Below are 288,358 nucleotides of genomic sequence, written 5' to 3' on the forward strand. Positions count from 1 at the left end.
CATTCCTTGTGGGCATATAATGGCTTTTCCTCTCTCAGTCGTGGTCAACCTTGCCTGCGCTTAGAATTGCTGAGGGAACCCTGGAAACTGCTGATGGCTGGCTCCTGCCCCCGGTGATTCCAAGTTAATTGGTCTGGGATGCCGCTCCTGGACATCAGGGTTTATAAAATTCCCCAGATGATTCTTATGTGCAGCCAAGGTTGGGAGCTTTGGAGCGAGTGTTTAGAACAAGATTGAAAATCCTCATCAATTGCCCACTCAACCTCTTCCACCTGGCCTCCAGTCACTTGCTAGCACGGTGCTGCTACTAATCATCAGCTCATGAATATAGGCTAATTATTAATGTAAACAGATTTTAAAGGGGGAAAGCACACAACATGATGGAAAGCAAGAACAGAGCCTTGTTTCATTCTTTCAGAGAGAAGAGCCACTTTCATTTAGATGAACCTCTGAACCATATGTTTTATCAATGGGAATAACAATAATGATGCTAATAATTTGCTGTGTTGGGCCTCAGATACTTGGTTTTCTTTGTTTTGGCTGCCTTTCCCACTCCTCATCCCCAACACATACACACCTGCAAGTCCTCCCTTCCCCATGTTCTTTCTCACCCTCAAGCTTTGTCTTAGGCTGGAATTCTTTTTCAAAAGGTTCCTCCTCCCTGTTGATCTATGGAAAAGTCCATCTGGGTCCAGGTGGACCCCATGCGGCCTCTGATACACACTGTGGGAAGACTGCCCTCTCCCATGTCTTCTCCTTCTGCATTCATTTGGGAGCTACATATGTTGATGTTAACAAGTCACTTCCAATGGCCCAAGAGTCTCTGCTTTTTCATGTATATGGTTGGCCCTGTTTCTGAGGCTTCATAACTATGAATTTTACCAACTTTGAAGAGAAGGCCAGGTTATAAGCCCGAGATGTTTAGTTAGTTTTATGTCACCTTGACACATTTTGGAAAAGGGAACTTCAATTGAGAAAATGCCTCCACCAAGCTGGCCTTGCAAGCGAAGTCTGTAGTGGATTTTTAAAATTAGTGATTGATGTGGGAAGGCCCAGTTCACTGCAGGTGGTGGTGTAAGAAAGCAGGCTGAGCAAGCCATGAGGAGGATGTCGGTAAGCAGCACGCCTCCATGGCCTCTGCTTCAGACTTCCTGCCCTAACTTACTATGAGTGGGACATGTAAGCTGAAATAATCCTTTCCTCCCAAGTTGCTATTGCTCACAGCAATAGAAACCCTAAGGCATTGCCAATAAAGCTGGACAAGTACAGGGTTTAGAGTGCATGGGAACACTGGGCTGGCTGGTGGGATTGGCTCTTTTCAGAAAGGGCAGGGACTGGGTGTTGATCTTCGTGCAGCACTGGGAAGCTGACCAGTGCAGGCTTCACCTTTGAACTGGTCTGTTCATGTGTCCCAGCGGCTGTTAACTGACTAGGCCCCTGTGATCTGTGACACACAGCCTTGGCATCTGAAGTGACTGTGCTGAATGAAACCAGCCCAGTTACTGCCTTCAAATATGATTGCTTCCTGGGAGAAGACAAATTAGAGGGTCATGCAAGATATGCTGGGGTCCAAATGTTGGGGTATTTCTAAATTCATACATGCAAATCCTCTACCTGGTGTGGCAGGAGGAGGCTGGCCTTTGAGAGGTGACTAAGTCCTGAATACAGAGTTCTCATGGGTAGGACTAGTGTTCTTATTAGGGAGGTCTCAGAGACTCCCCATTCCTCCACCATGAAAGAACACAACAAATGGACATATATAAAGTGGACACAGCCTTCTGAGACCCTAGACCTGCTGGAACCCTGATCTTGCAGTTTTTGCCCACAGAATTGTGAGGAATAATTTCTGATATGTCTAAGCCACAGCTGGTTTATTGTTAAGCACCTGAACTTAGTAAGATAGAAAGTGGTTCTGAGAAATGCAGGGTAAGAGCAGGGAGGCAGCTTAGGAACCAGGTAATTGGTAGAGGCTAAGAATCATGAGGTTCATACTAGAAAACAATCCATGAGTATATGAAGAGAATGGTCTTTGTTGGTTTGCAGTCACTTGGAGCAGCAATCAGTTCTACCCAGTAGGTAGGCCAGTTAGCAGCATCCACAGACTTCCCAGCCTGTATCCAAAGGTACTCAGCAGGTCTGGGTCTGTACGCTTTTCCCTGGGCATGGGGCACCTCCATTCTGGGGTTCAGGGTTGTTGCACTGTCTTCTCCTTTCCCTGATACCCGCTCTGCACTCTGACCAGGAGCTCCAGCAGCTCCAGCGACCATCTGCTTTGGCTCCTGCAAGAAAATGTTCCAGAGAAGGAGGAGGTTAGCGGAGGAGGAGCAGCTGGCTGGGGATGGAGGGCAGAAGGCCACCTTATTGCTCCAGAGTGCTCTGTAGTCCCTCCTTGGGGAAATGCCCTGGGTAGCCAACCAAGACCTCTGTGCTTGCTGCCTCACAGTTAATTTGAAACTCCGGACAGAGTGAGAAGAAGCCACTTGGGAGCCCATCTCATGAAATTGGAATCCATGGTTGCATGGAAGATAGATAGCAGGGCAAGGCAGGAAGGACAGTCCTCTGGGAGGAGTCCAAGTCACTGGAGGGTGTAAGGAACTAGAACTATGGCCACCCTGCAGATCCAAGGCAGAGAGATAACTAGAGATCTCTGGAGCAGATTGTTGAGGTGCTATATGTGAGTTTTGAAGCCAAACCCTTCAGAATCTGGCAATGGGTCCTGCGGTATGACAGATTGTCTGTATAAAACTTCCAAATGCTTACACTAAGTGTGGAGTCCAGGAACCCAGCACACAGAGCCCCACCCAGGGCAGCTGGCCCCACTGGCTATCACTCTACAAGTCCCTCTCCCCCGGGAAGGCTTAGGTTTTGATTATGTAAGAAGTATGGACTAATCTAATGGGAATTGTTAATCATTTTCTATCACTATCTCTTTTTCCTAAATTAAATCTTCCATGAACCCCACATCTAACTCAGATGAAAGCAGGCAATTCTACTGAAGCTAGGGTGACTACTGGGCTCACCCTCCTCCCCTGGGGCAAGGCCTAGCAACCCAGGGCTCCTCAGATCTCACTGTGAACAGCATTGGATGAGATTATCTCCAAGTCCCTTGCAGCACTGTAATTATACTTGCTGATGGAACAGCAACAGCAACATTCTCAGTCTCTGTTTCTCCCACCTCTGTGACTCTGTCCCTACCGGCAAAGGTCTGCTGGGGAAACTCCCAGGGACTCTAGTGGGTTTCTGTGGAAGCTGACAGATTCCTCTGCCTTAGTTTTCCCTGCCAGCTTAAGTGAGGTGGCCATGAGGCCACCAGATATCCATATCCTGCTTGGGGGGTTACTGGAGCCCCTCCCAATGCTGGCAGGTAGCTGAATGTAAGAGGAATGAATGCAGAAGGGTTGAGACCTAGGGTACAGCTCCTTGTCCTCTACAGTTACCCAGAGCACTGGCATCTTGCCTCTCCTCCACAGCCCATAATATATGGCTCAGCATGACTGTCTGGCCTTCATCTTACAAGAAGTGTATCGTCTAAGTGATCCCTCTTCTCTTTATCTCTTTGCTGTGTGGACTAGGACCTAGAAAGGGAATAATTAGAATGGCCAAGCCAAGGATCACATGTGTGTCTTGAAGTCAGGCCTGACTGAAATCCACGAACTGGTTAGCCCTGCCCACTAGCTTGAGTGATTGTTACTGAGATTGCCTCAGTCTCTGCTCTCATTCAAAATTTTGGGAACAGTATAACATGAAACAGACCCAGTAGTGAACATTAGGTCAAGACCTTGGGTGCTGGCATCAGACTCCTGGGGTCCAGTTCCCTGCATCTCCCTTCTCCAGCCACATGACCTTCAGCAAATTATCCAATGTTCCTCCTGCTCTAGGCTCCTCATCAGTAAATGATGTTAACAAAAGCATTTATCTCATAAGGCTCTTGTGGGAATAATTAGGCTCTCCCACAAGGATGTGCTGCTATGACGCTGACTTGGAATGAAGAACCATTGTTTCCATCAAGTAGCCTTTGGTCCCTTTGGGAAAGTTGCCTGGCTGAAGGGGCTGCAACCTAGTGCATATCCTGCTGGTGAAATCAGGAGGGTCCCTGAACTCTGGAGCTGGGCTATCTAAGGCTAGAGTATCTTTCTCTCTCCCACCCCACCCCCCAATTTACCAGTTCCCAAATAGGCAATGGCTTTCTCCAACTCCCAGGAGGAGACAGTGCAACAGCCTTGGAGCTGGCAGTTGGTGGTAGCAGTTTTTATTCTCTGTACCCACATTTCTCAACTTTGGGCTTTCCCTCACTCTCCTGGGTCTCTCCTCTCAGAATTCCTCCTCTGGAGAGGAAAAAGCGGTTTGAGACCTAAACTGTTCTTAAGCAGGGGAAGAATGTGGAGAAGAGGCCACCCCAGGTATGCTCTGTCCATAGAGCATCTGACATGCAACAGCTTCTTTCTTCTGCTTGCTAGCATGGAATCAACCATGTGTTTTAGCTGGTCTAATCTTCAACATAGCATGTGTGCTTCCGTGAGAATCAGTGGCGCTTGATTCAAAGACATGTTTGACCTGAGCTGCACTCCCATCTGGAGGTTCTCTCTCGATGAGGAGATGATGACCCACTATTATCTCACCTTAAAACCAGATCAGCTAGGGGGGAACCTCTGACTATTAAGGAAATTGTTGTCTGGGGTTGTTATGGACACACTATCCTTTGATTTATCCATCCAGACTTCCTCTGTTCTGTGTATGTGTTCTTCCGTACAATAGCCAAATGAAACTGATGTATATATTGATTTTGCATCCCATATACTCTGACTCTGCCTTCATTCTGTGTGTCATATGAAAGGAACTTTGTATTCTGGTAAGCTCAAAACTTAGGTATTGGGATATGCATTGATACTATTAGAGCTTGCCAGGCCTGGCAGCATAGGCCTATAATCCTATCTTTTTGAGAAGTTGACCTGGGAGATGACAGGTTCAAGACCAGCCTGGGCAACTTAGTGAGTTCCTGTCCCAAGATAAAAATTGAAAAGAAAGCTGGAGTATAAATCTGCCATAGAGCACTTCCCAGTATGCATAAAGCCCTGGATTCCTCTCCCCAGTCAGAGAGAGACAGAGACAGAGACAGAGACAGAGACAGAGAGAGAGAGAGAGAGAGAGAGAGAGAGAGAGAGAGAGAGATTGGAATTCAAATTCAAAAGAAATTTAGATGGAATCAGTTGAGCCCCCAGAAAGAGGTGTTTAACCAGTGTCCCAGGGTTAGTTTATGAACTATCTGGGATTCATGTTCAGGGTGCCCCCAACTTCATCCTTAAGGGAGAGAGTGTTTACTCTTATTGATAAATTTCTTCCATAGTGCTGGTTAATGAGTTGGTTTATGCCAAAGCTACATATCCTTGGACCTTATTTGCTCCAACTTTGTATCTAGCAGTAACTCCTTATATAATGACACCCATTGCATCTCTCCAAAAGACACATTCAACTCCCAGCTTCCATTACCAATGAACAGAACCACATTTGAAAATTTGGTCTTTGATGTGCAAACACATTAAGATAAAGCCACCTTGATGAGGCTGGGGCCTGTTCCAATGGCCTGTATTCTTACAGCGAGAAAAGCCAAAAGAAAGCGGGGAAGAAAGTCAAATTACTATGGAGGCAGAGATTGGAGGGATGTGTCTACAAAGTAAGCAACTCCAAGATTTGCTGACAACCACTAGAAGCCAAGAGAAGCATGGGGCACATCCTGCCTAGAGGCTCCAGATACAATCTTTCTGGTGCCCCCACTAGCAAACCTGGACAAAAAAGAAGTCTTGTTAGCAGGGAGAGAAAGGAAAAATGATTAAACATGGGACATGAACTATAAAACTCTAGCCTGTGGATTCTTAGGGTAATCAATGAGAGGACCCAGAAAAATAGGCTAATATCCAAAAGGTTCCTTCTGCACATGCCCCTCAGACCCAGGCCAGGCTGGGGCAGAGTGGGAGGCATGGTTCTTACCCTCCGTCGCCATCTGCTCACAGGCAAGGCCTTGCCGACCCGCGCTGCACTGGCACTTGCAGCTGGTACCCTGGAGTATGGGCTCCCCATTGTTGAAGCAGGGCCCACAGCGGCAGGCATTGAATTCCATCAGGTACTGGTCCAAGGCACGGCGCAGGTTCTGCCGTTTGGTCTCCAGAGGCCCCAGGTTTGTATGCCGCAGCAGCTGGTGGATGGGCTGCATCTGCAGGTACAAGAGGAACTCGGGCTTTCTCTTTGGCTCACCTTCTGAGAGCTCATGGGCTGGCTGTGAGGCTTCTGGAAGTCCTGCTGCAGAGGCCAGTCCTCACAGCCATTCCGTGAATTGCACTAAGCACACCATGCCCTTGATCAGGAACTGGGGGCTCAAAGTGTGTGTGTAACTAGCTCAGAATCACACGAGCATTTAAGTGAAAGAACCATTCTGAACATGGATACGAATGTCTCTGAAACCAATGCTCTCCATACTCCAGAGGAAGAAGAGCACCTAGAAGCCACCCTGGCCAACTCACTTGTTGCCTCAGGAACTTTGGGAAGCCAGAACCATGTAATGGGTTGAATTCTATGTATTCAGGGTTTTTTTTTCCCCTGGTTCTGTCTGTCACTCTTTAACATAGACGTTGGTAAAGGGAGTTTTGTTGCCTTTGGAAGCAGATCCCTTAATGGTGCAAGGGCAGTGGTATGTGGGTCGATGTGAGGTAGGCAGGCTTTCCCGGCCTCCATAGTGTTGACCCAAGTGAAGAATGTGCTGGCAGAAGCATGTGGTACTGTGTGTGCCGGGCTGTTTAGCAGAATCACTGGACTCTGCACACTAGATGCCAGCAACACCCTTATCCTGAAAACCAAACCATGCCATTACTAAATGCCCTGCACACAGAACTGCCTCAGGCTGAGAAGTGATAAGAGCCCACCATTCTCCTGCTTCCAGCTGTGGGATCTTTGTCAAGTGACCCACCCTACCTCCCTTCTTCATCTGAAAACGAGAGTCATCATATCACCTCCTGGCTTCACTGTGAAGATCCAGGGAAATGTGTGGGAGTCCCAATCCCACTTTTCCCCAGGGTACTCTTGAGTAGGGAGAAGTGAGAAATAAAATATTTAGACAGAAATATAGAGGGAGAGAGAGAGAAACACAGGACAGCCTCGGGAGGGCTTGGGTCAAAACCCACCAGCCCCTTCTGTCTCTTCTAAAGGGCTATTTATAGGAATGCCAAGGAGTGGAACAAAAGACCTCCCCCCAGCACAGCCAAGTGCAGACCCTTCCAAATACTTGGTAACCTCTCACTTGGTCAGTCCATCCCCTTATGCAGCCCTGCTGTATAAAGCAAGATCAGATCTCACTAGGAAACCTCTGTGGGCTCACACAGAGATGATATGTGGCAAGGCCTTGTCACCTAGAAAAGTGAAGTGAATGCTGCTTGCTGCCTAGCTGTGTGGCTGAGAGGTTCCATTTTCCCTCTAAGCCTGGGAATGGTGCCTGTTTTTCTCATAACACAAAGAAGGCATGAGTGTAAGGTAACAGTGTAAGAGAATAATACATAACAACATGCCATTCTGATTAGAAGCAGTGTTAGCACAAAAAGGGACAACACTGGGGAGAAGTGGCGAAACTGCTGTGTGGACTTGAAAAGCTGAATTAGAACCCCTAGCACCCATGTACAAAGCTAGACACAGCAGCCAGCTGCTGTATGTAACCTCCACACTGGGAGGCAGACACAAGATTATCCTGAGGACTTGCTGGCCAGTCATCACCAAGATCCAAGTCTTGTAAACAACAGAGGAAGACATTTGGCATTGACTGTTGACCTCCAAATTCATTTTCAGGGATGAGTGCAACACACCCACCCACACACACCCACCAGAAAGGCGGGGGGGGGGGGGGAGACTATGCTCTTCTAGTTGCATATCTCTGGTTAAATCTTTAGCACCCTTGCAATGCTATGTATTAGAGGAAACCTACAATGGAAGTTTTCTGTAGGGCTCTAATTTCACAAGGGAGGAGCCTGAGGCCCCAACAGGAGAAGCAATTTGCCCAGGTCAGATAGAGCCACCCTGGGTCAGACAGCAGTCAAGGGCAGGCACTTCACAGAACTTTGATGGGTTCCTGGAAATGTGGACAGAAAGACTCATGGTAAACAGACCTTGGTGAGTGGTCAGAGGCCATTGCAGAGGCCTTCAGACAGGGGAAGCAAGGATTGGCTGGAGCCCAGCCAAGAGATAACCACTTACTGGAATATCAGGGAATTGGGTCCGCTGTTAGGACACAAGTACAGAACGGGCTGCCCAGGGTCTTGATTAAAGACCACTTTTGGTTCCAGGTAAGTCCAGAAGGACAGCTTGTTTCCCCTTAACCTTGAAGCAGACTAAAGTCAAGTCCCTCCCCGCCTCACAACTCTCAGGAAATGCTCCTGGTGGATTTTAGGAAGACAAAAGGATAAACAGAAAGGATAGTAGAATTTTAGAGCTTCAAATTTACTGGCAATGATCTTATCTCATTTTATAGATAAGTGAACAGATCAGAGAGGCAAGTGATGAGGCAACATAACATAAATTAATACACGCTTAACACAATGTATACAATACAGAAGAAAACAACATGACCCATGGATTCACTCCATCTAAGTACCTGCTATGAATAAATAGCTACTGCTGGTATCATTGCTCTACTATGGGTCTCAAATCATTCCTAATTGATATGTTTAATCTGTGTTCTTGCTGTCTGTCTGTCTATCTCCTCTTTCTCTTTCCACTCTCCCTTTCAAACATAAAACTAGCTGTATTTCACTACAATAAAACCTGCCCATGATTTAGTGTACTGATATACATGTCTCAGGGGGTAGTGAAAGTTGTGAAGACATGGATATTAAAGAGTTAATGGGACATGGCTGTCATTTGCTTACTACAGGCTTCTATGCTAGTCCATTAGTTCTATGGATCTGTTTCCTCATCTAAGATTTCCTGAGTATCCCCCCTCTGTAACTTTATAATCTATCATTCATTGTGATACTGTGCATGGGGGGCTGAAAGTGAAAGAATAGACCAAGGTTACAGCTGGAAAGGGTGGATGATCCATGATCCAAACTATTCCTCTTCTCTCCTTCCTAAACCCTGGTTTCTTTTCTCCAAAGAGAGTTTCCATCTTCAAATTGTGAACCTGCCTTCCCCTCAGAACCTTTACTGAAAGCAAAAACAAAGTTCACATCTTGATTGTGAAAGATATATATATTCTCCTGATATCAATTTTACAGTTTTTGCCCAAATCACTAATAGCTTGATGATAGCAATTTTCAGACCCTATGTGAATTACAGGTGCGTGAAAGTGGTCCCTTACTTATTGGAGAAAAAATGAAATCAAGGTTAATCCATCTGACCTTTTATCTTTGTAGAAAGTGAAGTGTTAAAATAGAGGTTTAGGTTTAACTGTTGTGATGTCTTAGAAGTATCTGTTGGTTTACAGACGTAATATCTATAAGCTTAAACCCATGTAGAAAAATGGACATAAACAGGGAGATAATAGTTGGAACAACAATAATACTTTTCTTAAAAGTTTGAAATAACAACTGTTTTTAAAGGGCTGTCTTGATAACTAGTGTAATCCAGTTTGTAAGGTCAGGAACAAAGCCAGATTTTTTTTTTTAAACTTTGTTGACCTGTCAGGCCAGAAGACCTTTAGGGGTGGGGGCTGGTGTGTGCCCTGTAGGTTGTTCAGCAGGATTCCTGGTTTCCTCCTCTAAGTCCTCAGAGCACTGACCTTATCGCATTGCCTGGTTCTGATCTGGCACATGGCTGTATTTCCCCTGGGCAGCAATATCCCCTCTCCCATGGCTAGGAATCAATGTTTTGCAATCTTTTTTTTTTTCCCTTCCAGACAGGGTTTCTTTGTCTAGCCCTGGCTGTCCTGGAACTTGCTCTGTAGACCAGGCTGGTCTCAAACTCAGAGATCCGCCTGCCTCTGCCTCCTGAGCACTAGGATTAAAGGCGTGCGCCCCACCATTTGACTAAGAATCAGTGGTTTAGGGAAGGTGCTAGGGCAGAGGTAAATGAGAACTGAACACAGTCCATGAGCCTGAGATCTTGACACTGTCACACAGACGCTATCCAGCACCTCATTTAGCAATTTAAGCAATTCCTTTAGTCTTTTCTGGGCCTGATTTCTAATCTGTCAATATTTATTGACTGCCCCTTTAATGAAAGCATGGTACTCTGAACAATAGAATATTATTCGGCTGTTAAAAAGATTAAATTTCCAGGGAGATGTATGTATGTAGAAATCATAACATTAAGAGAGGTGGCCCCTCCAAAAAAGCATGTTCTCCCTCATCTGCAGACCCTAGCCATTAATGTAGTTACATGTATATGTAAATAGCTATGAGGGTGGGTCAGTACAAATACCTAGAAAGGAAATTAAGAGAAGATGGCACTAGGTGATGAGAAAGGACACATGGGTATTGAAAAGGGACATAAAGCTAAGTTTTATCTAGTTTGCATGGTGGATGTATGAATTCAACTCTCCATGTATTGAAGCAACAAGAACCATTCTTGTATGGCGGCAGGACCCACCATCCGTTCTTCCTTTCAGGGAGCAATTGTGAGAGTCAATTGTTTGTTTGCATTCCATTGACCATGAGCAAAACAGGAACTAAACTTGTCACATTGACACACTTATAAAAAGTGATTTATTTTCAGATTTGTTCTGGTGCAGGAATGCTACAACTTGAAGTTTTCTCTTTTTGGCTGTTTAAAACTACATCCAATTATTCTGTTGTAGTGTTGTTTAACATATAAGTTCTATTGTTATTCATAAAGTACAGTTTTTTAATAAAGTTTATAACCTCCTAATGTATCAGATATGATTTCTAAATTAGTTTGCACAAAAATGTGAATTAGTATTTCATGTCTAACCCCACAGAGCTTCTGGCCTAGCAGTGGTCACCTGAACCCTGAACAGACAGTAAGTTTCTGACCCCAGCTGTCCTGTGGGTCTGGTCTAACATCACATCTTCCCTCCAGGCAGATTTGGGAACGGGCACCAGTTCAGTGTGCCGTTACATTTAATCTTGTTCTTTGATGGGCTCATAATAAGAAATATGAAATGATCTGGTCGGCTTCACTTTCATTCCTTATAGACGTAGGGTTTCTTCAACTGCGAAAAGACTTACCTCAAAATCGATAACAACAGGGTTATACTTTAATGATCTCCCCCAGGACCGGTATGTAATGGTACTTCTATTTTGTGTCAAGCCACTGCCCCAGTCAGAACTGCCACCTCGCACCCTAGAAATGATGTTCTCCACTGCCAAGCTCTCCTTCTGTATTTCTATCAAGAGAAAGGCAGTGTTAGCTTCCCTCTCCCCAAACCAAAGGACTGGGTGGTAAGTTCTACTGATAAGATTTTTAGTAGTGTTCATCTGCTGTCCTTAGAGCTAGGCCCATCCTTCTACTGTACTTGATAAACTGCAGGATGGGACAGATAGTAACTGCACATCCTCTGAGTAGAGCAGACACAGAGAGGCCAACCCAACTCAACATGGATGATAAATTGCTGGGAAGGCCCATGGTTCTTCATCCACTCATTCATAGGTCAGAGGTTTACCCAGTGCCTGCTTGTTCTTGAAATCTCTCCCCCACCATCTCTCCATCTCTCTCTCCCCCACCTCTTCTCTCCTTTGCTCTTGCTCTCTCTCCCTATCAAATATTACATTCTATGACAGATGTCACTGTAGTACTCAGTGCAGACCCTGAGAAGGAAATAGGCAGATAGGCTAGTCAGGGAAAAAACGAGTTGGTTACAAAGTGTTTGCTAGGTCAAGTACATCATTAGAAATGGGGTAATTTGACTTAAGACCCATGGCATAAATAACCTAAGCAATGGTTATAACTTAAGCCTATTTAGTATGCACTTTGCCTACTACTTTATAAGCTGATTTCATACTCCTTTAGTTCTCTGTCCCTTACCTGAAAAGAATTTGATTTGTATTTGACAGGTGAGTGAATGAATAAATGTATAAACACCCACACTGATGTGCTCAAGAAATGCTGACTATCCATGCACGTTCTTTCACTGGTAGTCATTCCTTGAGCTTGGACTTTAGGAGTCAAAATTCCTTCTCATGAGAGACTTGCCTACTCCCTCTGCCCATTACCTATGAGATGATAACAGATCCTATCTACACATCCCTTTTCACCCCATTCCTTGCTGGGGTCTTTGTCTAACCCTTGAAATCTAGTGAGGACCCTTAGACTACTGAGTATTTTTGAGATGGCTTTACTGCAAGAAGGTGGTCCCAAACAGACATATCATACACTAATCATGCCTTGGGGTTACTTAGTACTTGTAGTAAGACTGCTGAGAGAAAGGGCATCGGGGGGAAGAGAATCATTTTCAGGGATTGAGTGTCCCAAAGAAAGGCTGGCTTCTCTTTGGGAGAGACCCACTGATAAGCACTTGCCCCTGTTAGCATCTCCAGACTTCTTGCAAGACTTAAGTCCTGATAAACTTCCTTCAACGATTAAAGTATCCCCAAACTCCAGGCCCAGGGCACCTCCGATGCAATTTTGGACATCTTCCGCAGTAATACCTGCAGTGAGAAGACAGAAAAGCACTCAGAATTGAAATGACAGCTGCATGGTGCAACCAGCTCAGGCTAGGAAAAGCTTACTCCTACTTTAGAGGCAGAGAGGGCTGGCTTGAAATCTTCACTTTTCTCTCCTGTGGGACAGCCATCAAAGCACCTGTAGAATGAGAGTCAGACGCGGCTTGGTGCATACAAGTTGCTCTAGACTCTCATCCTTCTTCCTTTGAGATTCTCCTCTGAGTCCCCATGAAGTAGTGGTTCCAGTGCATGCATCTCCCTTCAGCCCTGGTCTTTACCCCATTTTGCACAAGATAGCCCTCCATAAAAGTGCCTTCTTCCCTTCCACCACACCGTTTCTGAAGTCTACCCAAGCTCCTGTTCAAACAGCATTTACTTCAGGGGGTGTTTTAGGAACAGAAAACTCCTCAGTCTCTTCATTTGTTCTTTCTTTGTTCACTGTTCTTTCTATGCAAGAATCCAGTCATTTTTCTTTTTTTTCAGAAGCGATGGCTGATAGATGAAAGAAATAAGTGAATAAGTGAATGTCCCAATCCTGGGGGAAGGGAACAGAAGAAAGCTTCCAACTTCAAATCCCGGTCATTGCCACACTCTGTGAACTCTGCAAAGGGCTATGATCTCACTGGCCTCGGTTTCTCATTTATGGAAAGAAGGGGTTGTTGTCCCCTAAGTATGCATCAGCTGAAGCACTCTGTGACACGATAAATATCAATTCCTGCACACCTCTTGAGCTGGAAGTGAGTGCCTGGAGGAAGAGATGCTCTGAGCAACCCACTTAGCACCAAGTAAAGGGCTTCTTCTGCTATTTCCATTGAAGCACTTTTAATTTTTAATGCATAACTAATTGGGGAAGATTTAGCATATTTAATTGTTTTGATTAAAAAATGCTTCAACAGTGATAAACAAAAGTGGATGAAAAGAATTCACAGCCAGAAGCTAGAGTGATTACTTCAGTGAATGGCAGAGTGCTGCCGAATTAATGATGGCATTGCCTGATGAGTTGGGCCGCAAAGTGCTGTGGAGTGATTGTGCTCCTGAAGGATCTGCAGACACAGTGCCATGAAGTGTGGGGAGGAGAGAATTCTAGCTGGTTCTGAGCTGTGACACTTGACTACAGTGGCTTTGCCCTCTGAGGACCTCCAAGTAGGGTACCAGACAGTAAGGGACTGTGACTCCGAGAGTCACAGAGTTGCGAGCTAACGAGCCTTCAGACACCCAGTCTGAAGCATTTTCATTATCACCAGTCACTGAGTCAGACTTAGGCATCCTGTTCTCTGAGAGAAACATTTAGTAGGCACCTGCTGTGTACCATCCGGGCACATCATATGCTGGTAATGTAGCCATCTTGAGTTAAAACTCCTGTGGGTTGGATGTGAATCTGATTAACTAAAGCCTTGTCCTTATAGGGCTAGCAGGGTTCATGAAGCAAGGACCAGCTGAAGACAAATCCGTATCAGTTGCTGGTTGGAAGGCAGTAGAGCTGATGAGTAGGGCCTTAGCAAAAGATCTGAGAGATGCCACAAACAGGTAGCCACACAGAGCCTGCTGAGACACCAAGAACAAGGAGCTGGGTCAGGTAGAGAAGCTCAAACCTGCCTCCAAATGCAGGAGCTGAAACTAATGTCAGAGACCAGGACACAGATCCAGAGGGATGGATGTAAACAGACCAAGAGGCATAGTGGCAAGAAAAGAGTAGGGGCTGGAGCTGCTGTGGAGAAATGTGGCCGAGTCAGGTGGCCTGATCTATAGAACACCCTGCCTGTGTTCTAGACCTATCCCAACCACCCATGTTACACAGTACACCTTTGACTTTGCTCAGATTAGACTAAACTTTCTGGAAGCTTTTGAATTCTGAACTCTGGAGTTCATGTCACCATGCCCGACTCTGGATTAAACGTAAACTCCTAGGCCCCATTTCCTTTCATTCTGAGTCTGTATTTCTGAGAAATCAGAAACCTGTATTTTAAGCAAGGGTCTCGGGTGGTGAATCTGGGACAAGTGAAACACTATGTTCCACAGAAGATGTCTGGTAGCTTACTCCAGTGAGCTGTGGTACATACGGATTTAGTCAGAGCCTTTACCAATGCCTTGGATATGGGCACAACCGTCAACCTCAACACATCTACTCAGAGTAAGAACTGGGAGAGGCAAGGGGTAATTCTGGTTGCTAATCAGGATTCAGAAATTCCTCGGGAGACTGGATTCACAGTCAGAAAAAAATGAGACTCTGTAGTGAGTAGCCATCCCAGCCTTGACCTGGAAGTTCCACCCCCCATTGAGGCTTCGGTAATGGTCATGCCCACAAGGCAGGGCTGAGGGAGGACGCTGAAGACCCAGGATTGAGAAGAGAGGCTTCTCTTGGTTCCGGGACCCTGGACGCTGGTGGTAGACCGAGCAGAGTTCTCCAGAGAACACCGCTGGACTGCGCCATACCTTTTCCAGACCCCACAACCTATCCCTTCATTTGTAAGTTACCCCACAAAATAAACCTCCCTTTTAACTATGTGGAGTGGCCTTAATAATTTCACCATAAGACTCATTTGGGAAAGTTGTAACATTCTACCCCAGGGACAAAATACCAACCATACAGGTACCTAGAGGAATGTGGGAAGCTGAGCAGACAAGGCCTAAAGTTCTGGACTACTCCCAGTTTATCAGGGTGATGAAGCCAGATGAAAGTGAAAACCAGAAAAATAAAGATGGAATAATCTCAAGCTCCCCTCCCAGGCTAGAGAAAAATCAGAACCTGATAAAACACACTCTCCTTCTGTAAACACTCCCTAGCCATTAAAATTCCTTAAAGAGGACAGAAATCCTATAACTTATGACAACAGATGGCCCTCAAGGACATTATGCCACATGAAGGAAGCCAGGCTCAGAAGGACAGAGACTACATGCTTCCCCTTACATGAGGTATCTAAAATAGTGCAACCCTTTGAAGTAAAGTGGATCCTAACGGTTGCCAGGTCTGGGAGGATGAGGAAAGGGAGAGAGAGTTGCTAACCAATAGACATGAATTCTCAGTTATGAACTCTCTGTACAACACTGCTCCTCTAGTTAATTAATAACACTGTGATATATGCTTACAGTGCTAAGGGGGTGGGTATCCTCAGGGTTCTTAAAATGATAAGGGTTTTTGTCATGTGTGTGTGTGTGTGTGTGTGTGTGTGTGTGTGTGTGTGTAGTTGTGTAAGTGTGTGTGTTCATATGTATAGAGACCAAAAGTGGATGCCAAGAAATTCAGAAGTCTTCTTGGGTCTATTTTTGAGGGTGGGTCTCTCAATCAAACCCAGAGCTCACTGATTTGGCCTGCTAATTAGTTTTAGTTTTGTTTTGTTGTCAATTTGATACAAGCTAGGATCATCTATGAAGAGGGGACCTCTTTTTTATTTTTACAATTAAATGAGTAACTAAGTAAGTAATTTTTGAGACAGGGTCTCACTGTGTAGTCTTGACTGTCCTGAAAGTCTCTGTGTAGACCAGGGTGTCCTCAGACATACAGAGACCCACCAGACTCTGCCTATGTTTGGCCCAGGAAGAGGGACCTCAATTGAGAAGATGCCTCCATCTGATTGGCTTGTAGGCAAGTCTGTAGGGTGTTTTCTTGATGAATGGTTGATGGGGAGGGACCAGCTACTCTGGGTGTGCCACCCCAGGGAAGGTGTTCCTGGGTTGTTTAAGCAATCTGAGTAAGCAATGGTGAACAAGCCAATAAGTAGTATCCCTCCAAATGTTCTGCTTCAGTTCCTGCCAGGTTCCTGCCCTGACTTCCTTTCCTATGAACTGATGTAGAAGTGTAAGCCAGGTTGATTTTGATCATGGTCTTTATCATGGATGCAATCATTTCATGCAACAGGAAGGAGACACACACACACACACACACACACATATGAGACAAGGCCTTCATCCTATCTTCTGAAGCTGGAATTACAGGCAGGCTATCATGCTCACTGGCATTTACTTGGGTTCTGGGGATCTGCCCTCTGGTTCCCTTGCTTCTACAGCAAACATTTTAGCCACTGAGCCCACATTCAAAGCTATAACCTTTGGAACAGGAATATTTATCTGAGCGAGTGAAGATCTGTCTTTGTGTGAGTAATAGCACTATCAGACAACTCTCTCTGGGGCACATACTGAGTGAGAGAGTGGATTTGAAAGGACTTGTGTGTGTAGATACTGGGATAAGAACTTGTATCAGATGAACTGAGACTTCAGAAAGGTGGTGTTAGGCTCCACAAGAGAGATTCATCATGATGATCAGAAGCCAAACAGAGATGCACTATCTCAAATGACAGATCCCATCATGGAAAGGACCAATCAGGGGCTAGCTGCCTGCCTACTAGGGGGATCAGTAGGTAGGAGAGAAGAGTAGAAGACCTGAGGTCTTTTCGCACTGGAATTCTGAAATGTTAAGATCACCCCATAATGCTTCAAAAAGGCACATGAGGCAACTTTGGTAAGCTCATGACACTGTTTCACTGCACACAAGGCATGTTCAGAATAAAGGGGACCAAGGACAGTATGGGGAGACAGGTAAACGGACATAGAAGAGGCCTCTTATACAGTGCAGGAGACCTGAACAGGCTTCCTCCGGTCAAAAGGAGGATGCTGGATGTAAGTGGAACAAGCGGTGCTCAGTGAAAAGGCAGGCTGCAGAGAACATGAGAGGTGCATGTTCCCCCAAAAGACAGTACTCAGAAAGGCTGACCTAAACTCTAGAGTAAAAAAGACAGAAGGAAACTACCTGCCCCCAGGGTTTCATCTCTCTCTAGTGTGGTGCCAAGAAGGGTAGCTTTGATGTCTGCTTGGCAGCCCAGGGCCTCAAACAATATGGCTCTGCCACCATGCCCACTGTCTGCTTGCCTGTTGGGCATGGCTGTGGTACAGGAGAGAGGGCAGTCCTTATTCCTCACTGTGAGTACTGCAGGATCAGCAGGGCTCCGAGGGAGAAGCAGGCAGCTTGACTTCTGAGGTACCTGAACACAGTCTCTATCGTTTCTCAGATTAAAGGCATCAAGTGGAAAACAGAGAGGTGTAATGTATTATTTATCTCTTCGCAGCAAACAAATACCGCTCAGGAGACTGTGATCTCGCTGCTGTGTTGCTTTGCTGCACTGGTTGCCTGCAAAAACAGTCTCTCCCAAGGGAAAAGGGAATCTTAGTGACTGTTTCAGCCATTGCAGTGGGAAAGATCATTGGTTAGTTTGTGGCTGGACTGGCTGAGACTTGTTGGCTAACTTACCTGCTCTCTCTCTCCATACTTCCACTAGTCTGTTTAAACTCATGATGTTTTTGCCAACCAACTGGCAGGTGTGAGTGCCATGTGCCATTGCATGTGTTAGTTCTTGTGGCCAGAAAGCTCTTTGTCCCTTTCATTGAGACTTTGAGCCTTCCTCCATTCCCTAGGGATCTCTACAGTACCTCTGTGTTTCCTTCCAGGACTGTATTTAGCATGCCCTCAGAATTTTTTTCTTCCTTGGCCTGTTTTCTTTTCTATTAGACTGAAAATCACCATTTGGTTAAACAAGGTCCAGCACAGAGCATGGCATGTTGCAAGCCCCCAGAAGTGCTCAGGTACCAGCTGGTCCTACCATTCCTAGATGATACCACTAAAACATTTGGAGAGTCGTGTGTATTTGGGGGGAGTCATTTGTATTCTTTTAAAGGAAGATATGAATCAGAGCTTTCTAATAATCATGGTTACTTCTTGGTGTTTTATGAAGTGTTTTAACTCGTCATCTCTTTTCAACCATCTTCTGAACATGGAGGATTTGACCATATTATGAGCTTACTGAAAGAGTGAGTCTGCTGGCTGAGAGTGTAAAGTCTGGAGCCATTAGCTGGTAGTGTGACTCTAATTTTTTAACCTCTTTGTGCCTCAGTTCCCCCATCTTTAAAATGGCAATAGTAGTTTCTATTAGTCAGTGCTAGAAAACAGGGTCCAGCCCAATTAAGTACTCAATATGCCTTGGCTATTATTGTTGGCTTACTTGCCCCAGAGTCCATGACTAACGAACTCAAGAATCAGGTCTTTGAAAGCTAGAAATGTTGAGCCAAGTCCACAAGTGCCTATGTCATTATTGCCAGTGGTGCTGTGCAGAGAAACACTCATCACATATCACTGGGATCAATGGTGCCCCCCCCCCCGCCCGAGAGCTTTGCAAATGCTGCCTTCCAGTTATGTCCTCATCACACAAGGAAACTCAGAGAATGATGGTCATATCTCATGTACTCACAATGGCAATATTAAGGCTGCAGCCCAGCCTTCTGCCTGCCTGGTGAGAACTGCCTCAGGTTCTCTGATTTTGCATGGTGATATTGACCATGACAAGGAGCAGCATACAGGAGGCCAGGCTCTGAAGTGGAGACTGCAAGAGCTGGAATCCATCTGTGACCAGGATCTGTCTGGACAATTGTTTGACCTCACTGTGCTTCAGTTTGTCTACCTAGAAGGTGACTTTGGTACAGTCTCTTCATGGGGTTTTGATGAGGGTTCAATGTGTTAACCCTTGCTGTGTTAGCTGCTCACAGAGATATCAGTAAAGGCCGAATACTGCCACTTATGCTGTTTGTGGGGAAAGCTGCAAGCTACACAGAGCCTCTGGGTTCCTGATTCTCAATGTGGAAGATGTGAAATTGGAGGAGGCAGTGAATTCGTGATAACAACAGGTTCTCTTCATCAACACTTAAGTGTAATCTGCTAGGACATGTGTGAGGGCAGGCAGTACAAGCAAACCCAGATTACAGGTAAGTAAATATCCAAGGAGAATAGACCAGGGTACCCAAAGCCTATGCTCTCCGTGCCATGCTATACTGCCTGCAAAGCTAAGGGTGGGAAGAATTATGATACATCTCAGATTTTCTCCTTTAAGTATGAATCTATTTTCAATGATATTCGAAGTGGAAATTCAAAATCAGGACAAAGTCAGAAGGATGGTACTGAGTGTCTCTCAGTTCCATGTGTATGCAAATGATTTAAGGGGAATGGGGACAGAGCCAAGACACCAGGAGTCTGTCAGTCAATCAATACCATCCATCACCGTGAAGTCTGGTTGTCATGGTAACTGGGGATAAAGCCTGGAGCTTGTTAGAATCCAGTGACTGTCTGTTCAGGGTGACTGGTTAGTTAGCGGGCACAGCAAAAGACCTGCTGAGCCATCCAGACTGCTTAGCCATGAATATAGAACTCTTCACAATCAAGTTTCTGTCTATCTCACCCTCCTCACTAAACATTGGACCTGAGACCCTTTAGTAAAACACCTGCCTCTGCAGAATATAAGGAAAGCTACAGAGAATGTATGTCAAGTGTAGGATTCTGACCCTCTGCTGGGGTTCAGCCTCCATCCTCAGGCAGGACTCTGTAAATGTACCAATAACAGGATGCATATGGAAAGAGGTGCCTACAATAGAGTGGCGCATATCTCTAAGTCCAAAGGCCACTGAAGCTTTTACAGACAGGCATGCAGCCCAGAAAAGGAGACAGAATGATTACTTAGAAAATCCTCTAGAAGCTAGACAGAGACCTAAAGATAAGTGAATATCAGACAGGTGAGGAAGGGATGAGAGGGGGCACAGAATCCCAAAGAGAATGTAAGATTCCTTAGCACAGCACAGCAACCTGGACAGAGGTTAAATGAACTATGGGCAAGACCAAACACACATATACTAGCCATCACTGCCAGCATCAGGGACCCTCCAGGTCAGTGTTCATCTTTTCCTGACTCTTGCGGCTAGCTTTTAAGTCCAACACTGACTTCATTTCCTAGCTACTGTCATCATAACTCTACCTGACACAACACAGATGCAGCGACAAGGCCTCTTCAACAGAATCTAGGGATGGAGTGAGCCTGGACACTGGACTTCTAACATCCACCCTACTGGTCCCCACTTACTGCTCCAGCTACTCCCATGCAACTCCCTGGAGGTGTGAATGTCTTCAGAGGCTGAAAACTGGGAAGGGTGGAAGGAAAGGGCTTGCTCTCCCCTTTGTGCTTTGCCTGTGTCTGTTTCTATTCATGAATGATGCTATTAGGTACCTCCAGCTAACAGCACATTTCTCTAGGGCAGGGATCTGCATGCCGCACCTCTATGTACCAGAAATTGTGGGCACTCAGGGCAAATTTACAATGTATGTGGCTGTCCTGGGCCTCCAGATTGCTAAAAAAAAAATTGAGGATTGCTCATATTCCATAATTGTGAGATTATTTCTTATAGTAAATCTCATTAATTATATATATTTTTGTGCAAACATCTAGGTAAATATATATTATTGATTCTGTTTCTTTGGAGAACAGGAACTAATATACTTTCTGGTGCCTTTCTTGTACCTGTTGGTGATTTTCCCCCATTATTTAGAGTGGTTTGTTACATGTTCATAATCAACAGAGAGTACCACATTAATACACAATTTTTAATACTCCTTTGACTCTCCCTAAAAGTAACAAATATATTTTACATTATGATCTCACAAGTAAAAAATACATTTTACATTGTGGTCCCACTTCCACACATTCAGCTAAATGAAGTTTCAGTACTTAATTATATTTTGAGTGATGCACTCATATTCTGCATCCTGCCATATTTTAGTGGGTTTATTGCTGGTCATGATCTACTGAATTTCTTTGACAATCTACTAATGGACTATATTCTATGGTTTGAAAAACCTGAGGTTACAACATTCTGAGACATTATAGTATTGTTAGTTGGGAGTGATGATGTCTCTGGTTCTTTTGCCTGCTTGTGGGATCTCTTTCCTGCTACTGAGTTGCCTTGTCCAGCACTGATATGAGGGTTTATGCCTTGTCTCATCATATCTTGTTATATCATGTTTCAGTTGCTATCCCTGGGAGGCTTGCTCTTTTCTGAAAGGAAAGAGAGGAGCAGTGGATCTGGGGGAGAGGGGACAAGGGGAGGGAGGGAAAGCTGTGGTTGGGATGTATTGTATCAGAGAAGAATAAATTTTTTAAAAAGTACAGTTTCCAAGATTGACATCTGATTCCAGTGACACATAGATATTTATCTTTGAGATAGATGCTTGACACTGGGAAACATTTGACATTGCTAGACCTTAGTCCTTTGTAAATTATATATTTTATTATCCTTTTCACAATTGTCTGCTCATTAAATGGAATAGTGATTTTTTTTTAAGACAGGGTTTCTCTGTAGGCCTGGCTATCCTGTAACTCATTCTGTTGACCAGACTTGTCTCGAACTCAGAGATTCACCTGCCTCTGCCTCCTGAGTGCTGGGATTAAAGGTGTGAGCCACCACTGACCGACCAAAGTAGTGAATTTTAAGTTATTAGCTCCATGTCGAGCTCCCAGCAAATGCCAGTAGGTGTTGGTTGGTCTTACTGTTATGTCTGTGGTAGTGTATAACATCAGAATGAATGGCAGAATGTACTAACATATGGGAAAGGGATACGTATTGGAAGATACACAAACTCTAACTCAGAAGAGCTCAGCTCAGCACTGAGTCACGTTATAGTGTTTACTTAAGCTGTTTGGGCCTTGGCATTCTCTCTAAAAAATTAGAGAAAATAATAACACAATTCCTCATGAAACTATTACAAAGATTAATTTGAATACCAGATGTAATTATATATTTGCTTTACAAATATTGGGTGTTACTATGTGTAAATATATTTTATTAAAATCAAATACTTTGGTTGATTCTAAGTACCATGAGTGAGAATCTAAATCATTAGTCACTTTGGGTAGCAACTCATTTGGCTACCCACAAAGTAAATCATCCATGACTATAATCAGGAGATTATAACAACAACAAAAAAAACCCACTACCTTCTATGAGCCCCCTGATGAGTGAGAACACTTATTAATCATGTTGGTATCTGGACAGTGCCTCCCGTGTTAAGTGTGTTTAACAAATGTTTATTTAATGGAGAGCTAAAGAAATGAATGAATAAAGCAGGCAGGGAGGCGGAAGGAAGAGCAAGTAAAGCTATAATGAATTCTGTCCTTGTGGCTTGTTCTATGTTGTCTGTTAGAGGTGGTCAGCTGGCCCAAGGACCATGATGGAAGAGGCTGATCAATGAAGGGCTAGATGAACTGTTCTGTTGCTGGAAGGGCCTTTCCAGGGCCACTGTGTTCTGGCATCCATCAGGGGCAGGGATGATGGAAAACACACACTGATTTAGGCAGAGTTGTTAGCACTTTGAAAGATAGTGATGAGCATCCAAAGTGACCTTGACAAATGGGAAGAGCAGACCCTCCAAAACTGGATGAAGCTCTGGAGACAGAAATGAATGACCTTGATCAAAAAAATGGGCAGGTGGGGGAGGAGGCATGATGGCTGGGGCTCCAGGTCTAAGCAGCAACATCAGCCACTGCAGGCAGGTCACAATGGTAATGATTTCCCTTCTGTCTGAACAATGTTTCAGTACTGGCCAGCTGCAGATATCGGTCTTCTTATTATCCCCACTTTACAGATGAGAGAACAGTTAAGATTGCACTGAGAAATTGCAAGTCTGGGGATAATAGCACATTGTAATAATAGCACTTCCATGCTCTGAAAATAGTTCCTCCCCTGAAAATTCTCATGTTGAAATTCTCTCCGCAGAGTCACAGTGTTGAGAGAGGGGAGGGGCTTTCATAAGTGACTGTGTCATCAGCAGGAATTAGTGCCTTTGTTCTGTGGATGGGTTCACTCTTCCTAACATTGGACTGTCTCTTCCTCATGGCCACTTGCCTTTTTGTTATTCTGCAAAGTGGTGGTGCAATGTGAGGTCTAACCTATGCCAGCTGTTTAGACTATCTGACCTTCAGAACCATGAGTCCTAAATCGGTCTCCTATATAAGTTAACCTTATCAAGTGTTTTGTTATAGAACCAGAAAAGAGACCAAGACAAGCAGAAATTTCATAACACAAAAATAGGTAACACTTCTGAATTTCCATGTCAGGATCTGGGCCAGGCACTCACATAGATTGTTTTGTTTCATATTTAAAATGATCTATGAAGTGTTTGCTGTTACTGTCTCATTTGGAAGAAGAGGAAACAAGGGTACAAAGACATTAACTGATTTGTCTGTGGAGCACAGGGCTGATCAGTAGTGGGGACACACATGACCCCCACAGTCTGATGCAGAACTGACTTCAGTTGGGGAGCTGGTGGTCTGCCTTCTGGAACTGACTTCAACAATTAAAGTTTCCTAAGCACTTCCTAGCAATCTGGCCACTACATTAAATGCTTTCTACAAATAAGTTCACTTACTCCTCTCTTAACCATGAGGGAAAGGATTATATATCCAGCTTTCAGGTGAAATTGGATTTCAAATCATTAAGTAATCTACCCAGAATTGTGCAATTAATAAGTAACTAGTCCCATGATTTTAACTGCTTATTTAGATAATTGTATTAATATAGTGCAGTAAAAGGGGGGAAATATCTGTTGAATATTTACTGTGTTACCATGGACATGAAATCATTCTTGAATAAACTTTTACTATTATCTTCCTTTAGGTTTGAATCTGAGGTGCAAAGAAATTCAGTACTTTGGTCAAAGAAATTCAGTACTTTGGTCAGAGTCATCTAGAAGCAAGACCCCACCTGGGTGTTTGACTTCAGTGTTTGGACTCTGCACCACAACAGGCCTGTTTTAATTCAGACGCCTTTAGGACTTGACTGAGCCCCCTTGAAATCACAGCTCACAACAGTAACTACTGTTTGGATAACCCTTTATTCCTCATAGTGTTTTTGTAACCATTACATTGGTTAATTCTCACACTGGCCACCTGCTCTCCCTTATTCCTGGGATAGAATCTCTCCATGTAGTCCAAACTCAGCAAATCTCTTGTCTCAAGTATCCCGAGTGCCTGCACCACCACACTCAACTACACAATAGCCTCTTACAATTATGATAACATTAATATAATATTTTGGCAAACTGAGGTTCAGAGATGTGACATTGCTGCTTCTAAGCAGCAGACTGTGGATGAGAATCAATGGTCCTCTGAGGATAAGAATTCCATGTTGCCATGCAACATTCTGGCTTTGATGGGACCACAGGAGGCTTCTGCCCCTGCCTTCATTCTCAGCAAAGCATTAACAGCAATCATTTTTTTTTTTTGAAGATCCTGGCAAACCATTTTATTGATTGGTTGATTGATTGATTTGTTTTTTTGAGACAGGGTTTCTCTGTGTAGCTTTGGAACCTTTCCTGGAACTCACTCTGTAGCCCAGGCAGGCTTCGAACTCACAGAGATCCACCTGCCTCTGCCTCCCAAGTGCTGTGATTAAAGTTATTTATATTTTTAAGATTTATTTATTATGTATATGCCTGCATGCCAGAAGAGGACATCAGGTTGCTCAGTTGGTGGAGCATGGGACTCCTAATCCCATGGTTGTGGGTTTGTGCTACACATTGGACACCATATGTAGGCATTTCCTGTGCCAGCAGCTGCTTCCCAAATAATCACTCAGAAACTTAATATTAATTATAAATGCTCAGGCTTGTTTCTAGTCAACTCATACATTTAAATTAACCCATAGTTCTTGTCTATGCTTTGCCACATGGCTTGGTACCTTTTCTCAGTACAGCATGTCCATCTTGCTTCTCCCTGCTTCTGCTCATGACTCTTCTGACTCCACCCTTCTTCTTTCCAGTCCTTAGTTTGGTTGCCCTGCCTATACTTCCTGCCTGGCTAGTGGCCAATCAGCTTTTTATTAACAATGAAAGCAATGCATTTACACAGAGTACAAAGGCTGTTCTTCAGCACCAGATCTTATTATAGATGGGTTGTGAGCCACCATGTGCTTGCTGGGAATTGAACTCAGGACCTCTGGAAGAGCAATAAGTGCTCTTAACCTCTAAATTATTCCTCCAGCCCCTTGCAAAGCATTCCTAATATACCCCAAACCCACAGAACTGTCAATTTGGGAGGCCTTTGGTATATTAGTTTAACTTCCTACTACATATAGAGTTTCCCTTACAAAGCTTAAACTCTTTAATTGATGAGAAACACTACTTCAAGCTGTATTTTAGGGACCAAGGTCACCAAAGCTGAAACAGATGTCACAAATCCTATCTACATTGGCTAAAAAGAAGGATCTAAAGCAGACCACTGCCACCTCATTCCCAAAGTCATTTTTGGGATATCAATCCACCCTTGATCCTTTCCTCATTTAAGTGTCTGCTTCACTGGAGAGGTTGACAGAAAGAACAGAAAGAGATCTAATCAATGGAAAAAGTGACCAGCCAGGAGAGGTGAAGATTGATTGTGAATACAGGACAGGGAACCAGTGATGTATGGGGAGACAGAGAAAGGAGGCCAAAGCTATTCCCAAGCTGGGAGTCCTAATAAAGGTAACTGGCATGAAAGGGTAAATGTGGATTTTTAACTCAGAATACCTTGAGTCTTCTTCACAAACTAGAACTAAGGAAACACCTCTGCTTTCCCAGGACTGTTGATGAATGAGAAAACTCATACAAAGTTGCCTGAGATGGTGGCATATAGATGTCAGTCACTTCCTATCTGTCTGTTCCAGGAAGTTGGGGAGTTGATGGCATCTCTGAATTCAGAAGAGGATCATACAAAGTGAGAGGAGAAGCTGTGGTTGCTTCTGGCAGCACCATCGAAGACAAACGCCCTAAGCATGTCTTAATGCAATCAAGATTTACCATCACATGCCCCAAATCTGTCATGTTCTTCTACCTCAGTTCTTTATCTCTTACCTGGACATCAGCAAGAGCCTCTGTGTGTCCTCCCTGAGTCGACCCTCACTCCTCTTTATCTGTGATTACATAGCACCCAAATAATCTACAGCCACATGTGCTAGACCACATTGCACCCAGTTGGCCACCCATGTCACTGCAGATATGTTCTGTCCAAGTTGGGTCTTTGGGGGCCTTTCTATACTTCTTTTTAAGGTTCATTTATTGGTTTTTAATAATGCATATGTGTGTCTGTCTGTGTAGGAGTATGAATGCACAAGCACAGGTACCCACAGTAGCCATGGGTGTCAGATCCCCTTTGGGAGGAAGTTTTGAGCTGCCCAGCATGGATGCTGGGGAATGAATGCAGGTCTTCTGCAAGAGCAATATACACTCTGCACCTTAGCTATTTTTCCAGCCCTCACCTCTTAAAACCTTAGTCCTTTCTTGTTATTCTTCCCTTTGCCCAAAGGCTTCAAGCACACATGCCTCCTTTCCTTCTCAAGCCTTTGATGCTTCTTCTATTTGTAGAATCTTTCTCAAAGCTGCCCATTCTGCCAAGAATATCCAGATGTCTCCATTAGCCTTTACTTCTTAATATGACTTGAATTTTCCCTCCTCAGAGAGACCATCTCAGGACACTAAAGCTAAGTGAGTGTCCTCCAATGTGTGCCATTGTTCTATATCTCTACAACCTGTTAATGTTATTATACACATTGCCCTTAGCATAATTTGAAATTTTGTCAGTATCTTGTCTTTAAGATCTATAAACTGAACATATATTCTGGTTAGTGCAGTTTCTGTTAGCCATGCTGGGTAGGGCACATTCATGTCTCACATGGATAACCTTGATATGGGAAGATTTCAACAAGCATACCAATCTGTGCTGGGGAAGATTAGATAGGTAGGTAGGTAGATAGGTAGAATAGATAGATGATTGAGAGATGACAGACAGACAGACATAGATGGATGGATGGATGGATGGATGGATGGATGGATGGATAGATTCAGTGCCACTTATTTAATCCCTGCTATGGTCCAGGCACTGTTGTGGGAAAGATATCTGCAGAAAAGAACAAAACAGAAGTACCTACCTAGACTCACATTTCAGAAAGAAGGCGAGTGAGCATAAACAAACGTGTGCATCCATATGGTAGTGTATAGGACTTGCCTACATAAAATAAGTATGTCTGTGGGACATTTTCTTAATTGCTAATTATGATGGACAGTCCAGCTCACTGTGGGTGGTGCCATCCTGAGCAGATGGGCCTGGCCTACATAAGAAGGATGGCTGAGAAAGCGGTAAGCAGTGGTCCTCATGGTCTCTGCCTCAGCTCCTTCCTTGGCTTCCCTCAGTGATGGGTTGTGATGTGTAAGTCAAGTGAGTTCTTTCTTCTCAAGTTACTATTGGTCATGGTGTTTGTCACAGCAACAGAGAAGCTGATTAGGACAAGCCAACTAGGGAGTGAACAATGATTTCCTAAATTTAAGATAGGGTCATATAAAAAGAGGGACATGCCTCCCTGGTCAAGAGAGGCCTCTCAGAAATGTTGGCTTTGAAATTGAGGTCTAAATGATTGGAACACTGATAGGAAAAACCTCAGAGGGAGGAACAGTTGAGACAGAGGAGAGAGCCTATAAGAAGACCCTGGGTTAAAGTTAGCCTGCTACAGAGAATCCCATAGAGCAGTGATGATGACCAGAGATGAAGAGAATAAATGAGAGAAACATGAAACATGAACTCCTGCAGGAGGCGGCTGAGGGACATCAGTGGTTTGCACAAGATGAGTAGCAACAGAGTCGGGAGGTGAGATGGCCACATGGACTTTGGAAGGAAGCCAAAAGGAAGGAAGAATGAGGGTTTGGGATTTACACAAATGAGGATCATATTGGTCTCTTTCAACTGCTACACAACACAAACACAGCAAATGTGGCTATATGAGTGAATACAGGAACACACAAACACTGAAGAAATTGTAGAGGCAGGCCAGAGTAGGAGGGAGCCTACAAAGGTGAGCTGATGTTTGTCAGGAAGTGTTGGAGGGATTAGCCTTACAGAAAAAGAGAGAACTAATGCGGAGGAGAGAGAAAGCATACAGAAACCATCAGAACAGGATCACTGAAGAATGTCATTTACCCTAGGAAAACTGCAACTTGATGACATTCCAGACAGGCCAGAATGGAGAACATGCTCCTCACTCCCTGTTAAAGCCCAGCCCAGGGACAAATGGTGAGTGCCAAAGAAGGAATGGCAGGGGGGAAAAAAAAAACCATGTCCAGATACCTAAATTCTAGGCCACAGCCATAATGATTCTTGTAGAGGGGAGAGGGCTGTCAGGAGCAGTGCTTGAGGAAGGTTTAGGATCACACTTACATTGCCTCCCCCAAGTACAGTCTCCTTTTGATTTTTTTTTAGTGCATGGTGCCATGCTGTCTTGCGGGGGGAGACTAACATTTGATCTAAAGGACATATTAGAAGAAAAACAGCCTGTGCATCCTCTGAAGCAAACCCAAGGACAAAGGAGTTCCCAGTGCAAACCAGTGTGTTTACTGAACTCTTTCCATACTAAGGTCAGCCATGTGAAACATGAGAGTGGACCACCTAGGATGTCTAATAGAAAGTGCACTTAATAGACTATAAATTAAAGTCATAGAGATCAAGAAGGTGGAAAGGGCAGGGACAAAGAAGAGTAGAGATAGAAAAAAAGACATATACCTCAGAAGAAAGGGAATGGGGAGGGACGACAGAGCACACCAGCCAGACATCAGATAAAGGGTGTGAGCGCTGCTGTTTGTCAAAGGAAAGAGGTAGAGATGTTTTTGTTCTTTGTAGGTTAATATGTAAATGACATTCTGATTTATTAGCGATCTCCAGCAGATGAGGTGATGATTAGCACATTTCCATATTTATAGAAAAGCAACACTAACTTTTTGGATTTACAGAAAATCAGCCCTTCACAAATAGCAAATTGTGCTATTATCGACATATGGTTTTCTATAAACAGAGCTGAGGTAATTATCCTGGGACAATTTGTTGGTGGGCTCCTTTTGAATATTAACCACTTTGGAAGCCCATTTCTTCCCTACATTATTTTAAAGAGGAGGGGGCACCAGATACCACAGGCAATTCATTAGTAATCCAACACTAAAGATAGGGGCCCAAACCACAAGAGAAGCACCACAGGTCCAAGGCTCTGAGGTCAGATTCTCTGCAGCGTTGGGCAAAGTAATTCACCTCCCAGATGAGTCTCAGTGTTCTTGTGTCTAACATTTGTCCAACACCTTTCCTCTAAGTGTTGTCACAAAATTAAATGAAAATATAAGCAGGTATGCTAGCAATTGATTAAGTGCCCAATGATGTTGATTCTTTCCTCCCTCCCTCCCTTTCCTTGAATGACTTGAAAAAGGACTCACTTGAGTAGATTTTGAAGCTCTTTTTATAATGACCTTATGTTGCTTATTTTGTATTTTAATATGACAGTACACATATATACATTCTTTATCTAACTGGAGAAGGTTTCCCAAAGCAATGACCTACCTTTGGTACTTAAAATCTACTGTGCTGTTTTGTGGTTATTGATGTTTCTAAAAAATGTTGTAATCCATGCTTTGATTTTTGAGACCTGTTACTGCATTACAACCCACATCTTGCAAAATGGGTAAGGGCACCATTATATCCCATGCACAAGCACAGTAAATGTTCAGAAGCATAACTTGCATTATTACAAAAAAGAAAAGAGTACATGCACAGATGAACAAATTTCAAAATGAGCTAGCCGAGAGTCTGAGTTAATACTTCCTGTCTTGCTTTGCACATTCACTTTGTCTTGGGCCTGTGCAGAGGCAGAAAAGAGACAGAAAAGCATACAGTATGGTACTTGCTTTCAACAATGTTGCTATCTAATGGGGATGAAATACTAGTAATAACTGAAAGTTATTTCAACACTACAGTGTGCATCATTTCTCTGATTTGGTTGAGGAAGAAGAGTAGACAGCCTGACATCTTAAAACTGAGCATTTGAACTTGGTTCTACAATAGGGATGAATTTTTCAATTTGTGATCATTCATGGATTAGGTTCTCTCTAGAAAGTACCAGAATCATGCAGGGAGCATGTGAAAACAGCCATCTGAGTGTACATTCCAGTAGAATTTCCACCAGTTAGGTTTGGGGTAAGGGCTTGAGAATCCACCTTTCTGATGCGTTATTGGATGGTGTGATGTAGCTGGTTTTGAGCTCACATTGAAAACCACTGTTGTATGGCTTAAATGAGATCATGAAGACTATTGGTGTCATACAAAGGGATTTAAATACCATTCTTCATCTTTTACAGTATTATAGAAGAAACTAAAGTCATCGGATCTGTGAAGTACTAATCTGTTGGGTGGCAACTGCTGAGAAGTGTTTAGATGGGTCCCCAAGCCTGACTCTAGAGACCATCTAGAAACTGGTGTCATAAGTGAAGGATGAAAGTCCAGCCTACCACAGAAGGGTAGGAGTGGAAGAGAGAGGATGAGAGGGAGAAATTGAGATGAATTTATGTTTTCACTGACTAATTGCAAAAAGGTTCCTTTCCCAAAAACTCTATAGTCAAAACAAGTTTTTATATTTTAAAGAAGGAAAGCTCTCAAAATTCTTTATTTATGAAAAGGTGATGTGAGGTTATAGGAAGAGTGTAGTTTAAGAGATAAAGCCAGTCTTGAGTTGAAATCCTCCCTATAATGCTTATTCTAAGGAATCTCACCTCCCTGGAAATGAGAACATGCTACTTTAGAGTTAGAATCAGTAGAGACACCATAAACCATGCTCTGATGGTTAGTTTTAACTGCTAACTTGACACAGTCAAGTCTCAGACTCCTAGCAATGGTGGAGAAGGCACCTGAACTGGCCTTCTCCTGTAATCAGATTGGTGACTACCCTAATTGTCATCATAGAACCTACATCCAGTAACTGATGGCAGCAGATGCAGTGATTCACAGTCAAGCACTGGGCTGAGCTCCTAGAGTTCAGTCGAAAAGAGAGAGGAGGGATCATATGAGCAAGAGGGGGTCAAGATCATAATTGGAAAACTATAGAGATTCACAGACTCTGGGACTGACATCTAGGACAGCTAGGGAGCCTACGTGGGACAGAATTAGGTAGGCCCTCTGAATGTGGGTGACAGTTGTGTGGCTTGATCTGTTTGTGGAGCCCCTGTCAGTAGAACAAGGACTTAATCCTGGGTGCATGAACTGACTTTTTGGAGCCCATTCCTTATGGTAGGCTACCTTGCTCAGCCTTGATGCAGTGGGGAGGGGCTTGGTCCTGCCTCATCTTGGTGTACTTTGTTGACTCCTCAAGGGAGGCCTTACCCCCTCTGAGGAGTAGATAGAGGGTAGGATGGGGGAGAGAGGGCAGGAGAAGGGGAGGGAGGGGCACTGGACTTGTTATGAAAAATAAAAAAATAATAATAAAAAAGTTTGTCTAAACTAAGCATGATGATGTACACCTTTGATCCCAGCACTTGAAAGACAGAGGCAGATGAATCTCTGTGAGTTCAAGGCTAGCCTGGTCTATAAAAGCTGTTACACAAAGAAACCTGGTCTAGAAAAACCAAAAGTTTTTTTTTTTTTTTTTAAAGAGTTTGTCTATATGAAGTTAGCCTGTGGTTGTATCTGCAAAGAATTATCTTGATTCTATTAACTGAGGAGGGAAGGCCCTGCCCACTGTGGGTGGACGATTCTGGGCAGGATCCGGAGTGTATCTGAGTTCTATATAAGCACAAGCACGCATGTGTGCATTTTTCTCCACTTCTTGACTATAGATGGCATTTGACCCGTTGTCTCAAGTCCCATCCACCATCATTCTCTACACCTGGAACTGTGAGGTAAACCCTTTCTCCCTCAGTAGCTTTGGGTGGGGTATTGCATCTCAGCAACAACAATTGAAACTAAAGACACATGTCCCAGGGTGTGTGACGCCCACTGTGCTCTGAATCTACTTACGGCCATCTTCCATTTTCTGTTTGTCAAGCACCACAATGTATTCATAAATGCCACCCATGGTTCCAGAGGTGATGTAGTGGGTGCCATAGTCATTGATGAACTTGGCATACATGCCATAGTTGAACTGCTCTGGGAGCTCCATCAGTGACTGCAGCATTCCTTCATCCAGCACAATATTGTGCCTTCTCATCTTAAAATGTGCGGTCTGTACCTTTGTAGACACTCTCATGAAGCTGAATCTCTTCCAACAGCATCCAAATGAGGCAAAAGAACAACAAAAGCATGTGAGGTGAACACAAAGGTCAGCCTTTAGTAGCTAAGGAAAACACAGTCATCAACACATGGAAGAAAATATTCTCAGATTTACAAGCACATATTCGATACCAAGGTACAAAAGACCTCTCAGGTATTCCCCTCTGTTCTTTGCCCCACCCAGGTCATGTTCACAGTAACTCCCACATGGGTTAGGTACTGAGGGGCAAATGTCTGCTAGATGGATGAGCATACAAAGCTTCTTATCTATTTGAAAACATAAGTCTTTTAGAAACCGTGTCTGTCAAATTTAGAGGGCCAGGCTGGTTTTCTTTAATCCAGCCATTCTATGTGTTTTCCTGTATGTTTTTGGTAAACATGCAAAGATTGGGTGCGGGGTACAGAATGATAGGCATTCTAGTCTTAGAGTGTAGCTCTATTCCATTTGTGATGATGAGTCTGTGTGCAAAGGCATAATAAAAAACAAACATGATCACCACTGATCAGACACTTCCAATTACACAAGCAAATTAAGGTTCAATTACTACTGTACTTTTTAATGCAATTAACATACTACGTGTTCAGTGTAGATTATAGAATACTGCAAGATGCAGACTTTATGTTCCAATACCTTCTCATTATACTTGCTTAACTCCTTCATGAATGAAGATTTGTCGGACCAGGATACACTCGCTGTCAGTGTTATAGGAATTTTTGCTGGGCCTATGCCAAAGGTTATGCCATTTGACTGTGACTTGTCCTTTTTTATTTTAGAAAAGAGCTCATTTGCATCATCATAGAGCTCTGAGGAGACTAAAGTATCTGCCAGGGCCTGAAAAGAGGAAACGATGTTAGCAAACTTTGTGCATGCTTCTCAGCTGATATGTGCCCTCAGAATCTTTGCTTTGTATGCTATCTGAAACCCCAGATTGGTGTGACTCCTGTCAGAAGCTAATCCATGCATCAGATTGACACTTGCTAAAATAGAGAAAATACAGCAATGTTCTTGGTGTCGAGTGGAATTTCTAAGATATTTATTTACAAACTGCATACACACTTGCTTGTTCCTGCATGCAGATAATATGTTAAAATGTTAATTATATTCAAAACATAGCTTTTCTTGAGGGTGAGGGGTTGCTCATCTTTTATGAAGGACAGCTGCTTGCTTGTACTGTGGAGGGTCGCTGAAAGCCATGTCTGGGCGTTGACCTGGGTGGAAAGGGGTCAAAAAGGCCAGGAGGATAATAATAATCCCAGCAAGTGGATTTAGTACAACCCACGAATGTTCAGTGATTTCTTTCCCTGCACTCAACAAGGTTGCATTTACTAGTTGACTTAAGCACAGCCAGCGTCTTATCTTATATTTAAGCAATAGAAGTACACCTTTCAGAGCTTGTGACCCTGAAGGCACATGCTAGGATGGTGCCTTCATCAGTGAGTCACTGAGAGTCTGTGATGTTCAGAAGGATACATTAGCCTTAAAGACTTCAGAACTCTGTGACTATATCTAGACTATCCATTTTGCCTGGCATACAGACCCTAGATATATATTTCCACTCTCCTAAGTGATGCATGATCTGGTCTTAGTTTGGACAGATCTGGTGAGAATCTTGTCTCTGCCAACTATTGTAGTACAGCTTTGGGACTGACGCTGTATTCCTTTGTGTTTTCCTTTTAGTATCTGAAAGGGACATTGACCTGTGTATCTCATGTTACTGCTATGAAGATTAAGTGGCAGAACTTACATGGAAGATCTGGCCACACACAGCAAGCTTTCAGTGAGGTGGGCAGAATGAACACCACCCAGGTTGAAAGTAAGGAAATGAGTGGCCTTGAGCTGGCTCTGAATCTTACTATGAGCCTTGTGATGCTCTGAGTGACCAGGAAAGCACAGGGGCTTGAAAATGGAGAGTCACACAGACCACTAGCAGGCTGTAAACCCTTTTGAAAAGAACATTTTTTTAAAAAGCAAAATCATATTAAGAAGAAAAGCATGAAAACAACAGCTCTAAGTCACTCTTGGGGAAGCGTGGGGAGTAGGGGTCAGTCCTAATCCCACCTTTCAGATTGGGAGAGTGTCCCAGGGAGACATGGCATATGAGTTGCTCACTGTCTTTTGTAGTTAGAGTTTAACAGAGCCATGTCATGGAATAGGGATGGAGAAGGCGGCCCGGATGCGTTTCACTGCTTTGGGAACGGAGCCAAGATGGAGCAGGTTGGTGGCTATGTTCAAGCCACAGCTCTCCTACACTGGCCTCTCATCAGCCTTGACACTGAGCATGTATGTGCAGCAGACAGGAAGGAGCCTTCAGTCAATGGAAAGCCCTATGGAAAATAAAAGCCTCCACAGCAAGCAGTCTCCCTCCATCTCCATCAGACTTACATCAAAGTGGTACTTAAGGAAGTTGTAGGGTTTCCGAAAATATTTCTCATCATCCCCGTAATAGAGGCGTTCACAGGTGGGGTCATACTGGAGCTTCCTCCAGTCGCCATTATACACAGTCTCGCACTGGCCACCATAATACTTGGCATCATACACACTCTGAGCTTCCTCTTGAGTGAGGACATTGTACCTAAGTTGAAAAAACAGCATCTTGGAAAAGTCTTTGCAAAGGTAAAGAAAATGTAACACGTCATCCTCTAGAACATGTTGTAGCTGGTAGGTTAAGAGCTGGTTTCATTGAGTGTGTTTGATGTTGCCCTGGGGTTCCTTCAAGTACCTTGGGGGCACAGAGAGGGAAAAGGCAACACTGAAAGACTGGGTGGACTAGGCCTGGGTCCCCAGGGAGCCTTTACCCAGAGCATCTTGGCCAGTGTCCTAAGGAGGCTGTTCTGATTAGCTGCTAGGGAACAACCTGAACAGTTATTAAGAATTCAAGCACAGAAGGCAGTTCAGTTGGTGCCACAGATAGCTGTGTGAGCTCAGGCCAATCATCTCATCTCTCTGCCTCACTGTAGTCATTTGTTCAAAGCGGTTAGTAATAGTACCACCCTCCTAGAGTTAGATATACATTAGTACATGTAAAGGCATCATAGACAGGGGGGACATATATTATACTGAATAGATATTGTCATGATTTGAAGAAGAATGGCCCCATAGGCTCCTGTATTTGAATGCTTAGTCCCCAGTTTGCTAAAATGTTTTGGGAAATATTAAGAGATGTGACTCTATTAGAGGAAGTGTGTCACTGGGGATGGGATTTGAGGTTTCAGAAGCCCATGCCTGTCATCCCCAGCTAGCTCTCTCTTCCTCCTGCTTGTAAGATGTAAGCTCTCAGCTACCACTCCAGAACCTGCCTGCTGCCATGATCCCTGCCATGAGTGATAGTGACTCTCACCCTCTGGAACCATGAGCCCCAAATTAAACACTTTGTGTTATAAGTTGCCTTGGTCATGGTGTTTTAATCCCTACAATAGAAAAGTAACTTTGATAGACACCTCTACTGCTATTGTTAGTATTAGTTCAGGAAAAGGCTGTGATACTAGAAAGCAAATTTGAATAATCATATGTGTAAGGCTGTAATCCTCAGAAAAATCCATTGTCTTTGAGGCAGACTGGGATGAAAAATGTGCACAGTGTGAATATCAGGAAGACTCCTGGGTAATTTCCAGCTCTGCCACTTCCTGTAACTGTGACTTTGTCACCATACTGTAGACATTAGAGATGATTAAAAGTTCTAAGACTGGACATAAAAGTCTCTTATGCAACAAATAATAAAAGTATTGCTTCTTTCTGCCTCTCAAACTCTTATGTAGCCTTTGAGACTCAACTCAAAGTTTCCTCCTCCATATGGCCTTCTTTGAATGTTCTAGTCATGTTCTCCTGGCTTCCTGGTAGTCAGTACTTACCTTTGGCATGGCACTCCCATGCACTCTGTGATAGGCACAATGGCCAAAATGGAACAAAAGATAAACAGTGACTCTAACCTACCTCAGAGAATAAATGGAACAAAAGATAAACAGTGACTCTAACCTACCTCAGAGAATAAATGTGTAGTTACAGAGCACCTGATATAGCTTAGAAGTTCAATGTGTGCACATGTCCATCTCCACTTCCTTTCTCCTCCTCCTCCTTACTAGTAGATGAGATGTAATAATAGCTATGATGAACTGAATATATACTGAACTAGACATTTAACACACATTAACCTTAGACCTCATGACAATTTTGCCAATGCAGAAACTGAAGCTCAAAAAGATGAAATAATTTGCCTACAGTCACAATGGATTTTTTTTCCCTCCAGTTGTTTTTGACCCCAAAGTCAAGGTTCTGTGCCCTAATCTCAACCATCCAACTTCTATCTGCCTACCCACTGAGCATGTTTCTGTCTGAAGTTTAAAAGCACAGCCTCTGAAACATACCAAACAAAAACTCAGAGCAACAGAGGGCCTCAAAAATAGCCATGAGGCCTACTATATTTGAGAAAGCCCCAGTGGAAGTGGAAAGGCATAGTTAGAACTCTATTAGAAATCTATGCAAGTGTACAAAGAACACACAGACAATAATATTCATTGTAGCACTGTTTGTAAGAGGGAGGATGGGAGTTATGATTTGGATAGGAACTGATCTCCATGGACTCTTGTTTGAATATTTAGTCCCCAGATGAATGTGCTGTTTCGAGAGGTGAAACATTCAATGTGCGGGTCTCCCTAGGGGAAATGTGTCTTGTGGCTTAGGCTTTGAGGTATGTAGCCCCATCTTCTTGTTTCTGAATCCATCAAGAGGTGAGCAAGCAGCCTCACTGCAATGCCATCACATCTGCAGGACACTCCCGTTGCCATGCCTCCCCCAATGAAGGGCTGCACCCTCAAGCCACAAGCCAAAATTAATGGTTCCTCCCCCTAAGTTGCTTCTTGAAGATAATTTGGTTGCAGATATTATGAGAAAAGTAGCTACCACAATGAGAAGGGATCTAGTTGTCTTTCAGTAAGAGGTAGTCAAATAAAATCTTCTGTAATTACAAAAGAATCAGCAAACATATTTTATAAAGGTTCAGATAGTAAATATATTGGACTTTGCAGGATATAAGCTTTAATTGCTACTCCTTAACTGCCATTTTTAAGGTGAAAGCTGTGTTCTAATAAAACTTTATTTATAAAGACAACAGGATTTTGCCTTCAGACTATTGTTAATCCTTGTTACACAGTACCGTGTTTCTTTTTTAAAATGAGATAGAGAATATGTGTTTGAAGAGGAAATCATGAAATGGTATTCAGTTTTAAAAGTGTGTGACAACAACAAAGAAAGATCAAAATTTGTTTCTTGTTTTTGGAAGAAAGAACAAAGTTGGATGGGTACAAAGTTAGGCATCTTGGATGATCTGGGGGAGGGAGTAGAAACATGATCAAAATACGTTGTATGGAAAACATTTTTTAACTAAAAAACAAAAGCGGGTAACAGATGTATGTCATGATCATATTTATATAAGTACTACCTGCATTTTAAAGACAATCATAGAGGTTTGTTTCCCAGATAGTATATGGTGCTAATCTATTTTTAAACCTAATCTGGAAGTGCCTGAACCATATTTTACAAGGTCAGCTCTAGGGAGGGAACGGACAGAGGAGCATTGGGTGAGGTGCCAGCATATAAGTAGAGCACATGAAGACCCAGGTTTGCCTCAAGTACATATTCTACATTTAACAATAAATAAAAAAATTGAAGCTGGGAAATGCTTAAATTAAGATTAAAATATCAAGAAAAGTTTCCAAGACCTTGAAAAGTACAGAGTTGTGTCAAAATATCAACTGCTTGGAGACAATAGCACTGTTTCACTGGTTTCTATGTTCAGTGAGAGAATCGCTAGTCAGAAAGTGTTTCAGAACTGCTCCTGATCCAATCACGGGAGAGCAGGGTGGTTGTCTGCAATGTTTTTGTCAGGTGGAGAGGATTATTTTTTAGCACTTCAGCATTCCATACTTCTACTCCGTTCACCACAGCCACTTTCTAAGTCAACCAGAATCCCCTTTGATTGTGTTGTGACCTAATTTTGTCTCCAGTGCTCACAGGTTGGCGTTCTAAGTACCAGAATCTCAAAATGTGACGTCAGTTGGAGACAGACCCCTTAAAGAAGTAATTAAGTGAGGTTGGAGAGCTGACTCAGTGGTTACGAGCACTGGCTTTTCTTCCAGAGGACCCAGGTTCAGTTCCCAGCACCCACCTGGCACCTCACAACAGTCTCTAACTTCAGTTCTAGGGGATCTGAACCCTCATACAGACATACATGCAGGCAAAACACCAATGCACATGAAGTAAAAATAAAGTTTAAAAAACAACTTTAAAAGTGAAGTAAATGAGTTAAAATAAAGGCACTATAGTTAAGCCTTATCCCAGAGAATAAAGTTGAAGTTAGGACAGAGATATGTATGAGACTCTGTGAAAACCCAGGAAGATGACAACCACCTGTGAGCCCAGGAAAAAGCCCTCAGAAGAAACTAGCCCTGCTGACATCTTATTCTCAGTGTCTAGTTTCCAGAGCCATGACAAAATACATTTGTCATTTCCACTACCCAGTTTAGGGTATTTTGTCATGGCCATCCTAGTGAAAAGGCACAACTGGTTTGAAGAGCAGCACATTGCTTGATGCTGCATGTCTGAGTCTTCATGCATGTACAGGATCCAGTCTAGTGAGGGGGCTGTGGTCTCAGGACATCTAAACGTTATGAATTAGAGCTGCCTGACAATTCACAGTGTCCTTGGGTGGGCTGTGACCTGACTGGGTCACTTGTGACAATTACTACCTCACACATTTCCTTTTCTGTAAAGTGGCAGCTGCTCACATTGACATGCTTCAATGGAACCTAGAGTCACCAAGAAGAGAGTACAGAACATACTCTGACAGCAGAGCAAAGGATGTGGAGAGTGTGAGTCATAAGCAACTTCTGCCCTCAGGGAGCTGATATTCCAGGTAGAGGACAAGGCCAAAGGCAAAGACATAATAGCAGGAAACTGGCCACACCAGACGATTGCCATGAGCTAATCCTTGTGCTGGGACCTGGGGAGGCTGAGATGACAAGGAGTTCTGTGCCTCAACAGGTAGACACCATAAGAGTTGTCTTCATCCCTGGTGACTGCATATTGGGATAGCCAGATAGATGTTCTATGAACTGTGGGAGCGGCTAAGGCAATCCAGGCATAGCCAAGAGCTGGTGAGGGACACGTTCTAGATTTCCTAGAAGTCATGCTGAGCAATCCTATTAATAGTATACTTGGGTGCCTTAAAAATATCAGATTGGTATCTTAAGCATCAGAACTCAATTTTTCTCTAGTTCTATATGCAAAACCAAAGTTTTCCTTGAGGTTGGTTTCCAGTGAGAGCTTTTTTGTGGGGCATACAGACAGCTACCCTTTTTATGACCTCATGTAAATTTTTGTCTGTACAATTGTGGAAATAGATTGTAGTATCTCTCCATCTGTTTCTATGGATTCCAGTCCTTTTGGATTAGGGCTCCACCTTTCTGATCTCATTCAACCTTAATTACTCCCGCAAATCCCTGTCTACAAATGCAATCGCTTTAGGTGCTTAGGGTTCTGACATAACTGGAGAGGTCACTGTTTGGTCTATAACACTAGACAAGAAGTCAACCAGGTCAGGATATAGACAAAGATACTGCAGAAAGAAGAAATAAAATTGATGAATGCTCAGAAGGACTGAGTATGAGGCATTCGGGGAATTGAGCCTGGACATAAGGTGTACAGTGAAAAGAGATGAGATTGAAGCTGACTTCAGCTAACAGAGAAGCTCTAGTCTGAGAGGTAAATCAAACAATGACAAGGTGGAGGCTCAAGTTTCTGTATCACCATGAAGCCCATTTTCTTTGCACTGTATCACACTGCTAGCTTGTCCAGAGTGCAGTGAGCAAGGCTGCTGGAGATGTCAGGACTGTCTGGGGAAAGCTGCCTTTGGGGACATCTAGGAAAGTTTCATGGAAAATAATAGCCTTGGAAATGAGGAGAGGAACAGAAGAGAGAGGAGAAGGTCCCTCAGGCAGAAAAAGAGGGACAGTGTGGGTGATGTCACATTACCAGGACCGGGCTGGAGAGATGGCTCAGCTGTTAAAGGCTAGGCTCACAACCAAAACATTACCAGGACCATGCAAGCTACCCTAGGAAACAAGAGCTACTTGTAGCTACAGGTACCCTGCTGTGGAATAATCCTTCTGTACACTGTGAAGATGTGTTGCTTTCATTGTTAATAAAAAGCTGATTGGCCAATAGCTAGGCATGATTTGGGGGTCATAGAGAATGCTGGGAAGAAAAAAGGGGGAGTCTGAGGAGTCTCAAGCCAGACATGGGAGAAGCAACATGGGAAGTTCATAGATGAGGTAAACGAGCCTCGGGGCAGCACATAGATGAAAATAAATGGGTTAATTTAAGTTGTAAGAGCTGGCTGGAGACAAGCCTAAGCTATCAGCTGAGCATTTAAAATTAATATTAAGTTTTGTGTGGGTTTGGGGGCAGCAGCTGGAGGGACAGAGAAATTCCAATTACAGGACCCTTGAGAGGAACCTTCAAAAACAGATTTATTCTGCCTCAAAACTGCTGTCCATAATGAGAGAGGAGCCATTTGGCACTCTTGAACAGCCACAGGTGGCCACTTACCCCAAAGCTGCCCTTTCTGATCCTGGGATTGGTTCATATTGATGGCAGTCATCCTCAGTGACCATGGTGTCCTCACAGTTTTCCTCATCAGAGCCATCGAGGCAGTCATTGTCTCCATTACATACCAGATGGCGTTTCAAGCAGCGACCTAAGGGAGACAAGGCTGAGGGTGCTTCCTAAACCGTATTCCCCAACATCTATTGTCACAGGCTTCCCTACTTTTGCCCTCCGATCTTTCCTATTCTTTCTGTTTGCACCACCTCTTCCATCCTTGCTAGCTCTCTCGCTCTGTGCTGTGTCCCTTAGCTCAGGCTTGCCCATATCTCCCTTTCAAATCCAATCTCCCACTCAAACCCACCAATCACCCTCTAAAACACCAGCCTGCCCATGCCACTTTCTTGCTCTGTATCTGCCAAGGGTTCCTGTGTGGTTTGAAAGAAAATGGCCCCCTTAGGCTCACAGGGAGTGGCACTATTAAGTGGTGTGACTTAATTGGAGGAAACATGTCACTGGAGTGGGCTTTGAAGTCTCAGAAGCTCAAGCCAGACCTAGTGTGGCTCACTGTCTCTTCCTGTGGATCCAGATGTAGAACACTAAGCTTCTTCTCCAGCACCATGTCTGCCTGTGTGCCACCATGCTTCCTGCCATGATGATAATGGACCTCTGAACTATAAGCCAGCCCGCAATTAAACGTTTTCCTTTGTAAGAGTTGCTGTGGTCATGGTGTCTCTTCACAGTGATAAAAACCCTAACTAAGACAGTCCCCATCCTTCTAAATATCAAATTCTGAACCCTCGTTGCCCACCTTGTTCCTGGTTACCTTAGGGGTCCATCACCCAACCTGTCTCTTTCTAAAGACCTCATGCTACAAAAATTCTGGGAAGAGTTGTAAGTCCTTAAATTTTCACGTTTTTTCACATGTCTTCTTCTGGAAGCTTCAAGTGTATTTTCCAAACCTCAACTTCAAGGACTGTCCTGAGTCCCCAAAACTTATTTGGGTATCCCCTGCTAGAGAATTGCAAACAACCCAAGGCTATCCCATGAAACTATAATTGACCTTTTATAGGTTTCTCTTCCAAATATATTAGGACAATTTTAATTTGTTTTTAATTTGCATATTAACAGCAGGTGGTATACTGCCTGGAACTTAATATGTACCTAGTGTTTGTTTAATAAATGTTATCTATTAACTATGTGTTGCACTTTCTCAAAATTAATAAAAAATATATGTACAGATGAATCAAAATTATATGGGCTGGCTCAGCAGTCAAGAATGTGTGCTGCTCTTGCATAGGACCTGCATTCAGTTCTGAGCACCCATACCAGGTGGGGGCTCATATCAAATAGGCTAGAACTCCACCTCCAGAGGATCCAATGCCCTCTTCTGGCCTATATGGGCACCTGCACTCATGCATGCACATACCACTCTTCTACACATGAATATACACATAATTAAAAAAATAAGTATTTTTTAAAAAATTACATGGGTTACTGGCTTGACTTGAAATGCAGATTTCTGGACCCTTTCTCAAACCTCCAATAGTTAGGAGTCTCCACTTTAACCAACTTCCAAGTACTTACTTTGCACACTGTGTTTGACAAGCACAGCTGTTGTTGTAGTGGGATGCTACTCACCTGTCTCTCCACACTGGAAATCCTGTCCACACTGTGCTTGCCTCAGACAAGGTGTGGGGCTGTTACAGCTGGCCTCATCCCAAATATCACCACTGCAGATGGTTCCCCCAAACTTGCTTGGCTGCAAGAGGCTCCGGTGTCGGTACTAAATCAGATTGTGAACCAGACATAGTCTTGTCAATCAATCATCCAAGAGCTATGTAGGCAGGTCTCAGCTCAACATAAGGAATAACTGTTTCATGATTGAAAGCTGCCTTCAGGGCTGTCTTATAAGGGGACAAATGAGCATGCACCGTCGTGTTCAGACAGGTGGCACAGTCATCAGCTGGAATTCTGAAGACAGATGTGAAGGATGACATGAAAGGCTGGGATGGATGTGTTCTGAAGGTCTTCTTACTTCTTAGAGAAGACCTCTGTTCCCATAGTCAACCAGCTACAAGTGTTTATCTTTCAAAGTCCATGGCTTCTGTCCCCTGGAAAGCCTTCCCTGACTCAATTGTGTACTCCGCAAACCTTCCTTTTTTCTTAGCACTTGTCAAATGAGGCAGTGACAAAGCATCTGCCTACTTGTCTATCCTGTCCACCATCTTCGTGGGGAAATCACAGGTGGAGATGTGAAGGGAAGTGAAGGAAGGACTGCCATAGGTGGCTTCATGTATTCAGATGATCTGTGGTCAGGTACACTTTTAGAGGCCTTTGCCACTTTGCCTGTGCAGTTGGGGGGGGGGGCGGTGTTGTTTGCTTGGTTTTTTGTTTGTTTGTTTGTTTGTTTGTTTGTTTGTTTCTGGTCTTGCCATCTCCTTTTTATTTGGCATATATCTCATATGTTCCTGATAGGGATGGCCTGCCTCCCTCTTTCCCTAGTCACAAAGGAAGGTAAACACAAGCCAGGCCCTGATGGCCAGAGCATCGTATCTGTCTGTTTACAATAACTGCTTCAGGGGTTGGTCTCTACTCAACCTGAGCCAATAATAGTTGTCTCTCATGATTCTGTTTTTGGGGAAAGTGACATTTCTGGAAATTATGGGCATTGTGTAGCTACATACCTACTATGTAAAAAGAAAGAGATTTAAAAGGAGATATCATCTCAACCCCGAAGTCCAGCCTTGACTACAGATGAGTAAATACTTGATAAAAGGACAGGAAGAATTAAAATGCACACCAATCTTGGGGGCTCTAGAGTTCCATGATAAAGACTTTCTGAAAAATATACAAGGGTCAGGTACTGCTATAGAAACAGGAGACCAAAAACTAGGATATCAAGAGAAATGGGAGGTCTCATTGCCGCCTTCTAGAAGTTTAGAGTTCAGTTGAGATACGATATATAATGATATAAAATGCACTGCCTGGAAAGCATCCATGGAGTGATTGGCAATGAAAAGTTTAGCCCTGTGCCTTCTGCCCTTGACCTTGGCTCAGCCAAAAGTCCTTCCTCCAAGAATGTTAACAAGTCAAGAAGCAATGATTTGAGATTTGGAGTTCCTGGTACTTTTGCCCTGATTGAAGTCTCAGGTCTGCCTTTCTCAATGGGCAACCTCCAACAGTGGGCAATGGCGCCCAGCCCCTCCACTTGCCTGGGAAAGCCAGACTAGACAATGTGTTTATGTAAAGCATTACTGCAGTGCCTGGGACATGGAAAGTCTTGATAAATGGTGAGAATTAGTGTCATCATTGCCCTTCCTCTTGTGTCTGTACTTGAACAATGCTGGGAGCCTTCAGGCTCATTTCTACCAGTCCCCTGTTTACTAAGTTGCTATCAAATAATGGGGACAGTGGGTTGTTGGAAAGCGAGTGTCAATACTCCCTGAGGGACTTCTCTGTGCTGTTGCCTGTGGCTTGTGCCATTAAAGCATAATTTTCTCTTCTATGTAGTAGATAATGTTTCTTTCCAGAAATGTACATCTTTGTTTGGGTGACTTTGAGAAGAGGAAACATATTAATAAATAAAACAAAGGTGGTCCTTTACTTAAATAATTAACAAGATTTAATATCTTAAGGATTTCTTCATAGACACATGTATCTTTCTAAGTATTTAAGGAAGTGATTCAATTCTGATATAAACTGTAAGAGGTTCCCTGTGCAATCTGGTACCTAAACAAAAACACATGAGAAAAAGGCAGGTTTAAGATATACAATAGGTTGAGTAATGGCTACCAAAAGGGATAATTCCAAATCTGTAAAAGGTTTTAATTTGCCCTTTTTTGCAAAACAGTTTGCTGAAAATGTTAGCGGTTTTGAGATGTGATTATTTTGGGTTTTCTGAATAGCCCAAAGTACTACCTACTTTCTTAGAAGAAGGAGGTACAGGGAGATTGCAGGCAGACACACGGGGGAGAAGCCACAGAAGAAAAGGAAGCAATGTGTCTACAGGGACAGAAAGGAGAGATACAGCCACAGGTGGAAGACAATGAGAAACCACGAGCAGTGGGTAAAGCAAAGCACACATTCTCCCTTGGAGTCTCCGAAAGGAGGCACACACCACTCACACCTCTGTTGCTTTCCTCTGGCCTCCAGGACCCCAAGGAGACAAATGTCTCTTGTGGAAAGCTACCCTGTTTGTAGAAATAGGCTACTGTGTTTGTAGAAATGTATTATTGTTGACTTGGGAGATTAGTATATATCAAGATGAAGGGAGAATGCAGGAGCCAACTTTCAATGGTGAGGTTTGAGGGTGCTTTGTCATTTCTTTAATCTGGGAAAGGCAGAATGCTAAATTTTAGAGCAGGAAGTTCAATAATTCAGGTCCAAATTGTGTTTCCACTACTTCTTAGCTCTGCGGGGCGTTTTTTTGTTTTTTTGGTTTTTTTTGTTGTTGTTGTTGGGTTTTTTTTTTTTTTTTTTTTTTTCCACTCAACAACATTCACGGTGCATTTCAACTTGTCAGGTGAGTCTAAAGGCAGGGTGAGCACCAATGGGCCCCACAGAAGCTCTGCTGAGAGAAGATGATGCTCAGTTGAAAGCCATGGAGGAGGCAGAGAGGGGGTATAGACCAGGCTTATAAAAATCCAGGCTGTTTGTCAGACACTTGCTATGTGCCATATGCCTTTGTCCATGTCACTCATTCAGTGCTCAGGAGGTACTGTTCTGCTGCTGCAGTGAGGTGCAGAATGGATAGAGAAAAATAAGCCCCAAGTAACAGAGCGGGTAAGAGGCAGCATTGTACTCGAACAGTAGAACTTCAGGGTAAACACTTGAACTCGACAGTATTACCCTGACACAATGGATTCAGCCTGTAGTGTTTGAAGCCAAAAGGCTAGAGATGATGTAGCCCACCAGGATATATCCCATGCAAAGGCAGGCTTTGCCTGAAGGAATTCATAAACAATATACAACACAGTACATGTTAGACTGCTTTTTGTCAACCTGAGCCGGTGCTTCTGAGTAAATGGGATTTTATGCTTATCCTTTCATACGAGGCTGGATTTAGGGACTACCTTGAATCATTCAAAAGTGTCTAAATGGGCACCATGGACATCTAACCTATGTTTTGGATGTGCTGCATTTTTCAGCCATGAGAATATGCTTTGTGGCCTTGCTGAACATCTATCAGGCCCAGGGAGCAGCTAAGAGTTTTGTTGCTCAGCTGCCTGTGGGCAACTTGGCTCTTTATTACTATGCCATCTAGCAGTCCTTCCAGATTACCTTCATTAGAGGGCAAAACGTTGGCCAGGACCCAGAGAATCCAGGGAGCTTCAATGTGCTGTGTCCTGGTGGCTATTTTCTTGTGTTATAACACAGACACTTTCAGTAGCCTTGCCCAATGATGCCTTATAAACAAAGTCAGGAGAGGCAGACCCAAGCCTCACCACCCAGCTACCGGAGGCTTCCAAATGCCTAAGATGCATCTTGTTTCTCTCTGGAGCCCTAGATTCCTAGTCCCGGCTGTTTATTTCTATTGGTACCTAATGCACAAATCAGATATGCAATACCCTGAGATGCTCCTCGATGGCTTACCTTTTTGTCCTGACATGGAAAACAATCTGTCCATTCTGACCAGTTGCTCAACTGACAATCAACTGCTTCAGGGGTTGCAGCTCGAGGAACTCGCCTAAAAGGAGCAAAGACCCCTGTATCAATTTTGAGATTCCAAACTAAAGCAGAAGAGAACTGTGTAGATGTATCCGGCTTGTTAAATAAGAAACAGAACCGATTGCAGAGTTAAAAACCAAGAGGTCAGAGCAAAAGCGGAAAACCTTACCCTTCACTGCTTCTGCCGTTCTTCCTCTCTGCAAGAGACCTACTTCTGTGTGTCCTGTCTATTTAAAGACTTTCTGTTCTGTTTTCTCATTGGTTGTAAACCCAGCCACATGACCTCCTTGTCACTGCCTGTTTGTACAGACCTCCAGGTCTTCTATGGTTGGTATTGAGATTAAAGGCGTGCCTGCCATGCTGGCTGTGTCCTTGAACACACAGAGATCCGCCTAGCTCTGCCTCCCAAGTGCTGGGATTAAAGGTATGCCCCACTACTGCTCAGCTTCTGCTCTGGCTTGCTCTGACCTCAAGGCAACTTTATTGACATACAAATAAAATCACATTTCAATACAAATAAAATATCACTATATTTCCCCTTTTGTATTTTAATAAAAAAGATATCTTCCTTAATATTGTAACTGTAATTCTTGCTAGATAATTGTTTTGTTATATGTAATTGTACTATGTAAAAGTTAAAACCTTCCTTTAAAAAAAAGAAAAGGGGAAGTGCTGTGGATATCGCTCTGTGTAAATAAAGTTCTGATTGGCCAGTGGCCAGGCAGGAAGTATAGGCGGGACAAGAGAGAAGAGAATTCTGGGAAGTAGAAGGCTGGAGAGAGACACCACCAGCCGCCACCATGAAAAGGAACATGTAAAGACACTGGTAAGCCACAAGCCATGTGGCAAAGTATAGACTAACAGAAATGGATTAATTTAAGATAGAAGAAGCAGATAACAAGAAGCCTGCCACAGCCATACAGTTTCTAAACAATGTAAGTTTCTGTGTGCTTTCTTGGTTGGGTCTGAGAGACTGTGGGACTGGTGGGTAAGAGAGATTTGTCCTGACTGTGGGCCAGGCAGGAAAACTCTAACTACAGAACTGTGTATACACTTTCCTGCTAGTGAAAGTGTGCTTTGTAAGAAATTAAGAAAGAGTACTTATCCTACTCCTATTAGAGGGTAATATAGTACTGGAGGGCTTAAATAAACTACTGAGGTAGGCAGTTTACAAGGATAGGTTAGCCCGGCGTGACTGGGGCTGAACACACCCCTTTCTTAGCAAAGCCATTGGTCATTCTACCCTAGCAATTCCCCTTTTGTGGTTAGTTTGTGTTCAGACACATCCTGGTACTAGAAATGAGCCAAACTGGCTTTAGTTGCAGTCAGGCAAACTACGTTCTCAGAATAATTTTTAGGGTATTATGCATGATGGGGTGTGCATGATTAGAATTATAGGATGCAAAACTCATGTCTGCCCAGAAAGTCCAAATTTCTACCTGTCAATCAACAGTTATGAGAACAGAGACCAGCAAACCCTGCCTCTAGCAAACTGCCCTTCTGGACTCATAAAAGGAAGCCATGAGAACTAACTTGGGGCTCTTGAGCAATCACGCCAAACTGCTGCTCCCATAAAGGGTACCCTGCACTGTGCTTACAAATAACTCCCCTTGCTACATTGCTAGTAGTATGTACTTCAGTTCTTTGAACAAGAGCCCAAGAACCTGAGACACAGCCCAGTCAAGACAACAAGCACCATCAACACTATCCCTTTACATCTTTATCAGTGTCAGATAGCTCAAATGATGACCATTTTAGAGATATGAGTCCTCCAGTGACTGGCATTTTTTTTTCATGAGCCAAAGAAGCAGAAACTTCTGTGGTTAGACATGACTGAGACCAGGCTCTGGCTTCAAAGACTTAAGTAAATTACTTAACATCTCAAAGCTGTTGTCTCATTGGTAAAACTATGTTAAAAATAGCATTATCCAACACAGTTACTGAAAGCACATTAAAATACTTATTAAATGTTTACTAACAGTTGTCTTTAAGTGTGGTATGCTGGGATATTACCTAGACCATATCATTTAGTCTTTATAACCATCCTAGAAGGTAAATATCATGTCTCTTCTATTTCACTAGAGATAGAACCTGTGCTTAGACCCTGGGGGTCTATATACCACACTTGGAGAAACTGATCCTCAAAAGATGTTTGAAAAATAAAATAACAATAATCCAAACATCCTGTCAAAGAAAATGTCAGTGTCCTGCTTGAAATTTTCTTTGCTACTTTCAAATTCTTTTCCATTTCTCTCTTGACCTTTACTCTGAAACTCATTCCTATAAAGAACTACCTAACACTGGCTCTTGTCACATGTCTTTTCTCTCCTCTCTCAGAACCATGGCTTTCCTCCATGGTCACATTCTGAACCTTGTATCCTCCAGCAGAGGTATTCCTCTGAACAATCCGTTCATACCTACTCTGAGCCCCACTGCCCCGCCCAGCTATAGCTTAGAGTTCAATGAGTCCCAAGGGGCTTTTTTTTTTAACCTCTCTAGGACTTGCAGTATCTTGACCCCAAAACTTCCTCCCTATCAGTAAGACTCCTGTTATCTTCACTCTTCTTTATATCCAGATTTTATTCTGTGGAGGTCACTCTGAACACTTACCTAGGTATTTCCCCCATCACACCTACCCATAAAACCCAGTTGCTGTCCACCTGCTCAGCTCCTAGCTGTCTTTCAGAATCATCACAGCTCTCAGTTCTAGAAGGAGGAGTTTCCTGACAGCCATACAATTTTGCTGATTTCTTATTATCTTCTCAAGGTTTTTTTTTTTTTCATTTCAAACTATCTATCTATCTATCTATCTATCTATCTATCTATCTATCTATCTATCTATCTACCTATCTATCTATTTGTTCTTTCATACAATACATCCGAACCATAGCTCCCCTCCCTTCCTTCCCTCCTCCTGACTTCTCCTCCCCTCCTCTGCCATAACAAGATATAATAAGACTTAGTGCAAACCTTCATATCAAGATTAGACTAGGCAACACAGTAGGAGGAAATAGGTCCCAAGAGCAGGCAAAAGAGCCAGAGACACAACCATTCTCATTATTAGAAGTCCAGTAAAAAACCCAAGCTAAAGAAACACAGCTTTATGTAGGGATCTGGTGCAGACCCATGCAGACTCTATGGTGGCTGCTTAGGTCTCTGTGAGGCCCTATGAGCCCTGATTAGTTGATTCTGTGGACCTTGTTCTCTTGCTGTCCTCAACCCCTCTGACTCTTACAATCCTACAACTCTTCTGCAGAGTCCCTGACCTCCACTTAATATTTGGCTGTGGGTTTCTGTATCTGCTCCCATCAGCTACTGGAGGAAGCCTCACTGATGCTGATTGAGCTAGGCATCAATTTATGAATATAGCAGAAAATCATTAGGAATCATTTCATTGACTTTTTTTTTTAGTCAATCATGACTGGTTTTACACTAGGTCTCTGAGCCATCCTACTTCTGAATCCTAGCCATCTAGGCAGTATCAGGTCTGGGCTCCTTCTCATGGTGTGAGACTTAGGTTAGACCAGTCATTGGTTAGGCACTCCCACAAGCTCTGAGCCACTAATGCCCCAGCTCATCTTGCTGGCAGGGCAGTTTGTGAGTCATAGATTTTGTGGGTGGGTTGGTGTCCCAGTCCCACCACTGGGAGAAATAGCTTGGCCTGGAGAGATCACTCAGCCGCCAAGGCTAGGCTCACAACCAAAAATATAAGACTTTGATTGAATTTATCCACATAATTCTTCCGTTTCAAGGGATGTTTGCAAACTTTAGGCTCTGCTGCTTATTGAGCCCAGCTCATAACAGAGCATACCATTCTGAACTAGGGAACAGGGCAAGAGGTATATAGGCATTGCTGAGCCCCTCTCTCAGCCCTCAGCTCTCTAGCATCCTCAAAGTCCATTATCCTCAACGTTGAATTAGCATGCTTGCAGTATTTATAAAATTTCTGTCTCCACCAGAGTCCAAACCCTTGGAGTTTAGGCCCTGCCTCTATTGCTACTAAATCCCACCATCTGTCATGAGTTAGACCTGTGGAAGATATTCAGAAAGTACCACAATGTGCAAAGGAAGAAAGGGGAAGAAGGAAGGAGAGGCAGAAGGAGGGAGATGAGGTGAGGAAGCGGCAGGGAAGAGAAGGAAGGAAAAAATAAAGCCAATTTCTGGAAAATAATGACATTTTTTATGAGATTTGTTTGAGCACGATTCCTAGTTAGAACTAAATTAAATAATCTGGACATCTAGAAATGCTGAGAGCTCAACGTTTGAACCACAAGTCTTTTGTTTCTGATATACTATTCTAAAATAAAAGAATGTTTTGGAACAACATGGAGAGAATTTACAAGATTGGGGGATTTGAAGAGGACTTGCATTAGCACCACCTCACTGCGGACCTGCCAAGATAATGTCATTGTAGGTCCACAGCCCGTGCTGTGATGTCACAATGGAGAGAAACAAACAGCAAGGCCAGGCAGCCAAGAGCAGAAACCCAGATAGCTGCAGCTTCCCAAGCTCATGACATGATGTCTAGACAGAAGCACATGGTGACGTTATCACAGAGGCCAGACACAGAAGGGACACCAGGACGGCTGTTAAATCAGCTCTGGCCAACATGACCAATAGTCTCTCATCATTTTAATGAATTTTTAAATGTAGTTCATTTTGATGATTATACAAGTAATGCATTCACATTAAAGAAAGTATAGCAATGATTATAAAAAAATTATCTCAAATCTTAGCACCATTAATATTTTATTATATTTCTTTCCATTCTATTTTCATAATATAGTTGAGGGCATGCTGAGTATCATGTTGCATAACTTGATTTTTTTCCACCTAATACAGAAGAGATATAAACTATTTATGATGACTATGTATTGCTTCACTATCTATAACAAGTAGATATTTGAGCCCCAAGATTTTCCTGAATTCTAGGTTATTTGCTTGCAATATGTCCTGTAGAATTGAGCGGATGATTTTAAAGGTTGTTACACACATTGCCAAATAGCTTTCCCAGGAAGTCGTGTCCATTCTTAAATGATGTAATGCTTGTGGTTTGATGTGGTTTACACTTCACAGGTTTCCTGTAGTGGAGGCTGAGACTCCAGCAATGCAATATTGAGATGATGAAGTCTATACGAGGTAGGATCTACTATAAAGAATTACATCATGGAACACCATCCTTAGGAAGGAATTAACGTTGATCTCTCAGTGGCTGGTCCTGTGAAAGTGGGTTGCTCTACAAGGAGGAACCTATCCATTCATTCTCCAGCTTCTTGCTTTCTGCTTTACTACGTGTTCTCGTCTACAATATGTTCCTCCCATGATGCCATCTGCCATGTTGTGACTGAGCCAGAGGCCATCACCAAGAGCCAAGAAATGCCAGAAGTATACTCTTAAGCTTCCAAAACTACAAGTGAAATAAAGCTCTTCATTAAGTGCCCAGCCACAAGCATTTGGCTACAGCAGTGCAAAATGAATCAGTGACAGTTAAGGAGGTACTAATAATTCTGTGGCTTATGAAGTCTTGGCAAATAATTTTAAAGTATCTCCCAGATAGCAATAACCTACTCAGTCAGTAAGAAACTAATCTGGACTACCAGAACCCGAGAGCATGTGAGTCTAGTCAGGTGTTCACTTCTAACTCGATTGATATTATTAGCAAGTTACTCTGTATGACTTCATTTTCTTCATCTATTCAAATGGTGTAAGTTCTGTCGTATGGCTGAATATTTCTTCGAAGTTTGATCTCTAGTGTACCAGTTTTTAAACTGTGTATCCATGATGTGGGGGTCAGGGAGAAGACTAGTTCCACAGTCAAGTTCATTTGAGTAAATTGTCTACAATGTTCATTTAAAATGCCTGATAGTGTTAGGGGCTCTGCATCTTACTTTGCTCACACTTTTATTTCCCTACTTAATTTAAGTTCAAATTATGTTGTTCCACCCAACATCTGTAAGGCTATTGAGCACAGTTGAAGAAACATTGAGCTAACAAAAGTTTAGAGTCCATCAGCTGCACATCTGAATCCAGATTCTGCTGCTCACAACTGAAAACAGATAACAGCTTGTAAAACTCTGGAGTGAGATCATGCATGAGACCCTAAGCAGCAGCCTAGGACACATACCAGTTTTTCCTAATACTTTCAAGTTAGCCATGTACAAACCTCTCCATCTTCATCAGAAACATGCCCTGTATAGGGCCGTGGACCACTGAGGTACTTTGTGTGTGTGTGTGTGTGTGTGTGTGTGTGTGTGTGTGTGTGTGTATGTGTGTGTGTGTTTGATATATGTGAATGAGCATGTAGGGCAGAGGTCAATATTAGATGTCTTCTTGAATTGCTCTACACCTCATTTATTAATTCAAGGTCTCTCCCTGAACCCAAAGCTCACTGATTGGCCAGACTGGCTGTCCAGCAAGCCTTGGGGTTCTGCTCGTTTCTACCTTCCCAGTACTGGGATTACTGCCACATTCTGCTGTGCTTGTTTTCTACCTGAGTGTTGGAAGCCCAAACTCATATCATCCTGCCCTGTGGCAGGCCATTTATTGCTGTGGATATCGCTCTCTATAAGTAAAATGCTGTTTGGCCAGTGGCCAGGCAGGAAGTATAGGTGGGACAAGAGAGAAGAGACTTCTGGGAGCTGGAAGGCTGGGGGAGAGACACCACCAGCCCCTGCGATGACAAGAAAGATGTAAGGTACTGGTAAGCCATGAGCCACATGGCAAAGTATAGATTAATAGAAATGGGTTAAGATAGAAGAAGTAGATAACAAGAAGCCTGCCACGGCCATACAGTTTCTAAACAATGTAAGTTTCTGTATGTTTACTTGGTTGGTTCTGAGCATCTATGGGTCTGGCGGGTGAGAGAGATTTGTCCTGACTGTGGGCCAGGCAGGAAAACTCTAAATACAATTTACTGACTGAAACATCTCCTCAGCCCTTACTGACTTCTTAACTCAGGTTGGCATGTTAGACAAAGGATTTAAAATCTAGTTGAATAAGCAACCTGAGAGTCAAATGCTTGACCCCAGAATGTGGCCACCTCAGCAACTTAGAAAACAAAGTAATTAATTAGCTACTTACTGATCCTAAGCCAGTATGTCTGAAAGCCTATCTGGTTATTACAAGGGGGTATCCTAATATACAGGTTCAGCTTATAGTCAAAGCTGATTGTCACTAATGATACCATCTTGAACTAATCCATTCAATTACATAGGAATTATATTATAAGATGGAGGTATTTTAAACTTGGCTTTGAAAGTGTTCCATCCTCAGCACCCTACTCATTGCTAAGCCCACCAAAGAGTTTTCCAACTTCATCTGACTCACTCTGTGTTGGCCATGACTTCCTCTGGAAGCTCCCTCCCCCTGACCTCCTCCATACAACCTCTACTTTCTCTCTTACTCAGTGGCCAGTACCTTGGGCTTCTCTAAGAACTGGAATTCTTCAGGACACCTCTTTGTCTTTCCTTTCCCTTCTTGCTTTTCTGATTCTCAAAGAGCTGAGATTTGCTCCCCCAGGATCATACACCATCCATGCCAATGCTTTTTAAGTTTAGCTCACCGCCCTGGACTGCACTGCTACCCTGCTGCTCCCCTCCAGGCTCCCAAGCTTCACATCCCCACTCCCCACTGCAGCACAGAAAACATAATGGTTCTAAGTTGAACCTCTTAGTTTTGACTTTCAACCAACTCCTTTCCCGACTGAACCCCATAGTTAGTGAGACCACCAACACATACAAGTTCTCACACTGAATTCCTGGCAGTGGTCCTTAATTTCCTTCTTTCTCTCACCCTTGGAAATGTCTGTCAATTTGCCATTAAAACTTATCTCAGGTTTATTCTCTTCTTCCCACCTCAGTACCAACCATGCTAATTTAAGACTCCATAACATCACCCCATCCTTTGATGGCCCCTTCTGGGAAAGGTTTTCTCTTTCTTTCTTTTCTTTTTTTCTTTCTTATTTCTGTATAAGAAACACAATGGTTTGTTTTTTTAAATGGGAAATCATGCAATGTTTCTCTTTTATAAGTCCCTCTTGAGTTTTCTTTTGTTTTAACTAGACATAAACTAAAATTCAAACCCTCCTTACAGTGGTGTCCATGACTCCTTGAGATACAGCCCCTTCTCACCATTTTGACATGCATTCATGCACATTTTTTTTTTCCTGCTAACCTCTTCCAGTCGCCATGCATCACAAACTACATCCCACAATAGGAGCATAGCACCTGCTCATCTCCCCACATTGTCCTCTTGACACAGCTTCTCCCAACCTTCCTGTCTCAGCATAGATGCTTCCTCTACAGAGAATGTCACCCAACCCAACCAATTCATCTTTCGGTCTCCTCTCTCAACACATTCTGTTTGAGTCCTTCATAGTATTCTTAACAATTTTAGAGGAAAATTTGTGTTTATATGTTTACTGTCTAAGCTTGTGCCTTAGTTACTTTTCTATGGCTCTTCTAGGACACCATGATCAAGACAACTTATAGAAGAAAGTGTTTATTTAGCTTAGGGTTTCAGTGGGTAATCCATGACCATAAAGTCATGGAGCATGGCAGGAGGCAGGCAGGTACAGTGCTGGAGCAGTAGTTTAGTGCTTACATCCTGATCCACAGGCATGAAGCAGAGATAAAGAAAGCTAAATGAGAGTGGTGTAGGCTTTCCAAATCTCAAAGCCTGACCCCAGTGACGCACTTCTTCCTAACACTTTCTAAACAGTTCTACCAATGGGGACCGAGTATTCAAATGCATGAGTCTATGGGGATAAGTCTCATTCAAACACCACAGCCTGTAAGTTACAGGAGCATCTGCATATCATTTGCTTATTTACTACCTAGTAACTACTATACCTAGGATATTTACTTATTAAATAAACAACAACTGAATGATACCAAAATGTATCTGCAAGCCACATATCATTCCACACACATTTACAGTTCCAATAGTGTAAACAGGCTTTCCTCCATAATTCATTCCCAGTGTCATTTGATGCATAGCTTATAGTTAGTAACTCTGAATATCAATCTCTATATTACTATGACTTACTTTCCAGTCACAGCCACCCAATTGTGAATGTTAATTAGAAGACCGTGTTGCCTGTGTGCATATTAATTCCAGTCATCTTGATGATTGCTGAGAACATTCACATGGCTCTGGCCCAGACACTTGGGCAAACACACTTTGATACCCATAAAGGCAATAAAATAAAAAGAAGGAACATGATTGACACTTCTTTGGCATCCACTATGTATGGGGGCTATTGAAGAAGTGACGATACCACTGGATGCTTGGGTGGTATTTATGTTTCCTCCAGGATTGAGGTCTTCATTTACATTTCTTCAGTCTCCCTAATGAATTCTGGTTTTTACTAGTAGAAATGATAGGGTGAAAATCTTTGAGTTATCTTAACTCCAAATTAAGCCCATGACTTGTTTAATCAAAGCAGGAGCTCGTTTTTGAAGAGATAATTTGTTTTTTTTTTTTTTCTTGGTGTGAGAGACCAGCAATGGATCTGGTGAAAATGTTGGTCCAGAGGCTGGAAGATGGCCCATGCCACCACACATCTCAGGGGAATGCTCCAAATTGCCCAATTCTTCCCTGGTCTTCAGTTTGAAGAATTATAAAAAAAAAAAAAAAAAGCAACTTAAGAAGAATGCAGTGATGATTAAATTCAATGTTCATGAAATGCCAGATGAGAAATCTTGCTACCAACATCTCTCTCTCTCTCTCTCTCTCTCTCTCTCTCTCACTCAGTTTTTCTCTGTAATGTGAGTCAATTAAACTAGATGTTAAGTCGTGTGTAATGCCACCATTTTCAGAACAAGAACAAAAGAATCCTTTGACAAAAATGTACTGTAATAAATGTCAAAGAAAGTTATACAGGTGAAATAACAGTATTAGAAGTGATATAACATCATTTGAACATAGGATGTGGTAAGTTAATATTATACATTATATATCTTATAGAAGTACAACAAAAATAAAGTAAAATACTCTATCCACTTAATATTATAAGATACTAAATTTAAAAGATGATCTAAGAAAGAGAGAAATATGGAAACAAGATATAGGACAAATAGGAAATAGTAAGATGATGAACTCAAAGACACCCTCCACCAATAATTACATTCAATATAAATGGTCTAATTACTTTGACTAAAAGGCTGAGACTGAGTCTGGAATGGTAGCTCAGTTGAAGAATGACTGTCTTGTATGTACATACAATGCCCTGAGTTCAATACTCAGCACCGCCAAAATAAAAAGATGATGTTGATGATACTAATAATGAATAATCAACTAAGTCTTTTAAAAAGACAGAGCTCATACTTAGACTATGTCTACATGATAATACATTTTTAAAATATGGTCATAAATAGTAAAACAAAACATTAGATAACCATTTGCCATGAAAATGCAAGCAACGAGCAAACAAGAATGACTACATTACTATTAAACAAAATGCACTGCAAATGAAAAAATAATCATCTAAGATAATGAAAGCATTTCTCAATGATGAAAGGACTGTTAATCAAGAAGACAGTCCTGTGTGATGGCTCATCTTCCTTGTCTGTCTTTCTGGGTTCAGGATCACTGGGCAGACTGCTGAAGCTCACCCTCTGGGTGCATCTATGAAGACCGTTCCAGGAAAACATAACTGAAGAGAAAAAGCCTGCCCTGAATGTGTGTGGAACCATCCTATGGGCTGAGGGCCCTGACAGAATCAGTGGTATAAAAGAAAGAAGCCAGCCAGGAGCAAACATCCCCTTCTCTCAGCATCCTCTCTGTTGTGGAATAAACCATTCTACCCTCCTCCATCATACTGCCCCTGCTGTGATGTACTGAACCTTCTGAAATTGTTGAACAAAATACAACAGTCTTCCCTGGAGTTATCATTGCCCCCTCAGCCATTTTGTCATAGTGATGCTAACAGGTAACTAATCCATCTAATCCAGTCAGTCTCTCTCTTTCTTTCTGGTGTGTGTGTGTGTGTGTGTGTGTGTGTGTGTGTGTGTTTGTGTTTAATAACACAGCTTCAAAAGATACACAGTATATACTGATAGAACTAAAACAGAGATAGAGAAACCCATAAGAATAGTTGGACACTGTCCCCCTCTCTTAGTAAGTTATAGAACAAAGAGATGAAAATACAAAGCCACAGGTTGCCCAACTTGATTTATTTGCAAGTATGTATACTGAACAACATGGAATATCCACTAATGCTACATTCCTAGCCATTAAAGAAATCTCAATAAATTGAAAGAACTTCAAATTTTAAAAAAGTTTCATAACTAGGGTGGTTCAACATACAGAAGTCCGTCATGAAATATACCACATAAACAAACTCAAAGAAAAAACCACATGATCATCTCACTAGATGCAGAAAAGGCATTTGACAAAATCCAACACCCCTTCATGATAAAGGTCTTGGAGCAATCAGGAATACAGGGAACATACCTAAGCATAATAAAGGCAATCTACAGAAAGCCAACAGCCAACATCAAATTAAATGGAGAGAAACTCAAAGCAATACCACTAAAATCAGGAACAAGGCAAGGCTGATCCCTCTCCCCATACTTATTCAATATAGTACTTGAAGTTCTAGCCAGAGCTATAAGACAACATAAAGAGATTAAGGGGATACAAATTGGAAAGGAAGAAGTCACGCTCTCCCTATTTGCAGATGACATGATAGTATACATGAGTGACCCCAAAAATTCAACCAAGGAACTTATACAGCTAATAAAAACATTCAGCAACATAGCAGGATACAAGATCAACTAAAAAAAATCAGTAGCCCTCCTATATACAATAGACAAATAGGCTGAGAAGAAAATCAGAGATACATCACCCTTTACAATAGCCACAAATGATATAAAATACCTTGGGGTTACTCTAAGCATGTGAAGGACCTATATGACAAGAACTTTAAGTACCTGAAAAAAGAAATTGAAGAAGATGTCAGAAAATGGAAAGATCTCCCATGCTCATGGATAGGCAGAATTAACATAGTAAAAATGGTGATCTTACCAAAAGCAGTCTACAGATTCAATGTAATCCCCATCAAATTACCAACACAATTCTTCACAGATCTGGAAAGAGTAATACTCAACTTCATATGGAAAAACAAAAAACCCAGGATAGCCAAAAGAATCCTGTACAATAAAACAACCTCTGGAGGCATCACAATCCCCAACCTCAAGCTCTACTATAGAGCTACCATAATAAAAACAGCTTGGTACTGGCATAAAAACTGACATGCGGACCAATGGAATCGAATTGAAGACCTTGACATTAACCCACACACCTACGAACATGTAATTTTTGACAAAGAAGCCAAAAATGTACAATGGAAAAAAGAAAGCATCTTCAACAAATGGTGCTGGCATAACTGTATGTCAATGTGTAGAAGGCTGCAAATAGATCCATATCTGTCACCGTGTACAAAACTTAAGTCCAAGTGGATCAAAGACCTCAACATAAATCCAGTTACTCTGAACCTGATAGAAGAGAAAGTTGGACGTAGTCTTGAATGCATTGGCACCAGAGACCACTTTCTAAATAAAACACCAGTAGCACAGACACTGAGAGAAACAATCAATCAATGGGACCTGTTGAAACTGAGAAGCTTTTGTAGAGCAAAAGACACAGTCAACAAGACAAAGCAACAGCATACAGAATGGGAAAAGGTCTTCACCAACCCCACATCTGACAGAGGGCTGATATCCAGAATATATAAAGAACTCAAGAAATTAGACCTCAAAATGCCCAACAGTCCAATTAAGAAATGGGCTATAGAACTAAACAGAGAATTCTCCACAGAGGAAGTTCAAATGGCTGAAAGACATTTAAGGAATTGCTCAACATCCCTAATTATCCGGGAAATGCAAATCAAAACGACTCTGAGATACCACCTTACACCTATCAGAGTGGCTAAGATCAAAAACACAGAAGACAGCTTATGCTGGAGAGGATGTGGAGCAGGGGGAACTCTCCTCCACTGCTGTTGGGAATGCAAGCTTGTACAGCCACTTTGGAAATCAATATGGCACTTCCTTAGAAACTTGGGAATCCATCTCCCCCAAGACCCAGCTGTAGCACCCTTGGGCATATACCCAAGGTATGCTCAATCATACCACAAGGGCATTTGCTCAGCTATGTTCATATCAGCATTGTTTGTACTAGCCAGAACCTGGAAACAACCTAGATGCCCTTCAACTGAAGAATGGATAAAGAAAATATGGTATATATACACAATGGAGTACTACTCAGCAGAGAAAAACAATGACATCATGAGGTTTGCAGGCAAAAGGATGGATCTAGAAAAAATCATCCTGAGTGAGGTTACCCAGACTCAGAAGGACAAACATGGTATGTACTCACTCATAGGAGGATACTAGATGTAAAACAAAGATGACTAGACTGCTACACAACTCCAGGGAGGCTACCTAGAAAACGGGACCCTAGGAAAGACAAAGGGATCGCCCAATGACAGAGAAATGGATGAGATCTACATGAACAACCTGGACAACAATGGGAGTAATGAAGGGCAATGTTTGAGGGAAAGAAAGCTTAGGGGAGCAGAAGATCCCAGCTGGATCAAGAACAGAAAGGGAGAACAAGGAATAACAGACCATGATAAATGAAGACCACATGAGAACAGGAATAGGCAGAGTGCTCAAGAGGCCCCCAGAAATCCACAATGATATATCCTCTGTAGACTGCTGGCAATGGTCGAGAAAAAGCCTGATCTGACCTAGTCTGGTGATCAGATGACTAAACACCCTAACAATCGTCTTGGAACTCTCATCCAATAACTGATGGAAGTGGATGTAGAGATCCTCAGCTAGGCCCCAGGTGGAGCTCCAGGTGTCCAACTGTCGAGAAAGAGGAGGGTCTGCAAGAGCCTGAATTGTTGAATCCAAGATTGCAAAAAGCACAGGGACAAATAGCCAAACGAATGGAAGCACATGAATCATGAACCAAAGGCTGTGGTATGATCCAGCTAGATCAGGCCCTCTGGATAAGTGAGACAATTGAATAGCTTGATCTGTTTGGGAGGCACCCAGTCTGTGGGACCAGGACCTGTCCTTAGTGCATGAGCTGGCTGTTTGGAACCTTGGGCTTACACAGGGACACATGCTCAGCCTGGAAGGAGGGGACAGGACCTGCCTGTACTGAATCCACCAGGTTTAAATGAATCCCCAGGGGTGTCTTGATCCTGGAGGACATGGGAATGGAGGGGAGGAGCTGGGAGGAAGGTGGGGGTGGGGGCGGGAGGGGGGAGGACAGGGGAACCCATGGCTGATGTATAAAATTAAAACACATAATAATAATAATAATAATAATAATAATAATAATAAGAAGAAGAAGAAGAAGAAGAAGAAGAAGAAGAAGAAGAAGAAGTTTCATAACTAACACATACCAAACAAATCTTACTTGAATAAAACATGTTACTAGAGAATCACTGATTGTGCTGCTAATTGTAACTTCCTTCCATGGTTTTAAGATTTTATACTTATACAACCCCTATTTTTTTTTCAAGATAGTATAATAAGTAAATGTTAAGCATGAGCTTACAAAGTGAATGTGCACCATTAAACACACATACACATATGCACACACACATACACACACACACACACACACACACACACACACACACACACATATCTCCCATGTTAGGGATCTCATGGAATTTTATTTTGGGGGGAAAAATGAGCACTGTTGCTAAAGACCCAAGAAAATGTTGAAGTCTCTAATTGATCTGGATAAATCTGGAAGACCCATGCCAATTGGCACATTATAAATTTCTTCTTTCTGATTGCTGTCAACCATCCAAACAAATGGAAAAACCAACAATAACGATCCTTCGCTTGCCATCACTGGGAGCAGGTCCTAGTGAATGCTCGCTAAGTAGGAGGCAGTGTTCCATTGTTCTAGGTACTTTCAGCCATTTAATTCCTGCTCTTATTTTCCTCCCATCTTACAAGTGAGTCAAATGAAGCCCTGAACGGTTATGTAATTTGCTTAAGATCAAATAACTATTAATAGTAAATGCTGGCACCAGGATTGGAACCCAGGGGAATGATTTTGTCATGTAACTTTCTATTTTCAAAAACAGCGTCAGAAGCACAGGCAGTGAACACAAGAGCGCCGTGATTTCTCCCTCAGCACTTTGTAAAGCGTTGAATTGGATCTCTTCTGCTCTGACTTGAAGTTTGCCTCTCCGCTGATCTGTCTTGTTTGATAAGTTCATCAAACATCAGGACTCTGTTCATTTTCAGAAAGGATTACCATGATAAGCTTTTATAATTGAGAGCTTCTCAGCTGAGATTTTCTTCACCACCGACCTCTTGCCTATGTCTTCTAATTATTAGCGATGAATTTTATGATGTTTCAAGAGTGTATTTGTTTTAAATACAAGTTACAGATTATCTGCCTGTAAAACACGTTTCCCCTTCTGAACTGTTACTTAAAGGGAATCTTTCTTACTCTAGCATTTAAACAATAATGATTCAAAATTGAGTCAACTAATAAGAACTTGAATACAATGATTCTATTTAAAACCTCCAGTGTTTGAGAAACAGAGCGTGCTTAAAAGCTGTCCCAAAAGTGAGATTAAGGTGCTGCTTAAGAACCACAAAATATTCAATGGTGAGGTATAAACAAATGAAGCCAGGTTGGAAATCTCAGGTAAATAGAATCAGCGAAATGCAACAGACATGGGAAGATATTAACTCTGCTGTCACCCCAGAGCAAAGGGTTAGAATGACATGGCTGAGTCTCTCTGTGGTTCCTTTTTTCCTCCACAACAATAGTTGCATATATTATCTAAATATATCCTCCAACTAGTGTAAGGTAGGATGGATTTTCACCACTTTCTTATATAAATAATGAAGTAGAGGTTAACTGCCTCACACTGCTTGAGACAAATACTATTTATTAAATGTCTACTGTATGCAGAGGAAACTTTAAATCCAGGATGTTATTACATCTGCAATAGCTGTTAGAGAAGAGGTATTATAAGTCTCAGTCTACAGATAGGAAGACTGAGAAGCAGAGAGATTGAATGACTTAGTCTGGATTACCCCACTGCTGTGTATTAAGAATGGCCATTCATAGCTGGACTGATCAGATTATAACTAACTGGCTTTTTTCCTGTTCCAACTCCTTTACTGGATTAGGAACAGTATGAAGAGAGGTTCTATTCCATGCCCTCTCAGCCCACTGCCAACATCACCATGTCCTTGTCCCCCACAGAGGATCCCACTTTTGCAGAGACCTGAAACCTACTTACTGGTTCACCTTCTCTTGTACAGTTACGCCAGGGTGCCATGCCATCAAAGACAAGCCAAAGAAAGCAACTGCAAACATCTCATTCAGAAGTCACCACCTAGCATCTGCGTAAAAGAAGAAAATGGCCTACTTTAGAAGTTGTAGGTATCTTCAGGCTGGCACCCCAAACATCTTCTAGATGTTTAAAATGGTCAGAAGTTCATCAGTTCCCATTCAATGTGATTAACTAGTAACCAAGGTATTGATTAGCTAAATACCTTTAAAATGGCTCCAAGCCCTTTAGCCCTTTTTGGAAAATATCCATGTGGCTAAGGGAAGGTGATATTTAACTAAAATTGGTTCTGTAAAGAGTTTTCTTTCCAGAGAGAGACAAAATGCAAAACCAAGATACAATTAAGAACCCCAGTGTTTTCAAGTGGCTTTTGGTGCTTCTGAGGTCAGATGAGTCTGTTGTTCAAGACAGCAGCAAGGCTCAAGGCTCATCTGGCACATTGGCTCAGATGCAACCATCCAGGAGAGTGCAGGAATGTTAACAGTTTCGTAGAGGTTCTGCTATATATTACCAAAAATCTGGAGCTGGAGAATGCATGTGATTCACTGGACTTTCTACTTCTGATACAAACACTGAGTATCATTAAGATCCAGCCTGTTTATGTCTCAAGGGGACCAGATGTCTTAAATACACATCTTTAGAAACTCTTTCTGGAATTATAATGCCAATCACAGCCAACACATCTGCACTGAAGATGCCATACCTGGATATACTTTTCCACTCTTCTAGACATAAATTAAATCAAGTAAATGGAGATGGACAGAAGATAAATGAGCAAATAGTCAAAAGTCATTAAATACTACTATGTGACAGGCACTTCATATTAGCTCATTGTATTTAATCTTCACTCAAGAAGTTTGCCACATGAAAAGGACTAAGTCCATACTGCCACTGAGGAAGTGGGAGCTCAGGTCAGTTAACTGGGTCAAGGATGTACAGTTGTCTTGCTATGCTTGGAGAGGTCTAAGTTTGTCTTAGTAGGATTAACCAGTTTTATCATTACTGACCTCAATGGGGCAACACAATGAGTAGCTTGAATGCCTGAGAAATGCATTATTTGACTCATACAAGGAAACTTTAGAAAGGCGGTCAGTAGTGGCTCCCTTACTTTCCTCAGAGGCAGATGTGAGCCCCAGTTCTGAATGATAGAAGAACCCTGAGATTATGTCTGTCTGTTTCCCATTTCTCTTCAGTTCTAATTCCCTAGGTCTTCTTAGCCTCAGTTTTCCTGTATGTATACATCATGTGAAAACTTTGTTTTCTTCTTTAGTCCACAAGAAATCAAGTTGGCATTTTCTGGGCTGTGTCTGCAAATGTGGAGGTGGGGGTGTTATGTCTGGGCACTCTTAGGCAAGTTCAGAGTGGTGTATCTGGACCCCACCTTTCTCCTAACCCCCAACATCCAATGTATGAAAAAGTCCTCACCCCAGACATGCAGAATCCCCTGGGACTGGAACTCAGGGTCTCTAATTACTTCCATAAATTTCTTCATTGGAAACAGACCTCCTGTAGTAGCACTGTCTTGTCAAGCAGGGGTATCATTACCCTCCAAAGACCACTTGGCAGTACTTGGGACGCTTGTGATTGTTCCCATGGGAAGGAGTGCTCCTGGCATCCAGTGGATAGAGGCAAGGGATGTAGTTAAACATCCCACAATGCACAGCAGTCCCCACTACAGAGAAAGATATCTGACATCAAGTGTCCATATGTGGAGACACTGTGTACAAGACCCGGCCTGCCTTCTCCTGTGGACTCCAGGGTCCCTCTTCTTTTTACGTGTATGATAATAGCTTGTTCTTTTTAGACCACCTCCCTCTTGAAGTTTACCTGGTGACTGTTCTCCTTACCCCAAACCTCAGTGACATTTAGGATTCCTGCCTGGCCTTAGTCACCCCTCCACCACACCCTCCAATATTGTCATTTAAATTACATTGCTTTCCTCTGTAATATTCCCTCCTTCTTGCTTTATCCTTACTATCATAAACCATTCCAGGCCCCCTCCCCCTCTCTGGAACTCTAAACTGACTCCTGCTGGGCCTCATGTCTCCTGCCTCCACATCAGGGCTGAGCTCATCTTCAAGAAAATGGAATCTGTCATCACTTTCCTGCTCCAGTATCTTCTGTGGCTCCCCATTGTCTATTAATCGGAAGTCTAAACTCCTCCCTAAACAGGATCCCACCCAACTTTGCATCCTCAACCCACCTGAAGCACCATCTTATTGTCCCTCTGGGACGATCTAGGTGCCTCCTGCCTTCCTCCCGTTTGCTGCTGACTTTGTTCATCTTGTCTCTTCTGCCAGAACCATCTTTAGCCATCAGCCCATCTTTCTGTCAAGTGCCTTCTCAAAGTCAGGTTTATCGGGATATCTGTCAGATGGCTTCAGTTAGAAGCTGTTGCCTTGTTGTCTAAGCCTCATAAACAGGGCAAGAGTGTTGGAAGTTCTTGCTGGTCAGGGATTGCAGTCTATCATAGCCTAGCAGCTTTCTCCAAAGCTGGACAACATGAGGACTCCCCCCTTCTGTCCCAGCGAGACTTCCCACTCTCTACCTACCTTAATCTAGAGAATGTCTCTGGGCCCAGAGGACTGACCTTATCGGAAAGCTGTCTCTAAGCCTGGATGCCTGATTTATCTCTAGGGTAGCCCTTGCACAGTGTCCTGCTAGGAGCCTTTCCCCTGCTGCACAGATGATAACTAGGACTTGTACTAGGAGCTTTGCTGTGGGACCCACCTGCCACATACCATACAAAGCCTTACGATAGGAGCATGCCACTTAATGCGAATTAGGGTTTGTCCTCAGGCTCCCCAATCCTATATATTTCCTATACACTGGAATAAAGCTGAGCTGATTCACCAAAGTCATCTCCTGGAGGGCTTTTTCTGTCGTACCTAAGCCGTCTGAACCCCGTTTCCCACTTCTGCTTCCTCCACACTCATGGACCAGTGCACCAGTGATCCCGCGGAAGAAAAAGAACCACACAAAAGGACTTTTACTTTTTCTCCTATTGCTTACTAGAGTGTGGAGGCTCTCTGGAAAGTGAGCCTAGGATGTGCTAAGTTCTGTACCTGATTTTTCCTTATAATCTCTCATGTCATCAGTACTGGATCTTCAACAAGAACTATTGATGCATGGCTATCAAATGATCCATTAAAATAGATAGTTTTCATAATATTTGCATTTATCTTCAAAATTATCTTCTTTATTATTTCATTTTGCGTGTGTGTGTGTGTGTGTATGTATGTATGTATGTATGTATGTATGTATGTATGTATGTACATGGGCACATGCCACAGCACATGTGTGGGGATCAGAGAACAACTTTCAGAAGTTAATTCAGGCCTTTTACAACAAGATCCTTTACTCACTGAGCCATCTTGCTAACCCCCTCAAAATGATCTTGTGGGATCTCTGGAAGTCAGAATAACTAAGAACCATGGGGTACCAGGCCCTGTGCCTGCTACCTCCCAGAACTCTGGTCCTCACAGGAAGTCTTGCAATGCCAGGAACACTACTATAATTTTGGAGATGAAGACACCAAGGTTTAGAGTGGGTTAAACAGATCAGCTACCATCCTTCATAGAATGAGTTTGAATCATGATGCATAGTCTTTCAATCACTGAACCTGAGCTTGTTTGGGTCTGGTTGTGCAAGTACAAAATGCTATGCCAGACTAAGGCTAGATCCTCCAGCACCAAGTCTGGACCCCCATTTACTATGCATTAGCAGAAATGAATATTATTTCCAGAAACAAAGGGGCCAAATAAAATGTACTACAAATGAAATTAAAGGAGAGATTCTGGACTGTATATAAGCACACTCCTATAATCCCAGCACCCAGGAAACTGAGGCAGGGGGACAAAAAGTCCAAAGCAAGCCTTGGATACAGAGAGAGACCATATCTCAAAGAAGAGAGGTGGAGAGGATGGAATTGTGCTATCCCTCTATGAGAAAACATGTGTAAAGCACTGGGGTTGGGGCACCCATCTGCTTTAGCCAAAATTTTCTAAGATGAATGGGAAATGCCAAAAAAAATTGTTAGGTTTGCATATTCGAATTTCACCTTAATTGTAGCATCCTGCTGTCAGTGACAGTTGTAAACTACTGTGCAGAATCAACAGTAAGATGGTAATTCATTTTGGAAATGCATTGCCTGTCTTGTATAAACACTCTTCACTATTGAAATCAGCCTGTGAGTTATGGCCTCAGAACAGAGCATCTCCGTGCTGGCTCCTGCAACTGCAACCATGACATCTGGGCTTGTGCTGTCTCTGGTAGGCTTTTAAAAGTTCTCCCCAATCCCGTGCTGGGCCTGCAGTAGCACAATCACATAGAGGATCAGAATCTGCAAGCCTAATTCGAAAGGAAGCAATTCCCTGGGGCACAAAGAACACAGCATTAGGTCAGAAAGTGCTGCTAACCAGTTCCTATCTCCTAGCCTTGGCTTCATCATCCGTAAAACAGATAAAATAATGTTTTCCTAATAGGACAAGATTAAACACCAAATGAGGGAATCTGTTCACAGGCGGGCACTTTGAACAGCTGTTTCTGCCTTGTTGAAACAGTGACTCCCAGGCTCTGTATCTATTTTTCTTCATTTACATGCATGGGAGATTTCCTTCAAGCACAGAGGCTAGGGAGGAGGGCAGAAAACCCAGGGCTGCCAAAGAAACCCTCAGAGGAGGATGGAATGTGGGAAGCCCACACCTAGGCACCTTGGACTGACTCTCAGTTCCCCCCAAGAAGGCAGATGCTATTATTAGAGCTGCAATAATAATTCCAAATACAAGGATGCTAGGGAGAGTGGGCCCCACCCCCATCTCTGCCTGGGTTCCTATAGTACCTCAAGGGTTTATAACTGGGAAGGACTCAGAATGATAACTTCAATCTCACAATGACCACAACAAATACACTGCTTCCCAGAAGCTTACTACTTGGTATCAATATGGATCATCAAGCATACAGCTTTATGTGGGGGTTCACTGGTGCTGCTGCTAAGGGGTGTGTGTGTGTGTGTGTGTGTGTGTGTGTGTGCGTGCGCGCACGCATATGCATGTATACCACAATATTCTAAGTTCTTGGTGCATAAGCCTACAGACTACCCAACACAGTCCCTGGCACAGTTAGGAGGCAGTAAATGAACATGTCCTGCCTACTGCCTTCCCTACTTCCTCTCTCTACTGTTTGTAGATCTGCCTATTATATCTGCTTTCTTCTGGATTGCCTCACCAGTTCCTGGCTGCTGCCAAAAGACGTTGGTGGCAGGTTTTCTACTGGAAATAAAGTGGGGCTGGGTTAAGTAATTGGTCTCAATCAAAAGTTGCCCACTGGATGGGCTAATTCATGCCTGCTGCTATCTACCTCCAAGTGAGCTTTGTATTTTCATTTAAGGACATGGGATGAGGAGTCAATGTCTGGCTCATTACAGTAGAATTAAAGACCTGTTCTCCAGGAAGGGATTCAGCATACTAAGTGGCTCTGGCCAAATCTGGGTGGTCCTTTGGGAAATCCTCATTGGAAATGGGCAACAGTACAAAGTGAAGTTAACTTTGAACCAGAGCAAATTCATCATCCACAGGTCAGTTGTCTCCTGCATGAGGCTTTCACTCACAGATTGGTGCAGCATGGCCCCTCCCCTGTTTTCACAGAGCCTGGCCATATTTCCTCACTTAAAGACCACCAATGTGGTGGCTTTTCACTTAGCCTGCTTGTGATATCTGCATCCCCCTAAGAGGCAGAGCTGTTCCTGACTCGGTATGTGAAACTCAGTGGACAAACTAGCTCTCCAAGCCAGACCAGCTTCACTGGTCTCTGGGGCAGGCATGATGTGTGCAGGGGAATTCAAATCCATACAGACTAGAAAGGAGTGAGCTGTGTGTCACCAAGTGCAGGGAATTCTAAGCAGTGTCCATAGCTCCCTGCCTTCCATTCCATTCCACAATGAGTTGTCTGCTGCCTGTTGTCCCCATGTGACATGGAATATGAAGGTATAGGACATGATTAAAATTACTTGTGTATTTCTCATGCTGACGGACACATAGTAGGTGCACTTGTTTGGGCTTTAAGTCCAACACACCTTGTCTCAATACCACCATTATCCAGCTGCAAAACTTTGGACAATATGGTTATTAATTATTAAATACAATGAACACATAATTACAAGCAAAATTATGATGGGAGCACTTCCCCTTGGTGTTCCTTTCATTTCCCCTTCTTCTGTCAGGTTGTACTGCTTCAGCAACCCCATCTGGGGGCCATTCATTCAGGTGGGGCCATGCTCTCGGTCAGCACCCCGGGTGGGAGGAGACAATGTGAGGGTTGCTGAGAATCTGACAGTGAACCAAAGTGTGTGCACTATTCCTGTATTTGTTTTCAGCATCCATGTGCTGTCAGCATATAGCTAATCATGCTCTTAAAAATACCATAGGCTTGAGACTGTAGAGATGGCTCCCTAAGGCACTGACTGTACAAGTGTGAGGACCATACTTCAAACCCCTAGCACCCACGGAAATGCACGGTTGCCTGTCTGTAATCCTAGTGCTCAGGAGACCAAGGTAGGGGATGCCTGAAGCAAGCTAGCTCACTAGACTAGTCAAATCCGTGAGCTCAGGGCTTAAGTGAGAGGCTTTGCCTCAGTAAGGTAGAGAGCAATCGAGGAAGACACTCCATGTCAAGCTCTGACCTCTATATATGCAGTGACATGTGTACTAGCATTCACATGCATGTGTGTCCACACAGGCAAATATGCAAATGTCTTCCCATAAACAGCACACATATTTTGCATGTGCAAGAATATATATCATAAGCTTTAAGTCTAGGCCAATAATGACCAAATGGACTGATCACTCAGAATGCCAGTCCTGAGGGGCCTGACCAAGACTGCCCTATCACATGGCAATGGGTCAGCTACCATACTAACTCCATCCAGGGCTGGAGTTAAACACAGGTGGGCACTAGAGATGAAAAGCACAGCCCTTGCCTATCACAGGGTCCCATGGCTGGGATTGAGAGCAAGTGCCAAGACTGGGGTATCTGTGATCTGGGGGATATGTGTGACTGGACATTAAGGGGGACATGGAGAGAGGAATAGAAAAATTTTTGATACAGCTTTGTTTTTTAGACAGAAAGAAAATAGAACATTCTAGACAAGGGAAGCCACATTGGTGAATCCAGGGACCCAGCCAAGGTGAGACTCTCTCTACTGTAAGGGTAGAAACAGATCATACCTAAGCAGAGCTGGCAGGACAGACAAGATTCACATCAACGGGACGGTGGTTTGGCGCATTTGTCTTTGTATTAGGGCTGAGATGAATGCCGTTCCTGAGGACATGAGGACAGTCTTAAGAAACTGAAGCCGAGAGCTCTGCCATCAGACTTGCACTTTGCCCTCCAAGGGCCACAAGAGGATAGACTGCGAGGGACTGAGACCAGCTTAGGGACAGACTAGCAGACCCAAAGGCCGCGCACCTGCCCCATAGGAAGAAGTCCCTCTGGGAAGCAAGACTGGAAGGCCTGGGATGCTCTGGAGTCAAGTGCCTCATCCTTATGCCAGCCTGATCCAGGGACACATTAAGTGATTTGACTTCTGTGAACCTTAGTGTTCGTACCTGAGGGCTGGCTCATCTCTATACTTTCTTTGTCTAACTTTCCAGGATTCTATACATCCTGATCTAGGAAATCCCTTTTAGAACTGTAAAACTGGCAGAGGGCATAAACACATCTCTATATCACATCACACACATAGTATATGTACACACACACACACACACACACACACACACACACACACACACACATATTCCTAAGCCACTCAAGTCTCTCTGAATACTTTTCTTCAACATTTGTCTTCCCATGAGATCTATAATTAGTCCTTCTCCTTGTTCATAAGCCAGGCTGTGTGGAGTGAGAGACAGCACCGGATTAACCCACTGTAAACAAATTTGGTCAGTCCCCTTCTCACCACCCATGGTTCTGGTTGAGTGGATTTCAGCAGCTCCTGGGTGAATGTTAATTCCATCTATGAACACAATTGCAAGAAAAACTAACAACATGCAGGCTCCCTACTTTGGTAATACTCTGGATTTCACATCAGCAGCTCCTTTATAAGACAGTATGATGCCCAGGGTGGGGGGGGGGGGGCAATACAGCAGGAAGGCAGTACACAGAACCTACAAGGAGCTAGAGACAGCAGGTGTAGTACCAAGGTTGCAAAGCAAATCATACTAGGCTACTGAATTTTTGTAAACTTGCTAACCTTGCCTAAGTCCCTCTTTGAGTCTTGCGTGTATTGTCTGTAAAAATGAGACTAAGGCCACCTGCCTCACAGGCCAACTGGGAAGTATCACTGAGGCAATATATATGACAACCTTTGGCAGAGCTCTGTGGGTGAGTGTCATGATGCAGCCTTCCAAAGCAAAGGATCAAGAAATCAGGACATATGCAGAGGACTCAGTGTAGGAAGGTCCACGTCTGAGTCCTAGAAAGTGGGAAAGAGTTTAGACCAGATATACATTGTCCTAGATAGGTTTTTGTTTGTTTGGTTGGTTGGTTGGTTTTTCAAGACAGGGTTTCTCTGTGTAGCTTTGCGCCTTTCCTGGATCTCTCTCTGTAGACCAGGCTGGCCTTGAACTCACAAAGATCCTCCTGCCTCTGCCTCCTGAGTGCTGGGATTAAAGACGTGCAGCACCACCACCCGGCCTGTCCTAGATAGTTTTAATGGTTAACTTGACACAGCCTGAGAAGGGAGTTAAGGGATTGTCCAGAACATGCTGGCCTGTGGGCATGTTTGTGGGGGATTGCCTTGATTGTTAATTGATGCAGGAAATCCCAGGCCACTGTTGGGGAGCACTATTCCCTGGGCAGGTAGTCCAGAGTTGTATAAGGAAGCTAGCTGGGCATGACCCTGAGTGAGCCAGCAGCAATATTTCTTCATTGTTTCTGGTTCAAATTCCTGCCCTGACTTCCTACAGTGATGGACTGTGTTATAGAAGTGTAATCCAAACAAATCCTGTCTTTTCCAAAGTCGCTTTTATTCAGAGTGTTTTATCACAGCAACAGAAAAATACTTAACCACCCAGGCCATGCTCTCTGATGAAAATTGTCATGATTTGGTTGTAGATATCCACTGTATGAGGGCAGAAAGAAAGACACAGGCATTATCCAGCACTGGTGGGCTTCCTGTAACCTTTGTGGTAACTTTAGGTGGAAAACACAACCAAGATACAAAGAAACTGAGGTCCAAAGAAGAAGTGAAGAGAGGATTTGAGACCAGGTTAGTCTGATTTCAAAGCCTGTCTATGGCCCCTGTTTGGGGCATTGCAGAAACAGTTATAGCAGGTTTAGATGAGGAAAATACACAGAAGGCTATAAAACAATAAATGATACCTTTAGGGGTTACTACTGATCTGGTTAGTGCAGCATCAGAGAGGATGAATTTGGTCATAAAGCATCACATGTTCCCTCCTCACAGTGTCCCAGCACCAAGAACACAGCCTGGATCAAAGTGGCCAGTCAGTATTCTAGCTGTCAGACAAATGAATGAAACTCACAGGCTCATCATCAACACCCAAGCTTTGCTCACTCTTCACAAACAATAAAGTCTCTCACAAAAACTGTCCAAGGAATTTGCACACATTTTCTGAAACAACTATCTGTGCTTCACTGCTGTATAACAAACCACCCTCAAGTCCAGCAGCTGGGGATGCTGATTTATTATCGAGATTTGACAAAGGTTGTTAACAGGCTTCATCTAGCAGAAAGCTCAACTGAAACTAAACCATCCCCCACCCGCTGCCTTCCTTGGTCTTTATGTGTGTGGACTCACTTCACTCAGGCATTTAGCCAGGGCTTCTTACCTACATAACAGCTTATCACCAAAGAGAATTCTTCCATCACAGCGGCCAAGCCCAGGGTCAGTGTGGGAAGGCATGAACATAATGGTGCTGCAGAGGTGGCTCAGCAGTTAAGAGTACTGACTACTCTTCCAAAGTACTAGGGTTTGAGTCCCAGCATGCATACAAGGGCTCACAACTGTCTGTAACTCCAGTTCCTGGGGATTCTGGCTTCTGAGGGAATTGTGGTACAGAGACAAAACACCCATACACATAAAATAAAAATAAATAAATCTTTACAAAGGCATGAATATCGAAAAGTTGTCTGCATCCACCTTCTCGAGTAGCAGATGCCGATGATGTAATGTGTTTGAGGCACTCAGAAAGGTGCGTGGCACTTAGTGGGCACTGCCTAAGTATTAGTAATAGCTAATTACCGACAGTAATTATAGCATGCTGTTATCAACATTGGGAAATTTCTTACTGCAAATGCTTTTAATTTCCTGACTACAGTTCTGATGCAGCCCTCAAGCCCTGCAAACACTACATTATGGAAAATGTGCAATTGTGTTTGAGGAGCTGAGTTAGGCAGAAAATGCAAAGATGGGTCCTTTTCTCCCCTCCCCCAACTCATTTCTTTTTGGTGGATTACTCTTAACCTGAGTGTAGTTATTGCTCATTCCTAGGAGTGATGTTCAAACCTGAAGAAGGATTACTCATTTTTATAAGAAATAATGTATTGAACAAGATTTTTTCCAAGCCCACTGTCTTTATCTCCCCTTGTCCCCCCATCCCCACTCCCCACCCTGCCCAGGGACTCATTAGGAAAGGGACACAAGACCCAGCCCTCGCTGGTGAGAAGCAAAGGAGATTTTGCTAGTAGTAACTTCTGAGAAAGATCACTTTGATGAAACAGAAGAAACATTCAAGGAACGTCTGCATTTCCTTTCATGCCTCATGTTGGATGAGGGCAGGACATGCATTAGTGCTGTCACTGTTATCTGGATAGTTCTCTAGTCCTAGATAAGGGACAGAACGGGTAGCCCAGCAAGGCTGTGTAGCCCAGCAAGGCCGTGTAGCCCAACAAGCCCGTACACGTTCAGCTTGAAATAAAGTTGCTCTTGGAAATCTGGATCTCACCAGCTAGCCCTTCCACTGCCTTGGCTTGAAGCTGAGCAGCCTAATGGATCACAGATCAGTGGGAAAGAATGTGGTTCCAAATTGGGGATAGGTATTATATAGCACTACTGTGGCAATAGCTAGCCAATACATTACCTGACTTTCTGGGCCACTGTCAAATGATAAGCTTCAGAATTTGAGATGGCTGCGTGGCACCACCCATATGTGAAGAGAAATCCAGTGAGGAAGTTCTTAAGGGAGTGCCTGAGAGTTTAGGAACTTAAGAAAACAGAAAGGCAGGTGCTTCCTGGTTTCTAAAGACAGGCATCCTGCTGAAGTAGCCAGGCAAGCAATATTAGGTGGGGACCATGGAGTCATACTGCTAAGACAAAGAGTTAAAATCCAAGATCAACTCTATCCTCAGTATGCAGTGGGACCAAAGAGCCATGACATTACTAATCTGATGTGGGAAAGTGGATTTAAAGGCAGAGCCTAGCTGGAAGCCCTGCCCAGGAACGAAATGAAACCATGGCTGGTTTGTAGCCCCGGTTTGAGGTGTGCAATAAACCTGCAGCAGGTCATGTTTCTCACTGCTATCCTCATTGTTGAGACTTTACCACACATTCTCACCTGGACCACTGACAGAATCACAGTCAGCCATGCGGGCCTCCACATGGCTCCCATTCAGTTTCAGTTTGATCTCCTTGCTTGGTGCCAGTAGATGGTGTGTGTGCCTGGTTCTTTGGGCAGACAAGCTCCCAGCCATATCAGTGTACATCATTGAAGCCTGAGTTTCTGAGCTTATAGACACATTCAAAGATTGTCAGTCAAGTGGAATCAGCAGTATTATTACCAGAATTAACATCGTTGATTGCAGCAGCAGTAACTGGGATTTTCTGAACACTTCCTACAAGCCTACCTCTATAGAGGGGCTCTGCACGCAGCTCACCCAATCCTCACAACAGGCTATGGAGAGCATTGTGCTTCTGTGCTCCCAATGACAGTAAGGCAATGCCTGTCTGTCACCACCTCTCTGCGCTCATTGAAGAGAACATTATGCAGCAGCTAGGTGGCTATTTACCTCATTTCTCATGTAAGAAGACGTTCTCACATCACAGAGCTGAGAAGGGCCAGCATCTGAATTTGAACTCTGGTCTACCCACTACTAAGCATGCTCATTCTTGCTCCATCCATCCTCAGCAAGAGAAGTGACACACTGCCCTGTTTCTCTGGCCTTTCATTTCCTTCGACAGTCTTCTCAGAAATCTTGCCTAGATGGGAAAAGGCTCAGCAAGTAAAAATGCTTGTCTTGCAAGAGTGAGGCCATGAGATGGAATCACCAGAACCGACGTAAGAGCTGGACACGTTTGCAGCAACACCCATAACCCCAGTTCTCCTGCAGAGAGATGGAATGAGGAGACAGGAGAATCCCAGAATCCTGTAGGCTAGCTAGCTTGGCATATTCAGCAGAACAATGACAAAAGACCCTGTCTCAACAACATGGAGAGACCTAAGGTTGTCTCTAACCCACACACATGTGGTGTGGTACATGTAAGCCTGCCTTTACACACACACTGAAAGGTTCCCCACCACGTTTGAGTGTGCTCTTCTGTGGATGAAATCTGGTGACGTAAGAGCAAAGCAAATGGAGTAACAGAGGTACAGTTTGGTGGCCCCAATTTGAAAGCCCCCTAGTGGCTCTCTTCCATAGGTTATGCCACAGGTACAAACACCCAGGGCAGGGTGGCCCAACCTTGCTGGTGCTGGGGCATGATTAGGAGGCAGCCAGTGCTAACAAAAGATATGAACATATACATTATTCTTTCCCCAAACTTTATAATCCACAGATCACTTTCATGTATTTTGAGTCTTGTATTCACTCCACAAGATAAACATCATTATGCTCCATTTATTCATAAACTAGATATGTCATTTATAACCCGCACTTTGTTGGACAGTTTCAAATACAATACTTCATTTTATTATCACAAGTTCTACAAAGTAAAAAATATTATTTTGTCTTAAGAAGAAGGGGACTGAGTCCTGAATGGCATACTCACTGTCCCCTACACTTAAGGACAGAGTTGAGGTTTGAATGAGAACCATTTTCTAGGGTAAAACTCCTACTCAGTCCATAGTCCAAGCTAGGTTTCTACAAGCAAGCCTTGTCTACCCCCTGCTCCAGATGCTCACAGACAAGCCAGACTCCATTGCTGTCCTGTGAGTGTGACTCCTGTCATTGGCTGTGAATGCAAATGACCTGTCTTTCTAGTTCACAGGACCACTGATCCAGAAAGAGCTTTGTCTCAGACACTGCACTCAAGGAGCCTTATTGACAGCCTGGCCTGATTGATGGCAAGATCCTGCACCTTGAACCTGAGCCTACCATCACACTGGGATGAGGCTTTGTGGTTCCTGGGATGTGGTGAGTATGGCAGGCATGTGGAATAAATGAAAATGAATTGTGGTTAGAGGGCAGACCACCGTGGCACTTTTAAAACATGATTGCTGAACCCATTCATATTCCTCCCTGAAATGCCCCCTCCCTCAGTCTAGGAGGCTCAAGGTTTAATAAACTGGCTTCTTTTATCTTCTGACTTTAGGATGCTTGGTCTTCCATCCCGGCCATGATTATTATGTGGGAGCCACAATAGTCCCCTATGGAAAGGAACTGACAAGCTGCCTTTGTTAGCCATTTGAGTGGATCCCCAGAGGAGCCACCAGCTAGTGCTGCCTAGAGCAGGGATGAGAGGATCCTGCTGATCCTGACCAAATCGAAGCTTGGTGAGCAAAATAAATGGTGGGTCTTGTCTTAGAACATAATAATGTGGCTTGTTTGGCTATGCTGTAATAATGAAAGCAGAGGCCATCTTGAAATTTCAGGAGCCTGTACTGCATGGCAAGGTCATTATACTGGCAACCAACTATCCCTACGTTTTTGTAACAATCTCTTGAACACGTGAAGAAACTGAGGCTCCACAAAGGGTAAATTCTGCATCTAGCACGTGGATTAGCAAAGATCTGAATTCAGTCTGACTAGGAACATCAGCTCCTAGCTCTGCCCTATACACTGTAGGCATTGTAGTGGACTCTACCTCTCTCCAGCCCTCAGCTCCTGATGAGCCTGGGTCTAGTGAGGTCCTCTAGAGACCCTGAGTCTCTAGAAAATACGGGCTCATTTTCTTCTCCAATTCAGTGATAGGTGTGTGGAAATAAACACATCTGGTACAAATCCCAGACCGCTCTAGGGAGTTGGTTGGTACCAGCTGAGTCACCAGGGTGACCTTCCCAGCAACTCTGCCTCCTTAGACTCACCACTTTTCTGAGCCTCAGTTTCCTCTTCTGTATGTGAGGGGAACAAAGCTTACTTCTTAGAGGTCTTGTAGAGATCTGGAGAAGAACTGTTAGGGAAGTGACAACATAGTGCACAGCCCATAATAAGTCCTCGGTAAATTGGGTATCCTTTGCATGGTGGATTTAGACTGGGAAGTTTCCTTCACACATCCACCTGGCGGGTCACGGTGAAGCAGCTGCACCCTACCTTGGAGCACAGTCCCCCAAAGACTCAGCCCTTTTGGCCTCCGCTCAGCTAGCTCCTCCGGATGAGAAGGAGGCTGTAACACAGCTGCTACGCCTTGCTCACACATTCCCCCTTCACGACTGACTGAGCCCTGACACAGGAAAGAAACATTCCCTTGAATCATGTAAATCCCCACTCATCTCCAAATTGGGTGCTGGAGTGCCTCGGGGAAGTGCTTTACAACCTCACTGACTCCAGCCAAGGTAGGCTTCAATTGCTCTTGCGATATAATTCAGCCTCAGCCTTGCCTGGCAGCAAAACCCCGGAGCAGGGGCTCCCTCCTTCCTGCCAGAGAGATGGCCCCTTAGGCTGAAGGGGCACAGCATCTTCCCCCAGCAGGCAAAGCAGACCAGGCTTAAGCTGCCTTCTGTAGCCTGCCCCTGACAGGACAGTACAGGTAAAATTCAGTCCTCACCTGAACAAAAGCTCTCAGAGAAGCATGGGAGGGTGTTGTTAGCAGAGGACTGGAAGGTCAAGGTTGCTTGGGCTTCCCCTGCCCCTCCAGGATTTCAGAGGCAGGCTTATGCTATGATGGACTGAGCCATCCTCCTGCCTTCACGCAAGAAAACACTTTCCAGCCTGCTGTGCCCCTGGGGAGAGATGTTATCTGTTCTTGTATGGCTGCCTTTTTTAAAAAATTTATTTTCAAATCTGAGCCTCGCAATAGATTATTCAACCCATAGCCAACCGTGCTGCAGGAAGCATGCATACGTAACCCTGGCCTCTGCTTACCTCACACAGCACTGTCTTCTTGAGGTGCCCTGGATGCCTCATCAGCGGTGATGTTGCTTCCAGGGTTGCTTTGAAGGATCGCTTTTCTCTCAAGTTGTCGGGAGCCCAAGTCCTTGCTGCAAATATTAGAAAACAGGTTAGCAGCCACGCTCCCCTCCAACAATTGTCATCATAAAACTATGTCAGTTTGTCAGTGCTGGGACTTAAAAACCGCCCAATCATGATTTCGTGTCAAAGCTCCTTAAGGCAGATCTTACTGTCCACATTTCATACCTCCAGAAATAGGTTCAGTCGTCAGATTTGTCCTAGGGCATACACGGCTGTGTGTCAGAATTAGAACTTTGGTTCAGCCATTGTGAACCTTTGCTGAACTCTCTAGGGAAGTCTTCCCCAGAGGAGGAGTTCACTCTCCTAACTGCCACCTCTATTCAGCTAGTATCCTTTCCAGACTCCATCCACAGTTCACCTCATCCAGATCCTGAGTTGGTGGCCCTTGCTTATTACCAGGTGCTGTGCTCAACCACAGAAGTAACTAACTTTTCTTTCTCCCAGCATTTGCTTTGCAGACCCTGGGGCCATTTCTTGTGTACTTCTGATGTACAGATTCACCAAACTCAAACTCCTACTCTTTGGGCCTGTGCTGTATTTCCCCTTCTTCTGGGTCCTACTATCAAGACTGGAGTAGATGAGTCTTTACAGAAAACTGAGCCATGGAGAGATGTCCAGGGAACCGCAGTCAAGCAAAATCAGCATGTGCTTTCAGTGAAAAGAAGAACACCATGTTTCTGGAATCCAAGTGGACAGTGGGTCCACATGGTTCAGTGGTTCTTTCACCAGAGGAAACTCCCTGCCTCTCCCACAGCCCCTGAGCCACCATGAGTAGCAGATAACACTTCTGTCCTGCTAGCCTTTCAGTCATATGAGGACAGACAACCCTACCAAAGGCTATTATCACGTAGGCACACATGGTCAGTTCTGCCCAGAGATAGAATGGAGACTCCCAATAACGTGGTGTTGCATGCAAACAAAATCATGACAAAAGGCAAACCTGAACAACTAGAGCACCGAGGAAGACTAAAGGCATGGAAGGAAGCTGCTAATAGGCTGCTGGTGGGCCATGTCAGTCACAGGTATGGGGTGCAGGCCCAGCAACCATTGCAGCTGATACGCTAGACTCGCTCCTTGCAGCTGCCTTGATGGGAGGTCGGGCTACATGAGATACTCTTCTAGGATTCCCAGTGGCACCTTCTGCCCCCTTTGCCAGGAGCATCTGCACAGCCACTCCCTCCAGTGTGCTTCTTCTTCCTGGCGCTAGCTCCATAAGACCCTTCATTATAACAAAAGAGACTCCGCCAAAGCTCCCGGCTCCACACGGCTGAATGTGCACATGGTAATTGGCTTCGTTGTATTTTATAGACTCTGAACTGAATTGATGCTGTGCTTTATCAGGGCCTTTGTGTCTTGCTGATGGTCAGTGGAGAGTTTGTGAATCCAGGCAACTGTCTTAGTTGTTCTATCATTTCCAGGCTGTGCTTTTCTGTGTGTTTTCTCATTATAACTCACAAGATTTCCACTTAATGTATCATTAACAAAGTATAAGTTCCTTTTTAAAACAAGACAATAAGTGTTTCCAATGAGGTGATTTAAAAGTTAGACATTGGTGGAAAATAGTTCACCCACAGGATTCAAAAGGAGAATGGGGATGTGTGGACAGGGTTGAGGAAACCAGTGAGATACGATCATGACCAGGGGGAGCAGGGGTTATCACCACCAGAGGAGTTTCTGGCATACCCCAAAGCCAAGGCATGAGAAGGTGCAAGGGGACACAGGGACTATCTATGACCCACAGCACAATGGGAGGAGGGCAGGAGAGATACTCTGATTGTCTTACTTCACCATGAACCTCACCCCAACTGGAACCTGACAGTACCATCTGGGCCATGGTTCCCTGTGACTCAGTCTCCCTGGGCATTGAGGAAGGCTGAGGAAGGTAGAAAGGTAGGGCATGAAGTTGAGAATGAGCTTCAGAGATGAATATGAGGCCTGCAGGTTGAACATGGTCAGATCAACACGCAGTGATCACACACAGAGAACTAAGGGCAGGCAGAGCTGAATGACCAACCCCATTTGATGAGGCCAATGCTGCCCCACCTCTCAGCTTAACAGCAGACCTTGCATCGGGTCCTTCCTTGTAGAACCATCCACCATTCTTGATTCTGGACCTCCCCCTGACTGTCTAGAGTTCACCAGAAGTTTGCAACATGTCTGCAGATCATGCCTAATGCTTCTCACCTCCGAGTACTTCAGATCTCAGCTTGTTTAGTCTGCTTGGGTTGCTGTGGTCCCAGAATGCCACAGACTGGGTTTTGTTCACACATGTCTTATTACACTATACCTCTCTGCTTAGAAAAGCATGGCTTGCCCTCGTGGCTGGGAAGAAAAGCAGGGAACTTTGAAGACAATGGTTTCTTCTGTTATAGCGAGCACTCTCCTAAGCATCCGGCTTCACACAGGAGAACAGTCATCTTTTGGTTGCGGTTGCCTCCAGTTTTCTGTCATCTGAATCATAGCCAAGGAATAAATTGAATCTTTTTCTAACATAGAATATATTACTCTTGAAATAGTAGGAAATGTTGATAATTGCCTTTTATTGGACTCACAAATAATTTATAAGTTGGTCTGATTAAAAAAAAAAGTATTATAGTCTTATTTCTTCGGGTTTTTTTCCTTGAGACAAGTATCAGTCTCTAAAAATAGAACCAGAGTAGAGATGGGCCTAGCACTCCCCCTGGTGGTCAGAACATAGTATTGCATGTTCCATAAATGGGCCTGAAGCTGGAGGCCACATTTAAATAATTCCTTTTCCCCTAAGTACACAGAAAGATTTGATTTATTCTTCCCAGCCATGTCTGCGTTACAGAGTACTTCTCCTTATAAAGTCCATATGCTTTGAGCGTAAGTAAATGATCTATTCCTCATATACATTATCAGGCAGTGCACATCTCTCTGAGGTAGGAACAGCTTCCCTGGTTCTATCAAATGTCAGGGAAGCTGGGAGTTTCTTCTTTGCTTTAGAAGATACAGAGGAAAGGAATGCAAATCAGCTGTCAGAGGAGCAGGGTGAAAGGTACTGAGGGGATGACTCAATGTACATGTGTGTGCCAGTGGGAAGATGGAGAATTGGAGCAGGCTATGAGATGGGATGTTCAGCTTAGAATCCTGCATCCACGCACAGCAGGTCAGAGGCAGGATCCTGGGACGGCCCTCCCTGGAGAGACTGTTTCCTTGCAGGTAGCTGGGGACCTAAAAGACAGTTCCAGATAGTGGGCAGGAGAGTTGCACTGGCCCAACCCTCAAGGACCCGCAGATGGCTCCCACTCTGTCTGTATCCACACCAATGGCAATGGAATAGTACAAGAGATAGGGATCACAAAGAAAGTGAGTTCATCTCTTCTTTTAGAAGCATTTATTTCCTTTTTTGAGATTATAATATAACTATATCATTCCCTCTTCCCTTGCCTCCCTCCAAACGCTCCCATATATCCCTCCTTGCTCTCTCAAATTCATGGCCTCTTCTTTTAATTGTCATTTTACAAACACATGCACAGAGGTAAGTAAAAATGTGTGTGTGTGTCACACACACACACACACACACACACACACACACACACACACACCCCTAAATACATAAATCAGCCTGTTCGGTCTGTATGTTTCTCATATATGTTTTCAGGGCTCACCGTTTGGGATTGGATAACCAACTCTTCCCGGGGAAGACAGTTTCTCCTGCTCTCAGCTTTCCTTAGCTGTCCGTAGTTCTTTCTGTAGGTTGAGGACTCCTGGGCTTTCTCCTGCCCACTTTGGCATGTCTCCAGCTGTTGCCCTTGTCCAGCTCATGTTTAGGCAGTCATGTTGGTGAGACTTCTTGGTTGTAGATTCTGGCATTCCTAGAAGACACAATTTCCTGTTCTTCTGGCTCTTGCAATCTTTTGGTCACCTCTTCCTCAACAATCTCTGAACCTTATATGTGGGAGTTGTAGATGTATCTGTTGGGACCAGGCAGACTCCACAACTGTGCGTTTTGATCAGTTGTAATTTTCTGTAATGTTCTCCATTTGTTGTAAGGAGAAGTTTCCTTGGTGAGTGATGATAACTACACTTATCTGTGTATCTAAGGACCAATATTTATGATGTAGTTAAAATTATGCTGGTTTAGAAAAGTAGCAGTTAGAGGTTCTCTTCCAAGATCCATGATTTCACTAGCCCTGGGTAGTTGGCTAGGTTTCCAGTATTAGACATGATTTCCATCTTATTGAATAGGTCTTAAGTCCAATTAGAGAGCTGTTGGTTACTACCTAGGTGTGTGTACCTCTATTGCACCCTTAGGGTTATCGAATCCCAGTGTTTGTTGTGGTTCATAGGTGTCATAGCTAGGTAGGACTGTTGGTTGCTTCCCTCCTTTAGAAGCTTACACAGCAGCTTCTGGTACCACGAGTTAACCATAGAGGCCAGGCAGTGGTGGCATACACCTTTAATCCCAGCACTTGGGAGGAGGACACAGGGAAGTCAGGAGTTCAAGGCCACCCTGAGCTACACAAGATTGAATCAGTTTAAAAGAGAAACAGAGCTGGGTGGCAGTGGTGCATGCCTTTAATCCCAGCACTTAGGGAGGTAGAGACAAGAATATAATGCGGGTTGAGACAGGATCTCCCCCCAATTCAGTCTGAGGATTTGTAAAGTTAAGAAGTTTCTAGCGGCTGCTGCTCTGCTTCTCTGATCTTTCAGCTCTCACCATCAATCTTTGACTCTGGGTTTTTATTGATAAGACTAATTAGGACCATGCTTCAAATAGGAAACAGGCTGTAGGAGTGAATGGTAAATGTTATTTTGCAATCACTCCAAATAATCTCTTGGAAATCTTTTAACTAACTGAGTGATGCGGTTTACAACCTCCTAACCTCTGACAGTGAATTTCTTAAAATATCCTCAGATGCTGACTTCTTGCAGTATGCTCAGATATTGACTCCCTGTCTCTCTTGACAGTGCAAGGCTTTTGAAAAGAAAATTCTCATGAGAATAAATGACTCTTCTATTCTGCTTTCCTTCCCCCTCAATTTGTGTGTCTTTTGATTTTTGTGTTTTAGAAAAAAAATACAAGGTACTGTGTAGACATGAAGGGCTGGTATGTTCTTTACAGCTATGCTTCATCACATGGTGTTCAATCATAACGTTACCAGACCAATTTTTAAGCAGATTATTTAGATGCTCCCGAGAGTGACCCTTGTGAGCAGTCCCCTAGAGAGGTGATCTTCATATGCTCCTAAGAGTCTTTGAACCACAGCTCAGGTTTTATCACCTTAGTTTCAACCCCAAAGTACAGTCCCTTGATAGACTACAGTATGCATCTAATTGGGGATTCCCATCTCCTGTAAAGGTTTCTAAACATAATCTAACTCCAAACAAAGGGTTGTCCCCACAGATAATGTAACTTAGGCAGTTGTCTGTGGAGAAGTATAAGAATATATTCAGGGTGAATACTCAGTATGAAGTATACATTCTCTTTGTTTAATAGAACAGAAAGAGGCAGGTTAGTATCAGAGTGTTTTATATTCCTCCTTTCCATCCCTTGCAACAGAATTCCCCCAAGTTTCAGGCTTTGTCTGGTCTCTGAGTATCATTAAAAACCCTATACGTACATACATCCTTTCACATATACACACCAAATGCATACACACACACACACACACACCCTCCCCCTCCTGCCAGACTGAAGTTCTTTCTCCCCCCGGGAGACCAAGCTCCTGCCTGAGTCTCCCTGTGATTTCTCTGCTGTCCCTGGCTTCACTCAAACCATCTTGCCTCCCTCAGATTCCCACACACTCCTCTCCAACCCTCTGTTCTGACCCTTCCTCATTCACAAAAGACCTCGTTGCTCTTTCTTGAGTGTGTAGTTTTGTTGGTTTGAATCTTGTGTAGGGCTCTTTTCCCTTACATTGCTTTCATCCCTTGTGCCCACACTCTAATCCATAGCCCTCTGGACAGTTCTCCACCCCTGACCTGCTCCCTTCAGTCCTGTAGAATACCTCCTTGTCACGCCAGGCTGCAATCGCAGGTGCCTTCATCAAGTGAGCCCTGCCTTGGCTTGGTGAGTAGGAGGCCGTGCCAGGGGGATGAAGGAGGAGGAAAGGGAGAAGCCAGGGCGTATCTTCTTCTCAATGAAGCCTGGGGAGGAATGCATGTTAACAGGCACGTGGTTCTGGTTTTCCAGATCTCAGACTGTTGACACCTCCAGGCTAGTGGCTTCCAGTTTATAGTTCAGTTTATAGCTCTCAGGGTAGAGCCAGTGCTCTTTATGAAATTCCCTCTGTCCGATATTGAGGGAAATCTCTGTTCCTATAATTGCACGCTGACAGATAGATAGATACAGTACCCGGGGAAAGCTGGCTCAACCCTAAAACCAATGGAAGGAGAAAGCACCGCCATGTTTACCTAGAACAGATGAATTTTGTATTTCCACTCTCTAAGACCTTTATGGATCTACCAAAAACAGCTTTTCTAACTAACTTTTAGAAAAAGTTCCACTTTTCCTAGCTCAGTGCCCTATTCCCAAACTCCTTGTTCAGTTCACCAGCCCTGCATGGCATTTGCGTCTCTGACAGATGGTCAAGACACTGAGTACAGAACGAGATCATCAGATCAGAAGTGCTTCAGATCCATGGAGCCAAGGCTGCTGGCTGGGCCTGGCGCACAGTGGGGAAGGACTGAGTATCCTTCCACTCTCCGGGTCTGATATGTGACTTCAGCCAGAATGAGGCCAATTTACTGTTAGTCCCAGAGCACAGTGCAATTTGCACATGAAGGAAAGAGGCACATTTGTGGCCAAATAGACAGATTTGGACATTGGACTGGATGCTAAAATGTCCCCCTGTGCTTGAGGCAGGCTCATAGCCGGATGGCTGCCTTGAAGCTGCCCAAAATATTATTATATTTCCATGGTCTGGCCTGAGTAGAAGCCAAGCATTTGAAAGCATCTGGAAATAGCTGGCAGTTTGCATTCCAGCTACTTGAAAAGGATTATACAACCCACCTTTCTACAGCCCTCAACCTATACTGCCTCTCCTGGGCTTGGCTGTCAAGGATGCTGACTGAGTAGTGTGAAGACACATTGCCCTAAAAAAAGAAAAGATGACTAATACATCTTAATGAAATCTCACCTGAGAGGAACACTCTTGTAAGCATTTGGAAGGCTTAGCCCTGAGCTGAGCACAGGGGAAGGGAATGAATGAGAAGCAGGTCCTGCCAGGAGGTGGTGGTGCACGCCTTTAATCCCAGCACTCAGGAGGTAGAGGCAGGAGGATCTCTGTGAGTTCAAGGCCAGTCTGGTCTACAGGGCTAGTTCCAGGACAGCCAAGGCTACACAGAGAAACCCTATCTCAAAACCTCTCCCTGCCAAGAAGAAGAAGAAGAAGAAGAAGAAGAAGAAGAAGAAGAAGAAGAAGAAGAAGAAGAAGAAGAAGAAGAAGAAGAAGGAGAAGGTCCTTCTTTTCAAGGCCGAATTGCCTATGTGGGGGGGGGGGTGGGTGAGGGGTTAGACAGACAGGGGCAAAGGAACAAAGGCAGGTTGGTGGGCAGAATGGCATCCAGATGTTCCTATGTATCCTATCACAACAGTGAAAAACAGGTATTCTTGTGAGAATAGTTGGGATAATTCCAGGCAGGCAACCTCTCAGTGAAACTTTCACATTCTTTTTCTTCTGTAGGGGGAGTTAGTGCCTGCCTCCCACTTGTCCAAGCACACAGTGAATTCATGTGTGAAAAGTTCTTTGTACTTAGTGCAAGAACATGGGTATGGTCACCATGACCCCTTCAGCAGCAGCAGTAATGAAGCTCATTCCATGACCCTGTGGGTTCTGGTCATTGCAAAGAGGAGCTGTACCAGAGGAAGACTGTGGCAGATAGCATGAAGTCGTTTGTGATAGTCTGGATTTGGGACACCTGGGAAGCAACCTCTGAAGACCTTAGGAGTACTAGCACAGGTGAATGGCTGTCTCCAGGCTACAAACAGACTCAGTTCTGCAGGGCAGCTGGATTATGAGATGGTAAGGAGGGACCTGTAGGAGCAGAGGCCTCATGCTGTGGTCAGTCAATGCAGAGACAGCATTTCACTAGCTCTTGGGATAACAGGGAGGGCACAGGTGGGTGGTGTGTGCATCAGGAACAGCATTCTAGGTAGAGAAAAGAAAAACAGGCTTGGGATATGATGAATCGTTGTAAGCCCAACAATGAAGAAATCAACTGTGGGGACATCAGTACCCAAGACTAGAATAGCCCTAGGGGCCAATTCTGAAGAACTCTTTGTATGTGGGAAAACTTTGGACTTTACCCCTTGTATGTGGGGTCACATACATTTTCAGCACAAATACTGTGCATTTTCAGTGCACAGTATCACAATCAGATTTGCCTATGGGAAGATCAGTCTGGAAAGCCCCAGTTAACTTGTCTGATGTGTCGTGGTAAATTAGAGGCAGGGGTCTTGAGTCTAAACACACAAGCTATAGGGGAGATTCACTGAAGAGATTGGCTATTGAGATAGTCTAGAGGTCTAGGCATCTTCTGAGGTGAAACTAAACTGTAAATCCCTGGATGGCAAGGACTGTTCTGCCTTTCGGTGGGTAAATATCAAGTACCAAATACAGGAGTGGGCGTGGACAAAGCGCCTTTGCCGATGGCTGCCAAATGAGGCACAGAGAATGGGGGTTAGGAAAAAGTATCTTCAAGAAAGGAGGACAAACTTAGTGCTCTCTGGAGCAGGGTTAAGGGGCTAGATCTTAGGTTAAGTTATGGCCTTGGTGGGCCTGAAATGTGTGTGGAGGACCCAAATGAGAACTCTCATGGGCAGCTGGATATGTGTCACTCTGCCTTCAATACATAGAGCAGTGCCTACCTAACTCACCACCATGAGTAGGCACTCCAAAATATGTGTCGAAAAAAATGAATCCTGGACTTCTTGACCATCTTCTGTGTCCCCAGTTATTCAAGGATGTGAGAGTAGCGCAAATTCTAATCGGTTTTAACAATAAAAACCTGGAGTCAGATATCGGGGTAAATGCTGAAAGATCAGAGAAGTAAAGGAACCAGACACTAGAGAGACTTCTTACCTCTACCAAATTCTCAGACTGAAAAGGGGTTTGAGCTCCTGTCTCTTCCTGCCTGATATTCCTGTCTCCACCTCCCTAGTCCTGGGATTAAAGGCATAAGCCTCCACTGCCTGACTTTGTTTCTCTTTTACACTAGATCAATTTCTCATAGCCCAGGGTGGCCTTGAACTCCTGATCTTCCTGCTTCCTCCTTCCAAGTGCTGGGATTAAAGGTATGTGCCACCATTGCCTGGCCTCTATGGTTAACTCGTGGCTAGCTCCACACTCTGATCTCCAGGCAAGCTTTATTTGTTAGAGCACAAACAAAATATTTTACAACATGTGAGCATCCACGTAAAGATTCACCTGTGACCTAACATCAACTCTTTGAAGTAAAGACATTGTATTTTTGTCCCCTTCTGTGTGACTTGGCCTACTCTAGCCCACAGAGAAAATTAGGCAATTTTGGAATGAATGAGGGCCTAGGGACGTGGATGTGGGCTTGAACAGGATGTAAGTAGGAGCCAAGAACAGGGAGGAACTGAGCAAAGCGGGGTGGTCATGTTCATCGTAGAACTTTCAAGTTCACAGTTTGCCAAGCTTCTCTAACCCTCCCCATTTCCTCCTCCTCTCCCACATGCCACACCTCCAAATCACAGCTCCAAACCAGGCCCCAATCAAATCCTGCTGTTCTTTCATCTGGAAAACTGCAATTTCGTACATATCTTGCCTAGGCTCTTGCAAACATTATATGGGGTGATTCAATTCAACAAATGGTTATATAGGTGATTAAATGCCACGGTGATAAAAGCCTTTGAATAAATCACTGACCTCCACATTTGGTTCTACCTGGCTAATGTCCACACAGATTGTGCCACTGTGGCTTGGAGTAGCAGCCCCTGCTCCAGAGACTGTGGGAAACATATCTCATTGACAGAAGTACATCTCCCTTCTCAGGGAAGCCCTTCATTTCATTGACAAAAGACTTTCATCTTGCAACCTGAATAAAGGCCAGCAAATCTGTCTTCTCCAGCCTTTCCATTCAGACTGAGATCTCATAGGGGTCTGGCTGCACCCTACCTTCCTCCAAACTGTTGCACTGACCCTTGGCAGCTTGGGTCTGAGCTGATGGCCATGCTGGTAACACAACTAGCAAGTGGGGGACATGGACATCACAGGAGGTTGCTGTCTGTCAGGGTGGCAGGCGATGAGACCACAACTCCTGAAAGCAGATGCCATGCCTTTCATCCTTTTAGCCCTCCTAAGGTCTGTTCAGGAGAACTGCTTGTCAAACTGAGGTCTTTGTCCAAGCTCTTCTGTCTCTAGACTGTCCCAACCTCTGTCATGTTAGGACTAAGAATCAGGCCTTGTTGGCTCTGTGAAGCCTGTCTTGCCTCTCTGGGCAGAGATGTATGGCCTCTTTCTATGAAAAGAGAGGAGGGTGAGACACTGAGTTCCTATCAGCAGTCACCTCCTATGCATGCATCTTTCTGTGCTGTCTAAAATGGCACAGTTTCAGCCACAGGGGGAGTAGAATCAGACTCCATTTCACAGATCAGGAAGTTGAGGCACAAATAAGATCACTTGGTCAAAGACAGAGCTGCTAAGCAGTTGAATCGGGATTGGCCAAAATCCATACTATTCATACTTCCTCCCTGTTACCCACAGAACAGACTGTGTAGCTCTTGTTCTGTCTTGTCTAGGCCAAGACCTTGCCTCTTCCACCTTGGTGCCTTTCTTAGCCACTCCCTGGGCAGGTCTAGAGACCTTGGTCACAAGGCCAGATCTTTTTAGGCTCAGAAACCATTAACCAAGGAGATGGGATGGTGGGGACATCCCCCAGGCAGGGAGACCTGGTGTCACTGTTCCTCTAGTCTGGTGGACACTAAACTCAGTCTTTTGTCACTAGAGTGTCATTATGTCTTGACTGGTCGCCAGCCTCCATTGTATGTTCCCGGTCCTTCTAGCTGGGCATCTGCTTCTCTCTTGATGTTCGCATGCCTTAACACTTGTATGCTTTTCTGATGCCCTGGTACCTTTCCTGGGCACAGCAGGCTCTCTCCCTGGATGTTGAAATCCATCTCTAAATGCCAGTAATTCTCTCAGTGGTTGCCAGCATCTCTCCCTTAAGTCACAGCAATGCCAGTCCTGTGAGCTTCTGCACGGTCATCAGCTGGGCTATGGCTACCATTCGATGTTACCTCAGCAACCAGGTCTGAGTTTGAAACTTGACTCTGCTTCTTGTGGGCTCTGTGACCTAGAGATGGTTTTGTATTTCAGCTTATTCGTCTATATAAGATTAATAACACTGACACCATGAGACTGTTGAGGAAACTCAATACCACAATATGTGAACTAACCCAATGCATTAACATGACACATGTAATAACCACTGTGATTCCCAAGAGCCCAGATCCTGTCAGTTAGCATTACAATCTGATCTTCAGTTCATGCCCCACTGAGTTGGCTAACCCCACCCATATCAGGGCAGTTTTCCATATCTCCTGTCCCAATTCTTCCCTTTGCCTTTTGTTTTTCCTGCCAATCTATTTCAAAGACACTGTGATTTAATAATGAATGTAAGACAACTGTACCCATCAGGATAAGAGAGGCTGCGCCGCAGTAACAAATTATCCCCAAGTTCTTAGAAACCTAACAATGAAATGTGCCTTATAGTCCAGGCTGGTGCTTCATTAACAGATTCTGTATTGTAGTTCTTGCCGATGCTCAGGGAAGCTGATGTGATGCTCAGGGATACAGCCCCTCTGATTCTGTGACACTTCTACCTTAACCAGATGTGTCACAGGATTGCAGTAAAAAGAAAGGAAGGTGGGCGATTTCACAGTCCCCCGAGTCATAGTCATTTCTTTCTACCACATACTATTTGTGGTCACATTCTCCAATCTGTTTGCAGGGACAGTTAGAAATACATTCTTCTCGTGTGCCTAAGACCAGGAGATAAAAGTAAGATATGGTGAGAACAAAGTGTGTTGTCTCCCCTCCTTACCTACATTGATAGAATGGCTTATATAGCCCTGATGTGTGGGGAAGGCTGGCTGTATCTCAGTACCCCATCATCCAGACTCCTCAGCCCTGGGAATCGCTCACTAATCAGTATCGCAAGCCCTGCCGACCTCCAAGGACATGACTTCCCTTTTATTTAACACTCCATCCCAAACACGGACCCAAAGTGTTTGCTTTTCCACAACTGCAGAGTTGAAGTTAAAAGAAAATATCTAACAATAACGGGTTTTATAACATGGTTGCAGGTGATGCATGAAGAACAAATAAAGAATACTCCTTTTTTTTTTTTTCAAAATAATTTGTATAGACCTTTAACTTGGATGCTCTTAAAGCCCTTCCCTGAAGCTGTGCAGAGGCCATCTTGTTCCTGCTATCTAGCAATGCCCACACATATCTTCTACCCATAAAATGTGAGCATGGCATTGAAGGAGGAATAAGCAGAGGAAAGGGGATATGCACATGAGTGCTGGAGAAGAGTCATGCCCACCATGTTCTCAAAGGGAAAAATGATGTTACCTCTCAAACAGCAACAGAACTTTCTGGTGCATATGAAGTTAGCTTTTAAAACAGTGATGCATGAGAAACATCCCAATTGTTATGGTTTGAAGGTCTGTGTCTTTCCCAAAGTTCACGTTGAAGCTTTATATCCCATGTGGAGGTTTTCAGAGGGCCTTATGAAAGGTCTGGCAGGGAGTGCAGCTAGGCCTTTTTGCCCTTCTGTATTCCACCACAGGAAGATCCAGTGGCATTCACCCTATGCAGAGCATACAGTGCTAAAAGCATCATCTCAAAAGTGAAGACTGGACTCTGAGAAAACACCTGCTAGTGTCTTGGTTTCAGAGTTTCAGCCTCCGTGGCTGTGATCATTGATGTTATTCTATTCATAAATCAGACAGTCTAAGGATTTTGTTTTAACAGCACAAATGGGTGGAGATATTAAAATCTGGATTCTGTGGCTAGACCTACCATGCCTACATTCCTAATAACTCCTTTATGCATTGCAGTCATGTAGTATGACTATGCCTTGAAGTCCCAATCCAAGTAAACAGGACCCAAGGAGAGATGGGAATTCCCTGCTTGAGTTTTCTAACTAAGGACCCACTTTTCTGGGTGATGGAACATGGGAGCGATTGATATCGGTAATGATTTCCTACTTGCCTAGAAGTCAAGTATTTCCCCATCTCCTTGCCACAGGGGAATACTCTTCCTTTGATCTCAACAAGACAAGCATATCAGAAAACATCTTAATAATTCATCTGAATGGTGCATACATAATGTAACTGGCATTAGTGGAGGAAGGCAGTTTCTGTACAAGAACCCAAAGGGCTACTACATCCTTAGCTCCAAGCAGGACACCTGGTGCAAACCAGCTGCTAAAACTCTCCTTAAATGGTCATTAAAAGGAAAGCAGGATCTAGAGTGGTATCGGAGCAGTTGAGAGCACTCACTGCTCTTACAGAGGACCTAGGTTTGGTTCCCAGTACCCACCGATCTGTTCACACCATCTGTAACTCCAGTTCTGGGGATCCGACATCCTCTTCTTATTTCTAAAGGTACCATGCTCACGTGTGGTGCATATCCATACATGCAGGCAAAATACTCAGACATATAACATACAAATAAATACATCATCTTAAAACGATTATTAAAAAGAAAACAACATGACTTGGTCATGTTTCCCTAACATTTGTCAAAATAAAGATTTAAAAGGCATAAAGTTGGGTGGGAGATGTTAGGAGGACCATGAGCGAAGCTGCAGAGGGAAATTGCAGTAGATATGATTGTATTTCATTGTATGTGGTATGTGTGGTGGTTTGAATGAAAATGGCCCCCAAGCCGGGCAGTGGCGCATGCCTGTAATCCCAGCACTCGGGAGGCAGAGGCAGGTGGATCTCTGTGAGTTCGAGGCCAGCCTGGTCTATAGAGCTAGGACAGGACAGGACAGGACAGGCTCCAAAGCTACAAAGAAACCCTGTCTTGAAAAACCAAAAAAAGAAAAGAAAAGAAAATGGCCCCCAAAGGCCCACAGGGAGTGGCACTATTAGGAGCTGTGGCCTTGTTGGAGGAAATGTGTCACTGGTGGGAGGGTGGGCTTTGAGATTTCAGATGCTCAAGCTAGACCCAGTGTCACACTCTCTTCCTGCAGCCTGTCGATCCAGGTGTAGAACTCTAGCTACCTCTCCAGCACCATGTCTGCCTGCACACTGCCATGTTTCCCGTCATGACAATGGACTAACCCTCTGAACTGTAAGCCAACCCCACTTAAATGCTTCCTTTGTAAAAGTTTCTGTGGTCACGGTGTCTCTTCACAAGAACAGAAACCCTAAGACAGTATGAAATTCTCAAAACTAAAGAAAAAATATTTTTATTGATTCTTTGAGAATCACATGCAATGCACTTTAATTATATTCATTGTTCTTCTTAGGACTCCTCCAAGATCTACTCCCACCACCCTACCCACCCAACCTTATGTCCTCCTTTTTTAAAAAAAAAAAACCCACTGAGTCCTCTATTAGTGAGGGTTACTATTGCTGTAATGAAAAACCACAACCAAAAACAACTTGGAGAGAAAAGGGTTTATTGGTCTCACACTTCTACATCACAGTCCATCAGTGAAGAAAGGCAGGACAGGAGCTCAAACAGGACAGAAACTGAAACTGGGCAGGAACCTGGAGGCAGGGGCTGATGCAGCTGATGCTTCCTACTGGCTTGCTCCTCATGGCTTGCTCAGATTGCTTTCTTATAGAACCCAGGAGAGCCAGCCTAGGGTTGGCAGCACCCAAAATGGGCTGAGACCTCCCCCAGTGATCACTAATTAAGAAAATGCCTTACAGACAGATCATTTTCCCAGCTGAAGTTCCTTCTTTTAAATGACTCTAGCCTGTGTCAAGTTGACATAAAACTAACCAGTACAAGTCCAGTTTGGTTACTCATTTACTCTGGGGTGTGGGGCCTGCCCTGGAATGAGGTGAATTTACCAGGGCTCACATTCTTAAAGAAAACAGGCTTCTTTTCCCAGAAGCTATGCAATGCCAATAGCCCCTCATCAATGGATGGAACTCATAGCCCTGACCCCATGCTGGCATTTTGTCTGACTTGAGCTTCTATAGGCCTTGTACGTTCTGTCATGGTCCCTATGAGTTCGTGTGTGCAACTGTCCTGCTGTGTCAGGAAAACCATTTTCTAAAAGTCCTTCACCATCTCTGGTGCTTACAATCTCTCTGCTCCCTCCTCAAAGATCCCCGAGCCTTGGGAGGAGGGGTGTGCTATAGATGCCCCAGTTAGGGCTGAGTACTCCAGTTTCTTCTTCTTCTCTGCTCATTGACTGGTTGTGTTCTCTTCATTGCCGTTTACTGCAAGGAGAAATTTCTCTTAGGAGGATTTGACAGATGCACCAATCTGTGAATATAGCAGTAAGTCATTAGGAATCATTTTAATGGGAGACTAGATAAGATCATACTTCATTGTACACAGTAGGACATTCTCAAAACTAAAGGAAAAAATTCATCTTGCTAAAGCACATGTTAGCAAGATGTGGAATAACGTAAGAAGAAAATGGAAGCATGAGCATCCTTCCAGACAAAGAGAAATATTGGTGAAATTATTAAGGCCACTCCACGTAGTTAAAAGGGAGGTTTATTTTGTGGGGTAACTTACAAATGAAGGGGTAGGTTGCAGGGTCTGGCAAAGGTATGGCGCAGTCCGGAGGTGTTCTCTGGAGAACTCTGCTTGGTCTACCTCCAGCGTCCAGGGTCCCAGAACCAAGAGAAGCCTCTCCTCTCCATCCTGGGTCTTCAGCTTCCTCTGTCAGCCCCACGTTGTGGGCGTGACCATTACTGAAGCCTCAGTGGGGGTTGGAACTTCCAGGCCAAGGCTGGGATGGCTAACCACTACAGAGAAACCAAATACTAGATGATACACCTTTCTCAAACAGATAAAGAACAAGCAAGACTTTACCAGTTCACAGACCTCCAAGATAGTTCTAAGCATTTCATCTTTTTGTATAATCTGTAAATAGTGTATGCCATAGAATAATCCATTCCATATTTCTGATTGGTTGTCCATCCCTTCCTACCTGCCCAACTGTCTGTCCACTATAGAACCCTAACCTTCATTTTTAGCCATCTTCTTTTACTTGGTATCTTATCACTCAAGTCTTTTGAGGCCATCATGGAGGAAAGGAAAAAGCAATTCAAAGGAAGAACTGATGTCTGGGAGGAGCTGGCTCAGTGAAGCATGAGGACTGAGTTTGGATCCTTCATGCTTGTGTGAAAAGCCAAATGGTCAGACGAATGTCTGTAACCCAGTTCTGGGAGGCAGAGACAGGAGCCTGCCAGGGTCTGGCAGGCCAGACAGTCTAGCCAGTTCATGTGCTCTAAGTTTAATGTGAGCTCTTGTCTCAAAAATAAGGTGGAGAGGGGCTGGGGAGTTGGTTCATCAGTTAAGAACACTAGCTGCTCGTCTAGAGGTCCTGAGTTCAATTCCCAGCAACCACATGGTAGCTCACAACCCTCTATAGGGGATCTAATGCCTTCTTCTGGCATTGAGGTGTATATGAAGATAAAATGCTCATGTACCTCAAATAAATAATAAATCTTTAAAAAATAAGGTGGAGAATAATAAAAAAATAAAACAATAACAACAAAAGACAAACCCCTGATATCAACCTCTGGCCTCCACGTGCACCTGCACACACATATAAAAGTACAACACACACACACACACACACACACACACACACACACACACACACACCACGGGGATATGAGATAAAGAAATGAAAAGGGAGAATCAAACCTGTGTGTTTGCACATCCAGGGCATCTACCTTGATCTTTCTGAGCCTCGCTGTTTTCAGTGGAAAGAATTTAAAATAATACTGAAAACACTATCATGAAAAATAGAATAAAATAGATGTTGTGGCACTTGTTACACAATAGACTTCCAATAAATTTAACTTCCTTTCCTCTTTCCTTCTTTCCCTTTTGAAAGTACTCGGGATATAAATTATACATAAACAAATTACATGTTCCGCTGAAAGTCTTCAGACATGATTAATGTAACCAATAATAGCGTTAATATTAATAGCGGGTTACTCCAGCAGCAGCATCCTGACTCTGACAATCAATCTGCACACCCCAGCCTTGTCGCCACATGACAGATAGCGCTCAAGGTTTACCCAGGGAACTGGGGAATGCACAAGCTTTCCCATTTTCTCATTTTAAAAAATATTCCTTCTTCACGTTAGGGTATTGTGGATAAGCCATTACTTACGGCACAAAGTGTAAGCAATGTATTTACCAAGAAATGAAAAACAGTGATGTGATAAGAAAACACTTAGAAGTTTCAAGCAATATCTGCAGTTGAAAGGTTTGGGACAATCGAGTATGTGCTGGAATACTGATGGCTGCCTGTTGCATTATCTTTTCCTGGGAATCCCTGAATGAGTGTTTGTTCGCTCCAGATAGGCTGCAACTAGGGACCAAAGTCACAACTGCTCCCAAGTCTAGCTTGGGGGGGGGGGGGTGCGGAACCAGTGAGTTTGCTGAGCTTACTTACAGATGCATAAGTAGATGTTTGGAGGCGGTGGGTGGTCCCCAGTTTCACCACTGGAAATCCCACCCCAGCATGAGTGGTGACTTCACCCAAACTGCAAAAATGGAGTCCTCCAAACTGCAAAGGTGGAGTCCCCACTTCAATTAAATTTCCACCTCTCACAGACCTCCTAGACCATAGGCAGTTGGGACAGAATTATAGGTAGGAGGTAGGGAGAAAATAGCTAGAATCTTAGGTGAGGATCTAGACCCTCCCCGAGCCCTCCTTCTATGAGGGCAGGTAAACAGGCCTGGTCTTGTCTTTTGTAGATAGTCATAGGCTCTCGGAATAAGGTGGTAATGGCTGTTTTGCTTAAAAGGCAGTGGCCCAAAGAATGGATGTTACCTTAATGGGGGCGCATATTATCTCCCCTATAGGAAAAGCAATCCAAAGCAAGGGGCTTCAAAGAAATATCTAGAAGATTCTGAGCCTAACTTCAGCCTATCTGTTAAGATCTTCAACAGCCCACTTTCAGAACCTAACTGGGATGGAGGAAACTCTAAGCCTTCCAGCTCCCAGATCCTGTGAGTTTATTGTTTGGCGTTTCTTCGAAAATTGAAAGAAAGGGAAACAGGCTGGCTGTGAGGGCGGGGTCTGGAGCCCGGCCACCTGGGCTGGAATTTCTGTCCTTCCATTTGCTAAATGTTGCCCAGAGGAAGTTGCTTCACTTGCCTGTGCCTCAGTTCTCAGCTGGAAAGTAGGGCTCATAATAAAGATAAGCAGGAAAAGGTCGGCAAGGTCTGTGGTCCTGTTCTTGGCAGGCAATAGACAGAGGCATGCAGCAGGCTACTTCCTTGTTCCTGATTAACTGGAGCTCATGGGGAAATTCCTCCTGGCCCCGGGCTAAAGCAGATCTTCCGAGTGCCAGATAGTTGGACAGATCTCATCTTTGACTAAATTGTGTTCATTTCTAAGGTACAGTGAAACCTAGTTTGACTCGGGTCAAAACTGAAATGTCACATCCCCGATTCCTCACAATGCCTGTATTCACTACCTTTACCCCCTTCCCCGCCCCCCCATGTCAGCATTTGTGATTTCCCTTTTTATCAAGCTGGGTGCAAGGATCCGCCTGCTTACAGGATAGTGGCTCATGAGCAGTTTGAGATCCCTGTGAGTGGGGGTGGGGATGGAGACGTGCTACCTCATTCCCACAACTAGGTGTGGCCTGTGACACACGAGCTGATACAGTGGTTTAGGGGAAAAGGAGAAAGGAAGAGAGGAATGGCATGTAGGGTCTTGCAAAGTGTTAAGTACCATATCAGGGTTTCAAATGGCCATTAGTCCTGAAGCTAACCCTGTCAGCCTTCCTGGTTTTTTTTGTTGTTGTTGTTGTTGTTTTTTTTGGTTTGTTTTTTTTTTTTTTTTTTTTTTTTTTCGAGACAGGGTTTCTCTGTAGCTTTGGAGGCTGTCCTGGAACTCACTTTGTAGACCAGCCTGGCCTCGAACTCACAGAGATCCACCTGCCTCTGCCTCCCGAGTGCTGGGATTACAGGCGTGTGCCACCACCGCCGGGCTCAGCCTTCCTTTTAAAGACAAAGAACACTTCAGACTTGTGGACCTTCTCAAGGCCAAGTGTTAGTGGGCAAACTGTGTTTAGCGTCTGCATCATATGATACTTGGCAGGATGATAGATGGTTCCAAGCATAATTCTCTTTTTGTCTGTTTACCTTGCAATGTTTTTATTATTTAAAATATCTAATACAATATAAATGATGGGTATGCAGTGTTGAAGTAATGCCAAGAAAAGTGTTCAGACACATTTAGTTTAGATGTAATCCGGTTCCTCTCCCACTATCATTTCCCCTTCTCCCGTATGCTCTGTTGAGCTCACTGCAGTTAGAATATTTATTATCAAGAAAAAAATGAGTGGGGCTAGGGAGAAGCCTTGGTAGTTAAAAGCACTTACTTGTGCAGAGGACCTGGGTTTGGTTCCCAGCACCCATGTGATGGCTTACAATGGTCTATAACTCCAGTCCCAGAGAATAAGAAAACCTCTTCCTGCTCAGCAGGTACTTCATACATGTAGTGCACATAAATACATGGATGGAAAACACGCATAAAATGTTTATGTGTTTTTAATAAGTTTTTGTAAAATTATACAATATTTTGGTTTATTGAAACCGAAGTAGAAAAGGGCCCAAGGGATGGAGAAGGAGGCCAAGCCTAATTCTTATGCCTCCTGGCAAAATAGTCCCCACCCTGGACGGCTACCAATGAGCGGTGCCCAGGATACACTAGACTTACCACTCTAACTTTGGCCAAGCCAAAGCAGACCTCGAAGCCTCTCAAGATCTAGGTGGGCTGTAAAGAGACTCTGCCGCCCCACTTACCCCTCTGCCATTGTGGGCTGCCCTGACGCCACTAGGGGGAGCCCTTGTGTTGGAAGCATGGGAAAATGAGAGGCCCAAAGGTTTCTGGGCCCCGCTGCTCTCTGAACATACCTGGATAGACAGAACTACTAGAGTGCTAAGGGTCACAGAAGACCCTTGGTCTTGAGGAATGGGAGCAAAAGTGACTGTGAGCAAGGCTAAGCAAAAACGAAAATCCTGCAGCTTGTCACCTGGTCGGGAAGAAGCAAGCACGTGGCTTCCTCACCTGCCCTCCACCTCGCCCCTGTCAGGACAGGGGAATCTTATTTTAAGGACTTGGTACCTGGGCATGGTAATGCCTGCCTTTAATCCTATCACTAGGGAGGCAGGAGCAGGTGGATCTCTGTGAGTTCCAGACCAGCCTGGTCTACAGAGTGAGTTCCAGGACAGCCAGGGCTTTGTATAGAGACCCTATCTCAAAATAACAACAAAACCCTGATAATAGTAGTAGTAATAATAATAAAAATAGTTAGGTTGGAGATCATTCCAAGTTATATAGTGAGTTTGAAGCCAATTTGAGTGTGAGAACCTGCATCAAACAATAAACAGATTTTTAGTTCCTAAAAAGCAAGAAAACCCAGTAGGCTGCGTATAAATCAGGGCACAGGTCGTTCATCCTGCCCACTTCCAATTCGCATGACATACCCTGTGTAACTCTCCACCCCACAAATCTAGGAACTGGGGTTTAGGTTTCCCACCAGGACCAGCTTGGCTAGGAAAAGCGCAAATGAATCAGAACGCAACGTCATCTTCCAAGTCAGCCAGAGCCTCTTGGCTTCAGCTTCCTACCAGCATCACTCTGGGGTAGTTAAGACCATCTCTCTGAGCCCCAGTTCCTGCCGGGCTAAAATGAGGACAGTGGCACTTCCCAGGGGAACTATTTGTAAGGAAGGGTTAAAGGGGGCATGCATTCAAATACAGTGACCATGCCTGTCTTTCACGGGTGTAGTTAGTTATTTTAGCTCCTCTCTCAACCGCATTAAACGCACCTGCCTGCTTAGCCACACTTTGCGCTCTCTTTTCTCTGGCCCTGAGCAGCTTTTGTGAAATTAAGTAGCCATCAGCAGGGGCGGAGTTGGGCGAGGGTGTCACTAATGGAGACCATTGTTCTGAGCCTTTCATTCTAACTTTAGGAACAAGATGCACTTGACTCTCAGCAACTCCCCCGGGTGGGATGTGGTGGGAGAGGACCGGACGCGGGCACAAAGTGAAACCGGTGCAGAGGGGGTGATGGCACCGAGCCTGCGGAGCAGCGGACAGTGCCTTCTGTCCACACTCCGCCTCCTGCCCCCACCGCAGCTGATCCAGCTGGGAGGATGGAGACCGGCCCACGCCCAGCCCCAGGGAGGGAGGAGCCACAGGCCAGGTGGATCTGGCTAAGAGCCAGGGCTCCAGTGTGTCCCAGACTGGGGAAGCTGGCAGGCGAAGGCAAGAGCACTGTTGGCCCCAGGATCCAGCTCTGGGAAGCTGGGATTCTTCCCCAGACACTGGCTCCGAGGACCACAATGGAAGAGGTAAGGCACCCGCTTGGGTATGGGCTGTCTGTGTGACACCTTGTGGACTTTAATTCTGTCCAAAGGAGATACCCCTGGGAAAAGAGCTGCCTGTGTGACCCGGCTTCTGGACCTGACCAAACGTGTCATGTGTCCTGCTATGAACCTGTCATGCTGGCCTTGCTCAGGCAGCCTGTGTCCTGTGTTTCTGCGACACTCTCTCTAACCCAGGACCCGGGCATCTAGCCAGCTCCGAAGGCTACAGTTCCAGTGCTTGTCACTTCAGTGTTGACTTTTCCCCTCTGTCCTGCCTTTGCGGTGGCAGGTGGGTGTCTAGGTCCAAGGACAGAGTGTGACTCTGGGAAAAGGTGGCCTTTCGATATCCCCTGTGGCTTGTGGCTTTACATCACTGCTCCCTATTGACTCTGTGGACTGGGGCAAAAGTGCTTGTGCTTTTTAGCCCTAGGGCTCTCCTAAAACAGAATTGTACCAGAGTGGATGCTTTGTGAGAAGGGAGGTACATGAAGAAATAGAGCCCCGGCTTGTGATGATGGCACTTCAGAAGCAGAGGCAGGAGCGGTGAAAGGCTAAAGCCAGTCTGAGCCGCACAGGGAGACCTTGATGCTTTTGGTTTTTGTTTTTGACAAAAGCAACAGAAAGTTTTGAATGGCTGGAGGAATGCTATTGACATATTCACAGATTTTGCCCGGCTAACCCCATCCTCCCCTTTCCTTGCCGAGTTCTTGCTCTGCTATTCTGTTAGTGGCTTTCTTTCCACAGATGCATATGCACATGTACCATGCCTAAGAAATCACTGTGTTACTTCCCATCCAGATGTTTGGTTTACAATGAGGAAGGTGGACACTCCTGTGTTTAAAGGGACACCTGTGTCTCTGGCTTCTCACGCCACCCAGCTGGTTGAGTTTTAGAAAAGAGTGAACCAAGGATGCCAGTTTCATCCTATCCCATGTGTGGTGCCACGATGATTAGAAACTTATTCTTTGGGTGGAGGTGTGGGGGTCAGGGAGTTGTTTTTATTTTGGAAAGGGTCTTTCTTCACAGCCCAGGCTGGCCTCAGCCTCTCAAATGCTTGGATTATAGGCATGTGCCACCGTGCCGGACTCTATTATCAACCTTTGGGAGCCTCCTCCATGACGGCAACTTGCCAAAATGAACCAATCCATGTGGATTCAGGCAAAGGAAAGGGGCTGACAGTCTGCCCCCTCCCTAGCCAGGATCCGCACTGTCAACTAGTTCTGCTTATCAGTCTGATGGACAGAGATGAGGTCATTGGCCCTGGGGAGTTTAGGTGAGGAAGCAGGACACAGTCAGGTCAGCACCGGTCAGAAGCAGGGCTGGGGCCTAGGCTCTGGTTCTTTAACGACAGTGACTGGGTGCCAGCTGTAAACCAGGCAGCACCATCAGGGATTAATTACTCCAGCAGAACAGAGAGAATGTTTGGCAGCTTAGGGAAAAAGTACAAAAGGGCATGTTTGTTACCTAGTAACATTTTATAGAACAAGAGAAATCAGCACACATTTTCCTCTGCTCAGAAAGACTAGAGGAAAGGACCCAAAAAAGAAATATGGGAACTGGGTGGTGGTGGTGCATGTCTTTAATCCCAGCACTCTGGAGGCAGAGACAGGCGGATCTCTGTGAGTTCGAGGCCAGCCTGGTTCACAGAGGCAGGGACAGCCAGGGATATACAAAGAAGAAACCCTGTCTCCAAAACAAAACAAAAAGAAATACGGATAGTTCCTCATCTTGAACGGATTGGTTTTCCAACAAAACATTCCTTATATAAGATATACATTTGGAGGACCTCCTTTGTATGGCCAACTTCGTGTTGGGTGCATGGATACAGCTAGGAGCCAAACATTCAAAAATACCTGCTTTAGCCTGTCATGGTAGTACCTGTGTGTAATTCCAGCATCTGGAAGGTTGAGGCAGGGTCAAAAGTTTAAGGCCAGACTAGGCTGCAGAGCGGTACACAATGCATTCATAAAGTTTATATGCTAATAAGAAAGAGAAAGGAACAAAAATATGAGGATTAAACGACAGCTAGTACAATGTGGGCATTCACAGCAGAGAAGGGTCTAAGGTCCTGAGGCAGCGGGGAGGCTGCCATTTTAAGTGACATGGTGTCAAAGGTCAATGTAAGGAGGGAATTGAACAGAAAAGGAAGTGAGAGAGTTGGTTGTGTGGAAGTTTTAGGGGGAACCGAGAGGTACTAGCTGATGCTAAGGCAAAAGCTGCTTTGGTGAACAGCAGCCAAGTATAGACTAAATGGAGCAGAGGAAGCAAGGAGTGAATATTCACATCATGAAGGCGTGGATCCCTCAGTAGAAACCAGCTTTCCCCAAGGATAGCTGGTAGCTGGATGGCACCATCTGGATTACATTTCCTCAGAATTGTGTGGCTGTAGTTTGGAAACTAGATGGCTGGAAGGGTGAGACTGGGAACTGTGTGGCCTGGTAGAGGGGAGGTGCTCGGATGGAAACAGAAGCCCCTCAGACTTAGCGGGGACGGTGGTTACAGAAGGGACGGATTCTGGCCCCTGACTTTGGATGATCGAAGTAATGGCTTTATGATGTACAGAAGTGGCACACATTTGGTAAAAACTACTGTGAGTGGCAAATTTTATCTTGTCCTGGGCTAGCCATGTGTATATAGGTAAATGAATATGTGCTCTCTGTTGCTAAGCACTGAAGTTTGGTAGGTTGGATGTAATTAACTGCATTTTTAATATAACTGCATTTTATGAAAATTATGGTATTTTTCAACTTAGCATGGGATTATCCTGCAATAAGTCAAGATGCATCTGTATATTAAAGGTAGAGTCAACTTGATACACTGATTAGAGAGGGAGAGAGGAAGGGAGAGGATGTTAAGGACCCAATGGCATGAAGGCTGAACTTTCAGAAGGATGAAGCCAGAATTTTCCAAGATGACTTAATACTGAGCAGTTTAGAAAGACACCAGGAGTCAATTTTAGACGTGGAATGATTGGAGGGCTAATTATACAGAGGAATACTCAGATTAAGAACTCAAGGGGGAGGCTGAGGCAGGAGAATAATCAGAACAATATCTACTAGAACAGTGCTGACAACCAGTAGGTGTTTAAGATTTCACAGAGTTAAAGCTGACCTCACATTCTCTGACATTCTTCTCAAGAGGGGAGAGCATGCTGCCTACTGAATCTGGGAAAAATTGCAGGCTGCCATCAACACTGTGGGCTGCCATACTTGGTGCTGTGGGGTTTCACAGACTCCTATGAGACCATGCTCTTCACACCTTGTTCTGAGAACTAATTCTTACTGCACTCAGCCAGGTAGGTAGTCTCTGCATAGCTGAAGATAACCTCATGTAGATCCTAACAGTTCTGGCTGAACCTAGCTTGCCAGCCTGCCCACAAGAAAAGCTCCTACTGAAAGCTCCATAGACCACAGCAGCACAAGGCAGACACCACAGGATGGCATTCATCAATACCCTGTGGATGGAAATCTCACCCAGCTGGACCATGTCAATATTCCCTTCCTACACAATTGGGAGATGCAGAGGAAGGTGGGGCTTCTGTTTGTTTTAGGCCACTCAAGTTTCAGTTGCATCAGCAGATATCAGAACAAATAAAAATTATTTTTATCTGGGCATGGTGGTACACAACTGTAATCCCAACATTTGGAATGCTGAGGCAGGAAGACTGTAAATTCAAGACCAGCTGGTACTACATAGTGAGATTCTGTCTCAAATAAAAGTTAGGGCTGAACATGTGCCATACACCTTTAATCCCAGCACTCTAGAGGCAGAGCTCATAGATGAGCTAAAGGCCAGCCTCATCTACATAGCGGTTCTAGACCATTCAAGGTTACATAGTGAGACTCTGTCCTAAACAAACAACAGCAAAAAATTATTCTTTTGTATAGATATATGGCTCAAAAGAATTCTGTAAGAACATGTTTTGAGCTGGCTCAATTGTAAAATGCTTGTCATACAAGCATGAGAACCCAAGTTCAAACCACAGCACCCACGTCAAGAATGTCAGGTATTGTGGTGTACACTTATAATCCCCAAACAAGAGAGGCAGAGACTAGAGGATTCCTGGGGCTTGATGGACAGTAGTCTGGCAGAATCAGTGAGCACCAGGTTCAGTGAGAGAGCCTGCCTCAAAACACAAGGTGGGCAGCTCCTCAAGAGCCACACCTGTGTTTGACTGTTGGTTTCCACATGCATATGAATACATATACATATCCGCACAAATATGCATACATACATACGTCTTATACACACACACACTCGTGGGGGAGTACTTTAAGACCTTCATACAGAGAAGTTGGTAAATGCTTTTTGAAACTCAGAGTTAAGTGCTAACCCACCTGTGCCCTTGGCCAAGAGAGAATTGTAGCATTTTTGAGTTAGGGCTTACCATCATGGTGTCACCAAATGGAAACTGAATATTTGATGGATGAGCTTGGACCACATTAAGAATCAAGCCCCATTTAAATTCATCTCTGCCCATTGGCAGCCAAGTGATTTGAGCAAGTGCCAGTGTTGGGAAATTTCTCGAAGTCCAACCAGTTTAACAACTCCCATTTTACAAGGAAATCTGAGCCCCAGGGGCAGAAAGTTGGCAGCAATTTTGTAGCTACCCATCCAGTGCCTGCTCCTTGGATGCCCTGGAATTGCTCGTGTTGAGTTGGAAGACCTGCTCCTCAGGCCCAGCCCTCATCATCTAGTTGCTCATCTTTGCAGAAGAGTGTTAAAGGAAACAAAGAGTGTAAAGGAGAATGAGGAAGCCCAGCCTCAATGGCGGCAGTGTGGCGGGGTGCCTAGCCCAGTGTTGGACTCTTTTGGGGAGATGCTGTTCCAGCTGAATGTCAGAGGAGTAGGTAGCTATGTAGGAGAGGAAGGAGAGTGGGGGTGGGGTGGAAGGCAGCAGACAAAGGCTCAGAGGTACACAGTGTGGTAGGGTGAGTCAGGGGACACTCTTGAAGTGAAGAGTTAGTGTGTGGAAATTTTCTAAATGAAAATAAGCGGCCAGAATGAAATCCTAATATTTAGAGAGGACAGGGGTTGAAAGGTGCTGCACATGGTTTATTTTGAGAGCTGAAGGAGCCACTTGGATTGAGCTGCACACCCTGAGGTGGTCCTGAGGCAGTAAGATATTACTAAGATCGCACTTGACTAATTTGGGTAGGATCTAGTTCTGCATGCCTATGGGACATCATTTAGCAGTGCTTCAAGAGAAATGTTTGGGTTTTTTACCTAACTAGTCTGACGTTTAAGGAAAGGGTCCTAAAGAAGCACCTATTATTAAACAATGGAGGTGCTGGCTGTTTCTTCTCTATGTGCATCTCCGGTCCACAAGGACCAATCCCTGGGGATTCACGTGCAATGAGAGCCTCTTGCTGGGGAGTTTGTCTGTGGAGAGTAGAAACAATTGTGATGAAGAGGCTTTCATCAAAGCAGAAGGTGGTGGTGTAAACCTGCAATCCCAGTAGGCAGAAAGCTGAGGCAGGAGGACTGCTGTGAGTTCCAGGCTAGACTGGATTATGGGGTAAGACCCTGTCTTTGAAACAAACAATTTTTTAAAAGCTCTGAAACTTCTCAGATGTATTCTGAGGGAAAAGAAACCACCCTATAAGTCACCAAATAGAAGGCTGGACAGCTCACAGCTATCTTGGCTGGAAGGCTGTGGACAGCATCCTCTTGGACTGTATTGTTTGGCCCTTGCTAGTGAGATAGGGAATTACCTGTGCCATAGCCAGTCACCCCTCATAGTGAGCCCTGCCTTTATCCCATCATTGTTTCAAAGGGAAGAGTCAAATCCCCCTTCTCCAAATCATTCACTGACATTTCTCCAGAGAGAAATGTTCCAAAGTGGGCAATGCTGGTCATGCCATTCTGCTGCTACATCTTGCCAGCGTTCTCCATGCCTGTGAAGTAGAGCCCATGCATGTCAGCCCCCCTGACAGGTATCCTCCTACTTTATCCATGGTGCCCTGTCCCTGGGCTACTATACCTGCTCCAGCCTGGCGTTTCTGTAAGTATCCTCACCCAAAGGCATGACCTCTTGCTGGTATACCTCAAGTCAGGCCTCACTTTCCCAAGAATCCCTCTCCTGCTCCTTGGCCACAATTGGGCTCTCCTTTCCTTACAAGACTCCAGGCCCTTTGAGTAGATCCATGTGTGGACTGTGAGGTCCCAGGGAGGAAGGCATTGTCCTGCTGTAAGGGATAGGAAAGCTTGACTCTTAAAGGCACAGCCTCCGAGGTACCGGACTGGTTTGTCCCCAGCTGTGATAAATACCAGCTGCGTGGCTTTGAGCAAGATATTTAATTTCTCAGTGCTCTATTTGTAAAGGAGAGAAAATAATATCTTAGCATTCCACAGAGGCTTAAATATGTTCATAGGTATAAAGAACTTGGACCCGCCCCCTGGGCTCAAAGGGCAGAGAATGCCATGCTTGACATAATAGTAAGACATAACAGGAGGAATGGAGTGGCTACTATAGTCTAATTATGGCATTCTTCTCCCAAAGTCTTACTCCAAAGCCCAAGCCAATGCTTGAGGAACACACATCTTAGAGGATCTTTACAGAATAGTCAAATTGAAGTGAGGCCGTAAGAGTGAGTTTTAATCCAGCATGAGTGATATCCTCAGAAAAAAGGAATATAAACAGGGAACTATGCAGAGGATAGACAGTGTGACTATACTGTGAGAACACCCTATGAAACACCAAGACTGCCATCAAGCTCCAAGCTGAGTGGGAGACTTACAGTCCTCAGGAGGGAACCAACCCTGTCTGAAGCTTGAACTTGAATGTTTACCTTCCAGAACCATCAGGCAACAAATTTCTCTTGTTTAATCCACACTTGGTGGCACTTAATCATGAAGGCCCCAGCAAAACTCTGCAAGAACCCATCTCTACAAATTAACAAAGAAGGTTGATGCTAGTATGTAGAGTGGTATTTTGTTAATATTCAGGGTGAGATTTTGTGTCGATGTTTGAACCTACCCTCCAACAGCAGCTATGCTTAGCTCTTTGGAGAAGGGGCTTGGGGAAGTGCTACATGGGGACTGGACAGAAGTGGGCGTGGCATCAGTTGGAATTCCTCCCCAGTCAGCAAATCCCTGGGAAGATTTTTCAAAGATTAATCAAAATAATGCCCCATTTGCTGGGGCTCATTCAGTACAGGTAAGTTGTATAGACTGTGCTTCAGAATATCAGACTTTGTACCCTGACCATGAAAAGACGTCAAAGTTTTTGTTTCTCTTTTCTCTTGACTGTGTTTCCTTTTCTCTTCCCATTTTACAGATGGGCAGGATCCTGGTGCAAACTAAGACTGTTTAACTCAAAGCGTCATTCTTTTGTGTTTTTTTGCATCTTATTTACTGTGTATGTGTGTGTGTGTGTGTGTGTGTGTTCATGGTGCGCAAGTGTGGAGGTCAGAGGACCACTAACTAGGGAGCATTGATTTTCTTCCACTGTGGGGATCCTGGGAACCAAACTCAGGTGATCAGGCTTGGCAGAAAGTGCCTTTACCCACTAAGCCATCTTGCTGGCCCTCTAGGTACCGTTCTTGATGATTGGCCTTTCCCCTTTCCTCATGATGGTAGTGGATGTTATATGGGACAGAGGTTTACGATGTTAAGCCAGGAGACCCGCGTATGAGCCACTATCTGCCATGCACTTACTATTTGTCCCCAGACATGTCAGTTGTCTTCTTTGACTTTAATTTTTCTTATCTGTGTATGTGAATAGTAACACCTGTCAATTTTGTCAGGAAAGATTACATTTTGAATAGTATATTTCAGTAAACTGAAAAGCTAAAATGCTATACTTACAGTTGTTGATATTGTCAAGCTCCCCCATCCACAGAATTATAGCAGAGCCACCATTGGTATGTAAACCATTTTCTAAGCCCTGCAACCCCCATCTCCCCATACACACCTTTGGTGAACTAGACTATAGCTTGTCTCGAAGATAAGTCATGGCTGGAGGCAAGAGAAAAGGAAGAGATGGGGGAGGCTGGTTTCTAAGAGTTCTGAGGGTTAAATTGTTTTCAAGGCATTGTCATTTAAAGTTTTAAAGGATGAATGGAGACATGCCAACTTCAAGTGCCCTTTAAAAACAAAGTCCTCAAGGCTTTTGTGCTCTTTCTCAATAGAGCTGGGGGCTGTCTTTGCTTATTGTTATGACTGTTTGTTGCTGTTGCTGCTTTTTGAAAACTGTTTTTGTGTGTCTTGTTTTGAGCGATAGGGATTGACCCTAATACTTTGCGTGTGCTACTCCACCAAACCTTCGTTTTCTTTTCCCCTCTCCTTGTTTTGTCTTGTCTCCTTCCCGGCAGGGTTAACATTTGGTTGCCTGAGGCTGCCTTGAACTCACTCTGCAGCCCAGGAAAGCCTTGAGCTGTCAACTCTTCTGCCTCAGCCTCCCAAGCAGCTGGTATCACAGGCCTGTGCCAACACTGGCCTGGCAGAATGCTATTTTGAGAGTGTGGAATGTGTGTGCTCAACTTTCTCTGTCTTCTGTGATGTCCACAAAGAGCATGAGACAGAGAGTCTCGAGACTCGTGTCTATGTGCTGTCCATCTCTCCTGCCTGGGTGCCTGCAGGTGAATTAGTTCATCTCTGTGGCCTTTGGATTTAAATCCGGAGAGGAGACAGCAAAGAGTACCTAGCAGCAGAACTGTCTGGATAGTCTGAGTGATGTGACATGCTGGTGAAGAGTATGGTGCAGGCAGAGTGGCCCTGATCTGAAAACTCCACATCAGAACTGTTCACACATCTGAACCGGCCTTAGCTCTGATAACATGGTATCATAAGTAGAGATTTTTCACCCCACCACATTTTGATTTATGCACAGAGTTATTTAGATCACCTTTAGACCATGCATATAAGGTATATATGAAACATACATGAATTATGTATTAGATTTGAAATCATATTACATATATACAATATTCCAAAGTCTCAAGAAGTCTAGGATCCAATACACTACTGGACCCACACATTTTGAATAGGGGATGTTTAACATAGGTGTCTTCTGCCTTGTTTGATCTTCAGGTCATAGATGAGGAACCCCAAGGTTTGGCCCTGTATCTCTTATCAACAAATTATACCAGTAAATGTGTGTTCTGTGTTCTCACCCTCCTCAGCACTCACCACAGTTCCTTGTTTACTGACTAATTTAATGGACTTAATGTCTGGGAAGGATGTAAGGTATTTACAGAACACCATCAAGTCCTTTCAGGCACAATTTCATTCAAGCCTCACCAATCCCATGGGAATGAGTCTATCTCCATTTTACAGACAAGAAAACCATTTTATGGGTTGCCTGGTTTTGTTCAAAGTCTCATGGACCAAGAGCCAGGGAGCCATCCTTTGAACTAGATACTTTACTTGGAGCCCCTAGATACTAAGCACTGACTAAGATACCATTTTTTGAGTTTATTATCTGGAAAAGCACAGACATAGGGATATTCGCTTGTGAGCTGTGACTTTAAATTTCCATTTGGAGCAGAACAGTATGTTTACTGTGATGGTCTTGCTCATCAAGTTGACTGAATCTCCAATCAACTGACTGGGTACTCCTATGAGTGGCCTTTTAAATATATATTCATTTGATGAGTTCTATTCCTCTAGAGAACATTGGCTAGTACATTTACCAAGAAATGAAATAGCCATTACCAATTGTCTTAACTTCTCTGTGAGCCAGAAATTCTTCCTTGCGGTCAGGTGTACAATCTCTGAGTGTCAATCAATCATCACAGTAGAAATAGAGACTGGCTCTATCTATCCTTTCAGAGAGAAGATTCCAAAAACTACCAGGACCAAGCTTGTCTTTTAAAGCTTCCCATATCTTTCTGGATGGGAGTGCTGGACCAAGACCAAAGGCCTATAGATCTTGAAAATGCTCTATATGTCTAGGAAGCACTATCCCCAACTTTTCACAGGAAAACAGAGGCTCTGAGGACTAAGGGACATCCTGAGGCATGGAGCTTCAACCTGAAGCTCTGGGGCTCTTGCCCATGCTCCCAGCCTACACTGTAGCACCTTCTGGGTGGCTCTGGGTCTTACTTCATGATGGCAGCAAGGAGAGGCAGCAAGTAGGGTTCCTTCTTGTGCCTCACAGCCCTCACTGTTCATAACATTCCTGGGTTGTGATAAAACATGGAGTTTCCTGACAAATGTCCATTGATGATTCAAGGACTTAGTTGGAAAGTGCTCAAACAGCCATACTTTTAGACTAACTCTTCTAAATGGAAACTGTTAAATGGGCCATCATTCTGTGAGATTTATTATTGTCTTGTTACTATGAAGAAGCATCTTTTCTGAAAGAAATTTGAGGACCAATGAGACTATTAGGGCCATGCCGTTTCACTGCTGCTGTATAGTCAAACTGCTTTTGTTTTTCCACAGGGACCCATAGGCCAGTTTTGCCCTTGTGTTTCATGTGTTGGTGTGTTGACTCTTCTCTTCCAGCTCTGACTGCCCTTCCTACATTGTTCCAGGGACTGTGCAAGAGAGGAAGTCTTGTAGAATGCTCCCCGACTACCTTTCCTCCAGGATGGGGCTGTAGCCCAGTAGCAGAGCATTTCCATCCCCAGCCCCATAAAGCAAACAACCTTAAGTCCCTGAGTCTAAATCCCAGTACTGCCCCACACTGGCTGTGTGATCATCAGCCTGTTATTCTGCTTCTCTGAGCCCCTCAATGGAGGGCCAGACCCACTCATTGACAGTGCCTAGACTTGCTTGAACTCTTGGATTTCTACAGAACACTTAGAGCTGTGCCTGATGCCATGAACGTGCAGGCAGGGTTAGATGGTGCTGATGATGGCATACTGTGAAAGAACTCACAGTCTAGGGAAACAGAAAAGCAGATGTGGTAAACAAAGCAATAAATGCACATGATATTAAAGACATCAAACAGGGTTGAGAGGTAGAGAAGGGTTGACTATAGAAGATGTGAAGCTGAAACCTATGTGTGAGACAGGGCCAGAAAGTGTTACAATATGGTGGCTGTACCAGATGTGTCACTGAGAATAGTTCAAATGGGGTGGGGGAAGACCTCAGGGGCCAAACAGTTACCTAACATGTGCAAGGCCCGGAGTTGGGAGAGGGAAGGAAAGAATAGGAAAATGACTTTGAAAAAGTGGAGACTCCAGAGCTCGACTGGTTGAGTGCAAACCCCACTCTGGCTGCATGTCCTTGAACCCTGCTCCACTGCTTTGGGCTTTAGTTGCTTCATCTACAAAATGATTTACCACAATAATGGAGCTGGTCTCATGGGTATTTTTATGAAAAAAAAAAACTAAGTTATAGGTAGGAAGCTTTTAGTATATTGCCTAACACATACTATTCATTTAATATTGGCGGAGAGTAATAAAATTCTTGTATGGCCTACATTTTCTGGAGTGTGGTGTGGTATAACTGGTAGGTGTGACCCATCAGAGAAGAAGGCATGGCAATGACTTACTTGACTGTGGTTGACTAGGGAAGGATACAAAAGAAATGTATTACAGGAGAGCGCATCAACTATAGCCATAAGGCATAGCCACATGGCCATGTTACTGAAGGCTTTTGAAGTTAGGTTTCTCTTGTGTTGAATGGAATTGATAACTCATCATTGAGATGATTATGGAGATTAAATGACATCAGTGAGGAAAGGTTTTGTGAATTATGTATGATACAAGATACAAACAGAAGAAAATAATGACAAAGAAGAGATACATAGACTAAATTCCTTGGGTAAGATGAGGGGGGGTGGACATAGCCACAGCTCTCTCCTACTCTGTTACATCTTCAAATTGCATCGTTTCTCTTAAAGTTGTTACCTGATATATTAGTTACTTATCTCATTGTTTTAACAAAAGTATCTGACAAAAGTAACTTCAAGAGGAAAGGGTTTCTTTGGGCTTACAGTTTCAGAGAGTGCAATTCATGATGGCAGGGATGTATGACAGCAGGGACAGAAGGCCACTGGTCATATTGTGTTCAAATAGCCACCAAACACAGTAACCAAAACTTGTATTCAGCTTTCTGTGCCCCCTGTATTCATTTCAGGACCATAGTTCATGGACTGGTGCCCCTCACATTTAGTGTGATTCCTGGTTAGCTTTGACTGTCAACTTGACAGAGTCTAGAGTTTTCTGAGAAGGAAGCCCATTGAGGAATTGCCTCTATCAGATTGGCATCTGATATGCCGAGATGTCTGGATTGTTCATCGATGTAGGATGACCCAGCCCATTGTGGATGGCACTGTGCATGGTTGGGACAGGTGGTCTTGGGCTATGTAAAAAAGCTAATTAAGCATGAACTTGTTAATAAGCCAGAAAAAAAGTGTTCTTCCATGTTCTCTGCTTCATGTTACTGCTTGAATTCCTGTCCTGACTTCCCTCAATGATCTATATAACCTGTAGGCCGAAATAAACCCTTTTCTTGCTTGTGTATGTAGCTTTGATCAGAGTGCTTTAGCCTGGGGTGTCTTCCAACCTTAATTCTCTTAATCTAGATAATTCCTCACAGACCTGCCCAGAGTTCTGCTTCTTTGGTGACTCTGACTCCTATCAAGCTGACAGTCAAGATTAGCCCTCATTCACGGTGTAGCATCTAGGCTCATAAAGGTGTATTTTAAGTTAGTAAACTCAAGTAAAAGTTAAGTAGGAACCCAAAGTGTCATAGGCTTCCACTGGGGAAATGTCCATGTATGAAATATCATCCAACCTTGTCTCCAGCTAGAAAGACTTTTCAAGGAAGATAAGTGTCAATTTCAAGACCTCATAGGAATCCTTTTGGTGAAAAAAAAAAAAATGGGAAAATATATCAATAGCCTTTCCAACCAAACAACTAGATGAGATTTTATGCAATAGAAATCTGATGCAAAAGTAAAGTTTTAGTGCCTTTGTAGCTTGTCATATTTGGGCAAGTACATGTTAAATGCAGTGTGAATGTTCATGTCTGTCTATCCTTAGAGCAATTAAACATGCTATCTTCTTCCCTCCACTTTTTACCTCGCTCCCCAAGTCTGTGCAAAGGCAGCCTATGTTCATTTTCTCTTTACCTAGCACACCTCTCTTATTCTCTAGTTGCCAGTTTAAAAACCCCTCTTGGGAAACTCTTGCTAAGTCAGCCTTTTAGTGCTATGGCCAACAATGCTTAGTGCTGACCAGCTATGACCAACAATGCTTAGTGCTGACCAGCTATGACCAACAATGCTTAGGGCTGACCAGCTATGGCCAACAATACTTAGGGCTGACCAGCTATGGCCAACAATGCTTAGGGCTGACCAGCTATGGCCAACAATGCTTAGGGCTGACCAGCTATGGCCAGCAATGCTTAGGGCTGACCAGCTATGGCCAACAATGCTTAGGGCTGACCAGCTATGGCCAACAATGCTTAGGGCTGACCAGCTATGGCCAACAATGCTTAGGGCTGACCAGCTATGGCTAAGAATGCTTAGTGCTGACCATCTATGGCTAACAATGCTTAGTGCTGACCAGCTATGGCCAACAATGCTTAGTGCTGACCAGCTATGGCCAACAATGCTTAGTGCTGACCAGCTATGGCCAACAATGCTTAGGGCTGACCAGCTATGACCAACAATGCTTAGGGCTGACCAGACATCCCTTTGCTCTGTTAATAATTCCTAGCCTCTTTTCAAAATACATTGGAGTCATGTGACAAGTACTTGCCAACAAGCTGTGAGTGAAAGTGATGCTCTAGGTACCTGCAAATGGGTATGAGTCTCTTTATCCTCCTGAGCCTTCCCTAGGTGTTAAGATGTGACATGCTGCATGGTGGATCTCTAAGTGACAGTGGAGAGTACTCTTCTAAATCAGGCTTGGCATATAGAAGAGAGAGCTGGACTGGAGGAGGAAAAACCTTGGGTTAAGCCAGTAGATTTGGGGTCTGCTTGAGTACAATAAAACCTCTTCTATCTTAACCACTGATTGCCCCATTTTTCTCAGAGCATGGGTATTAGTTTCCTATTGATGTTGTAACAAGTGGGACCCCATGGCCACATGCCTCTGTGGCTATGAGAAGAATCTGTGTTCCTGTGTTTTTCAGCTTAGAAACCACTTGCTGTCATTGCCGGTGGCTCCTTCAGCATCAATGCCAGCAATGTGGCATCTTCTCTCTGATCTTGGCTTCCAGCCTTTAAGACAATGAATGTCTCACCTCTGTTCTATAAGGGCCCCAGGAATATGCTGAGCACACCCAGGTGAGCCAAGCTCTCCTTTTCAAAGTCCCTTCACCATGTAAGACACCATAACAAGACATATTCACAGGTCCCCAGAGTTATGGCATGAATACCTGTGGGAGCTTTGGAGGGTTCCACTTAGCCCACTTCTTTCCTAGCCCATCCTGACCAGTTGTGTTTGGAATAGTCATTTTTTTCTTTTTTGGTTTTTCAAGACAGAGTTTCTCTGTGTAGCTTTGGCTGTCATGGAATTTGCTCTGTAGACCAGGCTGGCCTTGAACTCGCACAGATCTGTGTGATGCTACCTCCCAAGAACTGAGATTAAGGGCATGTGCTACCATCACCAGGCTAATTTTTATAAGTGAGTAAATAGCTATTCATTTCCTATTTGTCTTAGTTTAGGTTTCTATTACTGCAACAAAACACCATAATCAAAAAGCAAGTTGGGGAGAAAGATGTTTATTTTGGCTTATACTTCCATATTCCTGTTCGTTATTGAAGGAACTCAGGACAAAAACTCAGACAGTGCAGAATCCTGGAAGCAAGAACTAATGCAGGGGCCATGAAAGGATGCTGCTTATTGGCTTGCTCCTCAGGGCTTGCTCAGGACCACAAGCCTGGGGATGGCATCACCCACAATGGGCTGGTCCCTCCCTGACTGATCACTAGTTGAGGTAATGCCTTGCAGCTGGATCTCATGGAGGCTTTTCCTCAACTGAGGCTCCTTCCTCTCTAATGAATCTAGCTTGTGTCAAGTTGACACACAAAACCAGCCCGTACACTATGTATTTCTCATATTGTGAATTCCATTCTGTAAAAGCAGGGTTTACTTCTTATTGTTATCTTGTTTGCTAATTTATGTGATCAATAAGAATAATGATAGCTACAATGTTTGGAGGCCTGGGAACTATTCCCTTTCTGTGAAGAGTGTAACTCTATCCCCTGGCAATCTGACAAAAATCAGTAACCACTGTGTCCTTCTCAAGTAGAGAACTGAACCCTTTTGAGTTTGAATAGTTGTATCCTGAGGCCACACAGTCCAGGGGTGATCCTAGAGATCCTGGAATTAATAGGCAAGGTGCCAAGAACTCATAAAATGAAATAAACAATTTAGGCCTTTCTCAAACAGTTTGGAGTTTAATAAGGAAGATATACAAAAGCAATATCATGTCTTTGCAGTGGGGACAGTGACACCACATTCAAGTGACTGGACTCACTTGGGTGAGTGAGAGGAGAGATTATTTCTGATTCAGGCTTTAAAGGATGACACACTATTGCAGGAAGGCTTTCCCCGGTGAGGAGTAAACATGCAGCTACCAATACTCTCCTTGTGGGACACGAATAAGCCAAAGTATAATTCTACCAAACTCTAACTTGGGGAGCCAATGACTTCATGGGCCCACTTACAGTGCATGGGTGAAAGGCTCTCACCCATGTAAGTGACCCAAAACAGCCACACTATCAGAAAGTCTGACCCAGCATGAATGATAACTTCCCAATAGCTGTATTGATAGAGTCCTCCCTTCAGCTAGCCTTCCACATACTGAATAGTCTAGCACCTTTGGATACCATAAGACCTTATGTAATTAAGGCAGAATTACATACAATAGTTAGGAGGGTGTGGGAGAAAGTAGCTGAATTATAAGTGAGGATCCAGTTCCACCCCTTGCTTCTATGAAAGAATGTCAACAGTCTTACAAGCCCAGTCTTGAGTGAGTAGCCATAGCTGTTCTGATGAAAGTGATGGCCCTAGGCTGGAAGGAAAGTATGACATAGCTCAAGCAATGGAGGGAATGAGGGAGAATTATGTCCTAGCTATAGAGGACAGTGTGTCCCATGGACCTGTGGTTGAAAAGAAGGTGCCTTGAGGAGCCATAGGCCATGTGTACAATTGCATTGTACAGTGTGGAGTGGTACAGAACAGAAACATGGGGATTTTTTTTTTTTAGGGCTGTGACCCACCTAAAGTCTGAATAAGACTCTTGGGTGAAGAGTGAGAGGGACAGATGTTTGTCTTCATAGCAGATCCTGAATTCACTGTCTTCATAGCAGATCCTGAATTCACTGTCTTCATAGCAGATCCTGAATTCACTGTCTTCATAGCAGATCCTGAATTCACTGTCGTCTTTCTCCTTCTCTTTGTCCCCTTCGGGCTGTTCATGAACCAGGAAGTGGGTGGTTGGAGACTGTTCTTCAGATCTGAAACAGTTTTCACAGAATCGTTATGGATCCTACTCCTCAGTTCAGTTATTTTTGAGTTTCCACAGGTCGTGCGCTGCTCTGGTCACTGATGGCCTTAGCCAGCTGTGCTCTGTCTCTGCTAAGCCAGGTCCACACACTCAGCTTTCTACCCAGACCATCCTCTTGTATGAGATCATTGTACACATTTAAAGAGAATGCCTAAAACCTGTGTGGCTTTCTGTCCTAGCCAAAGAATCTTATGTCACTTGATTTGATATTTATAAGAACTTTAGTAAGGAAAAAGAATAAATACAGTTATTTCCATTTTAGATATCAAAGGCAGATTTAGATTTAAAAGGCAGATTTTAGATGTTTAATTAGCCAACAAATGTTTTAGCTTTCTTCCTCAAGCTATGACATATTCTATGAGATCTAATGAACCTGTTGGCTTTTACTCAAGTGTCATGGTAGACCTGGGGTTTCTAATCCCCAGCGCTACCTTCCTAAACTAGAAGAGAGCTCATGTTGTTGAAGGACAGACAGAGGCTCTGAGGTCCTACCTACTACAGTGTTTTTTCTCCTTTCAGTTTAGCCTCCGGGGAGTCAGATCTTCTCGAGGAACCAAAGCTTACATACACCACAGAACCAGAAAGTCATCACTTCACACCCCTTATTCTCTCAAAGCTAAATGATCGCCTGTTATTTTCATTTGTGCGGTATCCTGTGACTTTAAAGTTCTTAGTCATACTTCTTGTCTCTTAACACACAGAAAAACCCTGCCGTCACTCTTGAAGCCATGCAGGCTACGTGGATTGCCTGCGTCATCCATTTCCCTCAATCTGGTCTCTGAGCCTAGTCCCAGGTCTGTCCCAGCACCTATGAGAAAATCCAAGGCCATCTCCAGCTGGTGGCTTGGTTGGAGTCTCTCTTCATCAGGGCTCCCTTTGTTCTTCCCACCTTTCACTGACTGCACTTGAAGAGGGACCCCCAGAGTAAGGTAGAAATGGACAGAATGCAGGTTTTCAGTGGGGGGGTCTGGTGCCATTGTTCTGAGTGAGCACCATTAGTGGGCCGGAGTATAAGGGGGAAGGGAGAACAGAAGAGAATAAGGTCATAGGGTATTTTTTTCAGATTTGAAGTAAAGTGTTAAGATATGTGGATCAGCAACATGACTGCCTAAATATGCGCTGAACAAGGACAACAATGGACATGCTAACATGGACTGGGTGTGGGGAGGCCATGGGCCCTCAACCCTGCATAAAGGAACTAAGGAATGCCAAAAAGAGGAGAATTAGTCTTCCCCAGGGAAGAGCACATGGGTTGTACACAAGAGCACACATCATCCAACACCAACTGGTCAGCTTTGAGAATGTACATACAAGTAACATACAGGCTGAACAGGTTGTATTTATGTACTTAGGAATATGTATATGCATATATGTATATATACATAAAAACAACTAATGAAAAAAGAGGCCATGGATTTGAAAGAGAGTAAGGAAGGATATATGGGAGAGTTTGGAGAAAGGAAAGGGACAGGGGAAATTGATATAATCTCAAAAAGAGAAATGAAACAATTCTGATCTAGAATACAGGTCAGAGGGGCTGGAGAGGTGGTTCAACAGCTAAGTCCATTTGTTGCTCTTGCAGAGGACTGGAGTTCAGGTCCCAGCACAGATATGGTGACTCACAACAGCCTATAACTCTAGCCCCAAGAGATCTACAACCCTTTTCTAGTCTCCATGAGCATCTTTATGCATGTGTATACACACACACACACACACACACACACACACACACACACACACACCGCTCATAAAAATAAAATTAAAATAATACTTTTGAAAATTCTTACAATATAATTCCTATATATTTCCAATTAGCCATCAGTAAACCTCACTCTTCTTTTCCCTATAGGTCATAATTCAATTTTAATTGTTAGTACATTTATTTTTAAGTACATCTCATAAGAGGCTAAATGTTATTACCTTTACAATCTAGGTTGTATGGACTGTTGCATTGCCCTTGAGAATCGTTATACTAAAATTTGATTTCAAACTGGATTCTTGACTCATATATCATGGTGCATTAATACCGTGCAGCAATTTATTAGCAAAGTGGTAAGAATCCAGAAGAGCATGTGCTCCTCACACCAGGGAAACTAAGAGGAAACATGCTGGATGTTTGTGTTTTGTTCTGTGGTGACTGTTGGCATGTTTTAACAAGTTGTCTTCATTTTCTGTTTTGTTACTTCCACAGTCATGTGAGTTCTCACTCCGAGAGTAACCGTCGTTTTAGAGACAAGAGAAAGTTTACTTTATGTTGTTCAATGCTAATAAGTAAATAAATATGACATTTAAATAAATAATGACATTTAAAATTGAGGAGGAGCGGCTGTGGTTAGTGCAGAAGAAGAGGGGCTAAGATGGAAGCATCATTGCCACTGGGAAGTAAAATGCCACCTCTCAGAGTTGGTAAATGATCTTCCCACCTGCACGTACCCCGCTGCTTAACTTTGGCACGTGTTGTTTGCCACAGATCACCACTCTGCCAGCATAACCATCATAACCAAGAGTTATCAGCATCAGCATCAGCATCAGCATCAGCATCAGCACCAGCACCAGCACCAGCACCAGCATCAGCACCAGCACCCTTTTTCCACATTGCAACTGTGTTATCCCAACACCATTGCTTAGGAGCCTCCTTTGTGCCAGGCACCAGGCCAGCATGATTGCCCATGATGGGAGTAGTCACTTCCCCATACCATGTGTCAGGAAACAGAAGAAAAAAAAAACACAACTGAAACAGCTTTGTTAAGGTGACACAGTCGCTTCCCCATTCCATGTGTCAGGAAATAGAAGAAAAACAGAATTGAAACAGCTTCATTAAGGTAACATGGGTCAACATGAAAAGTCAACCTAAGGCTTTTCAACCCTCGCATTCCTGCTCTTAGCCTTGCTTCTACTGTTGAAAGTGATTCTGTTTAGTCAGGAAGGTGAAAACTGGACCACAGTCACAGCACAGTAAACACACAGCTGAAGGAGGTGCTGGGCTCTCAAGGGCACAGGGCATTCACCACCTCTCACTCTGGGAGGCTTCCCGGGTAAGTGAGATGTACAGTAACTATTGAAACGCACACATTCAGTGAAGGGAAGGCCACTGTGCAGGCCAGTGCTCTGCCACAGCATAGGGTTTCTCTTTAAAGCTATCAGTGCATGGTGTCCTCCAAAGGGCCAAGGATGCACCTCTCCTGGTAAATGTCTGGATGGAAGATGGTATTGGTCCCACATAGTTGTTCACCTCCAAAGGTGAAGGACCTTGTGAGCTGCTGCTAGGAGTGTTCATCAGGGACTGGTGTGTCACTGATTGTCTCAGTTAGTGTTTCTATTGCTGTGAAGAGACACCATGACCACAGCAACTCTTATAAAGGAAAACATTTAATTAGAGCTGGATTACAGGTTCAGAGCGTTAGTCAATTATCATCATGGCAGGAAGCATGGTGTGCAGGCAGACATGGTGCTGGAGAAGGAGCCAAGAGTTGTATATCTAGATCAGCAGACAGCAGAAAGAGAGAGTGGCACTGGGCTGTGTCAAAACCCACCCTTGTGACACACTTCTTCTAACAAGGCCACACCTCTTAATAGTGCCACTCCCTGATGACTAAGCATTCAAATCTATGAGCCTATGGGGAGGGCATTACTAGCCAAACCACCACACTGATGCTGCTGTGAGCCTCTCTCACGGGACTCTGGCTTGGCTGTTCATCCAGTAAAAAAGGTCCTGAGGCTGACTGGGTGACTTAGCAGAATGAACATGGACATAACACAGACTGTCAAGCACTGGTTCTTATTGGCTGAAGAAATCTTGCCACAGATGAAGGGGATAGGGAAAAGATCTGGAATTTGTGACTCAGATCTCTATTGATCATTGTGATGTAGCTATAACAAACTACCTGGAACTGAGTAATTTATTAAGAAGAGAAAATTATTTTTCAAGTTCTGGAAGCAGGGAATCTAAGAGCATGGCACTGGTCTCATCTTAGCATTGGTAAAGGGCCTTTTCATTGCATCACAACACAGCAAGTTAGAGCTTGTGTACCCTAACAGAATTTGCCTGCAGATCAGAGAACAGAACAAGCCACTAGATTAAACATAGAGGCCAGGTAGAGGTGGCACACACCTTTAATCCTAGCACTCAGGAGGCAGAGATCCATCTAGATCTCTGTGAGTTCAAAGCCACCATGGATTACATGATATTGACTCTGTTTAGTAGAGAAACAGAGCCAGGCAGTGGTGGCACACACCTTTAATCCCAGTACTTGGGAATCACACAGGCCTTTAATACCTGTACTAAGAAGGAAGTGATATGGCTGGGCAGAGAAAGATATGTTAGTTATTTAGCGGTGCTCTTACCCTGCAAGGAACACATCCCGAACACGACAAATCCACAGAAGAGCTGTTTATTAATATAGGATAGAAAGAGAATGTGACAGGCCTGTGTGAAGCACACATGTGGGTGAGGAGATAAGAGAGAGAGGAGAGAAGAGAAGAGAGGAGAGACCTGTGCAAAATGGCGCCGGCTTTTTAAAGAGTGGGCCGCACATGCGTACAGGACCGCATGTGGCTACTCCACGCATGCATGTAGATTACATGGCCGCGTGCACTTTATGCAACCATGTAAAGCCACGGAGTCCTAGCCACGCGAGATGTTCTGACCTGGAAATGGCTATTTTGTACTGGAAATAATTAGGCAGTCCGCCGGGCAAGCCCAACTGTGTGGACATGTTGTGATTTCCTATCAAGATATATAAGGCATGAGGAGACAGAAACTAAAGGCCTTTCAGCTAGAAGTCTTTTGGCTAGAAAGCCTTTTCAGGCTGAGGAGTCCTAGAGGTGAGAGGTGGCTAGGGCTTGTTCCTTTGTCTCTCTGATTTCTTCATAATTACCCCAGGGTTGTTTTTGTTTGTTTGTTTTGTTTTTTTTATTAGAAGACCATTTTTGAATTCGTGTTACACATGAGTGTAGCTGCTGATGTGATCCAGGAGGCCACACCCTCATGGTTTCATCCAACCCAATCTTATCCAAGTGACTTCCTCAAGGCCCACCTTTAAAATCCATTTAGCAATTAAGTTTATGACACGTGAAGTTTGGGGCACACATTCAAACTCGAGAAGACTTTATTGTTAAATGGAAACTGCCCCTTAATAACCGTGCAAACTGACAAAACCAGTGAGGATCGGCTGGTCTTCTCTGGCATCACAGTCAGTGCCGGACACCGTGATGAACACTTACCACGGATTATCTTAGTTAATTGGCCGTTGGATACTATTATTGATACCACTTTATTGGGGGGAATTGAGGTGACAGAGGTTCAACTGAAGGTCACCCAAACACTACCCTTCAACCTCCCAAGTCCACAGCTTAACCCTTGACCAAATTGTTCTTTCTCCAAGCCAGTTCCTAAAGCTGTAAAATAAAGGTAACGACACATACCATGCCAGGTTTCTAAGGGGCTCAAAGGTTGTGTCTAAACAGCAGCAGTTTATACACACCAGTGTCAACAGTGGGGGTGGAAGAGGATGGGGGACGGGGCAGGAGAGAGAAGAGGGGGAAGAGGAAGGAGAGATGATGGAGGAAATAACGATCGGAACACAGGTGATGGGTACTTCATACCTTAAAAACAATTTTTCTGAAATTGTTGCAGAAAGCAGATGTGGAATAGACAGAAAACTTGGGAGGAACTTATTCCTTCTTTAAAACACACCCAACATCCTAAGCTAAAATGGGCTTTGATTTCTTTCAAAGTTTCTTCACTTGGCTGGGATTCCAATATAACAAAGCAAATCGAAGAAATTTAAGTGGCCCCGCTGGCTGAGGCATTTACATCATATCATGGAGGGTAAAAGCAATCAAGTGACCCAGAGAAAGTATTTAACCTTCTCCTTTAGGTGGTTGGGAAATTGCACTTTGTGTAAAGCTGTCATAACCCAGATGGACAGTGCCTGGCTGTTCTGTTTGGAGAGGAGCAGTCGGGGGACAGCAGGGTGCTTGGGGAGCCCTCTCAAATAAAAAAGCTCCATGGTCCGTTCCACAGCTTCTGCTAAAGCCTCTTCCTCCTCCTCCCACTCCTTCTCCCCCTCTTCCCCCTCTTCCTCCTCCTGAACTGTGTGTCTGTGTATGGAGGTACATGAGAGGATGACAGGGTTGCAGCCATCTCAGAGAAGGGCCAGACTGGGGGCAGCAGTCTACACATGTCAGAGGGCAGTTCCCAGGAAGGATTGGATTGTTTCCTTCCACTATGGAGCCTGAGGGTCTAGCAACCTCTTTTATCCAAGGCATCCATTGGCCCGGAAACTCCATTCTTGCCCCAGGTTCCAGTACCAAACAAGTATGGGGCAGGTAATGAAGAATGGCCAGTAGTTGGGCAGTTGACAGATTAGTGCATTTGCAGATTGTAAATTCTGATGTGAAGCCCTGAGCCTCCTATCTGCTGATATAATTAAAACCTAGACTGCTTTGCTGGGGGCTTTGATTTGAAAGCGGCCTCAGAGGCACATGGTCGATTTTTTCCTCAGAGAGCCTCATCACCAACACAGAGCCTCTGCTCAGCAACATTTTGATGTCTGGAAGCAATGCCAAGCCTCTGCTGCTGGGCTATTTCCTAACAGGCATCATAAATCTTGTGCCTTCAGTGAGCGGTGGCTTGCTTTGCTGGTCATTGTGCTCTGGTTGCTCTATAGGCCTGTGCCTTGACAAGGGGGAGAGGTGTTGGCTCTAAAATATTATTTTCTTGATCTTGAGAGATGACTCAGTGGATAAAATGCTTGCTGCATGGCTGTAAAGTCTGGAATTTAGATTACCCAGAACCCACAGGCTTGGCACCTGCCTGTTACCAAACCAGCAGGCAGAGAAAAGTAAGGTATGCCTGGGGTAATAAATAAGTAAAATGATTGAAGAAGATGACCAATGTCAACTTGGGGCCTACATACACAGAAAATATCACTCTCTTGTTACATATCTCAGGATCATCTCTGAAGGTGTGTCTCCAACCATGAAAATGAAAATGTGCTGCCTGTTTGTTTAAAGGCTGGGAATGTGGCTAGCCTCATTTCTCACCTCACACTCCAGCCATAAGTACAATAATCCTCCTATGTCAGAAATCTCTGCCTGCTGGGCTCTCTAAGCCTCAGGCCTTTTAACACGATACATCCTTGCTCCACAACGTGTAATTTCTATAGTGGGTAGCTGTTTTGTCTATGACCTTGAAGCACTGCCCCTAGAGAAGCAGCAGGTAACTGTTCCACCTGCCTATGACCTTGAAGTACATGCCCCTGGGGCATGGCCTCACAGTGATCCTTGAGACCTGAGATGGACGTAGGCAGCTCTCTGCTCTGCTCTTGTGGCTTTGGAGACTGGACTGAGTCAGGTGGCTGGAACAGAGTTCTAGAACCTGCAACTATTCTGTTCTGTACAGTGAGTTTTTACCCTTGATAAATTCCTTTGCCTGTTAAACAGACTCCGTGGATTTCTTGTTATAAATTTTCATTTCCCAAGGGCAGTCAAACTCCTATTTGTTCTTCAAGCTTCCTTCTCTGAGAAGTCACTCAAACCCACTCAGGGTTGTCCTGAGCTGCCTGTCCTCCTACTGCTCTGTCCTGGTGGTGTCCTTGGGGTGCGGTAGCTGTCACACATTATGTGACATCTTCCACAAGAAAATGGAGGGGGGGAGGGGGGTGCAGGGGGGGCTCAATTCCATGAAGTGTTGGATGCTCAGGGAAAATGGGCAACCATACCATTCAGGAAAAGGTGTAAAGGTGTGCATAGCAGAGTTCTTTGGGACCACCACAGGCTTCAGGTTGTTGCTGGGTTTAGACCCTAGCTCCAGAGTTCATTGATGAGCTGAGGGAACTTCAGGAACCTCTGATCCTTGGTTCAGTCCTCTTTGGGGGTAAGCTCAGAAACCTGTAAAAGCCTATTGGTGGAGCTACAAAAATGGCAGCAGAGACATGTTGCTATACACACCTGGAAAGGCAATAACATAAATACATGTAATGTAATAGGAATCTAGAGCACCCTTACTTCTATCTAGAATGAAGCCTAGTTGTTCTCACTCTCCACACCCATAAACGCATAATTAAAAGGACATGTCTTGTCTATGTATTCTCCGTATGCCTAAGCACAGTGAGTTGGAAAAGCAATGCAATCCTCACCTCTACAGACCTCAGCTGGAAGAGGGGTGGGGTTAGAGCAGACACATGTCCAGGTGACAGTGATAAAATTAGGAAACTGGAAACATGGGGAGGGAGGGGCAAGCAGAGACTGCTCTAACATGGGGTCAGAGCTGGAAGACACTTCTGGGACTGACGCCTCAGCACTGTCTCAAATGATGAATATGAACTCAGGAAATAAATAGGAGAAGGCGTTCTAGGCAGAGGGAACAGCATGAACAAATGCATGGAGGCAATTCGGATTTCCTGGGAGGCTGAGTCTAATGGGGCAGGACATACCCAGGAAAGAAGATGGGGGGGACAGCAAGAAGCCAGCAGACAAGACCTTGTGTGTGTAGCTAAGAAATGTAGGCATTAGCATCAGGCCATGGGGGACTACTGAAGGATTTTAATAAGGGGAGTGCCATGATTAGAAGAGCAATTTAGATGCATTGTTGGCAGGAAATTAATTGATAGTTCTCTGAGAAAGCCCTTTTTGAAATGAGAATCCCCTCTGGGCCACTCTCTGAAATCTGTGCATTCATTTTGTTCCGAGTTGCTTTGGTAAATACTTATTGAGCACTTAGAGTCACTCATCATAGAACCTGTGGGCTCTGAGATGAGTGTACTCCTCTACCTGCTATGAATGAGCTCAGGGGATCCACTTGAGTAATTACGGTAGGACACAGGAAGTGATAAAGAGTAAGACTGGAAGAGAATGGCAGCTAGAGAACTCTGCATCCAGATGTGTTGTTGGATGAGAGGCTGAGATGGCCATACCAAAAGCACTGTAGGCACACAGAGATTCTGTTCAGTGGGGGCATGTTCAGGGGTCCCCAGGGCATTCCAGAACATATCCAAGACTGAGATCAGTTGCCAGAGAGGTCTGAGGAGAGGTTTTGAGGGGCAGTGACAATACCCTCATGGGAGTGTCTGAGCTAGATATAAAATAAATAAGCATAATTTGAATGGTGGGTGTCTGACAGACAGTCCAGATAGGTGAAGCACAGGCTATGAGGGTGTAGGAAAACATGGTCCTCATCCAGGTCTATGTGATCACAGAATGAACAGACAAATGGCAGGGACTCAGTGGGAGAGCACTTGTCTATCATTATGTAAAGTCCTGGCTTACACAGTGTTGGGGGAGTGGGAGGGAGAGTGGGAGAGAGGACATGTTACCATGGCTTGAGACAAGGCTCAGGAGCTGAAGGAGTTAGTTAGCATTTGTGCCAGCTAGCTTTATGTCAGCTTGACATAAGCTATAGTCATCCGAGAGGAGGAAGCCTAGATTGAAGAAAAAGAAGCCTCTATCAGATTTGGCTGTAGGCAAGCCCATAGAGCCTGTTCTTAATTAGTGATTGATGTGGGAGGGCCCGGCTCATGGTGGGTGGTGCCACCCCTGGGCTGGTGGTCCTGGGTGTTATAAGAAAGTAGGGCAGGCTGATCGAGCCATGAGGAGCAAGCCAGTAAGCTTGCAGAACTTTCCATGGGTTCTGCTTCAGCTCCTGCCTCCAGGATCCTGCCCTGTTAAGCCCTTGCCTTTGATAATGGACGGTATTGTAGAAATGAAATAAACCCTCTCCCCTCAGAGTTGCTTTGGTCATGGTGTTTCATCACAGCAATAGAAACCCTAGCTAGGATAGCATCTTATCTGATAAATAGTTACGGGGAAATGCTAATTTTAAAAAACAGAGTGAAAAATTATAATGGAACTGTATTTTAGAGCCACTGGGTCATTGAAGAATTGCTTGCATGAAGCTGATTGCCAGTGAGAAAATAACAGTAAATATGTAAGCAGAAGCAGATGACCCACAGGACTATCTGCTAGGGATTAGCTGCATCCACAGCTATGTTTGTACCTGATACAGACTGACTGCCTTATTCTTCCTCCTCCAGCCTTGAAGGATTGCCTAGGAAATGGAGAACTCATCCACAATGCCACACCCACAGTTCCCAAGTGCAGCTTTTAAGATGACTACTTTGTCATAGCTGTCTTGATATCAGAACCCTACCCGAGTCAACCCAAGACAGTTTCTGGTCAGTACTTATCGTACCTTAGATGAACACTCATGTGTTTTCCTATGGAAACAGTAGCTGGTCCGAATATAGCATACTGCTGCAAACCAGACCAGGGCTTAGGTATATTGAGTTTGAAATAAACTACCTTTCTAAAATTAGAGAATTTCTGAGTACCAAAGTCTATGCCAGAATTCTGTATAAAGATTATACACATTTTTTTTTACTAAGAATAAATCTTAAGCTGGGGAGATAGCTCCATGGATAAAGAAAGGGCTTGTCATAGAAGCATGAGGATCTGAATTTGATTCCTGGAACTCACATAAAGCCAGACATGATAGCGTACATCTGTAATCTACACATTCCCAGGCTGAGATCTGAGGTGGAAACCACAGCCTGAAAGATAGTGGGCCCACTAGCCTGGGTATGATGTAGCAAGCAGCAAAGAAGCCAGATCTCAACCAATGAAAAGCAAGGACTGATACCTGAGATTGACCTCGGACCTCCACATGTGTGCAAGGGCATGCACAGCCACATGCACAATCACACAACACACCATATATCTATATATAAATATCTGAATCTCAGGAATTGTGCTGGATAGTTTTACGTCAACTTGACACAAGCTGAAGTCATCTTAGAAGAGGGAATCTCAATTAAGAAAATGCCTCCATAAGAATGGGTTGTAGACAAGCCTGTAAGTATCTTCTTAATTAGTGATTGATGGGGGTGGTTCCAGCCCATTGTTGATGTTGCTATCCCTTGAGCAGGTGGTCGTGGGTTCTATAAGAAAGCAGACTGAGCAAGCCATGAAGAGTAAGTCAATAACCAGCACTCCTCCAAGGCCTCTACATGAGCTCCTGCCTCCAGGTTCCTGCCGTGTTTGAGTGCCTGTCCTGACTTCCTTTGATGATGAACAGTGATATGGAAGTGTAAGCCAAATAAACCCTTTCCTCTTCAAGGTGCTTTGGTCATGGTGTTTATCACAGCAGTAGAAACCCTAAGACAGGATTCCAAGCAACTTCCCAAAGACACAGAGAGAAATGAAGCATGGGTTCTGTGAAAGGCCTGAATAGACAGGTTTGATGAGGGAAAGTTCGCTCCTAAACATTCATTTCTGAGACTGGAGAAATGGTTATTTATATTAGTACCAAGTACTATTTGGACCTTGAGTTCCAGTTCCAGTTTCTCTGGCTGCTGATGAGCAGAAAGGCCATCTTAAAGGGAAAGTGTCCATAGATAGACTAAACATTGTCTGTGTTCCCTGAAAGGCTGTCAGCACCAAGGTACCTTTTCTTTCTTATTGCTCTAGAAAAGCAACCAAGATTATCTCTTCCTCGAGTGAAAACTCTGAAGACCCTCCGTGAGTGTGGTTTTCTTCTTCCACTACTTCTTCAGTGTTCTGGCTGCCCCATGAAATGCAAAGGACCTGCATGCTTCCCTGTTATTGTTTATGCTGTCCCATCAGCCCTGAATGGCATCAGAGCCTCCCCTCCAGTGAAAACCATTTGATCTCACTTCCAGTGGGCCTCACCAAACTCTGTGTGTGTGTGTGTGTGTGTTTGTGAGAGAGAGAGAGAGAGAGAGAGAGAGAGAGAGAGAGAGAGAGAGAGAGAAGATAATGTACAGGAATCCGTTCTCCATATCTTGCAATTTCTGCCACTCAGCGAACTCCAGGCTAGCTAGTCTGAGAGATTCTGGGAGATCTGTCCTCTCTCTCTGCAAGAGTGCTAGGATTACAGGTTCAAGCCACCACATCTTTGTGATGTTTATGAGTTCAGCAGATTGAACTCAGGCCATCAGACTTCTGAGGCAAGTGCTTTTACCCACTGAGCCATCTCGAGGGCCCCAAACTGATTGATGATGCCACTGCGTATTTATTGACAAAACATTCAGCCCTGTGGTTAGGTGGCTGGCCATTTTCCATGACCACCTTCACTGAACAGGCATTGAGTGTTTGGGGATGCATGCTCAGCTGGCCCAGCTATCAGCTGAAGATAACAGAGATGAATAGAGTCCCTGCATTGTAAAGTATGGAGGACTGAGAGAGGCCAGTGGGCAGCTGAGATAAGTGAGAAGGTGATAAGCAAACAGAACTGACCCAGAGGAGTGCCCAGAGACACATGACCGCACTGGACACTGGGAACCGCCTTCCTGTCTGCATGGGTGGGACATGACAAGAGAAGAGTTTGAGCTGTAGACCTCAGATGTTCTAGATTCCTTCCTTGGATCACATGGGGAGCCCTCCTTAGGGCCCAGACACCTAGTGAGGAGGACTGGAACAATTATCAGCCCCTATACCCATGTCATGGGAGCTTGAAGTTTCACTCTGAATCTGTTCCCGGGGCAAGTGAGAGGGCATCAGGCTGCTGTTTCCCCCCTTTCCAAGGGGTTTTAGGTGTTAATCCCTGCTACCAGGAGCATAGGCAGTCTCCCACTGCCAGCTCTCGGAGTGGTGAAGCCTATATTCCTGAAAGGTGATCCTGTGCTGTTTGTGAGACTTCTCCTTTCCATGTTGGCCAGCACCTGGCAGCTCTGACTTCTACTAGAGTACACTTTCATGGCTCCTGCAGCTTCCCTGTGCCGTGGAGTTTTAGCTTGCCCGTTGCTTGGGCTCTCTGCGTTTATTTTCCAGGAGGGATAATTTTAGGCTCGTGATAAACTGTTGGCATTGATGTTGCCCTTGCTGTTCCCTGTGGTGAACAGTCATACTCAGCCATCTACAGGAACTCGGAAATCAGTGGAGTTTGAGGGGCCTTGCTGGCACATGGAGTCACTGCTAATTCATTGGAAATCTATTTCCTTATGTTGAGCTGCGGTGTGATATGATGTAGGCCTCATGGATGGACATCTAGAGTACCATGACATTCTGCCCAGCAAAGAAATGTGGCCAAGTAGCCTCCATCCCACATTTTGTAAACTTCAGATAGAGACATGTGATTTGACACCAGATTTTTTTTCATTTGCAAATTTACTTTTAAAAAATTACATCACCAAATTATATTGTTACTTATTTTGCATAATTATATTTTTTATTACATCAAATCAGAGCTACCTTAAAATTCCAAAACTACATGAGCATATTGCCGTATCATTTATTATAATTTTTTTTTAAATTCAATTTTATTAGGAAAATGTTGTGTTCCTGCCAACATAACCAACAAAAAGTAAATGAAGGTCGGGTTCCTGAGAGCTGGAGACATGGCTCAGGGGTTGCTTTTGCAAAGGACCTGAGTTCAGTTCCCAGCAGCCATGTGGCAGTTTATAACCATAGCTCCAGTTCCAGGGGCTACATCAGTGTCTTCTGACCTCTTTAGGCCCAGGCATGCACATAGTGCACATACAGATATGCAGGCAAAACACTCATGCACTTGAAATGTAAATTTAAATGTTTTTTAAGGGATAAGTTTCTTGGAATTTTAATTTGCTTCCCTGAAATAACTATTAGGGAGTTGTGTTTTAACTTGTTTTATTTATTGTCACTGCTGTGTGGTCTGTGTATAATGATGTGAGTGCAGGCACATGTGTGGCACAGCATGCCTGCTGTCAGACGATGGTTTTCAGGGGTTGAGCTCTCTCCTTCTGCACTGGGTTCTGGGAACCAAACTCTGGTTTTCAGGTTTGCTCAGGAAGCCTTTTGACTCACTGAGCCATCTGGCTGGCTGTGGTTACTGTACAATTGCTAATGGAATTGTGACATACACACAGTTAGTTATAGAACTTCTGTGAGACAGCAAAAGATTATAATCTGGTTCTAAATTTACAAGTACGTTAGCAGAATGGTGGAAAGCAGTCCTGGCGTTACATGGAGTTGGGTTTAAATTCCTGTGTGATTTTCTATGTCAGTGTTTCTCAACCTGTGGGTCAAGGACAGTGAAACAACCATGACCTTTCACAGGGGTTGCCTCAGACCATGAGAAAACATAGACATTTACATTACAATTCATAACAGTACCAAAATTACAGTTGTGAAGTAGCAATAAAATAATTTTATGGTTGGGATTCACCATTAAGGGTGGCCGCATTAGGAAGATTGAGAACCACTGCCCTATCTAAGCTTGAGGAGTTATTTAACCTCTCTGTATACGTTAGCTATCTGTAAAATGGTATAGTAAGCATGCTTACATTGTGGAGCTATTGAAGAGATTAATCAAGACTCCACGCAGAAGAGTTCACGATGAGGCTGAAGTGGACAGAAAACACAACTATGAAATGTGTCTGAGATGTGCAAAGGGGCACAGGAGCACTTGTGATAGAGTCAAAGCGAGGCTACATGAATCAAATCCCAGCTTTGACCTTCTGTGACCTTGAGGGAGTCACTGAGGCTTTCTGTGCTGGGTATTTGTCCAACAGATGTGATCAGGTAAATGTGTGTGAATCCCCCAGGTTAGTGTGTCATCACTGCCATTAACTAGAAAATGAAAAGTGAACGAGAGACCTCTGAATGTTGTTTTCCAAATTTGGCTAAATTGAGATGTCATAACATCACATCCAGGGAACCAGAGTTAGAAGTGTTTGATCCCGGCTACCTCCTCCTTCTGAAGTAGTGCTTTCTTTGTTTGTGGTGGCTGGTTGCCCCCTCCTTTCAAGATCAGAGACCAGCCTCTTCTGTTTAGAGAACATTGCATCTTTTATCTTTGTTCCCACAATATCTCTGACATGGGTTTGTCATGTGCTCCCCAAATGAAGCATTTGCAGCTCACCTGATCCATCCAGATCTGAAGTGCCCAGGATGTCTTCCAAAGCAGTACGACCGTCTGACTTTGAAGGGGTTCGTTTCTGTGGACATTTGAAGCTGACCTCACAAAGACATGCGAGGAAAGTTTAAAATGCTACCGTTCTCATTCACTTATCCCATGAACCTGCTAACTTTTCCAAGCATGCTTTCACTGGCTCATTTACTCACTAGAGACTTTGTAATTTGCATCATCTAGATTCTGAAAGACTTGTAAATCTTCATTGATTCGCCAACTTTTTATCAAGCAGCTGTTGAAACACTACTATTCTTCCAGGTTCTGACGTGGCAGCAGTAATCAAAACCTAAAATACAACAGGGCCCATCCTTGTGGAATCTCCACCCTGACTGAGGGAGATGGACAATATGCTGAGTGCTCAGAGGTGCTGTGGAGGAAAGCATGGCAGGATGGATGTGTCGATATTTTTCATTGCAGACAACCAAATCTGCTGTTACTGGTCTAAACAGCAGGGGTTTATCTTAGATTACATGGAGAATCACCAAGTGCACTGGGAAAGATGCCATATGTCACACAGGGGAGCTCACACATGCTGCCATCCACTGTACAGCATGGCAACCTCTGTCACACTTGGCTCTTGTGCTCATTTCCCTCACCTGTGCTCGGAAAGATGCATGCCTGTGCTTGGGAAATGCAGCAGAGAGACTGCCTGGAGACGTAACTCTGACCTTTTCTGCCTCTGCATGAAGGGCAGGTTCACTGCACTGAGCTGCATGAGTCAGGCTGCACTCAGGGGAAAGCAGGCAGAGAGTGGAGGTGGTGTTGCCGGTTTGGTTATCTGTTGTAGATTGCGTTTGGCTCTTCAGTAGTAGAACCATCAGTCATGTTCCCTGCTCGAAAGATGGCCTCAAGTACTCTTAGAAGACTGGCTTTGCATCCTCACCCTCTAACACTGGGAGCGGTAGTGAGGGGAACTGTTCGCTCTTCCATCTGCAGCAGGCTGCGCCACACCTCTAGGCACGTGGTTCTTGTTTTCTGGACACCCTCCCTCTGTTGTCCCATGATGGCTGCTGTCATCTCCAGGAAGGTTTCTTTGTATCTCCATCGCATCTCCAAGCCTCGATTGTGCCGTGTGTGCAATAATTTATACTGTATTTATACTGCAGCGATCCATGGATGTCTATTTCCCTCGTTTCATGAATCAGAAAGGGACTGGTCTAGGGTTCATCATAACTTCAGTGTCTAGCTCCTAGAAGACAACACACCTTTTAAACTGCCATGAATCAGATTTGCTAATTCCAGGAATTGGGAGAAAGATGGGCCTTCCAGGCAGAGGAAATAGTACATTTTGGAAGTAGAGAGATGTGAGGGGGCGATGTATGCAATGCAGTGAGGGGAGAAACTGGGCAGTCTGCTGTGGAAGGGGCCCCAGTGATGTCAGAAAGTCCAGGATAGGCGCTAGGATTTGTCTCAAAGCTCAGCAATTGTATTTGAGCTGATTTGAGAGCTCAAGGAAGCCAATTTGAAGGATTTTCAGCATGTAAGAGACCTATATGATCAGGTTTGTGTTGTTAAACAGATTTGTCTAACAGCTGGGTAAATGAAGGATTAGAGCTCAGAGTCAAAGCAAAGAGACCATAACGAAGTCATTTCAAAATCAACAAAAAAGGCTCTAAGGTAGTGGTACTAGCAAGAGGACCCCGAAATCTGGTACACCAAAGACAACTTAAGCTCATGGGGATGCGGGGCTCATAAAATGGGCTGTGGTTTCACCAGAAGGCTCTAACCCACTGTTAGCTCCCAGCCCATCCTATGCCATGTACCTCACACCCTCAACTCTGAAATCTCAAAGGGGGATAAGCAGAAAAGCCCAAATCACATCTGTTCCCACATACCAGGGAGAAGGAAACAGGGTAGTACTGAAGAGGCTTTGAAGTTCACCGAGGCCAGTACCCACTCTGGTATATGACTGAGCAAAACAATGATTTTTCTGTGGTACCTTTGAAGATCAGGAGTTGTAGCACACACCAGTGGGATATCTACCTAATTCCTCATCTAGCTCCTGCCTCTAAGATTTTCTTGTATGTTTACTTACAGTCTATATCTCCCTAATAGTACACTAAAATATCTAAGAGGCTTTTGATGGTGAAATTGTGTCCTGTCTACATAGTAGGCACTTAATGAACATTTACTGAAAGGGGAAATGAACCAAACATAATCAGGTTTGCCTCACACTGAACCAGTGGTCTTTGCATAGGGCCTTGGTTTTAAGGTTACCAAATGCACAATTCTGCTTTCCATAAACACTCCAACAAAGATTAAATTCTACCAAGTAATGCCTTTATAGTTGGCTTCAGACAGTAAAGAAAAAAAAAAAAAAACATGATTACATTACTTCAAAACCAGTAACCACTAGCCAGCTCATACCTGTTTGGATGACTGGTAGAGAAGAATAAGAGTTGGTGAGTATGTTGATAAATAAGAATCCTTGTGTTTGCCATTGGTGGGAATGTAAAATGATGTGGTTGTCATGGAAAACAGTATGGACATTTCTAACAACTTAAAAGTAGAATTGCCCTATGTCCAGCAATTCAACATCTGGGGACATACCCAAAAGAACCAAAAGGAGGACATCAAAGTGGTGTTTGAACACAGAATTGTATAGCAGTCTAATTCCCAGTAACTAAAATGTGCAAAGAACCTATGTAGATAACCTAGGCTGGCCTAGGCAGAGGATCCTCCTGCTTCGACCCACCAAGTGGTGGGACTACACATATGTGCTGGCTTGCCTGGCTAGAAGACAGGAAATCTAACACTTACTATATCACGACTAAACCTTAAGTGTATTGTGCTAAGTTGAATAAACAGTCACGTTGAGACAAATGTTGTATTTTTTTATTTGTTTAAATACCCAGAAGAGTCAAAGAGTCGGAAAGTGATGTAGGAGAGGGATACAGAGCCATTGTTTTCAGGGTGAAGAGTCTTGTTTTGTAAGATGAAGGATACTGGAGACTGGTTCCACAACAGTGTCAATCTTTTTTATGGTACCAAACTGAAATCTTTCAATAACTAAGATCATGTACTATATGTTAAAACTATTCATCATGAAGTATGTATATCTGTTATCTTATTTGGTCCTGAATTATAATGAGAAGTACATGTCTTTCCCCACCACAACCAACCTGCACTGTTTATGAGAACAGGTTCCTTGAGTAGCCCAGACTGGCCTTGAACTCCTAACCCTTATATCTCAGCCACCTGAGTAAGTCCTGATTTATAGTAAGGAAAAATAGGCTTAGAGTCATAAGGGATTTCATAAGGCATCCGGCTGGAGAAGGACTAAGCTGAGACTCCACATTCAGGATCCCAGATGCCGTTCCCAGCACAGGCTTCTGCCACATCAGCAGAGAGGACATACAGACCGTTTAACTGATCTGTTGACTAAAGTGTAAGAAACAGACAGTTGGCAATTTGGAGAGAGAACCGTAAGCATGTACTGAGGTGGAGATGTGTCGTGGGAGTAAGCGGAAGGAAAATAGCAGTGGACAGCTCACAAGCCAGCTTGCAGCCACCTGCCTTCCAGTGCTTGTCAACTTCCCTCCCTCCTGAAACCCTCAGAGAGCAGGTGTGAGTCAACTGCAAACACGGTGAAGGAAGGTCACACAGCATTCCCTCAGCTGGCAAAACCCAAAGTCAGTGCCGTGGCAATGGTCTGTGTACGTGAAATAAGAAAGGAAGAAAAAACAAAACAAAACCAAACCCTGGAATGTGATCAAGAGGGGATAATGGCTCTTAGTGTTGGAAGTGATTCCACTAAATGTCTTCCTACTTCCCATGCATTTACCAAAACCAACGAGCTCTAACAGGGGGAGGCGGAACGGTAGAAAAAGTAGCAAGCCTATTTGGCTGGACTAACAAACAGCTCCCTATGTAGTCCTGGACACTCCCTCACCTCTACCTTCTGCCGTAGGCCCAGGCTACCATGACCAAAACCCTTTTCATGTGCTGGAGTTAAGCTGTTCTCCAAATGGAACCACAACAAGAACATTATCTGGCCTCTTGTAGCTTTTATTTACCATAGTCCTACTATGTGTCAGGCCCTCTACTGGACACTTTCTGTGTAGTAACCCCAATCCTTCTAGTGTTCATAATATTATACAACTGCATGTAAAGTTAAGACGTTGCTCATAGGATTTGCCTGAATGAGAAAGGACAGAGTCAGAATTTGAATGTAAGCCTTCTAAAGTTTGCTATCACAAAGTGTGAAATTCGACAGCCGGGTTATGTAGAGACAGAAGAGCATCAAGGGAGCAGTGAAGCTGCTGGTTCCACTGTTCTTCCTGGGGCAGTCTGGATGGAGGGCGAGCTTGAAATCAATCAGGAAGTGCAAGGAGACATTTGATAAGCAAATGGGAATATGCTTTGTGACTCAAGCAGGCCAGGGTGGTGGGTAGGGCAAGGTCTCCAAGTCAATTGTAAACAACCCATTTGGTATAAGACTAGTCATGTTTGAATTGTTTTGTGTGGAGATAAAATTCCGTTGTCTTCTGAGCAAACAGAGACTATATTATGATGAGCATTTTTCTATGCCAAAGCATATTTTAACTATTTTTTTTAAGTGAGAAGCCATCAAAAGGCTTATCAGACATCAGATGTAGTGGTGTGTACCTTTAATCCCAGCACTCTGGAGGCAGAAGCAGGTGGATTTCTGTGACCCTGGTCTACATAGAATTCCAGGCCAGGCAGGGCTGCATGTAATGAGACCCTGAGTCTCACCAAAACACCAAAACTGTTTATGATCAATTGCTAGTACTGTCTCTAATTAGTCCTTCCATGCTGTGAGAACATCCAACATAGCCAAATTTAAGAGGGAGAAAATGGTTTCCCCCATCTATGTAGACTTAGCCTTTGCTACTGCTGACTACATAGATGGGAGAAACCATTAGCAGCTGCACAGGCTAAGACTGCTCACCTGGAGAAGCATTCCCATAGGTCGGCCATCAGAGACCTTTAACAAGGACAATGAAGCTGCTTGATCATGCTGCACATTTTCCCAGGGTAACCAGACACTTTTGTCCCTCTTTGTGCTTCAGGAAGGGGTAAGAAACTTCAAGGAACTTCGAGCCAAATTTCAAAAGTTTGATGCCCCACCTTTTCCAGGACTGATTAAGTTGCCAACTGGTGTTTCTCGAAAGGATGACAGGGGACACACACAGTCAGCTCAGAGTCTGGCTAGTGGGAAGTGCCTCTCATCCAATCACCATCAGCCCCTGTCTTATTCTTCCACTGAAGTGTGCCAGCCTCTTAAAAGCCAGGAAATGAAGTTGGTGCAGAGAGGTGAAATTCAGAAGAATTCAAGTTCCTTGGGACCTCCAGAAAAGTCTGCTGTGTGTCCTGCAAGAAATTCCCAGGAAGCCACCATGCCACTGGCTGGGAGTAAATCAAAAGCTGAAACATCCAATGAGGAGAAAGGACTGGTCCTCAGCAGCTTCAGATTTAAGCTTTGGAACTGGGAGAAATTTTTATCTCAGAACAGTAAGATGTCCCCAGCTCCGCCTCTTACCAACTGTGGGAATAAGACCTTCCACATGGAAAGTCAGAAAACCACGGGGCTTGCTCATACAAAACCAGAGATGAGCCTGGAGACAGCAGGAGTCCAGACCCCTACTCCCCAGATGGTCCAGAGAAAATCACCTGTGACCTCTGAAGCCTCCCCTTTGCCACTTCCTCAGCATGGCAGGAAAGGTACAGACAGCCCCGGTGCTGAGGAGAGCCCCAGGAGCAGCCTGTGCCAGCCTGTTTATGAGTGTGAGCTTACCAGCCCTGTTCCAGGTAAGAAATGGAGTCCCCGTGGAACTGGAGGCAAGACCATTGTGCATTTCTCATCCCAAGCCTGCAGAGTTGAAGTGTATGCAACCTTTGCAATAGTGATAGAGCATGGCTGTGGTCAGCCTGTTAAATTGTAGTCTCAGGTTTGAGCAAGTGCGTAATCCAGAATTCTGTTGTGGCACAGTTTGGCTGCTCTTAGACTTGAATCCCAGCTCTACTTACCACAAGCTATGTGAGCGTGGGTGATTTATAAGCATCTTACATCTTGGTATGTTCTACTATGAATCAAATTCATCAGCAGCCTTCTCTGTGTAGGAAAAAAAGTACAAAATGTGTCATGTCTCAGCGTAGGAACCTAAGAGGGCTACTCCAATCTTCAGACCTTCTATTCCTTGCTTTGAATCCATCAACTAGCTCTTTGGCTCTACTCTGAAAGTCTGTTTGGAATCCCTCAGCTTCTGTCTCTGCCCAGACCTCTACCACACTTGTCTCTCACTGGGTCATTACCAGCTGCTCTCCCTGCTCCCACACTCTCGCCCCCTGGTGTTCTGTTTTCATGGTGAGCCTGTAAGGTAGCATGAGTCAGATCACATCACTCTGCTGCTCAAAACCTGCCTGCCCTTCTACCATGCCTCACATTGTTTATTGCTTTCCTGCTTTTCCATTCCCCTTGTCTCCTAATTCATTGGCCACTCAGTCTTTAGATATAAGACAGCAAGTTTCACCCCCAGTCTTAGCACAGGTCAATCCATCTGCCTGGAAAACTCTTGGGCCAATCCCTGACGGCATGATTCCTTCCTCGTTCATAGTCTCTGCTGCAGTGTCCCCTGCTCTGAGTGGACTCTTTGTCTCCGCTGTTCCTGGTGCCCTTGGACTTCTTGCATTCTTTTTGTTTTCTCGGGCCCTTGCCTTTCCCCAGTGAGTTGTCATATACTTGTTTGCCTCTGGAAGATGGAGTTTTCAGAGCATAAGATTTATCTTCCTCACCACCTTATCACAAAGAACAGATAGAGTTAAGTCTCCAAAAAATGTTTATTTAGTGATTGATGAATTGATCAATTGGTTGATTGGATAGACAGATGGATGGACGGATGTCTTGATATATAAATGGATCACTCACAGTCCTATGGCTTCTCCTTGTACTAAGAATAAAAACTAAAGTACTATAACCTGTAATCAGATGTCCCAACCGTCCAGTCCCAAATAATCAACGCAGAAGCTGAATATGAATTGTAAATATTCAGTTGATAGCTCAGGCTTGTTATTAGCTAACTCTTACACTTAAATTAACCCATACTTCCTATCTATGCTTTGCCACATGGCTCATGGCTTGTTACCTCATTTTCTACATGTCCTGCTTCCTCAGCAGCTCTCTGGCTTGGTGTCTCCCCTGACTCTGCCCTCCTTCTTCCCATCATTCTGTTTGGCTTTCCTACCTAATTTCCTGCCCAGCTACTGGACTGTCAGTTTTTTATTAACCAATGTGAGTAATACATATTCACAATGTACAGAAGGATTATTCCTCAGCAACAACCTTAATGGCCTTGCATGTTAGTCCTTGCATTGCTGACTTCTCTTCCCCTAACTCACCAGCTTATGGTGTACATGCCAGGTAGACCTCTAGGACTCTCTTCTTTGTTTGTGCCTGCTGTATCATTAATCTCCTCTTATTATGATGAACATTCCTAAAGCCAGGACTATATTTGTTTCTGTTCTCAGTTCTAGCTCCATCTCCCACAATAATGCCTAGAATACAGTAAATAAATAGGTACCAATGAAGGATGGGAAACAAGATGAATGAAAAGAAAGCTGTATGGGAAAAAGAAAAGAAGGGTGGGTCATCTCCCAGGTGAAGATGTATGGAGAGAGTTTAATGAGATAACCATGTAGATCAGCTTAGCACAGTGCTTAGGGGGAAAAGTGAGTAACCAGTTAATAATTGGTATTTAATTTTCCCTATGTCTTCTTCTTGGTTTTATTAAGACTAAAATTCCCAACAAACTCACAGTTAAAGCCTAAGAAGAGAGTAATTTGGCCACAAGCTTCTGGAGATGTGGCATCTAATGGAAGGGCAAGAAGAAAGCTTGCCCTCCCATCTCATCTTGCAAAGGACATGAACTTCCTGGAGGAACATGTGAAACCCAGTCTACTTGTTTAGCCTGGGCTTGTATAGACAACTGCTACATTGTGCAGAGCAAGAATGAGGATGCCCCATTTATTAAAAACTTTATGCCAGGCAGTAGTGGCACATGCCTTTAATCCCAGCCCTTGGGAGGCAGAGCCAGGTGGATCTCTGTGAGTTCAAGGCCAGCCTGGTCTACAGAGCGAGATCCAGGACAGGCATTAAAACTATGTAGAGAAACCCTGTCTTGAAAAACAAAACCAACCAACAAACAAACAAAACCCAAAAAACTTTGTCTTTCTCTGTCAGGAGAAATGTCACATGTAATTTTCATGTATAATCATGGAATTCCTGTTGGGGGTGTATTTGTGAATACCAGAAGCAGAGATACATACTATTGGGACTGTTTAGAAAATCTTAAGACACTGAACTCATAGATTCTAAGAACCGTGAAGCCAGAGCCCTGGAAATTCAGAGGTCAATTCCTACTCTGCTTTCCAGTCCCATGCTATTTGCTCAGCCTGTACTTGAGGAGTCTTTTCTGTGAGTAATCACAATCCCTCCCCTTTTAGCTAGGAGAGCAATGTCACAGAGTCCCCACAGAAGCCCACCAACCACAGCACAGATGCAGCAGCATTAGAAATATACCAGAACGTGCAGATTAGAGAGTGTAAGTCCTAGCCTTGATTCCAAGAAACACAAGAAGGCTTTTTTAGGGAACTATCACGGGAGTTCAGCCTTAACAAGTGGTTGTTGGTAAGAAAGGAGTCAGCATCCCACATTCAGGAGGGGCAGGCACAGTCTTGGATATGAGAGAGTCACCAAAGGCTTTGATAGCCAATGCTGGAGCACTGAAAAGCCAGTGGTGTGAGTGGAAGGTGTGTGCACTAAAGGTTGAGAAGTAGGACAGTGCTGTTTGCTGAGAAAAGAATCTAGACATGAATCCAGGTTGTGCTGAAATAGCAGAACAGAGATGATCAGCAAGACAGTGACGTAAGCAGGGGTGTGTTTAGGTCAGCAGGTTCTCACTGCTGGATGGAGGCTAGTCAGACGGGAGGAAGGCTAAAGCCAGCAAACTGGTCAGTTTTACCAAACAAATGTAAATAACACCCGATGTGTTTTCCTATCCATACTCAGACGAGCCAGAGAGCAGGCATCAACAGCTTCCCAAAATAAAGCCACTGCCTTCCATTGAGACCCTCGGCCCGCCTCCCCAGAAGCCTTTAAAACCCCCATTTGTGGACCTCCAGGCCTTCCATAGGCAGCCAACTGCTGTCTCCAAGACCCTGAAAGAAGGTAAGAAGATGCACAGAGCCTACCCACACCAGCCCAGAGCATAGTCCAGTGCCTGGACCACATGCCGCTTCCCTCTCCACCCCACTTGCATGTATTAAGCTGTTCTTCCAAGGGGCTGAACATTATTACTGCTGTTTGCATGCACAGCTGTGGCAGTTTGCCCTTGAAATGGCACATGTGTAGGAATTGGCCCCTTATCACTCTGGAGCCAGTTCACTTCCCCCTGAGGATACTGCATTGCATCCCTGGGAATCTGTCCAAGAGGAAGAAAATGAAAAGTCTCCAAGTAAGGAAGCATCAAACCTTTGTGTGTGCTGTACAACTGTGCTGTAAACAGTCAGTGAAGGAGGAAGAGGAAGAAAGGACAGGGAGAAAAGTCAGTGTAAGCCTGACCTGACATATTTACTAGGGTCCCCTCGGGTCCTTGTACCCTGCATCCTCTGTAGGATGTGATGCATCCCTGGAAGCCATTTTTCCGTTTTCTTTTTGTCTCTCCCTCTGCTATTTAAGGGAACACCTCTGGTCCTTTCTGTTCCTATCTTGACATCATCTCCCTGACTTCTTAAACACCTTGTCTTGCTCCCTCAGTGAACATGCGGGGACCGCACACTTTGGGCACTGTGCAGTGAGTGCCGCTGTGCTGGGGTGTTGGTTTTACTGTGGCCGTCAGTGCAGCAGATAGTGGGGTACCAGAGCTAATACAAGCTTTGGTTGTTCATTTGTTTGCTTTGGGCAACCTCACAATTGAATTTCCCTAACTTAGTGGCTTTCATACAGGAGCCAGAATCAGAATCACATGAGGACTTTTAAAAACTCATTCTCAGAGCTTCTCATGTTGGGGGAATCTGAGCATTTGCCTTTTAAGCAGGTTGTGGCGTGCTGGCCCGGGGAAGCACACATGGAGAATCTGCACTACAGGTCACCTCCAGCCTTAGCCTGTAAGAGAAGTTCCCATGCAGACAAACAGAGCTTTCAGAGGTGTATAGTGGTAATGTGGCCAGCTTCTCATCAGAGAAGACTAATTGTGATTTTTTTTTAATTTATCGTTTTGTTTGTTTTTTTGAGACAGGGTTTTTCTGTGTAGCCCTGGCTGTCCTGGAACTCACTATGTAGACCAGGCTGCGCCCAAACTCAGAAATCTGCCTGTCTCTGCTTCCTGAGTGATGGGAGTAAAGGCATGAACCACCATGCTCAGCAGTGATTTTTATGAACATTAAAGAACTCAGGCTTCAAACGGTTGCCCCCAAAGGGAAGGTGACTGACTAGAACAAAACTCTGAGTCTATTATATTATAATATAATCAGGCTTTGTGGATCGCAGCTTCTTCCCAGGAGCCATTTCAGTTTTAGCATGGTACTCACTGAGCCTCATTTTCCTGTCCTGTGAACTGGGGCACTGTGGTACCTCTAATCTTGTGGAATTGTGAGAAAGTATTCTAACCATGCGTGGCACACAACACATGCTCAGTAAATCTGTTGTTTAAAACACATGTTGAGTAGTTCTCTCTGCCAGGCCATGTGGTAAAAACAAGCAATTAAGAAATTAAACCTACACAGGAGTTTGTTCCTGTCCTTAAGAAGGCCAAAGTGTCAATGAATAACACTATCAAAGGTAGGTATGTGTGGCTGTGCACATACCTCTGAGTACCAGGGTGGGAGCGTCATTCACTTTAACCAGCCTGCAACCAACACCCCCTTTTCCTTCTGCCTCTTGCTCTTGCAGTGACTGTGAAGGAGGGCCCCATGCTTCCAGATGGGTGAGTACCTGTTCCTCTCCTGTGGAGGAGTGCATCCCACTGGGGAGACTCATGGGCCTTCTCAAACACAGGCAAGAATCTCAAAGCCAGTATGCATATCCCCCAGAAAGGCTGCAGGAAGAATAGATTTACAAAGCAAATAGCAACTCTTGGTTTTAAATAAAAGATTGAATAAGATGCATTTAACTGCTGCACCAATGTTAAGTTGCAAACATCATCCTCTGAGGTACCTGGTACTTCTTAATTGTACAGGTTGGTTTGGCCTTAGTTATAAATCAAATCAGAGGCTAAAGAATAGTCTGGGCAGCTGTGGTGTTAGGAGTTATAAATGGGATAAAAGATGTTCTATTTCTGGTGCCCCTTCTGAGAATTTTGTTATGAGAGAGTCAAGTCATTAATTCACTTGGCCAAATAATATCTCTTGAGCTTTTGAAGTGGTCTGCCTTGGGCCACCTGGTTTTTGGTGTGTTTGCTCTTTTGTGTGTCTCTTGGGGGCTGAAAAGCTGCTGCTGCAGCCCTCATTTTATGGCCCCAGATGCCTAGCTTCAGAAATGTCCCACTCACCAAGCCATGATTCCAATCCTGATGTGCCCAAACTGTTTTGACTTAGCCTCACTCCCTCACAGAGATGTTCTTGGCAAGGACAGTCGTAGGAGGAGAGGCAAGCTGACAAACAAGCCTATTCCAATTCTGCCCTCAGATGTTCATAGTAGTCAAGCATGCTAGCTACAGTAGAGGAAGCACATGATTGGGAGTTTACACCAGTGAGAGAGCAGCCACGTGTCCTCAGGAGGGACCAGGAAGTCTTTAGAGAGGTATTCCCCCACTGCAACATCATTAATCCTCAGTGAGAACAGGCCTTTAATGCTCTGAGTCCTTGGGGACAGCTGATAGGGACTCCAGAGTAGCTCATTTGTTATCAGACTAGTAGCAGTGCTGGCTGGAGTTGCTCACATTTCTGCAGCTCAGCTGGAAGCCGGCTGATTGAGAACTGCCCTAGGACTGGATACATAGACGTGGCCCAGACCATCATCATGAGACAGAAATGTTCTCCTCTCTGGGGCAGCAGACAAGACAGCAGCGTAAACAAGCGCTTTCCTGGCCTTTCCTAGGTCACTGTCACTCACAATCTTTTGCTTAAAACACCTCACTGGCCAAGTCCAGAGTCAGGCTAGAGAGGCACTGATGACTCACATGCTGAGAGATGAGGACTGAAGGGAGGGTGCTAAGTGAGGATGTTAATCCACTCAACCCATTGGTGAAGAAGGAACTCTTGAGTCCAGTGGTGAGGATGAATGTTTGCTCAGTATGATTCTAGTGAAGAGATGCTAAGGGAAGAGACAGGAGGTGTGCGGAGGTAACCTGTTTTTGTGGAACAAGAGACTTGAGTGGAATCAGAATGTGGACAGTGTAGACATGGGATTGAAGACGGGACAGGAGCATTGTGAAGCACCTTGTACACCCATGGGTTGTTGAGGTGGCCTGTTCTACCAGGCGATGGTTGTGTTATGCTAGACATAATTCACGTGCTCAGGAAATTCCTAGTGTAATGTCCATTTGAAAGAGCTGATTGCCGGGTGGGTCAGTGAAGCTGCAGTTCTGTGAAAGAGACAATAATCTAGAAGATTCTAGCAGTGCTTCACACTAGCCACTCGGAGCTCACAGGCCCAGAGTGACAGCTGAAGTAGCAGCACACCTCTGCCTTGCTCTGAGTCAGTCTGGCCTTATGGCTGTCATTCCGAAAACATCTCAGAATGAGTGTAACTATGCTGGGCATATTGGCACTAAATGAAGATTTCTCTGGCATTTTAACCATGGCAACAGCGAGTCATTTTATACTGAGAGCTGTGAGGGGCCTTTGGGAGACAGTTTCCCGTGTGGCACTGTCTTCCTACAGGATTTATGAAGGCAATTTTCACTCTTCTCCCCTGTCACACTGGCTTTAGAACACAACTCCCATCTGAACTTTTTGTTACGTGTGAATTGTGATGTAGGCACATACGATAATGAAAGGCACAGGAGATAAAAAGGGCCCACAGTACTCAGAGGTGGAATCATGAAAGAGGAACTAATTTGAGGTCTAGCCTACACAATAAGCAGGGGTTAGATAAGTGTACCCAGTGTCTTTCATGATACTGTGATATAAAAATGAGATATGAGCAGGGTATTCCTCCTGATAACACATACACACCTGACAGGTAGCTGGTTGGTGGTTGGATGACTTGATGAACAGTCAAGATGGAAATACAATTAGGTACGATAGCACATGTTTATAATCCAAACACTAAGGAGGTTGAAGCAGAAACATTGACACAAGTTCAGGGACACCCTGGGCTACATAGTGAGATCCTGTCTCAAAAAATGAAGGAACAAACTTAAAAAAACTTAAAAAAAAAAAAAGAAAGATGGGGAAAATGTATTGAATATATGTGGTAATAAAGAGGGATAAACAAACAAAAAGTATCCTGATGTGGAAAAATGATTGATACATTCAGATTATAGAATACAGCCAACCATCTATACCTGTGGGTTCTGACCTATAGATTCAAATAAACCTTAGGTGAAAAAAGTTTGGAATAGATTCTGTCTGCTAGATTCTGTCTGCTGAGCATGTAAAAACATCTTCTCATCTTTACTTTCTGAGTACATGGTGTAGCTGCTATCTACACACATTGGTACCACACTAGGAGTGCTAATAAGCTAGAGGGAAGTGTGTGGGAGAAGGTGTGTAGGTTCTACATACATACTAAATGTTGGATAAAGCAATATGGGCATCTGTAGCCTTAGTGTTTGCAAGGGATTCTAGAAGAAATTCTTCATAGATACTGAGGGGTAGGCAACTGTATATTAAAACCTTGCTAAGGAGTTTGGACTCTGCCTTGTCAATGACAGGACAGATGTTAGCTTGAACATATAACTGACATAATGCCCAGTAGCCTTAGATACAATTTCCATGGAAACTGGGGCTTGCCAGAAAAGAAAAATCTTACTTGTTCGTGTATTAACCTTCAATACAGCTATTAGATTTAGGCATAGATTTATCATAACTGGAAAAGAACTTGGCAGTTTTTTGATACAGCCCTGCCATGAGCATGAAGATAATGGGAGCCTGGGTTTTCAATGCCAACACTACCAAGTAATGTTTGTCATATTGAACCTGCCTTAACCTCTGCAATCCTGTTTCTGTTCTTATGCAATTGTGAAATGAGATGAGGATTGTAAAGTGTTCATTACAGTGTCTGGCATCTAGAGAGTAGATCAGTTAGCTATTATATAACATCCCAAAGAATAACACGAGACCTCTATCTACTTCCCAAACATCTATTGATGGGGAACTTGATAGCTAGAATAATCAGTACCTGTCATTCTTTGATAGATCAAATCTTAATTCATTTAACACATATTTCTCTAGTACATTCTGTACTGAGAACTCTTTGAAATTAAGTTGGGAGAAAAATTGGCCTCCCTACCCCAAAGTTTCAACCATTTGTCCCATCTGAACTTAATTCTATGTACAACAGACAGGACCTTTAACCCCCCTTCTCAGGACTGTACTTAAAGCATAGAATGTCACCTTTCTATAAATGAAAACACATCTTTAATCTTTGTTGATGAAATCTTTGTATTTTTGCTGTATGGGGGAGGGAACACATTATAATCATCTTGATGAGAATGCAATGCCATCAAAGATGGCCATCTTTCATTTCTATACCTCTTCCTATGCTGTGTTCAATCTGAGAAGCAATGCTGTATTAACACAAGTATACTCCCAGAGTCAGAATAATAATAAGATCAAGCTCCTCTTCCACACTTGAGAGAAGTATCAACATGCTAGAGCTTTGATGTTTGCATCTGCAAATGGGCATATGATAGTATTTCCTTGAATGTATTGTGGGGACCAATACCCCAAGCACTACATAGATGATGCCCATCTAGGATAGGCATCTTAGCTACTTCTTCAGCAAAACCTCACCGTTCTTGTTTGTATCTGAAATATTAATGTCTCATTGGCTCATAGCAGTGATAGAGCTCTTTAGAGGATGTTTCTTCACATCATTCTTTCATGCAAACCAAGCTGACTGGCATCCCTCTTGAATCAGCAGTCAGAGCTTGTATGAACAAAGCAGGTTGGTCCCTGGGCAACAGATAGCTTTAGGTCACTGTCAGTACTTAGCATGTTGGCTAATGTTTTATTCATGAGCTATAAATATGGCTTTCTCCCTTTAAAAAGTAGCCAAGGGTAATCCTGATTCAGGAAATGTCTAACTTCCATCAGAGAGAGAGGGGCCATTTATTTCAGGAGTAAAGAAAATGCCCATATATATGGGGCCTCTGAAGACCCTGAAGATGTGTTCATAGGAGTCTACCACTTTCTCACTGTGTGTGTGTGTGTGTGTGTGTGTGTGTGTGTGTGTGTGTGTGTGTGTGTGTGTGTGCTGGAGACAGAGTCCCACTATCCAGTCCAAGCTGGCCTTGAATATATGGCTACTTTGCCTCTACCTTGCAAGAGAACTTTAAAAACAATTCTAAGATTTATTTTTATTACTTCTAATTATGTATATGTATGTTTCAGTGTATATGTATGTTTCACTGTGTACAGGTATTTTCTGAAGCTAGGTGGGTCAGATCACCCTGGAGTAGGAGCCAGCTGCTGACCTGGGTGCTGGAAACCAGGCTTGGTCCTCTGGAAGAGCAGTATATGCTCTTAACCATTGAGACTCTATGAGAACGTTTTTTATGTCTCCATTTCACAAAAGTATCAATTTATTTCGAGTCACATGGCTGGTCTCTTTCATCCATGGTATTTTGGAACACACTTTTGTACCTATGCTTTGGTATGCCTACCCCATGCAGAGAGAAACACAAAGCTTTCAAGGCCTGGAAGCTATTTGACAGTGTGAGGTCACTCTGCACTAGGAGCAGGAAGTGGTTCATCCCATGGAAGTGCAGGCAGGTGCCTCACTTCGGGTAAAGAGGTAAAAAAAGAATGATAATAGCAGCACTGAGAACAGACAAATGCATCCATAGCCTTTATCCAAAGCAGCCATAGCAAAAGCTTGTAGAGAGTACAGCATTAAAGAGGACTTGAGAGGACCAAAGGAAGTTCAGAATGACCCAACAAAGGCCTCTTGTAGGTGATGACATTTGTCTTGACATCATCAGAAACATTCCAGGAGAGGACTCCGAGTCTCAAAGGAGACCCACCCTCCATGTATTTAAAGAACCAGACAGGGGGTGACCGTGGTTACAGCCCACTGAGCAAGGGGATGGTACAGGAAAATCTCACCAGTCGAGGGATAAATTTGGCATTTGCCCTAAATGTGCTGACAAGCCAAGGGAACGTTTCAAACTTAGGAGTGATGTGAGTGACATTTATTTTGTACAGATCAATATTAATGTTGTATAAACAATTGATTGTGGGGAGTGGGAAGATAGCCCAGGAAGTCACTGAAACAACAAAAGTAGCAACATTCATAGTGTTTCAAGTACTTCACGTCTGTGTCCATTCCTACACCAGGTAATCGATATCCCTTTGCATAGGTGAGTTACCGAGTTACAGAGAGGTTAAGAGGTTAAGTAACCAGCCCTGGACTAAGGGATAGAAATGAGGTAGAAGGAATTATGTGGTCTATACTGGAGAACCCCAAGCAATTGCTGGCTCAGGTGTGGGGAGTGGGGTCAGGGCAGGTGGGATTCTAGGATGGCTTCTAGTTATTTTCTGTTTCCTTCTTGGTTGCTGTTAACACAGGTGAGGCACTTGGCACAGAGCCCATGCCTAACACAAGATAAGAATGATTCTTCCAGAAGCTGCTTGGACTGTTTCTACTTTGTAGCCAGAATAACACAAAGCACACCAATGTGTCTCTGTCAGTGTAGCAGACCTTTCAAGGCCAGCTTGTTAATTACTTGGTTTCTTCCCTGAGAAGTTGCAGGGCAGGAAATCAAGATGAGGCACCCATCTGTGTGACCAACAGCCAAAGAAGCTCCTCTTATCCTGCCCTGACAACTGAGGATACAAGGCCCCCAGAAACCCCAGTCTGCTCAATTGGAGTGCTGGGAGGGGGGGACCAAATATGGAGAAGGAATTTTTTTTAATTGATATCCTATAGAGTTTTAGATCTAAAACATTCCAATGGATTCAGTTTAAATCACTCCAAACCTTCTTCTTATCATTTTAAATTATACTTCAGGGGTATACCACAGCCACTGTGTGTCCTCCTCTTTACAAGGGCTATGGTGCACTAGAGTACTTCTCTTATTTCATGTTTTAAGAATTCCTCTTTGGAAAAACTTCACCCAGAGCTTCTATTATTACTTTCCAATCACAAAGCCCTATACCTTAGACTTGGGTTCATCATTTTAAAGCTCCCAGCCACAGTCATCCTGGAAAAGAAGTAGTTTCTAGTAGTTCCTAGATGTCTGGTCTGGAGAGTCAGGTCAAACAGTTTATGATGGTGCAGTCAGGTCAGGAATAGCCCAGTCTGCCCTGGTCAGTGTGGCTCTGCCTCAGGACAAAGGGAGCCTAGGAGGAATACTCAGGGCCCACTCAAAAAATTCTCTTTAGGTTTCACCTAAGAGCAGGCCAGGGCAGAACTAAGATGCCAAATGGTTGGGAGCCACACACTCTTCACAAGTGGCATTCAGATGAAAAGTTAGGAAATGACAGATGTGAGGGAAACAGACCAATTGCAGACTGCACCCTATTTTTGTACATAAGCCTATTCAGTAAGATTGACCAAAAGCTAATCTTAAGATATGGCCACATGCCTGGCATTGCTTAGACTTTTTTTTTTTAATAGCTGCTAGACTCATGCGAGGAAGGTATTGTTTACAGTCTTGTTTCATAGATGAGAATTCAAGAGTGGCAATGTTCCTTGACTTGATCCAAAGTGTCATGTATATGGAGGTTACTCAGCATATGAACTCAGGACTTTATTAAGGATTTTTGCCTACACTGTGTCCTCTCAGACTTTCCAATAGAAATAATTTTGGAGGAATCTATTATACTACAAACCATGAATAAAAGGATCATCTGTGGTTTTCATCTCTATTTCCCAGTACCTATCATGCAAGGATTTGTAAAGAATAATTACTGAATGGCTAAATGATGGACCAGGGGAACAGCAGATAAATAGAATGAAAGGAAGATGGATGAATGAACTAAATGGTACACCTTCCACTAACTCTTAGGCAAATGATAAACTTCATTTCTGTATCATGCTCTGATTTACAGATCTGGTGTTATAGCCATCTACTGTTTGAGCTTAGTGAGTGGCTGATTAAGCTCTTTGCTTTTGCTTGGGAGCTGTGTGAAAATGAGGTTCACATGAAGCCTTCCGTCCTCCCCGCAGTCTGGAGCCCAGCTCCAAGTGGATTGCCAAAACACAGTCCTTGTTCTTTTAGCTTGTACTGAAGACATGTTCCTCTCCCCCTCTTTTTTTTTTTTTTTTTTTTTTGTGGACTCCTTGCTCTATGGCTACACCATGAAATTAGTCATCAAATATTTGTCATCCATTTTGAATTTAGAATAAAAGCTAAAGCCAAACTTTTTGCCAGAGTCCAGGAAGTCCTTTGTATGTTCTGGCCATTGTTTCTGCAGGCTTGTCTCCTAGTTCCTGTCTCTCATGACTGCTGCCTTTCATTCAACCTGTGGAATACCCTGTTGGCAGCTACTCAAGCAGGCTTGCGGCAATGATGCAGAAATCCTAGCCTCCTGCTGTGTGTGGAAGCATCTTCTTCCACATCATGTCCTTCTGGATCATACTTGTCACACATGATTTATTTTCATGAATTAGGTAATTCAGTAATTATCAGACACAAGTATGTAGCAGCCATGGGTTAGACTCTGTCCTCAAGCAGAATATTTTTCCCCCCATTGGAAGAAAGACAAGTCAGCCAGTGATGACATACTACAAGGCAGTGTCATATGTGTCAACATCAACTTCTAGCCTCTGACTCAGGTTCCTCACCCAAGGTACTAAGTTCATAGATGGAAAGAAAGGAGCCACCTGTCCCTAAGAAGTTATTATTGCTTTGTATTTAACTCTTTACTCTTCAGATCAGGGGTTCCTGAGTGCGGACACCTTGAAATATTCTAGAACAGTATGTGACAGGAGGAACTGAGTGGGAGAATGTGATGACGTGATATTGTCTTCTCCTACCTGGGAATGTCTGAAACGATGCAATATGTTTTTGAGCCTTTACATGGTACCCCAAAATGTTCAGGTTTTAAAGCATTTCTGATTTTGAATTATCAGATTAAGGATACCCAACTGGTGAAATGTATGCAAATATTCAAAACATCTGAAAAACATTGAAATCTGAAACAGTTCTGTTCCCATGGTTTTCTGAGAAGACGGACTAAGTCTTTGTTGTCGCGAACACCAGAAGGTGATGCACTTGTCAACTGGCAGTCTGCAGCATGCTAGTACTATCTTAGGTACTGGGGACCCAGAGTGGCACAAGGTGTCACATGACCCCATAGCAACAGAGATCAAATTAAGCTAGGTTTAAAAGTCAGAAAATAATTTATAGGTTATGGCCATGATTTATAAGCAGAAAGTGAGACATAACGGTATGTAGGCATAGGTGGGAATGGGGGACTACTCGAAAGGACAGCTGGAGAAGCACAAAGGTGGGATCTGGTGTAGAGAGGAACTGGCCGTACAGAAACCATCCCAGGTTCAGGCACTGTCCTTCAGAACCTTGAAGTTAGCAGCAAACATGGTGTCCTTGCAAAGTAGGAAGGAGACCTACATGGTTCCAGCTTGGCAAGTAGCGGGGGACAGCGCCCTGGAGATTGCCCAGGAATGCAATGAGGTGGAGAGCTTAACGTTTTATGTGTATGTACATGTGTGTATGTACATATGTATGGGGGCCAGACGTCTATGACACATGTGCTCTTCAATTGCTCTCCACCTTTCTTTTTGAGACACGGTGTCTCACTGAACCAGCAGCTCACTATTCAGCTAGATTGGCCGGCCAACAAGCCCCAGGCATCCTCCATACTCCCAGGCAATGACTGTGGCCTCTATAGTGCCAGGGTGACAGGCATTTCCCACCATGCCTGGCTTTTCATGTGAGTGGTGGTGATCTGAACTCAGGTCCTCCTCTTTGTGCCTCTAGCTCTTCACCGAATGAACCGGCATTCTAGTCCACGAGGGCTGTTTTATCACTATCTGTGTTTAGAACCTAGGAGGCCTTTAAACACAGAGGCCAGCTGCAAGGGTGTGTGTCCCACAGTCCTGCCGCTCCTTCAGCAAGATGTGATGTGGAGACAGGAGAATCCCCAGAAGCTTGTGGGCTGGGTAGTCTGGCATGCACAGTAGCCAACAAGAGACCTAAAGGGAATAAAAACACATTTTGTAGAGTTCTTGGATTCTACATACTATGTGATGCTGGGAAAATGTCCTATCCCTGAAACTTCCATTTCTTCTTCACATAGGGTTTAGTGAAATCCCATCCTACCCTGTAGGGTTGTTGTACCAGTGGGATGAAAATCTGTAATTCTGACAAGTAGAATCATAAACATCAGCTGTCTATGATCCCCTGAAACAGCTGGGTTTGTCTTCACTAAAGTCTCATACTACAAGCAATGGGTGGTCTAGAACTTGACTCCTCATTACAGCCTGCTGCTAGCTCAGAGGGTGGCCTTGATTCCCTGCTTCTAAGACATGTGGGGTTAGATATCATGGCACATGCCAGAGTAGACACCCTGAAATGAGGACCACAGGTATTTTGAGTGATTGATCACCTAGGACTCACAGCCCTTCATTCTATTTACTCTGCTGAAGCTGCCCTTGCTTTACTGAGGCTCTGCTTTGATACTGCACAAGAGCTTTCGGAAGGTCACTTGCAGACCATCACTGAATCTACTGGGCCCCTATAATGAGATGTCAAGTCATATTTCATGAGTGAGAATGTTATACGTGAGGATGGCTAGCCGGTCATGTATCTCCCATGCAGATGGCTTACAGAAGACTCAACTTCTCTGGCAGTTGGATCAACCTCAAACTTTTTGAAAACTATCTTTCAAAAGCCCCTCATAAGCTAAGTTCTCTCCATAAACTCTTTGTCACCAGCCAGTGATTCATTGTTCTCATTGTCCAGTTTCCTTTGCTTCCAGAGTGGCTTGTGGTAGAGAGGAAAATCAAATGAACCCATAGGGCAGTCTGGCTTCCAGACCCAGGCCCTCTATGTCACAGCCGTCTAAGCCTCATTATCGTCATCTGGGAAATACCTCATGGTGCTACTGAGAGAGATAAATTGGGTACAAAACTTAACGAATACAGTTTGTGCCAAAAGAAAGTCGGGTGTTATGCCTGTGCCTGTGACCTCAGCTACTCTGGACACTGAAGCAGGTGGAGCATTTGAGTCTGGGAATTTGACAGCAGCCTTGTCTTAAACAGAACATGAAGAAGAGTGTACGACTTAACTGAATGAGAATTGTCGAGGTTCTCAACTCCTGTGTCTGCAGCAGACATACCATTCTCTCCTACGGCTTTAGATAACTATTGAGTCAGTACCCTGGGGTCCTCTTTGCTCTATATCTTATAACATCCTTTCCCCTCCCCACCCTTTTCCTCCATCCTACTCCTCCCAGGTCCTCCGCGTGCACTCCCTCTCAAATTCATGACCTCTTTCTTTCATTGTTATTGCTACATATGTGCATAAACATATAAATATAACCACTGAGTCCATTTAATTTTGCTTGTATGTTTCAGATTTCAAGGCTGACCGTTCATATTGCATAATCAGTTGGGAGCTCATCCCTGGGAGAGAGCAGTCTTCCCTCTCTCAGCATTTATTAGTTGTTGCAATTCTTTGTCTAGAGGAAGGATCTGGAAGGCATTTCCCTTCCACTTTAGCATGTCTGTTGGCATTATCTGTTCAGGTCTGGTTTAGGCAGCCATATTGTTCAGGTGTCAGGGGTATAACTTCATTGTAATTTCTGAGAGATACAATCTCAAAGCAGATGTCTTGGTTCTATGGCTCTTAAAAAATCTTCCCTCCATCTTCCATGATGTTCCCTGAGTCTTAGGCACAGGAGCTGTGTTGTAGATGCAGCTGCTGAGGCTGAGTACTCCATCAGTTGGTTTCTCTCTGTGTTTTGACAAGTTGTGAAATGATCTCTATTGTGAAGAGCAGCTTCTTTGATGAGGGGTGAGTGCCATATTTATACCTGAATTTTTTGAGCTGGAAAATATAGATGAGAGAGAACATGCTGTGTTTCTCTTTGTGGGTCTGGGTTACCTAACTGGGTATGATCTTTTCTACTCCTGACTATTTACCTGCACACATCATGGTTTCATTCTTTATTTACAGCTGAATAGTATTCCATTGTGTAAATGTACCACATTTTCATTATCAATTGTCAGCTGAAGGACATTTAGGTTGTTTCCATTCTCTAGCTATTGTCAATAGAGCAGTCATGACTGAGCAAATATCTGTGGAGTAAGATGTCCAGTCCTTTGGACATATGCCAAGGAGTGGCAGAATGGGATCTTATGGTAGATTTATTTATAGCTTTCTGAGAATTCTTCACACATACGGCTACACCAGTTTTCAATCACAACACCACCAAATAAGGGTTCCCCTTCTCCCACATTCCCTGTTGATTGTTTTGTTGATATTTTTTCCAATTCTGACTAGGGTGAAAAATAATCTCAAAGGTGGGTTATGTGTTTGTTTGTTTGTTTAATATGTATTTGTTGAGTTCTTTAGATATTTTGGATATTAGCCTGCTATAAAATGTATAGTTGGTAAAAAAATCTTTTTCCACTTATAAAATGTCACTCTGTCTGAATGATAGTGTCTTTTGCTGTGCAGAAGCTTTTCTGTGTCATGAGGTTGCATTTATTAATTGTTGATCTTAGTGCCTGAACAATGGTGTTCTGTTCAGAAAGTCTTCTTCTTGTCTCAATGAGTTCAAGGCTATTTCCAAATTTCTCTTCTATTAGGTTCAGTGTATCTGGTTGTATACTGAGGTCTTTGATCGATTTGGAGTTGAGCTTTGTATAGAGTAATAAGTATGGATCGGTTTGCCTTCTTGTTCATGCAGCCATCCAGCTTGACTAGCACCATTCACTGAAGATGCTGTCTTTCTCCAGAGGCTATTTCTGGCTTCTCTATCAAAAATCATGTGTCCACAGTTGTGTGGATTTATGTCCGGGTCTTCAATTCGATTCCCTTGATCAACTTGTCTGGTTTTCTTTTTTTGTTTTTTGTTTGTTTGTTTGTTTTTTTGCCAATACTATGCATGCTGTTTTGATGACTATCGTGTTTGCAGTAAATTTGAGGTTGGTGGATGGTGATACTTCCAGCAGGTCTTTTATTATTCAGGATTGTTTTAGCTCTCCTGGGTTTTCTGTATCTATATGAAGCTGACGATTTTCAAGATCTGTGAAGAATTGTGTTGGGATTTTGATGGGGATTGCATTGAGTCTATGGATTGCTTTTGGTAGGCTGACTGTTTTTACTATGTTACTACTACTGATCCATGGTCAAGGGAGATCTTTTCATCTTTTGATATCTTCTTCAATATCTTGAATTTTTACCATACCAGTCTTTCCTGTGCTTAGTTAGAGTTACCCCAGGATATTTTATAATATTTAAGGCTATTGAGAAAAGTGTTGATTTCCTGATTTCTTTCTCAGTCCATTTGTCATTTGTATATAGGATGGCTATTGATTTTTGTGAGTTAATTTTGTATCTAGCTATTTTGCTAAAAGTGTTTACCAGCTGTAGGAGTTTCCTGATGGAAATTTTAGGGTCACTTATGTAGAATATCATATCATCTGCAAATAAAAATACTCTGACTTCTTCCTTTCCAATTTGTATCCCCTTGATCTCTTCTAGGTGTCTTACTGCTCTAGTTCAAGCTTTAAACACCATATTGAATAGGTATAGAAAGAGTGGACAACCTTGTCTTGTTCCAGATTTTAATGGAATTGCTTAGAATTTCTCTCCATTGAAGTTGATGTTGCCTGTTGGTTTGCTATAGACTGCTTTTATTATGTTTAGGTATATCCCGTGTACTCTTTACCAGGAAGGGGTGTTAGATTTTGTCAAAGACCTTTCTTGCATCTAGTGAGATAGTCATATAGTTTTTGTCTTTCAGTTGGTTTATTTGGTGGATTCTATTTATTCTTCTACATATGTTGAACCATCCCTGAATCTCTGGGATGAAGCCAACTTGATCATGGTAGATAATTTTTCTGATGTGTTCTTGGATTCAGTTCACAAGTATTTTATTGAGAATTTTTGCTTCTATGTTCATAAGGGAAATTGGTCTGTAATTCTCTTTCTTTGTTGGATCTTTATTGGACTTGGGTATCAGGGTAACTGGCCTCATAAAATGAATTGGGCAGTGTTACTTCTGTTTCTATTTTGTGGATTAACTTGAAGAGTATTGGCATTAACTCTTCTTTAAAAGTCTGGTAGAATTCTGCACTAAAACTATCTGACCTTTTTTTGTGTTTTGTTTGTTTTGGTTTGGTTGGGAGACTTTTAATGACTGCTTCTATTTCACTAGGGATTATTGGTCTACTTAAATTGCTTATCTGATCTTGATTTAACTTTGTTAAGTGGTATATATTGAGAAAACTATGCATTCCTTTTAGATTTCCAATTCGTGGGAGCACAGGTTTTTGAAGTATGTCCTTATGATTCCCTGGATTTCCTTGGTGTCTATTGTTATGCCCACCCTTTTTCATTTCTAATTTTGTTAATTTGGATCTTCTCACTCTGCCTTTTAGTTAATTTGCCTAGGAATTTGTCAATTGTTTTGAATTTTCTTGAAGAACAAACTCTGTTTCATTGACTCTTTGAGTTGATTGTTTTTCTATTTTGTTGATTATCAGTTGAGACTTGCTTTATGTCCAGGCCTGTGGTCAATTTTGAAAAAAGTCCCATGAGTTGCTGAGGTGTACTTTTTTGTGTTTGGGTGAAACGCAATGTAGATATCTGTTAGGTCCTTTGGTTTATAGCGTCAGCTCCAGCATTTCTCTGTGTAGTTTTGTCTGTATGGCCTGTCTATTGGTGAGAATAGGGTTTGAAAGTCTCCCACCATCAGTGTGTGAGACTCAACTTGTGATCTAAGCTGTAGCAGCATTTCCTTTATAAACTTGCATGACCTTGTGTTTGATGCATAGATGTTAAGAATTGCAATGTCTCCTGGTGAGTTCTTCCTTTGAGTATGTAGTGTCCTTCCATATCTCTTCTGATTAGTTTTGGTTTGAAGTCTATTTTCTCAAATATTAAAATGGCTACACCAGCTTGGTTCTTAGGTCTAGTTGCTTGGAATATCTTTTTCCATTCTTTTACTCCTAGGTGATGTCTATCCTTGATGTTAAGGTGTGTTTCTTAGATGTGACCAAAGGATAGATCCTATTTTCCTATCCATACTGTTTGTGTGTGTGTGTGTGTGTGTGTGTGTGTGTGTGTGTGTGTGTGTGTTTTAACTGGGGAATTGAGATTATTGATATTGACAGTTATCTGTGATCAATGTTTTGCTTTTTTTTTTTATTCCTGTTATGCAGTGCTGGTGCTGGTGCTGGTGGTGCTGGTGCTATGTTTCCCCTCTTGATTTGCTTGTCTGGGATTATTTATTTATTCCTTGTGTATTCTTGACCATGGTTAACCTCTTTAGGTTGGAGCTTTCCTTCTAGAGCCTTCCATAGGGCTGGATTTATAGATAAATGTTGCTGAAATTTGTTTTTTAACATGTCTTATTTTCTCTATCTACTGTGATTGAGAGTTTTCCTAGGTATGGAAGTCTGGGATGGCATCTGTGGTCTCTTAAAGTTTGTAGAACATCTATTGAGGCCCTTCTGGCTTTTAGAGTCTCCACTGAGAAGTCTAATAAGTCTATATTAGATCTATAATTTTAATAGGTCTACCTTTATATGTCACTTGATATTTTCCTTTGCAGTTTTAATATTCTTTCTTTGTTCTATATGTTCAGTGTTTTGATTATTATGTGGCAAGGAGACTGTCTTTTCAGGCCCAATCTATTTGGTGTTCTGTATGCTTCTCTTACCTTGATAGCCATCTCCTTCTTTAGGTTGGGGAAATTTTCTTCTATGATACTGCTGAAAATATTTTCTGGGCCTTTGACCTGTGTTTCTTTTCCTTCCTCTATTCCTATTATTCATAGGTTTGGTCTCTTCATAGTGTCCAGATTGCCTGGATGTTTCTTTCCAGGATTTTTTCAGATTTAACATTCTTTTTGTTAGAGGTATCCATTTCTTCTATACCTGAGATTTACTCTTCTATATCTTGTGTCTGTTTGGTGAGGCTTGCCTCTGAGGTTCCTATTTGAGGTCTTAAATTTTTCATTTTCAGATTTCCCCCAGTTTTCTTTGTTGATTCTATTTCTACTTTTTGGTCTTGAACTGTTTTATTCACTTCCCATCACTGTGTTTTCATAGATTTCTTTCAAAGGGATTCGTTTCATCTCTAAGTACTTCTATTACAGTCATAAAGTCTGGCTTTGTCTTGTACTTCAGCTATGTTGTAATATCAAGGCCTGCTGTGGTAGGGTTGCTGGGCTCTAGTGGAGATATAGTGTCCTGGCTATTAATTTATTTTTAATGCTGGCATCTAGATATCTGGGTTAGGGATGATTGTAATTCTAGGTGCTGATATTTGAGCTTGTCTTGGTTGGGTATTTTTCTATTGGTTTCTGTTGCTCTCCTCCTCTTGTTAGGATAGTGTACGTTGCCTGGTAGAGAAATCTTTTGAGACTGGTCTAGGTGTGGCCATTGGGGATTCCAGGAAAAATGTGTTTCTGGGTATTGGGAGCTGACATTTAGGAATGGGGATGGACTAGAAGGGAGTGGCTGTTAGGGTCCACAGGAGGGATGAGAACAGGGTATTCCACCAGGCTTTGTTTAGTCCCCTGGTAAAGGAAGCAGAGAATGAGGAGAGGCCATGTAGGCAGTCTGCTACAGAGCTTGGGATGACACTTGGGGACTGGATTTGGAGAAGTAGAGCGAGAGTAAAGATATGAAGCTCACCTACCTACTTCACTGACCAACTTGTTTCTCCATCAGGATTGGTAGGCGGGTTACCACAGACCACCATCTGGAGTTGGGGGCTGTGATAACAAGATCAGTGGAGAGGAAGGTTGGAAAAGAAGACCTATGTGAACCACTGGAGACTGGGGGCAAGGGTAGAGAGGGAGGTGAGGCCACAGCAGATGGTCTGCTACAGAGCTGATTATGAGACTTGTGGGATTTGGTGTGGAAGAGAGTAGGGAGAGGTGATGCTCTGGAGGTGGCCTACCTGCTTCCCTGGCCAGAATGTTCTGCCAAGACAGCTCTTTATCAGCTTTATTTTTTCTTTTGAGATCTCTGTTCAGATCCAGAGCCCATTTCAAAGATAAGATTCCAGGGCTCCAAACAAAATCCAGAAAATTCTAGTTTCTTAAGCCATCTTTAACAATCACATTGCAGGTAAGAAGCTATTGTTGCTTCTTGGAGAAAAGTAAATCATGATGGAGGCATCATTAATAAATATTAAAATTTTATGATGCTGAATTTAAATTATTAGAGCTTCACCATAAGAAAGTGTGATATTGAATGTTATGTCTGTAATAAAAGAACTTTGCAAGACACCTCCAAACAGCTTTTAAAATATAATGTTACCAATATAATATCGCTAGCATGCTTTTGTGGCACCCTTATGCAGAGGGAAATATTTCATTCAATAACCACTCTATAACTTTAAAGTATCTTCCATCATTGGTATTTTGCAGAGTGGAAAATGGAAGTTTAAGTGGTTTGTCTAGAGCTTTTGAACTGGCATTTGGTGATAGCTAGGGTTCAATTCCCTCCAGCTGCAGCCATACTCCTAGCCTGGCCACTGTACAGCCTCTCCATGTTCTACCATTCTGGAAGCATTTTTCATAAATGTGGAGATAAATAAATTGAATTAAGTTAGTTCTTACTTATTCAAGTTCTTTATATTGATCCACACTGTATAAAATTGAGGTGGATCTGAGATCTAGTTCCAGTGTCCTAGAAAAAGAAAGAAAAGACATTCTTAGCAAGAAAGGGAATTTAAGTATCATCCACAATATCTTTTTCCCAAGGGTAGACCTGTAAATAGTCCTTGTAAATTGATCTGAAAGATGCTGCTGCTGCTCTTCCTCCTCCTTCTCCTCCTCCTCTTTTTCTTCTTCTTCCTCCTCTTCTTGCTCTTTCTCTTCTCCCTCATCCTCCTCTTCCTCTTCTTCTTCCTGTTCTTTCTGTTCTCCCTCCTTCTCTTCCTCTTTCCCCACCCCATCCTCTTCTTCTTAGAAGAGGTTAAATTCCTTTATAATCATCTAAATTCATATACTTACTCATTTCTGACAAAATTTGTGCCAGGAATTTATTAGATATCTTCTTTCAATTCCTCCACAAACTGTTTCTTATTAATAAGGTTAATTTCCTGTGTATCTGATGAGATCATTAAGGTATCAGAGCATGAGATACACAGTGCAGCCTCCAATTTAGCAAGGTTCCTCTCAATTATCTCCTACAGGGGGGATGAAGGAAAATAGGAAAGAAAAATTAACCAAAGCATTAGAATTGATCATTTTCCTTTTTCAGCAAAATGGAACTAGCCTGTTTCTTTAAAGACATTATAGAGAATATGCAAATAAAGACCTGAGAAGAAAGAGATGGCCCAGAGACTTGCCACTCTCCCAGAAGACCAAGTTCTGTTCACAGCACACTTGTCAGTCAGCTAACAACTTCCTGTAACTTCAGCTCCAAGGGATCTGAAACCCTTTTAAATGTGCTTGAAGACATGTTATTTTTTATTTTTTCCAACACTCTATTCAAAATAGGGTCTATTGTTTCTTAAACTCATTCTTATCCTTAACCAAGTCACATGAAGGCAGCTTCTAGCCCACCACTGTACCCCCACTTTAATTTTCTTTATTAATCTCAGGAATTACATTTATTGGCTGAGGAAATGGCTCAGTCCAGCAAAGTGCTTTGCCTTGTAAGCAAGGAGACCAATTCAACCCTCCTGCCCTTGAACCACATAAAATAACCAGCCATGATGGTACACACTTGTAATGTCATGACAGGCAAATCTCTTGCCCGCCAACCTAGCCATTATGTTCATGGCCAAGTGAGAGTCCATGTATCAAAGAGCAACATAGATGACACCTGAGGAATGATGCCCAAGAAGGAGTGATGCCCAAGGTTGACCACTGGCTTCCACATTCAGGCACACAGAGGTGTACCCACATACACATGAACATATGTGGACACATACAAACTAATTGTCTTTATGATTTCTATAACTCCTTTCTCTTATCTGTAAGCATGTAGAGTCTTCTTTTTGGGGATCTCTTGTTTTCACCTAATATAGTTATCATTATTCTCATAATGTCTTTGAGCACTTCAAGCACACTTTTGTAAATTTACCTGCCCTATTGCTCACCTCTTCTGACTGTTCTGTGATGGCTTGCTTTATTCTGTGGTCTTGGGGTTTTAACAATAAACTTCTTTTAAGTGGATTAAGAGGATTGCTTCCTTTGGACATTGAACATTTGTATCCGGGTATGCCAGATTTGCTTTACAATGTAATGCAATCTCATCTCCCACTCCTAAGTAAGAAAGAAATAGTTTACTATGACGCTCATGTGAATGAGCATGGCCTAGGAATGTGGGTGTGAGTTACCCCAAAATGGCATTCTTCCCTAAGGAACCAGTTACATGAAACTTTTACAGACACAGAACAAAGGAAAGCCACAAGTACATTGAGGGGGACACTGTGGGTAAAAGCAAAGCAAGGAAGTCTATGCTATAGGGTTCAGAAGCTGTAGGTCAGCAGTATTAGCTTTGGGGTGGTAGACAGTGGTGGTTCACTAAGTTAGTGCTTTCTAATGTCACTATCTGATAAATCAAAGTAACATTAGATCACATACAAAAGAGGGTTGTAGATAGATCTTAAAAGAACTATGGGGCTGGTGAGCTGACTCTACAGGCAAAGGTCCTCACCTATAAACCTGATGGCTAGAGTTTGATCCCTGGGTCCCACATGGTGGAAGGAGAGAACCAGCTCCTGTAACTTATCTTTTGATGGCCACCCATGTGATGTGACATGTGTGTTCTCTCTCCTACACAGACACAAATAAATATAATTTTAAAATTAAAACAAAAATAGCTGGGCAGTGGTGGCCCACACCTTTAATCCCAGCACCTGAGGGGCAAAGGCAGGTGGCCTCTTGAGTTTGAGGCCATCCTGATCTACAGAGCAAGTTCTAGGACAGTCAGGGCTATGTAGAGAAACCCAGTCTGGGGGAAAAATTAATAGATATCCAAGAAAGATAACTTTGGATTTCAATCTATGACATCCCAACTCTCCACAGGCACAGCTCTCACCATCCCATTCATCTGTTGTCCTTCAATACAGATGCAGCCTTTTCAGGAAACCTCTAGTTCATATAAGGAGAATTGGGAGTTCAAGTCTAGGGTCAGTATTGATCTCTGCAACACCGAGGATGAATGAATTCTGACCCTATACCTGTCCTTGGTGCTGAGTTTTGAGCTTCTGGTTTCTTCTGGCCTAGTATTCCAGCTCTGTGACCACAGAGAGAAAGCTTTCTTGCTCATTTCCAGGGGAGAGTGTGCAGGTATTTCTAGGTCAGGCAGCATCTGTCACTATAGACTTCTTGCTGGCAGCACAGCTCTGGCTTCCCAGTGAGAAGTGTCTAAGCTTGACCTTCTGACTTAAACATTAACCTGCTGCCTAGCATGAAGATTTTCTTTATCTAGCCTCAGGACTCCTGGGAGTCTCAGCAGCTCTTACCCGAGTTTCTTATTGTGGGTTTCTTCACTGCACCTAGCACCGGGATTCTGCCTTATCGATTGCTGTGTGAACTTTGTGAGCTCCCAGTAATGCTTTGCATGACGGTATTTCATTGAGAGTCCCTGTACTTTGGGGAGGGCACGTGCCTTCCACATCTGTGCAAGTCACTGGACAGCCCGGTGCAATTTCTCTAATGAGGACAAACATACAAAGAGCTTTTAAATGTGCTTGAAGACATGGTATTTTTTACTTTTTCCTTGAATTGAAAATATTTTTTCTCATGCGATTTTTCCTTCCCTCTACTTTTCCCACTTCTTCTCCACTACACTCTCATCCAGATCCACCTCCTTCCTGTCTCTCCTTGGAAAACAACATGCATCTAAGGGATAATAATATAATAAAATAAAATAAGAGAAAACAGAAACTAACACATCGGAATAGGACAAAAACAAACAGAAAGAGAAGAGCCAAAGAGAAGGCACAAGAAACAGAGACCTATTCGTTCACACAGCTGGAATCCCATAAAAACACTAAGCTAGAAGCCATAATATATACGCAGAGGACCTGTAGTGTAAAAAGAGAAATATATATATATGTATATAATAAAATAAAAATAATAACATAAAAAGTTGGGGGAAAAAAGCTCTGACATGACATTGTGAGAAAAGGAACCTCTAAAGATGCCATGTTTTCTATTGGACATCTACTGCTGGGCATGGGGCCTACCCTTAAGAGTAGTTTGTTTCCCCAGTGAGACTCCCATGGATAAAATGTAATTTTTGTTTGCAAGTAGTTATCAATTGGAGATAGCTTCTGGGTTAGAGATGGGGGAATTTATGAGATCTTTTCAGGGTTTTTTTTGTTTTGTTTTGTTTTGTTTTGTTTTTGTTTGTTTGTTTGTTTGTTTTGTAGGCACTTAGTGCTATGAAGTTGCCTTTTAGAAGCACTTTTAATGTGTCTCACGAGTTTGGATATGTTGTATATTCATTTTATTAAATCCTAGAAAGTCTTTAATTTCTTTCTTAATTTCTATCTACCCAGTTTTTTATTCAGTAATGAGTTGTGAAGTTTCCATGAGTGTAGAAGCTTTCTGTTATTTTTATTCTTGATATCCAGCTTTAATCCATTGTGGTCAGATAGAATGCAGAGTACCATTTCAGTTTTCTTGTATCTACCAAGACTTGCTTTGTGTCCAAGTATGTGGTCAGTTTTGGAGAATGTTCTATAAGGTGCAGAGAAAAAAGTGTTTTCTTTTGTGTTTGGATGAAATACTCTGTAAATATCTGTTACGTCCATTTGGTTTATAATGCCAGTTAGCTCCAGCATTTCTCTGTGTGGTTTTCAGATTTCTAGATGACCTGTCTATTGGTTAGAGTGGGGTATTAAAGTCTCACACTATTAGTGTATGAGAGTCAATTTGTGATTTAAGTAGTGGTGTTTCTTTATGAACTTGGGTGCCCTTGTGTTTGGTGCAGAAATGTTAAGAATTTCAATGTCCTCTTGGTGGATTTTTTCCTTTAGTGAGTATGTAGTGCACATCCCTATCTCTTCTGATTAGTTTTGGTTTGAAGTCTACTTTGTCAGATAATTAAAATGTCTACATCAGCTTGCTTTTTAGGCTTAGAGTATCTTTTTCTACCCTTTTACTCTAAGGTGATGTCTGGACTTGATGTTAAGGTGTGTTTTTTTGATAGAACAGAGGATAGATCCTGTTTTCCCATCCACACTGTTAGTTTGCATCTTTTTTATTGGAAAATTTAGGCCATTGATATTGAGATATCAATGAATAGTGTTTATTGATTCCTGTTATTTTGTTGGTGTGTGTGTGTGTGTGTGTATGTGTGTGTGTGTGTGTGTGTGTGCGCGCGCGCACGCCTGTTCCCTTCTTTTGAATTGCTGGTCTGTGCTGTGGATATCACTCTGTATGCTGTGAATGTGTTGCTCTGATTTGGTTGATAAATAAAATGTTGGTTGACCAGTAGCCAGGCAGGAAGTATAGTATAGGCGGGATAAGCAGAGAGGAGAGTTCTGGGAACAGGAAGGCTGAGTCAGGAGTTGCCAGTCAGACACAGAGGAAGCAAGATGTGAAGGCACAACTGAGAAAAGATATCAAGCCATGTGGCTAAACATAAATAAGAATTATGGGTTAGTTTAAATGTAAGAGCTAGTCAGTGGTAGGCCTGAGCTAATGGCTACGCAGTTTTAATTAATATAAGCCTGTGTGTGTTTACTTGGGTCAAAGCAGCTATAGGACTGGCGGGTAAGAGAGATTTGTCCTGACAATGGGCCAGATGGGACACAGGAAAACTTCAGCTACAGGTCTGGGATTATTTATTCCTTGTGTGTTCTTGACTGTGGTTAACCTCTTTAAGTTGGAGTTTTCCTTATAACACTTTCCATGGCACTGGATTTGTAGATAGATATTGCTTAAATTTGGTTTCCATCGTGGAATGTCTTATTTTTTCCATCAATTGTGTTTGAAAGTTTTGCTGGGTAAAGTAGTCTGGTCTGGCAGATGCAGCATCTCAGAGTCTGCAGCACATCTGTGCAGGCTCTTTTGGCTTTTAGAATCTCCATTGAGAAGTCAGGTGTAATTTTAATACATCTGCCTTTATAGGTTACTTGACCTTTTTCTCTTACAGCTTTTAATATTCTTTCTTTGTTCTGTACATTTGGTGTTTCAATTATTATGCTCCAAGGAGACTTTCTCTTCTGACCCAATCTATTTGATGTTCTGTAAGCTTCTTATGCCTTGATAGGAGTCCCTTCCTTTCAGTTAGGGAAATTTTCTTCTATGGTTTTGTTGAAAATATTTTCTGGGCCTTTGACCCGTACGTATTTCTTTTCCTTCCTCTATTCCTATTTTTCTTAGGTTTTGGTCTCTTCATAATGTCCCAGATTTCCTGGATGTTTTGTGCAGGATTTTTTTAGATTTAACATTTTGTTTGATGGAAGTATTAATTTCTTTTATCGTGTCTTCAGTGCCTGAGATTTACTCTTCTGTCTCTTGTATTCTGTTGCTGGGGCTTGCCTCTGAGGTTTCTATTTGAGGTCTTGAATTTTTCATTTCCAGATTTCCCTCAGTTGTCTTTGTTGATTCTATTTCCACTTTCAGGTCTTGAACTGTTTTATTCATTTCTTTCTCCTCTTTGTCTTTTCACAGATTTCCTTAAGAGATTTATTCATTTCCTCTTTAAGGACCTCTATCATACTCATAAAGGCTGTTTTAATGTCTTTGTCTTGTGTTTCAGCTATGTTGTGGTACTCAAGGCCTGCTGTAGTGGGGTTGTTGGCCTCTAGTGGAGACATATTGTCTGGCTGTTTTTGTTTGTTTGTTTGTTTTGTTTCAGGGTTGTTGTTGTTGTCTATACTGGCTTCTAGGCATCCAGGTTTGGGAAGACTGCAATTGTAGGTGCTGATATCTGGTCTTGTGTTTGTTGGGTGGATATTTTGTTCCTATTGCCTTCCCCTGGGAATGCGGGCAAGGAGGGAAGGGAGGCTGCAGCAGGTGGTCTGCTACACAGCTGGAGATAAGACCGGGAGATTGGACTTGGAGGAGCAGAGGAGAGGCGAAGATCTGCAGTTAGCCTACCTGCTTCCCTGGTTGGATTCAAGAAATGTGTTACTTCAAGTAACCCTTTCTTCCTCCATTGTTTTCAGGGCTGGGTTGGAAGAATCACATAATTATGACACAACCATTTCATATCTGAGTCACTCTGGCAACTCCATTAACCTGTGTGCTGCAGGAGAAACTGCTGATGGTAAGTCTGCTAAGCCAATTAATATTATAAACCTGTGCAGAATAAAAATGTGTCAGGATGGTATTCTCCCTAGAGCTAATGATATGTTAAGATTTCACATTCATTCTTCTCTGCCACCTTATTTTCTTTTTATCTCTCCCATATTTTGTCTCTTAACAATATATATCAGTCCAGCTGGGCATCAGCACTGACCTGGACTCCTAATAAGTGACTCCTACTGTGTCCCTCTTCCTTTCTGCCGTTTCTTCTCATCTCTAATCATCTTAACTGCTTTGCCCTTTGTAGGTGTGTAGGAAGAAAAATCAAGACAGTATGATTCAGTTTTTCTCACTTCTCTTAGGGAAATCTCACCTCACTTATCCTAGCATTCTTGCAGTTACTTAGTGTGTAGAAAACTGACACACCATGAGAATTAGACTTTGTGTTCAATCTAATTAAGAAAGGGGATTTGTTTAGTAGCTCTTGAGTTTAGAGCTAAATCCTCCAACCTCTGGTGATGCTCAGAACGTTTTGTGCAAAGGAGATGCCCAGAGAAAAGGAACAAGAAGCTGAGACGCAACATTACTGCAAAGTTCAATGTCTTTGTTCTACAAACAGCATCATCCAATTCTCTACATAAGCTATAAATATTAGTGCTACAGTAAATAGCAGGACTTATAGACCCAGCACTATGGATTGTATTTCTCTGCTAGTTCTTCTGTGCAGATACCTGCAGATTGAATGCTTCCATCCTTCACTGCAAGAGACAAGAGACTGAAGATTAGAGAGGCTGAGCTGTACATAGTGACCCAAGTACTGTGTGGTAAAGCATACATAGTGCAGAACAGGCAAACCCTATATGGGCACACTATGTCCTTTCCATAAATCTAAGCTGCATCTTACACAAGAGAGCTTATCTTTCTTCAAGGAGGCTCAAGAAGGTCTTCTGGCCCAATTTTTGATGTACAGACAAGAAGACTTAGGTTCTAGGAAAGAAGTCATTGTACTGGAATATATACTTAGAAAGTCTGTGACATAAATCATGAAGATATATTGTCATTTCTGTAGCTGGCTTTTTCTTTTGGTACACCAACCAGCTCCCAAATCATGACATGGAGACTTACTAGTTATGAATGCTCAGCCTAGCTTAGGCTTGTTTCTGGCTATCTCTTTTAACTTAAATTTAACCAGTTTCTCTTTACCTTTTGCCTCAAGGCTTTTTTTTACTTTCTTTCTGTATATCTTTTGCTGCTTCTCATGTCTGCTGGCTGGTGGCTACCTGGCTGGCCCTGGGCATCTCCCTCATTCTCTCCTCTTCTCCTTCTCTTGTTCTTCTCCTAGGCCTAGATTTCTTCTCCTATTTATTCTCTCTGCCTTCCAGCCCCAGCGATCCTTTCTCTGCCTAGCTATCGACCATTCAGCTCTTTATTAGACCAATCAGGTGACTTAGGCAGACAAGGTGAAACAAATGCAATACATCTTTACATAATTTTAAAAAATGCAGCACAAATGAATGTAACAAACCTTTACACAATTAAAATAATATTCCACAACACATTTCACTCTCCTTTCCAAGAATGAGAAGTTGAATAACTACTGAAAAATTCCACTGGGCAAAGTCTATTATCAGTGAAGGGTAGATTCAGGCATGAGATGGAAGTTCTGCAACTGATTATTAATGTCTGCCATAGGTGTAGGACTTTTGTTATTGTTTGCTTTTTGTTTTGTTTTTCATTCATTGCCCACCCTGCTACAGAGGAGTTCTAAAAGTCTAAGAAGCTATACGGTTGTCCTTGTGCCCTGCTAACATTTGAAATGGAATAAATCAGATCACTTGTAAAAAAACCCAATGTGCCCATGTGGTTTGTAGAATATTAGCCATAGGAATAGAGCAGGGCTTTTCACTTTCTAACGTCTGCATTGATACTTGGGATCTTCTTAAAATACAGATTCTGGTTCCACAGCTCTGGTATGTGGCCTTGGAGCCTGCATTTCTAACAAGTTCACCTTTCATGTGATGCTGCTGGTCTTTCCACCACACTTTGACTAGAGAGGCTAGAGCCCCATGTGGGCTGAATCCCACTGAATGACTTTCTACAAGACTAGAGGCTCACAGGGCTGAGGGGAAGCTTGAGTCTGATCCTACACCTTTTTTTTCCTCTGGACCGCTGCGATTCCCTTACCCAGAACCTACCATTATGGAAATGCCTCACCAAGGTCCTGGTCAGGGATTCTCCCTTGATCCATCTTCCTCTTTACAAGCTGGGCTTCAGGGGAGGGTGTATGGATGTTTCACACATGCGGCACTACTTGTTCTAGTGGGTAAAACTGAGGATTGACTATAGAAAGCTGGGCAAGAGATCTCCATTTATTCACTCCTGGACACAAATTCCAAAGGTAGGCCTTCCAGGGGCATCACTTGAGTACCTAAAGAAGGAATTACTAACCCAAGTCTTTCTTCAGTCTTTTCTCAAGAGTCCTTTGCTGCACTTAGGGAGTAATGCCACTAAGTAGGCCAGGGCTGATGACTAAAGAATCAGAAAGGGCTCAGAAAGTGAGACCTGGTCCAAATAAGAAATGACTGTGGAATAGCAGAGAGTCAGGTAGGAGGGGATGGAAGTAGCCAAGACTATCCCTGCCAGTAGGACATCTGTATGGTAGACTAGGATAGAGAATAGACCAGGTAAGACTTGAGAAACTAGGGAACTATAGCCAATGATCAGGAGGATTTCTGTGACATGTCCCATCCCCTTACTAAAATCAGTGGGATTGACAAATCTGTAGCAAGACTGATGAAGAAAGTTAACAATCTCAGGATTAAAGCAGGGATAGCCTCACAGACCTGTGGGCACTAAGGGTTAAAGAAGTACTGTACATACATGAACTTGGCAGCTTAGTGAAAAATGAAATAATCCCTTTAAAAGTTCAGACTACCACAGATCACACAAAATAATTTGAATTGCCCTGTAACCCTTAGGAAAAACCTGAACTTAGAATCTGAAAAGTTCCCTGAAATAGGGACTAAGGTCCTGGCTCCAAGGGTAGAGAGCTTACCATGTAAGTATGAAGACCGCAGTTTGAATTCCCAGGACACAGATGAACGCTGGAAGATGTGGCTTCCAGCTATAACTGCAGAGTTTGGGAGGCAGAGGCAGGCATCTCTGAGAATCGGTGAGCTCTGGGTTCCCTGAGAGAACGTGCCTCAAAAAGTAAAATGAAGAGCTGCTAAGGAGGGCACCCAATAGCAATGTCTGGCCTCCAAGTGTACATGCACACCCCCAACACACTTGTGTGTCCACATACAGGCAAACATGCATACACACATGCACACCTCCAGCACACATTGCATACATGAGAACATACATATATACATGCACCAGCACCTCATACAAGTTCCCCAAAGAGAGTTGGCATCCAGGTGACTTCACTGAAACATGCTGGCAAACTCTTAAGAGCTAACACCAATGCTTTGCAATATCTTCAAGAAAAATAGAGGCAACCAGTTCCTGGCTTATCTCATGAACTTAGCATGAGCCTGATATTAAAACTAAAGGCTAGCACAGCAAGCCTTGGTTGTCTGAGAGTAGCCATAAAGACTGGCAAAAGAGGATATTAGCAATGGTATTCAGCAAGCATCATGAGTTTGTTTCAGAGATACAAAGTTCAGTATCCACAAATCAATCAGTGTCACCCACCACACTGACAGAGTGAAACAGGAAAATCACACAATCGATTATGAAAGGACACTGGGAAAAATTCTACCCTGTTCATAACATAATGATTCTTGGAAAAATAAGGGAAGAAGAACTCCCTCACTTGATAAAGGACGTTCACAGGAAGGCTGCAGAGCATGTTACTTGGTGGTAAAGAAGGGACTGCTCTCTCTCCAAAACTTGAAACAAGGCAAGAATGCCCTCACCTGCTACTCTTACTCAATGTAGAGCTAAGACTTCTAGCCAGAGAGAGGGAAATGAGGAAATGAAAGGCAAGAAAGATAACATCTTCATCTCTAGGAACTCCTAAGAGTTTATGAGAACCTATCAGAGCAACAACCCCCGCTCCCCACCGCCAAGAACTAATAAGTGCAATTGTGTTTTTATGTACTATCAATGTGCACGTGGGTGCTAAAATTGGAAGAGTACAATACATTTTAAGTTTTCCTTCCAAAAGATAATGTGTAGACTTAAATTTGTCACAGCGTACATAAGAGTTAAGTGTTAAAGACTCTAAAATTTGGATTAAATAAATCAAATCTAATCCAAATGAGTAAAAAGACATATTGTGTTTGTGGATTAGAAGACCCAATAGAGTAAAACTGACAGTGTACACACACACACACACACACACACACACACACACACACACACACACACCAGTTCTCCCCAAGTGGCTCATAAGCTTAAGGCAGTTCCTATAAATATCTCAGCAAGGTGTTTTGTAGCTATCGTCAAGATTATTCTAAAATTTACATGGAAATGCTGAGGGACTTAAAATAGCTGCAGACAGTTTTGAGAAAGAAAATGTAGGCAGGACCAGCCACCTGAGTGCAAGACTGATAACCTCAGTGACCAACATCATGCAGCTTTGGTGGAGAGACACAGTCACGGTGGAGAGGAATGAAGCTAAGAAACCAGAGACAGGCAGGCGTAAATGCACAAAACAATTCTTTTTCTGTCTCCCTTTACGAAGATGTAGAAGCAACCCAATGAAGCTAGCCTTCTAACAAATAGTGGTAGAGTACATAAGTATCCATAGGCTAAAAACATAACATCAGTCAGGAGCCTAATTCTCACACCTTGTATAAAATTTAATTTAATGTTTCTCTCAAGAGTGAGGAATCTAATTTCTTTTTTAAAGGGGTGGTGGGCATGGGGTTAGGGAGCAGACAGGAAGGGGAGGATATAGTAATTGGTGTCTGTTTTCCCATCAGTGATTCTGTCCCTTGAAACAAACCTAATAGCTTAGGGTCATAGCTCACACAGTGCCCACCATTACAGAGCTCAGTCTTGGATCACAGGATTCAGGCTGTTCTGGAAATTACATAATTATCTGCAAAGTCATCAAGATCATCAGTGACCTTATGCCTCCTGGTGCCAGGGAATTCTTGAGGGGTCTTGGAGAGCCTTGGAGACACCATCAGACCATGAAGTTCTAAGCTGGGGAGTTGTTTCTCTTCAGTGGCCTTTGGCAAGCAGAGTCACCTCCCTAAGTATGGGTTTCTATTGGTGAAATTATTAAGGCCACTCCACGTAGTTAAAAAGGAGGTTTATTTTGTGGGGTAACTTACAAATGAAGGGATAGGTTGCAGGGTCTGGGAAACGTATGGCGCAGTCCGGCGGTGTTCTCTGGAGAACTCTGCTCAGTCTACCTCCTGCATCCAGGGTCCCAGAACCAAGAGAGAGACCTCCTCTCGATCCTGGGTCTTCAGCTTCCTCCCTCAGGCCGGCCTTGTGGACGTGACCATTACCGAAGCCTCAATGGGGGTTGGAACTTCCAGGCCAATGCTGGGATGGCTAACCACTACAGGTTTCCATATCAGTAAAGTTTGAGTATCAAAAGGAAGCATAATGCCTAGGCTATAAAGATGTTTGCTGCTTTTTATTATTGAATTACATAACATTAATTGGAGTCATCTCACATCCTAATGTAAAAGACAGACTTGTCTAAGATGACATGGGATGTCGTCCATGGAGAAGTGAAAGGTCTCTCGACCATGAACCTCTGTAGTTGGCAAGTGGCCGAGGAAACTCTTCTGGAGTTTTCTCTTTTTCTGCCACCCTGGTAAAGCCATGTCAGAGCAGGCAAGTTAAAGGCCCCTGCACAGAAAGTGAGCAGGGACTCCAAAGCTGTGGGTCAAAACTTGTTTACAATTCCTAGTCCCTGATGATTGTTTGGGAGTACAGCCCACCCTCCCTTTCTTTTATTTTTCAGATGGAAATTACATCATTCCCCTCCCCTTTCCTCCCTCTGAACCCTCACATCGGCACCTTTTGCTGCTTTTTCAAGCCTTGTGTTCTTTTTTAATGAATTTATTTATTTATTTATTCATTCATTCATTTAATATTCCTGCCTCAGTTTCCCCTCCCTCCTCTCCTCCCAGTCCCTCCCCCCACTCCTCTGTTCCTAGCAATCCACATCTCCTCCATTTCTGTTTAGGAAAGGGCAGCATTCCCATGAGTATCAACAAAACAGAAGCCTTGTGTTCTTACCTTGGAGTAAGTTTGGATCCCAAAGCTTCCTACTAGAGAGGAGAGCCTTGACTTTAACGCCGCACGGGCATCCTCAGTTGAATTGGTGTGATCTTTTCCTGCTTGTTGGAGCAAGCATCCCCAGGGAATTTGCAAGCCCTGGTTTTGTGATTTCTAAGGTATAACGTGCACTGATATTCTCCATGATGGAAAGGGAAAGCAAGTGAGGTCATAATTTGTTAACTCTATGGAAAGCACAGACAGATACATCGAAGAGAAGATTATCTCCTGAAAGAGTGGAGATGAGGTAATACTTAGAATTGAGATGGGGAAAACTAAATCAGAAGTAGATTTAAATTTTTCAGATTAATTTCACTCTGTGGATATGAGTGTTTTGCCTCTCTGTATGCCTGGGCACAGTGTGTGTGCCCAGTGCCCAAGGAGGTCAGAAAAGGCTGTCACATCCCCTGGAACTAGAGTTGCTGGTGGTTCTGAGCCATCATGTGGGTGCTGGGACTCCAACCTAGGTCCTCTGCAAGAGCAACAAGTGCTCTTAACTGCTAAGTCATCTCTCTAGCCCCATAAACAGATTGATGTTTTTAAAAGGGTGTGTGTTAAACAAAAAATTAAAACAAGGGGCATAAAGTAGCTTCCTCTAAAAGTCACTAAGGATCAATGTTTGCATTTACCTACATGGAACCACATTAGTAACGATGGATGCAGAATTTTAGATCTAAGGCAACTTGAATTTTAGGGGAAACTAGGGTTACATTTATTTTGTCAGTGAATGGCATATTTACATTAAGAGCTGAGCAATGGGGCATTTGGATCGATTTCAAAACAATTGCAGAAGAAACAGAGCAGAAGCCCTGCCTGCTTTACACTTTCAGAATTTCATAAGTGTTTGCCAAGCAACAAGCATATGAGAAGCAATTTTCTGGAAAATGTGACCCTTTTCATACAATGTCCAGTGTCCTATAGACAATATTTTTAATTGCTATCTGGGAGGAGGTACTGATGAGCCAGTTTCTCAGATGAACAGCCGGAGGCTCATGGGAATTCATCTGAATCCTCCAAGAACAAAGTGGCAGGACTCAAGTTTGGTGCCAATTCTCACCACTACTTATATTCGTTAATAATTTTAAGTCATGATTACATTAAGTAACACTCCTAGAACCATCAGGAAAGTCAGGAGATATTTATGTCCTCTTTCAAGCTGTGTTTAGGAAACAAAGTACTTGGGACAGGACCTGGCAATTATCTCTTAAGTTAGACTCAGGTTCCTATTAGTCTACACACACACACACACACACACACACACACACCTTTTGCATTTCTCTCCTAAGTGTTACCACTGATTTTTGATAATATCTTTTAAGCAGGATGTAGGTATCTATTCACTAAATCAGGAAGTTTAAGATGTGGTTTCTTATGTGTTCAAAATAGGCTATAAATTCCACTCTGGAAATCCCCACAGAACTCAAACCTTGACCATTGACCTTAGAATTTTCCTACCCATGCAGAGCAAGTCATACGCTGATGCTCTGAAGGGCGAGAAAACTGGACTCTGCAATCATATAAATGTTAATCCTGAATATTGTACAAAATGAGTGTATAAACTGACTTGAAATATCTTTTGTTTATTTTAGCCACTTATGAAATTGAAATTGAAGAACTCCAAAAGGTATTGCTTCTCCTGTCCTTACTGATGTGTGATTACAAGTAGCACACTCCCAATAGACGTGAGTCTTGGGTACTTTCCAGCCAGATGAAAGCTCCTTATTTGAAGCAGGCTTTTTCTAGGTTCTAGTGGTCAGGGTTCTGAAGCCCAGGCCTTTAATTCAGAATTAGAAGGTATGTACTGAGATGGGCAGACATGGTCTGAATCGATTCCTGGACCCTTATCTATTGTGGTCTGTGCCAAATGACCTTTAACAATCATCTCTTTCAGAGAGAAATGTCCTTGAGGACAATCACATTTGTACATCTTATGCTTTGAAGAAAACAGGTGGAGCCCAGAAGCATACTTCCTGGGCTCCTGCCGGTGTAGTGCTAAATACCACCTTGGAGGTGATGTAGTAGTTCAGTTGGGGCCCCAAGTAGAATTGCTACTGGCCTTAGTCAGAGCCCCTGGCTATGACCTTGAATGTGGGTCAACAAGGACATTGTATGGGACACCTGTACAAAGGGAAGAATAGATCACCTACATCTGGAGCCCTTGTAAGGGGAGCATAGGCAAGCACTGATGGAATGGTGTGTTGAGAAGGACCTGGAACTTGGCATTCAGCTCTCTGAATCACTACTCCTCTGTAAATGGAGTTTTCCCCATGGGGACAGGAAGCTTGTTTTATCACTGTGTCTGCCACAGCAGATGTTCAGTAAATGGGGGACCAGTACTTCAAATCACAGAGAGCAGTGAAGTGTCTGAGCTCCTAGTACAGTGTCTGACATAGTAGACACTTCCCGAGCACTTTTGTGGGGTCAGTTAATGGTCTAGTCCACCCTCTGTGGGCACATTTTGTTTTCAAGCTGTGTGAGCAGAGTCCTATGTCATCTTTTTTGATGACTTGGCTGCAGGGCTGTGTGAGCACAGTTCATGCTCTCGCAAGATGCTCCTGGATCCTTGCAGAAGGCCTGGTTGCCTCACATCAGACTATTTTCTGTGGTTGTCCTCCTTTCTGGCAATTACCCAGTCTGCCTCCTGCTGGCATGTTGGTATCTAGCAGCAAGCCCTTTATTTGATCAGGAATTAAACAACATTCAGTCCCCAAGATTACTCTGGGTGTCAGTACCCCTGCCTCTAACTATAAAGGATGACTCAAGGGCTCAGAGCTATTAAGTAGCCAGTAATTAACATTCAAAGTATTTAAAAAAGTTTCCATGTGGCTTGTTTACTGGTACTGATTTGCTAGAATTCTGTGAAGAACCACTAGTCACTGAACTGAGGCCTGCAGGGCACTCCTCTAAGGGCTGTCTAGACTGTGGAGACTACTTTCAGATTCTTACTTTCTGTTTTCTTCAGGGTTCTTGGCTAGATTCCAAACAGTTAATGACAACAGATGTGGGACCAGTGATTAAGGAGAAGGGGTTTTTTGTTATGTTGTGACCACTGGGATGTAATCTTAACAAAAACTAAATCTCTGCCATCTCAGAGTGGAATTTTGATCAGAGAGCGTGTAGTTAGGACGCCATCCAAGCAAGACTCACATACTAACCTTTGGCAATGGAAAGTGCCCAGATGCCATGAGTTATACATCCAGGAGCTCTTCTCCTTCAGGGGCATGCCTGGAAAGGGAGGCAGAGAAAACTGTCCAAGTCATGTATATGCTGTAACTTACAAGCACTGTACTTTCAGAAACGCTACTGTCATTTCTGTTTGAGCTTCAGAGTCCATGGAACGCTCTGTGGCCATGGCCTGATCTTGCCACATCCTGAGACTTCACCTCCCACTGGATCATGTCACCTGATGATCTGTAACCAACAGCAGAGCCTGCTTTGAGTAACCTCACAAAAATGACTGTTTTCCTCTTTGTTTTCAGCCTTGGAGGAGTTTCCTCCATCCAGAGCTGAGGTAAGTCTTATCTCTAAAATGAAAGCATAGTCTATCCAACTATGACTCATGATTGAATTCATCTTCCCCCTACGGGTTGGCTATATTCCCAGTGCATGGACTGGTTCTGTTTCCCCAGGGCCTTGTAAGACACCCAGTGCATCTCAGTGACCCTGTTGGACCGTCCTTGCTCTTGTCATTGTAGCCCATACTTTACTCATGCAGCCAACTCTAGTGGACAAAGCAAAGAGGGGCAATGGAAAATAGAGCCGTAGACAACTTGCGGTAATCTAAAACAGACAGGCAAAATGGATAGGGAGACAACATGGTACTCAAGGGCGTCAGTGGAGGACTCGCAAAAGAGAACTTGGATTTGTTAGCAATGTAAGATGCAAATGGCACGTTTGGAAACATTCCTAGCTAATAAAAAGAGCAAGATGATCAAATAAGCTGGTAGGTTAGGGGAAATTGTGAGACTCTACACCCAAACAGACATGGAGAGAAGGAACGAAGAGAGATAGAATTGGGAAGGAAGAAAAGTGGCAGACCACAGGAGGACTTAGAGTACACCCTAGAGGTACCAGAGAACTAAAAGAGTTAAGCAGAAAATGATAGTTCCACTGGTTGGAACAGGCAGAAGCTCATAGGAGCTATCTGTCTGGTTGATCTGGTCCTGATTTCTCATCTTAAAGAAAGATTCACTTTTCTCAGTCATCTCATTAGGATTGGGCCAATCTACCATCTACATGCAAGTCCATACTTTTTCTTGGCATCTTCCTATTTCAGCCCGAGACCTAAGGACAAAGAAAACAACATGAAGAAAAAAGAGTCATGGGAATTAGAACCTCAAAAGCAAGAGGATTCACATCCTGACCACCCTTCCAAGGTATCAGTGTCCTAGGACTCACGATGTACTTCAGAACATGGTCTCCTCAAATACAAATCTGATCAGTGTAGTGTCAGCCACTGCCTCTCTTACAAAGCTAAGGGATAAAACCCTAACCCCTTGTGGTGTATATAAGAACATTCATAATTCAGTCTGACCCCATGTGTCTTTTGAGCCTCATCTTAGACTTCCCTCTCCTATTTCTTCCCCCTTTTCCCTTAGCTTAATTCTTGTCACTGCTTCCACACTACCCCTTCCATTATTAGGTCATTAACACTTCTCCAAATAGCCCATATCTGTGCTCATTCTGATTTATCTGCCAGATATTCCTGTCCCCTTCTATCAATCTCCTACCTATGTTTTAAAAGATAGAGCTTGATGAGTTCTGCTTTTGGAAGATTTCCCACCTTCAGTCTCCCAATGGAAAGGAAAAATCTCTCTCTCCATCCTCTGTTGCTACGGCTGTGAACACTTACATAAGTAATATCATATTACACCCTAATTTCCTGTGAGTGTTCACCATGACCAATGTCTGGGATGCTCAGTCCATTGCCTGGCCTACTTCCAGAGCTTTTCACATTGTCTTACATTCAATACAGGTGCCATAGATAAGGAAACGCAGACTTGGGAGGAGTACAGGAAAGTATATAGAAGGCAAATGCCAGGTAAACTGGAGGAAAGGAGGGTTACCCAGAAGCCCCCTTACAGGTGATGAGAACAGGGATGGAGGGCTAAGCCCTCTCTCAGAATACTAATAATGAAACCCATCATCAGTTATTTGAGCTGCCTAGTTCTTTATCAAGAGGACTAGTGATATTTTTTCTCACAGGGTGTCATGGTGGTTGAGATGAAAAAAAGAGCCTGACTTGGAGTCGGCACTCCCATAAGCCTGACTCTGTGCCAGGCATTCATTGGCTCTTCAGAAATAAATGAAGGGCATGGTATGGACTCTGGTAAGATGCAGGGTCTAGTAAGACAGCACTCAACAACCTGTACTAATCAAGAGTTGTTCTCGCTAAGAAAGACATTCTGAAGCCCAGAGCACATGAGCAAAGAACTGACTTGACAGTCAGCCCCAGCATTGCTCTCCCTGTTGGATGTGTCTAGGCGGGTGTCTATGAAGGGACATCGGAAGAAGACCACGAGGACAGAAGGGGTGCTCCAGCTGGAAACCCAGAAGCCATGACTGACATCACTCCGAACAGGCTCTTCCCCGAGGATGTGCCACTGACCAGGCCCTCTCAAGATAAGGGTAAGTTGTATTTCCCCTGGAATCATTTCACTACTGAATAGTTTTAAAGGGGAGTATGGCCAAGATCATGATTCATTTACAGATATATGGTGGACATTTATTATGTACCTAGTAACTTGACTGGAAGGGCTGTCTTCCCCAGAGTAATGGAAAGAACACTACATTTAGAGGCAAATGGCTTGAGTTCAAATCTACCCAATTGTGAACTTAACAGTTGTGTGGTAAGGTTGTATTCCAGTAGTTCAATTTCTCCATCAAAAAAGGAATCTGAGCACAGACCTCACAGGAGCTATGAGGACCAGATCTAACAGTATGTCATGTGACAGTCTTGTTCTTTTCTTGTCTGCCTCTTGACTCTTATCTTACCATTAGCAAACTGGTATGTCATGCAGCATCACAAAGTGACTATTTCAACTGCATTTTCTTTCTGTGCATTAGTCAGAACCCTTGATTATAAACGAGAATTAAATCATACTTGGTTAAACCACATGCTTAAAGTAGGCTCACGTGGCAGAAACTCAAGGCATGCCTGGATACAGGGATACAGATAATATCACAAGGACAAAGTATCCCGAGTTCTCCTCTAATATAACTCTGTTTTTCAGGCAGAATCAAGTCCTATACAATCTAGCTGGCAGCAAGCATTGATAGAGTTACAAACTATTCTCTGATAAGCCCCAAAGGACAACTTGTAATTTTTATCTTTCCAAAGATAAAAGACATGAGTCTTACATTGTCTCTGATTGAGTCACATGCCATCACCAATTAAAAAAACCTATGATGATCTGATTGGACCAGGCTGTGTCACATTCCCATTGAGCTAGGAGTGGGTACAGTCATTTCTACCAAACAACACACCATCCATCTTAGTTACTTTTCTATTGTTGTGAAGAGACATCATGACCAAAGCAACATATAGAAGAAAGAGTTATAGAGGGTTTACAGTTCCAAAGGGTTAGAATTCATGGCCATCATGGCAGGAAGCACAGCAGCAGTCAGGAAGGCATGGTACTGGAGCAGCTGAGAGCTCATGTCTTATCTGTAAGTACAAGGCATGTGAGGGTGAGCTAATAGGGAATGGTATGACCTTTGAAAACCTCAAAGCCCACCCTAGTGGCATACCTCCTTCAACAAAGCTACACCTCCTAATCCTTCCCAAACAGCTCTACCAACTGGGGACTATGTATCCAAGTACATGAGCTTCTGTGGGCCATTCTCACCCAAACCAAGATACCATCCCATGGAAGGCAAACAAGACAGCTTTTATGAAGAGAATAAGAGTAGATGCTGCATAGATGAAGGAAAGGAATGCCCATTGTGCCAGGTGATACTGGTGCACACCTTTAGTCCTAGCACTCATGAGGTAGACTGATCTCTGATTTCAAGGTCAGCCTGGTCTACACAGTGAGTTCAGGACAGCCAGGGCTACACAGAAAAACCCTGTCTTGAAAATCCAAAAAAGGAAGGTCCATTGTAGCACATTAGTCCACTGAAAGCCATGGATGTGATATATTACAGCCAAAACAAGATTAATTCAGTGATCAAAAGGTAGAATCAGCATCCTTTAAAATCTACTCCAGCCTCATGGGCTTCCCCTGTGCCATCCACTTGCCCCCCTGATACTCTCTGCTATGGTCAAATGGTTTCAGAGGATATCATGAGCTTAAATGGTCTTAAATTTTTACTTCATCTCTTTCTTCTATCTGCCATCAAAACAGCTGCAATAGAAAAGACTAGAATAATCAGTGTTGGTGAAGATATGGACCAGGTAGAATGTTTATGTTCTGAGGAGATTGTAAACTAGGACCATCACCTTGGAAAACTGTGAATATTAAAATCAAACCCATGCACAGTCAATGGCCTAGACACACCAGGCTGCATATATCCCTGGCAGAAACATGTACTTAATTAACAAAAATATACAAATTGATTGTGCCAGAACATTTTTATAACAGTCTCAACTAGAAACTGTTTGAATGAAGAGGAGAATGGAGGTCTGGGCATGGCAGGAGCCTGAAAGCCCAGCACTTGGGAGATGGAGGTGGAACGATAGAGTGTTTAAGGCAGCCTTGACTACCTAGTGAGGACTGCGTCTTCTGGGGGGAAATGCTGCAAGAACAAAACACAGAGTGGATAAATACGTCACATCCTGTCCACACACTAGAAGAGAAAATTCAATGATAGTAAAGGAGAAGTTGCAACTAACTATCTGCAATAACCTGAAAGAATCTCTCAACATAATGCTGAATGCAAGTGTGCAGCACCAAGGAGTGCAAACTGCATCACTGCATTAGTGCAAAGATCAAAAGTAGATAACATGCATCAATACTGGGAGTCAAAACAGCGGTTACCTGTGGTAAGAAAGAATGTGGAGCAGAAAGCCCCAGCACCGGAGCCACTTGCTTTGATCTGTGTGTGTGAAGATGTTCAGTTGAGCCAATCCTTGGTCTGTAGTTTTGTGATGCATTCCCCTGTGTAGTATGTTGTCATTAAATCATAAAACAGGACTAGGGATGCAGTTCAGTTGTGAGTGCTTGCCTAGCATAGACAAGACTCCAGGGTTTTGATTCACAGCACTGCAGAAGAAAAAAAATATAAAAGCAAACAAAAAAATCATGAAAGTAAAAAATACAAAAAGGGGTTGGGGACTTAGCTCAGTGGTAGAGCGCTCGCCCTAAGAAATGTAAGTATAAGCAACAATTTACATAAAACAGGGTGAGAACTGACAAATGAGACATGAATACAAATGCTTCTAGCCACAAAGGAAACAGCAGAGCACACAGTCAGCCTACAGAATGAGGAGAGATCTTTGCCAGCTATACCCAACTCTTAATATCAAGAATGTATAGAGTTCAAAATTCAACACTGAAAATCGAATAAGCCAATCAATAATTGGGCACATGAATACAACAGACACTTCTCAAAAGAAGGACAAATAAATTACATGGAAAAGCATCCAACTTCCTCAGTTGTCAAAGAATGTAAATCAAAACTATCCTGAGAGTCCATCTTCCCCAATCAAAATGGCTATCACAACAAAAGAAAACAAACTCTAGAGAGAATGTTGAGGGGACCCTCAAACACGGCTGGTGGGAATGTGAATTAGGGCAGCTGCTAAGGAAATTGATATGACAGTCTTTCAAAAAACTAAAAATGGAACAGCCACATGACACAGCTATACAGAGATGGATGTATGAAGATAGAGAACTAAGTCAGCCCACTCGAGTTTATCAGAGCATTGCTCAAAATAGCCAAGTTATTCAGTCACCTTCAACAGAAGACTAGCTAAAGAAAATGGGACACACACACACACACACACACATACACACACACACACACACACACACACACACACACACACACAAGTGTGTGTGCACTCACATGCACTTTATGTTAAGAAGAATGAGGAGGATGGGGAGATGGCTCCATTAGGTAATATCTTGCCTTGGTATGCATGAGAACTTGACTTTAATCATTGTAACCTGTGTTTAAACAAATAAACAGCAACAACAAAAACAGGCATGATGCTATGCTTTATAATTCCAGCACTTGAGACACAGAGATAGGCAAGATCCCTGGGACTCACTGGCCAGCCCAGTGAGTTCCAGGCCAGTGAGAAAGTCTGTCTCAAAAAACAAGGGAGTCAGAGCCTGAGGAACAACATCCAGGTTGGACTGCTGGCTTCCATAGACACATACACACTAACACCTGGAAGAGTGAAATTAGCAATCACAGAAAAATGGATGAAATTGGAGAGGAACTGAGAAAGATGGGCTCAAAAGGAATTAATCATGTTTTCTCTCTCATGTGGAAAGACACTAACAAGGAAGACAAAGGGGTCCATGTGGAGGGAGGGAGTAGGTAAGACAAGATAATAGATGTGGTGAATAAGATCAAAATGCATACCTTGAATATAAAAGAATGCCACAATGAACTGCATTCTTTTGTACAATTAATATGTAGTAGTAAAGAATCCCAGTCCCCATAAGGGTTACTTTCTGATCAAATGAAGGCAGACAAAAATAATAAAATATTCTCATATGAAATGGAGGTAACCATATAAGTAAGGAAAGAACATTAAGGAGGCCATGGACATTGGAACTTGAATGTGTCTGTGGATGACCTCAATGGCCTCAAGTGGATCCAGAAAGGATAGTTAATCCTGCTTGTCAACTGCATTTAGAATCATACAGGATTGATGGCTCAGTCGTTAAAGGCTAGGCTCACAACCAAAATAGAATCATACAGGAGACACTCCTCTTGACATGTCTGTGAGGGAACTTCCTGAGAGATTTAGTTGGGAAGACTAGACCCATGCTGCCCGTGGGTCTCACCATCCCACATTCTAGAGTTCTGGACTGAATAAAGAACAGGAAAGAAGAAAAGGCAAGCTAAGTAATCACATTCAGCTCTTTTCCCTACCTGACTCGGTGCAGCATTACCAGCCACCCCAGGCCCGTACTACCATGATGGAGGGTGAGCCAAATTCAACTTCCCCTTCCCTCAATTGCTTTTCTCAGAGGTTATGTCATAGCAATAAAAATAGCAGAGGCATATTGTATTTGATATATAAGAATATTCTAGGGAGAAAGAAAAAAGGAGCAAATACTTCCAGGCAAGAGTTGGTCATAGGTGTTGGTTCCTGTGACTGGAACAGAGAAGCAACTGGAAGAGAGCAGTGAGTGAAGGAAACCAGCACAGGCTTTTCGAAATCCCTTCGAGAGCTTTGGCCTTTGCTCTCAGAGAGACTTTTTTCCAAACCATCAAGAACTTCCAGGATATGAAAAAGTCATGATCAGAGTTGTGTTTTAAAGAATAACTGGCTGAGAATGGATAGGGTACAAGCTAAGTTTGGGGATTTATTGTTATTGTAGTGATTTAGGCGAGAGGTGGGTGGAGGGCTCTGTGATAAAGCTGTTGAGGTGTGCTGGATTTACCATTAAACCTCATTAGAGATAACAGGAGAATGTTGATAGGATGTGAGATATGGAAGAAAAGAAGGATGTCTCCAACACTTGGGGCCAGAGGTACCCAAGCAATGGGAAAGGTATTATCAACTCTTTTAGAAGACATGAGATTTAAAAACTAGAAAATTTTAAAAAGGAAATGATGAGATTGGTATGAAATCCAATGTGCCAAATGGAAATGGCATGAAGAATTATGGTGGATCTGGAATTGTCTGTTGAAGATATAAAATCGTGATTTATGTGTCTAAGATGATTGCATAATGCTTTTCATGAACCAATAAGAAAGATTAAGAAGCGAGGGGGCTGGAGAGATGGGGTTAAGAGCACTTGATCGTATAGAGGATGTGGGTGTGGTTCCCAGCACCCACATGGTAGTTCACAGTCATCTGTAACTCCAGTTCCAGCAAATCCAACACCCTCTTCTGGCCTCTGCAGGCACTAGGTCCATGTGTGATATGCACACATACATGCAGGCAAAACACTCAAAACCTATAAGGTAGAATAAAAACATTTTTAAAAAGAAAGAAAAAGTGCCCAGCTATGTGCTTAGCATCTTATTTTTGCTGAAACTATCCTGCTGAGTTCTCTAGAAAAAAGTGAGCCACCTTCCTCTGGGAACTGACCCTCTTTCAAGTAGTTTGAGGGTCACATGCTTCTTGCCATAGGATAAAATCTTCTCATTGGTTCATTTAATTAACAGATACCAGTCACTTTCCTTATTGCATATTTTTAGATACACTTCTTAGGATAAGTAGTTCATGTCTGAAATGAAAATGGCTCTTATTCACCCAGAGACTAAATATGAAGCTACGTCAACTGATGAAGAGGTGACAGGTTTATGGTTATGACAAGTTTACAGCTGAGAACTATTTATTGGGTTGGCTACCCATGCAAACAGTCCTTATGGACTTTTCACATTGGCACATTATCTTCTAGTTAATCTTATGATTAATAATACATGTTGACGTCTGTTCAATTAACTTAAGAAACTTTAAGAAAGACAGAAACTACTAAAAGACTAAACAGGCCATTTTGATGGTGGAGAAAATCTCTGAGGCTGAAAGACTTCAGCACAGAGGGTTCAAAGCAACAGGAAGAGCCATTAAGCTGGGAAAGAGCTTTTGTTTGCTGGCGAATTAGCACTCTTTATGAATATGTGCTTGACCCTTGCACAGTCACATAGAAGGGGCTGTTAGCAACTGTTATTGGTGGTTTTTACTCTCTTGGGCGGCCCACCACCCAGCTCCCAAATAAATTACACAGAGGCTTATTCTTACTTATAAATGCCTTAGCTTGGCTTATTTCTGGCCAGCTATCCTTAACTTAAATTATCTCATCTATCTTTTTCCTCTTGGCTTTGACCTTTCTCTATTTCTTTATACCTTTCTTTCCTTATTCCGTGTCTGGTTGTGTAGCTGGGTCGCTGGCCCCTTCTTTTCTCATTCCTTCATCTCTCTTGCTTTCTTGCTCCCTGATCTTTCCTGCTTCTTATCCTTCTATTTATTCTCTCTGTCTGCCAGCCAGTCCTGCCTATCCATTCTCCTGCCTCGCTATTGGCCATTCAGCTCTTTATTAGACTAATTGGATGTTTTAGACAGAGAAGTAACACAGCTTCACAGAGTTAAAGAAATGCAACATAAAAGAATGCAACACATCTTTGCATCATTAAAACAAATGTTCCACAGCATAAACAAATGTAACACATCTTAAAATAATATTCCACAACAAGTTACCCAAACTTCAGGGAGTTGTAACAGACTCAGCAAAAGTGGCTTATCCAAGACCACAAAGTTGTTGGTTCCATTGGCACAGTGGCTAAAGGACAGAACAGAGGAAAGTTTGATTTGGGCTCAGAGTTTTGCTCCATAGTCCTCAGCTCTGCTATTTCTGGGGCTGTGTTAGGGCGGAGCATCAGAGTGGTGAAAGCATTCGGGGAAAGATGTAGGTCATGGTGGACAGGAAGCTGAGAGCAAAGAAGGGATAAGGATAGCCTCTAAAGGGTTACTCTCTACTGACCTACTTCCTCTAAGCAGGCTCTACCTCCTGAAGTTTCCAGAACCTTACAAAATAGTGTCTTCCCCCTCCCCCAAATAAGCCAGCGGCAGTGGCGCACGCCTTTAATCCCAACGCTAGGGAGGCAGAAGCAGGCAGATCTATGTGAGTTTGGGGCCAGCCTGGTCTACAGAACAAGTGCCAGGAAAGGCGCAAAGCTACACAGAGAAACCCTGTCTCAAAACAAAAAACAACAACAACAACAAAAAAAAAACAAAAACAAAAAACAAAAAACAAAAAAAAAACCCACAAAAACAAACAAACAAAAAAAACCAGTGTCTGCATGGAAGACAGAACATCTGACACATGGGCCTTGGGGGACATCTCCTGCTCAAATGAGCACACGCCCAGACGGCATTCCACTTTCTTCACTGTAGTCTGCCTTTTCCTGTGGGTGCGGCATCGCCAGGGATGAGTACAGAGGTGTCCCTAATAGCTGATGATGGTGTCTCAGGGCTTTTCCTATTTCCCTTACAGGTGGGTATGTGGAAGCTTTGGAGGTGACCAAAGAAACCCCAAATCCAAGTACCATTAGGTCAAACTCCTCTTCAGAGGAGACTTACGACGATGTGGGATGCTCCAGAGAAGATTTGTAAGTGTCCTCTCACCTTCCAGAAGGAGGGATGTGGCAAGACTGGGAAGGTGCACTGGGTTAATGGTCTGTATGTCTTTCTCCACAGACCCAAGTGGGACTTCTCCAGCTCATTCACCTCAGACAGTGGTAAGTGCTGGTTGGAATCACAGTGCTGCTGAGGCTGAGCCGTGATGGTGGACTTTTCTTTGCACACATTCTCAGTGACTAGGAACTGGATGTGGAGACATAGAACAGTGGTGCAGAGGCATGTGTTTAGAGGAGGGAAGCGTGTTCTTGTGGTAGAAAGCATCTCCACATGAAACTGTTCCTTTTGCCCTACTTTAACAGAGCAAGTCTATTTTTATTTAAAACACCATCAGGGCTTCCTAGTGCTTATTAATTTTTGATTATGTGGATGTGGGTATGAGTGGGGACAGGTGTGCATGTGTTTACAGGTGCCTGTGGAGGCCAGTTTTGTTAGGTTCCCTGGAGCTGGACTTAGAGGCATTTTTTAAAATCTACCTGATGTGGGTGTGGGAACTGAACTTGGGTTCTTTGCAATCAGAGTATGTGGCCCCAACTTCCTAGTGCTTTTAATATCAATATCAACAGGGCCTAAAGCAGTGGTTCTCAGCCTTCCTTATGCTTCAACCCTTTAATACAGTTCCTCATGTTGTGGTAACCACCCCCCACCATAAAATTATTTCCATTGATACTTCATAATGGTAATGCTACTGTTATGAATCGTAATGTAAATATCTAATATGCAGGATATTTAATATGTGACCCTGGTGAAAGGGTTGTTAGACCTCCAAAGGATCATGGCCCATAGGTTGAGAATCTCTGGTCTAAAGGCTTTGGCTGGTCTGCCCCTCTTTCCAACATCTGTGTAGCTCCATCTCACACTATATTCAGTTTTCCCCTTTAAGAGGCTTCCCTGTCAACTCTGCCTCTGCAATGCCAACCAGATGTTTGCAAGTGCCCATCCCCATTTAATGTAACACTTGGTGACTAAGCATTAAAAGATACAAGCTTCTGGGGCTACTCTCAAATCTCTCCAGAGGATACTTATTTTTCAGGTAGTATTTTCCAATAACATAAAATAGCATGTTTTCATATCTTTTATTTTATTTTTTTTAGAGATCCATAGTTATGCTGACCCCTCCCTTCTTTCCCCCTTCTCCTTATCTCCTATCTTCTTTCCTATTTCCTGCTTAGACCTACATAGTGAGTTTCAGAATAGCCTGGGCTAAAGAGTGAGACAGTCTCTCTCTTTGTAATATATATTACACACACACACACACACACACACACACACACACACACAAACACACACACACACACACACACAAACTAATCAAATACTATTCTGGGCTGGCTCCTTGGAGTCCAGAAATTTGACACATATCCAATACTCACTTTTTAATAAGAGAACAGAGGTACACAGAGAAGTTAAAGAACTCTGCATGCTCACCGTATTCCAGCAAAGTTTGAAACTTTAACATCTATACATTGACTCGAATACTGTTTCCTGTAGACCCTGTTTCCAGGCTACCATCTTCATTCATCTGTGTATATTAAGCTTATGTGTTAGGCTGGTACATAGGGAGACGTTCTTTAATATACATGGGTTTTCCATTGTTTCCCCAGTGTTTAGCATGCTGTCTCATTCATGGAAGACCACAGCTGTTCTGCACTAACTGTGGGAAGGATGGAGGGTGAAGGGCATGTATCTGTTGAGAACGAGTTGCCTTTGGCTGAACCAGATCCTACATGGAATCAGACACAGAAGACATGCCTAATTCTCATTTACACAGCTTTATAGATGTTTATGAATTTTTACCACATGCTTATGAAAACATGATATCGTTCAACAAAACTCACTTAGCTAAAAAAAAAAGTTGAAAATACTTGGCAGTTCATAGGTATCCATGTTTTGATTTTGTGTTCTTCTTAATTTCAGAGGAAAATAGTGAAGACATGTATGAAGATATCTACAAAGCAAAGAATAATGACCAAAAAACAAAGTGAGTTTCTTTCTTGGATTTGGATTGTATGCTGATGGTGTTTCCTGTTTACCTAGTAGCCAGGGTTAAAGACATGATGCCATCCCCTACCACCATCATTGGGAAGAATGCTCAGAGTGACGATAAGTTACTGAAATAACTACATTGTCGTTGGCAGCGTATTCACTAGCATGTACAATCAGGAAATTGAAGATCTGTTGCTTTCTCCTTGGAGAAAAGTGTCCATTTTCTAGAGTAGAGAACTTTTATGTGTTGAGAAGTAGTTGAGGGGAAGTAAATAACAACAGGATTTGTCGTGACTTTATAGTTGCTTTTCCAGGATCAAAGCAATAAATATAACTTAGCTTTTGTCTTTGTGAGTTAGACAGACAGACTCTGGGATTTGGGATATCCTCACAGGTATTGCAAGTGATGTTTGCTGAAATGATAAACATTAGTCAAGTTTAATTATGAACAGCAAGGAAAAGAAGAGAGCATAGTCAACAGTGATGAGTCTGGGGATGAGGGGCACTGTGAGACTGGGCTGGTCATGTAGGTGAACTCCCTTTTGACTCCATCCCCCTAAACCAAGAGGATATTTAGAATTTCATCATCAGCTGTCCCATAAATATGGCACCACTGCTGTACACTCGGTTACTAAGGAGTATGTTAAAAAGTCAGTGATGGCATTCTAGGAACTAGTAATTCCTCTGATATGTCTCTAATATCATTTGGAGTGAGTGTTTCCCCAAGTGTTTCTCCTCATGATGGAAGACAATCTCTACAAAATGAACACTATTTGTGGTAGATGAATGTTTGTACACACTATAATTCCTCTTTCCATGGCAGCCTCAGATATACTTTGTATCAGGGTCCCAGAAAACTTCACTCCTAATTGCTGAGTCCTTTCCTTGCACTTCCTCAAGGTAGTCTCTTTTGGACGTGAGGCTGAAGTTTCTTGTCCTTGATAATCAAACAGCATTCTATCCCAATGCTAGTACCATCTCAAATGCCGTGTTGTTTTATCTCCTCATTCCTCTTAGTGTAGATGGAAGAGCAGCCCTGAGAAGACTGCAGCAGCTCTTCAGGAATGAGAAGGGCATATTCAGAATGAAGAAAGTCAAGTCAAATGTCAGGTAAATGGTCCCCATTAGCCTTTCTTCCTGGACTATATCTGCAGCACAGTCTTTCACAAACATGCTTGCTGTTTTCCATCCAATTCTCAGCACCAGTAACAAGAGTGTCAGAACTACAACTATAAAGCCCCAGTACATGACACCCTAAAAAAAAAAACAGTGAGAAAAAAATTACTAGTATAGGCAAGCGAGATCCAGAATGGAAAATTTGTAGTCTTCCTTGGCTCCTCATGTCATTATCACTAAACATTATGTTGGTAGTTATATCCTTTCATGTTCTCGTGGGCCCACACTCTCCAGTGGTCTTCATATTCTCTTGTCCACACTCTCCAATGGTCTTCATGTTCTCTTGGCCACACACTTTCCAGTGGTCATCATGTTCTCTTGTCTACACTCTCTAGTAGTCTTCATGTTCTCTTGGCCACACACGTTCCAGTGGTCTTCATATTCTCTTGTCCACACTCTCCAGTGGTCTTCATGTTCTCTTGGCTGCACACTCTCCAGTGGTCTTCACGTTCTCTTGGACCTACACTCTCCAGTGGTCTTCATGTTCTCTTGTCCACACTCTCCAGTGGTCTTCATGTTTTCTTGTCCACACTCTCCAGTGGTCTTCATGTTCTTTGGACCCACACTCTCCAGTGGTCTTCATGTTCTCTTGACTGTACACTTTCCAGTGGTCTTTCTTGTATACACATTCATGTTTACTTTGTCTCCTTTGAAAGCAGCAATGTGTGTATCATGTGGTCATGGGTAATCTGCTCTGCTGAACTGCCTGTGAATCTCAAGGTCTTGGACTTAGAAAGGCCCTGTCCCCATGTAACCTCCACTATTAGTTTTTGGGGGTGGTTCCAAATTCACCAGCTGTGAAAGAGACAGGAGTTTCTTCCATTTTGTTTACAGGACCATGGTTCCCTCATGGATGCAATGGGAAGAATATTATATGGTCTCTGGGGACAGACTCTCTGTACAATATTAATATAGATAAGACAGGTCTAGATCTGTCCTTTGTGCTAAGATCATCACCTGCATTGAGATAGACTGAAGCTCCGCTCATCGAAAGCTCTTCCCAATTACAATGCCTTGAAATTTTGTGATTTAAGTCCAGTTGTCTGCTGGGACTAGATCTCCCAGGAGAGCCAATGGACAGGAGGTGGGTACTGTAGTCTGGATCACAGTGAAAGAGATTTTGTTACTTGATTTTCTGTCTCCCTTTAGGACAGAAACTGTATCCAATCATCTCACTCACATAGCATCAGGGCCTGGCTCATGGCTACTACAAAAATACCTGTAGTACTGAGTTTAAATTAAAGGCATCAAATAAATAGGCTTTTTTTTCTTTCTTTTCTATTTTTTCCTTTCCCTTTCCCTATCACACATCTCTTTCCATGTGACCTCTTTAGCAATGAGAGAAGAGAACCAAACATAGCTAGATAGCATGTCCTCTCGCACTTAGCAATTTGCCATCTTACATTTCCACTGAACCTGTGTTTCTCTGGAGAAGTCTTCCTTTGGCTTAAAAAACACAGACAGGCTGCAATGTCTGCAGAGAGTCCCGATGAATTCATCTGTACACTGTTCTTCCTCATCGATCCTCATGCTCATTCGGTAGATCTGACTGTATCTTAGAAGGCTGTGAGGCAGCCTGAGTGGTCAAGTTAGGAAGTGAGTTACAGGCAGTTTGCAGGGATGAACGAGCTCATTTGGAATAGGGTAGAGCCAGTCAGAACAGAGCTGCAAGAGTCTCACTTCAGTGCTGTCTGGACCAGGACACTGCCATTAGGATGGCATGGTATTTTGGATATATCTTAATGTGTGTGACTTTGTTCTTTGACCTTTCTTTTCTGTCTTTTCTTCATTAGCAATGGTTTTTCCATGTCACTGCCTGACTTAGGTAAGTAATGTTTACTTGATGTTGTCCACTGATATTTTGTCTTCAGGATTGGTGTGTTAAGGGGCAGGGGAAGAGCATTGGTAATCTTTCCTCTTTCCTAGTGAAAACTGGACCCATCAGAATGAAAGAATATATCTTAAACAATGGTACTTCCTGCTTTGGAGAGATGAGAAACATTTTTCTGGCACTTCCATAAATAGATGTTACTGTCTTTATAGGAGGCTTTAGAACCCACATCTGTACTTTGGTTGGGATTTGTACCCAAGACTCTGTGACTATGAAACTTAGGCATTCTGCATTGATACACATACCTCTGATGGATTTGATAACCAGATTAAGACATGATAAATTGAGTATGAACATGCTGCAGCCTACACACTAATTGAATAAGAATGGGTTACTGGGACACTTTTAATTTGATAATAAAACAGCACTGTGTAAGTTATCATAATGCCTGACACATAAGATGCATATCCTACACATGTCATACATATCCAGTTTATGGAATTTGTTGATAAATGAGGATTGTGTGATTTCTGTTCATTGGTTTTTATTCATGAGCACAAAAGTGGCAAAGTTACTTTCATTTATAACTGTGACTCAGTGATTCAAACTTATATTTCAGAAATATAAATTGCCACACTGAATAACAAAGGTTATTATAGATCTGGTGAATGCAGCTCTCCCAAATATTGTCATAAAAATTTTTAAAGGCAACTTAGAATAGGAATTCATCTTGCAGATAGATTACTCTTAATCCTTGACTACACAAACCAAATTGCTCCAAAATCTGAAACTTTTTTATTACTACCATGGCTGAAAAATTCTGTACCTGAATTCATGTGACAGGCATGTCACATAGAAGGCACAGTAAACAACAGTATGATATTACCATTAGGATGTGTTTATTAAGTGTATATGAAACAATTACTAATTTGAGATTATATTTGACTCCTATGTCCAAGATACCACCTCTATATATTGTACTGTGTATATGCAAATACTCTAAAATCCAAAATTTGTCGTCTGAAATTTTCTGTCCCAAAGCACTCAAAATAAGTGATGTTGAAACTATACCCCACACACAAAGCTTAAAGGTATTAAGGAAAATTAGTAAAGCTAAGAGTAATTATGAATAATTGAACATGAATTGTGAATATATCAAAATGTCCCAAACTTGTTCAAATGGTGAATCATATGAAAAATTATGGTATTCTATATCACATGGTAGTATGAACATTACAAGCTGAAATGTCTAATTATTATTATATACTAACTCAGATTCAATATAATATAACAGTATTGCAAAGGAACAATTACTTCATACCGATACAATTTTGTATATGTTGGGAAGGGAGAGATCAGCACAGACATTACCATTTTCCTCCCCACTAGATATTCTGAAAATCCCTCTCAATATGCTAGCAATATAAATTGTTTTTAGTTCCAGAAAATGGGAACAACTTATATCTTAACAAAATCAAATTGATGTAAATGCACATGCAGGTCAGATATTCAGGAAGCTCACTACTTTTTATTCCCTCAATTGAATTTCTTCCCCAAAGAGACTCATTTTGTTCCAGTCTGTCTATGTAATCAGAAAAAAGGCTTGATGATGCATCTGGATACTTAGGTCATTGTGTATAATTTGGAAAGCTGGGTGTATATAAAGAATATCTAATAATTTTTTTTTTTTTTGGTCTTGTCTCTACCCTAGGACTCGGGTCTGAGGACATTACCATCTATGATGATGTGGACACAAATGAGAAAGAATCAAAGTAAGTCACTTTATTTCTCTGGTCATCTCTGCTGGTGCTAGCCACTGCCTGATGCTTTGATAAATACAGTCACAGATGATAAGTTTTGAAGCTCCGGTTATTGGGTATTCTCTGCTGCCAATACAATAAGCCAATTAAGCCAAATTATTAAGTCGAGATTTAATAAACAGAGCAAAGCAACTCCCAGGTGACTCTTAGGAAGGCAGGGGCAGTATGGAGACCAAGCCTTAAGTAGCCTGTAGGTATGGTCTTGAGCAGCCCCAGGGAGGCTCTCTTAGGGGTGGGGTCTGGGGAGAGAGAGGTGTGGGGCTCCCACCTAATCAGGAAAGCCAGATCCTGAGAGACCAGACAAACATTTCCAAAGAGAAAACAATGAATATACCCATAGACATCCCAACAAGTGTACCAAGCCAAAGCCACCAGCTGCACAGCTGGTGATGGAGGACATTCATCTTCATCTACCTGTCCCTACTCACTTTACTTGGACTTGTGCTGGGGTCTTGGTAAAGCCACTAACAATCCTTTGTTAAACCCAGGAGACAGTCTTAAGATCAGATCATACTTGGATTTTTCTACAGTGTTTTAAATTTTGGTCATGCCCTTCTTAAAGGAGAAAAGTATCCTGTTCTCCCCTCACCCCCACCCCAATGTTTCCAGGTAACAATTTCATGTTCCTCCTCTTGGCTTTCCTTAAGCTTTTTCTGTGAGTCCTGGTTGCCCATCCATGCCTTACATGCTGTATGTTCTTAGGATGCCCTATGTCAGTTCTAGTCTCCCTTCATACACTCCTTGTTTTTCCTTTTTTGCAGGACTGAGGAATGATGCAAGGTATCATGTATGCTAAGCAAGCACTCTATGCAGCCCTTGTCCTTCATTTTATGTTATTTCATTTTCAGAGTTTTGCTAAGTGGTCCAAGCTGGCCTTGAACTTGGGATCTTCCTGCCTTTCATTCCCAAGAAGCTTGAGTTACAGGTGTTAATCTTCTAGTTTTCACTCCTGTATATTTTTTACTGTTCTCTCACCCACACTCAAGATTTTATTATAACTGAAACATCAAAATTTATATTTTAACGTCAGATTTTTTTTCTGAGTCACAGTAAGTGTGGAGAGGTGTTTGCTATTAACTTACAGTTCATAGATCATTCACTTCTATGACTTATCTACTTGGGCTAGGCACCCTTTTTATTAGAACATTATCCTCATAGTTGTAAGAATCCATTTTCTTGATTACATTTTCATGTAGTCTCATAACTCTGTGATCCTACAACCATAGCTTTCAGGTCTAAGTCCTGTGGCCTGACTCCAAAATGCAGTGTGTTAAGTTGGGCTTGTTATAAAACTGCACAAAATGATCTAGACTCTCAAGATGGTAGCCTTAGTGTCTGTTGGAGTGTCAGCACTGTTAGTAGCAGTGAAAAACAATAGTAATGTTTATAAGAGGTGAGAAACAGAGGCCACAGCTCTTTATATGTGGAAAATACTGTGTGGCAAGGTTTCTGGGATGAGTGTGGTGGTACACACTTTGAATCCCAGCACTCTGGAAGCAGAGGCAGGAGGATCTCTATGAGTATAAGGCCAGCCTGATCCATACAGTGAATTCCAGGCCAGTCAGGGCTATACAGTATGACTCTGTCTGAAAAAAAAATCAAAAGAAAGTTTGTTGGAGCAAAAGGCATATAATCAGAAAAGAAGCAGATGTAGCATGACATGAGAATAGAAGAAGGCTCTAGAATTTTCATACAACATCCCTGTAATACCAAGTTAAAAGAATGAAACCTTTTCCTTGAAAAATAGTTTGTAAAAGTAAGCTATAAAGAACAATAAAGCCAACCACCCCATCTCTAATAGCCAAGCACCAGAATATGGCCAATCCTGTCTTTGTTATCATATGTACAACCCTCACCTGCTCACTGGCCTCCCCCAGTGAAAGTGTCTTCCCTGCTTTTGTTCTTTTCCTGTTCAAAACAAAAAGCAGATTTATCAAATTATAGATGACAAAAATACTGCTTCATTGTAAAAGTGATTTCATCCTTTATGCATAATTCTGTACCTGAGTTTACTCAAATCTAGTGTTTTGCTACCATGATTTGTTTGTTTTTACTGCTCTTGGATTGACATTCCAGTGTGTGTATATGTGTGCCACATTAATTCATCCATTCTGCTGTTGATAGGTACTTAGTTCCTGAGTGATTTTGCTTTTGTGACCAGTACTTTCACAGATAGTAGATTCATGTATCCTATGTGTACTTGGTAGGGGAAAAACAAACCATACATGGAATATAAATTCACAAGTGCCAGCCTAGCACATAAGGGTTTGCATTGATTCCAGTGTTAACACACGGAACAGAGAGAAGTCATTTTTGTCAAGTGAGTGTCTGTAAATAGTATCACATCATTATAGTAATTGGCATTACTAACAAGCTTCAGTGCAGAGTTACTCACACTCATGTCTTTCTCTTATGGAGTCTGTCCATATCTTTTGATTGCTTTTCTGTTGTGTTGCTGCTATTTTTCTTTATCTTAGGTTGTAAAACAATTCATTTTTGGACACAGCTCTTTTCTCACTTTCATGTCAGTTCCTACAATATCATCTCCAACTGTTGACTAGCCTTTTCAAGTTTGTTTCTAGTCTTCCAAAGAATAGAATTTCAAGTTTAAATTATCAATTTTTTACTATTGCTTTTTATATCTTCTAAAGAACTCTTTTTCCTAACTCATATGACATTCTCCTATACTCTCTTCTAAAAGTTACAATTTTGCCTTTTAAACTTAATCCTTAGGCCCACCTGAACTGATTTTTTTTTCCTTTTTATTTTTCAAGACAAAGTTTCTGGGACTTGCTCTATAGACCAGGTTTGTAAATGGACATTTCTGTCCCTCCCTCCAATTTCCAAATAACCACTCAGAGGCTTATATTAATTATAAATGATCGGCTGGTAGCTCAGGCTTATACTTAAATTAACCCATAATTCTTTTTGGAGAGGGTAACAGAATTAAGACATAAATTGAGGAAATACACTCACAATTACAGAAGGGAGTAGATACCAGAAGTCGTCCTCTGATCTGACTGGGAGTGAATCTACCTCATAGGTAGGAACACGGAGTAGGGCCTGTGACCCTTCTCCAGCTCCTTATAAGAGGTCATGTGCAATAGCAGGAAGCACCGCCTCCCTTGGACCATATAGCCCAAAGTCATGTAACCCATAATTCTCATCTATGTTTAGTCACATGGTATTGTATCTTTTTCAGTGGGACCTTATCATCTTCCTCTGTGTCTGGCTGACAGCTCCTCACTCTAACCTCCTCCTTCCCAGCAATCTCAGTTTGACCACCCCACCTAACTTCCTGCCGGGCTACTGGCCAACCAGTGCTTTTTAAAACCAATTTGAGTGACAAATCTTTAGTGTACAAGAGGATTATTCCACAGCATTCCCCCCTTTTGTCTAATTAAAAAGGAAGGTTTTAACTTTACCAGAGTAAGACTATATACAACAAAAGCAGTTATTAAGAATTACAGTAACACTATCTAATCCATTTACATTTGACAAAATTAGAGAAAATAATTATCTATCTCATCTTAGTGAGTCTAAAGTTTTCTAATTTACTTTTTATTACAACTAAGGAAAACTATAATCACAACTATTTAGTCTTCAACTCCATCAAAGACTCCAGAAACGTGAAATGTTATCTAATGACAGGGACATCAGTCTGCCTGGACAGTCACCCAAAGTTTCTCTGCAATGTCGGGGCATCTATCTTTGGCTTACAGGCCTAGCATATCTAACAGACTTTCCTCAGAAGCAGAGAATTTTGAAGGACTGTCCCTACCTTGTCTTGGCAAAGTTCAGCAGTCACCTTTTTTTGTGTGTGTCCTGCTTGTCCAATTTAGACAGCATACTGTCAGTAGTCAAGGCAATGGCAGTTTCTTGCTCAGTGGCTAACTTTTGCCACAAAGAAAGTAAATTCCATATGGAGTTTCTTTCATGCCCATCATCTTCTCTGAGGTAGATTGGTGCTGCCAGGAGCAGACATGTCTCACTATCGAGAAAAGTCTAAGTTCTTAAAACATTTTAAATGCCATATTCTGTAGGTGTTTGAAGATTGCCTATCTATCTGAAATATATCGCTGTATGATCTTGAAAACATACCTAACATGACTGTAAGTTTGCTTTTATAGATGACTATTAATCTATATTTCTTAATTATATATTACATTTTTAAATGAGCTGCATAAACATAATACACTAAACAAGAGTAGAAATATACATACAGTATAACAAAATTAACTTTAGTATCAATAAACTAAAATTCATACTAATATAAAATATGTAAGATTAATAGTTGTTTTTGGATTAAAGTAGATTTTATAATCTACCATTTAATCCTATCATTTCTATATCCCAACTTTTTTTCCAGAACAAGATCCCTGAGTCTAAGCTCCTTTGTTTAGTTTTTTTCTTGACCATTATCCATAACAACTTGTAACCAACTCCCCTAAACAATGACAAATCACCATAATTTATTTGGGGGGAATGTGGGCATAGTTCTCTAGATTACTTCCTGTTGATTGGGGAGGCTGGTAATCTTTTTGGGATTACCTGAGAAAATTTAGGATAATTGTTAAGTCTTGGCTGTAATATTTTGTGGAGCTGGATCATCTTGTTCAGTGGCCTTGAAGCTGTTTTGGATGCTGGATCATCTGGGCCATCGTTTTCATTGGTGTCTGGTTCCTTGCTCTGAAAATATATAAACTTTTAAAGGTAACATACATGTATGTATTAATACAAATATAAACTGTGCATTGTATATAAGCCAGTCAAAGACTATTTTTCATTTTACGTCTGAGCAGATAAAATGTATGTTACATGTCTTACTGTTACTCTAGGGTTATTTTCCCATGTCTGTAGTTAGGATTTCAGGAGGGTCATACTTGATCAAACCTGATTTTCCTTAACCCAGAATGAATCCATAGCCTCTCATTTTCTGTGGAAACAAAATCATAACCTCTTTCCCAAAGCAACCTACCCCTTGACTTAAATTTTGGAAGTCAAGACATTTTTTTAATATATAGGTTGGTTTAATCCAGCAGTTTTTATAATCAAATGTCTCTCAGCAGTTATCATTTGTTTATTAGCTGCTAAAAAATATTAAAGACAGCACAATAACATACAGTATCCAGATTCTCTGTATATTTTCCCCCCTTATGTGGCTTTTTAAAAGTATTTATTTCCTTTTAAAGGACCTTACTTTAGTATTTTAAAACTTTATTATTTTATTTTTTTATGACTGTCTATATCTTCTCTTTTCTTTCCCAAGCCTATGTATCTTTTAAGTACTGTGAATCATTTAGAGGTTTTTTTTTTTTTTTCTTTTTCTGAATCTGTCTTTACTGTATATCTCTTTTTCTGACCACATGAGTCTTTAAACTCCTAAGCAGGTGTGGCTAGGACCAAAGCAGTGGTTTTGGCAGCTGGCTCTGCTCCATTCCTTGGTTCTGAGTGCCTAGCTTCATTTAAGAGGTACCAGTGGTAGCCACATTTAATGCACCAACTCTGGGGAGTTTTCAGGTCCATGCTGCCACCAAGTAGTGCACTACCCGCTGCTTATAAACCCCATTTAAGTGTTTGGTAGCAGGTCCTCTTAAAAGAGCTGCATAGTTTTTGCCAGTAACACTGAGCCAGGAAGTTGTCTCTTAAAGGAGCCACACCTCTGCTTGCTGCTAGCAAATAGAGCCCACCCAAGAAAAAACAGTTACCAAGAAGCTGAGTTTGACTCCATTTTTGTGTTTAGAATCCTTTTTAAAGCTTTGTCAGGTTTTATATGGAAATTTCAGCCACACATTGGAATGCCATATGGAAACAGATGTTTCTGCCCCACCCACCAATTTCTTAATAACCACTCAGAGAATATTAATTATAAATACTTGGCTGGTAGCTCAGGCTTATTACTGACTAGCTTACACTTAAATTAACTCATAATTCTTATCTATGTTTAGCCATGTGGTTCAGTACCTTTTCTCAGTACTACATTCTCATCTTGCTTCTTCTGCAACTCCTCACTTTTTCCTTTCCAGCATTCTCAGTTTGGCTGCCCTTCCTACATTTCCTGCCTGGCTACTGGCCAATCAGTGTTTTATTAAACCAATTTGAGTGACAAATGTTTACAGTATACAAGAGGATTATTCCACCACACAGGCTGACCTTGAACTTGAATCCCCCTGCCTCTGCTTCTCAAGGGCTGGGATTAAAGGCATGTGCCACCATTGCCATGAAGAAGAAAGGCTTCCCTGACCTAGAATTGAACCCGGGCCTTGGTAGTTAAGAGTGCTGAATCCTAACCATTAGACCACCAAGGAGCATCAAGTATCTTATAAATGGAATTTTATGTTGATGATGAAGTGGTAGCCAGTTTTCTTCTATATAGATAAATGTTCCTTGCATGATTTATCGAATGTTCTCTTATTTTCCCATCAATTTTCAATGCCATTTTGTCACAAATGTCTCAGTACCTGACAGTCGGTTTCCAGGCTCTCTATTCTCTTCTGTGGTTGTTTCTATCATATTGCTGTGTGAAAGTAGCTTTATTTTCTAGTTGTTCTTCCTTTCTCCTGTTCCAAAACCTTCAAAGACTTGGGATATATTGTTTTAGTATAGAAAATAACTTTGAAGTGGGTGTTTGCCCAGCCCATTCCCTTTTTGTACTTATGGTGTAGCTCCTTTTAAACAATTCACACACAGCTCACACTAAGCCCCATTCTGTGCCTGGTATCGTGCATTGCTTGTAGCAGATCCAGTTGGACTTTGTCACAGTCCCAGCTTCTGTGAGCTGAGCAGAGACAATGAGCATGCAGCAGTCAGAAAAGAAGTGATCTCTAGAGCCTTTTTCCAGGCTCTAATGGTAAGAGATGATGAAAAGGGAGAGAAGTGGGATATTTCCAGAAAGTCCCAATTGCCTTGTAAGAGCCTTCTCAGTTGGCAGCTTCAGTACTTAATCCTTCATCTCCTGATGGTCCCTGTGACCAGAATCTGAAGGAAAAGTGGTCTTGGTAGCAGAGGCCTGTAATCCCAGCCTCTAGGGAGGTCAAGGCAGAGGAATAGCAAGTTCAAGACCTACCTGGGCCACATAGTTCAAGGTTTGAGATACAGTTAAGTGACAGTGTGCTTGCCTTGCATGTACAAGCCCTGAGTTCAGTCCTCAGCACTGCATACTCTGAAGGGAATCATAATATAATGTCTATAAAAATATGAAATTTCTCAGACATGTGTCTTTTAGTCTTCCCAGAGCAGTTACTGAAATATTTAGACATGTCAACACTATAGGCATCTGGCTGGTTGGTAGAAGAGGATCTTCTTTCTTTTTTTAAATTTTGCTCATCTGAATGAAGGGCACCACACTAACTTAGGGAAGAGATACTTTGAAGTAGTAGTATGGTGAGAGACTATGGCCTCTGGAGTCACACACACCTACATTCGACAGTGCCAGCTCTTCTGTCTCCATGACAAGTTGTCTAGCTCTGCCATCATCCCTTTTACTTCTTGGATAACTAAGAATGGCCGGAGGAGGAGCAGGCAGTCGGTCTGAAAACTGAGTGAGTTATCTTAAGTAAACTGAGTAACAAAAATCTAAAAGGTAGGTGCGTAAAATGTTTCCAACCATTCTACAATACTTACTTTTCCATGCATACTTTTTTTTTTACATACAAACATGTAAACATCACAAACTGGGATCCACATGAAAGAACATAAGGTTTTGTCACCTCATTTAATATTTACACTTCCCAGATCTATCATTTCCCCACAATTTTCATTTTTATTTACAGGTGAAATTCCATTGTATCTAGGTAGCACATTTTAGAAAAGAATTATTTTTGATTGTGTGGGTGTGTCTGTGTGTGGGTGTGGGCAGGTGCCCTCGGAGTTCAGAGATGCTGGATCCCCTGGAGCTAGAATTCCAAGTAGTTTTGAGCTGGGAATTGCACTTGGGTTCTGTGTAATACCTGCACATGCTCTTAACTACTTAGCTGTCCCCCAGTCCCTGTGCCACACCTTCATTATCCATTCATCCATTGATAGATGGCTAGGCTGGTTCCAATTCCTTGTTGTTGTGGAGACTACAGCAATGAGAGATGTGGAAACATCAGTGTAGTAGAAGAAAGTCCTTTGGGCATGTGCCCTAGACCTGGGCTATGTGATAATTTTATTTTTAATTTTTTAGAAACCTCTGTACTTACTTCTATAATAGTTATGCTAATGTGCCCTCCCATAAGCATTAATTTTTGTTGATGTTAGCCATTCCTACCAGAGTGAGGTGCATCTTTAGCCATTTTTGTTGTTATTTATTATATTTGTATTTTAATTTTACACATCAGCATGGATCCCCCTGTCCTCCCCCCTCCCGTCTCCACCCCCACTTTTCCCCCAACCCCTCCCCTCCATTCCCATCTCCTCCAGGACCAAGACTCCCCTGGGGATTCATTTAAACTTGGTGGATTCAGTACAGGCAGGTCCTGACACCTCCTTCCAGGCTGAGCAAGGTGTCCCTGTGTAAGCCCAAGGTTCCAAACAGCCAGCTCATGCACTAAGGACATGGCCAGGTCCCACTGCCTGGGTGCCTCCCAAACAGTTCAAGCTATTCAGTTGTCTCACTTATCCAGAGGGCCTGCTCCAGCTTGGGGGCTCCACAGCCTTTGGTTCATAATTCATGTGCTTCCATTCGTTTGGCTATTTGTCCCTGTGCTTTTCCAATCTTGGTCTCAACAATTCACGCTCTTACAGTCCCTCCTCTTTCTCGACAATTGGACTCCTGGAGCTCCACCTGGGGCCTGGCTGAGGATCTCTGCATCCACTTCCCTCAGTTATTGGATAAGGTGCATTCTTAGCCATTGGTGAATTGCAAGTTTACTTAGTAGGATTTACACTTTAGAGACAAAATTGTGAGGCTCAGAAAGGAAGTAGGTATGATTACAAGCTGACTGATCTGGTGTGTGCTTTCAAATTTGGGCCCCTATGATGAGAGGTCAGCAGTTTCAGGCCTGTGGGCCAGTGTGGCCTGCCATTGGTTTTTGTAAATGAAATCACAACAGTGGAGCTGATAGCTGCTCTAGAGGTGTAGCCTGTAAAGCCAGGATACTCACTGTGCAGCCTTGCTGTGAATATGGAAGCAAATTTTACAGGTGATGTTTTCAAGTATTTTGGTCATCGACCTAGAAAGCGTTGGTGATCCCGTAAATGTTTACTAGTTCAATCTTAATTTATTTGATCAAAACATCTTTCTCCTCAGAGATGAAGATAAATTGAAAACTTGGAAACTTAAGTTTTTGACATCAAAGTGGAAAAAGGGGGGAAAAAACAGTGAAGGATCCAAAAGGTAAGAAGACAAGGAAGCTCACAACTTCACTGTGGCTGTTTCCACTTCTTACCTGCTGTCTAACCCTAGGCAAGTCCTTAAATCAGATTTTCAGGATCCTTGTCTGCAACTGAGAACTAGCAACACTTGTCTCATAGTACACCTGGGAGGGTTAAAAGAGACAAAGGTATGAACACACAGTTGCCTACATTCAGTCTTAGCCTCCTCTCCACTGCTGAGAAACAAGGCAGGCCTTCCAGACTTCTCGTCTTTTCGACTATAGCAGCATTCTTCCAGAAGGATAGAGCTTAGATACCAATTAAGACTGACATTGCTAAAATGTCAGTTTAGTTATGAGGACAGTGTTAGAATGTAATGGTAATGTTCTCAGCTCGGGAGTCGACCTCCATTCATGTGATTATGACTGGACTGGCTGCTTGGAGAGAAAGAGCATGTTCTCCTCTTCCCAGTTACTGTGAATGAGGTAGGATGGGGGACAAAACTTCTTGGGGAAATCCTTAGTAAACAGTGAACGATTTGCCTATATCAGGAAACCAATGGTTTTCCTAGGGTATCTCCAAGTCGGACAGTTGTCCACAGAAAATTGAAACAGCCCAGGGTGGCAAAGGCACCCCCTCCTTCAAGTTTATTTTTTTCTGAATTTGGAGAGAGGTAGTCACACTAGAAAGCTGACTTTTTTTTTTTACGTATACATCATGCTTGTTTGCATAGCACTGCAAATGAGAAATCCAAGAAGTCCAATGTCAGGAAGGCTTCTGACCTTTTGTCCAACAGTTTTATCTGGCATCCATATAAATCCATCTTTTGGGAAACAATTTCCAGTAGTTTTTTCAGTTTGAAAATGCAATAGAGGCTACCATTGTTTATGAAGAACAGTCATCAATTTCTGGGATTCTTTTATAATGGTTTCTGGAACAGCTTATTTTACCAGTAAGTACAAAGTGTTTTCTGTATTAGTTAACTGACAGCTTATTCTACCAATCACTTACAAAGGTTGGGTGAGTATTCAAATATAAAGGCATGCATGATCCAAATGGACACTGTATTGAGGGAATAGTCAATCACCTGTGTATGATGCCAGGAACTAGCACTTTGCTGTAAGTTAGTGCAGACTCACTGAAACAGGAGTACAGTGATTAATTTCAGAAAGAAATTCCTGTAACAGGGATGCAGATGGATTTTTTTCCTTACAAGAATAGGCAAGGAAATGGTATTGTTGCCAGTAGTCAGGGTCTGAGATGGAAATTTCCAGATTTTTGTCTTTTTATGCAAGAAAGAAAAAACACACACTGCGAAGTATTGGGGAAACTTTATTCACAGAGCTAGAACAGGTCAGACTACACTCTAAGAGAGCAGCAGATCTCAGGGGCCCCAGGTTATTGTCTGAGGATTCTTCCTATGGGATCCAGGAGAGCAGAGGCCATTTACTCACAGGCATGGTTCTCTTAGATTGTGTCATATGATCATGTGTCGCCTGTGCATGTCCAATCCCATAATGCACCTGATTTTAATCATGTGTGTGCCCAGTTACGGGTAAGTATAAAATGATAATTAGGGTATTCTCTCCTGAAAGTTCACTTGGGAACATGGTTTTCTTTATCACACATGTACCCAAAGCCAGTTCAGACCTTTCCATTTCTGTAGCAAGACAGAAGCAGAGTAGAACTGAATACAATCTAAGTTGGATGGTCATTTACAGTGGAAGGTATATACAGTGTGATGGGGACTTATTCAGAGATGTGAGTCTCAAACTGTCAAGTGCATTTGTAGCCCCTACCAAGTAGGGTATCCGGCTACTGATCTGCAAGAATGGGGCTGGGAGTAGAAGCACGGAAATGATACCACAATATAGAAGATGCCCCTCGCTGACACTGCTAAAAAGGGGAAGCAGACTCCATTTATAAAGCAGGAGGCAGGGAGGGGTCTCAGGCAGCTTTGGGGACAGATTAGTGCATTTGATGTGCTTCACGTTTCACCCATGTTTGCTGCATCTTGCCGTCCACGTAGTTCTTACTTTTCCTGATTCTGTGATAAAATATCCTCCTAAGTCAACTTAAGACGGAAAAGGATTTATTTTAGCTCATAGTTCAAGGGTACAATCCATCACCCAAGAACTTGTTTCTATATATTGAAAGCATATAAAAATCTATAGTTAAATGTCAAAACCAGTTACCTTAATGTGATGTTTATGACAAATGCCCCCCATAGTCTCAGGCACTTGAATACCTGGTTCTAGTTGGTGGCACTCTTTGGGTACATTTAAGAGATATAGTTTTGCTCAAGGAAGTGTGTCACTTGGGGGTGGGCTTTGAGAGTTTAAAGACATGTCATTTCTAGTTTGTTCTCTGCTTGCTGCTCCAGCCACTGCGTCTGTCAGTTCCCTGCTGTGATGGACTCCAATCCCCCAGGAATCATAAGCCCAAATAAATAGTCCCTCCTATAACGTGCCTTAGTCATTGTGTTTTCTCATTGTAATAAAAAAAAGAAAAGTACCTAATACACCTACTATTCTATAAAACATGTTATTTCTCTTATCTCACTGCTCCTCCTGCACTCAACATTCTCTATATCAAGTTGATTTTATTTCATGCTTGCTTGATATCAAAAATATTCTTAGAGATATAGCTCAGAGGTAGAATGCTTATTTAGTATATATGAGGCTCTGGATTTGATCTTCAGCCAGTACTGGGAAAAAAAACCACAAATACATATTATATATATGTATAAAACAGAAAAATAATTGGTATTACCTTTTTCAGTAGTTATGAAAAATCTGCTCTAGTAGAGGGATGTGTATATATAAATGAAATATATGTAATATAAAATTATACCTGAGTTTATTCTGAGATGGTGACTTCAGAGGCTCACAAATTTAGGACTTTTGTTATGCCACATTTAACCTTTCCCATGTTATTTCTTGCCAGTTTTTCTCCTAGAAATTTCTTCAGAGCTAAGAAGCTCAATTTAGAAAAGAATAGAATGGAAAAAGAAGAAAAACTTTTCAGAGAAAGATTTCAGGTATGTTCTCTTCTGAAAGTGATAATTAACAGAATACTAACACTACTGACAACTAGAACCTTCCACTCTTGAAGCTCCATTAGAGTAGCTGAGACAACAAACTGAGAAAAAGAAACGATCTGATACATTCCTATACTGGCATGCCTTTGTACACGCTACTCCATCTGGTAAAGCTTCTCAAATGTTGTTGAAGGCTCTCTTCAAATCTCAGTCCCTCAGCACATTTGTTCAATACTGATCAGAAAGAGACCCTTTCATATCTCAGTTCCCAGTGTAAAATCATGTGCTGTATTTGAGTGAATGAGGTAGCAACATCTCACACTCACACCCTTCATTAAGAAGCTCTGGAGTGTTCTCCACTGCTCCTTCCTGATTTTATCTTCTGCTAAAGTGAGGACCTCTGGATTCAGGAAACATTTTCAAAAGCATCCAAGTGGTAGACAGTGGATTAAGAGAGACAGATTCTGTGAGACAGAGCTCTACCAGAAAGAAATGTTTGTTTCCTCAAGTCATGCCTGCAGCTAATCTTTGTTTTCTCTCCTCAGATTCTGTCTCTGCTCTTTCTGCTTTGGCAACTAACTGCTCCTAATTCTGTTTCTAAAAGAGCTTGTACCTCTACCTCACCTTCCATCTCCTTCCTCCAGGCACCTACTTGATCTACTCCATATCTGACATGCCCCTGCTACTTTCTCCATCTGGTGTGTTCACTTATCAAGACTCAGTTGAGACATCTTCTCATTCCAGAAAGACCTGCTCAAACTTCTGATTAAAGAAATTGCTCTTCTGCTTACCTAAACACTAACTTCTGGTACAGTTTATCATACTAAATTGTGAACTTCTAGGTGGCATAGATTATCATTATCTTCACATCCAAGTGCTCAGCAGAGAACCACTACCTCACACTTCATCAACATCCCAAACTATTTTGAAAGTGAACTAAAAGTAAGACTAAATCCCTTAACTGCTGATATCATCTGCTTGGCCAAATCTCAGGAAGTTGTTACCTGAAATCCCCACATACTAGGATGTTATTTGATTAGATCAAAAAGAACAGCATAGTCATCTCTGGATGAAAAGACCCCTAACATCCATCCACCAAGGCCTTCTCCTTTGCCCCTGTCAGTCCCAAATGGGACAGAAATCTCATCTCCTCTGTATGTATATGAGTCTGTCCCTAATTACCTGAGATGGGCTTCCAATTACCTTTAGAAAAAAAAAAATATGCCATTTCAATCCAGCTCAAAAAAATACTGTGTACCTCACTGTTGGCAGGAATTGAGGGTATGAAGGTAAGGAACACTCAAGTCTAGTTTCTTTTTAAAAGGCAGTGTGTTTACTAAATTCTGCAATAGGAATATATTTAGTACAGTTACAGCAGTAAGTTGTTTGTGGCAGTCACAAAGATATCAGAGGTTGTTGGCAACTCTGAGTAGTGCAAGCAGGAAGAGAGCGCTCACATGTTTAAAGGCCTAGAAAGATGGCAAACAAAGCACCTTGGCGCTTCTTGGCCCAAGGACAGAGATAAGGGACAAGGAATGACAGCTTGCAAAGGACCCTGAATATCAAGCCAAAGAATGTGGATCTCATCCTAAAGGCAATAGAGACTTCAGAACTGTGTGACTAGGAAGGTGGTCTACTAAGATTTGTTTGTAAGAAACTACTGAGGATTCACAGTAACCAAATGGCCTGGAGAGAGGGAAAGATGTCAGCGGTTTGTGAGACAGGTCATTCTAATCTGCTGAAGTAAACACCAGGGACCAAACTACACATCCTAGTTTTTGTTTTCTTGGTCAGTGCATGAGAAGGTGAAGTACCTTTAGGTACTCAGGAAGAAATCCTGTGGGTTCTGGAACTGAATTTCCCAGAGATTGCTCTTTCACAAATGCCTGTCTTTCACCATACATAGACAGTGGGCATTTCCCCCATATACCCAACTGCCGCCACTTTAAAGTACATGTGCTCAGAAAAGGTGAGGATGGAGCATCATTCTAAAACGGAAAGTTAACTCTACAGCTGTGTTCAAATGTTTCCTCTCCTGAGTTAGGAGGTAGCTTTATTACTGTTTAAACATATCAGGTGTGGTATATTCACACCCACCAGGACTTGTTCTGATATGTGTGAGTGGATGTGAAAACAGTTTTAAAATATAATCCCATTAGACAATTGTTTTGTTTTGGATTTTACTATTATTTTAAGGGACTCTCACTGTAATACCCCATCATTTACTTTGTCAGTATCTAGCATCCTGTATGTTGAGGTTACGATAGTGTATCATTCATTAATTCTGTTATAATAACTACGCAAGCATGCCCTCACTGTAGTAATTTCTCATTTTAGTATGGCAAAGAGATTGTGGTCATTAACAGAGCAGTGGCATGCTCCAGTAATTCACGAAATGGCATATTTGATCTGCCAATAACTCCTGGAGAACAGCTGGAAGTTATCGACACCACTGAAGAAAACCTAGTGATATGTCGCAATTCCAAAGGCAAATGTGAGTTCATGCTGAAATTTTTTTTTCAATATTAAAACATTTTCTCTAAAAATCTCAGGTTAGTAATGTGAGTTTTGTTTCTACAGATGGATATGTGCTCATTGAACATCTAAATTTCAAGTAAGTTGTTTAATTTCATATGCAGCCATGAGTTCTGGGTACTTCATGTAGTATTATGTGTGCTAGTCTTTTTGTCGTTGTTTTTTGCTTTTCGAGACAGGGTTTCTCTGTGTAGCTTTGCGCCTTTCCTGCAACTCACTCTGTAGCCCAGGCTGGCCTCGAACTCACAGAGATCCACCTGGCTCTGCCTCCCGAGTGCTGGGACTAAAGGCATGCGCCACCACTGTCCGGCCATGTATACTAATCTTAAGGGACTGCCGAGTATATTTGAAATGTAGCTATGCAGTCAGGTGCAGTGGCGCATGTCTTTAATCACAGCACTCAGGAAGCAGGAGAATCTCTGAGTTCAAGGCCAGCCTGGTCTACAGAGTGAGTTTCAGGACAGCCAGGACTACACAGAGAAACCCTGTCCCCAAAACACTAAAAACAAGCTATGCAGTGCATTGCCTGGAACTGCATCAGAGGAGGCCTTCTCATTGAAATGCCTGAGTACACTCACCAAACTAATATGCAGAGCCCATTTGCAAACAGTTTTTAAAATCATCTGAAATCTCCTAACTGTTCCACTTACCATCTATTTCACATGCTTGCATATTCTCTTTTCTGTCCCAGGCATCAGGGCTGATTCCATGAGGAAGGTCTGCATAAGTCAGGATGTGCCCAAGCTGTGAGCCCAGCCCCACAGCCTGTGAGCCCAGCCCCACAGCCTGTGAGCCCAGCCCCACAGCCCTTCCAGTTCCTGTGTCACATGAGATGGGCTGTGGAGACTTCTGTCAGAAACTCAGAAGAAAACTCTCAACATGTCAATGTTGGTTTTGCTTCAAAAAAGTTTGTCTTTCAATGTCTATTTTACTGCTGGTTAGAGAATGTGAAACAGAATGTTACCATATGAGCACTTGCCTAATGAGCCACCTCCCAAGTTAGACATCTTGCCTTATGGCACCAGTGAGCTATGCAGATGGTTAGTGAACATCTAATGTTAGTACACGTCGAATGTAATTTCTTGGTGCACATCTACATTTCATATGAATTCTAAGTGGTAAAGAATGTAACCATGTTACTTTAAACAAAACAACACCTGAGCCATAGTTATTTGTTGTGTTGTTTTATCCAAAGTAAAATAGGAGATGAGTACTACTGAAGGGAACAGTGTGCTGGGGGGAAACATTTCTAAAACATACTTGTGGTTGAATTTAGTGAAGAATTAAGTATATTTAACAAAAATGTGAGGATATATACATGTTGTATCATGTGAAAACTTTGCCTAAAATAGGGGAAATTAATAGTTTGTCTATGCCCAAACATAGCCAAGTGTATTTCATTTATATGACAGTACACAGAAATTGCAGAGGTGTAAGTAACATTCTGGTCCTACCTGATATGCACTGTGTGTTAATAAATTCTACATATGCTTTCAGCTGTTACACTTCAAGTTCATTTCCTAATTCTCTAGAGGGCCCAAATTCAGCTTCCAGCACCCACATGCAGTAGCTCACAATACCTGTTACTCCAGGAGATGAAACACCCTCCTCTGGCCTCCAGGGCAGCTGCACTCATGTGGCTTATATTCCCACAAAACCATGAAGAATCCTCCTCAGCTCTTTAAGCAGTGGGCACGATGGAAACTTTGTCTTGACAGCTTTGAAATAGATAGGATGAGGCTACTTTTCAAGTTTCTATGTTCTTCATCTTCCTCTACATGCTCCAGATGACACTCACCAATAAAGGCCATATTCATTCTAATCCACATGACTCAAAGGTATTCACAGAGTTCAAAGCTTAGAGAATGTGCTGCTCCTGGGCACATACCCAAAGGCCACGATATACGTGCACATTCATGCATATTGCTACACCATCCACAATAGCAAGGAAAAGGAACCAGCTTAGGTGCCCATCAACTGAATATACATACACACAATGGAATTTTAGTCATTTAAAAATGAAATTACAGGAAAATGGATGGGTCTAGAAGTATTATATTAATATTATCAGAAATTATAATAAATATTCTGAGTGACCCAAAATCAGAAAGACAAAACTTCATGTTCTCTCTCATATTCAGATCCTAGCTTGTAATGTACATGAGTAAACAAACATAAAAACAGGAAGAAACCAAGATAGGTATAAAGAAATGCTGAGGATGGACAAAAGGACGTATGTGTAGGAAAACTGATAGCTGGTCGGAGAGAACAGGGAGGTAGAGGTGTTGGTCCTGACTACCTACTCACAAATAACCAGCAGCTGCTTCCAACTCTTACACTTAAATTCACCCAGGTTTCTTATCTATGCTTTGTCACCTCATTTTCTACATCTCCTGCGTCTCAGGTGGCTGGCTGGGTCTCTTCTGACTATACCTTTCTTCCTCCCAGCATTCTCAGTTTGGCTGTCCTGCCTATACTTCCTGCCTGGCTACCGGCCAATCAGCATTTTATTAAACCACTTCGAGTGACAAATCTTTACAGTGTACAAAGGGAGTATTCCACAGCATAGGGGAGATGAGTGGAGCAGGAAGATAATAAACTAATTTTTTTTAATGTTGCAATGATAACAAAATAAAGTAAAAAGAGAAATCATTACAACAGATACCAAAGAAATTCAGATCATTAGAACACTTTGACAACTTATATACCCAGGTTTGGAAAATCTAAAGAAAACTGATACATTCCTATAGAGCTACAGCCTACCAAGAGGAATAAAAACAACTTAAATAGATACATGACTAGCAATGAGGCTAAAGTAATAAGAGTCTCTAGAATCCAAAACATACAGGCACAAAAGGATTCCTTCCTGAATTCTACTAGGTTTTTAAAGGATAACGAAATGGCTCTTCAAACCATTCCAGAAAGTAGAAAGAAAAGACTGCTACCAAACTCATTTTATGAAGCCAATATTACCCTGATACCAAAACCAGATAAAGACACAACAAAATAATTACAGGCCAATCTCCTTACTGAAAATGCAAATTTTTTCAATAAAATACTGGCAAACCAAATTCAATACATATAAAAAAGATAATTCACTATGATGAAATTAATTTAATTGCACAGTTCATAAAGTATGCAAATCAGTAAGTGTGATGCATCATCACATAAGAAAGAAGAGTCAAGGACAGAAACTGTATCACCGTATCAGTGAATGCAGGATTTGACAAAGCTCAACATCCCCTACATGCAATGCTCTGAAGAAACTAAGTGGATCATATCCCAACAAATAAAGGACATATACATCAAACCTATATACATCAAAACAATATTATACTAGATGAGAAGAACAGAGCATTTCTTCTAATCAGGAACACAAGGGGGCCACTTTCATGACTCTTATTCAATAAAGTGCTTAAAATCTTAGCCAGAGCAATAAGGCAAGAGAAAGAAATTAAAGTCATACAAATAGGAAAGGAAGAGTTAAAGTATCCCAATTTGTAGATGACATGACCTTATGCTTAGAAGACCATAAACAGTGAGGTAGATCAGAGGGTAAGGACACTTGCCTGACACCCTGAGTTCAATCTCCAGAACCCACATGGTGGAAGGCGAGAACCTACACCAGCAAATTGTCTTCTGACTTCCATGAACATGATCACACCATGGCAAGCATGCAACTTCCACACATAATAAATAAATAGTAAGTGTAAAATATAAAAAAGCCTAAACAGTCCACTAAAACCTTTTAGGACTGATAAACACGCTTGGCAAAAGTATTAGAGTATAAAATCAACATATAAAGATCAGTAAATTGCCTCTATACCAATAACAAACGTGCTGAGAAAGAAATCTAGAAAATAATTCTATTTACTAGAACTGTTTTTAAAAAAGCAAACTATGGGCTGGAGAGATGGATTAGCAGTTAATATCCCACAGAGGTACTTGCCATCCATTTTTAGGCAGCACTATTCACAACAGCCAAATTATGGAATCAGTTTGACAACATTTGAATGTAAAGAAAGTTTTATTAAATGATAAAGAACTAAATTATGGGAACTGGAAAGATGGCTCCATGGTTAAGAGTATTTGCTGCTCTTCCATAGGACCCAAGTTCTGTTCCCAGCACCCTTGTTAGGTGCCTCACAACCATTTGTAACTGCCGTTCAGGGGGTCTGAGGCCCTCTTCTATCCTCAACAGGCCCCTGGACACACATAACATAAACACATACATACATGTAAACCTCTAAGAGCAAAATTATGTCATTTTCAGGAAAATGGCTACAACTAGGCATCACATTAAGCAAAATAAGTCAGACTCAGACCACTATCGTGTTTCCTCATGTAGACACAATTATATATGTGTGTATATAAATGCATATGCCTGGAAGTAGAAGCAAGACTATTGAAGACTAATGAAGAAGGAAGAGGAAGAGTAAATGTGGTCAAAGCAGATGCTGTATTTATGGGGAAAATCTACCAAATCCATCACTATGTACAATGAATATATGTCCACAAACTATTTGTATTTGAAAAGTAAAAAGGGGGCCGAGGGCATCACGTTGGTGGTAGACTGCTTGCCTTGCATGCATGAGACTCTGGGTTTACTACTCACCACGGCATAAAATGGGAAGAATGTGCATGCCTCTAATCACAACACTTGGGAGGTAGACACAGGAGGATCAGAAGTTCAAGGTCACCCTCAGCTTCACAGTGAGTCTGAGGTAAAACCGGGTTACATGAGACCCTGTCTCCAAAAAAAAAAAAAAAAAATAGGAGGAGAAGAAGGGGAAGGAAAAAGAACAGGGCATGGGGAAAGGGAAGAGGACAAAGAAGAGGAAGAAATACTACTAGTAATAATAATAATAATAATAACAATAATAACAATAATAATAATAAATTTGTACTAGTGGTAGTAGAAGACTTGTGTTTAGTCACCTGAGAAGAACCAAGTATGCCCATGGCACTTCCAAAGAGTAAAACAATAAACCCATGCCAAGTCCTTAAAACTGTGCCAATTTGTTATAAAAATAGAACACTTAGGTATGGCTCAGGTTAAAAATATAGTGTACAATATCAAAGACAAAAGTACACAACAATGGTGTGAAATCTCCATTGAGTCATAAGCAATTTCTTTCTAAGACGCTTTCTCGGGAATTATTAAATGAAACACAGAATATTAGTGTAATGATTGAACAGAAACAAAAATAACTTTCAAATTAACCAGATTTTAATTTTATTCTGTGGAAAATGCAGACACACAATCAGATAAACCACTTTTCTCTTGTGTTTGTTGCCAATGAGTTCCATACAGTGCAAACATTAATTAGAACCTGCAAATATGAAATGCTTTGCAATTCACTAACCTTTTCTATATGGTTACTAAAGATAAATCCTTCCCACCAATCATTTAACTCACAAGAATGCATAACAAATAAAATTGAAATTAGAACTAGTTATTTAAACAAAATCACTGCGAGTCTGTTGTCTTCTGTTCTGAAATCAACTATAAAAAGTAGTCCCATTTCAATGATTTAACAATGTTTTTAAATAAAGACATACTCTAGCACTGCGCCAATGAGTTAATACACGAATAGATTATGGGACTATTTTACAGGCTAAGAATGAATTCATGGTGTTCCTGAAAAATCAAATAATTACTATCCAGTAATGCATTATGTTATAATCATACAGATAACCTAGTATCTGCCAAATTTCAATTTTATTGTTCACATTCAAAAATCACTGTATAATAGTTAAACGTGATAAAAACACAACCATTACTCACAAAACAATTTTAAAATACTATCCTTCAAGGTCATAGTTCATAACAACTTCACAATCAACACTCAAAACAGTACAACAATGGGTATTTGTGAACAGTCTTGACAGAAAGCTGTATTTTGGTACATTAAGGCAGCTTTAGCCAACATTCTGAATGACAATATTTATGGAAACAAAAGAACAAGTTTGATATTTCAATATTTGAGGTTTCCAAGAAATGTTAAGTGTCTTACAATAAGAACACTGTCGTTTGTGAAACTGTCTGAAACATCTCAGCACTCCGCTTTTATTACACCTGACATCTAAAAACAAGACACTCATCCTATCAGTGTCAAAGGGGACTAGTAGAAAAGGAAGGATTGACACTGAATATGGGACTCTAAAGCCCTCCTTACAGGCTTTCAAACAGCTTCTCACACACAGCTGTGAGGTAGGTTATTATCCACATTTTGTACAAGAGAAAACTACACAAGGTTACAAACTTGTGCTGCTATAGTAGCAAACAGGGAATTGGATTTCAATTAGATTCAGTCTTTAGCTCTGCATTTCTTTCCTTTATAAACTTTAAAATATAAAGATTGCTAGTAATTGCATTCATTTTAAAAGCAGAAGGCGGCAGCCAAATATTTGCCCAGGTGGCTTTAAAAAGTGAAGTAAATGAAACAGAAACTCTATTCAATGAACAACTTCCAGTGGTGACGGTGTGAGGTTTGGTCAAGTGGAATTGAAAAGGCAGAAGCAAACCACATGACCGTTTGTGGGGCAGGTCACAAGGAAACAGAACTCACAAGAAAATGGAGTTTCAACATGTGTTTGCTTTTACTCCGAAATTGTTTGAGAAGGCACCAGGTACTGTTTCTTTCTTTGTGTAGACAGTGGGTCTATATCTCTTCCATTCTAGGAAAATGTTCTCCATCTAGAAAAATGGGCTTCATTTGGTAACAAAAGTTATTGACAGGAGACTTTTAGCATTCAGATTATCAGGAGAAAAATAACAATGCAATTCTTCTTTCTTAGGAGGCTTCTGTTTCTCTTTGAAACTAACACAAAGTAGCAAATCTTGAATTAAAAAAAATATTGTATAAACCTTATTTTAAAAAAAAAGTCTATGTTCAAAATTTTCTTCATTCTGGGAATTCTACAAATCCTTAACTTTTTTTTAAACTGGAGAGAATATTATACCCCAGAATGTCCTTAATTGCACTTTAAATACAATTAAATTTACCCACCCTGCTTTTCCAAATAATCATGAATTATCTATAAAATTTGAACTGCTTTTTGACATAAACTATTATGCAGTCACAAACACCATTGCTATGCAAGGCTGCAGTAAACATTAACGTTGGTTCACAAAATACAGCCCTGCAGCCTGATAACTTCTAGCTGGGTCCTGATTCTTATCAGGTTATGGCTGATAAAGTTTAATGAAAACTTTATCCAGTCTAGACTATGGGTCCTGTTCCTCATGCCATAACTGTTTGCTGGCATCAACTACATCATAAATACGTAAGGAAAGGCTGGTACAGAAACCGCTTATTTGTTTAAATAATATATATGTATATGTACATATATATGTGTGTGAGTGATTTAAAGCTCAGTAAGTTATATTTCCAAGTTTGAAAAGGCTTGAATTTCTATCAAGCCAATAGTGATTAGGTAGTTCATAGAGACATACTCTATGAAAATAGTGTCATATCATTTATGCACAAAATAAAAAGTTACCAATATGAAGTTTAGCTAAGCCTATTTCAGCTAACAGTCACAAACTATAATCACTTAGATGGGGACTGGGGCTCTCCTTTACAGAGAGACTGTACCTTAAGAGTTACAGGAACGAGAGCAGGGGGTTAGGTCAGTATCAAGCATGACTTCACACATGTGAAGCCCTGGTTAAATCCCCAGTACAAAAGTCCCACACCCCAAAAATCACATAAATAAAATTGAAGAAAAAATTATGTTCTAGAGATTTTTCTAGATTTTAAGCACCCTCAATAACTTATAAAAATCAATATAATCATAAATATTTCACATAATTACATCTAGTTAGTGCAATCAACTAGTTTTTATAATTAAACTAGATATATTCAGCTAAAACTACTGTATGTCACTCCAGGACTTAGAAGCAATACACCAGTGTTTATTTTTATTACTTGCCTATCAGATGTTTCACAAACTCAAACTGTTCAGCCCAGAAGAAAGGTGAAGTATTATAAAGGATACCTGGCCACCACTGAATCCATGTATAGCACTCATGACTTACGGAAAGACTGCTGTTCCTGCTCACAGGACTGGTTACTGTAAGGGTGTATTCACAGAACCGGAAATGTGTTAGCACTGCCACCACTACATAGTCACCATTTTCTGATTAATGCCAAGTTCACATGATGCTTTTGATTTGCTGATGACTTTTTCCATATGCATTCCAGTAGTCCAAGAAGTAGCTGTGTTTAGAATAATACGGGCATATACACCCGTATATGAAATGACACAAACTAAAATAGAACATTCATACTAATATAAAAATACAAATACATAAAAAGTGGACACTAACACAAATTCTCTGAAGAAGTAAACAAGGCCGAACTTTTGAGCTCTAAGGGACATTAGCTCTTTTCTCTTTCTCTTGCATTTCAGGGTCTCAAAATTGAGGCCAAGTCCTTACTAAGAGATGCACACAGCCTTCACCCCAACTGTTCAACAGGATTGCTGAGGACTCCTGAAGTGCTGACACCTGCTTTAAAAGCCATAGGGTGACCGAAGGAAAGCTAACAGGGAGATATGCCAGACTGAAGAGTTTCAGATCTTTAAACCAAACACAAACCAGACAGGTCTATGAGCAGATCTCGCATTTAGATATGAGACTTCATACTGGGAGTTTAACTTATTAACCAGTGAACAGAGCTGCAGTGTCTGTGGTAGGTATGTCCCAGGCTGTTAAATCTCATAAACATCAATGTGGGGCCCACATTAAGCATGCTTACATACTAGTAGATACTACAAATAAAGGAGTAAAAAGTCTGATTTGGTTGTTTATGATTATTTTCCAATTATATTTCATTTTACCCCAAGTATTAAATTTGTATTCCCTGAGTACAAACTAGCTAAGGAGAAACTATACCCAGAATAAGTATCTTTGAAGACCTATTTGCATAAAGTAGAGAATTACTGCGCTACATAAGCCAATTCCCTGGCACACAAGGACATATATTTCTGCTTAGCTTAGGCCCCTGAGTTCTCTCTGAAGATGACCAGATATGGCAAGGGGCTCTAAAATGGTTTCTTCATCAAAACAAAACCCTAACTCGTAGATGGTTTGCTTTTCTCTCTCCCTGTAGATTTAAGTTGAGACAGCTTCAATTTTGGTTTCCTAACAAAAAGTACTTAGAAAATGTTCAGTGGCCATTGAAGAATGAATTAAAACTGACTGGCTCTCCATGGAGCCATGTAGAAAGTCACTGATCTCTTATTCTTCTGGTTTTCCACAAGTAATCTTGTTTAAGACTTTTCAGTCATCCATTAAGAGAAAAAAGACTAGAAGTTCTGGCGCATAAACCTGATTAAGAACCCAGCAAGCGATACAAGCTGCAAACTCAGGATGGACATGTCTGCCAGTGGACGGAGTGGCCTCTCCAGAGCACCTGAAAGGGAAGAAGTGTGTCTTAAGTGTCACAACCACACTGGCCGTGGCACTCCAGGCCAACTGTTTTCCATATTTTATTATTGGATGTAAAGGTTTCTTTACTGTTTTCATTGTGAAGCAGGCCTTGCTATCTCTCCTGTCTGGTTTGGCCTCATGCTCCCCACTAGAATCACAGGGAAGCAATCATACTCAGCAGATGTTCGAAAACAGTAGAGTAGTTTGGGCAAAGTAGAGTTACACACGATTATGTGGCTTGCTTTTCTGAAAGAACTCATCTAAGTCTTCAGTGCTAATACTCACTGTCCTCTGTAAGGTACAGAGCAGAACACAAGGTTTTCCAAAAATTATTCCATGGATTTCTTTGTTTTAGGAAATACTATTTTAGAACCAGATGGAGTCCATTTCCAGGATATAAAGAAGGCCCACATCTATAACCTAACAGTAATTCTCCCTAGGATGCAAGCGACACATCTATAACCTAACAGTAATTCTCCCTAGGATGCAAGCGACTAGCCTGATCTTAATTCAGTACCTACTACATCCAGTGTTGACTGAAATGTGGAAATTCCAAACTTGCAAATTCTTTCCTTGGTTCCCAAGAGCAGAGGAAACCTGTGCTAGAACAAAGGTCTGCCTCTGTTCTGCTAGAGGATTCACTGAGTCTCTCTGCAAACCAATCACTCCATCACCTAGACTCATAAAAGAATTATGTTTTAAACTGTTAGAAGAAAAGAAACAAAGTAACGACCTTCAGTTCTCCTGAAATTCAACAGATAACTGTCAACCTGGGTATCCACAAACACTGGAACAAAGAAAATAATAGTAAATAAGTTTTTAGCCCTCCAATGGCATCACAATCATTCAAACAAAGTAATTTTGCTATGAGCAAGCTTTTAACATCAAATTCACTAGACTAATAAAGCATTCTGGCATCCTTCTTGCCTTTAAAACTGTTGTGGATGTTGTTATTAGAGATAAGGAATCCAATCCGTTCCTTATTTCAAAGTTTTCCATTCATAATTAGTCAAATATTTTGAGGTGGTACACTCCCCTACACACACAAAGGGATATGTACACATTTGGAGAAGCCAAAATTATGAAACATCCATAAAACACGTTAGAGAAAACAGGACTAAGTATTGCTATTAAAATAACTACTAAAAATTACCGTCTACTGCCACAAGATGGCAATCTTTCAAAGATTAAAAACTTAAGCTACCTTAATTATACACCCACCCTCTTTTCTCAAATTGGAGAATGAAGATCCTTTAGATTTTGATACTGAGAATTGGAGTGATAAGCATTGACCATCATTTTCTAAAAGAACTACAGTATTATCTGATGGGATATGATGTAAACTCATGATTTACAAAGCTATTTACAGACAGACAAACTTGTCTTCCATAAACACATGAGAAACTCAGTCTAATAGTCTCATTTGCTCTTCTTGGTAGATAGAAATATACCAGTTTTGGTGAAGAGAAACTTGTCAAGGCAATGTTGCTTTCGTTTTCAAGAGCTTAATATTTTCTAGGGTAAATCAGGTCAATGATTTTTTTAAATCACAACATAAATACAATAAATGAATAAATACATTAGATAAATTATACATAATTTAAAAATACTTTTACTAAAACAAAATATAATCACTTAATTTTATCCTGCTATATAGTGTTTTTATCTTAAATTAAAAAAAAACTTGCACAAAAAAGTTTGGTTCTTTTTGATTAAAAGCACTGATGTGTCAATACATACATGTATATATGCAAACAACACATATACTTATTCCAGGAGAATATACTTTGAAATGTTTAAGGCTTCCCTGTCCAATCAGTTTCAACAGTGAAGGTCACAGCAATCAAGCTTTGGAAGTACAGGAAGGCCCCCAGGGACAACAGAGGGCTTTGAACTGAAAGATTAAAGACCAGGAACCACACAAGACTGAAAAACAATGAGCAAAGACAATGGCTATTGAGGAAGGAGGTGGCATCACTAACAACTTAAACCGCAGGTGAATCAGCAAAGATGTCAGGGCCATAACCTCCTGGCCCTCCCAAAATACCCCAGGCCCATAAACACAAAACAGGTCATCAGAGTAGATTTTCCTTTACGGGGCTGTTGGTATTTTGCCTTGTTTCATTTAACTGTGTACTACTTTTGCATGGTGGTAGTGGCATTTAACTAGGGGCCTTCCACAAATGTTAAGAAGCCTGGAGACTGGGCACCTGTTACCAGAAACACAGTCTTTCTGGCTAATACTAAGCAGTATTTGCAGAAACCATTACAAAGAATTTGGTTTCTAATATTTAGGGGGACAGGATTTTCAGATTTCTACATTTAAATATTTGACTAACACTTATTCTATTCTTAATCTCTGTGCAAGAAAACTGGGTTCCTGGATAGTCTAACACCTTTTGAAATTTAGGAAGCAAACTGGATTTACATGCACTAAACATGAAGGAAGGAGGTATCACCTCCTAAATTAGCTGGTTTATCAGTGAGGTGTGCTCATCATGTGTAGTGAAGTCACAAGTATAAACTAGCAAACTTTATCAACATTCATCCATTAAAGGTACTACCTATTTGAATTCATCATAGGCACAGTAGAATAATAGAATTCTAAAAGTAAACAAAACGCCAAACTTTTGTGTTTTCAGTAATTTCAATACACTGCATGTCACCTGGGAATATTCACATCAATTTATATTGCCGAGTATGTAATACCCAAAAGTGAGATAATAACGTCAAGGGTGTATGTGATTTTCACAGTGCAGTAACAGAAAGACAGAAACCAGTGGTAGAGTATCAACGAGCTAAGGTGGTGATCAGGCTGGCACACATTTCGAAAAAATCCATGGTGTGACTGCCCAGGCGGGAGGGAGCCGAGGACAAAGTGCTTCCAGTCAAAGAGCCCGTGAGAGACCCAGAAAGTGAGTGGTTCTCAGCTGTGGTGGAATCAAAACTTGACCTTGGTCTGAGCAGGCCAGCAGTAGAGCAGGAACGCTGAGGTGTTGAAGAACCAGACCTCTGCTCCACCACCTCATCTGAAAGATCAAAGGACAGCAACTATAGCAAGTGCACTTGCCCGAGTCCAGGAGGACTGCACTGAGAAGGGGAGGTGGCAGACCTGAGCACGGAGAGCTTGGTGAGTAAGCACTGGGCTGTACGTGTGTGCAGAGCGGAAGAGACGCTCTCTCCTCCCCCACAGTCATCACACGTCACTAATCACTCCTAACATTTCCACAGCTACTGCACCCGAGTCGTCCTCAGCATAGGATGCAGCATTTACACTGCAATGAATGTGGACATGCTTACATCTGAAAATACCTTACATCCTCGGCAACTTCTTTTCTGCTAAAACTACATATTTAATTTCACTTACATTTTTGTTAAGACTACTTTAAAAAGTACAGAACCCACCCACCATGCCTTTGAAATGATTCTAACAGTAAGTCAAATGGTGCCAAGTTTTATTTCTCAGAACTCATCCCTGCTAGTCTCCTTACCATCAATGCTTTTAAAGTCTAAAAGATAGCTCCGATTGTCAACCAGGTAAAGCTGCAAGCTCATTTTCGCATGAGTGCCAGTCACTGGGTTTTTCCTTCTTACTCGAAGATGGTAGGCGTTCACTACCTAAAACCAGAAATGAATAAAAACTTGAAACTACACAATGTCTCCCATCCCAGAAAAGAAAATCAAAAACAAATATGGGTGTGAGAGAGAAGGATTTATCATTGATTCTTCTATGTCACAAGGAATTTGGTATATTTAATCCTACTAACAATACCATTTGTAAAATCTCCAATCCTAGAGTTTTTAACCTTTTAGCCTTTAACCCAGATACAGATCTGCTCTAGAGTATTAATAATAATCTTAGTAGCCTTTGCTTTAGTGGTTTTGATAAATTGGGAGCAGAAGGAATAACAGAGCTAACTGTCAGTGACTCACATCAGATAGAGTCATAAAACCCCAATAGCACCCTATCCTGAGGACCATATCAAACTGTAGCTCAGATAAAGAAAACTCTGAAAACTCTGGGTTTTCAGAACCTGTCACATTAGTTTCTAGATTCTTTCCATTAGATAGTTTAAAATGTTGGCATCTCTTTTGTTTATATGCTTATAAAGTGAGACAGGGTCCCACAATGGGTTTTGAGCCCATAGAAACTCTCCTGCCTCAGGTCCCTGGAGTGCTTGTGTTCTAGGCATGAGCCACTACACCCAGCAAAATCCCATTTAACTACATAAACTTGCTTCAGAGAAAGGAGATTGGCTTTAATTTAAGGAAATGTCATTTCATTTAATCATGTAAAATCATGAAATGAAAGCAAATTAAAATTGATTTATTAAAATGTGTTGAATATTTATATGATAAATTGAAATGTTTTTCCCTTTAGTGGCTCACACAACAAAGCCATAAATCATGATCTGGAAAGGGACAAGTCAGAGAGAGCAGGGGCAGGAATAGGAGAAGAGAGAGAGAGAGAGAGCAGGGACAGGAATAGGAGAAGAGAGAGAGAGAGAGAGAGAGAGCAGGGACAGGAATAGGAGAAGAGAGAGAGAGAGAGAGAAAGAGAGAGAGAGAGAGCAGGGACAGGAATAGGAGAAGAGAGAGAGAGAGCAGAGACAGGAATAGGAGAAGAGAGAGAGAGCAGGAACAGGAATAGGAGAAGAGAGAGAGAGAGCAGGGACAGGAATAGGAGAAGAGAGAGAGAGAGCAGGGACAGGAATAGGAGAAGAGAGAGAGAGAGCGGGGACAGGAATAAGAGAAGAGAGAATTGGGAGAACAACAGGGATTCATTTTATACGTGTATGCGATGGTTAAAGAACTAGCTTAATTTAAAAAGTTAAAATAGGCCAGTTACAGTGCCACGTGACTTTAATCCCAGCACTTGGAAGCAGAGGCAGGTGGATTTCTCTGAGTTCCAGGCTAGCCTGGTCCACATAGTGAGTTCCAGGACAACCACAGCTACATAGTGAGACCCTGTCCTATCTCATAAAAATGAAATAAATAAATAAATAAAAATTAAACATTCATCACCCTCAAGAATAGAATAACAGTTAAAGGAATATCTTAAATTTTAAAAATGTCCCCATATATATTCAAAGAGTTGAACTGCAACAAAATGTTAAATTGAAAATGTAAAATGTCTGCTGATAGTAAAAAAATATGTCATAGTCAAGTGTGATGGTCAACACTGAACAGGGCTAGCACTGTTAAAGACTACAGGAACCTTTGAAGTTGTGCTGAATGCATTTTCTACTGTGAGATGGCCATGATTCTGTGCGGAGAAGAGATGAAAGGCTACAGCTTTGCAATGATATGCTCAGGTGTCAAGCTGACAGAGGTAGACTTGTGATGGTTACTGCTGTCAACAAGACGAGGTCTACAAACCTCTGGGCATGTCCGTGAGAGGCTGTCTAGATAGAGAAAACTGAGGGGGCAAGGCTGCACTAAATGTGCACAGCAGCACTTCATATGCTGAGCTCTGGACTGGGAAAAAGGAGAAAGTGAGCTGTGCACCAGCATTCACTGCTTTCTGCTTCCTGGCTGTGAACACAATGTGACTGACCATCGGTCTCGCCCTCCAGCCTCCGTGACTTCCTGCTGTGATGGCCTGGACCTCACACTGGGAGTCTGAACAAGCCTGCCTGCCTTCCTTCCTTCCTTCCTTCCTTCCTTCCTAAGTTCCTTTTCTTGGGGATTTTGTCACAGCACCAAGGAAAGTAACTAACATACCAAGGATGAAAAACCCCAAATAAGAGACTTTCTCAGCTTATACACAAGTATTTGTTGGCAGAATGAACATGCTTGACAGCATAATATGAATTGAACCCTAGCTGCCGTGGCCACTGACGGCTCACGCCAAACAGGCGTGGAAAGAAAACAAGCTTCCTGAGAAAGGTGGAAAGAAAGTGACGTCCAGGATTGCAGAAATGTTGCTGCAACGAGCCACGATGAAACGGGTGGGCTGCTGTCTCCGGTAACTTCAATTACTTGGCCAAGAATGCTATTCTGTAACTCAAAATGCAGAATGTTCCCACCATCAACAGTTTCTTATCCTTTATTTATTATGTTTTGACAGTGTGTGTTATATAGTTTAAAAGAATGAACCACGTCAACCAAAAATATGAAGCCCACTACAATTATTTTTAAATAAAAAACTTGATGTGGACCTCAATACTCAACTGCTTAGAAACCTTATATAAGAAAAATGTTCTCTACAAACAGCCTAAGTACATTGCCATTTCCTACCTTCCACTCAAAATCCAGCTGCTTCATAGCTCGGTACACTTCAGCCATGATATCATACGGTTTGCTCTGGCTTCGGATTCCAAGATGCCACTTGGCTTTTTTCACAGCTAAAGATTTGGGCTTAGTTGTGTTCAGTGCATCCAATGGGCACCGTGCTTTGGGGCTGTCTGCTATAAGAGGTGGCATCCTTTCAGGATGTGGTTTCAGACCTGGGGGAATATGCATGGCACTATCATCCATAAAAGAACCAGTTGGAGGACTAGAGGCGAGGTAGAACTCACTGGCTTGGTTCATTATTCTCCGATTGTCAATGATAAGATGATAAGCCACTGCAAGCTGGTCTTGAGGATCACCACTATATAAACTGTTCATTACTTCTGATTCTGTACACTCAAATTTTTCACATACTTCTTTCACAGCCTCATCATCAATGACGTTAGCATCATAGGAAGGGTCTTCAGGAAATAGGTAACTGGGCAAATCCTGTTTAAACCATTCATGCTCTCTAGGAAAGACACCATATACACTATTATAAGAACATGCTTTAGTAAGTACCACATATTTAGACATAGTGCAATATAACATAAAGACTCCAAACTACTGGTCTCTGCTTCCAGCTCTGTTGCTATTGGCTATGTGACCCTGGTGCCAATTAATTAATCTCTATCCTTAAATAAATACAGATATTCAGACTTGGGGTACTTCCTTGAAAATGAACAAAATGTGGCTGTCACTTCAAGGAAAACAACTAGCAATATTTGTGGCCAATGATAGAATCTAAGTTCCCAAGCAAAATTCCAGATGGTATATAGTAATTTGTACCTGCCTCCTGGGGTTTGATGGTGAAGTTAGTATTGATAATAGTGAATATTATTTTTAATAGTGTAAATGAAATGTGGGAAATCTGTATATTTCAATAATGCAAGATTTCCCAATGATGTGATAAAATTATACATGCATAAGAGAGTCACTTAAAATTTAAAACATATTATATCACTATAGTGTGGTAAAATACTTCTTTATTTTTCAACCACTTACCCGAGTTCAGATTTTCCTCAGGAACTTCAACTAACATAAAATATTGCAAGATTAGCCGGGTGGTGGTGGCGCACGCCTTTAATCCCAGCACTTAGGAGGCAGAGGCAAGTGATCTCTGAGTTTGAGACCAAGCTGGTCTACAGAGTAAGTTCCAGGACAGTCAAAGGTGTTACACAGACAAATACTATTTCAAAAAGCAAAATAAATAAATGGATTTGCAAGATTAAATGAAGTAGATTGAGAATTTGATTAAACTAGACACTGAGGACATTTATAAAAGTACAGGATGAAGTCTTCATAATAGAGAGATTACTATTATTAGACTTGGTGGTATACACTTATTATCCTAGCTATTAAGAAGGCTGATTCAGGAGAATCTCAAATTCAAGGCTTGCTTCAGCTACAAAAGAAATTATAAGCCACCTTGGGTAATTTAGTGAGACCTTATCTCAGGTAAAACGTGGTGGGAGACAGGGGAGGGGAACAGAGATGTAACGCAGCGGTAGAGTGTTTGCCTAGGAAGTGCAAGGCTCTAGGTCAAATCCTTAGGTTTGTTTGTTTAAGACATTTAAATGAACAGATTTTTTAGAGTAAATTCAATTCTAATTTTAATTGATATAACAATTAACTACTGGTATGTCATTCACTAAAAACTTATTTGAGGTCCTCAATAACAAGAGTATAAGGAGATACTAAAACTAAAATTTTTGAACACTGCTCTCCTGATCTCGTTTTCTCTCACGTCTGGACCTTTGTGTCTAATGTTATGACTACTATCAAATAGTCACAGAGATGATGCACTAGATAGAGATGATACACTAGATAGAGATGATGCACTAGATAGAGATGATACACTAGATAGAGATGATGCACTAGATAGAGATGATACACTAGATAGAGATGATACACTAGATAGATACAAACAGATATTTATAACTAAGTGGTTCCAAATACACCACTATTCTGATAAAAATCTGGGAGTGGAAAACAGCAAGTGAGAGCCTATGATTCAGAATGGAAAGTGGGGAGGAAAGCCACTCAAGTTAACGTTCAAGCACGCACCAGAACAATCAGCAGTCAGCTAAACAATATGTGGAAAACACGTACTGCAGCAAAAGAAACAATCTCTGTAAAATCTTAAGACAACCAAGGGTTTTGTCATGTTACAAGAACTGCTGTGGTCCAATATCATAAAACCTAGTGAGACACGGGATGGAGTGATAAAAGAAATCAGGTATTGTGCAGAGTTGTAGCAAAACCTTTCAAAATAACCTTTAAGCTAGGTTAAGAAATAAGAGTGCAAAAGGGTCTGAGAAATTTCCCCATATTCCTGAACTCACAAGGGCCAGATGTGTGCCCAGGAAAAAAACTGACAAGATCCTAATTTGTTATCACCAGGTGGCTTGAAGGCTCTGCACAAAAAGGACATGAAAGGAAAGGCAGTTATCGATGCCTGTTAAAAAAACTATAGAGATACACTCTCAACGTAAACACAGAATCACTTTCAAAGGCTGGGGGACTTACTGCATCATGGCATTTAAAAAAAAAAAAATCTGGTCCGGTGGTGGTGGCGCACGCCTTTAATCCCAGCACTCGGAGGCAGAGGCAGGCGGAGCGCTATGAGGTCCAGGACAGGAGGGCTACACAGAGAAACCCTGTCTTTAAAAACTACAGAAAGGGCTGGAGAAGTGGCTCAGCAGTTAAGATCACTAGCTGCTCTCTCAGATGACCCAGGTTCAATTCTCAGCACACATGTGACAGCTCACAACTGTAAGGGGATCACACACCCTCACATAGACATACATGCAGGCAAAATACCAAAGCACACAAAATGAAAATAAATAAATCATTAAAAAAAAAAAAAAACAAAAGGAGAGAGAGGGAAAGGTAAATAAATAAAAACAACGGAGTACTGATATATACTACACATGCAAGTATCTTGAAAGCATTATGCTAAATTAAAGACCCTGGAGATCAAAGGTCATGTGCTATAAAATGTTCAGCAAACACAGAAAGTAGATTACTGGCTGCCAGACACAGGGGACAGAAACTAAAATTTTTTAAAGTGCCACCTAAGTTTTTATATATTCACTTATAAAAAGGTATTAGTAGTTCATGTGCCAGATACTGTTTTTAAGAGGTTCAATTACAACACACACACACACACACACACACACACACACACACACACACACACATACATCTTGTGTGCTTTTGCAAGCTCAAACCAGACAAAAGCCCAGTGTGGAGAAGAGAGGTGGGCATTAAGTCCCACCCCATCTAAGAAGCTCTTGGTATCTGAGAGCTCCCGGGAAAGAGTTTTCTTTATGGACTATGAGCCCTGGTGGGTCTAATAGACCCCACTGGATGATCACGCAACCAAGACAGCAGTAACGGGACTCCAAAGCTTAAAAGAAAAGAATGAGGGCATAAAGTTAAGTGCGTGTGGAATAAGAGTTGTATCTGAGAGGAGATGTGGAAGAGGACTAAATAGAATAAAATACATCAAAAGTATAAATTCTTAAAGAAATAAAAACACTGTTTTACAGACAGTCTTTTACATTGCTTATGCTAGCTAGCCTCACACTTACAATCACTATGCCTCCCTGCCTCCCAGCCTCCCAACCGCTAGAAGTCACATATAGGTCAGCACACTTAGCCAAGTTTAAATTGATTGCCAGAGCTGAAGACAGGTCCTTCCGGATCGCTGGCTGGCAGTCTTATCCTACTTGCTGAGTTCCAAGCCAGAGAGACCTTTTCTCAAAGGAAAAAAAAAAAAAAAGTGGATGCCACCTGAGTAACAACATGAAAGGTTGTCACACACATGGGCATACATGAGAATGTACATCTGCATACACAAATATACACATGCAAAATTAAGTTGAATATTTTAAGTTTCTAATGTTCAATTGTTTTTAGACCTACAAAAATAGCAATTTCCCATGGCTCAATTTGTGATTACCTTCTCAATGATTTCACTATAAATAGAGAGTAATTAAAGAACAAGTATGTTAGTAATTATTATTAGTAACCAGAGAAACCAATATTCATATTCACAGTTAAGCTTCAGATCCACTGTTTTCAACAACAGTAATTTTAGTACTACTATTAATGCTATAGTAGGTTTAAAGAAGCTGAAGGAACACAAATTTCAGAATACCAAGAGCACACATCTTTCCTGTTTACCACTGTATTTCTAGCACTCAAGACCTCACACAGAGCAGATGTTAAACACATATTGGAAGAAAAGCAAAAACAATTAAGTAAGCAAATAAGTAGAGAGATTTTTTTCCTAAGATCCTTAGGAGATTGCTTAAGAGAATATTTTGTAGACAAGTTGAGCATCTTCAACCAGAAAATCCAAATTCTTAATGCACCCAAATCTCTTATCTTTTAGGCATTGTGCTCTAAAATTTCTGAATTTTTAAGCATTTCTGGGTTTTAGATAAGAATGTTTAACTGGAAAAATCTATGCAAATATTCCAAAATCTGAAAAACATTAAAATTTGAAATATTTCTGGTCTCAGGCATGTCAGATAACTATGCTCAATTTCCAGAATAGTAAGCCACTAATTGTCATAGTACATGAGATATATAAAGTACTATGAAAGAATTAAGGAGAAATACGTGTCATATAAATCATGTAGCAATCTAGGATAGTAAAGACAGCGTTGGATTTTAATTTGGGAAAGTTCTGAATTTCAATTTTTCACTTATAGGTAGCCAGGCAGACCTCAAACTTGCTATGTAGCCAAAGATGAATCCTTCTGCCTCACCTCCCAGTGCTGGATTACAGATGTGCACCCCTACACCAAGTTTTTGCAGTGCGAGGGACCAAACCCAGGATTCTGTGAACGCAGTGCAAGCAGTACACCAAGTAAGCTGTATCTGCTGCCCTTGACAAACATGATAATTCACCATTAGATATATGCCATACACAGTGTGTTTTAGTATGAAAATGCAGTCCCTAATTTAAAGTAACTTATCCTTAGATAGAAGCAAATAGATATATAAATAAACCCTGACATAACCTAAGTTTCAACTGTATTGTAGTGAAATGAGAATTATAACACCTACCTATGAAAATCTCAGTACAACAAAGGACATTAAACATAGCATAATGCTGGATGTTTCCAACTGTCAAAAAATTAATTTCTATGTCTGTTGAAGTATACTTTATTAAGATTATTAAAATTCTTATTAAAATTAAGAATTCTCATATTGAAATATTGAACATAAAATAGTGAGAAGTAGGACTGGAGAGATGGCTTAGAGGTTAAGAGCACCGACTGCTCTTCCAAAGGTCCCGAGTTCAATTCCCAGCACCTACATGGTGGCTTAAAACCATCTGTAACAAGATCTGGCGCCCTCTTCTGTATACATAATAAATAAACAAATCCATAAAAAAAAAATAGTGAGAACTGTAAGTCCAAGTTATTAGTTTAAGTATAGAAATGTTGCCATTATTTTGTCCTTTGGTTGTAAGCCTTAGCCTGTAATGGTTAACCCATCTCACCAGCCCAGAATATCACTATTTTATAGCACTTCCTATGGATCAATTAACTCATTTTAGTAGATTTATTTACGTTTTTCTCCTAAAGTCTATAAATATATTAACAATTATTTTGAAATAACAGAATTAATTATATTACTATTCTAAATTTACCAGTGCTTATATAAGCAAGTACAAGTATATTAGGATGTCTAATTTTTCTTCTGGGGAAAACCCAATCAGAAGAACTATTTATTCCAAAGAATTGTGAACACAGCTTTTTCCCCATTGGTTCACTTCCATAACTAAATCTGGCAGCAATTTTACAGCCAGCTCTACATTCTTATGCGTGAAGCCAGGAACGCTGGAACAGACCACGGAAAGGGAGCAAGGCTGTGGTTTGAGTATGGAATGCCCCCCACAAGTGCCTATGGTAGGACATGTGGCTTCCAGCTAGTGCTGCTGCTTAGGAAGGTTGTGGAATCAGTCAGGAGGTGGACCTTCACGTGACAAGGACTGGGGGTAGGCCTCACAGCCCAGACATTTCCATCTACTCTGCTTCCTGACTGCAGACACAATGTGACCAGCCACCTCAGGCGCTGGCAGCCATGCCTCCCCACAATGGACGACACCTCTCCAAGCACTGAACCAAATTAAACCCTTCCTCCTTAAAGTGCTTCTTGCCAGGTTTTTAGTCAGCGCAAGTTGGAAAGTGACACCTGAAGGTGAAAAGAATCTAGTCCTTGCTTCAAGAGACCACAGAAGCCGGCATAAGCCACCACCTCATCCACCCTCGGAACGATCCACGGGTATACTTGTCAAAACACTTATTCCAGCTTTAGGGGAAAGGCAAAGGCTCTGAAAGATGTCAAAAGAATGTGCCTCTAAACAATCTTTGGAACCTTATATAAAAACAAAAGCCCTCTAAAAACATATATAACATGTAGAAGCATTTCACATCATCCCTGTTTAAAAAAAACAAAAAATACATAACATGTAGAAGCATTACATCATTCCTGTAAAAACATAAATAACATATAGAAGGCATTACATCATTCCTCTAAGAAAAACTAACATGTAGAAGGCATTACATCATTCCTCTAAAAACATACATAACATGTAGAAGGCATTACATCATTCCTACCAGTACGCTACTTAATTCCTCAACAATCAAGGGATTCTCCACAGTAAATCTACTAGTGGCTATTGGATCAAGAACTTAAGAAAACTTATTTTCTTAACTATGTAAGTAACCACTAAGTGAAGTTGGAGAGACAAATCTCCACGTTGTCTTCTACTAGGATTCTAGCTTCTAGAGGACAGTGTGGTTAGAGGCCGGTAACTAGAAAGGGGCCATAGGACAGGAAATGGGAGGCTTCCATGGGGAAAGGGGGGAATGGGAACCAAACATGGGAAAGAGAAAAGGGGCAGGGGGGAGTCGGGGAGCAGAAGGGTACAGGGGGAGTCGGGGAGCAGAAGGGTACAGGGGGAGTCGGGGAGCAGAAGGGTACATGAGGAGTCTGGGAGCAGAAGGGTACAGGGGGAGTCGGGGAGCAGAAGGGTACAGGGGGAGTCGGGGAGAAGGGTACAGGGGGAGTCGGGGAGCAGAAAGGTACAGGGGGAGTCGGGGAGAAGGGTACAGGAGGAGTCGGGGAGCAGAAGGGTACAGGGGAGTCGGGGAGCAGAAGGGTACAGGGGAGTCGGGGAGAAGGGTACAGGAGGAGTCGGGGAGAAGGGTACAGGAGGAGTCAGGGAGAAGGGTACAGGGGGAGTCCGGGAGAAGGGTACAGGGGGAGTCGGGGAGAAGGGTACAGGGGGAGTCGGGGAGCAGAAGGGTACAGGGGGAGTCGGGAAGCAGACAGGTTCTTACGACAATGTGTACCCTGACAGTTACAATGCAGGAGAGGAGATATGCTGAGAAAGAGCAGATACAGTAAGAGAAGGCAGTAACATGGCCTGTGTGAACAATCAGAAGCTCCTAGACAGCACGAGGGAACCAGAAGTGATTTCACAAAGCTGGTGCCATGTGAGCAGAACATGAAAGGTGACTGGAATGACAGCAGACCAGAAGATGCGGAAAAGAATCAGGATACAGAGCAATACAATAGGGCTCAGGACCCAAGTCTAATGAGAAGGATGAGGTGGGAAAGGCAAGGAATGGGACTCTGGAGACTATCCTTCCTATACAGGGTCTCAGATGCTTTACTCCTTCTGCTAATAAACAGAAAAGCAATGTAAAATATTTGAAGGATAAGTGACAATCAGGTCTACATAATAAGTTCAAATATTAAAAATTCGTTTTCTTTGAAACAGGGTCTCACATTGTAGTCCATGCTGGCCTTGAACTTAAGATCCTCCTGCCTCATCCTCCTGGATAGGTACTGGGATTACAAGCACTTACCACACACTTTGCCTAAAAATTCTCATAAAATAAAGTGTCACAAAGCATAGGAGAAGCAAATATGCTAGTATCACTGTTACTACAATGAAAAACTGTAAAAACTAACAAAAACTATAATCACCGGATGTCTTTGATAGTCGCTCGCTTCAGGGGGTCCACTTGCAGCATGTGCATGAGCAGAGTGGCAACAGATCGGTTGAGATATTCCGGGATATAAAACACACCCCCTCGGATCTTCTTAAAGAGTGTAGGCACGTGCTCATCATCAAAGGGGAGGGTGCCACAGAGAAGGGCATACAGGATAACGCCACAGCTCCAGATATCAACCTCAGGACCCGCATACAGCCTGAAAGGAGAACACAAGCCTGAGTGTAGGTACCATTTCCTCTCACTGTTAGTGTCCTGCTTCCATCCATGAGGAAGCAAAACCAACTTGGTATATATTGCTATTTAAGGTCATCAATGAAATACATATTCCCAAACCTCAAAAATTACTCTTCATAGAAAATAACCAGCCTAATTAGCAACACAAACTTGCCAAAAGACTGTTATTTTTATTTGTTAAAAATTAATTATAATTTATTATATTTTCAGGCCAGGCATGAAGGCACACGCCTTTAATCTCAGAATTTGAGAGGCAGAGGCAGGCAGATCTCTGTGAGTTTAAGGCCAGCCTGGTCTAGAGAGTCCCAAGCCATCCAGGGTAAGACCCTGTTCTCAAAAAAAACTAACAAACAAAATTTACACTTTCTCTTTTATTTCTTTAAGGAAAAAAATAAATAACCATAAGCTAGAAAAAAAATACAATAATACATACAGTGTTTTCCCCCCTCAGAACTACTTCTGATATATATTATATCTGATAAATATATATATATATATGATATTATATATAATGCATATATAACAAAATTTTTGTTCCTAGCCCACATTTAAACAAAATTTGAGACATTGAAATACTTAACTGGTACCATGTTGACAGTGTTTTAATATTATCTTTCCTAAAAGATGCATTTATGTTTAAATTTTATTTTTATGTGTCTGAGTGTGTTGACTGCATGTGTGTCTATATAGTGCTTGTGTGTCTGATGCTTAGTCCCAAAGAGGGCATCAGATTCTGTGGAATGGGAGTTCCAGGCAGCTGGGAGCCCTAATGTGAGTACTCGAAATCAAGCATAGGTCCTCTGAAGAGCAGCAAGTGCTCTTCAGCACTGAGCTATCTGCCCAGCCCCTGTATAACAGAGTCCCTACTGCTTTCTTTCAGAATCACTTGCTAACTCGATGGACTAAGACAGTCTGGCTCTAGATAACCTTTGTCTCACTATTTTTGTCTTGCCCTTCTACTATCCTACCATTCCCCAGGAGCACACCACCAAAATCTAACTTTGGTCTGAGCTAACAAATTTCTACAGTTCCAGTGCAAAGAACATGGTCTGCTTCAATGGAGTGCTGTCCCTAATTGACATCATTAGCTGTATCACCCAAGCATCTTACAAAATACTTGTGTTCTCTAAACGTATCAGCTGAATTCTAACCTCGAACTGAAGGTATGAGAAGTGGAGATTCTAAGGAGATCTGAGGTGGAACTCTCATGGAGAAGATCCGTGCCTTTATAAAATAATTCCCCAGAGAGATCCCATTCCCCTTTGAGCACACATGCTTAAAGTTAGAAACAGTGGGCTGTGAGGAATAGGCTGTACACACACCAAATCTTTGTGGGGCTCCAGAGCCATGGGCCAGTCTTCCCCTGTTTGTAAGGCATGCTGTATGGTGCTCGGGCGCAGTCCAAGTGAACTATGACTCTCCAATATGCTACTTGCAAGCACCTTCTCAATACTTTGTCTGCTAGCCACTGTGCAATGACCTGACTTCATCTCTGCAGCCTCTGTAAACATTTTATAATGTACCAATGAGCTAATTACATGAGGGACTTCAAAGTCACTCGTCTAGTTTAATTGCTTGAAATCATATTGCCACCCAAACTTCACTCTTCCAAAGGCAAAAGATAAAACAACTGCCCGAGGACTCTATGAAATGTGTGAAAATTCTACTATTAAATAACTATGTCTGTTAAATAAAGACACTGGCCTATCTTCAGATTGACTTCAGTAAATCCTTACTGATACTTGACATTTTCTACAATAGAATATAGACATGGCATCAGATCTGTCCAGTTATGGTCAATGAACAAAATGCATGAACACATTACAATGCCTACATGGAGCTTTAAAAAAAATGTATTGTTCTGCCTATAATAAAAAAAATAAATGAACAATTTGTTTCTACTATGTTAAAAATCTTCTTCCAAAGGAAATATAATTCAATGTTATTAGAATGGATGCAAGGTCACAAAATGCTCAATTATCACTAATAAACTCTTACCTTCCTGAGATGACCTCAGGTGCTGCATAATTTGGTGATCCACAGCTAGTTCGTAGAAATTCACCATCTGACATCATATTAGACAGTCCTAAAAATAAAAGCAATTGATCAGAAGCTGGATACTGAAGATACAGGTAAAACAATGATGAAAACTCTTAGTTGTTTCATTGGGTTCAATTCCTGGATCACACAGGAGGCAGGAGAGAAGCGACTCCTGAGTCCTGTTCCCCCGCTTCTCTCTCTCTCACACACACATACACACACACACCACATACACACACACACACCACACACCACACACACACACACACACACACACACACACACCACACACCACACACACACACACACACACACACACCACACACCACACACACACACACACACACACACACACACACACACCACACACACACACACACACCACATACACACACACACACACCACACACCACACACACACACACACCACACACCACACACCACACACACACACACACCACACACCACACACCACACACACACACACACACACACCACACACCACACACACACACACCACATACACACACACACACACACACACCACATACACACCCACCCACCCACCACATACACACCCACCCACCCACCATATACACACCCACCCATCACACACACACACACCCACCCATCACACACACACACACCCACCACATACACACACCCACCACATACACACACCCACCACATACACACACACACACCCACCACATACACACACACCCACACACACACACACACCACATACACACACACACCACATACACACACACCCATATCACACACACCATATACACACACCACACACACCCATATCACACACACCACATACACTCACACCACACACCCACACACCACACACCCACACACCACACACACACCCACACCCACACACCACACACCCACACACCCACACACCACACACACACCCACACACACCACATACACACCCACACACACACCACATACACACCCACACACACACCACATACACACCACACACACACACACACACACACACACACACACACACACACACACTCAGCTCTCCAGCAACAGGAAGCACTGTTAGACTAGAGGGACCTACTTTAGGGACCTACACTGTCACACAGAAAACAGAGCAGCACACGTGTAAGTGGAATGAAGCTCACTACATGAAAAGTTTGACTCCACAAAAAAAGGTTCATTGAAATTATACTACTTTTTCAAAAATATAAGCACCAAATATTACCTACTTCTGTATATGAAGAAATAAAAAAGGCTGCTAATTAAAAACAAACAAAAAACAGTGCTTTTAAAAGTCTTTCTTAAAAGGTTGTAATTGGGCATTACAGCTTTAATCCCAGCACTCAGGAGGCAGAGGCAGGTGGATCTCTGTGAGTTCGAGGCCGGGCTGGTCACAGAGGGAGTTCCAGGACAGCCAGGGCTACAGAAAGAATCTTTTTTTGGTTTTAACTGTAATTAGCAGAGCAGCTCCAGCTGATAAGCAGGCTGTTTCCCCGGAAACAGGGTCTCCCTCCCATTCAGGTGGGGCTCAGCTCAAGCAGTCAGGAGGGCTGCCTGCTCCAACCTCCTGGGAATGATTTATAATCTAGAGAGCTCTGAGTCAACATAGTGGAAATAATCCACTGAACCAAACACTTCGCCAGCCCACTCACTAGAAGAGTCCAGAGGAAACAGTGCAGCCAGTTCAAAGACAGGTTTCAAACAAACCACAGACCTGCAACACACAGCACCGACTTTGCACCTCCAATCCCGCTCTTCTAAGGCCCGCCTCAATCTTTTCCTCCAACGTCCACCGCAGAAGCCTTTCTGGGTCTGTTTAGTGTACAGAGTCTAAAAAGGTACATTTTAGCACCTTGTTGTCCACCCAGGACCATGTCCGTTCTCTCATAAGTGATTAGAAACTGCCTAAGACTTACAGGCCTTTCCATGATCAGTTCAGGAATACAAAGTTTTAAGCACAAGTACAACTCTTCACACCCTTGTTTACATACATCAGGGAAAGCATCCACTGCATCAACAAAATCTTCAAAGGCGTTTAAGGACTCCTTTCTCACCCTAGTGCCCCCCCCCAAAACAACAACAACAAAAAAACCCAAAACAAAACAGGTATCATTTCCTTAGGAGGAAAAGAATATTGAATGGATCTGTCTTGACGTGGCCTTCTAATGTGTTCTAGAAATCCTGACTTTTTTGTGTGTGGATTTAAGTAAACAGAATAAGCCAGTTTGAAGACTGTAATTAATCCCTTTTCATGTCATAGGATTTATGTGGTGAATAGAAGTTCTTAGCTCTCTAGGAGTAGTTTCCGGTCCATTTTAAAGGTACTACACAGCTCTGAGCAACCATTGAGTAGCATACCAAAGTCAGCTATCTTAGCGTTCATCTGAGCATCCAGCAGCACATTCTCTGGTTTCAGGTCACGATGGACAACCATATGCCTGTGACAGTAATCCACGGCAGACAGAATCTGCTGAAAGAGCCGCCGAGCTTCCACCTCTTCAACCTAGCACGCAGAAAAAGAAACTGCATCAAGATTATCTAGGACATCTATTATGCATTTTAGTTTCATAACCAGCCTACATACATAAGCAGGCTAATTTAGAACTGACTAATTAGAAATTCAACAAGTCAGACAAAGCAAACCAGCCAAAACTATCAAAGCTCAAAATATTATTTGATAGGTTTTGCTTTGCTAAATGGCAATGATGTTTAATTTTCAACTAATATTGAATATGCACAATGTTTTGGGGAATCAATAAAACCAACTATAATAGAACTTATATGAAAATGCTAAGAAAAGAAAATAATTGAAGTTTCAACATAATTTTATACAGAACAGACTGTAAAAAGCATAAGAATCTTTTGGCGATCAAGTAGGATATAGTTTCCAAATCTGTGTCTCAAAATGCATGATTCTCAAGAAAGAAAATATGTCCTGCATATGTAGTTGACATTATTACAAAAATAACTGAAAGCACTGAAAATATCTTTGTGGTTAGCTACTTCCAATGCTTTCCACTCTCTTAGCTTGGGGATGGGGGTTGAATACTAGATGGTATGTCACTCACCCGCCCATGTTTACAGATGTAGTCGAATAATTCACCTCCAGACACATATTCCATTACCATAAAAAAGTCTGTTGGAGTGCTGATCACCTGGTAACTTTTTCATAAATAAAAAAGGGAGTTAATACAAAGTGGTGATTCCACACTAATCAACCTCATCTACTATTCTTGCTACAATTTCATATTCCAATATTGTATAACACTATAGGATGGCAACAGATTTACACTGTCCCAGCATCATAGCAGGGAAGAACATTACAAAGGTATCCTGCTTCCTGAGGCTCATAGACTTCCCTTCACATTTCTGTTATCTTTGAAATCGTCATAAACTATACTAAGAAAAAACACATCATGTGTAAATTAAACACATGAAAAATTGTCTGTAGAAATAATTTTCTTAGGTTTTTTTCTCCCTGAGATAGATGCTCATCATATAGAATCCAGGCTTACTGAAACTCATAATCTTCCCACCTCGGCTCCCACATTCTGGAATAACAGGTGTATACCACCATATCTGGCCTGGAAAAATACTTCTAATGGTAATCTTTAGTCTTCGAAGACACAAATAGCAAGGTATTCCATTTCATGTACAGCAAATGACTGTAACAGAAATAAAGTTGAGACTATTTCACATGAACTGTGGAAAGGTAATTTTATTTAGGAACTTGAAAAAGAAATAGTTTGATGAAGGCTATTTTGACAGGCATCAAAGTGATCAAACAAACTGATTAGGTAGAATCATCTACTGTTATCAGCTCATTTTTCTGATCTGTGTTATTGTTACCAATAACATTTGTGCTTATCCATTCTGGATGAGGCATAACTGAAATGATGAAACTCAAATAATCTTAGCTGCTGATCCTTTGGAATATACCACAAGACTTCATAGGATACTTCTGGGCTGAATTAAATCATGAAGCCTCTAAATCCACAGCATATGCTATCACACACCAAAGGCCATCTTCCAAGTGTAAAAGAGGCAATTTGCTTGCACAGACATATTTACCTTGGCTTTGCAACACATACCTCTCAGTTTGTAATTACATGTTTCATAATGATGATAATTTGATTAATGAATTTGCATCTAGCAAAGTACTTACAACAAAATATTTAAATTAATGTATAAATTACCATTTTAAAAAATGCTTGGATCAATACCAAAATAATCTGAAAGTTAAAGGGGGGACAAAATTTCAACCAATAAAATTTCAATTAACAAAGAAAAAGAATTTTTGGAAAAAGAAGAGTCTTAGGAAAACAGCTTCACATTAGGGAGTTGGCAGGAAAGGCAAATTCCTGGATTATTAAAAGGTAACTTCTAAAAAGTACATGGAAATATTACAAGGAATATAATGATGGCTAATCATTCAAACATAACAATATTCTTTTAATGTAATGGAAATGAAAAATAATGTGTTTTAGGAAATTTTTTTCAGAAACATTTTTAATTAAGGGGGAAAAAAGCAATTATCCAGACAATCCAGTTAGTAAGGTTGCAAGCATTTTTAAGCAATAAACACACAAAGTAACATATACGATTCAAGGAAAAATGAAATCTTTCTGAAGTAATCCAAATATCAACATTAATACACATCTGCACATCCCTTTTGGTGGTCATATCTACTAAGATTTTAAAATAGTATTCATATTGACAAGTATAACAGATTAAGATTTTTTTTTAATTTTAACTCAGTTGTATCAAAATGTAGTAATCATTATCCTGGACTGCTGACACTCATTTTCTTTAGTCTATGAGTGGTCTTTTCTTTAGTTGATTGCTGTTTTTAATAATATTCCAATAAGTAATTAAAAAAAACCATCACCGAGACAGTATGGCATGGCCTTGCCAATCCCTCCCATGTAACCACACAGAGAGCTGACCTCCCCCACTGCCTCCCTTCCCCTCCCCCAAGAAAGCCACTGTGCAGCCTTGTCTTGCTTTCTTTTTAGTTTTGATATATCAAAATATAGACATACATGATTATATGCTTCTATTTAACAGTGATTCATATTCATCCATCTATCTTAACAGTTTAGATTTTAAATGGTATATATTATGTAATATTGGGGAACTTCTTTGAGAACCAGTCGATATTGCTGTGTGTTACAGCTATATGGTTGCTATATAATAGTCCACTCTATCTATTTATTTGTTTGTTTGTTTGTTTGTTTGTTTAGCCTTTTCTTGCCAGAGCTTATTTACTCATTCTCTCTACCACAGAAGAGTACTGAGCTTGTATCTACAATTCTGCTACTATGTGCAACTTGAACATTTTTGTACATGATAAGATTTTCCTCTTGGTAAACAGTGATGAGGTGAATTGCCAGGTTACAGTACATGTGAATACTCAATTTCAGGTGCCAGTTGTTTTCTGAAGATAAGTTGTGATGCTAACACAACTAGAAAGCTTGTGAATTATACAATATCTAATACTTGCAAAACATACACATTTCTTCTCCAATAAATGCTTACATCTTTTGGAAAATTTTATGGGGTTGGTAGTGTTGTTCTTATTTATGCATGGACATAAAAAAATCAATTATTTCCATAAAAGTCTAGAAAATTATATAAATATGTCCTGATTATTAACTTTATAAAGCATATATTTTTGAACACCAAATCACAATAAATTTGCTTTCATTTTTCTCTATAAACAGATTAAATATTCTCTAATGGACTTTTTAATGTAATTATACATGTGTATATGCATGCATATGCACCAAATTCAAAATCACTATAAGACACACATTTAGAAAACCAAGAGTATCATCAAATATCCAATCATAGGGCTTCCTAATTACAATCTTTCTTTTCCTTTTTTTAAGAATTAGATCCAAATACTATCCATACATTTCAAATGGTTGATCTATCTAATTGCTCATAGTTTGTTTGCTTTTTCCAAAGGAAATCAGTTGGTTTGCCCTCAAGAGGATACCTTTAATTTTGCCCACTCCTCCTGACTCTTAAGAATTGGAGAACTAAGCAAGGAAGTGGTGGCGCATGCCTTTAATTCCGGCACTCAGGAGGCAGAGCCAGGTGGCTCTCTGAGTTTGAGGCCAGCCTGATTTAGAGCAAGATCCAGGACAGGCACCAAAACTACATAGAGAAATCCTGTCTTGAAAAAAAAAAAAAACAAAAACAACAACAACAACAAAAAAGAGTTGGAGAACTGATCAGATTGCCACGTTTGTTTACCTTAAAGACTACCTCATGCTGTGAACCTCCTGCTAAAAAACAATGACTCTCTGAAATACAAGCAGTCATTGCTACTTAAAGGGTAGATTCATCAATTCATTAATTGAATATTAAATTATATCTTTATGTATGTGGACATTTTGTCTGCATGTATAGCTGTACACCAGAAGAGGACCTCAGAGTCCACAGCACTACAGTTACCAGACAGTTGTGAGCCAACATGTGGTTGCTGAGAATTGTACCCAGGACCTCTGGAAGAACAGCCAGTGCTCTTAACCACTGAGCCATCTCTCCAGCCCCTTTAATTAAATCTTAAGAGTTGAATATTTGAACATCCTAGTGCTGTGGGATGTTCTGTATGTTAAATGTGTTGCTCTGATTGGTTAATAAATAAAACACTGATTGGTCAGTAGCCAGGCAGGAAGTATAGGCGGGACAAGAAGAGAAGAGAATTCTGGGAAGTGGAAGGCTGAGGCAGAGAAGAGACGCTGCCAGCCGCCACCATGAGTACCAACATGTAAGATACTGGTAAGCCATGTGGCAAGGTATAGATTTATAGAAATGGGTTAATTTAAGATGTAAGAACTAGATAACAAAAAGCCTACCACGGCCATACAATTTGTAGGTAATATAAGTCTCAGTGTGTTTACTTGGTTAGGTCTGAGCAGCTGTAGGACTGGCGAGTAAGAGAGATTTGTCCTGACTGTGGGTCAGGTAGGACTGGAGAAAACTCCAGCTACATCCTAGCAATAAACTGTGGTGCAAAGGAAATTTTCAGTCCAATCTTCCTCAGAATCCTAAGTTCAAGATCGCTACCTAACAAGTTCAAGGCCATCTTAGGATACATAGTAGACCCTGCCTCAAAACACAAACCTGTAGCATACACTATTGTAACACAATACCACACAAAGATCTCTTTGCTAACTCTCTCATTCTAAACCATTGTTTTCCTCGCTGCTATTGTTTATACTTGGGGTATAGATGCCACCTATTTATGATATCTGTCTAACAGATAGCCTCTAGGTTCCTAGACTTCCTTATTTCTAATTATCTTTACTCCCACTACACACAGCCAACATCTCCATGGTCATAGATTTCTAAGATTAACTCCTCCAATTATGCACTGAATTCTGTCCCCATACCTGCTAAGGAACTTAGCTCCTACAATTAGTCCCCCTTTCTCCTGCATCTATAGTTCCTTCTTGATTTAATCATTCTTTATTGTGGTACACAAACATTTATGACATTACCCATCTTTAAAACACCCCCTTTAGACTGTACATTCCCATCTAGTTACTGCTACTCTCCTTTCCTTCTCTTGTCTACAGCTATTGTTTCTTTTCATCACATATCTTTCTTTATATCAGATTTTTGCCTTTAACATTGTAATAAAAGATTTAATGGCCAGGAGGTGGTGCATTCCTTTAATCCCAGCACTCAGGAGGCAGAGCCATGCAGATCCCTGTGAGTTCGAGGCCAGCCTAGTCTCCAGAGTAAGATTCAAGACAGGCACCAAAACTACTCAGAGAAACCCTGTCTCAAAAAACAACACAACAACAACAACAAAGATTGAACAACCAGTAACCTCCACTTTGCTAAGTCTAATAAGTCAGTTCTCAGTTTTTACCTCACCCAATGTTAGCAGTAAGAACAGTTGATAATCTGTTGAGATCAAGCTATATCTATATCCATTTCATTCCCCTTTTCTGGTTCCTGCTTATGTCCAGACAGAGTTAGTGCCCTGGACTAGTTCATCTATCCGCAGGTTCTTGATATTCTTATCCAGTCTTAGAGTATGCTATCTGTGGTGGTTAGAATAAAAATGGCCCCCAGAGGCTCATTAGGAAGTGTGGCCTTGTTGGAGTAGGTGTGGCCTTGTCAGGAGAAGTGTGTCACTGGGGGCAGGCTTTGAGTTACCATGTTTCCTGCCATGACAATAATGGACTAAACCTCCGAACTGAAAGCCAGCCCCAGTTAAATGTTTTCTCTATAACATATTTATTCTATATATGGTCATGATTTCTCTTCACAGTAATAGAAATCTATCCATCTATATCTACATATATATCTATGTATGTATATATATATATATACACATCGATCTATATAACACTATCTATCGACCACTTTCCCCTGAATTCCAGACTCAGCTATTCAAGAACATCTTCACTAGGATGCTTCCTTTCAGCTTCATAAAACCAAAGTCAACTGTTTGATACTAACTCCTAATACTCCATCTCAAACCTGGTCTTCATGTAACCTTTCTCATTTAGTCAATGGCAACAATATTCTTTTATTTGCCCATACCAGGTACTTGGAGTTATTCTTTTTTCATAATCTATGTTTTAAAGCATAGACAGAACAGGCATACTCCTCAGCATCTACCACATGATGATGTATCCCATACCACCATCACCTTTCACTCAGATTACTGCAATTGGCTCCTAACTTTTTTCCTTAGTTCAGTACAGGCCCAAATACAGTCTGTATGTTACATCAGATGACATCTCACCTCTGGTCAATGTACTTCAGTGACTTTTCACCTCACTCAAGAGTGGAAGTTAAAGTCCTTAACAATATTTGATAATGTCCTGTATAGTCTGGCTCCCCTTTATGTCTCTGATTTTATCACTCCAAACCCCTAGAAACCAGTGGTTCTCAACCTTCCTAATGCTGTGCCCCTTTAATACAGTTCCTCACGTTGTAGTGATCCCCAACCAAAAAGTTGTTCTCATTACTGCTTCATAACTGTCATTTTGCTACTGCTATGAATCATAATGTAAATTTCTAATATGTGACTCCTAAAGGGGTCACGACCCACAGGTCATTCTGCTTCCTTGATTGCTGGAGTGTGGGGTGTTCCACTTCAGATCTTTTGTATTGTTAGTTATTTTGTGTATAATATTCCTCCTCCAGGTTCCTTACATCTCTACTGCATATGATACAGTTAACTATTATGGGCTTACTGCCTACTTCTCACTGCCCACTGCTCCCCCATGCCTGTGTACTCACTCACACTCTCTCTCTCTCTCTCTCTCTCTCTCTCTCTCTCTCTCTCTCACACACACACACACACACACACACACACACACACGCACACACACGCACACACACACACGCTCACACACACACACGCTCACACACACACGCTCACACACACACACGCTCTCACACACACACACACTTTCTCACACACACACACTTTCTCTCATCCTCCCTCTGCCTCTCTCTCTCTCTCCCTTTCTTTCTCTCTCTAACACTAACATTATTAGAGGCTGTCAATAAGTCTCAGTAGGAAGAAAACATGAGTGGTTTTGTTTTGTTTTGTTTTGTTTTGTTTTTTTTTGAGCTGAGGACTGAACCCAGGCCCAGGGCTTGCTAGGCAAGCGCTCTACCACTGAGCTAAATCCCCAGCCCATTGTGTTTGTTTTCGTTTTGTTTTAAGTTCCGATTTACAGTTAAAGAGGCATTGTGAGTGAATGACTTAAGCTCCTGTCTGAAAAATCAAGGGTTTAAGCAGTGGATTCATCTTTGCTAATTACTTGCTAGTGAAGTCTGAGGCTGTTCTGTAGCTACTTTAGAACAAGGTAAGAATAACTAACTCTAATCCATAAGGAGGCAAGAAATGTTAATAAATTATAGAAATAAGAACAAGACAACACTGATCAATTATGTCAGAAACCAGACTTAAACTCCACGATAACCACAGATGTTTACTGTGTTGATAGTTTTAATCATCAAATTGCTGCAACCTAGAGTCACCTGAGGAGGAGAACCCACTTGAGAAATTCTCTAGATCAGACTGGACTATGTCTGCTGGGGGCTGGGTGGTCATATTGTTCATTGGTGCAGGAAGACTCAGCCTGCTGGGGATGGCACCACTTTATGGCTGGGTCCTGAACTGCTTAAGAGTGAAAAGGGCGAGCTAGCTAAGTACAGGCAGCAGGCAGCCAGCAGGGGTGCATTCCATGTCTCTCTGCTCTTGCCTGTGGACATGATGTGACTAGCTACTGTGCTCCCGAGTTGACTTCCCCTCAATAGACTGCAACCTGTAATTATATGTGGAGTAAACCCTTTTCTCCCTAAACTGCTTTCTGTCAGCATGTTTTATCACAGCAACAGAAATTAAACTAGAGCAGTGGCAAATACAATCAATGTTTCAAGAGCAGAACAAACTGGGTCACATTTCCCAAGGGGAGCTTCCCAGGTTAGCATTCAGAAAGTGAGGCTGAAGCTTGAGGTCTGGCCATTGCAGGTTTCTCTTCTCATACACAATAGCTACCAAGCAGCCAAAACCAGAGACTTAGCTTACATGCCACTGACACCATTACAGACATGGAGTCAAGTCAGAGGGCAGAAAGGCCAGTGTTATAGGACTGGAACCTTGGCATTAGGAAGCAAACACAGGATTGTGAGTTTGATTGTAAGGTCAGCCTGGGTTACACAGCAGTTCTAGGCCAGCCTGGGTTATACAGCAAGACTGTCTTTAATATATATACGAACGGTTTGGGTTAACTGAGAACTATGCAGAGTCAACTTAAGGAGAATCAGCTCATAGGAGGCCAATGCCTGCTTTTGTGCCAATGCCTATCACAAACTAGGCATTCCACCAATGCCAACCACTATTACTTCCTGCATATACTGCCACATGATTCTATGTTATGATGAAAGGAACCTCAAGTAAGTATCATATAGCATTAAAGCATACTATAAAACTGAAAGTCTCAGGGCAATTGTATCACCCAGTGGCACACCGAACCAAGTATTAGTCAGAAATATATGCCACCCAGTGGCATATTCTTGACATTGGCAAGATGGCACTGTGTGGGCTCCATCACCAAATATTTTAATTTGTAATAGTTAATTGACAAAAAAATGCAACAATTAAAAACTAAATAAACATTGCAAAGCCTGTAATAATTATATCAACCACTCATGTTAGGAATTCACAAGCTGGGCATGGTAGCACCTGTCTTTAGTTCTAACACTTGGGAGTCAGAGACAGGAAGATCTCTGCAAGTTTGAGCCAGCTTGGTCTACATATAGTGAGTTCCAGGACAGCCAGGGCTTTCCTGTCTTGGAGAGAAAACAAGTCAAAAATAGCTATTTGTCCTAGCTTGCTTCTCTGTTGCTGTGGTAAAACACTGGCCAACTTGGGGAGAAAAAGGGTTATTTCATCTTACAGGTCCTAGTCTGTCATGAAGAGAAGGAACTTAAGGAGCTTACAGGAGGAACCTGAGGCAGGAACTCGAATCGACCATAGAGAACACTGCTTATTAGATCACTCTGGCTTGTTCAGCTTGCTTTTTCTACAACCCAAGACTGTCTTCCCAGGGTTGGCACTGCCCACAGTGGGCTAGACCCTTGAATACCAGTCATTAATCAAGAAAAATGCCCCACAGACATACTGTAGGCCAAACTGACAAGGTCATTCCTTACTTGATGTTCCCTCTCCCCAGGTAACTCTAGTTTGTGTCCAGTTGACAAAAACTAAGTTACGTTGGTCTCCATTGTCTCCATATTTAGGAGGCTGAAAACAATGCACATGCACTATCTTATAGTTCTGTGCATTGTAAGCTTGACATGAATGAAGATGTCTTCTGGAGACTCTAGGAGCAAAGTCCACTTCTTTGAATTTTTGGATTTTAGAGGCTGTCCTGTGTTGTCTAACAGTCCCTTCCCCCATAGTTTGTTTTTCTTTTGATTTTTTTGTGACAGGGTTTCTCTATGCAGTTTTGGTGCCTGTCCTGGAACTCGCTCTGTAGACCAGGCTAGCCTCAAACTCACAGAGATCCACCTGGTTCTGCCTCTCAAGTGCTGGGATTAAAGGTGTGTGTCACCACCACCCGGCTTCCTTCCTCCATCTTTTAAGCCTCCGGTAGCCAGCAGAGTTCTGCTCACATCTGCCCATGATAACCACTCAGAACTCTTTGACTCACCCTTCTGTCCTCGTCTGCTACTTTGGAGGACCACTGTGTTTACATGGACTCTCAAGCTGTCCAGAACTACCTCTCTTACTATAAGATGACCTATAACCTTACTTTGTTTTTGCAATGTAACTGACACCATTCTCAGGTTCTTGAGGTGAGGACACACATTTGGAGGGCCATTATCCTGCTGACCATCATCAAACAAACAAAAGAACTCCATAAGATTAGCAAGTTGCTCCTGTTAACACTGACATTCAAAGGTTGCGAACTGGGGGTTGAAAAAGAGCTCTGAAGTTGTAAGAGGAAAGTGGGAGAGGGGACTGTGGGGAAAGAATGGGGTAGATTTGATCCAAACACATGCATGCGTAAAATTCTTAAACAATATAACCATTTTTAAAAAGATTGCTTACTAGCTGGGCAGTGGTGGCACACACCTTTAATCTCTGCACTTGGGAGGCAGAGGCAAGTGGATGTCTGAGTTTGGAGCCAGCCTAGTCTACAGAGAGTTCCAGGACATCTCTGGTACACAGAGAAATCCTGTTTCAAAAAACAAAAAACAACAACAACAACAACAAAAATTGCTAACTAATTTTAGGTTAAATATAAATTTATTCTGCTCTCAAAACATTAGCAAACAAAAATCTAAAAGATACTAATGTCTTTGCACTATTCTTAAATAGACTTTATGCAGCAATCTTATTTGAATTAAGATATAGACTGACTCTCTAAATTTCTACTACTAAATTCACTAGATAATTTGGTTTACAAAGCACCATATTGGGTTCATACCTAGTGATTGTTTTACATATCTGAGTAACAATATATAAATTTAACTGGTAAAACCATGGATCCACGAATTTACTTTTCTAGTTGTTTTTCCATGTTAGGAATGCTGTCTTCTTATCTATAAAGCAAGCCTATCTTACAGACTTGTCATAATGATAATATGGAATTATAAATATAGAATGCTCAGCACAGCTCCTCCCTGCTATCAAGTACTCCTTAAGTAAAATTAACATTTATTTCATAAAAACTGTATCCAAGCTTTAAAGATAATTTTCTGTTTCTAGAATGCTACATTATTCGCTACAAAACTTTAAACATCATAACAGAATATTACTGCATACTTAATGTCTAGATTTTCTACATATCTAATTAAATTAGTTAAATTATCTTTCAATTTGACTAACATAGCTATTTATCTATCTATTTATTTATTTGTGGGCCAATTTTACTATATAGCCCAGGTTGACCTCAAACTCATGACCCTCCAAGTGAGATCATAGTAATGTGCTACCACACCTGGCCTGACATTACTTTTAAATTAAAAACAAGAAACAAAGCAAAACAAAAGAACCAACCTCAGAACAGCAAACGCCTGAGTGATTTTCTGAGGAGTACTAATGGCCCCCTCCCGAGGCTCTGCACACCACTGAACACTACCCGTTCTGAAGCACCGGCTTTAACTCTAAACCAAGTGTGTGCTTGAAGAGCTAACAAGGTGAAATGAATTAACACTGAGTGTGAACCTGAGAACTGCTGTTTCTAAGGTTAACTCAAGACATTTATCACATTTTGTTGTAACTGTTTCAGGACATTTCTTTTATATTTTCAAACACAAAAAATACTTACAGTTTGATGATATGAGGATGACGGAAGAGTTTAAGATTTTGAATCTCTCGTTTTATTTTTCCAACAACATCTAAACTGCGAATCTTCTGTCTATTTAAGATCTTAACTGCCACTTTATGGCCTGTCAATTGGTGTTCTCCAACTAAAGAAAAGAGAAAGAGAAACATGGCTGTCATAAGAACAGAAAAGAATTACCATGCATTTTCTAAATGTGCCTGAAGCTTGTTTACTCAAGGACCTACTGCAGCATCATGGGATACACAGGCCTGAAGGGCTCTTCTGCCTCTTCCCCTTAAAAAAGAACTCCTTCAACACAGAAGCCACGCCTTAGTCATCTCAGCATCTTCAGGAACGCAAAGAAACGTCCCTTTAATCTTTGCAGACAGGATTGCTAAATTCTGTAACCCTTCATAAAAATAATATAGGACATCTTTTAGACAGAATAGAATTCATATTTTCCTTATTTCTCATCTTTTATTTAACACCATCGTATTTATTACAGAAAAAGAAATCATTTCTGTAATAAATTCAGGCTATGCCAATCTCTGCTACTTCACATACCACTCATTACTCCCTTTGGTTCGGGGCCGTGCTACTCTCTGGACTGGTCCAGTTCAACAGTTCTGCTAAGGGAGTACTCTTATTCCCGGCGGGCTAGCACCACTCTCTCTTAGGTGGTCTCCCTTCTGTCTACTGGCTCTTTAAGAATTAATATCTGCAGGTTTCTAGCCTACGTCCCTGGTAAACCCTTGAGTCATCTCACAGATTGTTCATCCACACCTACTCTATGAAGTCTTACTATTCTCCAGGGATAAATACAACCTAATTCACAGAAAAGCTGGACAGCTTGTCTAACTAAGGTTACATGCTAAGTGGCAACACCACATGTTACCCAGAGGTATCTTACTTCAGAACTAAAATTTTAACCACATAATTCAACAATGCCATCTATGTATTTGTGATAGAGTGATGCAAATATAAAATGAACTAATTTAGGAACTGCTTTTCTTGTTGAGGGACATTTATTTTTATAACTTCATAACCATTTTAAACACATTTTAAAGTGTTTGAAAGTTACTTTCCTCCCATATAAAGCAAACTAATTAGTAAAAATAATGTTCAAGCAATATCAGTTTATCAGCATTCCACAATGCTTCCAGGACTTAAGGAAAACGTTTTTTTATTTTATAATTTAATTTAATTTAACATATCAGCCACAGATTCCCCTGTCCTCCCTCTTCCAGCCCCCTCCCCGCCCTCCTCCCACCCCCCCCAACCCCATCTCCTCCAGGGCAAGGACTCCCCTGGGGATTCAGCTCAGCTGTGATTTCAGGGACTATCCAGTGAAATAACCTGAGGAGTGTATCACATACCCTGGAAATTTGATAACACCCAAACACATGCCCACATAGCCCAACAAGTATGACTTCATCTTCAAATCCACTATGGCCTCAAGGAAAGCAAAGACGGCCATCCCTTATCACTACAGTGGGGCAAGATTCAGTTTCTCTTTCTCCACAGAGTAACTAAAAGTACTATCTAATGAGAAAACAGGTAACTTTTCCAAATCAAAGAAGGCCATGGACTCTCTGATGATTAGTCCAACAAGCTGATTGAATAAATATTTGAGAGGTTAGTAAAGTACAGTTCTGGAATGTCTGTGAAGGCATTCCAAAGATAATTAAAACAGAAGACACTGACCTAATCAATGGATAAATGCCTTGATAGATTCATACTACCACAGTACAGGTGAAAGATGGGGGTAAGAGGTGTGCCTCTAGAAGGAGGTAGTCAGGGGGATGCATGTCTTTAAGGCTGCAAGTGGTTCTGGTCTCTGTTTTTCCTTTCTGGTTGATAAAATATGAATTGCTCTGTTCCAACCTGCCTTTCCAGTCATGGTGGGCTGGCACCTCTGAAACCAGGAGCCAATAAATAATTCCTCCCTACTTATTTTTTCCAGATATTTTGGTCATGTGATACAAAGTATCCAACATGAAGTCTATTGGCCAAGCAGATGAGTCATTTGTTTTACTATCACAGGGTTAATCTGCAAACATGAGGAACTGACTCAGAAGAGAATATGACTGCTTTGCCTATATCTGAGGAAAAACTGACTTGTTTATCTTTATACATGGAGAATATTTCCCACATGAAACACTGAAAAAGAAATGGCATTTTCCCTAGAAATGGTTAAGTAAACAGATAATAAATTAAGTAAATGTCTGAAGTTGAAACAATCAAATACATTGAGAATTCCCCCTTTTTGATGAATTACCCTAGCCTTTTCCCTAATAATTCCTTCAGTGACTCGGTGCTTAACTATAATTTACATATAAATAATCTGTCATACTTTCCCCTAGAGGACAATTGAAAGTCCTAGAAACCTTTTTTAACAAATATACAAACAAGACCAAAAAAAATCTTTTATGTATGTAGCAGAAAATAACTTTCCTTTATGGAAAGCGAATGTTTGCATTCATCAAAGTTTTATTTCCAATCATTTAATCAATTTAAAATTTAATAAATCCATAACATTTGCTAGGCATCTTTTATGAGCAATGGCTTGTTGATCATACACACATAAAGAGATTTATATTAGGCTTCATAGAATCAATGGGGAACAACTACAGCCATAAAATAACTGAAATAAATTTTATGTGGTATTTAATATGCCTTGTTTGTAAAGGGTAGTTGAAAACAGGATGGACAAACTTGCCATAGCACCATTTTACAAAAGCAAATATTCAGGTCACATCTGCTTTCTGGTACAATAAGAACACTCACCCACTAACAACTTCGTAATAAGTGCCCACTATGATAAAGCATTGTACTAACCACACGGACAGTCCACTTGGGATAGAGTGGCACTGCTAGCTGATCCCAGGCACAAGTCCCAAGTTACACCTACACACATGACTAGCAAAAGGAAAGACAGCAAGCTACACCTCTGTGACTGGATGTAGACATGTAAATGTCTCAGCAGCTTCTCCATCTCAAAGTCTGAACTTAAAAGCCTCTGGTCTGAGCCCAAGGTCAGTTATGTATCCAGAAGCAACAGGCAGAGAAGGCTAACAGACATGCTGACAGTTTGAACCATCGGCCAGAATTTTCCAGGAGAGTTACGTACTACCATCTTGTTTAAGTCCCTCTAATTTTCTTTTTTTTTGAAACTTTCATACAAGTATACAATGTTGAAGTTCGGCAGTTGTGAGCCACCTGATGTGGTGCTAGGAATTGAACTGAGGTTCTCTACAAGAGTAGTCTGCACTGTTAACTTCTGATCCACCTCTCCAACAACATATACAAAGTCTTTTGAGCAAACCCACCCTAACCCACATCCCTCACACCATTTCTCCATCTTCAATTCATGTGCTGCTTTTGTTTGTTTGTTTAACTCTCTAGTCCCTGTAGTACTGCCAGTATGTAAGTGTAGAACTGTTTCAGTGAAGCAAGGACCAGCTATCAGAATCTGCATGCCTGAAGAAAACTGACTGACCTTCCCAAGCAGTCAATAGTTCCTCCGCTATGAGTAGGACTTTGTGGACTGTTTCCTCATTCATGTTGGATTTTTGCTAGATAGATCTTGTGTGGATCTTACACACAGAAACAGCTACTGTGAATTTTTATGTTCAGCAGCCCTGTCATATCTGGAAAACACAGCTTTGCAGCAGTCCTCCACAACCTCTAGTTTTACCTTTCTGGGCATGATGTTCTTTGAGTCTTGGGAAGAGGAAGTATGATATGGATGTCCCATTTAAACTTGAGCACTCCAGTTTCTTATTCTCTGTACTGTGACTGGTTTTGGGTTTCTGTAGTAACTGTCATCTACGGCAAAAAAGAAGCTTCTTTGCTAAGAGCTGAGAGCTGCAATAATCCATGGGTATAATGGCAAGTATTTAGAGGGCAGTTTGATACTATGTCAATTTAGCAACATAATAGTATTAGGTTCTCCTTTAGAACCTATGGTTTACCCAGCAATGTGTTTTTGGCCCAGTTAACAATACCAGGTATGAGTTCTATCTTGTGGGTCAGGCCTTAAATTCAACCTGAAAGTTGTTGGTTACTTTCATAACATGCATGCCACTATACACCAGTGGGCATATCTTGCCAGAATTGTCATTAATGTAGCTCTCAGGGTTCACAGCTAGATAAGATATTGATGGCTCTTCTCTCTCAGGAATCTGCATAACACCTTCTGGCAATACAAAAGCTAGCCAATTCAGATGAAGCTTTCAGGTCAGTACCAGCTTGATTTCTTTCTCAAGTATGTGGTGACTGACTTCAACACTCAATACCCTTCTAATTCCTGGTAGGCAGCCAAGAGCAATCACAATAGCCTGCACTGTTTGGGGGAGTCTATGGGACCCCACTGACCAACAAGTTGAAGAAAGGTAGGACCTTTTATTCAGTTGAGGAAAGGTAGGACCTTTTATTCAGTTGAAGAGGGGTAGACCCTTTTAAGAAGTTGAACAACAGCTGTATTTTTATTTTCTGCAGATTTCTGCCACCACTGAATTTAAATACTACTTATTCAGAACACTTTAAAACTTCCTTCAGGGGCTCTTCTGACCTCCACATGCATGCTATGGCATGAACACACATCTTATATATACACATTCATATACACTCAATAATTAACTTCAAATATTCAGTTTTGCTGGAATATCCATTAATAGTCCCTTCTGGTTTCTTAAATTCTAGCCAAATTCACAAAATACTTTCTAAAACCAAGAGGCACTGGGGAGGGAAATCCACCCAAACTATACCTGAACTATGCCTTTTATGATTTTTGTTTCTTATCTGTTTTTTTTTTCGGGGGGGGGCGGGGCGGTTGACAGTCTCACTCTGTAGCTCTGACTAGCCTGAAACTCACTATGCATGCAGACCAGGCTGGCCTCAAACTTGTAGCAATCCACCTGCCTCTCCCACGCCCAGCCCTCTGTTCTTTTCTGATGGCCTGTCCTCCAACCCCTGTGTCTTGGTTACTGCAAGTCTGAGAGGCCTGCACCATCACATCACTTACAGCTCTGTGTTTTACCAGGTGAAGAGTATCACACTGAAGAAGGAATGGAAATGACTTTGCACTGTTCTAGAAAACAGAATTAAGAATTACTTAATAGAAATTCAAATACCCTAATCTACCAGGCTGAGCTGAATCCCCAGGGGAGTCCTTGCCTTGGAGGAGGTGGGAATGGGGGGGTTGATTGGGAGGAGGGGAAAGGGAGGAGGGAGGAGAGGGGAATCCATGGCTGATATGTAAAATTAACTATAAAATTTTAAAAAATAAAAATAAATAAAATAATAATTTAAAAAAAGAAATTCAAGTATCTGATCCATTCATTCTGCAAAGGTTCTCCTAGCCTCCATATTCACTACACTGGCCTAGACTGAAAAAAACAACAACAACAACAACAAAAAAAAAAAAACCACATTTTTCCAAGTAACTACATGCCTTAAATATAGCCCCCATGGGTTATTCATTATTTATCATTTACTTGATCCTTGGTCAATGTTCCATGTTAGACAGGAAGAAGTCATGTCAGATGCCTTATAGTCTTCGTCTAATATCAGGGAGGACACAGGGGCTGGAAATGGGCATAGAATGGCTATAAATGTTTGTCACTCAACCAGTAAGTAATAAGTGGCAGAGACAGAAAAACAGGCAACATATTTTATGAATAAGCACTCTCAACTACATTATTGAGGATTCAAATGGGAAGTTCAACCATTTGTCAGGATTACCATAAATAAGATAAAAACCTACACTAAGCAAGAGGTTTCACTAAATCAAGCCTAATTCTCCTTCCAACTCTTCAGATCTTTTTAATTCTATCCCCCAAGGATCATCCTATCTAAGAGGATATAAACCTTTTAAGCCTTTCCCCATCTCCTGACAATTTAGTCTGCCATTTTCTGAATGCTTTCCAGTTCTCAAACTATTTTCTTAATGTATAAAGTACAGAACTTTACTCAGATGGATTAAAAAGGTGTAAATATGCAATTGTTTTACATAAGGACAATATTGTAATTTTTCTAATTTCCAATTATCACTATCAGATTAAATCAGAAATTTGTTTGTTTGTTTGGAGCCGAGGACCGAACCCAGGGCCTTGCACTTGCTAGGCAAGTGCTCTACCACTGAGCTAAATCCCCAACCCCGAATTTTTTTTTTTTTAATCTCCAGCACATACTCTGTACAATTTAATAAATCATAGTTTGGAACACTTCCACATGAATTCATACCATAACTTTCTTATTTAATTTTAAGATATAATTTTAAATATTATATCTAGCAAGGACAGAATCCTTCACTGACCCTATAGTAGCCAGAGTGGCTGTTATCAAGCCCCAGAGATCTTCCTGTCTCCACCTCCCCAGAGCAAGGTCTATAGGTGCTACAACAACTGATTTAAAAAAAAACAAACAGAAAAACAAAAAATAGGTGTTAAGGAAAAAACTCAAGTCCCCATGTTTGTATGACAGTCTGTTATTAAGCCATCTCCTCATCCGCAAACAAAGCTCTTTGTGAAAAGATACACTATATATTCCCAAATACAATCTAATGGGTTTATCACATTTGTTTATTCATTTGTATAGACCCTAAACAAGTAAATCTGATTATTTTTTGTTTTTCTGGAGCTATGGACCAAACCCAGGGCCTTGTGCTTGCTAGGCAAGCGCTCTGAGCTAAATCCCCAACCCCAAATCTGATATTTTTTAATCAAAAGTAATACATTAGAAAAAAAAGATTCTTCTTTAAATTTAATTCTGAAAGTCTTTATTAAGAAGGTACTTCGGAAAGTTTTTTGAACAGCAAATGACTATGTGCCTAAAATACATTTGCTGAGAAATGTATCATTAGCAACTGAGAGAAAACATCTGATAAAATCAATTTAAAAACTGTTTATGAGCCAGGCAGTGGTGGTGCACGCCTTTAATCCCAGCACCCGGGAGGCAGAGAGCCAGGTGGATCTCTGTGAGTTCGAGGCCAGCCTGGTCTACAGAGCGAGATCCAGGACAGGCTCCAAAGCTACACAGAGAAACCCTGTCTGGGGGGCGAGGAGGTGGGGGGGGGGGGACGATGACAAATGACCAATAACAAAAAAACCTGTTTACGAAGGACATGGTTACCACTGAAGAGTGAATGTGCATTGAAGTACATAGAATGCATCCTAAATAAGCTTTCCAAAGGCAACTGGTGAGATGCTCGGCCCAACAGTTAAAAGTAGGCACTGCTCTTCCAGAGGACCCGAGTTTGGTTCTCAGGACATAACACCAAGTCACACACAACTCACACAACTGTAATTCCAGGTTGGAAGATCTGACACTCTCTTCTGGCCTTTATGGGTATTGGCACTCACATGCACATACCTAGACAGACAGACAGACAGACAGACAGAAAGACACACACACACACACACACACACACACACACACACACACACACTTAAAAATGAACTGAATCTTTAAAGGGTCATTTAAAGATCACTTTATAATATACTATGAAGTTTAACACAGTAGGAATATCATAAGCATAAATGGGTAAGACATAAAAAACTCTGCAACTGAAGTGTTATAATAGTGCCATAGTATCATACTTTAACTAAAAATTATCACAAAAAGCCTAATAAATGTAAGCAAATGTGGTATCCAGAAAATCATAGTGATTCCAAACAGTAGTCTTGGAACCACAAAACAAATGTTAACAATCAAAAAAGAAATATACACAAAAACCCCACATATTTCTGACAACTAAGGGGGTAGTAAGAATTTTATAGCAGTAAGTGCTCATATAAAATAAAATGATTTAAAGTAAACAGCCTCATAAGTCATTTCAAGGACCTAGAAAAGCAAGAAAAACCCAAACTGAGAAAGAGAAAGAACAAAAGTCAGAGCAGAAATAAACAAAGCAGAAAAACAGACTCAAAAGGTAAACAAAATGGGGTTTGGTTTTTAAAATGTTTTAATTTTATAAGGTATTATTTAAAAACACTAACAAATAAATAACATTGGTTTTATGAAAAGATAAATGAAATCAATACACCTTCAGTTTTACACACACACACACACACACACACACACACACACACACACACACACAAAGACTCAAAATCAGAAGTGAAAAGAAAGCCTTACAATCAATACTACAAGGCTAATACAAACCACGTATATGCCAACAAACTGGAAAATCTAGCTTGATAAAGAGGTCAATTTCTGAACACATATGATCTACAAAAATTAAACTGTAAGAATATTACAAACAGACAAAATAAGCCAATAAAAAGTAACAATATTGAATCAGTAGTTAAAAATAAAAAAAAAAAAAAAAAAAAGAACACAAGACTAGGTAGCTTCACTATTTAATTTTACTGAACCTTTAATAAAGGACTAACACTCTTCCCAAACCATTCTAAAGAATCCAAAGGGGAAGAAAACCCCCTCTGTGCATGAGTCCAGCATTACCTTGATACCAAAATCAGTAGTGATTTATGAGTTCTTTGCAAGGATCCAAGAATAGTTCGATCATTTCAAATCAATACGTGAAGAGACAGTTCATCGGGTAAGGGCACTTGCCATCGAGACTATCTGAGTTTGATCCCAAAGCTCTACTGTGGAATAAAAGAACACACTCCTGCAGTTGTCCTTTGACCCCTGATATATGTACAGGGTCATACACCACCCCCATATACATGCATGTACAAACAGACACGAACATAATGAGTAAATAAGTTCATAAATGTATTAAGGTTTTGAGAAGGGCTATCGGGATGATATGATCATTTCAAAAGATGTAGAAAAAGCATTTAATAAAATTCAATATCCTTTCATGATTTGAGAAATGAACAAGTTAGGTACTGAAGGACATACCTCAATATAATAAAGGTTATATATGATAAAAAAAAAAAAAAAAAACAGGGGTTGGGGATTTAGCTCGGTGGTAGAGCGCTTGCCTAGCAAGCACAAGGCCCTGGGTTCGATCCTCAGCTCCAAAAACCAAACAAACATAGCCAACATACAGTTGCAAGCATTTCCTCTAGGATCTAGAACAAGATGAGATGTCTGCTCTCAACACTCTCATTCAATTCAGTACTAGCAGAGTTGGAGCTAGATTAGACATGAGAAAGAAATAAAAGGTAAACAACAGGAGAGGAAGGCAGGTAACTGTTTACAGATGTGATCCTATTTAAAAAAAAAAAAAAAAAAAAGAAAAAAAAAAACCTGAAGGCTCCACCACAAGACTATTAGAACTGATAAACTCAACACTGCATGTTACCAAATCAACACACAGAAGTCAGTAGCACTGTTACACACCCATGAGCTTGCTGAGAAAGAAAGCAGTCACATTCACATTCATAATAACTATAAAAATCTATACACTGGGATAAATTTCACCAAAAAAGTGAAAGAACTTTACAATGAAAATTTATAAAACTTTGGCAAAAGATATTAAGACATAAAAATGGAATTATTTCTGTGTTCAGGACTAGAAGTTTTAACAATATTTAGATGCCCATGCTATCCCAGTGAATCACGACTCTTATGACTCAATACAAACCCAAGATTTAACATTCTTCATAGAAATAGGGAGAAAACGGAAAGCACTCCAAGTGTTAAACAGACACAGTAACCTGAAAAGCATAGCAGTGACCTAAAAATGGACACAGAGCCAGGAGACAAACAGATGCGGAGAAACACAGCAACAATGACAGACCAGCACTATAGTCCATGGAGTCTCAGCAAAGGCACCAAAGAGCACACTGGAGAAAGGGCAGCTTCTCCAACACTTCTGGGCAAAGAGGACAGCCACATGCAGAGTGAACTTTGAGCCTGTTGCTAACCAACTACAAAACTCAACTCCAAATGGACCAAAGGCCTAAATGTAAGACTTGAAACTCTGAAGATGGCACAGTCCATGTGTTTATGAATACGTCCACAAAGCATGAGAAACAAGTTAAAACCTGACAAATGAAACATCAAACTAACAGGCTTCTAGGCAGCAAAGAAATTAATCAGCAGAATGACAAACTATAGAATCGAGAGAGAGTATTTGCCAACTATCCACCTGGCAAAGGAATTACTATCCAGGGTACATAAGGACTGACATGTGTCCAGTTTAAAAGTGGACAAATCACCTTAATAGGCACTCCGTAAAAGGAATGCAAGTGGGCGACAAATATGTGCAAAATGTTCAGTATAATTAGCCTCTAGAGAAATATAAACTAGTTAGAACAGCTTCTTTTTTTTTTTAAACAAGGAATTCTGTTATACTGTTTGTTGGAAATATAAAGTTTAGCTACTATAAAGAAGAGTGTGATAATTCCACCAAAAACTAAAAGACGATCCAGCTATCCCAAGCCTAAGAACACATCCAAAGGAAATTAAGTCATCCTACCAAAAAGACACCTGGAGGTCTAAGTTATTGAGGTACTATTCACAATAGAGTAAGATATGGAATCAACCTGGATACCCACCAACACGTTTATATACCGAAAAGATGGTATATAAACACAATGGAAAGAAGACCAAATCCTGTGATTTACAGTAATATGAAAGGACCCAAGTGATGTGAAATAAACCAGGAAAGAAAGATGAGTATCACATCTTCTCCCTCATATGTGGAAGCCGAAATAACATGGTCTAAATGTAGAAGAGTAATTACGAGAGATTGGGAAAGATGGCTACAGGAGACTGAATTTGATCCACATTTATCAGAGTATCAAACTAAACCCTGTAAGATGGTCTTAAAGACAAAATCTGAAATAGGGCAGAAAAAAATCTATTTCTATAATGATATAAATGAATCTTAAATTTATGTCTAACATGGCAAAATGACATAAATGGAAAAAACACAGAATGCTTAAACCTGCATTATTCATAATAAAAATACAAAAACTTTGATATGTCTATTAACAACAAATAAGTAGTGCAGACTTAATGTAATACTGTGTATCAATGAGACTGAACAAATTACAATTATATGCAACTATCAACAAAAACATCTCACAGACATAATCTTAGGTAAAAGAAGCACGATATAAAAGATTCTGTTTCTAAAAAGTTCAAAAGGAGGTGCAATTATATATGAGGGTGATCTTCAGTGGGAACAAAGAATGGAGACATTGACCAAAGGGAGGTCCTGGGATACCAGTCATTTCTGTGGGGTTTTTTGGGAAGCAGTGTTCATGGGCGTTTAGTTTATACTATCAGTACTCATGTAAAGAATGACTAGAATGATGAGCATCTTTCTGGAATAGAGGGTGTTGTGGGTTGAATGAGAAATGTCCTCATAGACTCACATGCTTGAACACTTGGTCCCCAGCTGGTGGTACTATTTAAGACGGTTGAGGAATCGTCCAGAGCTGTAGTTTTTTAGAGGAAGTAAGTCACTGGGGGTGGGCCTGGAGGTCTTATTGCATAGCCTCTGCTTCCTGAATGTAGATGCAATGCGGCCAGTCAGACTTCTGCTTCTGATACCATGTCTGCTGCCGGGTCTGCACCACCGCAATGGACTGTAGACCTCTGGAACCAAGTCAGAATTAACCTTTCTTCCTTACATTGCTTGTGTCAAGGTATTTTGTCACAGGAACAAGAAAATAATTAACGCAGGGTGTATAATTTTTGAGAACTCTTGGAGGCCCTGGACATGATGGTAAATGCCTGGCCTCCTAAAGGCAAAGGTAGGAGGATCACCCCAAATTTGGTCTACATAGTAGTTCTAGGCCAAACCGGGATATGTAATAAGATTCCATATTAAAAAATAAATAAATAAAATAAAACTAGGACACTGAATCAATACCTAAACTATGGCAAGCCAAAGGTTACTAAATCTATCAGCAAGTCAGAACTTGGTCAAGAAGTTGGCCCCATTTGTTGGCCTTTGCTCATGCAAAGTCAGAACTTTAACTCTAGGAGTCAGGAGTGATCTGATGTGCATATGTTCTAACTCCTACCATCACCAGACTCCTGCCAAAGTAACACAAGGCTCCTTTCTTCTTTGCCCATGATGAAACAACAGTCTCACTGATTTTCTCCAAATTTCCTTTTCACGAAGTCCCTAAATTCTCTGAAGATAGTTCTAACGTGGAAGCAAAGACCTTCTTATTTTTGGCTATGACTAAGCACCATGCTGAGAATTGTATGGGCATATTTAATTCTCCAAACTCAGACGGCGGATGGCATCACATGTAGGTTAGAGAGCACACTGGGAATTAAGGGAACATCTAAGGCTGGCACGCTGCAGCTCCACAATCTTTCTCCTGTTGAGTCAGTCCAACCCTGGGCTATGACACGGTGCTGCCCACATGTAGTACAGGTTTTCTTGTCTCGATTCAGACAAAATTCAGAACTTTGTTTTCATGGAGACTCTAAATCCTATTAAGTTGATAAACAAGATTAGCCATCATAACCCCACTCACTGTCAACCTGACACATAGCAGTTTAAGCCATAACTTTCCACATCTAGTCCTCACAGACTCATGGACATCTGAGAACACAAAACGCATCCAATCTAATTTCACAAGTCCCTATAATCTTTACCAATTGCCACACTGTTTAAAATTCCAAAGTCCAAACTTCTGCTGAGACTCCAGGTAATCTCTTAATTGGGAGCCACTATAAAATCAAAAAAAGTTACATTCCTACAATACACAAAGGCACAGAAAAGCATTCACATTCCAAAAGGGAGCTCTGGGGCACAGCAAGAAAGGACTTGACCGAAGTGAGACAGAAAATGCGTCAGGGAAAACACCTAATCCTACAGCTCCACTCTGGCCTTTGGGGATCCTGGTAAAATCATTTGGGCTCCAAGGGGCATGGATGGCCCCATCCCTCAGCTCTGCTCCTAGAGTACATATAGCTCCTCTTCTGAGCCAACAGTTCTACTTCATGCCTGCACCTTCTTCAGCAGAAATTCCACAGTCCTAGCATGCCAACGTACTGGGGTCTTCACTACAACCTTGGTTTCACCTCCACAGCCTCACACAATGACCTTTCAGGACCTCCTAACGGGAACTCCGACCCTGACACACATTGCCTGGCTTTAGTGGTTCTCTGGAATTTTGGTGCAGACTTCATAACCTTCTCAGTCTTGCATTTTTTAGGCCTGTTAAGCCAGTATCATGTGGATGATGCTGCCAAGTTCTGCAGCACTGTATGCTGACTCTGGGGAAATACTTTCCTAGGAAATTGTTTGAGTTGGGAACCCTGACAGTATCATTCTTGGTTTAGGCTCCCTCCTTTCAAATGAGTTTTCATAAAATGAAGCCTTCTGTGAGTGAGGTCTTGCCCTCAGAATACCTTTCCTGCTGTCCCGGTGCCAAGTGCCAGATTTCTCTTTCATGGCACTAATCTCATTAACAATTACAGATGGTTTTGTTTTGGGTTTTTTGGGTTTGTTTTGTTGGGGTTTTTTGTTTGTCTTTGTTTTTTCAAGGCAGGGTTTCTCTGTGTAACCCTGGCTGTCTTGGAACTCGCTCTTGTAGACCAGGCTGGCCTTGAACTCAGAATTCAGAGATTCATCTGCCTCTGCTTCCTGAGTGCTGAGATTAAAGGCATGCACCACCCTGTCAGATGTTTTGTTTTATTATCAACACTCTCTTTGTCTGAAATCTGACACTTTATTCACATACATTTCCTTCTCAAACTTCAGTTTTCTTATCTTTCTGTTCAACTTTTTGTTCTTTCTCACTGTAGACTTGGATTATACCAATGAGTAAATACCATAATACAGTGTGAACACTATTCCATCTTGAAACTTCCCTGTCAAATAAATTGGTCCATTACATTCAGCCTGTCTCAGGTTCTCAGGGAATAGGTAGAATACAGCCAGAATCTTTTACCAGAATACTATATGAATGGTCCCTAAGCCAGCTCCAGATAGAGTCCTTGTTCACCTCTGACATCTCATGAGCTAGGCCTCCTTTGTCCACATGTCTCTCAACATTCTTGTCTTCCAAGAACCCAACAGAATGCTCCATTAAGTTCTGCTTACAGCACTTCAAGGCCATTGTGGCCCACAGATGCAAACTCTCCATAGTCCTTCAGCAAACCAGTTTCAAAGGTCTAAAAACCATCCGATTCCAAGTACCAATTACTTGTATTAGTTAACTTTCCTCATTATTATGACCAAATTCCCAACAAAAACAATTTAAGGAACAATAGGCTTATTTGGTTTACAGTTTATCGTAACAGGGAAGTCATAGCAGGGGGAGCTTATAGCAGCTGGTCACATTTTATTCACACAGAGATGAACTCAACTCAGCAACCTTTTTTTCCTTTCCATTCAAAAGGGACCCACAACCCATTGAACAGCACTGCCTGCATTAGTGTGGGTCATTCCACCTCCACCCAATTTAAAAAATCCCATCAACTTGAAAAGATTTGCCAACACAGGATGGTGTGTCCAAAGCCTAAACACAAAATCCAGCCTAGTTTCCCTCTGGGTCACCAGTGTCTCTTGTCACATATCAAGTGTCCTTGTCACATATCAACTGTCCTCGTCCCATCTGCATGCTTATCACAATTGCATCTTATCACCTTATTGCAGCATGGTGTAATAAATGAAGCCATGATGGAAGGACAGACACTGGATGAGAGTATGAGAGTAATCAAAAAAAAAAAAAAAAACCATTTACTGTCCCATCAAAGAGCAAGGCAAGGATAGAGCTGTGCGTGCCCTTTGTTGTGAATCAGACACACAAGTTGAAATCGGGACTAAAACCTGGCTAACTACTCTGATAGTCCCACCACAACACTTATCGTGTATATTCAGTACTGAAAGGATGGATTCACATATCCCAGGAGACCTTTCTCACTTGGTTGTTTTACCATGTGGACATGTGCATTTATTTTCTGTTCTTTCAGCCAGTAAATGTTGTTTGATTAAAGTATGTAAAGAATTGCCTAGAATGCTGAAAACAAGTGGAATTTGCATTCTGGTGAAGAATAAATAATAAGCAAGCATATAAAATAATGGTTCAATGTTAATAAATTGAGAAAATAAAGCACATAAAGACAAGCAGGAGGCAGAGAAAAACAGGCTATTTTAAACCAACCAGGAAAGGCCTGAGGAGGGTTTTTGTTATTGTTTTATAAAAACGCTATACTTAGCTTCTTTAACCTCAAGGTACGTTGATTTCTATTTTGCAGGGGGGGGGGGGGTTAAGACAGTGTCTTACTTTGTGGCCCTGGATGTCCTGGAACTCACTAGGTACACTAGGCTAGCCTCAAACTCACAAGAGATCTACCTGCCTTTGCCTCCTTAGTGCTGGGATTAAAAGTGTGTGCTATCACACCTGGTTTCAGCTTTATTTTTTAAATCTTTATGCTCACTTTAGATTGTAACTTAAAGTATTTCTTTAAAATTCAAGTCAATCCAAGAGGATTCCTAATTATATAAGGAAATTAGCTTAATGTTTACATAATCACCTAAGGGAAGACATAATCATAAAAAGGTCATCAGTATAGAAGAGATTATTTTGAAATGCTAGAAGTCAAGTCATGGATAAAGGATCTAAAATTTTCTGCCTGTCCTCACTCCAGACAACTTGTAGACCCTGCCAGGAGCATGACCAGTATTATTAATCATGCCTTCTCATGTTTTCCCAGCTCCAGTCCTGCGACTGCTTCCTCCTGCAGCTCACGTGCTGCTTTATTTCCCTTTTCTTTTCCAGTTCCATGAATCACCTCTAATTGCAAACTGGATTTTCTTTTAATGCAGTGAATAAGTATAATTTCAAGTCCCATAATTTTTTTTTTGGGGGGGGAGTTTGAGACAGGGTTTCTCTGTGTAGCTTTGTGCCTTTCCTGGAACTCACTCTGTAGACCAGGCTGGCCTCGAACTCACAAAGATCTGCCTGCCTCTGCCTCCCAAGTGCTGGGATTAGAGGCAGTGGGCCGCTGCCGCCAACACCCAGAGATAAAATCTCTTATAATGAGTTGTGGATTGATTTAAAATTCTCTACAAAATAATTAACACAAAACTAGTTTCCACCTTAAGAGCCCTTAGGGTTCATTTTAATGATTACCCCTGGGATTGTAATATGCATCCTTGACTCACTAATGTCTACACAAATTTAGAGTTTTACATTTCTCAGATAATTCAAGGTTGGTCTACTCTCACATGTTGCTTTGTATTGAATTCTGACATATTTTAAATCTTAGAGGATGGGGTTTTAATTATCTATATCTAAATAGTTATCTATTTAGTTAACTACTCTATCAGCCCATTCCAGCATCTTTCATTTCATTTGGGCTTTGTGATGGTTTGAACAAAAATGGCCCCATAGGCTCCTAGGGAGTGGCAGTATTGGGAAGTGTGTCCTTTTGGGCTAGTTGTGTCCCTAGCGGTGGGCTTTGGGGTTTCAGATGCACAAGCCAGGCCCCGCTGCTCTCTTCCTGCTATCTGCCATTCAGGTTGTAGAACTCTTAGCTACCTCTCAGCACCATGTTTGCCTGTATGCTGCCCTGCTTCCCACCATGATGATAATGGACTGAACCTCTCAAATGGAAGCCAGGCCCAATTAAATGTTTCCTTATAAGAGCTGCCATGGTCATAACATCTGTTCACAGAAATAGAACCTCAACTAAGACAGCCTTCTTGCTTTCATTTGGAATACTTTGTTTACTGGATAATTCACTTTGGTGTTTCCCCTTTAGTGTGGTTATGCTGGTAACAAATTCAATTTGGCTCTCAAAAACAAACGAAAAAGAGTGTGCCGCTTTATTTTTCAGCTTTCTTTTCCTCCCTTCGAATGGCAGAAGTTGGGAGTTGATTTCTTTCAGCTCTAATCTCCAAAAGTCACTCCCACCATCTTCCTCTTTCCCTTCAAGACGGTCTGTGCAAAGCCCACACTGTGACACTCACCGGTCTCAAATCTAAAGTAGTATTTACACGACAGGAAATGTTCCAACTTTGTTTCAGTTTACTCAGTTTTCAAAGATGGATTTCAAAGATGACAGAATGTCAATACTGTGTGATCACACACATCCTTAAGACACACAACTGTTACTTCCTAGCCCAGTCTTCACACAGGGCACACTAGGTTGTGAGACTCAATGAGTGGATCCTATCAACTCTAGTAAAAAGACTCAAGTGGGAGCCATGTGGATGCACTATGAGCAGACACCTTAAATGGAAGCTGGAAGTATGTTTCTGTTTTCTTATGATTTTGCTGGTAAAAACAATGACATTACACTTCTTCCATAGTCCCTCCAGCCCAAAGTCAATTAACCAATTACAGGTCATTTTCATAAAAATGATGTTTAGGGGCTGGCAAGATGGCTCAAGAATATAGACTCTTGTACATAGGCCTAATGGCCTGAATTCAAAATTCCCCACATCTCATAAGGTAGCAAGGTACAACTGACTCTCAAGAGTTGTCCTGTGACCTCCAGACTCCCACCATGGCACATAGGCAGACACACACACACACACACACACACACACACACACACACACACACACACAAATAATAATAATAATAATAATAATAATAATAATAATAATAAATGATAACTTTAAATGTTTGGTAGACAAACTGAATAATCACATCTATCTTAGTATACATTCAAAAAATTTAAAGAAGGGAAACCACAGGAATGAAGAGATGCCTCAGCAGCAAGACCATGTACTACTCTTGCCGAGAAAGACTGGAAAAAAAAAAATCTTGAACATATAAGTTAAAGTTCATGTCTTATAACTTTAAAATCTGAATCACTTTCATGTCTTTTCCTGTTTTCACAGACTTTGGGAGCCCACAGAGGCTTCCTAGTGAGAAATTACTCAGGGTCAGAGAATCTGAGCTTGCTTTACCTAGCAGGGCTGGATAAGGAGATAATTTGACCACAGGCATGTTTACCAAGTGTTTGGAAGAGTCTACACTTGGCTGTATGGTGTGCTTTGATCTTGCAAAGGGGAGGTCTTTTGCCTCTCCCTTGCCATATTAGAAAAAAGCCCTTTATAATAAAGGATGAGGCTGGTGGATATTGACCCAGGCCCTCCAGAAGTTATCCTGTGTTTCTGTCTTTCTTCTCATCGGCTAGGTCTCTCTATCTGATATTTCCTCATTCTTCTCTCCTCCACCTAAGAACTTTTCTAAAGGTGGGAGTAGGTTGGGGCAGGACTCCCACAGTCCCCCACAACAGACCTCTCCTAGAATGATGAATGTTGTGTATGAACATCTGTAGAGACCCTACTTGATTTTCTTTTCCTTTGAGAGACAGAAGTAGACATTCTTAGTCAGTCTGGGATTAAGCTGACCATAAACTGAATTTTTAATCTTCCAAGTATTACAACCATAAACTCCCATGCTTACCAAGGACTGGCTCTGAAAACCTTGACTTTATGTTCTCCTCAGAATTGGAACTGCTTGAGCCTTCTCTCTTTGGGCTACCACTCTCTGCTTGATGTCTCACATTTATCATCCTCACAAATTAGCAAACCTCTCAAAACATCAGGCTCACCCCAGTGGATTTTTCTTCTCAGGTTTCCTTGAATAGTTTTGGCTGCTTTCAAGCAGATGGTTGTGGAGTTATTTGGGGTTTCTCCTCCAGTTTTTCTAGTTGATCTTAACTAGAAAGTTGATTTCATACAAGTTATAGCCAGATGGATCTCAATAACACTAGGGGAAATATATGCACAGTAACAGAATGATAAAGTTGACAAGAACATCATCACAGGGTAGCTATGCCTCCCTTCCACGTGAGCTAGGCAGTCCATAGTAACAACCCTGCTGGACAACCATCTACGCCTGAGTAAATGGGTCAGTAACAGATCTCGCGGAAGCATGCTATGGGTGCCCGGAAACAAAACCAGTTCCGCCCCATAATGCACTTCCTTGCACCAGTCTCCAGGGCGTCACGGTTATGGTGACTTTTTCCAATGATGGCACTTTAGCAGCTTAAAGCACAGTCACACCTCTTTTCTCACAGTGTGAAAAACACCCCATTTCCTCTAAGAGGTCGTATAGCACACTTGTGGAGTTCTCCTAAAGGTAAGACCTACTGTCAGAATGAATCACAATTGGCTATATTTTTTCCAAGCTGTAACACCAAGAACTGAACCTATCATTCCAAATTTGACTTAAAGTATAATAAAACAAAACTACTTCTACAACCACCAACTAAAACTGTCTCTGCACATCTATTCTCCACCTAGCAACAATTGTATCATTTAATCACTCATAATATGCAGTTCTTAAGCTTGTGGTCACCTAAAACTAAGTCTTTGGAACTACTATCAGTGGTTCCATTCTTCATGCGCCACCTGTGTTTTGGTTTGGGTTTTAACCTAAGAGCTAGACTTGACACTTGTCCCTATCGAATTTCACTTTTCTGGTTTTCTATAGCAATCCAAACAGTCTATTCAGCTAAATTCTGATTCTATGGTTTGTCTACTAGTTACTTCATCTAGGTTTTTGCCATACCAAACAGCAACTCTTATTGGATCTGAGTCCGTGTCAAAATCTGTGGTTAAGAGCATCTACTGGTCTTCCAGAGGACCTAAGTTCAATTCCCAGCACCTGTGTTGGGCAAGTCACAACTGCCTGTAAGTCCAGCTGCAGGAGGCTCCAACACTTTTGGCCTCTGCAGGCACCTTCACTAACACACACCCAGACACAGACACATACACATAATTAAAATAAAAATAAATCTTTAAGACAATTCAAGTGTAGACAGAGCATCCCCTTCATGATCATATCTAACTTCTTTGAGAACAGTTATTCGGCAGCAATAAACCATCCATAGCACATTTCATCTTAATCACAAAGCTACTATGAAAAACAATTTTCTTGCTGAAATCAACTGATAGTATGCAATATAGCTGTGAGATTCCCTAAAGATTCGCAGAGCAATGAAGCAGACTATAAAGAGAGGGCCTGGTATGAATCTGAAATAAGCTGGGCTCATCATGTCACAGTAACTTAAGACATTAAATAGGAAACAAGAAGTCATTAAGCAAATTCTGTTAACATTCTCATTTCATTTAAATTAGTAAGTCAGCTGTTTGCAGTAGTGTCTGTAGTCACATTAATAACAATGATATTATTTGTGCTTGAAATTCAATATAATTAAGCACAGCAAATACATACTACATACAGGTAGCATTATTGCATTAATTACATCAGGAGGACTGAAATTAGTTCTGGAATCCCACATAGCACCAACTCAAACATAGTAAAAAGGGAAAACAAAAATAATGCATACTAATAGAATTGTACAAATAAAGTAAAAATTTAGAAACAAAGAATTGAGGTATATTCTATACATTTAATTTCACTATTTTCCACTACAGCAACCATATTTAATTGGTTTATAGCTATTTACAATTTAGAAAGAAAACAGCAGTAATGAATGAAAACATACTGTTCACTGGGTTTTAATAATATATAAAACAAAAATGCAAAGAACAAAGTATTTTAATAACTAACCACATTAACATTTGGATTAAGAGATGCAAATCTTGTTAGTGTTTTTAATTACACAAAAGGCTGTTTTTAAAAATCTAAGAATGATTCATTGAAGAACGTTTCATACTTCAAAAGCAAAGGCACCACGTAAAGAAACGAACAAAAATCCATCCGAGGCGAGCACCGTCAAACAAGTCTCGGCTTAAGCGGAGACTGCTCCCTTGAAGATGGGAGGAAAGTTTCTATTATTAGCAGAGGTAAAGCTGCCTGAAATTCCTTCCTCACTAGCATCATGCTAAAAATAAGGTGGTTTACCACATATCAAAATAAACACTGCTTTACATATTCATCTTACTTGCTTAAATAGAAAAGTAAAAACCTGATTTACAAACTTTCTCTCATATTTGGATCTAAATACGCTAAGATTTGCTCTCATTGTTACAGAACATTCAACATCGATACCCACTTACCAATTACCTCATAAAGAATTTGAGATTAGATCTGTGAGATCAAATTAAATTACCTACTTGACTTCAAAAATTAATTTTTTGCCAGGCAGTGGTGGCGCACGCCTTGAATCCCAGCACTTGGGAGGCAGGGGCAGGCGGACCTCTGTGAGTTCAAGGCCAGCCTGGTCTATAGAGCGAGTTCCAGGAAAAGCGCAAAGCTACACAGAGAAACCCTGTCTTGAAAAACAAACAAACAAAAATTAATTTTTCTGCAAAAATATTTTCCCTATCATTAAGGAGCCACAGGATGTCTGAGGTGGCATTACTATTACAGAGCATTACCAAAGCTGGCATGAACCATGAAATTCGTGAACATTTTGGCCTGTTTTTATAGAAGCAATGTGAGCAACAAAAATGAAATGAAAAACAGTGCTGTGTCATCACAAGAACATGACACAGCCCATGGAACTGAGGTCTGATCTCTTCTGGGAATTTGAAACACAGCTATCTACATAAGAGGTACACAATATGCCTTCACACTTGCCTTTGGAGTCTGAGTGCAAGAGGGTGAAAAGTGAGCAGTGTCTATACAATTAGGAATTTCTGAACATATTAATTCATAAATTCCTCTCATCAGAGCCAGATCACAGGTAATGTTCACAGTTTAGGTAATTGTGTATGAGAGGACCTTTTGAACTACATATTTCTATGTACGTCTCACAACTGTGTAAGGACATATGAGTTCGGCATATGCCACACCTGACTTATGACAGGCCAAGTTCCGCACTAGGTCATACCACTCCAACGCCATGTCTCTGTAGACAATATCTGTACACTGATGTCCAGCATGTATCTACCACTTGTAAAGAAGACTACTCTGGAGAACAATAAACTCAATGTATATAGTGTAGTAATTAGAATACAGTTTTAAAAACCTTAAGATTGTGACTTTCATCACTGAAAGTTACAAATGTATTCTTCTTTGCTGTTTTAGTTTTGCCTTCTGCGTTATCTTTGAGGCAGGCATGACTGTGTAGCCACAGCTGGACTGGCACCGATGATCCTCCCATCTTAGCCCAAGTGCTGGGATGGAGGCCTATGCGCCTTTTCTTACATCTGACAGGTCTACATTTCCACTCTATTCTCAAGTAATTGATTTCTATTAAACCAAGGTCAGCAATTAAATATAATCAATTCCAAATCAAGTTCTTTTCCAAATCAGTTTAACAACCATTTTGTCAAGGTCCTTATAAGTTGTATATGTTCCTTTAGAACAAACAGAAAGACAAGGACAGAGATCAAACTCTTCGGGGCCTTTGGACTGGCAGAAATAAAAAATAACTTTCAAGAAAAACATAGGTATAACTTGTAATCTTCCAAGTGACCATTCAGAACTTGTTATTTACATTCTGAAATTTTTTTATCTCAAAAATAAATGGGGCCCGGCGGTGGTGGCGCACGCCTTTAATCCCAGTACTCGGGAGGCAGAGGCAGGCGGATCTCTTTGAGTTTGAGACCAGCCTGGTCTCCAAAGCGAGTTTCAGGAAAGGCGCAAAGCTATACAGAGAAAACCTGTCTCGAAAAACCAAAAATTAATTAATTAATTAATTAATTAATTAATAGGGAACTAGTGAAATATTTCCTTAATTTCTCAAAAGCCAGGTCTCATGGACAACTACTTGAAAAGCAGAAACATTAATGTTCTCGGTGACACTTTGCTGACTACAAAGAGATTGATATAACTGCCAGGCACAATGCAAAGAACAGTTCTCTCATAAGCCACACCTAGCGGTCTTCACCTTGAAAGCAAGGGCCTCCTTTTAAATGAATAACTGGCATTATAAATATTAATCTCCTTCAACTACTTTGTAAATCATATGCAAAAGATTTGTTCTAGTTCTATCAGCTTTAGACAGGGAGGAACAGAGCAGGTCCTACAAGAGCTGCAAACCCTAGTTCTCTCCTACCCAGAATGGGTGTAGCTTTAAACCAGCAATTTAGAGGAAATTCTTAAGAGATTAAAAACATACTACTTTTTCAGCTTTGTCAACCCATATAATCTGTTTCCAGGACACTGTCTAGAAACAGCAATACTATAGCCCAATGAAGGAGAAAATTCAATTTAGTTCACTTTAAATAAGTTTTTAATTACTATTACTCATTAGCAAACAAGACTTTATATGCTTTGCTTTTAAAAGTAATTTGAAGTTGTGCTACTATTATATGAAGGCTATACTACTTATATTTTTGCTTATTAAGCTTAACTTTGATCAATAAATTTATATATCAACAATTGAAATTAAATTTAAATAGCATCCAACGGTTAAGAGGAAAGTACATAAAATGCTCCTCACGCCACTGTTCCACATCTTTATTGCCACATAAAATTAAACAATCCACTATTAAGATTTTATAGTAGAAATTAACTTTATAAAATCTAAATCTAGAACAATTAAAACTGTAAGAGCTTTCAACAAAACATGCTGAGACAAGTGGACAACCACCACATGGTAGAGGTCAACCTTCAGCTTCATCTCATCCCATACTTAGGAATGAACTCAAAACGTATGACAGAGTTCCATGTAAAAGCCAGATAAAATATTCATAAGAAAAAATAAGCCACAAATCTTCCAGACCTCCTAGGCAAAGATTTTTTCAACTATGGTATCAAATATTTGACACTGTCCACCCCCCTCCCCATTTTTTCCCCTGGAACTCACTATGTCGACCAGGCTGGTCTTGAACACAAAGAGATATGACCCTTTTCTTTTTTTTAATGACAAATTTGAACTCAAAACTTCAGAATTTTTATATTTCTAAAGAATCAACTAAGAAAATGAAAACTTAGACCGAAGACGTAGCTCAGTTGATACTTGCATAGCATGCCTGAGAACCTCATAAATGGGGCATGCTGGTACATGCCGTTAATCCTATCATTTGGGAAGTAGAGAAAAGAGGATCAGAAACTCTAAGCCAGGCTTGGCAACTTATTGAGTTTGATGCCAGTCTGAGATACATAAGTTCCTATCAAATGAAAGACAAGGAGGGAGGGAGAGAGTCCTACAAAGCACAGAGAATTTTATTTGCAATACATATTCAGCAAGAGACTTGCAGCAAAGTTGTTTTTGGTTTTTTTTAAATCCTTTTAACTCAGCTTAAAAGTTGATGAGCAACTTGTCTTAGCCTGTCTTCTACTGGTACACAGCATATTTGAGAGAAGGTAATTTAGTAAGCAAGGCAGTTTATTTTGGCTAGTGGTGACAGAGGTTGGAAAGTCTACGAGCATGGTGCCAGCATCTACTCAGCTTCTGGGAACAACCTCATAGTGTGTGATCTCATAGCAGAAAAGCAGGACAAGCAAGTGCATGGGAAAGCCACAAACCACAAAGGGCACAGTTGCTTTATAACCATACTCTATCCCACTATTACTTAACCTACCAAAGAAAGGCACCGATTCCTCTTAAAGACCTAATTACATTATAAGGGGCCCACCACCTTTCAATGCAGTGTTGGAATCAAATTCCATGTCAGTTATTATACAGGATAAATCCTATTCAAGCCATGTATAGTACACCCCAACCAAAAATGGAGGAAATAGCTAGGTATGGGGGAGGGTGCACACCTTTAATCCCAGTACTCAGGAGGCAGAGACAGGCAGATCTCTAGGAGTTCTGGGCATCTGAGGCCAGCCTGGTCTACACAGCAAGTTCCAGGACAGCCATATCTGCATAGTGAGACCTTGTCTACAAAACCAGAAACAAAAAAACTCACTAAAAAACAAAACAAGTAATATGTACATTTCACTTAAGAAAATATGTGGATGATAGAAGAATAAATGACAGGATGGTCAATATCATTTGTCACTAGTAAAATGCAAAGTTAAAACCTCAATGAGATCACCCAATGGAATAACTGTAACAAGTCAGACAAACAATAACAGGCATTGATAAGGAAATGGAGAAAATGTTGGTGGGGATATAAAATAGTACAACCATTTTGGAAAACAGTTTGTCAGTTTCTCAAAAAGTTAAAAATGAAACTATGATAGGAACCAGCAATTCTAAGTACCTATCCAAGATAAAAAGAAAAAAGATATGTATCCCCATAAGGTTTGGATATGAATTCTTCCCCAAAAGTCTCTAGTTGGTGGCAGTACTGAAGGGGAATGGTCCACGAGGGTTCTGCCTTCAACAACAGACTAATCCCTGCTCTGTTCATATCATGAGGGCCTTACTGAGTGGATAGCAGAACGTAGGAGGTGGGCCAGTCTTTCATGAGGTAAGCTTCTTTGCTTCATATTCTTCCAGCCATGGTGTTCCTGCCTCAGTACGACCCAGGACAAATGGAATCAAGCAACCATGGACTGAAACCTCTTAAACCTGGCTGAACTTTATCTTCCTTCCTTAAAGTATTTTCTCAGGGAAACAACACATATTCACACACAGATTTGCACATGAATATTCATGGAGGCACTACTTGTAATAGCCTTTAATGTAAGACAATGTCCAGCAGCTACTGAATATACTGGGGCAGGGATATACATACAATGAAAGAGCACTCAATAAAAAGGATCGAATCAGTGACATGTTAGGCTAGGAATGAACCTCAAAAACACTGCTCAAAAACTAGATATAAGAGACTCCATACTCAATGATCCTAATTCTAAGTTTCCAGAAAAGACACTTTTTTATACATATTAGGCATAGATTAGTGGTATCCAAGGTTATGGGGTGGGACTGGGATAAATGTAAATGGGCAAAATAGAAAAGTTCCACAGCTAAGCTACAATGAGGGTTGTTGTACTTGGTAAAATTGCCAAAACTGTCGAATTGTACATTTACAAGCAGTGACTTTTATAATATGTAAAACATACCTCAATAACTATATATATATATATATATATATATATATATATATACACACATGTATATACATATACATATACACATGTATATACATATATACATACACCTTGGATAGGGAGATGCTCACAAAGACCCACTCCTAGCTGAGAAGCTACTGGCAGTTGACAGCTGCTCGTGAGGCGGGGGTTGGAAGCTGGGTTTCTTCAGATGCGACCCCTGGTAGGTTGCCCATGTTCCAGTGGCCAGCACACACTGGCAGCACTATGTGGATTCAGTGGGTTAAGAAGGCAGACATAAAATCGGAATGGAGAAGTGGAGGTGGTGGATGAAAGGAGTCTTAGGGGAGAGAGTGTGGGGTGGATTTGATTCAGGCACATTGTATGTAAGTATGAACTTGTCAAATTCTAAGTAAAAATGTAGTTTTTAAATGCACATGCTTTGTTTCACCAGTCCCTTGAATTAACTGAACTATATAGCTGCACTGATTATAACCCACATGCCCAGTTTAATTTTTATCATTAAAACACCCTGTCAGAGACAGCAGAGAATAGAGAAAGGGGATATTTTAACTCAAAATCCCAGGCTCCATCCATTCCAGGGAAGTCAAGGCAGGAACATCGCAGTCAAGAGCAGAGAGAGAATGCATGCATGCTTGCTCACGCTCAATCCTTACAGTCCAGGACTCAGGGAACGGTGCTGTCCAGAATGGGTGGGTCTTCAATTAATACAACCAAGACAATTCCCTACTGACATGCTGACAAGCTAACCTGATCTAAGTGATCATTAAGATTCCTTTCCTAGCCAGGTAGCAGTGGCTTATGCTTTTAATCCCAGCACTCGGGAGGCAGAGCCAGGAGGATCTCTGAGTTAGAAACCAGCCTGGTCTACAGAGTGAGATCCAGGACAGGCACCAAAGCTACATAGAGAAACCCTGTCTCGGAAAACCAAAAACAAACAAACAAACAAACAAAAAAGATTCAAGATTCCTTTCCTAGAATATTCTACCTTGCATGAATCTGACAATTAAAAGTAACTATGCACCACAGTGTCTCTTTAGGGATGATCAAATAAAGTCAGAAAAACTCTAACCAGTTCCACCAGGGTTTGCCAGGAAAAGGCTTTTTCTCATAAATCAAAGGTTCCTTCTGTTACTGTTTGTATTTTAGGAAGCTGGTGCTTAGAAGCAGAGAGAATATAACCTAAATAGATTTAAATTATCGTTTGACAATGGGCTGAGCAAACAAAAGCAGGCAACAGAACTTGAAAGGATATAGGGCTAAGTTATATAACTTACTCTAAATGGCAAAGCAACGGTTTGCTTGACTGTGTAATGTCATAACAAAGCAGTTCTCAGCAAAGATGTTGTCAACATTCATTAGTCTCTGGGTCATCTCCTGATTATCCACTTTTCTTCCAAGATCCCGACTTTTTTTCATCTCAACTTCACAGCAAGACTTCAAAGGATTTTACAAATAGTTTAGGTCTTTACAAAAATACCCACCTGGTGAGCCACGTGGGACCGCTTCATTATAATCTGCCAACCTCACAAAACTGCCCTTCCTTCCCCTTATTCTCATTTCTCAATAGTAGGGAGCATTGACTTCACACATGTACTCTGGTTGTCTTGGTAGAAAGTGAGCCCCAGGAAAGCTGGTTTTGTTCTTTCCGAGAACTCTATGGACCAGAACAGTGCCTCACAGGTGCTAAGAGTGCCCAGTAAGTGTTTTCTCCTTGTGCAAATGGGTATTAGACATACCAAGAGAACAGGAGTTAATCCCTGCAGAAATGAGTCTCTCCCCTCGACTTTTAACCTCAAGTCTTCAATAAACTTCAGCATAACATTTCTAGACTACTTACCCAACATGTATTCAACAACAAAAAAGCTAATGTTTCACTTTTAATTCTCAACTTGCAACCAAGTATTTTTAACAGGAGCTGTTAAGAAGACAGGTAATGAAACTTCATGTGACTCTTAATAACTAATAAGAAAGCAAAGAAGTTTAATACTTAACTAGTGAGTACAGTGTGAAATTTCCAAAGCTGCCTGTTTTGTTTTGTTTTTTTTTTCTAAACCGCAACTGCAATCCCTTCACCAAAAAAAAAAAAAAAAAAAAAAAAAAAAAAAAAAAAAAAAAACAAAAGACAAAAAACAAACTCAAGAACACATGCCTAAGCAATTCTGACCTCTTTGGCCCTAAAAAGCCATCACCAAGGAACGTTTTCCGACCCCAGAAGCCTCCTTCTTACATACACCAATCAACCTGAGAGATTGGGGGCGGGGGTGTCCCCAAAGTGCTGCCCACCGACTGCATTTCAGCGTTTCACACATCCAGCCGAAGGACAACCCCACCACCACCTCCTGGCTGTAGCCATACCCCCCAGTCAACTCCACCATCAAAGGCCTGGTACGGGGCAGAATCTGGGGAAGGCAGGGGCCTCCCAGCAAGGCCAAAATTGGAGGACGTCTTAGACTTCGGACCCTGAATCCGCCAATTCTCTGTGACCTTGGGCGTGTCGCTGAAGCCCTGGGGCTTGCGTCCTCTCACCTTTAAGGTGAAGACCACACCCTGACCGCGCCACGTTCAGGTTGAACTGAGACCGCAGGTGACGCTCCACGCAGGGCACCTGGCACGAGCGGGAGACCCTCTCCCGATGCCACGGCGCGGTGGCTCCCCCTTCCCAACCATGCTCCAGCGCCCTTCGGACGGGGCCAGTCGCCCAGTTCTGCAGACAGGGGTAGAGAGGGGACAGGGGGCTCGCAGCGCCCGCCGAGGCACGGCCCATAACGCGGGTCGCCCCTTAGCCCCACGCCCCGGCTGCTGCGCGAGGTGCTGGGGCCCCGGCTGGCCCGCGGGCGCTCCACCTGCCGCCCGGCCCCCCGCCCGCGTCCCTGCACTCACTCTTCACTTTGCCGAAGGTGCCGACGCCCAGGGTGTCCCCCAGCACGTAGTGTCCGATCTTCACCCTCCCGTCGTGCTTCTGCTTCTCAGCCATGTTCGGCACACGGCCTCCCTCGGCCGCGGGCCTTCAGCACCGCCGCCGCCACCACCGCCACCGCCGCCGCCGCCTACCCACAGTGCAGCGGGCCCGGGGGGCGGGACGGGGACGCCGGGGGCGCGGGGCGCGGTGGGGTAGCGGAGCCGGGCGCGTGTGGACGTGGGCCTGGGGCTCAGAACCGAGGCGCCCCCAGCAAAGCCCGCGGGAGAGAAGCTGGGAGGAGTGAATCTGAGCGCGACAGAGACGGAAGGAGAAGCTGAAGTGGGGGCGAGGGGCTGTGAACCGTGAGACTTGCCGGGGAGGGGCAGGCAGAGGTGGGCGCTGCGGGGACGGCCCTCCCCTAACCCCTGGGATGCTCCACCACTGAAGGCTTATTTGTCTGGGGACGATCTAGTCCGTACCCTCTTCAGATGGCGTCCTGTTATTTTTATAACTCACTCGGATTTTGTAGTTCCTAGTCATGTTATTGTTAGGTCTCAAACCAAGGACAAACGGCTAACTGGGGTGCCTAGGGGTGAATGGGAGGTGATACTGGCCGCCAGGTTGTCCCAGCATCCTTCCATCCCCACCTGACAGGGTCCTGGCTGGCATACCCCGGCCCCTACCCTGAACTCTGCAGCCCAAACACTGGGCTGCCCCTTCCCCCAGCTCCTTTGGCCCCTGTGTAGCTCAGCCATTTTGGCTACACTGGTCCAGGCTCCTTTGCTTTCTCCCCTCCCCCTCTCTTCACCTGGCCCTACCCAGTATGACCTTGTTCAGTCTAGACCAGCTCCCCCCCCCCCCCCCCCCCCCCGCCAAAGATGTCTGTCTCTGCTTTTGCCCGCATTGCCCATATTTGTCTACAATAAACTTTTCCCACCCTCTTAATTTGGTTTTTCTACTGCTGTGGGGAAAAAAGAAAAGAAAAAAAGCCATGACCATGAGGGAAGGGTTTATTTGGCTTACACTTCCACAGCACTGTTCATCATCAAAGGAAGTCAGGACAGGAACTCAAACATGGCAGGATCCTAGAAGCAGGAACTGATGCAAAGACCATGGAAGGGTGCTGCTTATTGGCTTGCTCAGCCTGCTTTCTTATAGAACCCGGGACCAAGGATGGTACCAACCACATTGGGATGGGGCTGGGCCCTCCCCCATTAATCACTAATTAAGAAAATGCCTTACAGCCAGATCTTATGGAGGCATTTTTCCCAATTGAGGTTCCCTCCTCTAAGATAACCCTAGTTCGTGTATCAAGTTGACATAAGACAAGCCCCACATCCACTAGAAGCAGTCATGCCCTCCCTTTCACTTCTTTTCTTCATGCAGTTACATAGACAGTCATGTTACATAGATAAAAGACTGTGGGAGCCCACAGAGGTTTCCTAGTGAGATCTGAGCTTGCTTTACCAGCAGGGCTACATAAGAACATGATTGGACCATGCGCCTGGGTACCAGGTGTTCGGAAGGGTCTACACTTGGTTGTATCTAGCAAGGCGGAGGTCTTTTGCCTTGCCCCTTAGCACTGTTATAAAAGCCCTTTTGAATAAAGTTCTGGGCTGTTGGGTATTGACCCAGCTCCTCCCAAGGCGATCCAGTGTTTCTGTCTTTCCTCTCATTGTCATCTAGGTATCTCTATCTAAATATTTCTCACTTCTCCCTCTTCAAGAGTTCCCTGGGCATAAATGTGGGAGTGAGTCTTCCACAAAAGACATCCTCTCACAGGATGGTGGTGGCCCACACCTTTAATCCCAGCGCTCAGGAGGCAGAGCCAGGTGGATCTCTGTGAGTTCAAGGCCAGCCTGGGCTACCAAGTGAGTCCCAGGAAAGGCACAAAGCTACACAGAGAAACCCTGTCTCGAAAAACAAAAACAAAACAAAACAAAAAAGACATCCTCTCTAGCACTCTCAGTTTTAACTAATTTGAACAATAAATCACACACACACACACAGCCCTAAGTATATTTCAGCACGTGTGTGTGTGTGTGTGTGTGTGTGTGTGTGTGTGTGTGTTGTATACATACATATATGAGAGACTGGACAGGGGAAAATAGTAATAAGAAATATGAAAATAAGTTACACGTTCCAGTAAATGCAAAACAGAGATGATAAAAGTATTGTGAGGAGCAAGAATGATGTAAAAGCACAAATTAAATAAGTGTACTGAAGATGGAAGTCAAAAAATAGTAAAAGGAAAATCATAGCATAAGGACCAGAGTATTAGTGCTGGGCAGATAATTTAATGATCAAGCAATCTCTTCCCCCTCCTTTCCTTTGTCCCTCCATTTAATGCCCCCATTATTTAGTGTTGACTTGTCTTTCCATACCTGAAGATTACCTGCTTCCTATTACAGAAAAAGTATGAAGCTTCATACTCACATTAGTTCCAGTTAGCCATTGCTTCAACATATACATACACATTTCAAAACATTACAAATACTTGCAATTTTGCCAATGAAAGAAAAAATTTAAAACACACAGAAAAAGGATTATTTGCTATTTGGGGACTAATTATTAAAGGTTAGTCTAACATTTGTGACATTGTGCATGCCAATAGGATTTCATGGTCACATTCTTCAAACATGAAGTGTCAAGTCACACTGTTTTTATGTGAATATTGAACCACGAAATGCATCAAATCAAACCTCGTTTTCTGATAGCTACTAAACATACAACTGACAAACTCATTCTTGTGTGTACACCATGGCAATCTGATGAGAGATGATCTCAGCTTATAAATTATAGACATCACAGCTGTTGAACACAAGCTATTTTTATTCATTCTTCAGATCACCTTTCCTGCTGACAAGAAGTCTCACTTAAGGATCTCAACCTAGCTGGCAAATTTGAGAAAGCTTCCCAGCTATTTTTAAGGCGGAACTTTTAAGCAATTAAAGGCCATTCCTTCACTAGTCATTCAAGTGGGTAAGAAGACAATATAGCTATTGTGCTTTACAGTTACATATGTATGCCTGTGTTGTCCTAATAATGAAGTAAAGGATGCTGAATAATCTTTAAATTGTGAAGCTACATGGAGAAAAGCTATAAACTGAGTTCTTAAAGCATGTTGCATTAGCTATTCACCAACAATTAAAATGTCATTGTTATTATACTAACCTTGGAGTTTTATGCTAAACATAAATAATACTTTCTTGATTAAGAAGTTCATTTAGACACAATTATTGTCCCCCATTTTACAGATGATGAAAACTCAGTTCCCCTCCCCCCACCTTGCAAGGCTATAAAGTTAGAGGCAGAGGGGCAGGCTCTGATCAAGTTCCAACTTTTCCTCTTCCTTCCGGTTCATCACAAGTCAGGTGCTACTTTAAGAGCCAATATATTTGTAGCCAGAGACCAGTTCTCATGTTTTTATTTCTAAAGCAGATCCATTTTTAATCCTGTTGGAGCTTTTTTAGTGGGAAAGTGGAATACTACATGAGTGAGACAAATGGACAGGTCTTTAATGTCAATACCATCGTCTGTTACCCTCTATACTTCATATATGCTTCCATTATTTGCTCCACCCTACTCAGCAATGCAAAACTCTCTATATAGATGGCTCTATAAGTATCCATATCTCTTTGTTCCACTAGGAGATGTCACCCAAGAATACTGCACATGCAATGTATCCCATTATATTACCATGCAGTGATGTTTTAGTGTCACTATTATTTAGCGCCAATAGCTAAGATTCATATCCCACGAAACTATTCAGTTCTGACCATTGGTCTAGCTGTTGCTGATTTCACTCCCTACAATTGGATCTTTGCCATCATTTTCCTTTAAATATTCTAAAGAAGGACCTGAATGGGTGACAAGAATACTACTAGACCAGTGGCTCTCAGCCTTCCTAATGCTGCCACCCTGTAATACAGTTAGTTCCTCATGCTGTGGTGACCTCCAACCATAAAATTATTTCTGTTGCTACTGTTATGAGTTGTAATGTAAATACCTGTGTTTTCTAAAGGTCTTAGGGGACCCCTGTGAAAGGGCCATTTGACCCCCAAAGAGCTTGTGGCTCACAAGTTGAAAACTGCTGTACTACACTAAGGTTCTACACTAGATTTCACTGGTGTCATCAGATACAGCAAGTCATCTCCAAGTTCAGGAGATTTTAAAGGATAAATTAACTATCCAGCATACATCTATAATGCTCATAGTTTACATTTTTGTCTGTATTCTCTTTGCTTCTTCATATTTTGTAATTTGTTTGTAGAGAGACTGGATCATTCTACCCTTAAACATGACTGATCAAGTTGGTGTGCGCGCAGATATGTGTGCTTGTGCATGTGTGTATGTTGTGGGATAATCTTTTTGTACACTGTGAAATGTGTCTCTGTTAAAACACCTCCGGATTAGGTTAATAAAGAGTTAAATAGCCAATAGCTATGCAGCAGAGGACAGGTGAGACTTCCTCGGGTAGAGAAAGGAATGCTGGGTTAGAATCTGGCATGGGAGACCCAAGGGAGACACTGAGGAAGTCGGATGTACAGTATGGAGGGGAGTAATAAGCCACATGGAAAAACAGATTAGTAGAAACAGGTAAATTAAGTTATAAGAGCTAGTTGGGAACAAGCCTAAGCTAAAGGCCAAGCTTTTATAATTAATAATAAGTCTCTGTGTCATTATTTGGGGACTGGCAGTCCAAAGAAAATCTGACAAGAAAGACCCTCCTACATGTGTATTTGTGCCTATGAGGGCCAGAATTCAATGTTAGCTGTCTTCCTCAATTTCTCTGCACCTTTTGTTGGGGGGTGGGGAAACAAGGTTTCTCCATGAACTTTTGGCTCACCCATTCAGCTAGACTGGATGGCCAGAAGACCCCAGGGTGTGTTCTGTCTTTGTTCCCCCAGTGCCTGATCACAGGTGCACTAAAGCACCCAGGGATCTGTTCTTTGTTTCCCCAGTGCTGAGATGTATCACAGGTGTACTACAGCACCCAGGTTTTACTTGGGTGCTAGAGATCTGAACTCAGCACCCCATGCTTGAATAGTAAGCACTTTGCGAATCAAGCCTTCTCTCCAACCTTGATCAAGTTTTTTAACTCTGTTTCTCTTTGTGGACCTTGCTGCTCATTTTTCATATTGCTACTCTAGTAATTGTCAATCTTAATGTATAAATGTACAGTAACATGTAGCAGACTTTCTCTGTACTGCCAGCTCCCAAATAACAACAGAGAGATTTCTTATTAATTATGAAAGTTCAACCTTAGCTTAGGCTTGTTTCTAACTAGCTCTTATCACTTAAATTAACCCATTTCTATTAATCTACATGCTACCATGTGACTCATGGCTTTTACCTCTCCTCCTGCATGTCCTGCTTCCCCTCCATCTCCTCTGGCATCTCCCCATTCTAGATTCATCTCTTATTTTCTCTCTGCCAGAATGTCCCACCTAACCTCTTCCTGCCTATCTAGTGGCCATTCAGCTCTTTGTTAAACCAATCAGAAGGTGCCTTGGCAAAGACACATCTTCACAGTGCACAAAACGATTATTCCATAGCAGTAACATATTAATAGTTTTTTTACTATATATGAAATTGACATTTTCATAGCCTATCTGCTATGGCTGTGGTCTAGTGGAATTGATATATCCTCCTAGAAATTTTTGTTCAAAGTAAAGTTTCATTTTATGGCAATATGTGATAGTTATTCTTGATCCTCTGCTGTGGAATAATCCTTTTGTACACTGTGAAGATTTGTCATTCAGATTGGTTTAATAAAAAGATGATTAGCTGGTAGCCAGGCAGGAAGTATACGTGGGACATCCAAACTAAAAATGCTGTAATGAAGAAGGGTGGAGTCAGAAGAGTTTCCAGAAGACACAGAGGGAGCAAGACATGCTGGAGGACAGGTAAAGCCACCAGCTATTTGACAATACATAGATTAATAGAAATAGGTTCATTTAAGTTGTAAGTGCTAGATAGTAAGAAGTCTGAGCTATCAACCGAGCATTTATGATTAATATTAAGCCTTTATGTCAGTTATTTGGGAACTGACAGGCAGGACAGAAACCTCCTGCTGTGGATATCACTCTGTATAAATAAAATGCTGATTGGCCAGTAGTCAGGCAGGAAATATAGACGGGATAAGGAGAGAGGAGATGTAACAGGAATCTTAGAAGATCTTATTAATAAAAACAAACCTAGAGCCAGGTATTGGGGTGAATGCTGGAAGATCAGAGAAGCAGAACAGGCCACAGCCACCTCACCTCACCAGTTCCTCAGATGATCCTGTTTCCTCTGACTGGAAGCCTCTCAGTCCTCATCCAAATGAATCTCAGCTGAACTGTGCTGCTCCAAAGCCTGAATGCTTAATCAGCCAAATGCTTCTAGTTTCTGGTCTTCGTGCCTTATATATCTTTTTGTTTTCTACCATCACTCCCTGGTATTAAAGGCTCACTTGCTGGGATTAAAGGCGTGAGTCACCATGCTTGACTGTATCCTTAAACTGATGGATTTCTGCCTCTGGAATGCTAGGATTAAAGGTGTGTGCTACCACTGCTTATTCTCTATGTTTAATATTGTGGCTGTTCTGTCTCTGATGCCAGATAAGTTTATTAGGGTGCACAATATTTCAGGGAACACAATACCACCACAAGGAAATTTCTGGGAAAAGGAAGGCTTTGTCAGAGAGACACTGCCAGCCACCACCATGAACAGATGTTAAGATACCTGTAAGCCAGGAGCCACGTGGTAACTTATAGCTTAATAGAAATGAGTTGATTTAAGATATAAGAACAGTTAGCAAGAAGCCTGCCACGGCCCTACATTTCATAAGTAATATATGTCTCTGTGTGTTTACTTGGTTGGGTCTGAGCAGCTGCGGGACTGGCTGGTGAGAGAGATTTGTCCTGACCATAGGCCAGGCAGGGCTGGAGAAAACTCCAGCTACAATTTCTACCTACAATCCTCAACATAATTGGATTGGGAAATGCTCTTCAGTGTGTCTGTGAAGGTGTTGACAGGAATCTTTCTTTCTTCCTTTCCTGCTTTTTGTTTGTTTGTTTGTTTGGTTGGTTGGTTCGTTTCATTTGATTTGGCTTTGGGTGTTTTGTTTTGTTTTGTTTTGTTTTGTTTTGTTTTGTTTTGTTTTGTTTTGTTGAGACAGGGTTTCTCTATGTAGCCCTGGCTGTCCTGGAGCTCACTCTGTAGACCAGGCTAGCCTTGAACTCAGAGATCTGCCTGTCTCCGTCTCACAAGTACTGGGATTAAAGGTATGTACCATCACCACCTGGCTGTTGACAGGAGAATTAAACAAGTGAGGATGACCTATGAGAATATGGTAGCACCATCCCATAGGTTTAGGCCCAGGTGGAATAGTACAGGGAAAGAAGAAAGAGCCAGCAGGAATAAGCATTCTCTCTGCTTCCTGAAAGATATGATATGAGCTGTGGTGCTCCACTGTGATCTCCTCACATGATAGACTGTAGTCTTTGAAACCAAGCCTCCTTTTCAGTCATTCTGTTAAGCATTCTGTAGCAGCTATGCAAAGTAATAAGATTCATATGTTAAATATAAGGCATAATTTTACATATGTCAACATTCCAAACTTTTGGAGGTAGGGCAAAAGCATGAGCCAGAAACTACCAAATCTTAGAGATTTGGTATAAGGCATTTCTAATATTCTTCAATTTAAAATATAAAGAAAATTGGACATTTAATGATCATGTTGATGGTATTGACTTTGTAATATAAGCTTAATAATTACATTCAAAACCCATTATGTGAAAAAATAAATTTAAAGATGAGCATGATGTACTTCTAGCATGGATGAGGCCAGAGGGAAAGATCATGATTTCCAGGCTAGCATGGGTTAAATAGAAAGATGACATAAAAAGAAAATTTCAGTATCACAAAAGTAGCGTAACTAACCCTAGACTACATGATTGCTGGCATTACCCGCATTTACCTGTCTATTTTTCCATGGTTTAATTAATTTTTTCCTGGGATATTTAATAACAAATACCCAGACAGATTATCTCATTATTAAATACTTCATTACAGTGCTCTAGATAAGGGATTTATTTTAAAATAATCATACTGTGGTATCTAACAAAATTAACAATTTCTTAATGTTATGGAATGTCTTAAGAATATACTTTTACATTTTCTTGATTCTGAATGAGATTTTTAAAAAGATAACATCAAACATTTTGTTAATTTATCTCTTAGTTTCTTGTCTGTTTTTTGAGATGCAACTAATTAAAAAAATAGTTATTTTACCTGTCTCATGTGCCAAAACCATGTTAGATTTAGCTCAATAATTATTTATGATCATATGATATGGTAGAGAAAGCACTGTGTTTAGAATAAACTAATTCTATCTGTGTGTTCCAACTTAGCTACCTGACAGTGTGTTCTTAAACTGATTTTCTCACTTTTCTTGGTGAAACTACTAGTGTTGGACTAGACTTCCTGTACAGAACATTTTCATTGTTAAGGAATTCCAGCCCTAAATCTCACTTCTTGTTTTAGAGTGGAATTATCAAAAGAAAAAGAAGCCAGGCCTGGAAGTACAGACCTGTATTCCTAGCTGCTTGGGAGGCGGAAACATTGTCAATCAATGCCTGCTTGGATTACAGAGTGAGTTTGGGACTAGCCTGAGCTATAAGTACATCCAAATCTAGCCTGAGAAATTTAGCAAGACACCTGCTAAAAAATTAAAAATGGCAAGGAAGACTGGAGATCTATCTTAGTGGTAAGTCATTTTTCTAGTATATGGAAGGCCCTAGATTCAGTCCCCAGTATGACAAAAATAAATACTCAGTAAATAGATAGACATACAGATAGGTAGACAGACAGACAGACAGATAGAATAGGATTACTATAAAGTACAGCAAATCATAGTTCAAGGTTTCTCAACAAATGCTTTAATCCTGACATACTATTTAAAGATTTATTTATTTATTAAGTTTAATGTATTCTGCCTGCACGTATCCCACAAGCCAGAAGAGGGCGCCAGATCTCATTACAGATGGTTGTGAGCCACCATGTGGTTGCTGGGAATTGAACTTAGGACCTCTGGAAGAGCAGTCAGTGCTCTTAACCTCTGAGCCATCTCTCCCGCCCCAACATACTATTTAAAATACTACCCTTTGACATTTATTATCACTGATTTTTAAGGCTGAAGAATAATATTTCCTAGGCCTAAACTCTTAAAGAGAAGCATATGCGTGTGACAATACCTAAAACTCTTTGAAGAAAATGTAATAACTTTGAGATGTTATTTTTAGCAAGAACCCTAGTAACAAATGTCATACTCAACATAATCTATTTTCATTCTGTAGCTGCATACATTTCTAAATTGCCTCAATATGAGTCAACATTATAATACTGAATGTAACTAAGGAAACATGAACAATTTGGATCAGGCTTTCTTCACAAGCAGATGTATTAATTGGAATAACAAAGGTTGTTTGCTTTGCTGTGTAAACATTATGGATCTTGCCAGCTTTTGGGGAATCTTGCTTTCATGTGTGTGTTGACAGCTCATATGGAAAAAAAAAGCTCCACCACCCTTTTGAGATGAGTTAAATCATGACCCCCTCCATGGATTCTGTGACTATCTCTTCGAATACTTTCAAGCTGCTAAGATCTGAGTAAGCGGATAGCACTGGCACCTTGAAGTGATTATCATCTCTGTTACAGCTGTCCTTGGAATTAAAACAACCCCTGACAAAACAAACAGTGTATGTATTATTTAAAACTTTTTTGAACACTTTTAATGACCTCAAACGGGTATTAATGCTTCGGCTGTTAGCTTGATCCTGTTAGCCTTAAACACAAAGCTTTGACATGATTAATTAGTGCAAACAAGATAAATTAGGTAATTCCAAATGTTTTATAAATACCAAAATATTTCTCCATATAAGAAAAAAAATACTTTAAAGCCTTGCCAGAGAACTTGGTTTTTAAAATCGCTCTATGGTATTTGAAGGTTCTTAGTTCTTAAGATTCAGGGTTCATAAAATTAAATTGTATTAATAGTTGTCTTAGTGAATATTTCACATGCCATTTTAAAAAACACTGTTATGTTTAAAGTAATTCGAAACTATTTGTCAAACCAAGTTGATGTTCATAGATTATCTGGGTGTACTGTTTCTTTGTTCTAAATGCATCCGTTCTTTAGCGATGTTGATTGGACATATTCTAGGAGTATTCACCAGACGTTGGTGGCATAGTAAGGAGAAGGTCAGGTGCTGCATTTTCTCTTCTTATCACTCAGAATGGTTAGAACCTGTTGAAGAAAGCCCAGGCCTTCCCTGAAGACAGTAAAGCATTCTAGATTTAGTACTCTTGCAGTAGGTACAGGGTGGATGCAGGAGGGTTAGCAACAGAAAAGAGATTGGATTCAAGTCCAAGTTTAGAAAGGAAAAAAAAAGAGGGTCAATGTCTAAACAGGTGGGTAGAGTACACTGTCAGGTGGATTATTGCTAAGAAAGTAGGGAAATTCCTTGTTTTACTTACTTAAGATTTTCTGCTGAAGGCATGGCATGTGATCAGACATTACTTAGAAGAGAGGGAGTGGAGGGTAAGGAATTAGTATTAGATATCAGGGTTGAGAATTCTTGCTGCAACAGGCCTCTTAAGGACATGCCCAAAGATGGGGTCCAGTTATATTCTGATAAACTGAACTAGAATTACATAAATAGCAAAAGTCTTTATCACACTCTAGCTGCAGACTCAGACAAACATATAAGACAATGTAATGCTAGGAGTGGGTGCTGCGTGGAAAACTGAAGCCCAGTCAAGGAACACAGAGAGAAGAGGAAGAGGCTAGACAGATGTTTGAGAAAGTCCAGGAATGCAGCATTTGAGAATCATGTAAAGGAAGACTTGGGTGAAGAAAGGTACCTCTGAGATGTTAGGATAAATTCATCTTGGACAGAAGGAACAGCAGATGCTCAGTACACATGACACCTCAGAGGATTTGCAAGAATGCATATCCAAGGTGGTGTCTACAAGAAAGAGGATGGAGGAATTCACAGAAGTGGTGCTTCCAGAGACTTTTCAAACAGGAGAATGGCATGATGAAAGTCACTAATGTGTCAGGCGGTGGTGGACACCGGACTCCCAGCACTTGGAGGCAGAGGCAGCAGGATCTCTGAATTGAGGCCAGCCTGGTCTACAGAGGAAGTCCCAGGACAGCCATGACACACAGAGAAAGTCCATCTTGGAGGAGGGGGGGGGGCACTTTCTGAAAAATAAAGAGGGTATGTTGGAAATTGTTGGATGAGAAACAAACTTCTGTTTGATTGGTGAATTTACAACGCCTAAAGAATTCCAGCAAGCCTTGCCAAGTGGGTGGTTGACCACAAAAGTGTGAACTTGGGGAAAGGTGTACTTTCAAAATGTAAGCGTATGGGCTGTTTTTCTCAGTACTCTGACAAGGGTACCTGATAATGACAACTTAAGGAAGGAAGGTTTGTTCTGGCTCACAGTTGAGGACAGTCCCTCATTCTGCAGAAGTGTGCGGCAGCTCATCACACTGCACACTGTCAAGAGGCAGAGGGGATGAATGCCATCCCTATTTTCCTCTTCTTATTCGGTCTAGGACAGCAGTCCATGGAATAGTGCTACCCACACTTAGGGTGAGTCTTTGCACTCTGGTTAACTTGATCTAGAAATTTCTTCACAAATAAGCCCAGATGTTTGTCTCCTTGGTGACTCTAGATCCTACCAAGTGGACAATATTAACCACCACAGTGTTTCAGAATTATCCACATCTGTACACAGGACTAGAGATCAGGCTCGGATTTACTTATGAAGTGACTGTAGAGAGCAAAGGACGAGATCGCAGGACTTAACTATTCCAGATTTAGAGACATATAAAAGAAGAGGTGCCATCAAAGGTCTCTAGGAAAGGCATACTCACTGAGTTAGGTGGAAACTTACCATGTATTGCCAGTCATTTCAAGACACTGTTACCTACTCCATCTAATGCAGCTAAGAGGTCAAGGTGAGGGTGGAGAGTTGATAACAGACTTGATGACTTTGACAAATGACTGAGCAGAGCGATGAAGAAAAAAATCTTAAATGAAATTGGTTTCTGCAAAAAAGAAGAGTCAAGAAGTGTATCTGTTAAGTTTGCTGTAAAAGGGAGCAGAAAGATATTTGAATGAAGAGGGAAGTCTGGAGGTAAGTCAGCTTTCATTAACAGGTAAAATCAGTACAGTACGCTCACGATAGAGAACGAAGCTGCAATGCCGCCGCTGATCCAGCTGCTGCTGCCCCATCCTTCGCCAGGGAGATGGGAACCAAACAGCCAACCATGTTTCTCAGTGGTCGCTGCCAGCTCTGCACCATCCAGAGGCAGGGAGCGCCTCCCCGCCCCCCCTCCCACCCTCTGCTTCTTACTGGAAGAAGACCACGCCCACTGGGCCAAGCCACTCCTTACAATTGGTTGGTGGCAAGGTCTCTTTGTTGTCTTCCCACTACTTATGCTAGGTAGGCTGGGCCATGAGCTTCTGGGGATTCTCTTATCTCAATGCCTTCTATCTCCCTGTAGGTGTGCTGGGATTACAGATGTTTGTGCTTTGCATCTGGCTTTCTTTTTTTTTAAAGGTAGGGTCTGGGGATTTGAACTTTTTACCCAGTGAGCCATCCCCACAGCCCCACTTTAGAATTTAGCCTTGAAGGTAGTAGCAGTAGCAAATGAACAGAAGGAGACAAGGTAGTTTTTGCTTGTTTTTTTTTTTTTAGATGAAGAAAAATATAGCATGTTGGTGGTACACTGATGGGATTGCCCACA

The 288,358-nt window shown here is 42.1% G+C and overlaps 3 protein-coding genes across 3 annotated transcripts; 1 reads left to right on the plus strand and 2 right to left on the minus strand.

Moving 5' to 3' along the window:
- Positions 1-1,947: 1,947 nt before the first annotated feature.
- Positions 1,948-132,401, minus strand: C8a (complement C8 alpha chain). Its single transcript, XM_036178581.1, has 13 exons — positions 132,235-132,401; positions 116,157-116,393; positions 46,936-46,959; positions 46,692-46,785; positions 42,738-42,882; positions 41,103-41,250; positions 34,884-35,073; positions 33,132-33,332; positions 32,249-32,489; positions 12,453-12,581; positions 11,163-11,320; positions 5,986-6,208; positions 1,948-2,279 (listed from the first exon to the last, which is right to left on the minus strand). The coding sequence occupies exons 1-13, from the start codon at positions 132,399-132,401 to the stop codon at positions 2,128-2,130; spliced, it is 2,109 nt and encodes a 702-aa protein (XP_036034474.1). The 3' UTR covers positions 1,948-2,127.
- A 1,420-nt stretch (positions 132,402-133,821) lies between these two features.
- On the plus strand, positions 133,822-207,129 carry Fyb2 (FYN binding protein 2). Its single transcript, XM_036178582.1, has 19 exons — positions 133,822-133,950; positions 136,349-137,123; positions 140,380-140,538; positions 142,261-142,294; positions 165,767-165,867; positions 173,684-173,718; positions 175,574-175,605; positions 176,371-176,470; positions 177,578-177,722; positions 185,219-185,333; positions 185,422-185,462; positions 187,279-187,342; positions 188,365-188,457; positions 190,317-190,348; positions 192,066-192,126; positions 201,407-201,493; positions 204,418-204,511; positions 206,849-207,005; positions 207,092-207,129. The coding sequence occupies exons 1-19, from the start codon at positions 133,822-133,824 to the stop codon at positions 207,127-207,129; spliced, it is 2,292 nt and encodes a 763-aa protein (XP_036034475.1).
- A 10,937-nt stretch (positions 207,130-218,066) lies between these two features.
- Positions 218,067-275,707, minus strand: Prkaa2 (protein kinase AMP-activated catalytic subunit alpha 2). The gene is made up of 9 exons (XM_036178181.1): positions 275,532-275,707; positions 246,910-247,051; positions 236,155-236,248; positions 235,445-235,589; positions 233,039-233,126; positions 230,778-231,002; positions 222,726-223,230; positions 219,977-220,103; positions 218,067-219,514 (listed from the first exon to the last, which is right to left on the minus strand). Exons 1-9 carry the CDS (start codon positions 275,623-275,625, stop codon positions 219,276-219,278), a joined length of 1,659 nt encoding a protein of 552 aa, XP_036034074.1. The 5' UTR covers positions 275,626-275,707; the 3' UTR covers positions 218,067-219,275.
- Between the last annotated feature and the right edge of the window lie 12,651 nt (positions 275,708-288,358).

This window comes from Onychomys torridus, chromosome 2 (assembly GCF_903995425.1).
Source record: "Onychomys torridus chromosome 2, mOncTor1.1, whole genome shotgun sequence".
Classification (NCBI taxonomy): Eukaryota; Metazoa; Chordata; class Mammalia; order Rodentia; family Cricetidae; genus Onychomys; species Onychomys torridus.

Bases quoted from the DNA above. Each gene is read 5' to 3' on its own strand.
- C8a (XM_036178581.1), bottom strand. From the start codon at position 132,401: ATGCGATGGAGATACAAAGAAACCTTCCTGGAGATGACAGCAGCCATC. The intron at 46,786-46,935 runs GTAAGGTTTTCC...TGCTCCTTTTAG, and splicing joins AACGGCAGAAGCAGTGAAGG to GCGAGTTCCTCGAGCTGCAA. The intron at 41,251-42,737 runs GTGAGTAGCATC...TGTCTCCCTTAG, and splicing joins TTTCCAGTGTGGAGAGACAG to GTCGCTGCTTGAAACGCCAT.
- Fyb2 (XM_036178582.1), top strand. From the start codon at position 133,822: ATGGAAAACAGTATGGACATTTCTAACAACTTAAAAGTAGAATTGCCC. The intron at 165,868-173,683 runs GTAAGTCTGCTA...TGTTTATTTTAG, and splicing joins TGCAGGAGAAACTGCTGATG to CCACTTATGAAATTGAAATT. The intron at 177,723-185,218 runs GTAAGTTGTATT...TTTCCCTTACAG, and splicing joins CAGGCCCTCTCAAGATAAGG to GTGGGTATGTGGAAGCTTTG.
- Prkaa2 (XM_036178181.1), bottom strand. From the start codon at position 275,625: ATGGCTGAGAAGCAGAAGCACGACGGGAGGGTGAAGATCGGACACTAC. The intron at 235,590-236,154 runs GTGAGTGACATA...TCTGCGTGCTAG, and splicing joins ACATCTGTAAACATGGGCGG to GTTGAAGAGGTGGAAGCTCG. The intron at 231,003-233,038 runs GTAAGAGTTTAT...TTCTCCTTTCAG, and splicing joins CCTGAGGTCATCTCAGGAAG to GCTGTATGCGGGTCCTGAGG.